Raw genomic sequence first — 285,404 nt, forward strand, 5'->3', positions numbered from 1 at the left:
AAATAAAAATCTAAATTTTATTTATAAAAATAAAATTTCATATATATTTAAATAACAGTAAAAAATTCATACGACGTATTATCTTAAATTTGAATTTGATAATGTGTAACAAAAGAAATTATGCTAACATGTATGAGTAAATATATATTATATAGATATCATATTTATAACATATTCATAAAAAAATTATGTAATAAATATATTAAATATTTTAAATTTTAATTAATAAATATATTATATTTAATTAATCTATAGTAATTATAAACCCTTTATTTGATATCACGAGTTACTAAAATATTATCTTAATAAAAAAATTAAAAATACCACTAAAAATAATAGAAATCACAATTATAAATTGGAAACATACATAAAAATTATTTAACTAAGTAATCACACAAAAGTTTATTTTTATAACTTTATATTATTTTTAAAATATAATAAAAAGAACAACTCAAATAAAAATTATTTACTTCTCTACTTTCTTTCATGTTCATTTTTAGCTACATTTTTATTACCTTATTATCAATCATTATCATTTTTAAAAAATAATTATAAATTAAAATTTGAATATTATTTTTACGTTGCACCCAACTTTTAATTTAATTTAATTTAATTTGCCAAAAAAAAAAGACATAATAAGTCAATCAATACCAAAGCAAATTTCTTGCCGAAACCTAAAACGCACCGTGTCCTTAGGAAACAGCTAAATTCTATGCTGCTATTGCTATTAACTCCACCCGTTTCTAGTTTTACCCACTTTATCCGACACCTGTCCTCTTAACATTCCATCTCTTACAAATTAAAAATCAATTTACCAAACTGTAAAACCCCAAAAGTCTAATTGTGAAATCCCTCCTTATACTTTAACAAAATTTAAACTTAGTCCTTTTATTTTAATTTATTAAATTTTAGTCTCGATACTTTGTGAAAACAAATAAATCAGTCCAATTATTAGTAAGCACATGGACTTGAATCATTAATTAATATTATTTTTTTGTATATAAATTAATCAAATTTCAAAATTTTAAGCATATAAATGGTTGAAATATTGAATTTTAGATTAGTGATTTAAAATAAAAGTTTAATTATTTTCTAATTGGACAAAATTTTAACAAATTAATATAAAGGGTTAAATTTTTAATTTCATAAAATAAAGTGATAAAATTCAAAATTAGACAAACCCAAAAATATTCGCCCACACACTCCCTGCCTTTCGGCGATTAAAGATAAATAAAAAGAAAAGAAAAAGTAGTTATAAAATCATTTCAAAGCGCTAGATCTGCTCTACAGACAAACTTGAGAAATCTTTGAGAAAATCTGAAATCTATTCCAGCATTTTCTTATAGCGATTAGTTTGAGAATGGAGGCGAAGCTGATAGAGAGGCTGGAAGCCGCGGTGGCTCGGCTGGAGTCTCTATCGGCCGGTGGAATCTCGGATAGGGGATTACCGGACGGTGTTGATGAGGTGTCTTCGGATCCTTCGGTTTTGGCGTTTGACGATCTGATGGATCAATATGCGGCTAGGGTTTCGGCTGCTGCCGAGAAGATTGGAGGTCAAGTGCTGGATGTGACTAAGCTAGTTCTCGAGGCATTCTCTGTTCAAAAGAAACTTCTTATCGAGATCAAGCAGACTCAGGTCGCTGTTTATTTTTTTCCCATTTTATTTAATTAAAATTTGAAGTGTCTATTTTGTTTGGATGAGCTTTTTATTAATTGCGCTTTTATAATTATTTTATTTTGTGATGGATTATGTGAAATTTAGTTAAATTACATTTATGTATAATGCATTCGTATCTTGAATCTGGTTTTGGCGTTGATTTTGCAGAAAAGGATTTGGTTTTAGGTACAGTGAGAACTGTAGGTGCAATCAGAGAGTGTCCCATTCCTGTTTGAAATTCGACTATGATTCTTTCACGACCTTAAGAAAGTATGAAAACGATCGAGAATTGATATTACTAGCCAACTTTTTAAACAAACAATATTAGCACGAGGAGCATTTAAGCAGTAGAGTTTATAGGAAGCTGTCTGAAGGTTTTATCGTAGAGCAAAATTAACATTTTGTGGCTTGCGTGTAATGTTACGGTTTTCTAAATACTGATTCTAGGGCAGTAATATTGATTGTCTGGCCGCTATCTGCTTTTTGTCCTTATACTATGCAAGTATCCTATTCCGTGGTTCTATTGTTTTCATGAAAATTTTTAATGTTTTTCCACTCTGTTGGTACAGAAACCTGATATGGCGGGCTTGGTCGAATTTCTCAAACCACTGAATGAAGTGATCTTGAAGGTTAATGCTATGACGGAAGGGAGGCGATCTGATTTCTTCAACCACTTGAAGAGTGCTGGAGACAGTCTTTCAGCTTTAGCATGGATTGCTTACACAGGCAAAGATTGTGGTATGTGAATGTATGTTGTAGCCTCACATAGCTGTACCTGCACAATGAAGTGGCTCGCGCGTGGGGTGTAGTATAACTCTTAACTTATGTTGAAAAAAATTAGGAGTCTGATTTACACTATTTGTTTAAAGTGTGGATTTACATTCCTGCCTTTGTCTTGAATTAGGCTCATACTTTCAACTAATAATGCTTTGGGAAAAAGTGTGTGACCCCAACCTGTGCTTGTCATGCTCAAGCATTTAGCCCTTTTCAGTTTTATACGGCAATAGCATATGATCTACTGCCACTTGTTTTGATTCTTGGTAATGCTTTTCTTACTCAAGGTATGAGCATGCCTATCGCACATGTGGAAGAAAGTTGGCAGATGGCTGAATTTTATAACAACAAGGTACCTTTTTATTTGTAGGAAGCCACAACTCAAACTGGAAACTTCCATATGGTAATTGTCTTAGCATTTCCATATCTTGATATAATGTAAATATCAGGTTCTTGTAGAGTACAGAAACAAAGATCAGATCCATGTTGAATGGGCCAAAGCTTTGAAGGAACTGTATTTACCGGGTCTGAGGGATTATGTCAAAAGCCATTATCCTCTTGGCCCGGTATGGAGTGCTTCCGGTAAAAAGGCATCTAGTGCTCCGCCAAAAGCTCCTCCACCAGGGGCCCCTGCACCTCCTCCCCCTCCACCTGCTTCTCTTTTCAGCTCAGAACCTTCTCAGCCTTCTTCATCAAATCCAAAACAAGGGATGTCAGCTGTTTTCCAAGAAATTAGTAGTGGGAATGTCTCTGCAGGTAATCCTCTTTCCCTCCCTCTCTTCTGCTTTTCTGTCAATATTGAGCAACTATGATCTCATTCTCTTTATGTCTAGGCCTGAAGAAGGTTACTGCTGATATGAAGACAAAGAACCGTACAGATAGAACAGGTGTTGTTAGTGCCAGTGGAAAGGAAACACGTTCAAGCTCCCCTTCTTTCTCAAAAGCCGGACCACCCAAACTAGAGCTGCAAATGGGTCGCAAGTAAGTGTGCATGATTCTTTTGCTTGTTTAACTTTATTTAGGTGGTTGGTAGTGGTATTTGAATTTTTTTTTGAAGTGTCTCTTCCTTGTGATACTGGCAGGTGGGCTGTTGAGAACCAAATTGGAAGAAAGAACTTAGTTATTGATGACTGTGATGCCAAACAGTCTGTGTATATTTATGGATGCAAAGATTCTGTTTTGCAGATTCAGGGTAAATTCATTATATCATATGCATAATTGTTTATTTTGACACCATGAATTTTTTTGTTATTTGAAAGAGATAACTACTGAAAAGTTATGAGCAACTTAATGTTTCTGTGATATTGAGCAGGGAAAGTCAACAATATAACCATTGACAAATGCACTAAGATGGGAGTGGTATTTAAGGTTAGTAGGGCGAAGACCAACTTTTAACATTTATATTTTTGCTAAGCACATTCACCTCATATACTCATTTATGCCTTTGACTTAAATGGCAGGATGTTGTGGCTGCTTGTGAGGTAGTAAACTGCAATGGTGTTGAGGTGCAATGTCAGGTATCTTTCCTCTTCTTCTTACTGACTTCCTCCTTCTGGCATAGTTACCTTCAAAGCAAATACTGGCCATGGTATTATGTTTCATAGCACATGGCCTTTCTTTCCATGCTCTTTGACAGATATTGTTACTACTTATCAGTGATTGATAGTTGTATTACTTATGATCATCTACTTTGTGGCTTTTGTAGGGTTCTGCTCCAACAATTTCAGTGGACAACACATCTGGCTGTCAGTTGTACTTAAGCAAAGACTCTTTAGGGACATCTATAACATCAGCAAAGTCAAGTGAGATCAATGTGTTGGTGCCTACCGGACCTGATGGTGACTGGGTAAGTTGACTACTTTTTCCCCGCGTGTCTAAATCTTTCAACCTTAAAAGCTTCTTGATTAGCTAAATTCTCCTTCCTCCTGTTTGGAATTCATTTATTTTACTTGCAGAATAGTTACATTTTTTTTCATTTAGCTGCCTTGCCCATATCTTATAGAAAGTAATATATGTGTTAAAACTGCAATATTCACGTGGCAGTTAAAGTTTTTTCTGGACATAAGTTAAAAGACTTATTAATAGCATAACTATGAAATAGGAATGGAAACCGGTAATTACATTTTAATTATAAAGTTGAAGTCTTGATAACAATAGGTTGGCTGGCATTGTACATCAGAAAGAATATAATCTGCTTTTCTTGTTTGGTCTTATTTCGAGATTTGGTCCTTTTCTTTTTCGGTTTGGATGGTTACTTGCCTTAAATAGCAACATTGTTCTGATCACGCACCCTAGAAAATGTAAGAAGTAAAAAGAATATGCTTTGTACTGTGGTTCTCGTATCCAAGGTATCTGCAGTTAAAATCTTTTACCTGACCTTTGTCTCCGATAATGGGGGATGTATTAATGTCATTATCTTCCCTCTTCGTGCTAGCTACCACAGGAAGAAATCTAGAAACACGAATACAAATACAATGTGATATCTTCCTAAAATGTTGCGAATTAATGTATTAGTAATTTATGGGTTGTTCTATTCCATTATTTTATGTGTCAGAGGTAAGTTAAACCTATCATACCTATGTTACTCGCACTTGGTGTGTGGGTACGAGTGTCGAATATGGATATACTTAGATTTTTGTAAGTTCTTTCATGTAGTTAAAGAGGATCCTTAGAGCTTGTATCCTCAATCCTCATATCTTGTGTCAGTCCGAGCAACATAGAGGTAAACCCTAGTTAATCATGTTTCAGAATGACATGGAGGATGATACAGTTGGTTTATTTTTGTTTACAATAGATGGTTTACGTTGTTTTGTGTTGTAGGGGGAGCATTCATTGCCGCAACAGTATATCCATGTATTTAAGGATGGTCAATTTGAAACTACCCCAGTGTCGCACTCAGGAGCATAAATGAGGCCTATTTGAATTGAAAACTTAGCTTTCCTTTGGGGGAAAAACAATTATATTCTTTCATTTTCTTGGATACATACCTATGGGTGAATTTTACTTCTTCCGTACGGCTGTTTATTTATTTTAACACACATATCATTTGGTCATCATCTGTATTATTTCACAACTACAGTTTGAATCTCTTCCGTAACCTGTTTTTTGGCTGGTGTGTTTTGTTTTATTGGCGATGATGAGTTGGGAATTTTTGCAAATATTACTGTCAAGTTTCTAATGTTCTACTCTCCTTTGGATTTTTATTAAGTAAATTAATGTGTATTTTTTCAAGCAAAATTAATGTGTGTTTATGTTATTTGGATTTTTTTTAATGAATTCTCTTTTTGAACGATTGAATTTGGCCTGAGATTTTCACATTGAGGTGTCGCCTGGTGAGGAATTATCGTCGTTTATTGGTACCGTGAAACGGGTAATAATAAATTTAAATATTTTTTTTATTTTTTAAATAGGGAAATGGGTTATTTGGGTGGATAGGGCTGTGTTTGGAAAAGGTTTTGATTATCTCTATGATATTTTTTAGTAACCTCTATGCATTTCATTCCAGCTATACAGTTTTAGTTCTATGAAGCTGTCATTTTCATGGTCCCTATATGCACGACCTAGACTTGATCACGTCAACGCAAAATTTTAGTAGGATGCACGTGATTTAGAAAACTAGCTTAAAATTTTGTTTATGTTCAAGTTCAGTTAAGTTTGTTTCAGTCAAGATAAATATTGTCCACTAAGTTGAAAATATATTAAAAAGTATTTATCTTTAATTAACACTAAGATAATTATAAAATAGGAGTTAATTATACAATATCTAAATAATAATAACAAAATAAAAGTAATATAATAGTAAAATGTAGTAAGACAACATCAAAACAATAGTGAAAAGAATTAGACAAAATTAGATCGGATTAGGCTCGAGCCGAAAAAGATTAACTAGTCTCAATCCGTTTAGAAAATGAATTTTATTTTTTTTTGTCTGAGTTTACTTTTTGAAAAAATTCTTCTTACTTTTTAGTTAAATCTTTAAATCTAGATGAGTAATTTGATGCATAATTAAATTTAGCGCAGTTATATTTGTGAAGATTAGATTTGTTGATAGCGAAATTGACCACTTCTATGCTTAAAAATTTCTTTTCCACATGTAATAATTATAGGTAGACTATAAAAAAAAAACACCACTCTTATTGTAGGTCACAATAATTGCAGCCAACATGGTGGGGATACCTGATAAAGAAAAAAAAGGCAGATTATGAAAGCTGAAACTGCCATTTTGAAAATATATAGTTAAACAATGGGCGTGGGACATATTATACGTACCTTTTCAGTCTGTCTTTATTTTAATATAATTAATTTTCAAGTTATTTGGATGTTAGATAATTATATTAAATCTTAATTAAATTTGAAGTTGAATAAAATTAATTTTTTAAATAGAAAATAATTTTTTTTATATTGCTTTTTTTTATCAATAAAATTCAAATTCAAGACTATATTTAAAAGAAATCACACTCTTTACTGTTGAACCTAATAAAGGTTGGTTTTTTAAAATAAAAGTTTTAATAGTACAAACCTTCTCATGTTTTACCTCTAATGAAAGAAGCATTAATAAAAAGCAAATTACTTACTTAAATAATGTATTTATAATTATTTATAAAAAATAATAGTTTTTAATGGCAATATAAAATGATCGCAAAGCAATAATAAATAAAAATGAAACACTAAGATTTTACGTGGAAATCTTTTTAGAAAAATTTTATGGGTAGAGAAAAAGAAAATTCACTAATGTTGGAAATCGGATGATACAAGAGGAGTTTCGACTACATCTATTTAAAGGCTAAAAAATTTTAATTTTAATCAATATGAAATAGAAGAAGTATATTTTTATACGGATTCTACTTCAGCCCTCGGCCTTAAGCCATACATAGATTCCTTAATTTTGTCACTATATTTTATTTTAATAGAGATTCCAATCACACAACTCTAACAATATAAATTAAACAATATTTTAATAAATTTAACACCTAATTATCATTATTCATAGCAATTTTTGGAATCCCAAGGTAATCTTTTGGTGGCAGTTTGGGGTTTCCAAATAGCATGATAAAATCTTACAACTTTAAGTGTATTTAATCATAACGAGCGAGATCTTGCAATTCTAGGTGCATCTAATTATAACGAGTTTTAGATAAAATTATTGTTTTTATGACCCTATCGTTGTTTTAAGTTATTCTACAATTTAAGTGGATCCTATATGATCAAATGTTTTGTTCTCAACTTGAGAATGATGACGAAAGAAGGTCTTTAGAGGATTATGCATTAACTATCACTAATTTTGTTCCTTCATATATAGATATATTAGCTCTTTTGAAACTTTCAACTAATTTTGTACTATCAAATATTACATTAATATTGGTTTATTTCAGTGTCAATTAAGATAAATACTTTCCACTTGTAAGGATAATATTTATTGTTATATTATCAACGAGACATATAAGAGGTGCTAAAAAAAATATTTGAACATACAAGAGTTACGTGGCCAATGATTTTTCATATCACATTATTAAAATAAATTATCTCTATCAAAACTCAACCAAAAAAGATTTTATTCATTATAAAGCACAAAAAAATCACTTACTAATTTCAATATATACCAAAGCTAATTATAATTCAAATATCAAATAAATTTAATCTCTCATGAAAAACACTGGATTAAGCAAAGAGAATATCCTATAAAAATTAGTAGTGGGTATACTACAATTAAAAAAAATGGTTGAAATTTAAAACCTCTTTATCAAATCTAAACTTTACTTATGTTTGTATAACGATAAATCAAAGATCGAGAATAAGAACCAACATACATTTTAAGATTAGATCTTTCAACATCCTTAACACCGTAGAAGTAAAACAAATTAATTGTGACATAAAAAATAATAATCTCAATATGAAACACTAAATAAAAACATCCTTTAAATCTTTGCACAATTTTTTCCTTTGACAGTTTTGGTCAATATATTAGTTAATTATCGATCAGTTAAACCGATTAAATCGATAATCAATTAATATATTAGTCAAATAAAGAGATTAAACTGGTCTAAAAAAACATTTCAAAATCTATAAAAAGAATAAACAAATTTTTTTAATAATTTTTAATTTTTAAAATTTTTACATTTAGTTATTAAACTGACAATTTGATGAATTGAACCCCCGGTCTTAACTGGGGGAAGTAGCAAAAGGGGAATGAATCACGTGGAAGTTAGAAGCAGAATGGGGCCGGCGGCGTCAGTTAAACTCAAACTAAACCACAAACTTCTCATTCTCAAATCTCACTCCCATATATATACACTTATAAATCCTTGCTGTTTTTGGGGTTTATGCTCATTTTGATTTAAGAATCCATCGATAGAGACGTATAGAGTTGATAGAGAAGCCTTAATTTCATAACCACCCACACTGCAAACAACAGTCAAAGCTGATTATAAAATGCTTCTTTTCTTTTGAGTGAAAACAAAAAAGGTAACAAAAATGCCCGTTGCGGAGCTGAAAGAGAGGCACGCCGCGGCGATTGAGGCAGTGAACGATCTTAGAGAGCGATTGAAGCAGAGACGCCAGCAGTTGCTCGACACTGACGGTCACAAATTACATTCTTTTTCTTTGTTTTATTACTGTTTTATTTTATTTGGAAATTTGAGAATGTGGCTCTGAGATCTGTTTGGGATTTTGGGTAGTGGCCGGATATGCAAGATCGCAAGGGAGGAGTCAAGTTACTTTTGGCCCAACCGATCTGGTTTGCTGTAGGACCTTGCAAGGTCATACCGGCAAGGTACATATTTAAAAAAAAAAAACTTGAATTGCTTTCGAAATTGTGTTTTTGTTCTTCTTCTCCGTTTGCTAAATATTTCTTTCTTGCAAATTTATTTAATACATAACTTGGAGACGAACGGATTTCAATTTTTAAGTTGCTTCTTGCTATGTAGCTAACTGATTTGTAGGTAGAAAAATGGTGGTTTGGGAAGTGGGATCCTCTAATGCAAAATTCCCTTTTCCATTATTATTTGCTGAAATGGGAAGAAAACAACTTCTAGGTTAAAGCAAATCAGCATTTTGATCATTTGGACAAATATAACCCCGTTGGTTTTACAGAATGATGCACAAAATCAACTTAAAACTTGAGTAAATTGTATCACTTGTCTATTGACTATATATGATGTGCTATATTTGACTTTGATTTTCCAAGAAAAATGCAGGTATACTCATTAGATTGGACACCAGAACGAGATCGAATTGTCAGTGCCTCTCAGGATGGACGCTTAATCGTGTGGAATGCTCAAACGAGCCAGAAAACTCATGCCATAAAGCTGCCTTGTGCATGGGTTATGACGTGTGCTTTTTCCCCAACGGGTCAATCTGTTGCCTGCGGTGGTCTTGATAGTATGTGTTCTATTTTCAACTTGAATTCAGCAACAGACAGGGATGGAAACCTTCCCGTATCAGTAACCCTTAATGGGCACAAGGGCTATGTTTCCTGTTGTCAGTACGTCCCCGATGAAGACATTCACATTATTACGAGTTCCGGTGATCAGACATGTGTGCTATGGGATATTACAACAGGTCTCAGAACTACTGTTTTCGGGGGAGAGTTCCAATCTGGGCATACTGCTGATGTACTGAGGTATTTTAGTTGTTCCTTTTTTTGGTAAACTTATATATTGTATTAGCCTTTTTTTTTTAATAATAACTGCGTCCAATGACAATTCTTTCTCTGGTATCTTTACAATATCATGCAAAATGTTCATCTAGAAGTTTGAGAAAATATACTGGCCTTTGTGAATCGATCGTAAGGAAAGTAACAAGTTAGTGATTCACAATGGGGTGCTTTGGTATTGTCATGAACTGGCGTGGCGATGAATTTGCATTGGAAAAGTTTCCAATAACTGCTGGGTTGTAACCTTGAGGAAGCCTGAACCTCAGTTTTGTATATGATATTTATCTCTGATTAAATTGTTCTGCTTTTATTAGACATATGATGGACCCTATGTCTATGATCAATGAAGTTCATGTTCACAAGAAGTGTAATGCTATAGAAACTTCTTATGAAAGATAATGAAATTTTTATTTAACAATGTTACCTTTTTTCATTCTTTCAGTGTCTCAATAAATGGAGCAAACTCAAGAGTGTTTGTTTCTGGTTCGTGTGATGGAACTGCCCGACTATGGGATACTCGTGTTGCAAGCCGAGCAATGCGTACGTTTCAGGGTCATGAGGGTGATGTTAACACCGTGAAGTTCTTTCCAGATGGCAATAGGTTTGGAACTGGATCAGATGACGGAACTTGCAGGTTGTTTGATATCAGAAATGGCCACCAGTTGCAAGTATACTATCAGCAACATAGCGATAAGGAGGTTCCACTTGTGACCTCGATTGCATTCTCCATATCCGGAAGACTCCTTTTTGCTGGATACTCAAATGGAGATTGCTATGTATGGGACACATTATTGGCAAGGGTGCGCAACTAAATTATCAACCTTCCCCTCCTTTTGTCCCCTTTTCTTCTCCTTTCCATCCCTGGGTTAAATTATACCAGCATAGGCTGATAACAGTTTCCCTTTCTTGACTTTAATTACTTCTTAAATACTTTTAGGGTTTAGGGTTATAGACATAGTGCGTGGAAATGCGTCACATGAAGTGTTAAACATGAAAGTAATGAATTTTAGACGTTAACTTATTGAGCTTAGGGTTTAGGGTTTTCTTTCTTAAATGCTTTTAATGAGATTCCCTCCTTCGTTTCTACTCAAGTATGGTATGTGTGGAAATGCGTCACATGAAGCATGAAACGTAGTGAGTTATAGACGCTAATTTATGAAGGCCTTCATTGCCCGAGTCTTGTCATTTTTGTCTTAGCATTAACTTTTTGAGCTCAGGAGCCCTGCACCTGCAATCATTTTATGTTCTCCCATTCTGTTGACTGGTTTCATTAAGCATGAGCTGTAACGAATTAAAGCTGATTGTACTTTGGCATATGGTAGGCAGTGGTTCTAATTACCTACGTGTTTTGCAGGTTGTGTTGAACTTAGGATCCGTCCAGAATTCACATGAGAACCGGATTAGTTGTTTGGGTTTGTCAGCCGATGGTAGCTCCTTATGTACAGGAAGTTGGGATACAAACCTCAAGGTTAGTCTAATGTTTTCATTTTATCAAAATTCAAAATGCATTTGCAACTAATAGAAATGAATAGTAATAACCCTGCCTATTTGTTTTCCCTCTGTTCTTGTATGTGTTTTTCTTTAGGGAAATTTAGAAATTCTGCTGAATGTGATAAATGATATATCTTTGTTGGCATGGCAGATTTGGGCATTTGGGGGGCACAGGAAGGTTATTTGATTCGAGTACTTTGACAGGAATCCATTTCGATGTTCCCATTCTTCATCTTAGGCTGTCCTTCCTGCATTAATCCTACCTGGAAGATTCATTCGTATTTCGATCATGTCTGCTGTTTGGGGAAACCCTAATCTTGTAATGTTGCTTGTAACTTTAAGGTGGAAAGCCGATTAGATCAGTGGGTAAAAAGAAAGATTAAAAAAAAAATGTAGCATTCAATATCAGAACTTAGCGTCTGCTGGAGAAGTTTCTTCTGAATTTTGCCCGACTGTTAAAAAGGAAGGTTCCACAGTAGTTAGTAACTGTAAGCTATGATTGCTGCCAACTTAATTGTCACTTTGGTTTCCCTTTCACAAGTTCTAAGCTGTCATATTGTTATAAAACCACAAAGCCCCTGAAGTAAATTTTTTACTTCGGTATCCCTTACTGGGAAATATGGGGTTTAAATCCTGTTATTGTCAATCCCTACTTATTTGTCATATGTAGCAAAAAAGAAGGAAAAAAAATAAGGGCTCGTTCAGAATATTAATGCTGAATTGGTGATTTTACAACATGCAAAATTATGAAACGTTCTTTTCAGGATGACACAATGTAGCTCTTGAACAAAGCTTGATGGAGCAATAATCCCACATAAGAATTTTGTATGAAGAAATCAAAAGAAAAAAAGCAGTAACGGCCATTGAAGTTTCTTTCTACAGGCTTACCAGGTTTCTGCGGTCATCTACTTCCAATATCATATAAAATCACAAAAAAATTATATATAGAAGCCAGATTGGAGGCAAAAAACAGCCGATTGATACAAACCTAGCCACTAGCTACGATCTCATGAATCGCATCACTAACAGCTTCATCCTCTGATCTAACAGCGAGTTTCATTGCCACATCTTTTGGACCGTCAAGTCCAAACTGCAGCCGCACAAGCACCTTGACATTGCCGATGTATACTCCAGATAGAAGACAAGTGTGTGATCTTGAATTGTTAGGGACAACCTCTGTGCCCTGGATACCCACCACAAAAAAGATCCATTCAGTTCAATGGAATTGCAGTGAAACACAAGGATGGTGTTTTTAAGTTTGATGCACGGCAATTAAGGGTAAAATGCATATCCATAGCAACAACATAAAGCAAAACAAAGGAGAAAACACTGTAAACTTACCTCACAAGGTTGCATGCCTAGAAGATTGATGACTGCATTAACAGCTTCAGCCAGGCTTTCCCTAGGGCCAAGGCCATATTCATCGACACGCTCACAATCCGCATCCATGGTTTCCCATGCATTCCTGAAATTAGAGACACCCACCTTCAACATATAATCAGCCGCAACAACTTCAAGCTCCTCTAATTGGTATTCGTCCTCTACTCCATCATCCTCTGCCTCACCGGTACTTGGATCAACCTAGCAAAACCAATGCAAGCATGAGATGGTTGAACAATAAAATAAGTACTGGTGGTTAACAGAAACCAAAAACACACTGTCAATAGAATATTAATGTAAGTTAAAAATCACTCAATTCATGTTAAAACAAGTAGTTGCATGTTCTAGTAATGGAGTATCATGAAACGCCTAAGATTCTGCCAGTGCAAAAGGAGGAGAAGCCATACCTCTTTTACAATGAACCTGAGCATATTTGAAAACTTTCCAACAGCTGGGACCCCCTCTGGCTTCTCAAATGCAACAAAGGTCTGTCCAGGTGAATCATATGGGAGTGATCTTAAAGGCTTTGAAGCTACTTCAGCAAACTCCTCAGCCTCTGAAGCATCCACAATAACAGTGACCTGGTAAAATGCAGATTAAGTTGTTGAGATACCTCAAAGATTTTAAGTAATTCTGAGATGCTTTGTGTAATTTGATCATTACGTTCTCCAATAATTGCTCTGGAATGGTATTGGTGCAGTTATACTGAAACACAACATGACCATCAAAAATATGTTTGACAACATTAACTGCATATTCCGTTTCTGCTTCTGTCAGCTCCACAGGTGCAGAGGACTGGCCAATACAAATTGGAACCAAGGCATTAGCAAGTTCAAAATTTGAATAACATCTACATTATTATATGCATGGAACACATAAGGCAAAGTCAATGGAGGTACCTTGAAAAGCTTGCCAAAGTTTGCAAATTCGGGAATTGATGAAAGCAGCTTCTCATAAGCATCAACAGTTGATGGAGGGCCAGCAGGAGAAGCACCAAGACCAGTTGGCTTTTTACCTGGAGCTTTCTTCTCAGCAAGTGGCTGAGTCTTGACTTCTTTTGGCACAGAGTTGATGTCAAAAGACTCTTCTGATGGTTCCTGTAGCCAAATTAAATACATGAGATAATGATCTAAAGAGCAGAAATAGTGCAACAGAAATTTAGAAACTTACATAATTCTTCAAACTGTTCTCCAAGTTAACCAAAGGGATATCTAGTGAACCAAAAAGAAACTCCTTTACATCTTCACCAGTTTCAACAACTGCACCATCACCACCAAGTGTATTAATATAGAGGGTAGCCCTGTCACGAACCTACAACAAGAGATTTAAAAATCCTCATCATCATTCAAGTTCCCAAAGCTTGGGTTTAAGCGCAATAAACACAAATAACAAATGAACAGACAACGATGCATACTTAAGTATATAATACAACACTGTAAACATGACATAATTCAGGATAGGCTGACCTCGTCATCATTGTCAAATAGACAGCGTCTTAAGAGAACAAATACGCGGGGCTGCAAAACATTGCAAGATTTTTCAGCTTATATAGGTGAGCAATGTGTACAAGGTTGAGAATACTTCAGAAAAAATGAAAGAATAATTAAGATGTCATACCTTCAGTGTATCAACCATAGCACCGAATTTTGCTAAGGTGCTCACTGCACCAGCCCGGACAGTTGCATTCTCAAGATGGACACGGTTGTAAATGTACCGTATATATTTGCTTGGATCTGAGGTTTTTGGGCCTTCAATCCCCAGAAAATGAAGTATCTGTAATACAATGTTGAGACAAATTTAAATGAAGTCAAAGATGGGACAAAAGAGGATAAAAGAATAAAGAGCACAAAAGATAAGATGAAAATGCTACCTGTGTGGAAAGATAAGTGAATTCACAATCTTCAATGAATTCACATAAATGAAGCAATCCACTCTCCTTTGCTTCCGGGATATCTCTGATTAGAATCACAATTGAATCTACAATGGCCTTTTTGTACTCAAATCCACCTTCTTCCCTCAGAATATTGCTTAAGAAATTCATCCTGAAGATAAAATGAATAAAAAATGCTTTAAAGCACTAGAAAAGATGCATTTGCTGAAGCCAACTTATGAATAATGCAAATCCAAGTATCCCTTACAGAGATCTGTGCTTCAATGGAAACTTTAAGCATAGAGATCTTATGGCTTCCACAACAACAATTTTGAATTCATCAGCAATATCAGACATAAAATTCGTTATCTGCTTCATCAAGCGATCCACACTAGACTCATTTCCAGTCTTAAGAAGGGTAGTGATTGCAAGTGTGGCAATGCTTCTATTTTGGTCAGATATTAAACTCTCCATGTCAATGTTGCAGTTAGTAACAGCCACGGGATGAGTCATTGCAACCTGAAAAGAATGTCACAGTCAGATATCTGCATGAACAGGATAGTACATGCATCTGAATTAGAAAGAAACAACAATCAATTATGATTTAAAAGTAATTATATGTTTGGTAAACAATATGGTAAAAAGAACTTTAAGCAAGCTCCATAAGCATGTTTGAACTTCAGAAAATTGCAGAAGGAACTGCCCTAGGCCCTCTGACTAAAGTTCCAGACTTCCATTTTCCTCTAACCAGCAGCAACATATATGGATTTAATAGCATGATATAGAAATTGAAAATATATCAACCTTGTTCAAAGTCCGAACTGCAGCAAATCTCAGCACTGGCTTAGAAGAGCTTAAAAAGAGCTGAAGAACTGTAATTGCTGGTGTTAATTCTCTGCTTGTCACACCATTGAGCTCGGTGATTGCTCTAGCAGCCTCAAAAATCACCATCTCAGCCTTATGGCGCAGACAGCCCTCAAGAAAATCGTAAAAAGGACGATCCCCTGCTTGATTGTTATTGGCTGACTCACGAATAACCTGCAGATTCTCCAATTACTTCACAATGTTTATGAATAAAAAGGTTGGCAGAAGGGAAAAGATATTAGAGATGGTGTGTACCTGACTAGTATAACGTATCAATAGGCATTGGGCTAATGGAGAGCGAACACTTCCCTTAGTTAAACTACTAACCAGCTTATTTACAGCTAGCCGATCATTTTGCCGTATCTGCAAATACAAAATCGCATACTTCATCATAGTTGTCACTCAATTTTAAACTGAAAATATCAATTCAATGATCATCAACCCAAATCCTACCATTCGTATACAGTATTAAACACAGATATGCAAGCATGCAAAAGTAAAATTGATTCATACTGCATGAGTTTAGCAAGCACTCACTGCAGATACATCTATAAGTACTGTTCTAACCAGAACAATGAATCAAGCAAGCAAATGTGTTAAAATCAGTAACCATAACACATAAGCTATGAAAATTAGTTGGAAGAAATGAAAAAGCTTGAAAAGCAGTGCCAAAAACTATTTACAAGGAATTATAGACAAAAGGCTGAAATCGATAACAGGTTAGGCTTGAATTGAGCAACCTACTTCAACTACCAAATAAAACCCCAAAACTTTCTGAGCAAGGAAAGTAACTTACCTGATGAAGCAATGCCAAAGCATGAAACTGCACAAGGGCTGCTCTTGATTGAACAGCTTCTTGAACCTCGTTACTCCATCTTTTCACAATCTCAGGGTTTGTCTGCCAAAATATTTATAATATGTTAATAAATCATCAGACTTTTGATATTAATTTGAGAATAATAGATAAGAAAACAAACCTAAAAAAAAGCATTACCTGCAGTAAATGGATACCACTGACTAAGGCTGCACTTGCAACAACTGGATTTTTGTCAACAATTGCTTGTTTCAAGTATCTCTCTATCTGGGTTAGAAGAGTTCCATCTGTTATCCGACAAAGAACACGAATAGCATTTGCTCGATACATATCAGTCTTGCTAGTCATGTCCTTCATTAGCGAGCTAGTGACAATAATAACCTATGGAAAAAAAGAATTAAGAAATAATTAGTATCCACAAACAAACAAACAATAAAATAGAAAGCATAGATGTTAAAAGATTCGAGACATATAACCTCATCTGCTGATGGGGATAGCTCCTTTATCATCACATAGACCATTCTCCTCAAGCCTATATCCTTCGATTGGAAAAGCTTTGTCACAGCAAAGAAGACTTCTGTAGCTTCCACCTATCCATATAACACCAGCAAATAGTCAGTGAACAAGGGAAATTTTCATCACAACAGAGTTTACGTCCTTCAGTGTACATACTAACTGCAGGAGATATCCAAGCAACAGAGGCCAATTGTAATTTAACAACTGAAAAAGAAAATAATAAAGAATCTTATCTTTTCAGGCACAAGTAAAAAGAAATACTGACCTTAGTGAATGTTTCTCCTTGGTTCAGTAGATAAAGAAGTTTTGTGATAACCTACATAAAGAATTTACAAACAAACATTCATATAAAATGTAAAAAGAAAATACATAAATTAGAAAATCAAGATTGCTTAAAAGGTAGAAACCTGAGAGCATCTTCGAGGATCAAGCTGAGGGTCATTGAAAACCCTAGCTTCTTGAAGGACTGCACCCTTCTCAATCCCCAAAAATGGAGAGTAGTCCGCTGTTTTCAAAAAAATTTACGAAATTAACAATTAAAAACCTTTTCCGATCACCTACAAAGCTAAAAAACCTCGATACTATTATATACATATAGTCTCGAGATGTTCATCTCCACATAAATCAACTAAAATTAAACACATCCATCGAAAGTTTGAAACTAGCAAGCTACATTGCCCTTTCAGGAACAGAAAATCTAGCGAAGCAAGAGTAGATATCAGATCAACTAAAATTAAAAGAAATTCCACTAAACCTAAATCGTAATCCTTCAATATTTAGATCTACAAATCACGAAATGCCTCAACAAATCAATTCATATTAATCAAAACTGCACAGATCTAGAAGCTCAAACCTAAGATTCAAGATTAATATAACACAAAATGAACAATTAATTCCAAATAAAACAATTAACAAGAGTGAGGAACAAAAGAAGGACAGAAGGAATCGACGGAAATGAGAAATTTTACCTTCATCATCGCGATCGTCGTCCTTCTTCACCAAAGGTTGTGCCATCGCTAACTGAAACTTTGAATCTAAGAGATCTAAGGCGATTTATTTAAAATTTTCCGGTTTTATATATGCAATCAAGTGAGTTTATAATCTCTTCGTCGTGTATCTCGCTTGCTCTCTTCTGTGCTCTCTTAACGCATTGGATTTTGAAGACGGTAGAACCAGAAAAGAAAAAAAAAGGAGTTGAGATCTGGTGGATCCGGTAATATTTGCAATCACCCTTGATAACTTTTCCTAGCAATAAAAGAGGGCCACGTGGAGGAAAGAAGTAAGTGGAAAATTAAGATCCACTCTATTATTTTTTTCATCTACTAAAATTGAAGGTATGATTTTTCCGATTAATTTCAACAAAAAATCCCCAAACAATGATTTTAGATCTAAAAATTTTAAATTTTAAGTCTTTCAATCATATTAAAGGTAACTTTGAATGGAAAATGTGTTTAGCTTCAGTAAGATTAAAAATAACAATAATTGTAATATTAATTATTATAATTATGAGGTAAAAGATTTTATCACACCACAGTCACTGCCGATCTAAAGGATGTTTAACTTTAGGCATTAGATACCATTTTGAACATAAACAAATCATATTTAAAATAAGTGATCAAATTTTAATAATGTATATACAAGATTTTAAGTTGTTTATGTGAAAGTACATATAAACTTAAAATTTAATTCACGTATTTTAAATACTAAAATACATTCTACAATAGATTTGAGCTGACATTTAAAGCTTAAGTTGACCACTAGGTTAATAGAAAATTTTAATTAACATGATATTGATAATTTGAGAACTCAATTAGATAATTTTAAATTTTGGAACTAATTTAAAATATAAAACATAGCTTGAAAACATTTGTGTAATTAACCTTTTGAATTTCAATATTTAAAAGGACTCTAGTTTAATGAGATCAGGTACTACTTAAAATTTTATCAAAAAAAATTAATAGTTGAGGGATCATAATAGAATCAAAGGTATAGTTGGGTGACTTTTTTGTAGTTTACCTTTTAAATTTTTTTTTGTTGATACAATAGAATCTCAAACTTAAACATCGGTGCATGCACCCATTCAAACAACCACACAGGCACAGCCTGCGGATTGGTCAAAAGTGTTCATCATATCACCAAGGTTATGAGATCGATTTGTAGTTGCGCCTATGTGGTTGTTTAAATGTGTGTATAGATCTGTAAGTTGAGATTCTATTTTATAAAAAAATTAAAGGTAAACTATAAAAATAATCATCGAACTATACCTTTGGTTTTATTTTGGTCACTCAATTATTAATTTTTTTCTATTTAATCACTCAAGTTTTTTGAAATTAAATATTTTAGTCACTCTCTAGCTAGTTGCTGTCAGATTAGTGACAGAATACTAACATGTCCTCTAATGTTTACACATTCTATAAATTTGATGTACCTCAAAAACCCACTAAACAAGAAACACCATTTGTATCATGCTTATTTTAAACTAATTTCACTTTTGTGAATATGGTAAAAAATTCAACTAAGTGTCATATTTTAAATTAATATCATATTATTTAATTAAATTATTCTAAAAAATAACAATTTTTAAAGTGTAACAAAATAATTATTTTGATTTTTTTCTTATTTTAAAAATATGCAAAAACTTAATCTTCGAGTAGAAAAATAATGTAATTTGAAATCTTTCATGTAATGAAAAATCTTGAATTTTTTTTTGAGCTTGCTTTTTGTGGACTTGAACATGTCATCAATTTCCAAACTTGGGTAGTCCAAGAACGTCGATTAAACAACTAAAGTCTCGAAAAATTTAGTCCAAAAATTAAAAATACAAGCTAAACTGAACTAAGAGAATCCATACCCCATGGGGATGTCCAACTTTATCTCTCTCTAATATTCATCAATATATTTCATGTCCATTTCTTTTTTGAATCTTTTGATATATTTTTTCTTGTTTTTGTATTTTTAATACATATGTTTTGGTTTTTTGTTTATACTTTTAAAAAATTTCAATCACTTTTATAAATTTTTATTCAAAAACAATTTTTTTAATATTTCCCTTTTTTAAACTTTTAAAAACAAAGCTAAATTAACAAATTTTATAAATGTTGAGGACTAAATCTATTGATTTTTTAGAATTAGAATTAAATTGATAAATTTTATAAATATTGAGGGCTAAATTTTTTAAAAAATTTTAAATTTAGGATCAAATTGATAGAATATGTAAATATTAAAAGATTAAATTCATTATTAGACAAATAAAAAAAAGTGCCACGCCAACTTTTCTTCACTCGATAACATTAGTAAAATAGCATATAATTAAATTAATTTATATAAAATACAAAACTAACTACTATTTAAAACAAATCTAATTTACACCAATTTATTTTAATGACTTTTGAGAGTTGAAAAAATAAATTATATATAAGCAAGCAACAATAGATATACATATACATATCTTAGCTTGAATGAAACCGTGATTAAAATTTTTGTTAAACATCATATTGCTTCTATCCCTACCTCTAATATTGTATGGAAAAAATTGAAAACAGTTATACATCAATCCACCATTACTCTTCCCAATATTCCAAGGATATGATCAAAAAGTGGAAACTTCTCAAAAACTAGGATATAATACAAATATACACAATCTAACAAGGAAAAATGCTAGAAAATAATATTATAGCATATACTGCGGTACTCGATAGTCACATTAGACTTGTATTAAATTTGGAGTCAAATCACTTGATTAGTGTTGGCCGGGGTTTAAGTTAGGGATCGGGTAGAGGTTATGTGATCACTTGAGCTACTACTAGAGGAAGAAGGATTATGGCCGTACTCACTAGTGTTACTGTAGTTATTGCTTGCATGTTCTTGGCTGTCCGTCATCGCCATTTGCCTGAATCTTCTCATGTCTGCACTGTATGAACTTGAATTGTTCTCGCTGGTGTCGTTGGTCGTGCTGAACCTTGAGCTCTGGCCTGCTGCCACCACCCCATTTATTTCATCCAATGGAACGTCATCCTCCAATGCACGCACAATCTGTTTCACACATAAATTAAATCTTCTCAGTTGAGTGGGTCGAATTGGTGTAGAACCAAGTCAACGTGAATTGGGTTTCAAAATTTTTGGATTATATTTCCAATCGAGTTAATTTCGAGTATGAAGTTTAAATTCTTTAAGTTAAATTATTACAAATTCTAGCTATTTCGAGTTAGTTTCAATTTAATTTGGGTCAATTAGGATTTAAATAGATTCAAGTTTGAATTGTTACTCAAAATAAATTTTGAAATTTGAATCAAAATCAATAGATACACAAAAGAAAAAAGAGAGTAAAGGGATTGAAACCTGTCGCATTTTGGGTCTTCTTCTAGCAGAATGCCTAATAGAAGCAGAAGCACATGCAACCATACGGACCATCTCACGGTGAACAAAATTGTTTCCTAGGCGCCGATCCACCAATTCACCAAAATTCCCATTCTCCATTGCTCTCTCACATAATGGTCTAGCCTGTTAATGCATATACAATTGAAAATTTCTTTGTCAAAATCTACTCTACCAACATTTTTTTTTCTTTCCTTCGGAAGGGTAGAATACTTCTTGTGGTTATATTAGCTCTTGATTAAATTTAGAATTGAAACGAATCAAAATTATAAATGGGGGATAAAGTCTCCCAAATCTGTTTTCTCCATTAATAAGACTCAAACTTAAGATTTTGTTTAAGAAACATCAAACTCTTTATTATCTGACCCAACAAACTTAGATAGTTATTATATATAAAAAAACATTACTTACCCAATCCACTAAACTATCATCCATATTGGAGTTCAAATCTAAAGGTCTACGCCCAGTTATGAGTTCCAAGAGCACAACACCAAAGGAGAAAACATCGGATTTTTCCGTCAGCTTACCACTTGATGCATATTCAGGAGCTAAGTAACTGCATTTGTTGATTATAAGGAAACACATTAAATTAATGCTAATGATCAAATCTAACCAAAATCTCATGGTTTATTCAAAATAATTGGGCTGATTTTTTTTTATTTACCCAAATGTTCCCATGACACGAGTTGATACATGAGTATTGTTATCTTGAGTAAGTTTAGCCAACCCAAAATCCGACACCTGTAAATTATTTCGAAATAAATCAAAACAAACAAAATTAATCTAATAAATTTATTTCAAGGTTATTATTCTAATAATGCATACCTTAGCTTCAAAAGTAAAATCAAGTAAGATATTGGCCGATTTGATATCTCGATTAATGATGCCGGGATAACCTGAATTTTCTTAAATTAATTAGATATTATAAATAAACTAGCTCAATTTTTTTTAAATGAACACTAAAAGTGAAATGAATATTGATTAGAGAGTCTACTAATAATATATGAAATTTATACTTACAATCTTCATGCAAGTATGCAAGTCCTTTAGCTGCTCCCAATGCAATTTTGAGCCTAGTAGGCCAATCCATGGGGCCTTTGTCTACAATCAAACAATGACAGGCATAAAATATGAACATTTAGAACTCTAGCTTATAAATGATGTTGTCAAAAAAAAATGCATTATGTTGTTGCATTACCATGAAGGTGGAATTCAAGCGTTTTATTAGGTAAAAATTCATAGACCAACATCCTCCTTTCCCCTGCTACGCAATACCCAACAAGCGACACGAGGTGGCGGTGATGGACGCGACTAATGGTCTCGACTTCGGCTTGGAACTCACGTTGGCCTTGCCCACTACCGGATTTGAGACTCTTAACGGCTACTTCCTTACCATTGGCCAAAACTCCTTTGTGGACATACCCAAACCCACCTTGACCTAGCAAGTTAGCTTGAGAGAACCCGTAAGTTGCCATAGCTAGCTCTTCGTAGGAGAAAGAGCTTTGGTTGATCAGCCCTAAAGGCGATGGTGACGCATACGTGGGTGGTGGTGGCAAAACTTGACCCTGCATGTTGGAGCTCATTTCACTAGAATACGATGCATACGCTTGCGTTGATGGTGTTTGCCGTTGTGTTGCCGGTGTTTGAGGCCAACCTCCTCCCTGGCCAGCATTAGTGCCGTAAGGCGGCGGGGGTAAATTAATGGCAATGTGATTATTAGCTTCATACCCATTGTTCATTTGCCCTCGCTGGGCTAAGCTTGATGCATTTCCATATCCGCCATCACCTATACACATTAAAAGGCATGCATGGCATAAAAATTTTAATATTTTTAATCTTTCTATTTTTCAATCTCAAAGTCTAACATTTTCCCATTAATTTCCTCAATACTTTGAACTTGCTTTTCAAAAATATATTCTTTATATTTTTTTAGGTTTTTTAAAATGTTTTGTCCAACAATAAAAAGAACTAAGTATATATCTTATATCATCACATATTTAAATAAGTCATGCTAAATTATTTGATTGAATTAACGAAAAAATTCATCTCAAAATAGAAAAACATATGTCTTAAAAGTAGAGATTAAAAGTGAGTTTAGATAAACAGTGAGTTGCGTTTAACTTATTTTTTATCTTAAGTTATAATATTACTATAATATCTAATTTTACTGCAAATAAACACATCTTTTATTTAAATTCACCCTAAATATACAAAAATTAAATAGTATAGTATCTTAGCATTTGACGTTTCTCATATAACAAGGGATTATACCTAGCTTGTTGAAATAATTACCTTGTGATGGTGTATAATTATTGTAATATTGCATAGGATTATCATGGTTTGCCTTCTTTTTCTTTCTGCAGCAAGCTAGAGTAATGATGGTTGTAATGATTATAAGCAATAAAACAACACCAGCTAAAAGGCCTAGTATAATAGGCAGAGACGATGAGGTATTGGATTTTGATCCACTCTCAGAATTACTTGATGATGAATGCCATTTTGGTGGTGGAGGGGAATGTTTTGAGGGAGGAGATTGAGTTGTTGGTGTGCTTGGGGGTGTCAATTTTGGTGGTGGTGGACTATGTTTAGTTGGGGAAGCGTTACTGCTCTTAGATGGGGGTGGTGGTGACGGTGGCGGTGGCGGTGATGGTGATGGTGGCGATGTTGATGGTGGGGGTGGCGATGGAGTTGACTCTGCTGGTGGTGGTGGTGGTGATGGTGATGGTGGTGGTGGTGGTGAAGAAGAAGTTGACTTCGACTCATTCGGAGGCGGAGCTGATTTTCCCGGCTTCGAGGATGATGATTCTGGTGGCGGTGAAGCCGACTGCGAAGGCGGTGGCGGAGATGGTGGGGGCGAGTTATCTGATGATGATTGAGGTGGCGATGAAGTAGTAGTCGGTGAAGGCGGAGATCCTTCCGGAGCGTCCGAACCCATTTGGCGGGGTATTTCCGACGAACTTTACACTTAAAAATAAACCGGAAAATGCCCCTTCTCCCTCTCCTCCAGACAATGATGCCTGTCAAAAAAACCACTGCAAATTAACATCCAACAATGATATTAATTAGATAAAAAAAAACTAAAGAAAACAACAAGAATCAAGGACCTAATATTAGATTAATTCTTTCAAAAATAAATTATAAAACAATATTTATTATTTTTTGAATCTTCCCAAAAGATTATATTTTATTTTCTAACTCTAAAAAAAAAAAGTAGCTTCGTCTCGGACAATTCCCCATACCATAAGCTTTGCCATATGTAAGAAACTTTTGATGGAAGGCAACAACATTGAGTCAAACAAAAAATGAAAGTGGAAGGAAAAAATAAAGTACCTATAAGGGAGGAGATTTGTGAGAGGAAAAGGGCAGAACGAAAGAGATTTTGATTGCTAGGTAATAGCTCCACCAGACATTGTGATAACCATGTGTTTCTTGGTAATCATCTCCTACTATGGAGGAGAATCTCTATTTCTTCTTAATTTTCTTATTTTTTGTTTATGTGTGTTTCTTAGTTCTTTCATTAACTAAATTAATTAGTTTTATCTGACATGTTCCAAAACTGTTTCTAATTTTATGTAGTGTTTGTTTTTTATTTTTTTAATTTGGATTTAATTATGTTATTTTTTATGAACGAATTAAATTTTTTATTAATTCTAATTAATCCTTTAGAATATCTTTTGAAAGTTTTAATTAAATTTATCAAGTAAACATTCTCACTAAAACCTCTAACTTTTTTTGACAATTTTAATTAACCACCTCCCATCAAATTTTAATGTCAAGATCCACCATTAGTCATGAAATAAAAGTTATGTAACCACAATGCATGGATTGTGGCATCAAAACCAGGGCAGAAAGGGGTTAAAATTAAATTTTAATTTTTATGATAATAAAAATATATTTTTAAATAATCTTATTTTTATAATTTTTAAAGGATTAAATAAAATTTTTATCATTTTTAGGGGGACAAATTGTAATTTTACCTTTACTAATTTAAATTTTTAAAAAAAGTAAAGGGCCTAAAATGGGAATTTTTTTGGTTTAGGCTATTATAATTGATGAAATTTTAAATTAATAATTGTAAAATTGTACTTTTAACCCCAAAAAAATGACAAAATTTTAATTTAATCTTTTAAAAATTATAAAGATATAGACTGTTAAAATGATAAAATTATATTTTTACTATTGTAAAAAATATATAATTTAATTCCGTTAAAAAAAATTCTGATTTCACCCCTGATCAAAATATGACACAAACTCTACTTTTCATCATAGATGATTCACTGAGAAATTATTAGACACTTATCCATGATAATGATAGAAAGGTTAGTCCTTACCGGCCGTTTTCGAGGTTGATCGGCCTTTGGTAACTGATTATTCGATTATGAAGTAAAAAAGAGGTCAATGCAATGTTAGGGGTGTGCAAAATTTGGGTAAAATCGAAAAAATTCGGTTAACCGACCGAATTCAGTTAATCGGTTAGTTAACCGAATTAATTCGGTCGGGGGTCGGTTAATAATTTTTAAAATTTTTGGTTAATGGTTAATTTGGTTCGCAACCGGTCGGTTAACCGAATTTTTCGGTTTAACGGAAAAAATTAATAAATAAAATTATAATATATAAATAGCCCACTATTCACTCAAACCAATCCAACATAAACCCAAATACCCAATCTAATATATATTAACCCAAGTATCCAACCCAACCCAATCATAAAAATTACAAATAATTTAATAAATAAAAATAAAAATCTAAAACTAAAACTAAAAATTAAAATAAAAAACATATAATTTTATACAAATAATTTGGCTGATTCGGTTAATTCGGTTAATTTTATACTTATTTTAACCAAAAATTAAAAAATATATAATTTTCGGTTCGGTTAATTTTTTTGAAAAAATTTCGGTTCGGTTAACGATTAAAAATTTTGAAGGGTCGGTTAATTCGATTAATGTTATTTCAAGTCGGTTAACCGACTAAACACCCCTATGCAATGCGAATGTCAAAACTAGTAATAGAGGTTTCATATTTGTTTTCTAAGGATAAAGAAAAGGGTGCATTGGAACTATGATTATAATGTATATCTTCTCAAATGCGAACTCTAGAAGAATAACTGTAGAAATTATTGGGGTCGGCCACTTCACTCTAAGTGGAAGGTGTTATTCACCAGGAGAGACTTGATACAAAGGATAAAATGTAATTTTATCGTTAGAATTTCATAATTTTTGAAAATACTTGAGTACAATTTTACTATTTTGGGGGTCAAGGCCCTTCTTCATTCCCTTTGCATTGTTCCTGTTACTCATGTTTATAATTCAATCCACAAATATGCCCTATTTCAAATTCAAATTAATGTTTAATGCCTAGATTAACAATTAATTTATGAAAAACTCGATTGATACAATATGGGCAAATTACAGTAGTAGTCACTCTATTATTTTTTTTTGTCATCGAATTATAAAAAGTTACAAAATGATCATTCAACTATTTAAATTTATCTTTTTTGGTTATCAACGAGCTAACAATGGCAGCTTTTAAAATTAGTATTGTAGCAACTTTAACCCTTAATATTTATACATTGCGTCAATTTAATCTTGATTCTAAAAAAAAATCTAACCCTCAATATTTACGCATTGTGTAATTTGCTTCTTTTGGCAATTTTGATTTTATTTGTAACCATTTTACTTAAAAAGTTAAAAAAAAAATAAAATTATCAACTTAATTTGATTGAAAATATACAGAAAATGAAAACACTAAAAAATCCAAGATAATAATTTTCATATTTTCTCATTCTTTTAAAATTAATCCTCAACGTCACAAAGAAAGGCAAAACTACAAAAATAGGAACAAATTACACGTGTAAATGTTGAGGGTTAATTTTTTAGAATCAAGACTAAATTGACATAATTTATAAATGTTGAGGGTAAAAGTTATTATTATGCCAATTTTAAAAACTCAACTAGTGACCAGAAAAGACAAAATTGAATAATTGGGTGACCATTTTGTAACTTTAAGGACTTAACTAAAAAAAAATTACTAATAGTTTAGTGACTATTAATATAGTTTACCCATACAATGTAGGTACTTTAAGGACTTAACTAAAACCATGTAGGTACTTTAAGGACTTAACTAAAACATTATGAAGACTAGTATAAAATCTGAAAGATGCCTTAGGGATGCTCGGCGAAATTAACCTGAAAATAAAGATTTAAATATTAAAAGGTCCCTGTACTCTTTTGAAATTTAAAATTTAGTCCATATACTTTAATTTTGAGGCATTGAGTCCCTATATTTTTTATATAAAAATCTTAGTCTCTTCATCTAATTTTGCGGTTAAAGTTAACAATATCAAAGGTAAAACAAATTTTAACCCTCAATATTTACAATTGTTTTTCAATTTGGTCTTTACCTTTTGACATTTATAATTTTTAAATTAATTTAAAAAAAATTATGTACTTCTAAAAGTAAAGACCAAATTGACAAAAAATATAAATATTAAGGATTAAAAAATTATTTTACTTTGAAATTGTTAACTTTAAAGGTAAAATTAAACTGCATGACAAGATTTTTAAATAAAAAAAAAGTACAGGATTAGATGTCTCAAAATTAAAATATAGGATTAAATTTTAAATTTCAAAAGACTACGGGACCTTTGGCATATTTAAACCGAAAATAAATGAAGAAACTTTATGAGGAGAAAAACGCTGGAAAGTTCACTCAATTTTCCTACCGAAATTTCTGTGTCAGACAAACAAGTCCACGAGCCACTCAGTCACACACTCTCTCTTTCTAGATACAGTGAATTTTCTTTTCTCGTTTCTCTTCATCTATAGATCCGTCGATTCCTTAGTGTTTCTTACGATGCCGTCTCGCCGTAGAACCCTCTTGAAGGTCATCATCCTCGGCGATAGCGGGTTAGTTAGCTACTTTTTCTTGATCCTGCTCGTATATTCATACGTACGGATACGCATGTTTTTTTTCTTTAGGAAATTTCGTTTCTAGGGTTTTCCTTAAGGATCTTTCGGTTTGAATTACTGGTCTCACGCTTGTCGTTAAGCGCTAGTTAATTTCGCCTGTAATGTTTAGAGTTTTCTATATTTATATTTTTCATGCAATTCAACGTTTATGATTGTGATTGATCTGTTATTTGCAGGGTAGGCAAGACGTCTTTGATGAATCAGTATCCTGCTGTAGTTTTTTTGTTTTTGATAATTCTTAAAAAATGTTGAAGTCGTAATTAGTTATTAGTTGATTGTAATTATTATCAGTACCATTTTTTTTTTTTGCTTGCCTTTACAATTTGCTTTTAGATATGTGAATAAGAAGTTTAGCAATCAGTATAAGGCAACGATCGGGGCCGATTTCTTGACAAAGGAAGTGCAGTTTGAGGATAAGCTTTTCACCTTACAGGTTAGATTTCATACTGAACACTACATTTGATTTAGTGTAAATTTAGTATCTTTTTTTTTTCTTGTACTCGAATACAAGCATTTTTGAACATTGTGATGGTCTTGTTGGGCTGTTGCATTTGCTTTTTGGGATCTTAATTTCACATGCTGGTTGGTGATTATGACGAAGAAGAGGCTTGATTTTTATCTCTAGCTCATTGTATTGAGCTTAGATTTAATAGAATAGAACTTAACCAAGATTCTTAACTACATCTATGATCTGTAACAATGCATCTTACTTTGCTCTGTGATCTCACTAATTTGAAGTTGCCAGTGGCTCCTCTTTCTTTATTCATAGAAAAGCAAACAGATGGCTTCTTTTTTCTCTGGTTATAGTGTTGACAAGAATTGAACTTGTGATGATCGACTTTGGAATTATATTTTTTTGTGCATTAATTTAATCTTAATCAAGCAGGGTTCTCTAAATTAGCACATTAGTGTTAGTCTGTTAGACGTTATGGAACACCATTGAGTTTTAGTCTAGCAAATTATAGCAGTACATTAAAAAAAGATTCAGTTTTTGTTTTAGCTTTTTTGTGTTTTTTGCATATCCGCTTTGCACAAATCTTTTCCTGTTTTTTTTTTGGTGACATTTCATTTTGCTGAAATTTATTCAACATTATTTTGTTTCCCAGATCTGGGATACTGCCGGCCAGGAACGATTCCAAAGCCTAGGTGTTGCTTTCTACCGTGGCGCTGATTGCTGTGTTCTTGTATACGATGTCAACTCAATGAAATCATTTGAAAACCTTAACAATTGGAGAGAAGAGTTTCTTATTCAGGTATATATATATACTGAATTTCTGAATTCTGTTTAAAACCATCAATCAAACCTGCTCTCAAGGATTTATTAAGTAGAGAAATGATGGTATGAAAAACCTCTTGCAGGCAAGCCCATCAGATCCAGAGAATTTCCCATTTGTTGTTTTGGGGAACAAAATCGATGTGGATGGTGGAAACAGTAGAGTAGTATGTATATGTATTTTTCATTATTCTTTCTTGCTCTGCTGTGGCATTACACGCGGACTCACTTTCTCCCTATAAAGATACAATTATCTGATTCTTGTGGATATTTTAGGTGTCTGAGAAAAAGGTTCGAGCATGGTGTGCCTCAAAAGGAAATATCCCATACTTTGAGACATCTGCCAAGGAGGGAGTTAATGTGGAAGAAGCTTTTCAATGCATAGCAAAAAATGCCCTAAAGAGTGGGGAAGAGGAAGAAATGTGAGTTAACAAATCACAATCAGTTATATTCCTGCAAGTATTCATTCTCAGTTAATTTTGACTCATAGGAAAAGCCTTAAACTGTACTTTAACACTAATTAGTCGCTACATATAGAAATGCAATAGGATGGTCGAATGAACCAGCTTCAGTAACAGCAACTGAAAGTACAAACGCATCTTAAATTTGCACTGAATTTTAGTTTATTTCATGCATTAGTCAATCATCTTTCTGTGTAGCCATTTTATCATTTCAACTGAAAGTACAAATGCATCTTAAATTTGCACTGAATTTTAGTTTATTTCATGCATTAGTCAATCATCTTTCTCTGTAGCCATTTTATCATTTCAACTTACGAGGCAAGTTTTCCTTTTGGATCCTGAGAATGAACAACATTTGCATGCAATATCGATTTTTGAGGGTCCATGTGAGTAATTCTTAACTTATTTTTGTTTTCTTATGTTGTTGTGGTGAATACTTCGATCCGGAAGATACTTGCCTGACACCATCGACGTTGTAACCAGCAGCAACCAACCAAGGTCAACTGGGTGTGAATGTTGAAATACATATTATGCTATATATTTTTTCCCTCATGGTTGCTCAATAAATTACGTTTCGAGTTTCACGAATGATTTCAACCATTTTTATGGAATCATAGTGGGGCTATACACTGTACATTAGTATTTGTGTGAGAAACAAAGTGGTCTGCTAATGCTGTGGTTGGATTTAGTTCCGTTGGGTGCCTTTTAAATGTTTTTAAGTTCCTCATTTGTTTAACATTCTTATGTTTGCTGATTCATTTTCCTTGAAATATGTATTTTATGTTGGGCGTTTTAGGGTTTAGGAAAAAAATTAGCCGCTAAATACATATTTCAATGCCTTTTAATTTGTATACCATAAGGGGATTAGTTTCGGAATTCATAAACCAAAGTAAATACAGGCGCACTTTTTTAGGGTAGTTTGATTCATAATCGAATAAGAAAATGATTTAATTTTATTAATATGTAAGGTTTTTTAAGAAAAATTAAATATATTCATATTAGATTATCTCACGATCATAAAAGAGTTCATGTATATTTATTAATAATTTATGCACAAATTAAATGAAATTTTGGATGAAAGTTTAAAAATTAATGTTGTCTTGATTTGTACAGAGTGGTGGTTAAAGTTTTTGTTAGATATTTATTTGATACGTGTTCAAATTATGTTAACTCTATTCCTACCTTAATATTGTATAAAAAATTTATAGTGTGCTAAAATCAGATCTATGTGTATATTTTTATTAATTTTATATTAAAAATATAAAAACAAAAAACATGTTAATGATACAATTTATTTTGTGAAGATGATTTTTTAATTATTTTCTAATTGAGTTGATGTCAGGATTTTTTAATTTTAGCCCTCAACTTTACATATTCTATTAATTTAGTTTATTTTCTAAATATTCAAAAATAAAAATTAAAAAAAACTTTAAGATAAAAAAATTGAAAGTTCATTTTTCAATAAAAGTACGTAATATTTTATTAAAACACATACAAAATTATAATAAATGAATACTTATTTTTCTCCTTTTTCTAACATAAAATTTATTATTAAAATAATACTTTTATAAATAATTTTTTAAGAAAAACACACAAACAACACTTCAACCAGATCCAAACTTTTCTTAATTTTTAGTTTATTTTATAAATAATAAATTTTATTATACATCTAGTATTGCTACTTAATCCTCATCAACTTTGTCGAGTGCTAGGCATCACCTTCACCTACAATCACTGGCACCAATAATCCTTATTCTGAACTCCTTTATTTTCACATCTTTTATCATCACGCTATCGAATTAGGTTTTAATTATGGAGCTACCGACATAGCCTTCCACTGACTGAATCTCCATGACCTCATCCTCACCTATATATATTCAATTATGCCCGCCTTCAAGGACAACTTTATACGCAACAAACCCATTCTAGGCTACAATCTAAAGAGATTAATTCTCACCCCTTTTGACTTCATGCTACAGCTTTTGACCCAAATTGAATATGATGATTGTTAATGTTGAAAAAAAGGGAAAACTTGAATTATCATAAGTTTTCTTCATGGGTTTTTCCCTTAAAATTTCATGTTAGAAAACGAGAAAAATAGATATTTATTTATTTATAAATATTTTTATAATTTTTTGTGTTTTTTAATGAAATCTTATGTATTTTATGAACTTTTAAATAATTTTATCTTTTAAAAGTTTTTTTAGTTTTTAAGTTTTAAGAATTAAGACTAAATTTATAAAATTTATAAATATTGAAGGGCTAAATTTATTATTATGTCAATAGAGAAAATGCCACCATTAGAGTGATTTAACGAGAGAATATTAAAATATTAAATTTAGTTACTGTTTGTACTAAAATAGAAAAGTTTAAACTTGTGTCATCGAAACAAAAACAGGCTAATAGTTGGAGGCTATTTTTATAGTTTACCCTTTCCATATACTGATTTACACGTGGGAGGCAGTACTAGGCTGTGTTTCAGTCTATTGGGGGCCAAAACTACAAGCATCCTTCCCCTTGACTAACTAGTAAGCCAAATATCCCCTTCAGTGCTGTCAAAGGAAGTGGCTCCATCTCCGTCCCATCTCCATGGAAACTCCCTACCCAAAACCCATCTCCCCCACCCAAACTCGCATAGGCTGGATCGGTATAGGCGTAATGGGTGCTGCCATGGCTTCTCACCTCCTCTCTGCCGGCTATTCTCTCATCATATACGCCCGTTCCCCTTCAAAAGCCTCCTCTCTCCTTTCCCAAGGAGCCCATCTCGCCCACTCCCCACACCAACTCGCCCGTCAATCCGACGTCGTCTTCACTATGGTCGGTAACCCACAAGACGTCAATCAAATCGTCTTACAACCCAACGGTATCCTTTCGACACTAAATCCAGGCGCCGTCATTGTAGATCACACCAGCAGCAGTCCATCCCTTGCACGCCAGATCTACGCTTCGGCCCGCGAAAAGGGTTGCTGGTCGGTCGACGCTCCGGTATCCGGCGGTGATATCGGAGCTAGAGAAGGAAAACTGGCTATTTTCGCCGGAGGGGAAAGACCCGTGGTGGAGTGGCTAACACCCTTGTTGGATTTGATGGGTAGAGTTACTTACATGGGGGAAGCAGGGTGTGGGCAGAGTTGTAAGATTGGGAACCAAATAATGGTGGGTGCTAATTTGATAGGGTTAAGTGAAGGGTTCGTCTTCGCTGAGAAAGCAGGGCTGGAGCTGAGCAAGTATATGGAGGCCATTAGGGGAGGAGGTGCAGGGTCGATGGCAATGGAGTTATTCGGGAGGAGAATGATTGAGAGAGACTTTAAGCCAGGTGCGTTCGTGGAGTACTTGGTGAAGGATTTGGGGATGGGGGTGGATGTAGTGAAGGAAGAGGAGGATGAGAGAGTGCTGGTATTGCCAGGTGCTGCGCTGTGTAAGCAGCTGTTTTCGTCAATGGTGGCTAACGGGGATGGGAAGCTTGGTATTCAGGGACTTATTACTGTGGTGGAGAGGATCAATGGCAAGTGAGTTGGAATGCCAAAATTTGGTGTTCAAAGTTCATACAGGAAGAATTTGTTTGTATTGCACTTTGTGTTTGGTTACTTAGAATTCTGATCAATTTTCAAGCTTAGCTTAATCATTATCTCAGCAAAGCTGCCAAATTTGGTGATTTGATGTTTTTGTTAGATAAGTGTAATTTTACATAATTCTGAGATGTCTTTGGGAAAACTCTCTTACAACCCCATTTCAGATCAAAATCCGACTGCCCACATCTAAGCCTAATAACTTGGTTTAATCCTTCTTTCTTTTTCTAAACTATTCCGTCAGTTTATTCTATCGCCTTCTTAAATTGATTTTTATTTTATTTTTTCAAGATAAATTATTAAAATAGTCACTTTTATTTATCTCATGTTATATTTAATCATTTATGTTTGAAAAGTTATATTTTAAGTATTGTAACATTTTAGCTCAAGTTATATTTTAAGTATTGTAACATTTTAGTTATTGAGCTAGTAATAATCGTTGAGCCATTAATTGCCGTTAATGGTATAATGGTAAGCTAATGTGACAAATTAAATCATGATTTCAAATAAAAAATTTAGGTTAAATTATATAATTAGTTCTTATTTTTTTTGTTTTGAACAATTTAATTTTTTCCTTTTAACTTTTTTTTTATTTTTCATTCTCTTTTGCTTCTCTCCATATCTTTTAACCAAGTTTTTCTATGTTTTTTATTTGTTAAAACTGAAGAGAAGAAAAAAAGGAAAATAAAGAAATAAAAAGAAAAAATAAATTGTTCAAAAAAAATAAAGTATAGGGATTAGTTTTAACAAATAGAAAACATAGAAAAATTACGTTAAAAACAATTAATGTGCCATGTCAGCTTACTGTTACATTAACAACAATTAATGGCTTTGTGAATAAAATATTACAACACTTTAACATAAGTGACTAAAACTTAACATTTCAAATATAAATAACTAAAATATAACATGAGATAAAATATAAGTGACCATTTTAGTAGTTTACCCTTTTTTTTTAAATTAATAAACCTCAAATAATCGATTGAATCTTAATCGGTTAACATTAACATTGTTACTAATATAGAAGGATATAAATTTGAACATACTAAAACGTATTTATTTTTTTGTTTAAGGGTTAAAAGAAGAAAAAAAATCAAATTGATTGAAGGATACACTCCCCTCTCCAAAAGGATGCAAAAAAAAACAAGTACTTATATACTAAGGACCTTCCCTTTCCTCTTAGGTTTAGAATTAATGCACATTATTTACTTTTTTTAAAATACTCATCATCACGTTCGCATCCTTTCAATCTCTTCAGTCTTCACGGTTGGTCTAATTTGGCTACTTCATTCGTTGAGATGTTTAGTATGAAATCACTTTGATATCATTTATCACATTTGTCAAGAGATTGTTACATTCTTTTTTAAAAGAAAACTGGGTTGTTTCTAAATTTATATTTGAAGTTGAAGTTTGTTCTTAAATTAAATAAGTTTTAAGAAAGAAAGTAAAACAGAAAAAAGACATTGGGGTGAGAGAGGCTCGAACTCTCGACCTCAGGATCACTCAGAAGCTATGAGACCTACGCGCTAGCCAACTGCGCCACCACCCCTTCTTTGATTTTAATGTGCTGTTTTTAAATATATAACATATGAACTGAAATTTGTTACTGCCACAACATAGCTCGACAATATGCTACAGTTACAAGAAAGCTAACACGAAGACGAACCATCATCGGTTAAGAAATAAGGAGTAACTTTCTTTGCTATAAAAGTATTTACAGACATTTGGCAGTTACTCTTGAGTAACCAAATTTGTTCAAATTCCCAAACAAAGTAATAGACCCATTTCTATTGTTGCATGGAATTTAGTTAGAAAGAAAATAGGAGAATAGCAAGTCAATGTGAATCCTCAGATTGAACACTGGTGTAAACATACTCCCCACTTTCCACCCTGGTACCATTTTCATTCACCTTTGTCCATGAAACCTTCCATGTCTTCAGTAGGCTTATCCTGCATGAATACATGCATTTACACTGTTATTCAACACCACAGCTGGGATCACATTACAATTTACACATTAGTGTGAACCACTGTCCATCACAAACAACAGATTCACAACAAGCTAAATAAGGCTCCATCCGGCTTTGATTGGAGGAACTAGTAGTAGCTAATCACAGAAAGCATTACCACCAGATTAACCACTAAACACAATAAGTTGCTAGCACTGCTGCATCCAACATATCACCATTACCATTGCCTACACCGCTAAGGTTAACACCCTGGAACTGTTTAGCCAACTGATACCAATTAGCATACACAACCACGACTTATTTAAAACTATCATTGCCTCTGCTACAAAATTACAAGAACTTCCACCTCTATTCTCTTTCAATAGTTCCACAACTAAAATGCAAGTGCCATAGAGTAGAAAAGTCTAAAGAGCAACCAGCAGGAATGAATTACTCAGACCATTCATTTCAGTTTTCGTACTGCAGAAGGGGGCTTAGTTGTTGTTGGTATTTTCACAAGAAAGAATAGAGTAGGTTAGAGTTGGAAATTTTGTATGAGATCTGTGAAACATTATGTCAGGAGGCAAGCATCTGAAACACAAATTTTAGATTTAAAAATGAATGCCAAATTGGAATTTCATCAGAGATATTTACTGTAAAGGCTTTTATTGCAGTTATTACGCAAAAAAAAAATTAGAATCTTTGACACCAGAGGAGGGTACAAACAAGAATAATACCTGTTTGTTTCAGTCGTCCTCTTTGCCAGCATAAGTGTCAAAAACACCGGAACCATGGCAGCACACAAGTGCTTAAGGGTGTGTCCGCTCACAATATGATGGGTCCATTTGTATATTACTTTATCCTCTGCTTCTTCTACCTTAGCTAAAAGATAGAATCCTGCGAGTGAAGATTTACATTAGAGATGCATACTCATATCATGTATTTGGAATCTCGGAGGCCATGGATGAGAAGCACAAACCTGCTGCCCAAAGCCAATATGTAGAATGTGTGTACATCGGAGGCAACAAGATTGCCATGAGGGGGATGACAATGCAAGGAACAAACTGAACAACGGCGTAGGGTCGGAGGTCATCAAAAAACCTGCAGCATAAAATCTGTAGTAAGACATACCTGTTGAAAGAGACATCATAAGGAAATACACATCCCAGCTTAAATGGATCAGTAGAAGCCAAAAATTTCTACAATCGCGATTCACATTTAAACCCCAAAAGCACATTTTCCTAAGATATCATTGATTCCAACCCCAACCTGTTGTCAACCCAATGATTGATATTCAACTCCCCCTGGTCACTAACTAAACTAGTCAACATAAAAAATGAAAGAAACCCGAGTCGTTTTAAGATCAGAAGCCAAATCATTTCACCGGACCAAAACAAGGAGCTCATCTAAAAGACAGAATTGGGTCCTCAATTCATATATCCATTTCCACAGAAAAGACCTGCAAGAAATGGACTATGATAATAAATATATATAAAAAAAAGGCAAATACGCAGAATGCTTGCCTCCAGTACAAAATACTGACTACGCCAGCCAGCAGCAGCGGTATGATGGAAATAGTTCCTTTCTGCTCATCAATTCTTTCAATGATAAATATTGCCATAATTGATGTGAATGCAATTGTCATCTATGCACAACACAATTAAAGAATTTGTTAAAACAAATTACCAAAAAAAGAAGACATTGCAAAGACTACTATGCATCAAGGGTAAAACAAACTGACCGGCAATCTATCCCACACAAGCCGGGCATCATTTGGGTCGAGATGATAGTATGAGGAACCAACCCCAACAGCAGCCACACCAATGAAAAAACAAGTCCAACCCCATAGTTCACCTTGCAAACTTTATTACAGATGTAAAACTCAATTAACAATTGATAGACCATGTAACTTCCTCAGCTACAAAACAGCTATAATTTGATATAATTACAAGAACCAACTTACCTGAACTTGAAATAATTCTTATAAAAACACAATACAAGGCCTATAACACCGATAACTAAGAAGGGGAAATTCGAAATGACATTTAACGTATTGGGTATACCTGCAAAAACAACAATAATAAGCACCCATTAGAGAACTTGAACCAGACCTATGCGAATAGCTAAGCTGGTTTAAACAAGATCCTAATTGCAAGGTATAGGACTTGAATCAGATCCAACAAAAGGTTTTTTTTTCCCCTTTCCTTTTTTGGTTTTACAGGGATCTAGGCTCTTTCACTGTAATAGCTAGCTTTTGGGTGTAGTTCTTCAAAGATTTTTATCATTTTAAAGGAAAATAAGCATTGATATATGATAAACAAACCAAAAATCAAGAGTGAAGTAAAATTAGCCGAAGAATGATAAGCAGAGTAGTAATTCTAAGTTTGCAACAATATGAGTAGCTAAGCTGGTTTTAACTATGGGTTCTAACCAATTAATAACAAGATCGTAATTGCAAGGTACAGGACTTGAACCGCATAGAAAAAATGGGTTCTCCCCCTCCCCCTTCCCCCTTTCTTTTCTGGGTTTATAGGGACCTAAGCTCTTCCACTCTAATAGCTAGATTTTGGGTGCAGTTCTTCCGAGATTCATATAATTTTAAAGAAAAAATAAAACATTCATATACGATAAACAAAGCAGAGAGTAAAAGAGAGAAGTGAAGATAACCGAAGAATTCGCGTTGATCAGCGAAATTGTGGTACTCTTGAGACTGGGGGATAGCAGGAGTGACGATCATCAACACTACGAAACAGAGAATGGCGACTCCCCATACGTAAAGGGTGCGTTTCCTCATCGTGGCTTCTTTTGGCGGTGAAGAAGTAGAGGATCGGGGGTTTAGATATGTACTTTGGGAGTTGGGTTTACGGTTCCAATTGTCTGCTTCTGAGAGATATAACATTTGGAATAACGTAGAGCGGAGGAAACGTAATTTACAAAGTCAATCTTCTTTTTGTTTCTTATGGATGAAGACATTTTAAGGTCAATCTGTAAATTTTTATGTTAAAACTTATAAATTAAAATATACTGTCAATGGATAATTTAGTTTTCTACTTTAAAAAAAGTGAAAATTAAGTTAATATTTTTCGTTAAAATTTGTTCAGTTAGTAGATTGATTATGTTTGTTATAGTGTTTTATCGATGCTGCCTAACATATTGGCCTAACGTATTAGCCGTATCAAACTGACATATTAGATGCTGAATGAAAAGTTTTATGGTGCTTGACAATGTGACGGCACAAAATCTTAAATAGGGTTAATTATTTTATTAGCTCTCTTTATTTATTATTTTTTTTATTCTCATTCAGCACAAAAAATAAAGAGGGCTCTTACTAATTAGTATAAAAAAAATTTCTATCAAAAAATATTTTTATAAAAAAGTCGATTACAATTGGACATAAATTTTATTTATTTTTTGAAATATAAATATTTTTGTTCACATAACATCGCAATTAACGGTGTTGATAGTAATTTTCTTTTGCTTACATTATATTTGGAAACTGTAAAATTAACTAATAATTATAATTTTTACATATTAAGAATTTTCTAAAGCTTTTTATAATTATAATTTATACCGTATCCGTAAATCAAATTGATATGTTTATGAAACAATTTACCCTATTTAAAGTTTGGCGGCACCTAAAAACTTTTTTTCAACAGCCAATCCAAATGGGAAATTTACATATCAAGTACCTGAATATTTTAAGTCATCACATGCCAGTTAGGTGCTGCCAATATATTAGGTGGCACCGGCAGAACATTTGTAACAAACGTACCATTTTAGTAAATAATCTCATGAAGATACCATTTGAGTTAATAATTTTTTTTTATTATTGGGTAAAAAAGTCATTTTAATTTTAATAAAAAAAGTATATATTACTTTATGAAAATTATCCACTTACAGTAATATAAAATTAAAAGTTCTTTTACATATTATGCTAAAATTTAATATTTTAATAATTTAATGTTCAATTTATTTATATAGTTGTTAAAAAAAATCTATATATTATACTTGAACATCTATCATATCGATCCATAATATTACCTTTATTCATATCTATATATAATAATTAAAAATTATTTTTATATACAAAATTAAACATTTTCAATTTTATGTCTAATCCACTAAAAATATAGATGAAATATAATGGACATATAATTGAAGTAGGATGTGAGTATTAGCCATTGAATATCATTTTAAATCCATTATTTACTTGAATTTTCAAATTTTGTTTGACTTAATTAGGTATGCTTAAATCTTAAAATTATATACAAATTTTGAATAAATGTGTATTATTATATATTAATTTTGATTTTGTGCAATTTTATATATGAGATTCTCGTTTGATTTGATTTTCACAAATCACTTGCACAATTATTATTATAACACCATTTTAATATTACATATTTATTTAAATGTGTATAGTTGAACTACAATAAAGTTTCATGTATACATATGAACTATAATCAAAATTTTATGTGTATAATTGCACTAAATCAAAGTTCATGTATCAAATTACACATTATATTGAAGTTCATATGTAGTTGAAATAATTTAATCGTTTGCTGAGAATCAAACTGTTAAGACGAAATTGGTGGCTAAGCTAGTGGGCACTCCTTCAACCATCAAATGTAAAACAATAAACACACAAAACACAATGAGTTGTTTACAGAGTTTGGTTTTCTTATTTATGCAGAGCCTAACTCAGTGAGAAATATGCACTCTTCAACAATTACACTAAGTGAACCTACTCAATCACATCTCGTGATAATTTCCTCACTCTTATGCTTTGAAGACTCGATACTCTCATCATTGGATTCACCCCTTGTGAAAACATCAACTAAAATCACAACACAAGATTTTACTATTAAAATGCACTCATATAAAAATATTCTCACAAGAACATGTTAAGTGATTAACTTTCAATACATTCACCAATGCAAGTCTGTCAAATATATAGGCTTAATTCCTAATCTATATCAATCCCACTTAAACATCAATAAAATAAATTTAATACATTATAATAATATCAATCAATGTAAATACGAGCTCTTGAGAGTTTAGTAACTAGAATCACGATTCAAGAGATTGTCTTAAGTAATTTCAAATAAACCCAATCAGTACTATAAAATTCCCAAATATCAACCTAATAATCAGTATAGCCCAAATAATCAATTCAAAAATTGCCAGCATCCTACATATAACTATCTTTATACAGATTTGATGGTCAGGAGAGTAAGCACTCATTTTAATACTAAATTATCAGATTCATATTTTCCAACAATAATTTTAAGATTTATCTCATTATGATATTAACATATTTAAATATTCTATTGATAATTATTTTAATTTTGATTTTAATTTTAGGGTAAATAATTTAAAGTAAATCTGTAGATTCAAATATTATAGAAATCACGTAGTTGTTATCACAAAATAATCTTATTTTTGCATTTATTAATCTGCAAACCATTCACTGGAATTGACATACAAATTGATTAATTATTCTCATCCATCCTGAATTATTAGAAGGAAAATAGTGGCATAATTGTTATCACAAAATAATTTGTAATATTTTGTGAAAAATAAACAAAAAAATAATAATAAAAACCTTTGTTGATACATTGGATCAACAGATGTAAAGATAAAATGGAGATAATTCTGGTCTGGAAATAGAGAAGAAGATGTTTGTCACCTTTTATTATATAGAGTCGAACCCTAAGTCGAATTCCAGGTCAATTTTTTATTATTATAATATTTAACAACCCCTATCACCAAATCTAGAATTAGGGAATTAGCATAACCATGAAATTACCTTTTCTCTTAAACTTGCAATATGGTTTTCTCCATCTAACCTCTCATGCATCTGTTCAAATTCCAAATAATAAAGTAAAATATGCACTTAGAGGAGTAGAATGATGAAAAGTACATATAAACTGAAACTACAGCAAATTTGAGTTTTAAATAAAAATATTATAAAAAGTGTTGCTAAAAAAATCTCACTTTAATTTACTATATATCTACTTACCCAAAATATATTTGGTAGAGATGAACATTTATGTTCCTCGTTCCTTTTATAAAGCAATTACTATTATTTTGAAAATATTTATGTTTTTCTATATTTTATTAATTATAAGATTTAAATTAAAAATCGTTATCTTTACTATATTAATTAATGTTACATTTAATTTTTATATTAATTTTTTTATAACTTTATTACATAAATACTTTTACTTGTATTTTTTTTGAAATTATAATCATCATGACGACTTCCTCAAATAAAAATCATCACGACTACATATTTTTATTCATTTGTCCAAATAAATAATTATCTAGTACTATTTTGAAAAAAAAAATAGTGGTAAAGAAATTGCATGCAACTCCTTTTATCCTTAAAGAAAAAAGGAAATTTTTATAGAAGAATTACGAAAAATTATTTTATAGACTTTTCTCACCTCATTATTTATGGTTCATTTCTAATTATTTAATAAAATTTCAGCAATTTTTTTTATCATCGACATAGTTTTAGTAATTTTTTTACCTTAAATCTTGAACTCAAAATCCTAAACCCTGACATTCAACCTTGAACCCTAAACTCGAACTTGAACATCAAACTTTAAACCAAAACCCCAAACCTGAACCCAGAACCCAAATTCAAACTTGAACCTTAAACCCCGAACCTGAATCTTGAACTCGAATCGATCGTCGAGGTCTGAGGTTTGAGGTTCGAGATTCAGGATAAAAAAATTATCAAAATTATGTGTCAATGACATTGAAAAAATTGTTGAAATATCATTAAATAATTAAAAATTAATTATGGATGATGTGATGAGAAGAATCCATAAAATAATTTTTGAAAGAGAATTATCAATAATTATAAAATAATCAACTTTGGGTTTTACTAACTTTTTTTTTTAAAAATTAACATTAAATTCAATTAATTTTATTTTTCTATAATAAATACAAATACTCATTATTTGATTCACTAACAATACATAAAATTATATATTATTACAGCTCAAATATGTAAATATGTATGTATGTACCTGTATATGTAAATGGTAGCAATGTCCATGATCCGAAACTTGGTGCGTTGAAGCACTTATAATGCAGATACCTTCTTCTTCTATATTGTGCAGTAGGTTTAAGAAGGAACAATCTGGATATTCTTGGGTGCATATTTGTACTATAAATTCACCTTGTTTGATTTCATGCACTGAAACCGATGGTTGTCGGAGCTGAAAGTGATTGAGCACAGCACAAGATTTCTTGTTTTTAATAATTGACAACATATCATTCTTCCTCAGAGTTAGCTTCTGTATTTCTTTCTCCAGCTCTGGTATGTATTCAACTGCTCTGTCAATTATAAGCGCCGTACTCTTTCTCTTCTGCAAATATTGTTTACATTAACTACCATCGTAATAATACTTACTTTTTACCATAGTAAAATCCATGGCTGAATTAATGTTACCTATCAATTGACAACAAACCTTGGATCCGGTGGAATCTGAAGGAAGCAAAGCTCCAAGTGCCAAGTAAGCTGCATGCAGTTTCATCCTTCGAATCCTCTCTTTGGCGTTATGTTCCTCCTTCTTCATTGTTGTTCCTTCTCCGTTATCCTCCATGTTTATCCCTTCCTTAAACCTATGATTTCTTCCCCTAGTCTTGGAACTGATTCGTTTGGCATTGATATGAGCATCCCTTGTTTCTTGATTCGTACTAGGATGCTGTCGGCTGCTAGTTTCATGCGGAACCAAATCTATGTCGTCCGAATCTTCAAGAGCTGCCGACAAACTGACATCAATGGGGTAATCAAGTACGCTTTCCATTGATTCTCCCACGATGTTGGGATCAACTGATTCTAAAATGAACTTGCTTGTTGTACCAAGCTGATCACCAGTTCTCGCATTATCTTCAATGGTGTAATCTGCAGATAGTAGTGCAGGAATTCCTTGATCAAGATCCAAAACGGGATCCAATTTATTCCCATTTAAATTATCCATGACAGCTTGGGACGATGATGATGAGCATTGATGACCATCTGTTTGAATGGAAGCTGAGAAATTCTTACCATCATCTTTGTTATCTTGTATCAGCGGCCATAAATATTCATCTGTGGCTTCAGGAATTGAGAACAAATTTTCTAGATGTAGAGAAGACATGCAGAGATGGTTTGCTAAATTCCTGGCTAATTCATTACACAAAATAAAGGGGGGAAAAGACCCAGAAAGGTTAAGCTTTAAATCAAAGCATGAAAATGTAACAATTGCTAAACAAGGATGCAATAGATCTGAGGACTAAAACTCAGAAACTGGTGTTGAAGACTTGATACAAATCTTTTGCCCTTAATACTAGGGCTAGTTGAATTAAGCATAGGTATGGAAAATTAAACCCTAAATGCATGAAAACATTAATAATCTCATGAAATGGCAACCACCTCTATCCAATTACTCCAACAATATTACATAATATATTTACATATATATAAAGAAAACAGAAGCAAAGAAAGGTGCAAAAATGTTCCAAAGCCTTACACAGATTATAGAGGAAAGATGAGCATCCTCACAAAAGGAAAAGTGGAGAAGAAAAGTAAAACCTCCATTTGCAGGGAAAGAAAGTTATGTATATATTATACAAATAAGGACATGATTATATAGAGAATAAAGAAATACTTTAAGAATATTACTTAACTGTAGTAGGAGGCTGACAATTTGGTTTTTATAATGCATAAACCAAGTATATACATGATGAAGGAATTGAATATATGGCCACAAAAAGAAAGGGTTAATGGATTTATATTATATATTAAAAAAGGTTACCTTTCTTTATCAATCATATGTTGTAATGGGTGATGCTACATGTCGAAATTGTTTAAAGTCAAACTACCACTAGGGCCTAAATATTCCATTTTATAAGATTTAATAAATACTAATTTAACAGGTTTGGGAAGATGTAGAGAGAGATGAAACAGTGACATATCCCTCATCAAACTCAGCATTGAATAGATCAATGACATGAAATTTTTCATTAGGTGCCAGTTCTTGGAGGAAGAAAATAATGGTAGGAGAGTTTTAATTTCCATTTAAAGATTGAATTTAATGTAATTTTATATTTAACCATATGCAAGAATGGTAAGGTACCAATGAGAAAATCCAGAAAGAAAAATGAAGTATACTGGATGAAATGCTAATGCCCATAATAGCTAAGTGTTGCGCGGAAGCGTGTGAAAGAGTAAAATTATTGTACTAAAAAATCACACTAAGTTCAATTCCCAGGAAAGAGAGGTGAATCACGAGGATCACTTAAGTACCAAGTCTTTCCTAGCCAGAATATCCCTCTATCGTAATTTAATAGCACAATAAATCACTACAATCACACTCACAAAATATGAACATTAAATAGTAAAGAACACCAAAATTTAACGAGGTTCGGCAAATCTTGCCTACGTCCTCGGGCACTACCAAATATATTTCACTCCAAAATACAAGTGAAACTTTACAAATAGGAAGAGAGAACAATGCCTTAAGTAGAGAATGGCAAATGTGGGATTTTTTAGTACAATAATTTTACTCTTTCACACGCTTCCGCGCAACAATTGGTATCAGAGTGATCCTCGTGATTCTGGCTAGGAAAGACTTGGTACTTAAGTGATCCTCGTGATTCACCTCTCTTTCCTGGGAATTGAACTTAGTGTGATTTTTTAGTACAATAATTTTACTCTTTCACACGCTTCCGCGCAACACTAAGCTACAAAAAATGCTGAAGTAAATTATATGAATTGGAAGCAAGATGAATATTCATTAAGAAAGCAAAATTACATCAACAATAAGCAAAAGCTAGGGTTTTTTTTGTTTTTGAAGGAAAAGAACATAATCCTTTGGGTAAAAAATACAGGCAGCGACGCCATGAAAATAGTCGAATATACTTAGAACATCGATATCTTACAGTACTTCCCTTGGGAACATGGGCTTTCCATGGAGATGCTGATGATGAGAATGTGAGCAGCTACATAGGGAAGACGAGCAAAAACATCACTTTATTTTGGATCCAAAAGAAAAACGGTAGAAACACAGAGAAAGGAGAAAGGAAAAGGAAAGCGTGGGTTTTTTTTTTGGGGGGGGGGGGGGGGAAGGGGGGGTTTGTTTTTCAATGAGTAGTGTAGTACTCTTGACAACAATGGGAAGTCGAAGAAGCTTGTACTTGTGCTAGTAATGTACTTTCATTTGATGGTTTAATTTTCAATCCAGTCCTTGTTTTCTGTGGAGTTTTACAATTTAGTCTCTCTCGTTGTATTCGAAAATTATTAAAGTTTAATTGATAAAAAATTTAATATATTTATGTTAAATTTGGTAACACATTTAAATAATTAGTAGAGATCAATTAATACGGAACCTTAGATGTCATCCCAAGATCAAAATGTTTATCTGTTGCATGTCCAAGGAGAACCTATGCTGGCGACATTGCTGACATATCTTGGAGTGCCTTAGATGTGAAAGGTTCAAAAAAACAGAACATATTTTGTTTCATTTTCCTTTAGCGCAGGCAGTATGGAACTGCTCTGAAATCTGTTATGCCCCTTCACCCCAAGGTTCTGGATCATGCACTGACTGGTGGAAGTCAATTATAGAAATGTTTATGAAGGCTGTTGATGCCTCTTCAACAATTATGGGTTAATGGATGGACAAAAGTTTCCTTTGAATGAATTTTAGTTATTATGGCTGAATGATAGACGTAGTGAAAGGATTAAATTCTAGGAATAAAAAAAACAGGACTAAAATTTGAAAACCAAAAGAGTATAAGGACAAGTGGAGAATTAGACCATAATCTATTAAACATATAAATTTGTACTACACGAAACACTCCAACATCTATAGCTAGCGGTCTACTACTCAAGTTTTTTATTGGGTGTTCTATTTTCAATGCAATATTATGTATATTATATTGAAATGTATAGTGTCTTTTGCTTGGTTGGATCAATCAGGTAAAGATTAAATTTTGAAGTAATTAAAATTTAATATTGGCTGTAAAACTAATACCTTAGAAAAATATATATTAATTAAAATTAGAATAATCTTCAACTCCAAACTTTGATACATTTACACAATGCACGATGCAAAATACTGGAAGGTGTCTTTTACTTAATTAGGATTTACAGTTTAATGATTTTGAGATTTAAAGTTTGATTCCCAAGTTAGAATAGTAATGAGGGTTTAAAGTTGATTTTGGGGTTTAGGATTGATTTCGGGATGGTAATGATATTTAAGGTTTAATGATTTTGGAGGTTAGGGTTTGATTTTGGGGTTAGAAATGGTAATGGGATTTATAATTAATTTTTGAAATATTTAATTATGTTAGAATAATTAGCAGTTTATGGCATCCTAATCAGCTTTCCATTTGGATTTTAATGGAACAATGACCAAAATAGAAATATTTAGTAGTTCCAGTGCTATATTTGACAAAAAAAAAGTAGAATGACCAAAAAAATTAGGATTTTATTAACAACTATTAAATCCTAAACTCCTTTTATTATTGCACTTCTTTGATTTTTCTTAACAATCCAATTATTTATTTGGATATTAATGAAATGCGATCATAAAAAAATTTAGAGTTTAATGATTTCGAGATTTAAAATTTGATTTCAAGATTAAGAATGGTAACGAGGGTTTAGGATTCAATGATTTTGAGGTTTAGGATTGATTTTGAGTTTAGGGATGATAATAGAAGTTTAGGGTTGAATGATTTTGGAGGTTAGGAATGGTAATGGGGTTTATAATTAAATTTTGCAATATTTAATTATATATACAACTGGTAGAACAATTAGCAATACGTGGCATTCTAGTCAACTTTCCATTTGGGTTTTGAGGGAACAGTGACCAAAACATGAATATTTAGTAATTCCAGTGCTATATATAGCGACGTAAAAATTTCTTTTTTTGGTCACTAATTGAGGCGATTTATTGGAAATTTAAAAACCGACTTTCGATTTTATTAAAAAAGGGAGTCGCCACCGATCCTTTTTCCTAGGTGTGATCGGACACCTAATAAATCCTCTTTTTCAAAAGAAAATTTATTTTTTAAACAAAAAGAAGGCCGAGTTTAGGTCTACGTTTAAAGCCAGAGAAAAAATAGGGCTCGGGAGTCGGTTACGCACGAGGAAGGTATTAGCACCCTCGCGACGCCCAAAATTGGTATCTCGTTAAACATGTGTTGTCTTAATTTTCAAAAATACGAGTTCAATGTGACATTTAATCATGATCCGATCAAAACACGAGAATTTTTATAATTTCGATTTCTTTTGAAAAGGACGTTCCGTTTTTAACACAAGCCGATTGATATTCACCCAAAATAGCGATGAAATCTACGACTTAATGTTAAATCGGCGCGTTGCCTTATTTATTGAAATAAAAAAAATGAATAAAAATAAAAAGAAAAAACTAATATCGATGTTGAAATAAGATGTGATCTGATAGGGCGACCGAAACAGTAATTATTCCTTCCCATCAAAACGCAGTACATCAGCGGGGACTAAATTGAAAATTGCGACAAACTTCAGGACCAAATTAAAAATAAAAAATAAAAAATGACTTAATTGCAAAGTAAAAAAAAAAGCGGAAGGGCTAAAAGCACAATTAGCCCTTCCGTTAAAAAACACGCGGATCCTAGGAGGGTCGGGTCTGGTCGATCCAGTCCAAGTCAAAACGACGTTGTTTTGGGGTTTAATGGCCAACCCCAAGATGACGTCGTTTTGGAGGGCTATAAAAGGCCCATTTTCTTCAAAAAATTATTTTTGCACTTGAAAGGAAAGAAAAAAAAAGAGAGAGGGAGAGGGTGGGTGATTTCCGGCCACAACGCCGGTCACCGTCCGGTCGCCGGACTGCCGTCGGCCGCCGTTGGCGCCACCGTACATGGCAGCCGAACCTCAAAAAAAACCATTTTTCGGTAATTCTAAAATGGGTAAGCTTCTTTCTTTTATTTTTACTTTTGTATAAAAAACAAAATAAAATTAAAAGGAAAACAATAAACAAACAAAGAACTTAAAACGAGAATAGACAAAGGAACCTCTTTTGCTTTGATCTTCGATTAATCTCCAAAAAAAAGAACCAGCCTCTCCAAAAAACTAGCCTTTACAATAACTCTTCTCCTTGATTACTCTCCAAAAAACCTCTCCAAAAATCCTTTACAATAACTTTCTCTCCAAAAACTTTTTTTCTCCTTCCTTAAATACAAAATATGAGAAGGCTTATATAGCCATTTACAAAATATTTTTTTATTGTTTATGTCTTCATTTGTAGGTACAAGTGGTGGTGGAGCAAGTGTGGCTAGTGAAGTAGGTAGTGGAGCAAGTGTGGCTAGTGGAGTTGGTGGTGGAGCAATTGTGGCTAGTGGAGGTGGTGGTGGCAAAGGCTAGGATTTAGTTGAGGAAAGTTTAGGTTGTGGGCTAGGGTTTTTTATTTTGATTTGGGCTTAGGGTTTGGGCCATTGGGGTTTTGATGTAAATTGGACTTTGGGTAGTTAAGATTTTAGGTTTTGGGTTTAATTTTGGTGGGTTAGGTAAGGCTAAATTGGATTTTGATGTAAATGGGTTAAAATTGGCCTACAACACTATATTTGATAAAAAAAAAATTTAGAGTGATCCAAAAAGGTTTAAAGTAATTTTAGAGTGATTATCTAGGCAATTTACTCTCTCTCTCTCTTTTTTATTATTATTTATAATTGGGAGTAGAGGTGTGATCATAAAGGATCGAATTCAAGCTCTAATGACATAATACGAATGCTTTTATTACTAGATTAGAAGGTTGTTGGCACATTAGTAATTTTTTTAGTATCATCTTCATATTACAAGTGATGATTCTTGTCTTCATGCTAAATTGTTTGGATAAATGGTGAGACTGATTTCGTAAAAATAAAAATAGTGATGATAATAAAATTAATATTGTAAATAGTAAAAATCGATGTTATATTGATAAGATTAAAATGAATAATTAAAGTAGAAAATAACGTAGTTAATATTTTGTAAAATGGGAGGTACACTGATCTACACTCTCTTACAAGTAAAAAAGAAAGGTATGCTAATATAGGTTTGTTATTATGGGATCATAAAATAGAATAAAGAATAATAGTCTTTTTAAAAATATTAAAACCAAATAATCTGGCAGGGAAGAGACACATTGAAGTTTTCCAAGTTTTCGAGATATATTTTCCTTGTATATTTTCCAATCTGTTTTCTAGTGATATTCAAAGGCAAGGATACTTTTCGTTGATCACTGCAGCCATGTTACTGCCATGCTCATCCTATTGTTGTATCTTGGGAGACAGTCGACTACCGTTTCTCTAGCACCAAAGGAGCGACTTAATCAGTCTTAAGGAGACTGTTTATACAGGCCTCAACTACCAGTATAATATTTCAATTTAATTTTTTTTTCCAATTTTATATATATTGTTCTTGTTCGAACTTATGATTAATATAAAACTTTATATTACTGATATTTTACTAATGTTTGTGCAACAAACTCTTGAGTTGCTTTTGATGTATGTTGAGTGAACTATTGTTCTTTATTGGGATTCCATGAACTTGACATATAAGAGGTTATGGGCTTTAGTCGATAGAGACGAATTGTTACGTTTGTTTGATTTGATAATTGAATAAGAGTATATCCTGAGTGAGGTTCAGTAAACGTAGAAGTGTTGTGTCTAAACTATGAAAACAAATATTGGCATTGTCATTTCTTTTTTCATTTCCTTATTTCCTCACACATTCTATTTTCGTTCTATTTATTGTATCTGCAGACTAAATTTTTTTCAATATTTATGAAGTTTTTCTTTTAAATTTTGCCAAATAATACATAAAAACGATAAAATAGAACTCATTTTATTAAAATGAAGTCAAAAGTCCAAAACTCAAAATTAATATGAAAAATCAAGAACCAAACAGGATATTCATGGACAATCAAAAAATACAATAAAAACTTAACTGGATCGAATTGAACTCATCTCTATATTTAAGCATAGGAACTTTAGCAATGTTACTGAAGTTAAAGTCCTAAAACTTTGACTACTCAAGTTCGAGTATCATATAGTATAAACCATTGAGAGATTTTTTCAAATTTATTTTTATTTAAATCTCATAATATTCTGATTTAAATTTAAAAATATTCTAATTATTTATCTGATATTTATAATTTTGATTACTCCAAATCCATTTAAATCTATTTTTATTATTTTTAATTTTTTAAAGTATATGCTTTTATTTAGTATTTAATAATTTTATATTTTATTAAATTTGTAAATATGAACTTATTAAAAACTAACTTATTTTAATACCTTATGGTTGAATAAATCCAGTTTGGTCTACCTAAATAATTAACTTCCACCATGTAAAATGGTTGTAAATTATTTTTCTGGAGAAAATTTTCACGTCGAAAAGAAAATAAAATGGAAAAATATTTTTAAAAAAAATATGGGATGACAATGCAACAATAAACCTGAAAATTTCCACTCAATAAATGCAATTATATACACCACATAATACAGATAAGTGTCGGTGTTTAGTCTTAACACTGATTTTCATTAATTTTTTTATTAATTTATTATTATTTCAAATTAATGAATGTCGGCCCTATGCCAACGGCAGCCACACACCTTGTACTAGGCTTTATCACGCTTCACCGACCTAAGAGTATTTTGCTATATTATGTACTTGAATTTGATATATTTTTTTTAAAATTTGCTTATTGAATTTTAATTTTATTAAAATATAATGATATGATATTTAAATTTTTTTTAAAAATTACATAAAATTTGAAATTCTAAAATATATAAAAATTATAAAAAAAATTGTCAAGTGACGTCGTGGAATAGTCTCTTAGTGCCAAGTCATCATAGTTTGGCAGAATTCAAGTCTAAGGACCAAATTGAGAAAAATTACTAAGTATTAGAATTAATGTAGACCAAAAAAAGTAAAGGGACCAATATGAGAAAAGTTGACAAGTTTAAGGACTAAATATTACTTTATCTCTTACATAATATTGCTTGGATTATAACGGTTAAAATATGTTTCAAGTCATTGTACTCTTCATATATTTAGAATTTAGCCTCTTTACTTTTATTTCAATTATAGTCCGTCTACTATTTAGATGCCGAAATTTAAGTTCAATTATTAACTTCACTAAAATATTTTGTTAAATTTGTTGGTACGACGTTTTGAAATAAAAAAAATTCATATAACAAAAAAAATTGTGTAGGGTTAATTTGGACAACACAAAGTAATTGAATAAAAGTGTAATTGTTAGAGTAATAATTACAAATTACAAAGAATTGTAATTCCCTAGATGTGTTTTGGTTGACAAAGTATAATTACATTACACTGTAATTTCTTATGTCATGTTTGGTAATACAAATTGTATTACATAGTTACATAATTTATATTTTTAAAAAAAATTAATTACTATAAAAAATTATTAGTATGGTAAATAATTTCTAAACAAGTAATAAAAATTAAAATCAAATCATTATATGTATTATGTTAATCTAAAAATAGTAGATGATAATATGATTACTAATAAAAATAGCAAGAAAAATAAACATCATATGTAATTTTATCTAATTGTTTCAATGCATATTTGTTTGGTCATTTCATATTTCATATTTAATATTTAATATTTAATATATACTTCTTATCATCATCTATTAGTTCTTGCTCGATTTCGTCATCATCTGAATTTGAATATGCATCATTAAGATAATGAAAATCTCCTTCTTCTATGTACTCTTCGAAGTATATAGGTCATCTCAATTCCACCTATAATTAAAGTTATAAAATATGAAACATATTAGTATGACCCACCTTTTTTTATACTATACTAACGTGATGGTAATATGAGAAAATTTTTTTAGAGCAACAAATGTCTTTTCAGCCATATTTCGAAGCTTTGAATGAATAAAATTAAAGATTTCACAAGTTGTCTATGGTGCTTGTGCCTGCCACCATTCTCTCAAATGGTATCATACCATCACGATATGGTGTAAAAAAACCTCTTCTATTTGTAGGTTCACAATTCAAATAGTCTGTAGTTTTAATTATAAAAACTTATATAAACTTAATTTAGAGAAAAACTTTTGCTAGGTTATATCCTTTTTTTATAATATGTAAATTAAGTCAAAATAATATAAAATTTATAATATTTAACATTCATAAAAGATGGTTTTATAAATTGCCCAAAACTTTCATAACACTTATATATAATAAAATTTTTTGTAATTACTTTTAAAAGCTATTTTCATAAATAAATTATAATAAAAAATTATAACATTTATTTTTTTAATATATAATATGGACAAATAAAATAAGTTATGTCCATACTTGGTCATAGATTTTTATAAATAAATATATTATAAAATTTTTATAACATAAATTATTTTTTATAATAAAATTTTTACCATAAAATTAGATTTTTTTAAGATTTAAATAATATTTTTTTTGTTATAACTTTAGAAAATGCATAAATTATTTTTGTAATATTTTTTTGTCATAAATATCCCAAACACTCGTACATGTCATGCTTATAATATAATTTTATAACTTGTATAAAAATAAAATTTTAAAATTAGATTTGAATGTAATTATCTATGTAATTACTCTAATTCTCATCTTCTTCTTTAAATTCTACGGAATCCATAAATTATAACAGTTACTTCAATATGCTACTCTTGTACAATTATAAACAATTACACTCAAATTCAATTACTAAGTGCCTTTCCAAACACTACCGTAATGGACATAAATATAATAATAATTAAACTTATATTTTAAATTCAAAAAATTTTTATTTTTTATTTTTTGAAATAATAAAGTAAAGATACCAGACCCAGATAGCTCTGTGGAAAATTAGGAAAACTAATAAAAAGAGAGGACAAATTAAACTAATATGCTACACATTTCCACTATTATTGGTGTGAAAATAATTTTAGAAATAGTAATTTACCTGCACTTTCCATTTTTTTTCTTTCTTTCAGAAAGGAAAAATTGTAGTTATTGCATGCAATTAGCCAAATTATTGAAGTTTGAATTAAGAGTTATTTTGTGGGTTAAGTCGTGTGAGTTTGTGGGGATAAATTCTAATATCAAATGATTTTCACATTAGTGGACTGCTTAGTCATAATTTTGACTCATATTCATATGTATCTTTATTTAATGCATTTTAGAACCATTATTATTGCCACTTTTGTTGTAATTTTATTATATCTAACTATTCCATTTAGAGAATAAATCATTTGTCGATTGAATTTTAGTTTAGTTGGTATTAATATTGTTATCAGTATAAAATGATATGAGTTTAAGTACACTGAAGTACAATATTTTCTTATTTAAGGGTTAAAGAGAGACTATAAATAGTTTTAAATATTATATCAAAAAATAAATACTAAAAATCATGATATTACACTCATATTAACCTCTTTTATCTCTAAGAAAACTCTTAACAAATTTTACTCATGTTTCTGCAACTCTTTGAGCATTCGTAACAACCATTAGCAACTTTTAGCAGTCCATACGAGTATAATACCTTGCACCCAAACTTTGTATAAACAAATTTAACACAATGTTATTATTAAAAATGTAATCTTTTGCTGAGAAAAAAATTAATATTTTGTAAAGTGTCCTAAAGGATATCCTTACATTTTTGCTATGGTCCTCCTATCCAGTAATACTTACATACATAAATATATAGTACTATGTAAAGGAAAATGCAAACACTACAGCAAAATTGACTTTTAGCGGCGTTTTTACAAGCGCCGCAAAAAACGCCGCTATAGACGGCGCCACAAAAGTTCGTCGCGTTTATTTAAAAAACGCCGCTAAAGGTCATGACCTTTAGCGGCGCTTTTCCCGCAAACGCCGTAAAGGTAATGAAATTTTAAAAAAAATAAAATATTATAAAAGTCATGAAAAATATAAAAAATTTAAAATTCATTATCAAAATATTGAGAAGAATAATATCCATGATATAAATATAAAAATTTTCTATTAAATTTTTAACTAAAAATATTAAAATAAAAATAAAAATTTAGAATCAAAACTAAAATAAATAATTAAATTAAATTAAATATAAAGATATCAATGAAATAAGGACTTAAATCATAACCATGTAAAATATAAGATATTATCATCAAGATATCCGAAAAAGTTGTCAATATAGAAACCCAGTGCTCTCACCAGGCTTTAAACAACCTTACAAATGCCCAGAGCAAAACATTTACAGGGTCAAAATCTCACAATGTGTGGAAATGCAGCTCTTAGCGATGCCAATCTCCGTTCACTGCCACAAATCTCACCAGAAGCTATGTAAATCTGAGTTTCCTTATCGAAACCTAATGCTTGCAAAACTAGCGTCGCTTCTTCGGGTGTCAGAGGACACAACCCTTGTTGTCTCCTCTCTTCAGACATTATCTCTTTCTCTCTCCACCAAGGGTATGCATACCTGAAAGAAAGGGGTAACTACCTAGTTACATTTCTGTATCATTGCGTCCTGATTCTTGAAACTGATAATATTAAGATCACAAGATACTTCATAGATTTAAAAGTGCAGATTAATATCTTGTCATCTCTAGTGCAAACATTTGATGCAACTCATAAAAAACAAGGCAAGGGTACACCATGGTCATACTTTGGTTATTTGCCTACCAACAGCAGAAGGCATCATACTGTTATTTTTATTCCCTGTCTGACATTATACTTTAGAGAAGTTCTCATATCTAAGTCGCAGCACACAGATTTTCTATCTTATTTGTAGGATGTGTGAATGCTGGGGTTCACTAATCACTACTTTGTGTCTCCTAAACAGATGGTACACCACTTTTTGCTATGATAATTTGAGTGTTTTGACATGAATATTTTTAAGCTAAAAATAGTAATTAATAACGAGCAACCAAACCTGTTCTAAGTAGTACTTTTCATTTGACCAGCTAACAGGAGACATCTGAAAAGCTTGAAACCCATATTTCCTATTAAACTTCTTTGGCAGCCTTTTGATAATCCGAACTTCATCCATTAGAGAATCAATGAAATGGCTCACATCAAAAATGTCACCAAAATCACTGCCAAACAGATCATGAGTCAAAGACAATTTACAGCAGCTGAGAAAGAACTAAACAACCTTTCCAGAATTATAAATTTACCTAGGGTCCGCCCAGAATGATGTCTTATCAAGTTTTGGAACAACCAAAGTGAGATTTAAAAGTCGAGCAACGATTACCATGTCACAGATCTAAAAAGGCTTAATCAGCTTAAATTAATAACATAATGTTGAATAGAAGAACAAGGAAAAGATGAGCTAGAGGAAAGACACAGACCGCAGCACGCATTTGATTCAAGCCCCCATTGCATGAAACTTTGAGAAAACCATTACTTTTATAGTTTCCTGCAAAATGCAAAAGAATGAAGGTCTTATTTTTACCAAAAGATCAAACTGAGAAAGCAAAAATATTTCCTTCAATAAAATTCAGGGACACATACAAGGTACCAATGTTTATTATTTTTTCTTTCTGAAAACCCATTGTTTCAGAAAACCCATTTCTTCTTCCAATTACACTAGAAAAAGGGAAAACCATGTAAACCCTAAACCCTAGTAAATGAGAAATGAAATTACCTCTAAGTTCTTCGACCAAATCCTTAGAAAAAATAGCACGAAACCCAGTATACCTCGTTGTACAAACAGAGTATATTCTCTTTTTCGCTTCCTCTTCATTACAAGATCAGAACAAATAAAAAAGAAAAATAAAACCCAAAATTTAATGAAATCTGAAGGAATAATTATAATTTAAAAACCTGCCGACAACAGAAGCGAGGGTTTTAACATAGGTATCGATCATTTCTTCTTTCAAAGGTTTTGGGCGTTCTGGGAATTCCAAAATGATAAGCCAATGTTCGGAATCACGGCCATATAGGAAAACCGACGGTAATCGGGAAGAGTTGTTCAAAGGGGAGTAGTCGAACCCGGATGTCTTGGTTCGGGTCTGTATTTTGGTTGAATCGGGGATGAAAATTCACAATTTCATTTATAGAAAAAGGTTGAAAATAAGTAAATACCTGGACAATGCCGGTGTGGTCTCTGAGATTAAAAAAGGAAAGGCCGCCATGGACCCGGTGGAGAGCGACCCAGCCGCAAAGACGGACCCGAAACCCACATCTTGATTAGACAAATCACCACAATAAGCGGTACAAGAGACCCAACGGAGAGAGTCAGAGAGAGGGGGTATGGGGTGGGAGTTTCAGGGGAAACGGAAGGAGGAGGAGATTGAAAAGTGGAAGCAGAAACAGAGGAAAGGGTTCGGGTTCGACGGTTCCTTGGAAGCGATTTTGGAGTTAGAATGGAAGGGAAAACAGGGAGAGCTCTGGCGCGAAAGGAGAGGATAAGGAAGGATTTGAGAAGCACAGACATTGTGTTCTTTAGGCTTTTTGAGGAAAGTGAGTGAAATGGGGGTTCGGGTAATCTTTTAGTTTAGGGATATAAGCAGAAAACACAGGGTTTAATGGATTGGGTGCTGGCGTGCGAAGCACGTGGCTTCTATATTGTTTCAAAAATGGACTTTAAAAATCCGTTTAAAGATCGTTCCCAATGGCTTTTCTCTAGTGCAACAGCTTGATTCTCAAATGCCTGGGCTTATCAAATTTTGCGGCGTTTTCACTAAAAACGCCATTATATTAATTTTAAAATTTTTTAACATATTTTTTTATTTTTTCTCTTTTGGAATTTTTTTTAAATTTTGAATATTGAACTTTTTAATTGAAATATGGACTAAAATATTAATTTTTAAGTTTTTAAGTTTTTTAATTTTTTATTTTTAAATTTTTAAATTTTTATTTTTTGAGTTTATTTTTTATTTCGATTTAATGTGTAATTGTAGACGTGAAATTCTAATTGTGGTTTAAATGTATAGTTAAAACTTTAATTTTGATTTAATCATACACATTTAAAAAAATAAATACATCAATATATTTTTATATTGAATAAATATAAATATTTATGTATCCATGCAATATATAAATATAAAATGATGTTATATCAATAATTGTGTAAAAGAAAATGAAAAAACGTGGAGACACAAATATATATTTTAAAAAGAAAATGAGTTACAATTAAGAAACGTGGAGACAAATGAGTGCAGAGAATTTTCGTTCGTATAAATAAATATATATTTTAATTAATCAGTATAGATAAATATTAAAATAGTATAAACAAAAAACTATTAATAAAATTTAAAGGTAAACTTATCATTTAAAACATTTTTCACAAAATATCCCTTCAATCCATTAAACAATATAACACCTTATTAATATATAAAAAATATTTTTTATCAAAATCAAGATATCTATTATCGATAACAATAATTAATTATAGGGTTTAGGATTTAATTATTGAATATGATTCAATTGAGATTAACATACTATATACCCATGGCCATTAAACCTTAAACCATAAAACCCTAAACCATAGACCTTAAACCTTAAATATTAAACCGTAAACCAAAAAATAAATTTAATCAATATTAAGTATTGCTTCCATAATTTATTATATGAACATAAGCTTTTACATTAATATATATGTATATACACATCAACATCCATGTGATGTTTTTTGGAGTTTAGTGTTTTAGAAGTTATAGTTTAGGGTTTAAGGGTTATAGATTAAGGTTCATGATTTTTTAGGGTTTAGGGTTTTAGGGGTTATATGACTTTTAGCGGCGTTTTATCAAAAGCGCCGCTATTGCTCTGTTTTTAGTGGCGTTTTACCAAAAACGCCGCTATTGATCTGTGTTTTACAATTTTTGTGGCGTTTTTTGATAAAACGCCGCTAAAAACGCCGCTAAAACCCTATTTTCTTGTAGTGAAAATATTACAAACCCCACCATCTTTTCCCTAACACATTCATTAATGCGAGTGTCTACCCCTCTCCGTTGAATATCTAGGCTCACCATTTTCCTTCTTTACTTTGCCTATTAACTTATCTTTGGCGAAAATATTTATTTATTCGTTGGCTTATTATTATTATTATTATTAAAACATGTTTTTAATATCTATACTTAAATGAAAATTGAAATTTAGTTAATGTGATTTGTTATATCTTTACCTTTAAGTTCCTTTTAACATTTGACCATCACAAGAATTTGGCAATACATACTTTTTAGCATTGCTCGAACATCATCTTTAAGGGACACAAAAAACCCATAGAACATATATTGCAAAGAGTTCCTGACCAATCAATAACATTCGACAGACACTTTGCCGGTTTCATCCAAGTCTGCTCTAATAGTGCCCTATGCCAACACATGTCACCCTATCACAGCATCGAAGGGAAATGTTGTTAGGATCTAGTGCCTTAAGTGTAGTTTATTTGTCATTTATACTTGTAATTTTTCAAACAGATTGATTTAAATAAAATCCCACTATTCACGTTAATATCGTATGTGTTTGTCGTCAATGGTTTTTGCACGCAAAACAATATAAAAGCAAATATTAGCTCATTGGTTACCTAATGTTTAACTAATACTAAGTTGCATTACATGGTCAGATTGTACTGCGAAAAGATAACTTGTATTAGTAGGTAATATAAAAGTTTCATATTCTAATGAATTGAACTTGAGCAAATCAAGTTAAAGGGCTATTATGTCATTTATCAAGTCCAAATAGGGGGATATCTTGTCTTGGGTATCAGAGTGATTTACTCTCAAAAGATAGACACTTAGATGTGATAGCCTAGATTGACGATACATAGAAAATAACCAATGTCGGATTAATCCTAGATCCGTTTATGGATTAATTCACTTGTGACGTTCATAGTGTGACTTACCTCAATCTTAAGTAAGTGACTGGCTATGTGTGCGTGACTCGTATACTTTGATATATTAAAGGCCTGATGAGTTCAAATAATTAAAGAGCCGAAAGTTGGTATGTTGGGCATATGACTTTTGCATGACATAACTTCATTTACAATAATGGAATTCATAACCCAATAAAGGATAATAATATCCTCTCATTAGCATTACATATAGATGGAAAAGTAACGTGGCCAAAGATCATTTTTTTAGGACAAATGAACTGATTACTATTTATTAGTAATTGGCTTTTTCATGAAGATGTAATGGCTACCATGAGATAAAATAAGATCATATTAGAAGAACGAATTAATCCCAAAGAGTTTAAGGACATTCTATAAGGGTTGTACAGCCCAATTTTGGCCCGGGCTAAAACAAACCCAAAACAAACCCAACTAAAGCTAACCCAAATAACCTAAACCTAACTACCCAAACTCAAAATTTTAAAAAAACCCTAGCCCAAACCTAAGAGGCCCAAAACTTTAAATTTTTTTAGAAAAAAACCCTAGCTCATTAAACCTAGCGCCGCACCTAGGTCTTCAACCACTCTCTGCCGCCACTCCTCTGACACCACCTGCCTCCATCACATCAGCCACTTGCTCCACTGCCGTTTACCTGCAAGAAGAATAGAGCAATCAAGTAGAAAAACAAGTTGTAAGAATGGCTATATAAAGCCACAAAATCATTTCTAATGGAGATTTTTTTAATGCAAAAACAGTGTTTCAAATATATATTTACAAAAAAAAAGAGGATTCAAGCATACCAAATAATCAATAAGAAACAACAAGTAGATCGAAGAGAAAAAAAAGTAAAAAATGTGCTAAGGTCTTTATTTTTATTTATTTATTTATCTTATTTCTTCTCTTTTTTCCTCATTCGATTATATATACACATGCCTATATTTTCTTTATTTTTCCTTTTAAAAAATAGTCTATATATATAAATATATCAAAAAAAAAGAAGAAAATAATTACCGTTTTTTGAGTTTCGGCCGCCGTGGCGACGGTCGACGGCGATGGTCTGTTGGAACTCTCACTGGACCCTAGGGCTCCTTTAGAAAAAAACAAAAGGGGGGAGAAGTTTTTTTTTTGAAAAAAGTGTTAAAAGTGATTTTTTTAAAAAAGTTGGCCTTAAATAGACCTCCAAAATGACGTCGTTTTAAGTAGGCATTTTAGGCACCAAAACGACGTCGTTTTGACTTGGACCAGACCGACTCGACCCGACTGGCCTAGGATCCACGTGTTTTTTGGAAAATGGGTTATTTGTACTTTTAGCCCTTCCGCTTTTTTATTGTTTTGTAATTAAAATTTTCATTATTTCTAATTTTACCCCGCAATTTGTTTCGATTTCAAATTGGTCCCTCCTGATGCTGTGTGTTTTGGAAGGGAAGGAAAGGAAAAATTTCCCTTTTGGTCCCTCCTTGTTATTCGCGCATTTCAATTCGATCCCTTGCCTTATTTTTATTCTAAATTTGCCCCAAAAGTTTGTTTTTAGGTTCGATTTAGTCTTTTTTTGTTATTTTCACTATTTTAGTATTAAATTAATTAATTTAATATATATTATTATTACTATCATTATTTTACTATTATTTAGATTATTATTATTATTATATTACTGTTACTTTACTATTTAATATATTATTATTACCTTTTTATTATTATTACTACTATTGTATTATTACTATTATTATATTTTCATCTATATTTATTTTCTTATTATTTATCTAGTTTTTATTTATCTATTTGTATTTTGTTATTATTATATTTTAGGTATTATATCTTTATTTATATTTATGTATTAATATCATTATTTTACTATTGCTATATTTTTTATATTATTATTATTATCATTACTATTATACTTTTATTACTACTACTACGGTATTATTATTATTATTATTATTTACTTATTTTTTTGTTTATTTTATTCTATTTTTATTTTTATTTTTTTTCTTCTCTTTTTCTTTCTTATTGATTTGTTTAAAGTTTTTAACAATTCTTGTTTTACTTGTTTATTTATTTTTATTTTTATACTATTAGCCTTATTTTTATTTCATTTTTACAATTGCTTATATTATCATTATTGGTATTATCCTGTCCGTTATCATGATATTATGCGTATTAGTACCGTAATTCATTTTTGTATTTTACTACAAATTCGTGCCACATTTTGCATGTTGGGCATATGACTTTTGCATGACATAACTTTATTTACCATAATGAAATTCATAACCCAATAAAGGATAATAATATCCTCTCATTAGCATTACATATAGATGAAAAAGTAGCTTGGCCAAAGATCATTTGTTTAGGACAAATGAATTGATTACTATTTATTAGTAATTGGTTTTTTCATGAAGATGTAATGGTTACCATGAGATAAAATAATATCATATTGGAAGAACGAATTAATCCCAAAGAGTTTAAGGACATTCTATAAGGGTAACAAACTTATAATAAGGTCATTAGATGACACTTGATAAGTAACTTTTGTAATAGTATATAATAAAGGAAAGTTCAATCATGATACTACAGTGGAATGACTTCATGATTAAATAATGTTATAATTAATAGATGAAAAGTTAGAACTTAATTACAAATTATTTAAGCCTTAATTATATATGTCCAATCGATCCCTCTACTAGCTTGAGATAACTCGAAATGAATTGCATGTAGAACCAATAATATGGAGTGAATAAAAATAATGAGAAAGGGAAATGGGTCGTATGTATTACTGTAATAGTCCGTTTTTCAGTAGTGTCGGAAACAATGATTTTGGGACCACAAATTCGTTAAGTCAGTAAATATTATTTACTTAATATTTACGAGGTTATTTGAGTGTCATATTAAATTTTGGTCTAGTAATTTTAATGTTTGGTTAGTGAATTAAGGAAAAAGGATTAAATCGTAAAAGATGTAAAACTTAATCGCTATTGGACTTTATTGATTAAATGACTCAACTAACATAAATGGAAGGATTTATGAGCAATAGAACCATTATTATTGTAAATATATGGTTAAGGGTTGTAATTAGTTGAATTTGATGTTATATTAAAAGGGTAAAATTATAAATAGTTAAATAATGAATAAAGAAAAAAAAAGTTTATCATCTTCCTTAGCTTTGTTTCTACCAAAAATTTGAAAGGAAGGATAACTTATTTAAGCTCAACATTCGGCCATGCTTGAATTGATGCATGTAAGTGATTTTCTTAATTGTTTCTCGTAAATTTTATGTTTTTGATATCGTTGTAGCTTAACCTAGCTAGCCCAGCGACTATTTTGTAAAATTGTTAAAGTATTAAAAACTTACTATGGTTGTTCTTGAAGTTTTCTTGATGTTTATGCTTGATTTTAAAGCTTGATATTGAAATAGGATTATTTTGTAAAGTAATTTTGTAGTATTTTTAAGTTTAGGGATTTAATTGAAAATAAAGTAAATATAACATGTTTTCTTGTGAAATTTCAACATGTGAGGACTGATTTGGGGTGGTTATGAATTCGGTTCAATGGGTATAAATTTTAATTGTGAGAATAATTTAATTTTGGTCTTAAGGACTAAATCGAATAAAGTGTAAAATTTTGGGGCTATTTTGAACAAATTGTAAATGGGAAGACAGATGCATTAAATTGAATATTACATGAATTTGAAGCTAATAGTTTGAAATAAACAACTTTATAGATCAAGAACTAGTAGAAAATTATGGAAAAGAGAAAGTTGCTAATTAGTCCCTAAATTTTACTATATCTCTACACTTTAGCCATGGTACATTAATACGGTTTAATTTGGTTTAATTGGTATTATTATGTTGATTTCTAAATTTTGGTATGTTAAAATGTATGTAAATTTGTATTTGAATTCTTATAAATTGGTTCAAGGTGAGAAAATGATTTGAATTGTAAAATGTTATATGATCTTGTATATCGAGCCCGAATGAACATAGGATAGGATACAATTGGCATGCCAATAGGTTATTTTACGCGTTGCACGGGATTGACCTATGATAAGAAAATTCCTAACTTGATATTAAACACTAAATATACCGGAGTCCAGCATTTGTTGCGGACTATCGAATTATATTTATAGTGATTCTGGTGTGTTTCTAGGGGCGAATGTAAAGCCTACAGGCATGGCATTAGGTGGTCAGTCGTGCTCTTGGTTGGATTGTCTCAATTGAGTATTTTGGCGCGTCTTGGGTGAATAATCGTGTATACACGTATCTGTTTATATCATTCATCAAGCTGCTTTTAAATATTTAAAAGTTTTACTAGTAAGTTATATAGACATTGACATGATTTTCGACATTAAATCGTGACTTGATCTTGAATAGTTGACTATGTTATGTAACTTATGTATTTAAAATTCACCTATTGAATGATTGTGGTCTACAGGGTTAATGTTTAGAAACATTGTTGTTAAATGTTATGTTATGATTATATAGTAAGTTTATTGTTTCAACCTGTGAACTTACTAAGCTCTATTGAAGCTTACTTGGGTCGTTTTATTATTCTTTTAGATATCGTTTTGTGAACTAGGAAATCAGATTAACTTGAAGATCACACTATCTAACTATCTTTTGGTAATTCGTTTTGAAAAAGTTTATTTTGGGATATGTGGCATGTAATAGGAGAATCATGTAAATGTTTTAAGTAATTACTACAAAATGGTACGTTCTATACTTGTGTGATGAATGTATGCTTTTAGTTGATAGTGTGTTTGTTCATGGTTTGGTATGAAATTCCAAATATGGTGTGAAACTTGTCATACAATAGGAGATATGTGCTTATAAAGATGTTTTGGAGATTTTATGGTTGTATGGACTTGTTAATATAATGTTGTGGTTGGAATTGTCTTTATAAGATGTTAGCTTGAAGGATGTAATGGTACGTTTGATATGATTGTAAGTAGGAACTTGTGACTGTTAAAAATGAGCAAGAATGGCACCAAGAAAAAGGGTATTGCAATATCCACACATTGGAATCGCGATACCTCCAACAATATTAAAGAATGGAGGCACCCTTTAGTGGTATCACAATATCCACATTTCAAAGAGGACCCCAAGGCTTGACACTGCTCGAGATATAGCGATATCCTCTTCTGGGTATCACGACATTGACATCGTCAAGAGGACAAAATTAGACAAAAAGGATAGTCTTTATCCACTCGGTCCACCAATCACCCAAAGCCCGTGTGGGGGTATTTTTGGCAACAAAACTCATCAGAAGACAACTTAAAATAACCAAAATTGGTTGAGAAGGAGAGAGACACAAATTAGCTTAGTTTTAGGATTAGTTTTCTCTTAGTTTTCTGCACTTTTTCTAAGGTTTTCATTTCATTTCATTTTTCTTAGTTTAAAGTTTATTTTTTTTTCTGCATTTACTTATTATTCTTGATGTTCTTAGTGTTAGTTATCACTGTAGTTTAGGTTTATTTACACTTTAAGTCCCTGTACTTTGGTTGCAAAATATTTTTAGCTTTAGTTTAATGTATTTCAGTTTCTTTTACTTTAACTCTATTAAAGTTTATTCCTTTAATGTTTATTACTTTAGACTTTCTTGTTGAATGCTTTTAATTTCATGTTTTTTAAGTTTTCTTTCATAAAAATCTCAACTTTTATATTTTTCTTCAGTTTTACTTTAATGGTGGTTTTGTTTTCCGTTTCTATGTTCATCATATTTATTTTCAGCATGAGTAGCTAAACCTCAAAGGGGGTTGGTTGATGGAGATGTGGATAAGCTAATTTTTTTACCAAAGACTAAATCGTAATAAATTGAACTAAATCGAATAGACCTAAAAACTTAAGAAGTGACACCCCTAAGGGAATATCGAGGTAAGTGAGACCAAAAGGTAATCTTGTTGTGTACTCGTTCATTAGTCCCGGATTAATCGATGAGATTGAGAGATAAATTGGAGCTAAGCCGTCTAAGTCGGTAAAATTGAGATCGAAATATAAAATAAAGTCACTTAGTAATTTAAGTGATTTAAGTTTCTTGTCTGAGAACCTGTAAACCACATTGAAATCAACCAACCATTGTTAGTAATTTATTTGGTTAAATTCTTAATTTTATATTCTTTGCAATTTAGCCCATTGATTTGCATATTTAATTTTCTTGCAAAATTTTCTTGTTATGATTTGTCGTAATATAAAATCGTATGAGTAGCTACTTAGACTCTATCATGTATGCTAGTTATCACTTAATTGCTATCTTCTTTGGGTTCGATCCTTAGAATACTCTGATGTTCCATTGTAACACTATAAGTATTACAACTGACTTGTACGCTTATAGTAAAATCGTGCTTTAAAAATTGCCTTCTAAAATCATTGTTTTATGTGCATATGCGTGATGTCAGTCAAAACTCAAGCCATGCTACTATATAACTTACCTTTCGTCTACCCGTGAGGGGGGGAATCGTTATATCTCTACCTTAAGTTCCCTCAACAGAACAATTGACCACCATAAGAACCTAATGATGAATAACCTCACCATAACTTCTTAGCATCACTTTTACATCGTCCCAAGGGATACACGCAACCCATAAAAGATAATTCGGGAAGATCTCTTGACAAAATTTATCAACCCATCACATCCAACAGTCACTTAGCTTGATCTCATCCAATTTTGCTCTAGTGCTGCCTTACGCTGACACACACCACCTTATCACCACACCTAGAGGAAAGGGTAACTCAATAGTTGGGACCCTTACCCAACCCTGATTCCCCTCAACAAGTAGATGAAGGGCAAGCAATCTTACTCTATAAAAAGTCTTCCTCACAATCTTCCCAGAATAATAACTCTGCGCACTACTCATAGTGTGAACTGCCTTCATTTTATTGGCTCTCTACACTCTCATGGAGTAAACAATCACCACAAGTCACACCTACATTTTGTGTTATAACATATTAAAAAGTTAAAGATTAATTTTTCATTTTGATTTAAAAAACATAATCTAATCATTGAAGACATTAATATCTTAGTATAAAAATGACTATTAATAACTCATACAATCATATCAACTTAAAAATTAAATCATAATAACTCAGTAAACATATCTAATAGTAAACCAATTTTGACAGAAAATATCAATAATATTAATGATTGGACTAAAATTTTAAATTGAAAAGATAAAAAAATTAATAACTTTTTAACCACAACAATTAATTTTGTAAAAATATAATGATTGAATTATTATTGGACCACCAAGTACTCTCCCATAACCACAATAATTATATCAACTCTCTCTTGTTACTATTTTTTTCATTTGGGGGTTTACCTTTCTCTCCCACATCTTCTCCTTCAAACTCTCTTTAATTCACTGTCCTTCACCACTGTATTTAAAGTCCCCAGCTTTGGCTTAAAAAAAACTCAAAGCTAGCCTTTAGAAATGGAAGTGAAAGTTTCTCCTGAAAGATTCAACATAAGCTCAAACATGGCAAAGGTTGATAGGGTTGAGCAGCTTAAAAAAGATGATGATGTTGTTGTAAATGAAACCCCACAACCACACACAGATGATCATAATTCAGATGAAGAAGATACATCTCTGAGCCTGAGCAGCTTGTCCAAGCTTATACTTCCCCCTTTGGGTGCTTCAACCTATAACCACAGCCACATCAAGTCCAAAGGATGGATCATTTCTCCCATGGATTCAAGATATAGGTATGCTTTATGTGTATATACATATATGTGTGCAATACTACTCCAATAATTGCTAAGAGAGAGACAATTATTTGTTTGATTTGATTTAATTTAACTTTTTTTTACGTTAATTATTTGGAACATGAAAAAGCATTCATGAATACATATTGTCAACTGGTCCAGAATAAATTCCTAGAATAAGATCATTATACAGGGATAAGCTTTTTCTCAAAGCTGTTTTTTTATTCACAAAAATTGGTCCAGAAACTTTTACTTAAAAGCATATCCATGATAGGTTGAATCACCAAGTTAAAAGCATTTTGCCCCCAACAACTATCATTATAATTCCAATTTTGCATAAATTCTCTCACCTTTTTACTTTCTAGAATTCTTTAGAGTTGAGCTGTGATTTAAATATCATACCTACTTGTGTCTATCATTCATTTGCATAAAATTTTTTTTTTGAAGCAATTTGTTTAGTTAAATATATTGGCTGAGTTCAATTTTCTCCAAATTTCATGGATTCCCCCATCTTCTTTATCTCTTGCATTATGCCCCTTTTCGTAATTACAATTGGGCCAATTACTCGGGTAGTTCAAGTCCACTAATCTTGTATGCAAAGATAAGTTTGGTCAAATTTATAGAAGATCCTTGTACTTTATATTTTTGGTGGATTTAATCCCTCATCTAATTTTTGAAATGTCTATTTTCAGTCCTGAAAGATAACATTTTTTTCCCTGTTAATTACATCAATAACTTGACGTGGTTTATTATTTTTTAACATATATATAATCATGTAACTTAGACATTTATTTTTTCTATTTATATAAAAAATTTTGCACAAGCGGCCGGTTTAATATTGCTTTTAAAAGTTCTTTGGGGACAAAAGTATTTCTAAATAAGCAGTTTTTCTGGGAAAAAGTATTATTCCCGAGCCAAATGTTAACCTAAAAATATTTTTTTCAAAAACTTCAACTTTTCCCTTTTAAGAAACATTCCGGTTAAATTTACTAAAATTACATGAAAAATAATAATATAAAGACAACATATCTTGGAGGATTGAAAATAAGCATTTCAAAAAGTAGAAATTAATGGAGCCACCATTTATATGGATATAAAAAACAATACAAATATATCAACATCATAAGAAAGCAATAATTAAGGCAACATAACACCCAAAATATCAACGTTGAAACAAACTATTTTTATCCTCATTTCTCAATTTTTAATATGGAAATTTTGGAAGTAGAATATTTGGTTAACATACCCTAACTCACCCAAGTAAAACAATATCACTTTTAAGTACTGTAATACTATCGCTTTATGGAAAGTTTAGGCCAAAAGGAGGAGGAGGACAAAAGCAAAGGCAAAAGTGATCAACTTTTTTTTTTTTTGTGGTTGGGAAGGAAAACTGATAAACTTGAAAGACTTTAGAGTACATTATTTATAACTTCATGTTTTCAAATTCAATAATTCACAATACGAGAAAGGATAGTACGAAACAAGGGCATCACGTCATCCTACATTCTTTTCTAATTATTTAATGATATTTCAGTAATTTTTTCATGTCATTGATACGTAATTTTGATAATTTTTTTAACTCGAAACTCTAGACCTCAGACCCCAAACTCAACCCCAACCTCAAAGTCGAACCTAGATCCCGAACCTTGATTTTGGCCTTTTGGTTTAGGGTTTAAGATTCAAAGTTCGAGTTCGAGTTTTAAGTTTGGGTTAAGGGTCGGGTTCGGAGTTTAGGTTAAAAAAAAATACCAATATTATGTACCAATAGTGTGCAAGAAAATTGCTAAAATACCAATATTATGTATCAATGTTTCATACAATCATTTCTCTTCACGATAGATATACCATAAAATCTAGTTGATGGAATAGTAAGGAATTTGAGGTCTCAATAATATTTCATATTTAGATAATAATAGATAGCGTAGATTTGAATATTTATAGATATTTAATTTGTTTTTTTATTCGAAATATTTAGATATGTTAATTGGTATTCACTGTGAATTTAGAGTGAATGCATATATTTTATATATTTATTATTTAAATATTATTTACTTTTATGAATAATGGATTCGAATATCTAGATTCATTATCTATTTTATTTTTTTTAAAAAAATTTATACTTACTATATGTGAATATTTAGCGGATTAAAATATTTTACGTATAACTTAATTAATTCGATTATTAATTATTGAGTTTAAATTGAAAATCAAATTTTAAAGCAGATTTACATATTCAAATTTAAATTTTATAGAAATTATATATATTCAACTCAATATCATTTTTATCTAAGTTTATTCTTATAAATGAAATATATTTATCTATTAAAATAAATTCGACCCAACTCTACTCCGTATTCAACCAAATCCCTTACAGCTTTCAATCATCCAAGATATACATATACTGCTTATTTTGAAAGAAGAAGAACTAAAAAATGTTGACTTTAAGCATGCAATGTAGACTAATTAAAATTAAAATTTGTTGATACACAGTATTAACGGTAGTGAAGAAAAAGAGTGAAACATTCTAGTTCAAGATCAGAAAGGAAAAGCCCCTCCTCAAAAGGGTCTTTGGAATTGTATTTTAAGAAAATACCAAGTCAAGTTATTATATAATAAAATATAAAATATAAATTATTATAATAGTATAACAATTTGCCCCATATGGTCGAAGAAATATAAAATAATATATATAAATTAATTAGAAGTGTAATAAAGAAATGGAAATTGCATTTGCAGGTGGTGGGAAACATTTATGGTGATGTTAGTATTTTATTCAGCATGGGTTTACCCATTGGAAGTAGCGTTTTTCACGTCATCGTCTCCGCCCACAAACCTCTACATCGCCGACAACGTTGTCGATTTTTTCTTCGGCGTCGATATTGTCTTGACGTTTTTCCTTGCCTATATTGATTCAACCATTCATCTGCTTGTCCGAGACCCCAAAAAGATTGCCCTAAGGTTAGTGTTAATCGTTATTATGTTATCAGTCTAATTTCGATTGCAGTCCCTATACTATATTTTTTTTATATTTAGGATTTGATCTTTCTATTTTAATTTGGCATGATTTGACCCTTTCACTTTTATAATACTATTAGTAGACCCAAATTGATAAAACCTTTTAGTTTAAAATGGTGATGTGGAATTTTATAAAAAATATGTCCTCAATTAGTGGTTGAATGTGGCATTAAGATTTAAGGGGCTAATTAAAATTCTAAAAAAATTGGGTTTAATTAATTTTTTTCAAAATTTTGGGGTTTAATGAAATTTTTTAAAATTATTAAGAGGTTTAATTGAAATTTTTAAAAAAGTAATGAGAATTTTCAAAAATTTTTAAAAAATTTAAGGGTTTAAGTAACATTTTCAAAAAATTGAAAAGTTTAAGCCCCAAGCATTCATTGATATGTAATTTTATTATTGGTTGAATATGTCACAAAACAGTAAAAAGTTCTAATTTTTATAACTTTAACTATGAAAACTAATAATGTTATCAATTTAAACATACTAAATTAAATTAAATATAATACTAAATCTCAAATTACATACCTATATTAGTTAATATGTATTATTAATTATATAAAAATATTAAATATTAAATATATTTATAACATTATTGAGCCTTATCTTAATTGATATTATTGGTATCGCAACAACTAGTAAGACATGACTTTATACGTGCTTAAGTGCGCATTTTTCTCAGATTTAAAAATGGGAAGGTGTATGGGTAGAAATGTAGACTTTGTATAAATATATATATACACTTATAATACCAAACATGTATGTAAATATAACACATTTTTTAAATTATGTTTAATAAAAATTATTATTATTTGATACATTAGTGATGAAGATTTTTAACTTCACAAGTAGAGTTAAAAAACTGCAATATGTTCCGTTTATTTCTTTTATTTTATAAATATTAATTAAAGATATGTGGTTACTTTTTAATCCCGCTTGTAAAATTAAAATTTTCATTATTAATATATCGAATAATTATCCAATAAAAAGAAATCTACATCCTTTTATTCTAAATAATTAAATGGAATATGTATATATACCTAAAATATTGGATTTGATGAATTTATTCTCAATACTAGGTTCCTAATTTATTTGTTAATGGAAGGAGAACATATTCCGCCACGAATAAATCAATTAGGGGCTTACTTTATATAGAATTTTTTTAAAAAATCTTTTAAATAAAAATTTTAATTCAAATCATCAACTCGAGTTTCAAGTAATAATTTGAATTCATCATTTAATAAATCTATTTCGAATCAAATAACTAAAAAAAAATCCTCTAATAATATAATATGCAACTGTATTTAAGATTTTGATTGAGTTGACATCATTATCAACCAAATTTCAACTCAGTTATAAAATTATCAAAAACTAGTTACTTTTACAAAACAATAGATATTATTTTGAGGATAATTTTATTTTTTCATATAAAATTTAGAAAAATATTTATACATTATGAGATTTGATTCGTGAATATAACATTATTGATAATGTAATCACCAACTTTGGAAAGACTAATTTTCACAAAGTACATAAAGAAGGGGGGGAAATGATGAAATGGTTTTGGGATTTTAGGTACCTTTCAACATGGTTCTTAATGGATGTGGCATCCACTATCCCATTTGATGCACTTGCCTATTTGTTCACTGGCAAAAGCAAAATGGGACTCTCTTATTCCCTTTTGGGATTGCTCAGATTTTGGCGTCTCAGGCGGGTCAAGCAGCTTTTCACCAGGTTTTTTTCTTTTTGGCTTAATATATCAAAGTTTGGGTCAAATTTTCGTATCAAACCCTTGAATCTTTACGTTTTTATTGACTTTACTTTTTGTAGGCTGGAGAAGGACATTAGATTCAGCTATTTTTGGATCCGATGTGCCAGGCTTATAGCTGTAAGTGAAAACTGAAATTATCCTCCAGATTTTGAGTTGGTAATGAACTTTAAAATCGTCAAAATACCAAGTTGATCAAATCTTTTCACAAATTTCACCATTAATTTAAGCATTAAATATACGGTTCAAATCTTGCAGTATATTTAAAATACGTGGATCAAATATATTAAAATCAAGTTATCCTATCCACAATTTTATCAACGCAGTAAATTTTCTCTGCGTCATATTTGAGCTGGAATTAGTATTAACTCCCCTATATAATTGACGCCGTTTTGCTGAATGCAGGTGACACTGTTTCTGGTGCATGGTGCAGCATGCCTTTACTACATGCTGGCTGACAGATATCCGCACCAGGGAAACACATGGCTTGGGTCCGTGAATCCAAATTTCAGGGAAACAAGCCTTTGGATCCGATATATCTCGGCTTTGTATTGGTCCATCACCACCATGACTACCGTCGGCTACGGCGATCTCCATGCAGTCAATGCCGTTGAAATGATCTTTATCATCTTCTACATGCTCTTCAACCTCGGCTTGACTGCTTATATAATTGGTAACATGACTAATTTAGTGGTTGAAGGAACTCGACGCACCATGGAATTTGTAAGTTCTTCTAAAGTTTCTCAAATTCAAATTAACCCCTTACTATTAAAATGTATCAATTTAATCCTTATGCTAAATAAAAAGAATAAAATAAACTAAAATTTAACAGGGTTGGGAATAAAAAAAAATCAAGCCATTTTAACAAAAATAATTAGGTAAAATTAAAGAATAAGGACTAAATCTCGAATTTAAATACTAAAGGGGAATCAAAACCAGAATTCGACAGCCATATATTCGAGAATTTTATGTAATTTTTCTCAAAAATGTTGCAGAGGAAAAGTATTGAATCAGCTTCAAATTTTGTGTCTAGAAACCGGTTGCCCCCAAGGTTAAAAGACCAGATATTGGCTTACATGTGTTTGAGGTTTAAAGCTGAGAGCTTAAATCAGCAACAACTCATTGAACAACTCCCTAAATCCATTTACACAAGCATTTGCCAGCACTTGTTTTTACCTATAGTAGAAAAAGTATACCTTTTCAATGGCGTTTCAAGGGAAACCCTGCTGCACCTGGTAAGTGTTTGTGTCAAATTTTGTAAAGAGATTCGAATTATGGGATTTTATATATTTTTTTTATTTGAAAATTTATCAGGTGGCGAAGATGAAAGCCGAATACGTACCGCCAAGAGAGGATGTTACGATGCAAAACGAACCGCCAGAAGACGTTTACATCGTTGTGTCGGGGGAAGTAGAAATCATCGAGTGTGAGATGGAGAAAGAGGAAGCTGTTGTTGGAACCCTGCAGTGTGGGGACATGTTCGGAGAAATCGGTGCGCTTTGTTGCCGGCCTCAAAGGTTTACGTTCCGGACGAAGTCGCTTTCGCAACTCTTGAGGCTCAAAACCGCCGATTTGATCGAAGCAATGCAGGCCAAACACGAAGATAATGTTGCTATCCTTAAAAACTTCCTTAAGGTCACTCCGTTCACTAGTTTCTAGCCGCTTGTTTATGTTATTAGTTTGCAAACTTAGGGGTTGAAGTTGAACATGTAACATGTTGCAGCATAACAAAAGGCTTAAGGATCTTAAAGTTGGAGGTATAGTAATGGAGGGCGGAGAAGAAGACGGTGATCCGAAAAACATGTCCGTTAATTTGCTTGATGTGGCTGACACCGGCAATGCTGCTTTCCTCAACGAGCTTCTCAGGGCAAGATTGGATCCCGACATAGGAGATTCTAATGGCAGAACCCCGTTGGTGCGTTTTAATTTGAAGAGAACTGAAGAGTCGAAAAGTAACATACATTACAATCATAATAAACCCGAACTAACCTAAACTATTGTTTTATTTTTCAGCACATAGCAGCATCAAAAGGGCATGAAGATTGTGTGTTGGTACTCCTTAAGCATGCTTGCAATGTGCATTTACGAGGTAAAAATAAGACATTGTAATGCTTTTTAAATTCATCAATTTTTGTCTATTATGGACATGGATTGTTATTAAAGTAAAGGGACAAAATTATGTAAAATTTAAAGTATAAGGATTAAATATCAAATTTGAGTATAATAAAGGGATTAAGACTAGAATTTGACCAATTAATTAATCTCCGAATTAATCAAATGTTGCAGATACAAACGGCAACACTGCACTGTGGGATGCTATATCCTCGAAGCACCATTCAATATTCAGGATACTATACCATTTCGCCTCCATTTCCGATCCGTTCACCGCCGGCGATCTCCTATGCACTGCCGCCAAAAGGAACGACCTGACGGTGATGCAAGAACTATTGAAACAAGGACTGAACGTCGACGCGAAGGATCGCCATGGATCGACGGCGTTACAAGTCGCCATGAAAGAGAAACACCAAGAAATGGTTAACCTGCTCGTAATGAATGGAGCGGACGTCGTCGATCCAAACACGTATGCATTTTCTCCCACGACTTTGAATGAAATAGTGAAGAAGCGAGAGATCGGCCACCGAATCACGGTGATGACCGACAACGAACCGCCGTTGAAGGAGGTTGAAGGTGACCTTCATGTGGGCATAGTAGGCAAAAGCTGCAGAGGGATGGACAATCCAAGGGTGAGCATCTATAGAGGGCATCCATTAATGAGGAAAGAATCTAGTTGCATGGAGCCTGGGAAGCTAATAAGGTTGCCTGGTTCTTTTGATCAGCTCATCAACTTTGCAGGTTTGGATCATAGCTGAGCTAACATTTTAATTTACAGGGTTAATTCCACTAGACGTCCCCAAATTATAGTATAGATTTTAAATTGGTCACTAAATGTAATTATATCCAAGGGGTAAGGCAACATTTACCTTTGAACTTGGTAATTTTTTCCAACTTGGTCCTTGAACTTTTTTTTATTCACATTAATCCTTAAAATTTATAACTTTTTTAATTTTGATCCTTGTGATGATGTGACACTCTAATATTGATCACCTAAATTATTTATAAAAAAATTATAATCTTTTAGGTGATGATATGGAACAATATCATAGTGTAACATCATCACATAGACAAAATAACGAGAAAATTTGTCAAATTTTAAGACTAATATATAAAAAAAATTCAAGGATTAAATACTGTTTTATCCTTACATCCAAGGACGAAGTTGAGGATAGGGAGAACCTTGATCCCCTTGGTTAAATGGGCTAATTCCAATCTTAGCCCTTGGTTATAATAAACTATTTAATTTAAGTTTTCTTAGCCTCTCAAAAAATAATAACTTAATTTAAGCACTTTTAGCAACAAGTTTTTAGCATTGACCCCTTGAACTTTTATAATTTTATCTCGTCCTAGCTTTGTCCTTAATTGTATCAATCAAGTCCTTCTGTCAACCTAATTGTTAATTCAAGCGTTAAATACCGATTCAGATCTGGCACGAATCATATTTAAAATGTGTGGATTAAACTGTAAATACATATGTATCTATTGAATGGATAGTTTGAATATGACGTGTTAAAAGAAATCAAATATTACTATTTCTTTTCATTAACACTTCATATCCAACTATCCAGGCAATTGGTACACATATTTTCAATTTGATCCTCATGTTTTAAATATGTTTAGCATCGAGTTGACATCTAACAACCATTTAATAGCTAGGCTAATTCAAGAACCTAATTAATACAATATCAATATACTTTGAGCACTCAATTAAAATATTTTGAAGTTTTTAGCCAATTTAAAATCTAAACAATAATTTGAGGATGTGGGGTGCAATTAACCCTATCTTATATCTAGTCCTTTGCAAACAAATTAATTATTTTCACTCAATTTGTCGCAGGAGAAAAATTCGGGATCGATGCAAGAAATGCCATTGTAACAGATGAAGCTGGGGCCGAAATTGATTCCATTGAAGTGATAAGAGATAATGATAAACTTTTTATTTTTGAAAATTTTAAATAAAGAGTTTAACGCGGGTGATTGATGTAATTACTTTTAAAAGGTGGCATCATGTACAAGCTTATTTAGATAAAACAATTACTAGCTTTATCAACAAATATTAATATTATTAAACGGGATAATTACAAACCTTATACATGAGCTGTAAAATAAACATGAAAAATACCAAAAGAAAATTACTAAGCTTTACATTATTAGGCAACTATATTTTATTCCCTTGGTTTGAAAACATTTTTTACTTTCAAAAACATTGGGAAAATAGTTTATTGAATTTTAGTTCAATTGACATCATTTTTGTTGCAATATATAAGAGAATGTAGATTTGAGGCCGTTTAAGTGCGCATTATGTTTCGATTTAAACAATTTGGAGAGTTTATGGATAGAAATATGAATTGTATAAAAATAACATATTGCAAAAAATGATGGAACTTTTTTAAATTTAGTCATAACGATATTTAGTGCATAATATAGTCCATGCAAGCAATAGCGGAGGCAGAAAATTATTTTGGGGGCCGAGATTAAATTGTATATTTTTACGACAGTAAAAATGTAATTTCACTATTTTAATGGTCTATATCTTTATGAATTTTAAAAGATTAAATCAATTTTTATCATTTTTAGGAGGGCAAAGTGCAATTTTACCATTATTAATTTAAAATTTTATAAATTATAAAGGGTTTAAATGAAATTTTTTTCATTTTAGGGGAGGCTAGGGCCCCTACCAGCCCCTGGCTCCACCACTGCAAGATTATAATAAGACTTAGATAGCTTTAACGCATACTTTGAGTTGAGTTTGAGTTTAGACATTTTAATTTTTTTTTTGAAAAACCCAACTGATGCTGTTATTAGATGGGATATTATCCAAGGACAGACGCAACAATAACTTCTTCCTACAGCTGTCCTACTGTAATTGGCATCCAAAACGATGCATTGGGGAAATTGAAAGCAGAAAAACAATAAAATTTTATTATTCGAGAAAAGTAACCAGAAAGACTCTAAACTAAAAGCAAATACTGAAATACTAAGATTAAATCCCATTTTTTTTCTCACTAAACCCATAAATCTGTTGTGCATCAGTCGCTTTGGAGACTCCTCCACTATAAATCACTTAGCATTCGGCTTTTTAAGCACCAACCTCCGTTGTTTCCACGAGTTCATCGAATCAATTCGTCATTATTAGATTCAGACTCGTTACTAACATTTCTTCTATCATTGCAGCAGTTCCTGTCAATATTTATCAGTTCTTCAACCACGTATGAAACCCCTTCCACCCAATATTGTGGGTCTTTGTACTTCCATCATTCCATCGCCATTCCGTGCACCACTGTGTTAGCTGTTTGGTACGTGTATGAACTTTATACTTCTGAATCCGAGTGATTTTCGTTTGATTTCTTGGATATAGGCTCTAATGCATGATCTGTCTTTTGTTTCCCGATTCAGTTTCCTAATAACCGTCAACGCATCTCCCTCAACCTGTATTTCATGAAAACCTCTTTCTTTCGCTATAGTGACAGCCATTAAGCACGCCCTTGCCTCTGCCGTTGTTGGATCTGTAATATTATCTCCTGGGTAAGTACCTGATGCCATAACTATCTCGTCTTTATTTCGCGCAATGACTCCAGCTACTGAAGTATGATGGATCTGGTTAAAAGACGCATCAAAATTTATTTTTATTACATCTCCTCTGGGTGGTAGCCATTCTTTACTGTTAATCTCAGTTCTGATCTTCATTACTTCACCTATGTGTTTAATTTCTGCATAGTATGCGTTGATAAATCCCACTAGTTCATGCACTAGGATCCTTCTTCCCTCATGAAACACTCTGTTTCGGTTATACCAAATAGCCCATAACAAAATGGTTTTGATTTTACATTCCTCGTTAGTGAGATGCTCGAAACCAGTCGCTAACCATGTTTTCCAATTTGTTTCTCTATTGTATATCGCCTTGATATCTCCCAAATCCCGGAGTACTTGTCGGGTGAAGTTACAGTCTTTAAAGAGGTGGCTCACTGTCCTCTTCTGCTTGACACACTGGACAAGTTGTGTTATCACCAGCTTTCGGAGTTTCAGATTATACAAGATCGGCACAAACTCATTCCCAATTTTCCATAAATGTATTCTGATTTTACTTGGCACCTTAAGGTTCCACAGTTTTGTATAAAACTTTGTTAGGAGATTATGTTGTATTCTGCAATCCCCTGTTGTATTCAATCGTCTGTAACCAGTCTTAGCTGTGTAAATCCCTGCTTTATCCTCCTTCCAAACTAGTACATCTTCTGGTTCATTGCTCGCCAGCGGTATTGAGATGATTTTTTGCATTTGTTCCTCGCCGAATAGAGAATGTATTTCCTCCTGTTTCCAGGTAACAGAATCTCTTTCAATTAAATCAGATACCATGGAATACCTAATATCAATTTGTTGACATTGAACTCTTCCATTTTTAGCTCCCGATATCCATGCATCATTCCAAATATTGACACTCCATCCATTTCCGATTCTCTAGCCAATCCCCTCCTCTACCAGATGCCTGGCTTCCCATATGCTTCGCCAGGTAAATGATGGGTAAGATCCGATTCTTGCACTCATAAACTCTACTTTTGGAAAGTATTTCGCTTTTATTATTCTTGCAAACAAACAAATGGGCTGCATAATAATCTTCCAACCTTGTTTCACTAGTAGGTGTAACACCCCTATCCTGTAACCGGCGCCGGAATAGGTAAGGGCATTACCGGATGATGAGAACATTACAGAACAATACAGAATAACAAATATTAAATATCATTAATACAGAGGCATTCATCAACAATTCATTCATTAAGATGGTCTACGAGACCTAAAACATACATTTAAGAAAGGTCGGAACTAAACCGAATACATTTAGAATTTTCAGAACTTAATCAAATCTTTCAAAACTGTTAAGGTCACACGCCCGTGCAACCAGGCCGTGAGCCTTACACGGGCATCAAACGCACCCATGTGAACCAGCCGTGCCAAAACAGAGCAGGCATACTGACTTTCACCCACGGCCAATAGACACTCCCGTGTGCTATAGCCATGTGATACTTGGCTAGCTACTGACTTATGCCCACGGCTATATGACACGCCCGTGTGTCAAAGTAGTGTGATTTTTAAGAGGTTACTGCCAAACAAACACAGCCACAAAGAACGCCCGTTGCCTTTGACCGTGTGGTACAAAGCAGGATTGGTTTAAGCCAATTTTTCCACCTCTTTTTGGGTTCAATCCTACAAGTAATAATATACATCAACCATACCAAAATTTTCAACCAATTCTATGTTCAAAATGGCCAAATCACATTAGAACATAGCACATTACAAACATACACCAAAACTATGCACAAACTTATCATTGTTAGCCAACTCTCATTGACTAACATATATACAATTCAAAACTTACATACTTAGACATTCTAGCCTATATATGCCATACTTTAAAATTTACACTTTCAAAAGTACCAAAATGAGTTCGATAGTGTGGTGACGATCCTCGACTATCCTCGAGCCTTTAGTAGCTACGATAACTATAAAACAGACATAATTCACACAGTGTAAGCTACAAGGAGCTTAGTAAGCCAAATACAATCGGTCTAACTACTAAAGCTTATAAGTATAATTCAACCATAAAGATTCATAACTATTTCATAGAATAATTCATAAACTTAACCATGCTCCTTTGTTTGTTTATATGTCGTGCCTCATTTCCAAATTCCATACATATTTCACAGAGACAGAGTCATATTTCACAGAGACAGAGTCTTTTATATTCAGAAATTTAATACAATAAAAACGTACATGTATAGGTTATACATTTCATATAATCATTCTTATATTTCATACTCTATCATCAGATAGTTCAGATACGATACCGATACTCACAAACAAGTACAATGTCGACGTCCCTGATGTGGTCTTACATGTAATTCAATATCGATGCCTCTGTTCCAGACAGGGTCTTACATAAAATTAGATACGATGCCGATGTCCCAGACATGGTCTTATACGTAAATATCAATTGAGGCCTGTGTCCCAGACACGATTTTACACAATATCTCAAATAGATGTCAACGTTCCTTTAGAAGCATACAGAGCTTTTCGGATACCAACATATTAACAGAATTTACTCAAAAGATATTCATCAGGCTCTCAAGGCCATTCAGTACAAATTAAAGTTTGTATATGCAGAATTTAATCAGTTAACACGTAATTGTAATTTGACTTAGTTCGTACGAATTTCGAACGGAACGAGTCGACTATTCAACTATTTTGGACTTCCCTCTATCTAAGTCTGATTTTCTTTGTTCTTGATCTAATACAATTCATATTCAACCATTCAATCATTCATTTCACTCAAAATAATCCATGAACACATATCTAGCGCACTTTTCATTTTAGCCCTTACATTTTCACACTTTGACAATTTAATCTATTTTTCACAAAATCACAAAATATGTAAAATTCGCCAAGACTATAGGTTAGCTGAATATACATGGCTTCCATAAAAGTCCAAATAACACATTTAATTTACAATTTAGTCCTTCAAAACCTCATTTTCACAAATTAGCCCAAATAGCTCTATTTCATCAAAATTCAAAAACAAATCGTATAAATCCTATACCAAGCCTTTATAATTCATCCGAAAACATCACAAAACTCATGATATCAACAATGGAATTTCATGAAATCTTTAACAAAAACAGAAATTCAAACACGGGTTTTAAAGAACACAAAGCAACGATCACAAAAACGTAAAAATCATCAAAAATCGAACAAAATAGACTAACCTATTCACTCATGCAATGGTCGAATACCTTGAAGCTTCAATGGCTTCTTTTTCTTCTAATTTTCGGTAAAGATAAAGCATAATGGAAATATTTTATGCTTTGGTTTTATTATAATATACATTAATAAACCATTTACCTAACCACCATTTAAAAATAACCATATTAACCATTATGCCAAACCATATATTCCACTATCATATAATTGGATTTATTTCATCATAAGGACCTTACCTTTAATGAGCCAAAACAAATAGGCACTTTTAACAAACAACAGACAACTTTTACACTTTACGCGATTTAATCCTTTTTCATAATTAAGCACAGAAACAGACAAATTAAATCACAGAAATTTCACAGACATAAATTCACATATCACAGACACAGGAAATAATATTAAAATATTTTTTAGACTCGAATTTTTGGTCCCGAAACCACTATTCCGACTAGGGTCAAAACCAAACTGTTACAGCAGGGCCATATTAAACTTTGATAGATTTTTAAAACCCAACCCTCATTTCGTTTTGATGATGCACATATCACTCCATTTACACCAGTGAATGCCTTTATTTTTTTCGATTATGCCACCGAAATTTACACATAATATTTTCAGGTTCATTGCAAAAAGAAACTGGTAGCTTAAAACACTGCATCGCATAAATTGGAATAGCTTGTAAAACGGATTTAAGAAATACCTCATTTCCCCTGCCGATAAGAATCGAATACTCCAATTGTTTATCAGTTTGTTGAAACCTTCTTTAATCTTAATGAAAGCCTGCTTTTTCCTTTGACCCACCGTTGTAGGAAGCCCAAAATACTTCTCCGGATTATTAGAAATACGTACTCCCAAAATGTTGCTCACCTGCTCCTTTATTTCTTCTTCAACGTTCCCACTAAAATAGATCAAAGATTTTTCAAAATTGACTTTTTTGCCCCGACAAAGCTTCATATTCATTAATTACCCCTTTCAATATATTAGCACCTTCAAGCGATGATTTTCCAAACAATATACTATCATCAGCAAAAAATAAATGCGTAACTGAAATATTGCTTCTGCCCACCTTTGCTCCTAGCAACTTCTCCTCTCTCTTTGCTTTTTGAATAAGTCGAGAAAAACCTTCAACACATATAAGAAATAAATACGGACTTAATGGATCTCCTTACCTTAATCTTCTTGTAGGTCTAAACTCCTCTCCATTTTTTCCATTGGTCACCACTGTATACGTAACACTTGTTATGCACCTCATTATAAGAGAAATCAAATCCTCACAAAAACCCATTCTTCTCATCAGGCTCTCCACAAAGCTCCATTCAACCCTGGCATAAGCTTTGCTCATATCGAGTTTTAAAGCAAATCCTCTATTCGAACCCCCTCTTCTTTTCTTAAAAGAATGCAAAATCTCGTAGGCAACAAAAATGTTATCTGTAATTTATCGTCCTGGTACGAAAGCTCCTTGACTGTCATCAATACAATAGTGTAAAACTTGACGAAATCTACTGACAATCACCTTTGAGATTATTTTGTAAATCACATTACAAAGGCTAATGGGACAAAATTGACTCATGTTCTTTGGTGAAGTCACCTTAGGAATTAAGACTATACTTGTGCGATTCACCTCCTCCATATTTTGTTGACCATTTAAAATTTACAAACAGTAACTAGTGATTTCCTCTCCCATAATGTTCCAATACTTTTGAAAAAAGATTGCAGAAAAACCATCATTCCCTAGTGCTTTAAGAGGGGCTATAGATTTTATTGCTTTTAAGATCTCTTCTGCTTGAAATTCCTTCTTCAGATTCTCATTAAGCTCTTCTATGATGCAAGGTGTTATTGTTTAGATTAAATTATCGCTGTTAGCAACTTCTCTGGTCAAAAACAGATCCTTGAAATAATTTGTTGCTATATTCGAGATTTCGTTAACCTCAGTCACCCATCTTCCAGAAACAGTTTCAAGCCCTTTGATTATGTTTTTTTTCCTCCGATATGTGGCCCAACTATGAAAAAATAATGTATTTCTATCTCCCATTTGAAGCCAATTAGCTCGTGCTCGTTGTTCCCAGAAAAGCTCCTTCCTATCAGCCTCTAAATTCATCTCCAATTTAATCTCTGTCATTTCTGCTAAAACTTCATTATTGATTTCTTTAGCACTCAACTTTAATATTTTGGAATTCAAGTCTCTTATTCTGCGTTCTCTTACCCCTTTTTCTTTCTTCGCCCATTTGCTCAATCGATCTCCCAACCCACTTAGCTTCCTCAACGTATTCGTCTCATTTATTGACAACCCCTGTTGAATTTGCTCCTCTAATTCTTTATCTAACAACCAATCTGCATTAAATCTAAATTACCTGTGACAATCTTTAGCCTGTATTCTACCATCCCCTGTCGTATCCACTAATATTGGGAAATGATCCGAAAAACCATGCTGTAAATGTTGCACCGAATATTTATTAAAAAGATCCCACCAATCTTGATTAGCAACCCCTCTATCCAGTTTTTCCCTAATTTTATTTCCAATTAATCGTCCTCTTTCCCAAATATAACACTGTCCAGAAAAACCTAAATCATTTAATTCACATTCTTCGAGAACCTCTCTAAAAGTATTCATCTGTCTTTCCTTCCTTATTCGTCCCCCTTGTTTTTCAAAAGAGAATAAAATTTCGTTAAATTCTCTCAAAACTATCCACCGTTTGTCACTTCTCCACTTCAAATATCGTAATAAATTCTATGATTCTTTGCGGTCATTCTCCACTGGCGCTCCATAGAATCCCGTAAATCTCCATACAATCTTTCCATCTCCTTCATCTACCTCCACATCAATGTGTGATTTCGAAAACTTTTCAATGTTAGATCCATACCATCTCTCCAGCCTAATGATAGTCCTCCTCTTGTGCCATCCGCATCCACATCAATGCCATAATCAAATCCACACTTCCTCCTTATTTTTTCCATCCTTCTTCTATCAACCTTTATTTCCATTAGAAATAAAATTTAAGGTTGAATGTATCTCACTTTGTTTTAGACAATTTACTATTCGTGACTGCCCCAAGCCACGAACATTCCAACTCAATGTTTTCATTGTGCCCGGTCGACCAGCTTGATAGCGGCCGCCGATAATGTATTTTTCAATCCTTCCTCCGTTACTTCCTTTCTATTATCAGATCCTCCCTCTTCTATATTATATCTCTGCCTTTTCTTTCCGTCCACAACTTCTAGAGACATATCTTCCAAATTTTCTTCCTCTCCCCCTCTCTCAAATTTTCCCCTATTGTTCTCTATCATCCATTCAGCTGGCTTTTTTGAATATCGCATTGAACTTCCCTGCAATCTAGTGTCTCCAATATTTTCTTTTTGATTGGTAACATCACTACCGAATCTTCTTACTGTTTTCTCCCCATCTATATCCATTCTTGCCCATCTTTCATTATCAATCTCCTCCCGTAACCATTTACTGACTACTTGTCCTCCCCTCCTTGATGTTGCCCGTAGGGATATATCCCATCTAAAATCAACTTGCTGATCGCTCAACGTTAATCGTACCGGGCAAAAACTTTCTCTATGCCCAAGACGACCACATAAAAACAAAATAATGACAATTTTTCATATTAGAATAAAGCATATGTGAACTAGTTTTTCCCAATATTTATCTTTTTCTTCGGTTTAAGTGGGCTCCGAACATCTAATAAAACTCGTATCCGCATATATTTACTCATCCCCTTTGTAATCAATGACGCATCATACTCCATAAAATTGCTAATAAAATTCTCTAATTGTCTTGCCATTCCTTCTGACATGAAACCAGCCGGTAAATTATGAATGTGTACCTAGAAAACTGTAGCCCATAATGAGACTGTTGTTGGATCCTTACCCCTTTTTACTTTATGAAAGATTATCAGGTGTGGGTTAAAAAACCATGGCATACTGTCAATGACTCGCTTAAGATCAACTTCAATGTAGAAGTGCGCTTGTCCTCCATCTCCGTGATCGTCACCCCTCTTAATGGATGCCATATATCTGCTAGCGTATTCTTTAGTGATGGAAAATTCACAATACTCTCTGTAAGTACTTTCCCTACTAGACATAACTCATACACAAATTTGTCAGAAATTTCTTCTCCACCCAGTATCAAAGGGTCCTCCTCTTCATCCATTATTTGTAGATTCGCCAGATCTACTCCTACTGCATGAATATTAGCCATAACCACTCCCAGATTTGAGATCTACCTTTTGTTGATTGCCGAACTCTAATAAAACCTCAAAACGTAAATTCGTGCCACAAGGCAGACCAACCCTAATTCGTGCCACAAGGCAGACTATTTCTTATCATAAATTTTTGAAAGTGAAAGATTATTAGACATTTTAATTTTAAATTAACTAAACTTGTTTTACTGGTTAAAAATAATAAATATTTTATAAAATAATTTGATATTAATATTTATATATTTTATAAATTAAATTTAAATAAAATATTATTATTTTTAAACAATAGTTCGATCTAATCTATGAATACCTCTATTCATAATCATTTTGTTAAACAAATAGATTTCAAGTAAAAAAGGGTGGACTAGTCTAGTAGAATGTGCAAGTAGAAAAAAAATATATAAATGAAATTTGATAAGTGTAAACCTCGAATCTCAACATGTCATCACATCTATAATTCTTTCTTTTGTAGATTATCAACATTTGTTAAATCGAATTATAAATAGTTCAATATCTATTAAATAATGGATAGATGCATGGTTGAAACTTGAAAAGAGTTGAGGCCTCCCCTCTTGATTAAATAATATATTATTAGTTTTAGTTCCTTCCTTTTATCAAACGTTCAAGGATTAAGCTATCCGTCCTAAATTTGGGAGGTTTGGGACAAAAAAATTGGACTCAAAAAATAGGTTTGAAAAAAAGTTAGGCATATATAAAATATGGGTTAGACTCAGACATTTAAGGCCTAAGCCCGAGTCCACCCATGTTCTATGTATATAATATAATATATTAATTATAACACATAAAAACTAAATCTATAATATTATATATACTATCATGTAAATATAAAAGAAATATTAAGATTTTATATATACAATTTTAATAAATAAAAAATATTAAATTAAAATTAATATAAATATAATTTTAAAAATTAAAAAAAAATGGGCCGGTCTAAAATAAAAATGGGTTAATCATTTACAAATATGAATGGATTTAGATAAAATGTTAAGCTTATATTTTGAGTCAAGTTAGACTTGGTTAACCATAAAGTATATTAATATCATGTTTAAACTCAATCTAAACATGATTCAATCCAGCCCATAAACATTTCTATTTACACTTCCAAAATTTTAGAATTTTATTTTACCTAAATTTTTTAAACTTACGTTTTATTATATTGATAACAATATTCATATTAATATATCCCTTATAAACTGTGTACAGAATGAAAATTGGGCGCAAAGTAGAATTAGGTTGAATGGGGGATCTTTGAGGCCCAAATTATAATCCCTTCAAACTGATGTTACAAGACGTTATTGAACCACAGAATATGTAATATTAATGCAACTCATAACTGCCGAAAGTGTTGTCATTTCATGACAGCTTGTGGCCTAATCTATTCCAACTAACAGAATTTGCAGATGTGGTTCTACCACATTACTTTCCCTTTCCCATGAATAACCACTTTCTTTGTCTCTTTTTTTTTTTTTTGTCTTTTTCTTGCAGTCTTAATTAGCTAATAACCAAAAAAAGAAAAAAAATTGAAGACCAAATGTAGATATTTTTGATACAAGATATTAAGTTGACGGTTAAAAATGGTTCACTCGAAGGGTTGAGAGTAATTGATTTTAAAAAAAAATTAATAATAAAATTATAAAATACTTAAATATTATTGGATGTGACCCGATTATATTAAATAAATTCAATAATAAAATGAGAGATTTTATCAAATTTGATAAGAGATGTCCCTAAACAGTCCTTAATTTGGCAAGTATATAAGACCTTTCAATTAAGGGAGCATACGGACAAACTCTTCTTTGATTCGGGTATTTGAGTTGACTATTCCTCCAAGCAAAGTGGTTATATGTAACACACATTGTTTACCAAACTACATCCTCTAAAAATGAATATTTGATGGCCAAAAAGGACCAATTAGTCTAAATTTTAACATGTCTATAGCAAGTCGACGCAACGACAACAATAATAATTATTCCTTAATCTCCAATGAAGTGAAGATCAAGGATTAATTCAATAGGTTAATTTAATATTTATTGGATATGATTAGAATTCATCATGATTAGGTCACCTATTTAGATCTAAAGACTCGTCTGAAAATTTGAAGAATTTTGGTAAAATGTAGGTCTAAAAAATGAGTTTGGACAAAAAATAAGACCCGTTTTCTAAATAGATCAAGCCTCAGGTAAGATATTTTTTACCTGAACTCGGGCCAACCCGAATTTGCCTAATTTTTTTTTACTGTTGTTTTGCTGCGATATTGCTACTATTTTATTTTTATTATTTAGATATCGTATAAATCTTATTTTATTGTTGAGTTTGTTATTATTTTAAAACCAATTTGTTTGCTAAGTTGTAATTATCTTAGTGTAATTTAAATATAAAAACTTTTTTAACGTATTTTCAAATTATTGGGAAATATTTATTTTAATATTTTTAGTGTATGTAATGTATTATATTTTAAATTTAATACGAGTAGGTCAAGTTCGAATTTAATATTTTTTACTTGATTAAGTTAGACAAAATTTTAAACCTATTTTTTAAATCGAGCTGAGCTTAAACTAAATAAATAAGCTTAAAATTTTAGGTCGGCTTGACCCGATTTGACCATAATAAGATTTATTATTACAGAAATAATTCCATTAACGGTGATAAATTTTTTTTCCTAAAAAATTAAAATTAAGCAATATAATATTATTCGCGTAACAAGAGCGAATTCTTTAATTAATTATTATAATATTACTTATCAAAAGTTAAAACAAATAAATCTTAAATTTGATGCCTAAAATAGAATGTCGGTTCTTGGAAATCGCAAAGTAAAAGAATCCACATTGTAAAGTGTAAACATAAATTAGTGCTTAATCTCTTTCTAATTCAAAAGAAATCTATCGTCTCTATTCCCACTTCCAATAAAAACAGACCGTGATTTAGGAATATTAATTAATAAAACCCAAAAGATTGAAACTAAGCAACATATATTTGAATCCTTTTACTTTATAAAAATTAAAATTTTAGTCCCTCTAATTATTCAAATTTGTTAAACAAGGGGCTTGATGATATTACTAAAGTAGTTAATATTGTGGTTGAGATTTTGAGAGAGGTTATTTATAAAAGAAAGATAGACGGGCATGGCCCACAATCCCCCTTGAATTTTCTATTTCATGAGTATTGTAATAGGGCGACGGATGTTAGTTTAAGATATTTTTAAGGTCAATCTGAAAGGATTAGGACATGGCAATTGTCATTGGTGGGTTGACGAGTGTTATTAAAAACTATTTTTGATATATTTTTTGCGAATTGTGTGAGCCTGTTTAGTGTGACATGATGTTTAGGATAGGTATATCAGTCTCCTAGCAAAAATGATACGTGTCGTTAGATTTTTAAGTAGTCTATTGATCTAGCGGAGGGATCTAAAGCAAGAGTATAACATCATTTGTAAGTCACAAAAAATTAAGAAGATAGTCAAACCATTGACAAACACCAACGTTATAAGAATTGAATTGGAGGTTGGACCAGAGGTGCTCATGTACCGGGTCAGGCTTAAGCATGATATTAACATATTTTATGCTTGCCTAAGCTCGGCGCAGTCTAAAATATGAGCCTAAAATTTTACCCAAATCTGCCAATATTTGCAAAAAAATAACCTAACCTCATTTTAAGTCTGCCCATATTAATTTTTAATTTTTTTAAAATATTTATATTATATTATATTATATTATTTTAATATTTAATAAAATTTATATTTTTTTATTTATTGGAAGTTTTTATATAGTTATCTTAACATTATTTTAATATTTATATTAGAGTAGTATTATATATCTAGCATAGGTTATTTTTTTTAATGTGTTCTAAATTACATAATATATAAAAATAACATAACATAAAATATTATAAACTTAAAAACGAGTCGGGCTCGGGAGCCTTGAATGTTCAAGCCCGAGCCCGACCCATATTTTCAAAATTGGCCTAATATTTTTACCTAAATCCTCTCAAATTTCGAGCAAACCTTCAAACCTTAACAAATAACCCGACCCATGAACAGGTCTAGGTTGAACCTCTAGTTTTAACTTTAACCACTTAAAAAATTAAAAAGAATAAATTAGTTACAACTAAAAATTAAAAAAATATATATATTAAAAATTTTAAAAATTAATAAAAATTATACTTACAAAAGAAAAATCAAAGATAGGAATGAACCAATTCCAAGTGGTTTGGCCATTTCCATTTATATGTCACTAGTTAGACATTCAATGGGGGATTTAGTTCTAACTTCTAACAACCTTGATAACATGGGAACTTGGATTATTGAAAATTTTTTTTAAGTTTTAAATTTAACAAATTAAAAAGGGATTAACTTTTAATTTGTTACAAAACAGAGGGATGAAATTAATAATTATATATATATAGTTAAAAAGGGGAAATAGTATGTTGGAGAAGATGGAGAAAAGGTAAAAGGAGGCAATAAGGCAAAGGGCATGGGCACTCAATTCAAAAGGGTAACCAAAATCAAAATGGAAGAATGAGAAGAAGGAGAAGAATCTAAATCAAAGTTGTGGTCAAACTATTACAGCTCCCCCAAGGAACAAAATCTAACATATCATAGAATAAAGAGCTGCAAAGATTGTTTTTGATTGATTTTACTTTCAATTACATTTTCCATTTATTATTTGTACTCAAAAGAAAGGAAAAAAAAAACTCTCCCTTTGGGTACTGCAATTATATAAAGAAGCTCATGAAGTTTTCATGTTTCAACTTTCTTTTTGGTAAAATTCTATGAATGGTCCTTGTACTATGCCTTCTTTATGGATTTAATCCTTTAATTACAATTCCATCATTTCTTTTCTTTTCATTATGGATTTAATCCTTTAATTACAATCTGTCGCAAGGCTAAACATATACTGTACATGTCATATTAAAAAATGAAACATAATTGGTCTCAAGATTAAAAATACACATTACGTTGATATTTCTGTATAGTTGGATAAATATTATACATTCCCCATATCATGTAATCGTACTTTCTTAAAGAAATGAATCACGTCAAAATATTTGGTAGAATTAATGGAAAAATTGATCTCAGAATTGAAAAATACATACTTCGAAACGAAAAAATTAACTAAAAGACCAAATTATAATAAAGGGACTAAATAAGTCAAAAACACATAGTAGAAGGACTTTAAACAAAATAAGACCTTAAGTTTAAAAATAATGAAGACAACAGATTCCCAATCATCGCCTCCACTGTATAGGAAACATACATAATTGCACCCAACAATCCTTTTCACCATAGAAGACTGGGCTATTAAGGTGTAGCTCTCTATTCATCACTTCTCTTACACACCCCTTTTTTTCCCTTCATCTTCCAATATAAATATCCATCAATCTCCATCAACTTTTTCCCTCACCACCACCACCATAACCCATAACCCACCTCCTCCTCCTCCTCCTCCTTCTTCTTCTTCTTCCATTATGGATCCTTCATGCACCACTACTTCATCTGTTAATGGCTTCTACACCATGCTAAACCAAGAGCTTGAAGACCTTGACTGCACTTTCCTTTCGTGTAACTTCATGTCGATGCAGTTCCTTCAAAAAACCCTCTCTTCGCTTCGATCTTTTCATTCCCAATTGACCCTTTTGGTTCAAAGGCTTCACCTTCCTGTGGGAGAAAAATGGCTGGATGAATACATGGATGAAAGCTCTAGGCTATGGGAAGCTTGCCTTTTGCTCAAATCTGGCATTTCAGGGATTGAAAGCTATTGTTCTTCCGCTGCCAATATTGCTTCCTCGATTGACCATCATCACCACTTCAACCCACAGTTTGCTCGCCAGGTCAGTGCAAAAACAAATTGGTCTAATTGCTGTTTTGGTCCGTTATTATCATTAAATTTGATTTAATTCTTATACGTTAATTTGATGCAATTTGGCCCCTCTAAATTTATAATGTTATTAGTTAACTATATCCGGTTAAAATATTTACATTGATTTTTTCTTTTTAAAATCATATTTTCTAATGCAAACATAGAGTTTTTTTTATATTAGAAGAGGGTGTTTTAGGAAAAAAATCAACATTTTACCAAATATTTCTAACTCATAGATAGAATTTCTTTATATTAAATGGGATGTTTTTAAGAAAAATCTAGATCAAAAGTTAACTATTTAGATTAAGTTAATAATATTATAAAAATAAAAAAATTAAATTATGTCAAATCAAAATATAGAGATAAAAAAAAATTCACTGACATTTTTCTGAAATTCTCAAAAATAATTAAGTGCATTAATTATTTAAACTAAATAATGATATTATAAAAATAGAGGATTAAATTATGTTAAATTAAAGTATAACAGACTAACTTTAAATGTACGAAAACCATAATTTCACCACAAAATAACCCAAACCCAAAACCTTGTCCACACTAACCTTTTCATATTGGGTTTTCAATGGAAGTTTATTTTTTTCTTCTTGATTTGGTGTTGTAGGTTATAAGGGCAATGATGGGGTGCCAAAGGGAAATTGTAGGATTGGAAGAGGAAAATAGGAACCTGATAGAAACAAGAGCAAGACAGCTATCACTAAGATTTGATGAAAACATTACAAAAGAATCAAAGTTGAATGGTTTCAATGGGTTCCGAGGTGTGCTTTATGCAATGAGGAATGTGACTTCATTGATCCTAATGATCTTGCTCAGTGGTCTCGTCTATTACTGGCCTCAACTCAGCTTCATCCACGGCGAGCACGAAGGGCATGTGATGTTTGGGTCAGCTTTCATGGTTTCAATTGCAAGGCTACACCAAAGGGTGTGTAACGAAATGGAACAACAAAATGGAGGGCAACAGGCAGCAGGGATCATGGTTTATGAGTTTAGGGAAGCAAAGGTGGCGATGGAAGAAGTGAAGGGTGAAATTGAAAGGATGGTGAAATATGGGGTATCATCATTGCAAGTTGAGATACAAGACAAGATTGACAACTTGAAGAGTTGCTTTGGGTTGTTGAGATGTGGGGTGGAAACTATAATTGGACAAATTGATGATTTCTTTGATGAAATAGTTGAAGGAAGGAAAAAGGTTTTGGACATGTGCACTCATAGGTAAAGTTGCACTCAAAGGCTGTACTAGCAGTAGCAGTAGTAGTAAGTAATTTTAGAAGTGAAAAGAATCAGTTGTTAAAAAGTGGCATCATGTCACTCAATTTCTTCGTTTATTTTTCCCCTTTTTTCTTTAATTTCTCTTTTGGTCCCTTTTTTTCTTAAAACATGTTTTTAGTTTGGTTTAATTCCACCCCATACTTTATACTTTTAGGAGCTTTGAAATTTTAATCCATCTGCTTTTATTGTAGAGATATAACCTCTTTACTTGTTCGATTTTAAAATTAAAGTTCAATCGATAACACATATTTAGATTAACGAAGGTAAGTTATTCATGTTTTCAAATGAATTTTAATTTTTAAATTAGACAAGTAAAAAGATTAATTCCTAGATTTAAAAATTGAGAGATTAAATTTCAAATCTATAGAGTACAGGGACTGAGATCGAACTAGACCTTTTCAGTTTTTCAACTTATTGTTCTTTGAAGTCAAGTGTTTGGAGCAGCAATAGTCTTGAAGGAAAACCCTTTTCTAATGAAAACCCAGAAAAGGAAATGCCTTAAGAGAAAGGAGAATATGATTCTTAAAGATAAGAAAACAAGAATATATATATATATATATAAAAGATAGCCATTAGCTTCTACAGAAAGCAAGATCTTCCAAAGGAGAGACAGAGGGCAGATTCTTCTTCTTTTTCTGTTTGGTATAGAAGAAAATGTTATATTTTCCAGGAAGAAAAGGAAAATGATGCTCTTTTGAGCTCTTTGTTGTATAAATATTACAATCTGATCTTGTATTCAATATATACACTCACAAGGAAATGAAGAAGTTGATGAGCTTTTTTAAATAAAAACTTTGAATTTTGAAATTTTATATATTTAAATTCATATAAATTGGACTTTAATTTTCAAATTATACAAGTAAAATGATTAAATTTCAAAAGTTTGCAGAGTACAAGGACTGAAAGCATATTTAACAGTTTTTTGTCAGGCAAATCATAAAGAAAATTATGCTTCTTGTTTGCCCTTTTTTTCTGAAACACAATTTTATGAGTATTGTCCTTATTTCCATGGTTAAAAAGATTAATTGTACATATGGTGGCTTGCATGGAAAAACTTTTTCTTTGCAAGCCAATTAATTTGTACTACAAAAACTTTGAAGATTTAAAGCTTTTTGGCCTTTGAAAATCTAGTCATGAAAATGTTTTGTTAAGCATTGTTATAAATAAGGTAAAATTCCATGAAAAGTCCCTATATTTTGTATCTTTTATAGATTCAGTCTCTTTAGTGTAATTTGATTGTTTGTAGTCTCCTTGTTTCTAAAATATATATTTTAAGTCTTTGATTATTTATTCATCCTTAGCATTTTTTATACAACAAGACAAATATTGTGACTTTTTCTCTTTTGTTTTTTTGTCCAGATTAACAAAAAAATTTAATATATATATAACACATCATCATATGTTTAAAAATAAATAAATCATGTCAAATTATTTAATATAATTAATGAAAGTAATTAATATCGGGATTGAAAATACTTGTTTCGGAAAAAAACTTAAAACTATAAAATTATAACTAGGAGATTAAATCTCTCAGCAATTTATAATACAAAAACTTTTTATACAATTTGATCTCTAAATGCTGATTAAGTCTTAGTTCAATTGGTATGGGTATTATTGTCAATGCAAGAGGATGTGGGTTTGAATGCGTTGAACCTTATTGTCTTTCTATTTACAAATTGAAGAGAGATTATAAATAATTTTAGATATTGTGTCAAGATCCATAAAAGACAGAAGATTAAAATAATTAAGCATTGAAATTAACATCAATTTTCCATGTAAAAAAGAAAAAAAATCTCATGAAAAAGAAAACAAAATATCCTTCTCATTTCAACTAAATTAAAAAATAAAAAAAAAAAAAGATTACACCTAAAAAAAGGATTTTTATGCCACCTGCCAACAAGACACTCTAAAAATCTAATGAGACAATGACTCATTTTCACTAATGATGAAAGGACTAAACTTTTTGTTTATGTATGTGTGGATCTTGACCTCTAAATCTTCAAATAATTTTAGTTGCCCCCCAGTTTTAACTTTTGATTTTGGTTTAAGGTCTAATTATAAATTCCATCCTTTAATTTTAAGTTTTTAAAATTTAATCCTAATATTTTTTTTAAAAATTAAAATAACGCTATTAAACTTTCTCATTAAAAGATCGGTTTGGAAATCAGTTGTTCAACATTTTTTATTGTGCAAGGAATTACCAAATATCAACAATTCAATAATTATGTACAACAAATTAACAAAAATTATGAGTAAATTTACATTCTATATAATTTTTATTACTATTCGTAATATCTTAAACTTTTAAATTAGAAGATAATGGAAGTTTTAACATATTTAAACTTGGGTTTTAATTATTGCAAGAATTAAATTAAGTCACAATCCACCTTTCTAAACATCTAAATATAATACTTTATAATTATATTGATGGAAGTTTAAGTGCATGAATATGTTAGAGTTGATATATTGGTGGAGGAATTTGTAGTGGGAAAAAGAAATCCCTCAAAATCTCAATAATGCTATTTTAATGATCTTATATATTTTTTTATTTTATTTTTTAAAGAAAAACAGTGTCCTCATAAATGTGGAAATGTTTGGTTCAAACATATCTTTTTGCAATTCCCATAAGAGATTCTCTTAGAGTTGTGATAGTAAATAACTAATGATTTCGGTTGTGAAACAATGATGGAAAAAGTGGACTCAAGGACTACAAACCCACAGAGATTCCTATGTTTCCCCCTTTTTTCTGTTTTTTTTTTCTTTAAGAAAACACACAGATGAACCCTATGTATTAATTTAGTGGTAAGGATGTTTATTTCTTTAGATATAGTTTGAGTTTGAGTTGTGCTAATCGCATTGATGTAAAAATTTTATCTTCCTCTTATAATTCATAAAAAATATAAATTATTAAATTGTACATTAATATTATATTATGTTTTTATATTGATATTATAATTATTTTTAAGTACTTTCTTTTTAATTTAAGGGTTTTTTTAAAATTTAGTATTATGAAGGTTTAGATTAAATTGTTAATTTTCAAAGCGCATGCTTACTAATGAGATTAAATGTGGTTGTTGTTATAAATATTTTATAGATGTCTATCAATATGAAGATAAGTTTAATATACATTAAAATTTTAATATTTATTGAGTTTTATTTTATTTATAATTTTTATGTCTATTTAAACTTTAGAGACGTATTGTATTCATTCCCATTGATTAATGAAATACATTTTTTTCTTGTGTTTTCTTATTTCTTTTGCTTTTACTCTCTATACTTTATTTCATAACACGTTATAAGCACGAACCTAGGCTTAAGCACCATCATTGTCTTTCCACAACCGCTCAAGGGTTATTATTATTTTTTGTCAATAAATTCTTATAATCGATTGCCACCAGAAGGAAGAAAATAAAAACCAACACTAGTGTGAGGATTCGAAGTTGTAACCTTTGATTTATTCTATAAGGTCTTAGACACAAAATGCGAGGATTTACATGAAGTTTTTCTTAATATTTTATATCTAGATTTATTTTAATTTTAATTTATGATTAATTTGATTAACTTATTTTATTTATATTTTTTTTGAGGATGGTGAAAGATTTGATCTCAGCATTGATTTTAGTTCTTGATCTTGGATTTATCAGGCAAATTTTAGATTGCTAAGGAGCTTCGACCTTTTTTTTTTTAATTGAGGTATGATTATTATTTGTTTGTTTTAAATCTGATCAAACTATTAAGTTATATTATTAAATATTGATGGGTTCATAAGGTTTATTAATGAACCTTTGTAGTATATTATTTGAGTACATATGATAATTTTTGTTTGGATTATCTCAAAAATTATTGATTGTTTAAATACATATATTGTTTGCTCACTCAAAGATAAGCTTTTGTGACATTGTTTATCTTTAAATAAATAATATATTGGAATGTTTAAGGTTCACTCTGCTAGATTTGTTACATTCTCCGAAATGAATGCAAACATTAAAAAAAGTTAAAGGGTATATGTAACAGCCCGATTTTGGGCCTAGTCAGAATGGTAGTTTCAAGACCACAAATCCGGAGTCGAAGAAATTATTTTGAAATTTTTTTTATGTGTTGTGGCATAATTATACGAGAGCATGAAATTTTGATGGATTAATTTTAGTGATTGCATGCTTAATTGTGAAAAAGGACTAAATCGCATAAAGTGCAAAAGTCCTATTTTGATAGCTAAGGGTTTCAAATAGCTAGAGAACCAAATTGGGGGCCTTTAAAGGGAAAATAGACCCTTAAAATAGAGGTGGCCGGCCATAGGGACAAAAGGGATGAGAAAGTCAAAGTTAGGTGGCCTAAATTGATTAAAATAAAACCTAAGAAAAAGGCTATCATCTTTTTGTTTTGCTCCTTCTTCTCCACCGATTTTCCTCCAAGAAAATGGCCAATGGAAGATTGAAAATTTTCAGCAACTTAAAGCATTTGCAAGTAAGTGAATTTGGGGGCTTTTCTTGAATATTTTTGTACTTTTGAGATCCTTGTAGCATGAGCTTTCTAACAATGGGACTATTTTGAAAAATAGTTGAAAGTATAGGGTTTTTCCATGATATTAGACATGTTTATTTCTAATATTTTATGGAAGAATATGAGTTATGGTTGTGAAATAAACAACTTTTGTGAAGTAGTTTTCATGGAAACCTTAACTAAGGACCATTTTGCATAAATTGTGAAATAGATGTTTCATGTGTGAATAATGAGACTTGTGGGCTGCTTCTAGTATAAAAAGTATTCGGCTAGGCTTGGTTAGTGAGAAAATGTGATAAAAAATCGATTTTCGAATCTAGGGATAAAATAGTCATTTTGTGAAAGTTTAGGGGAAAAATGATCATTTTGCTTAATTATGAATTTTCGAGTGCCTAGATTAATATGCTGATGAAATGAATGAATTTCTATCATTTTAAATCAAGAATTACAAAATTCGGGCCTAGACCGAGGAAAAGCAAATCAAGTGTACTAAGCCGAACTAGTTGCCTACATTTTGAATACCAAGGTAAGTTGTATGTAAATAATACAACTATATTGTTATTATATGCTTTTGAATTGATATAGCATAAATTGCTTGTTTGTGGAAATGATTTTGTACGTTGAATATTGAGATTGTAGAAACTCCTATTTGAACCTTAGAAAATAAATCGGATATTCATGCTATGACATTCGAGTTATTTGTGTGCTAGTGTAAGACATGTCTAGGACATGTATCAGCCACATTATGAGAGCCAGTATAAGACCATGTCTGGGACATGGCATTGGCATTGATACGAGAGTTAGTGTAAGACATGTCTGAGACATGCATCGGCTACGAGATGTGTCAGTGTAAGACCATGTCTGGGACATGGCATCGGCACGTATAGAGGTGTCAGTGTAAGACCATGTCTAGGACATGGCATCGGCACGGAGATGTGAGAGCCAATGTAAGACCATGTCTGGGACATGGCGTTAACCTCGATTTCGATAGTTAGTGCAAGACCATGTCTGGGACATGACACCGACTTGATGGATGAGCCAGCGTAAGACCATGTCTAGGACATGGCATCGACATTACACCCTATGTTTAAGGCTCAATGAATAACTGATAGCATTCCAAATGGTTCAACGGTGAGAGTTACAGTTTAAGTTAAAAGAGGAAAGTATAACCATGTTGTGAGTGGTACAGGTACCTATTTGAAATGTTTGAGATGTGAGCTCAATATATGCTATGTGAAGTGTATTGGATAGTGATGAGTAAGTTGTGCTTATGCCTACTTTAGTACTAAGAGCATGATGATGAATGGTAAAGTTGTTATATTTATTACATGAAACTTACTAAGCTTTATGCTTACTCCCTCTTCTTTCCATTTTCTTATAGTGTCGCATATTTAGCTCGAGGATCATCGGAAGTCGGAGGCATCGATCATACTATCATCTGAAGCACTTGGTATAGTTAGATCTATTATTTTTAGTTATGGCATGTATAGGACCTTGACTTTTGAGTTTTGTGTCATTGTTAATTTTCCAAATGTGTTGGCTTGCTTTAGCATTTGATTCATTTTGTATAAAGCCATGGAAAATGGCTAATATTGAAAGTTTATATATAAATGCAAGATAGTTTTACATGAATGTGAAATTGTTGGCATGGTTGGATATATAAAATGTGTATGGGCCTTAGCTATGGTTGTTTGGTCGAGAAATCATACTAAGTTAGACTTTGTTATGTTGTTTGGTGTTAGATTGTGTTTCAGGGTGGCAAAGGGCTTTGTAGATAGCCTTATATTGTCCACACGGGTGTGTGTCTAGGCCGTATGTGACACACAGTTAGCACCATGGGCATGTTGCTTGGTCGTGTGTTCCCTGCACGTAAATTTTACAAGTCAGTATGCATGGTAGTAAACACACGAGCAGAAACACGACCGTGTGACTCAGCCGTGTAGAGGACACAACCTCTGGCCAAGGACATGTGCCTCGGCCGCGTGCCCTAAATTGGATGCTGACATCAGAAATAAAATGTCAAGGTTTTTAGACACGGGCGTGTCATGGCCGTGTGAGGGACACGAGCTTGTCAGGCCATGTTAAAACTCTTGTAGGTTCGAATTTAGAATTTAATTCACACAGGTATGGGACACGGGTGTGTCCCTAGATGCTTAGGCCGTGTGTGTCACACGGGTCATCAACACGACCATGTTGTAATGACCACACGGGCGTGTTGCCCTTCCACAGTGGCGTGTGCCTGATTTTAATAGTCATTTTTATTTAGTTGGTTTAAGGACCCGAATTGGTTCCAAATGGTTTCCAAGGAAAGTTTGAAGCCTCGTAGGCCCACTTTAAAGAGTTTAAACAGAGTTCGAGAGAGTTTTAAATTTGATCAAGTCTTAGTGACTCGAAACGATTTTATGTATGTGGTTAAGTATGATAATACCCCGTGCCCAGTCCCGGCCTCGGACTCGGGTGAGGGGTGTTACAGTATAATCATGAACACGATAAGTGGCATAATAGTAACCACTAAAAGTGCAAACACCGTAATAAATGAAAGAACAATGAAAGTTCTCAAGATAACTCTTCAAAGGGTAGAGATAATTTGTATTGTCAATGTGAAATGAAATATCATTGGTCATTTACCTAAATTATGCCTAAATTTTTTTTTCAAAATCCATTAATTTTCTTTAAGGAAGATTGGTCAAATACTTATCATATGCCCAAATCTTTGTGGAAAGAAATATATGTCTTGCTGGCAATGTAACAATGAATATTATCCTTACAGGTAGAAAGTATTTATCTTATTTAGCACTGAAACAAAATAATATTATTGCAATATTTGGTAGTAGAGCTAATATTATCAATATTTGGTAGTACAAAATTAGTAAAAATCTCTAGAGGAGCATATACATCAATATCTAAAATAAAAAAATTTGTGAGGGTTAATGCATTGATTTTAAAAGATATTCATTGTAATGGATCTCTTATTGAGATTGTGAATGAGGAAAAATTATATTTGATATAAATCACTATTGCTATAAATATCTATTTTGAAAAGTATGAAAGAAATTAGGTTCTTGATTTATAATTATTAATATTGTTATTAAATTCAGTTTATCGTGCTTATCACTATGATTTTCTTTTGTCATCATCTCCATTAAGGGTTGAAGCAATATAATTTGACTATGAAAGATCCACCTAAATTGTGGAATAATCTAAAAGAAAGATTTGAGCAATAGAATATAATAATTCTATCTAAATCTCGTTATGATTGGATGTACTCGAAGTTGCAATATTTTAAATCTGTAAGTGACTATAACTCTGCAGTATTTAAGATGAGTTCTCAATTATGTGGGAATAATATTACTAATAAAAACTTGTTAAAGAAAACTTTTTCAACTTTTCACTCTTCAAATGTGCTCCTGCAGTAGCAATACCATGAAAAAGTTTTTAAGATATATTATGAATTAATGTCATGCTTGCTTTTAGTTGAATTAAATAGCGAGCTATTAAATGAAAAACCACAAAGCCCATTGTATTAGTTGTTTCATTCCCTAAAGTGAATGTAGCAATATATAAAGATGTAACCTTTGACATGGACATAGTAAATGACTTTATAATAATTGTAAAATGAATGGTTATAATAATTCTTCTCCCCACTAGAAGTGGGAAAATGAAGATAATGTAAAGACTGATTATAAAATTAATGTTGAGTGTGTTTATTGTGTGATCATGCACTTTGTTTATTTTTTGTTTATTTTGCACATATATCTATGCAAATGAAATATTTGTTTGTGCACATTTTTTAAAATTGGATAAATTGTACTTGCAATATATGCATGTGGCTTGGGCTTTTATTTTATTGTATTGAGTTTGGATGCTTTAAAAATGATACCAATAAATACCTATGGACTTATTAATTTGATAGTTTCTTCAATACAATACTAGTATATCTATTTTGTTTGATCACATATGATGGTAAACCTGTAACACCCCAGATTTAATGGGTCTAAAGTTTCGGCGTATAGTAGTAAATAGTCTATCTGGCGTAGTGTTATCTGCCAAAAAGTTTGTTTTGGCGTATACGTGTGGGCGTGTAGCAATCGTCACAAGAGTAAGTAAGAATTTGATTTTCTAAGCATTTGTAATGCTTACCTAGTCATTTTTCCTTTGTTTGTAGATTGTCGATTTGCGAAACTTGTTGATTGGACTCCACGAAGCTCACATTATCCTTTTATCAACTTGATAGACTTTTATTCATTTTAAGCTCGATATTATGGCATGTACTTAGGTGCTTAGATATGTATTAATTGGTGAATGAATAGTTTGGTTGAAACCTTGTCTAATGATTGAATTTCGGAAAGCTAATGTCCATATATGTATAAAGTGTGTTGTAGCAATATGATAGGCACTATATGTGTGTAGTTGAAAGGTAAGCTTTGAATACATAATGGTATGATTTTGATCATGAGATGGTACAGTTATATGTGGTTTGAGTGGCTTGAAATCATGAAGAATAAGTTGTGTTTTCACTAAGTTTTTAGATGTGTTTGGCACCTTAAATAGACACGTTGAATTGTTGGTAATGGTTAAATAATGAAATGGTATATGTATCTTGGGTAGTTTATGCAGGTTTGAGGTGTGCTTTAAAATGTCAATTAGATAGAATTTGGTTTGGGCATGAAATGGTCACCAAAATGAAAGTTTGGACATTTTTGGTACTAAGGTATCGATTCTTAGCCTTTTTTTTTAAGTAGTTCTCAAATAAACAGAATGCTAAAATGGTATCAATACCAGACTAAAGTATCGATACTCTATACCAGAGTACCAATACTTTACAATGGTATCGATACCTATGACTTTGATTTGGTTTTTACAAAGAAACAGAATCACAAATTGGTATTGATACTAACAAAAAGTAGCGATAATTGTATGAGAGTATCGGTACCTTAAATCAAGTATTGATACATGTTGATTTAAGGATGAATTTTTCAACATTTATTGGTACCCTTCAAGGATATCAATACTTGTTCCAAAAAAATTTGCAATTTGATTCTATTTCATGTTCGAATTATCAATTAAGTTCTCGTATGTTCAATTGAGTCTCAAGAAATATTATTCATCATATTATGACTATAATTATGACATGTTAGCATGTTAGATGATTTATTTCCAATGTTTTCATTAGTAGTTGCTCCGGAAATGATTGTAGCATTCCGTAACTCAAACTCAACGATCAGGTCAAGTGAGGGGTGTTGCAGTACTTTTTTTTTCCTTAACTGAGGTTTTGTCCCATTGAGTTTTCCTGGTAAGGTTTTTAATAACGAAACACATTATTTACCAATAGACATTCAAGGTAGAGTGTTATGAATATTTTATTATTAAGAAGATGTCCATCAAGATTAAGATAAATTTGATAGAGATTAGGGCTCTAAGTTCATTAGAAGTGAAGTTTTATTTTATTTATACCTTTTATGTCTATAAATATAGACTTTAAAGAAGCATTGTAATCATTCTCATTCATCATTAAAATATGTTGTAATGTGTTTTCCTATTTCTTTTGCTTTTACTCTCTCTATTATTTTGTTTCATAATAGTTACATTTAATTAATTTTTGGATGGCAAATTTTTTCCAAAACTTAAAATGTGAATCAAGCACAATGTATTCAAGTAAGCTCATAATCAAGGTAGCAGATAATCATCTTGTCCTCTTGTTTAAATGATATAATTTAATTTTAGTCCCTCTCAAAAATTAATAATTCAATTTAATCATGTTTAATTTCTTTATTAAATGTACTAAATCATTATCCATTTTTAAATGCCTAAATCATGTATATTATGATAAATTTAATTTTTAATGTTTACATATTTGATCATTTTGGCCCTAATTCTTTTTATAGATTACTTTGATCTTCAATTTTTAAAATTTCTTTAAATTTTTTTTATGAAAGTCAATCATCATTAAAATTTTAATGGCACTGACGTGGTCACCAAGTGGAAGTGGAAGCACACGTATACTTCATAAAAGTTAAAAAATAAAAATAATTCAAAATTCAAAAAATTTCGACGGATTATCCATGTTAGCGGTATTTGCACATAGACGGTCATGCGGGCTACTATATTAATATCATTAAAATTTTAACAATTTAGTCAACTTTTCCATTCAAAAGAAAGTCGTTTGACTAGATTTTAAAGGTCAATAAAAAAAAGAATTAAGACTAAAATGATAAAATGAATAAATATTTGGAGTTAAATGCAACTTTATACCTTTTAAAGTAAAGCTTGAGGAAATAAAACCATAATCACATAATGGGCAATGCCAATGGACGAAAATCTTTGAATAGTTTCCACAAACTTGCTGCCTACCACCTCGTGAACAATGAATAATTGGAAAGAAAATTGATAATTTTGCAATATATGAGTAATGTGTTGAAATTAGGCTGCCATTGAAAACTAAATTTGGTTTGGTCTGTTATGGATCCTATCTCATCTTGTTAATCTTAGCACACTTTGTCCAGATTTTAGATTTGGTCTAATTCTGGTTTTAGTCCCTTTATCATGTTAAGATTTAATTCTTCTACGTTAATTTGGCATAATAATATCATTAATTTTTGTAATGTTTTTGGTAGGTAGAAATTTATAACACATTAGTTGCTACCATTAAAGTAATGGTGTGAAAAGCAACCTTAAGATTTGACTAATATGTGAATTTATTATTAATTAAACATAATTAATTAGATTTTCATGTGACTCTAATTATATAATTGAATAACAATGAAAACCTTACGTCATTACTTTAGCAATAGTAAAGTTTTATTTATTTGGACTTGCTAATAATTATTATAATAAAAATATAGGGATCATGTGTCAATTAATATAGAGACTAAAATTCAACATAATAGAGGGGCTAAAATCAATATAGACCTTTAGTAGGATTGAAATGAATTGTTTATTGAACAATTTATTTGCTATTCGTTTATGTTCATTTATTAAGCTAAATAAACGAAAATGAAAATAATTTTGAGGCTCATTTATGTTCGTTTAATAAATAATTTAAAATTGGTTTAAAATTTATTTATTGTTTGATTAGTATGTAATTAATAGTTTTATTGTTGTTTATGTGCTTATTTTATTTATAATATAATTATTAAATTTTATATTTGATTGTTTTATATAAAAAATAATATATATATGATTATCGTTTGTTCATTATTCACGAACATCATTCGTGAACATGTTTAAAAACATGTATGTGAACATGTTGATTTAATATTCACAAATAAGTTTATTTAACTAAGATAAAAGAACATAAACACTTACAACTTTTAATAAACGAACACGAGTACAATTTCGAAATTCATAATGAACACAAACTAAACATGAACAAACTTTAAAAAACACACACACACACGAAAATGGATCTCTTCATTTACCATCTTAACCCTTTTTTTTTAATAATCTCGTTATAGGTTTCGATCATATCTACTTTTTTGACACAATGTCTAGAACTACCCATAGTCTTACTTCAACTTCAACCTATAAATAAGAGGATAATGTGCTTCAACACACTTAAACTCGTGTCTTGTTGTATTAACAATAATACTCATACCAATTGAGATAAGACTCAATCGATTTTACTAATCTAACCTTTAAGTTTATTAATTTTGTATATAATTAACATTTTAATAATATAAAACTCATTATACACAGATGAAAGCCTTTAAAACCAATAAGATATTTCAATATTATCTCAAATAAAAAAATTATCATATTTATCGTGAACAAGTGCTGTGAACAGAAGAAATCTTGTCCTTTTGGCTTCTGGCATGATATCTAAAGGATATATTGTTCCATTTTAAAGGCCAATAGGGAGTAGACATATAAATTGGAAAAGTATACTTTCCTGACTATACATATTGGAACTTGTAATTGTAGAACTAGAATCTCCCTTGTCTTTGTCTCTCATAGGCTTTTCTTTTGTCCCTTTTCAAGTGTGTGTAATAATAAATTATTAATGTTTTGAAAGTGAAGAAGCTTGTTGTAGTAAAAAGGAGAGGTGTGTTCCCCTTTGATTCTTGATGCAGCTTTTGATATTCTTTTTCTCTTTCTTCTTTAACTTTTTAATGGGATTTAGATTCACTTTTGTGTTATTACAACGTTCTATCATCCATAAGTGTTCCATTCAAAATCATTGTCCATAACAAAAAAAAAAAAAAATCAACCTAGGAGGAGTTCTTTTATGCTGCTTTTTAAGATTTGTGCCTTTTCAAATAAAACTATGTTGTTTTGCTTACATATATATATATAAATTTTTGTCTCTTGAACCACTTTAATCGAAAATGATTTGTTTATAGAAAAATTCATTTTAATTTGTATGTATTTAATATGCGAGTATAGGAAAAAGACAATATAAAATAGAAACGTCACATCATCTTATATCTATTAATAATTATTTAATATCATTTCAACATATTTTTTCATGTTATTGACACATTATATTGGTCATTTTTTTTTTGGATTCTGGACCTTGTACCTATGATATAGAGTATAGAGTTTAGGGTCGAAGGAATGATTGTTAATAATATAAAAAAAGAAGTTGAAATTGCATTAAATAATTTATAAAGGATTAGATTCAGTGAAAGTTTTTTTAATCACATCTCATAAATCACCTAAGATTCTGTTGTTAATTCTACAAAGAGTAGGGTTTGACTTATCCAATAATATCTTAATAAAATACTCCAAGATTTTATTTGTTATACCTCATCAACCTACCTGATGGGACATCTATTTAGAATAACTCACGTCAAACTTCTCTGTAAAATCCCCTTGTCTCCAACAAAACTTATGGCAAAAAACACAATATCGAAACTCTACTCAACTTCACACAACTATCCATACCTCTATAACGTCCTCTATTGACTCTTGATACATCAGTGTGAACAATATTCAACCATCATCTCAAATCTCCTTTAGTGACTCTTGGCACATCAGTGTAAACCATAACCTAACCATTGTCTCAAAACTTTGTATCAACAAAGATGTAAAGGGTAAAACTCGATTTAAAATTTGAGGTTCATCGGACTCAATTGCAGTGAGAAGTGCCAAAAAATTAAAAATTAAAAATAGGCTATTTGGGTCCGAATATCCAAAATAACCCAACAGGTTCACGGTCCTAGCTTTAGTGAAGCCCATATTTAGTCTAAGCCCACCCAATATTGCCCAAAAATAATAACCCTTTACTTTTTGTTCTTATTGTTAATCTATAATAATTCATTTTTTATCATTAATTTGATAAAATCGTAAAATTAAATTATAAAATTAATTATTTTTATAACCTTAACAAGTGCTTATAGAAAATAATTGAAAAAAAAATGTCAAAAACCATATGTAAGTTTTAAAAGAGAGAAAAATTACAAATAATTTTCCATTATTAATTTTTTAAAATTATAATTTATTTATTTTTAACTCATTTAAAAATAAACTTGGGATTATTATAGTCTTGTTCAGCCACTACAAGATGGTACTGGGCTTGATGGATCTTAGGCTAATAATGATTAAAACCAGCTAACACATAATAAGATGAACTATATAAGCATTCCAACTTAGAAATATTTTTCAATGCTTAAGTTAGATGAGAGATAAATAATGACATGTCATGAGTACGAGAGAGTACGAAGATTTAACCCTTAACCGTTTCTTATTTTTTATTGGTTGAGATTTGTATTCTCTATCTTGCAAGGGCTATTTTGTCATTGAATTCGTCCAACATCATCCTTGATCAATCAGTCTTTCAATCACTAAAATTTCTTATAATTCATGATTCTCATAACTTCTTAATAATCAATTGATCTACTTCTATCTCTATTTGTGTAACACCCCACGTCCGAAACCGTCACCGGAGTCAAGCTTGAAGTGTTACTAAACTTATCTTACCTTCTAAACAACTCTAAACCACTTATTTTAATTTGCGGAATAAACTGTTTTTCTGCATCATAGTTGCTTAAAAATTCATTTCTCAAGTTTCAAAACTCGAAATTAAGATCCGTAAATTTTTCCTGAAACTAGACTCATATATCTATCTACTAATTTTTTTCTAGAATTTTTGACTTAGCCAATTAGTACAGTTTATTAGTTAAAGTTACCCCTGTTTCAGAATTCGACTGCACTGCACTTTTCTCTCTGTACAAAAATCATATGACTATACCATTTGTTTCTATTAAAACTAGATTCAATAAGGATTCTAACCATATAAAGTACACCACCTAATTATTTTTGTAAAATTTATGGTGAATTTCTAAAGTTGGAACAGGGGATCCAGAAATCGCTCTGGCCCTATTTCACCAAAACTCAGATACCCTATAAAATACAAAACCTTTACCTGTTTTGTTTATTCCATATGAATATAGACACAACGAGCTTTACTTTCATATATTATTCACCATCAACCCATGTCTCTACAATTTCTTGTGATTTTTCAAAATCCCGTTATTTCTGATACTTGAATCTGTTTTTAAGTTACTTTCACATTTTTCTTAGTTTTCATGTGATAGTTACTACTTAATCATACATACTATTAAACATGTATATCATTAGCCACTCTATTAGCTAATCACTAGCAAGTATTTACACATCATTCATTGACCATATCATATCAAAAGAAACCAAGTTCCTATACATGCCATACACAAAACGAAACGTCTAACTATACCAATGTGATTTCTTCGATAGTGTGATCGGGTCTCCGACGTTTCCTTCGATCCCCGAGTGGCTTGATAAAAACTCGATACAAAATGTGACTAAACTTTACAATTTAGTCCTTTACTTTTTCTTTTCCCCGATCTACTCCCGAATTTCGCTCTTCTTGATTATGGAGCTTGAAAGCTTGAAACAAACCCTAGCTATGGAGAACCCTTGAAATTTCGTGCTAATGAAGAAGATGATGAATTTTTTGTTATTTTTCCCTTTTTATTTCATTTAATATCCAAATGACCAAAATGCCCTTCCTTATTAAACTTTCAAAAATTCCATCCATGTCCTATTTTGTCCATGAACTTAGAAATTGGTCAAATTGTTATTTAAACCCTCCTAATTAATATTCCAAAGCAATTTCATACTAAAAACTTCTAGAATGCAAGTTTTGCAAATTATTTGATTTAGTCCCTAATCTCAACTTAAGCACTTTATGCATAGAATTTCATCACGAAATTTTCACACAATCATGCAATCATATCATGAACCTCAAAATAATAATAAAATAAATTTTTCTACCTCGGATTTGTGGTTTCGCAACCACTGTTCCGTTTAGGCCCTATTTCGGGATGTTACAATTTGCAACTAGATTGATGTCACCTGCGAATCTAGACACCATAAAGTTATTGTTCTGAATTTATCAAGCATAGATCTTGCAGGGACCATTCCGTCTCAATTGAGAAATCTATCTTTTCTTGCTTGGCTCGATATTTTTGACAATAATTTTCATGACTCTTTACCCATTGAGTCAACAAATCTACATCGGTTGAAAATTTTGAACTTTGGAAACAACTTCAATGAAAACTCCCATCATGGTTTGAGTGATATATAATTAGTTTATAAATATTAGATTTATGGGGTGAAAATTTTATATAATTGATATAAAATTTAAATGTTGTTTTGATTGAAATGATAAAATTTTATATTATGAAAATCATGATGTTTCATGTTCATATCTCATTATATTTATATATTTTCTTTATATTTTATATGAAAATATAAAAAGATAAAAATACCCTCGAAATAATATTTCTTATTTTTAAAATAATAATTTTTTATAATTTTACAACCAAGTTAAGATTCAGATGACGAGTCATACCAACTCAATCAATCTCTTAAATAATGTATACCTACATGTATAATCATCAGTACAAAATAAATCACGAACAATACATGTCCAATTAATTAGAATTAGAATAAATTTAGCACAAAGCATAAAATAAATTTATATAGGGCTCGCACATAATGAAAATTAAACCTAAAAAGGTTACAAAAGAATTCACATGTGACATTTGTGTACGACGAGACTCAAACTTTTATAATTTTTTAAAAAGTAATCCTTTTTAGATTATTTTAAGAGTTCATTTTTTTTATATTTTTCAAAATATTTTTATAAATATTAAAACTTAATTGACGAAATAATTTATCAACTAAACTTATTCTTATAAAATATATATATACTTTAACAGTAATACGATTAACACGATTCAAACTCAAGTTACACTTAGTGAATATCCTGAGATTCATATCAACGCACAGTGCCCATGCTTTGATTGCTATTAGGTTGGCAACTAAAAAGTTGTGTTCTTAAAGGCAGGCTAATTATTTTAATTAATTATTTTGTTCTCTTTAAGGATATTCAACTTTTTTTTCAATACCCAAAGAAAATTAATAAATGTAGTAGACGCAATTTATTAAATATAATTCAATATTTAATTAGATCTGTTTAGGATAATTATTGGGTTAATGATAAATTAAATAAAATAAAATTAAATTAAAAATATTCACAAATTAATTCAACGGTTGACTTTTGTTTTTAAATTTCGATTTTTGATCCATTCATAACAATTTCTCTATTTTTTTATTATATATTATTAATGAAATTAGTCGGACCACTAATTCTTGGTTCAAACGGTTAGTTCGATCTAATTTTGATAACACTATTTAAAAGATTACTTGTTTATATGTATCTATAAACCAATCACTTTTCATTGAATCTAAAAATCTAATTGAATTAACATGATCTTAAACTAACCTACTATAACTTAACCATCAAACTTAACCCCGAAATAATTAAATTATCTAAAATCTAAAATTGATTGAAAATCAAAATTATCTTAATCCAAAACTAGTCCAAAATGAAAAATCAAAATTAATTTTAACTAAAATCAACTCCGTAATTATACTATTTTTAAAAGATAAATTAAGTTGAAACTTATCAATGGAGTATTAATTTAGTTAAAAACTTACCGAAAATCAATTTATTTTATATAATAACAAATATAATTATATAAATTTTATTATTATTTTACATTTTATGTAAAATCTAGAAAAATACGCCCGATACTCGACATGATTCAAACAAAAAACTACCATTTTAGTGTTTTAATTTTACCATTTCTAACCCAAATCTCATTTTTATATTTCTCTTTTGTTCACTCTTACCTTAGGTGTGACGTAATTTTTTTCTAAAGTATTTCTTTAATTTATTTCACTTAAACCAAACGTCCAAACCGACCTTCTTGGAGAAAGTAGAAAAAGGCAAAGGAAAGGGCAATAGCGTCATTTCGAAAGGTAAAGTAAAATATAATAAAGAGCCGTTAGAGTAATGTCTGACGTGGCTAACATCTGTACAATCAGGATAAGTAATTTCCCGATTAGACGACCACACACAATTCCAACACGCTTTTATTTTGACAAAACATTTCCCACAAATTTAAAGAAGTAATTTAAAAAAAAAAAAACCCGAAACGCTCTTTTTCTTTAAAAGCTTTCAAACAAAACTTCCAGAACAACAAGAAAAAGAAAAAGAAAAAGAAAAAAAAAACACTGTAATTTCTTATAATCAATAAGAAGTTTTCTACGCTCGATTGTAATTTTTTAGGATATCGTGATTGTGAATTGTATAGATACGTTTTGTGTGTGTAAATTTGGTGTATATGATGATGATGGAGACGCTGGAGAGTGGGAGAGCGGTGGCTTTGGAATTTCCGGCGAGTGAGACGCCGTCGTCTTCGCGTGTTCCGAGGAGGATTCGGAAGAGGCTTCTTGCCGAGTGTAAGAGTCCTTCCACTGTAGAAGAAATCGAAGCGAAGCTTCGACATGCGGATCTTCGTAGGCAGGTAAGCCAAGAGTTTTTTTTTCTTTTTTATTTTTTGAATTAAAGATTTCCGTTCTAATTGATTTTATTTTATTTTTTGAAATATTTTTTTGGCGTAGTTGGTGAGAAATTAAAGAGGATTTTTGAAGAATCTTTAATTTATAAATAATTATTTTATGAGCTACTTGGGCGATAAACTGAAACAAGTAATTGGTTTAGTCGAGATCAATACTGAATTTTTTTGGGGGGGGGTTTAAGAAGGACCGAGAATTTGATGATGATTTTCAAAGTTAATTACATACGGTTCTAGAAGAGATATGACTACGAATCCAGCTAGCTTAGTGGTGGTTTAGATTGAGTCATTTTTTTAGATATAAATAACAAATTAACCGAAATATAATTCTGCTATATTTCCTAATCTATTTTTCATATTTGTTTCGGCGGTGGTTGTTTTAATTATCTGGGTAATATAGAGTTTACGATTCCATTTTGTTAAATGAAATCTAGATTTCATATTATGAAAACACTTCCGTACATAAAATCTTTGTTCTGAAGTATGCTTCTTTGCGTTAGGTAAACGGGTGGGGTGGGTTGTTCCTGCCTGAATTATTTTTGCACTTTTTGGTACTAAATTTCACGTACAGACTTCTCTCGTTTTTCTTGCAAAGCTCAAATTTCCATTGTTGTTTTTGAATAATTTGTTTACTCTCTAACCAACTGTAGTTTAGGTTCCATTATTTTACACTTACTGTGAACTGTTCAATATATTGCATGTCTACTGAAATGTGCGGCAAATTAACTAGAACCGGAACTTTTGTTTTCTGTACGTGCACTTCTCTTTACTTATTTTTGCTGTGGTTGCTGTTTGATTGTAGCAATTCTATGAAAGCCTGTCAAGCAAGGCGAGGTCAAAGCCAAGAAGCCCCTCCAGGTCCTCAAATGAGGAAGATCTTGGTCAGCGCCTTGAAGCGAAGCTCCAAGCTGCCGAGCAGAAAAGGTACAGCCAAATCTAGTGTTATACTGCCTTTGATGATTATAAGTTGTTTCATTCTTATTCTTTATACTTTTTGCAGCATTTTAAATTATTTATTCGTATAAGTTGTTTCATTATTATCCTTTACACTTTTTATAGCATCCTTTAACTATCTATTCAAAGCTTGCTGTGTTCATTATGTTGTTTCCAAAATATTTTCGTGTGTGATTTGTTTGTGCTGCTGTTATGTTCTATATGGATTTTGACAGCATGGAAGTTATCTGGTACATCTTTCAAAGGATAAAACAAATTCTAGTCCTGTGTTGGCGGTAAATTTTTGTAAGTTGAAAGCTCACAGGCTGGTGAATTAACAGGTTGAGCATTTTGGCTAAGGCTCAGATGCGCCTAGCGAAGTTAGATGAATTGCGGCAAGCAGCAAAAACTGGGGTAGAAATGCGTTTTGAGAAGGAACGTGAGAAGCTTGGCACGAAAGTTCAATCACGGGTTCAACAGGCAGAGGCTAATAGAATGCTTATCCTTGAGGCTTACAGCCAGCGGAGGGCAACCCTAAGAGAGAGATCATCACAATCATTGTTACGAAGGATGGCTAGAGAAAGTAAATATAAGGAGCTTGTGCGTGCTGCTATTCATCAAAAGCGTGCTGCTGCTGAGAAAAAGCGACTGGGGCTGCTTGAAGCAGAGAAGAAGAAAGCTTGTGCTAGGATTTCGCAAGTTAAGAGAGTTGCTAAGTCAATCTCTCATCAGCGTGAGATTGAGAGGAGGACAATGAAAGACCAGTTAGAAGACAGACTGCAAAGGGTATGCATTTTCCATTACTTTTGTATTGTATGGTTCTCCCAAGTGCAAATGTGTCATTGTTTCTTCTTAATATTTTATTACATAGATTTCGTCTCTCTTTTTAATAATTGAAAATTAGGCAAAGAGACAGAGAGCAGAGTACTTGAGGCAGAGAGGAAGATCACATAAATCTGTTCAAGAGAACTATACCAGGATGTACAAGCAAGCTGAACTGCTTTCTAGAAAATTAGCAAGGTATAAGACCAGCATTTCCTAGTTGATCATTTGAGAGATGTATTTGTTTCATGGACTGTATGTGCTCGGTACAGTTTATTATCTATTGTTGCAATTTTCGGAGGGTCTTTTGAAAAATATCTTTTGCAGCAGTAGAGAATTCCTTACCGGGAATTATTACAAAATCGTTTTTGTCAAAAGATTTCATGCATCAATTTGGGTCAATACCTAAAAGGTTAAAACTACTAATATCCTAGTATCTAATACTTTTGTATTCTTCAGGTGCTGGAGGGGATTCATTAGGCAGAGAAAAACTACTTTAAACTTGGCAAAAGCCTTTGATTCCTTGAAAATCAATGAGAATTCTGTTAAACAAATGCCATTTGAGCAACTTGCTCTTCTGATTGAATCAGTGACTACCCTTCAAACTGTGAAAGCTTTGCTCGATCGAATTGAGAGCCGCATTAAGGTCGCAAGAGCAGTTGGTGCTACTGATCATCTATCCAGTTTGGATAACATTGACCATCTTCTCAAAAGAGTTGCTACTCCGAAGAGGAGGACCACTCCCAGGACCTCAATGAGAAGCAGAGAGACTAAGAGAGTTGTGTCGGGAAAGGAGGCTGCCAAAAGTCTTACTACTGTATCAAGGTATCCTATCAGAGTATTTCTTTGTGCATACATGATATTGGGGCATCCTGAGGCTGTTTTAAGTGGTCAAGGAGAGCGAGAGATTGCTTTGGCCAAGTCTGCAGAAGCATTTGTTCGAGAGTTCGAATTGTTGGTAAAGATCATTTTAGAGGGTCCAATGCGGAGTCCTGATGAGGAGTCTGACTCTACATTAAGTAAACCTTTGACATTTAGGTCACAGCTCGCAGCATTTGATAAAGCATGGTGCTCCTACCTTAGTTCTTTCGTGGTGTGGAAGGTTAAGGATGCTCAGTCATTGGAAGAGGACTTGGTAAGAGCTGCTTGCCAGCTTGAGCTCTCAATGATACAAAAGTGCAAGTTGACTCCAGAAGGAGATAACACTGCTCTTACTCATGATACGAAGGCTATTCAAAGACAGGTCTTACTATCTCACTATTGATCTTTTTTCTGATACCAGTGAATATCAATGCAAATTTATAAGTACACTCTGATCAGTTTGACGACACTTAATGATGCAGAAGTTTTTCAAACTTTTTAATTAGTATTAACTAATTTATTTTTGGTTCAAAGTTTAAGTTATAACCAAAGTGACTGCCTTGTTCTTAGATTAAACTGCAGAGAATCCTCATTGAATTTTTTTAAACACAGGTTATGGAAGATCAAAAACTTTTAAGGGAGAAAGTGCAACATTTGTGTGGAGATGCTGGAATTGAACGAATGGAATGTGCACTATCTGAAACACGGACTAAATTTTTTCAATCAGAGGAAGGTGGCAGCCCAACGGGATCACCAATTACACCCTCCCTATCTTCAAGCACAGATGGTTCTCCTAGTTCTTTGACTGCTAGAACTGATAATGGAACTGATCTGACTCAGATGCCAAACCGTGTTGTCCGCTCTCTGTTTAAGGAAGATGAAGATAGCACATCCTCATCCAAGAATTCTGTTTCTTCTGTGCCTAGCAGCAGCCATTTAAACACTCAGATAGCATCTTCTATTGAAAAGCAGCCAGTCTCTGAGAATGAATTGATTGTTAATGAATTTCTTCATGAAAAGCGTGGTTTTGTTGATAGCATCAGTGGCATCGAGGAAGATCAAAATGGCATAAAGGTTTGTGCATTTCTTCTTTTTATTGTTATTTGTACTTGAAGCAGACACTCAGAATCATCATCAGGGTTTTTGACACTTTTGCAAGCTTTATAACTGTTATGGTTGGTTTGATGGGATTTTATGAAATATTCAAATAAAGGAAATTACCTTAGAATTGATCATTTTCTTGTCTGCCATGCTTGATACTTATTATCATAAGTTCTTCATCTTCTGCAGGCAAAGATAAGAGAAACAATGGAGAAGGCTTTCTGGGACGGGATCATGGAATCTATGAGTCAGGATAAGCCCAATTATGACCGAGTTATTGAGCTTGTGAAGGAAGTCAGGGATGAAATTTGTGAAATGGCTCCTAAGAGTTGGAGAGAAGAAATAATCAATGCTATTGATCTGGAAATTCTCTCCCAGGTTTCTACCCTGCCTTTATCATTTCCGTTTCAGAATTCCATCTATGCAGTCCTAATTATTTTACTTTTCCCCCTTTTCAAAGGTGCTGAAGTCAGGCAACCTGGACATTGACTATCTTGGAAGGATTCTGGGGTTTGCATTGATCACTTTGCAGAAGCTCTCCTCTCCAGCCAATGATGATGAAATGAAAGCTGCTAACCAGAGGTTATTGAAAGAGTTAACTGAGATATGTGAAGCCAAGGAGAAGCCGGATCATTCTCCTGCCCTTGCAATGATAAAGGGTCTACGTTTTGTCCTTGAGCAGATTCAGGTATCTTTTATGCCCATTTCTTTTCTTCTTGATAGAATGAATTCATGCATCACCAGTTTTGAAGGTGTTAAAGTTATGAAAGAGGAGGTTCTGGTGCATAATATGCATTTCCTTGACAGGATCTTAAGCGAGAGATCAGCAAAGCTCGTATAAGGATGATGGAGCCATTGCTGAAGGGACCTGCAGGTTTGGATTACCTTCGGAATGCATTTCAGAACCGTTATGGGTCTCCTTCCGATGCTGGGTCTTCTTTACCATTGACAATGCGGTGGCTTTCGTCTGTTTGGAACTGTAAAGATCAAGAATGGGGAGAACACCAAAATTCTGTGTCAACTTTGAAGCCCCAGGATAGTTCTTCTCGGGATGGTCAGACTCCCATCACGCTTAAAACTGGTGGAAGCTACAATTCAGCAAATGCAAGCCAAATGAAATTTGTCAACCCTTCAAAAGTTACAGGTTTGGATATGAAACTGTTCAAATTGTTTGAATCTAAGTCCTAAGTGTAAGCCAAATGACATGTGCAATTGTTTTAACATACTGATGAGTCATATGTTCTTTGGTCAGATCATGAACAACCAGAATGCAATGGAGATCAAGTTGATATGGTGGTGAGGCTTGGTTTGCTGAAGTTAGTAAGTGGAGTTTCTGGTCTAACTTTGGATTTTCTGCCGGAAACCTTTACTCTTAACCTCGCCAGATTGAGGGGTGTTCAAGCTGAGATTCAGAAGATAATTGTAATATCCACAAGGTATTCGGATGATTGATTTCTTGCAAAAAAAAAATATTTTGTAGCCTTCTGACAGTGAACAAAGGATCTGATCTTAAATATCTGATCATTTACATGCAGCATTCTTATTTGTCGGCAAATTTTCTCGAGCGAGCAAGTTGTAGCTAGCCCTACTGACATGGAAAGCATAATATTGATTTGCACTGAGCGGCTCTTGGAGCTCTTGGACCATGTTGAAGATGTCGGAATTGAAGGGATTGTTGAAGTAATCAGTGGGTTCTCAAGAGTAACAGACGAGGATAAGGTTCAAATGTCTAAAGTTATGATGGGGAGGATGCTAGCAAAGAGCTTGCAAGCTGGGGATGTGGTGTTTGAAAAGGTATGGCGTGCTGTTTATTTAGCTTTTAGAGGGGTTGTGTTTGGGGGGAGTGGTGTCTACGGTAGAAAGTTGGCGGAAATTGCCCTCCGGCAAGTTGGGGCTGGGACAGGCAGCGGTTTACTGACTGAAAGGGTTGTGAAAGCGGCGGAGGTGTTGGTGGTTGCAGCTACAGTTTCTGTCAACGTCCATGGGCCTTGGTATATTACCTTGATTGGCAATATGTGATTGTTTTTGTAGATTTGTGTAAGGAATAAGGAGCATAAATACAATACACACCTGTAAATATAAGTGTGCACTTAACTGTAGCATATCCTGTGTTTTAATAAAACGTGATTAAAAATTTGCTTGATATATGTTTTTTTTTAATTTTAAATATTATAATATTTCTAATTATACTAAATTTTATTATATTGATTTGATCTTAATTACAATTATTCGAATATTATTTGAAGCAGCTCATGTAATTCCTTGGCCATTTCACAAAAATGTAAGTAGAAATGTAGGTTTAGTGTTAAAAAGTTAACATTCTATTAGCAAAATTAAACCAATGTTGGTTGAGATGTTACACATGTTTCATGTTCTAGGCCAAGAAGGTAGCACCCTTCCATTTATATTAACCTCTACCTGTGGGCGGTTCTCTTTCGATTCAACATCATATACATAATCAAGATCATCAAAATCCAGGTCATTCTCATCAGCAGGGTATTGATGATTATTATCACTGTTACCATCTTTGTCCTGCCTTTCCACTGTCCTTTTCTTGGACCGACCAGTGCTTCTACTGAAGTCGTCATCGTTGTCTATGTTTGCGTTTGTGTTTCTTCTCCTCTTTGCAGAATCATTACTGTCATTGCTGCTGCCACTACTGATTTTGTCTGCTTTGTAGTGTTCCTTGATGGTAGCTTCAATGGTTTCCAACAACCGATCTCCGTATTTGAGTATCTTAGCCCTGTATTTTGATTAAAACATTTTTGTTGATTAATCATATACACATACGAACAAAAATTATAATAGAAACTACTTTCAAGGATGGCAATACGTCAAATATAAGTCATTTTATAATGTTTGAATCCTTGAATCCGAATTAATTAAAATATCTATTAGATACCTGAATCAAATAAAAATATTGGCACTTAATAAGTATAAAAATAAAAGGTGAATAAATTCAGATATCTGAATCCAAATGCAAAAATAAAGTCGATTCAAATATCCAATTCAAATAATGGATATTCGAAGGTTTATTTTGCATCCTCTCTGGACCCATTACAGGCAATAATTGGATTATCCGAATCCAAATATCTGAAAAAGCAAGTCCAATATCCACAATATCTGAATTTCAGAACTTACTTCCCAATGCCATTGATCTCGAGGAGTTCTTCCTTTGTTCTTGGAACCCTTTTGCTTATGTGCTGCAGGGTAGCATTTCTAGGTGAAGAGGAAAAAACATATAAGCTTAAAAGAAACGATAAAGATAGCATAAAACTAGAATTCCTAATAACTTTTTTCCTCTCATTTTATCCCAGTTTCACTGAGACAAAATAATGTGAAACAGAAACATAAGAGATGAGTGGCAGAATATTGAGAGATTACCCAAAAATGTGGTATGCCATGACCCCTTCACCAGCTTCTTTAACAAGAATGGTTCGAAGCATTCGCAAAGCAGAATATAGCTTTGCAGACAGATTCTGTTGTAAAAACATATAATAAGTTATCAAGAAAACCAGAATCATGTCTAGTATATGAGCAGGAAGGCATCAAAGAAATGTACCAAGTCAACTATGGACTGAGATTGGGCCGGTGTGTCAACTATTGGAGGACTTAGCTTCCCTGATGTGGTCAATGAGCCTTTCGCTGGAGTCACTTCTGGTTTGCTCAGTTTACCTACTTTTACAGTGCTAGGGAATCTACATTGTATTATCAGATTTCAGGATGATTTCATTGCAATATTCTTAAAGCAAACTCTGAGCAACAAGGATTCGAATATAAAGATATATGTCTGTGTATCAATTCTTCAACGGAGTTGATATAACTCGACTGATAGCATTAACTCAATCAAGAGCTTTATAATTAGCATACATACTTCATTCTACTGATTGCTACAAGTTATGATAATACAAACAGCAAAAAGAAACACTAAACCTTATTATGATTGCCTGACTACCAGAGAAGAGATTTTTAACCTTGGATTCATTCACCTGGAAACAAATCAAAGTAGAAATTATGTACTCGCTCTTTTTTAAAAGAACCAATTCAGCCAAGTGAGCATTGTGAGAGGTAGGTATTGAGGGATACCTTCAGCACTGATGACACAGATCCATAAATATCACTCTTTTTAACATCTTCCAAAAGGTACTCCTCAACAACAAGATGATGTATTATACGGGAAGCTTCACCCTTGGCTAGATGTTTTCCCACACCATGCAGGCTCAAAGTCTCATGTCTATGTTTTTTGACCTAGTTTCAGCATTACCCCAAAAAGGTTGTCATCAGAGAAGGTAATGGAATAAACAACAGCCAAACAATGTGTTTAGGACTCACAAATTGGCTTAAGGAACCTCTGAAGACTTCTAAAATATGCGATGATGAAAACTGCTGGCCTGTTAATTTTATAAGTTCAACCTAGCAATGCAAGGGTGATATAAGCAAATTGAAATTATAGGTTCATATTCCCAATAAAGACGGGGAAATGAATGCAACAGAGATGCAAAATTCCTTCTAACCAGTTGTTTTGCTATATTTGTGACATCCTTATCGACAGAACTTCTAGTCTTGCAACAATTATCACAAGTTTTTTGGCAGTGTGTGGAATTGAATTTTTCTCCAAAATGAAGAAGCTGTAAAAGACGTCTGCAATCAACATCATTTTCACAATAACCGACCTGAAACATTAAGATCATAATTTAAGATAAATTGAAAATTTATAATAACAATAATAAAATCAAGGGAAAATAAACCAGGAGTTTATATCAATACCATGCGTAGGAGATTTTCAGTATTTGTTTCCAATATCCTCCCTGAATTATTAAAGCGACTATGTCCAGTAATTAAGGGGCTTTGCTCTGCAGCTCCTTGACTAATCATATGCTTGACTCGTATCTTCAAAAGAGTCAATATGCATAAGTAGGCAGAAAAGAAATACCACTACCACTTCACTTGATTTATCCAAGACTTTAATATGTGAAAGAAGACAGGAAAAGAACAGATATCACTAGTCACTTTAAGTTTGTTGAGCATAATCAGAAGGTGGATGAACTCATTTCCTAAAGTATTAATAACTAACAAAAATCCCAAATATGCATTACATGAAGTGGAGCAACTTACATAATCGCTGTAGCTATAATACAATAAGCAAGATGAGCGTTGACCATCTCGACCAGCACGACCACACTCCTAAAACATGGCAAAAACATATTAAGCATACAGAATTTTCAGACTGCATGATTTTTATCTCAATGATTACCTGATGATAACCTTCAATTGATTTTGGAAGAGAATGATGAATGACAAAGCGAACATCTGGTTTGTTGATACCTGAAAAAGAAGGGTTAATGCATGGTTGTTTTCCATGAATGAAATAACCAGAAAAGAAAGAAAAGGGGAATGATACCCATTCCAAATGCCACTGTAGCACAAATTATGTTGATTTCATCTTTGCTCCACTGCTTCTGAATAAAGGCACGTTGTGCAGGATCCATATTACCATGGTAAAATGCTGCCTTATGCCCATATTCCTAAAGACAGAATGCACCATTACAGGCATGGACAAATTAGATGAAAAAGGATAATTGATTTGATTTCTCATAAAATCCAATTCTTCAGTTAATCGGATTCGTTTAGAGTATGAAGTTTAAGGATTAGGTAGATATAATATTCTACCTGTCTACTTAATTAAAAAAATTCCTAGTGCAAACAGCAGTCTTTTTGCTAGCAGATGGGCAAAACATTGAGCTGATAAATTTTCTTCAGTACTTGGACATCGACAATACAACTCTAATGTGATCAAATGGAAGCGTTACAACCAAAAGGCATAAATACAACTTCAATACTTATCTGCGCTCGAACTAGTTTCCTCAGCTTGAATACAGAAATTGTTTACAATCTTTTTCCATTTTCGTTATATTCCACCATCATAAAAGGGTTTCATGATCACATTAACCATCATTGGAAAACAAAAGGAAAACAGCAAATAAGATTTCAAGAAAGGTCAACAGAAGCATGTTAAGCCATAAACATGCTTCCTTGTACCTCTAGACTTAAACACCTTTCAACTAATTTACATTGTGGCACTTGGGCTTAACTAGTAAGTGTAAGGTTAGATTTGGGGTAGAGGTCCTAGGCTGGAGGCTAAGTACCTTGTTTGCACCCCAACAAAAATCAGAGTTGTGAGCTTTCAAAGAGTACAAACAGCTTGTTTCGAACAAGGAAATTAGAAAAAGAAGATAAACCAGAAAGACAAACCTGCAACTTCTCCGCAACTTTTTCACAATCCATTCTAGAAAGACAATAAATAATTCCACATTCATCAAAATGGTTTTCTTTGATGAGCTTATCGATATCTTCCACACATTTCTTGGTTTTGGGGATAACGGAATACCTGTGATCTTGAAATCAGAGATGATTTGATATACATAAACATTCAGTTACAACCCAATCTTGATTCAACACTTACCATAAATTTGGGCGATTAAAACTTTGCCTGAATATGATGCAGTTAATGAGACCAAGAGCTTGCACAACATCTTCTTTTACACTGGCTGTTGCAGTTGCAGTTAAAGCTAAAACTGGAGTCTTTGGAAACTTCTGTTTCAAGATACCAAGGCCCTGGACAAATTTATGGACCGGCTTAACGTCAAACAAAAAGTTATATGAATATGGCCAATAGTATAGAAAATTCAGAGGTTTACAACCTGATAATCCGGTCTAAAGTCATGCCCCCACTGACTCACACAATGAGCTTCATCAATCACAATCCTTGCAAGCAAGTCACGTGAATTTAGAATGTTCAGGTGCCGCAAGAGGACATCACTCCTGTAATCAAGATAGAGGTTATACAAGCAACTAAGCCTACAAAAAAATAAAAAAGAAAACAAAAACCCAAGTGTATGCTGCTGATTAGTACACTTGGGAATAATTACCCACCAGAAACACATTGAGGAAGGTTGTAAAAGGGAAATTTTTCTAAAATTACAGAGAGAGGATGTTTAAGGTAGAGAAAGAATGGGCTCTTTCCAAGGAAAGACAAATGGTAGGAAAGGAATATCCAATGCTTTCAAAAAGAACCAAGCAAAAGTTAAACGGTTAAGTAGCAATATTTTGTCTATAAAAGCTATTCAAAACAATTTCCTTGTTGATAACCTTCATGTTATGTTCTATGAAAATTTTAGTTTTAAACTACCAACCAATACTAGATTTCGCTTTTAGTATGGTAAAATGTAACACATTTACAGTTAGAAGAAATAAAGGCTTTGTTCTTTAAGTAACTCTATAAAGTCATCATTGAACTTCTTGATTTCTTGCGTGAACTCTATTCTTTCAAAGTAATACAGGCAAGTGATGCAGCCCAAGTAATTACCTCAGATATCTGTAAACACCATATGCAATAATATAAAAGAATCACATGACACTCACTTAGCCACTTTCTCTGGTGTAACGTATAACAACTTGACTGTATTACAATAATCAGAAGTAAGCTCTGTAAGGATCTCCTGTTGTTCACTCCAATCCATATTGGCACTCAAGTAAGCAGCAGGTATATTTGCCTATCATACAGTCAAAAAGGGTAAAGAAAGTACATTCATCAATTAATGCAGCTTACCAGCCATCCAGAAAAAAGATAAACTATATCAAGACATGTATAAAACATATTACCTGCAACAAATGCATTATTTGATCTTGGATGAGTGAAACTAGGGGAGAAATCACCAATGTTATTCCTGGACAGATAAGAGCAGGCAGCTGAAATAGATGAACAAACAACATGCTTAAAGTCCATCCTTATGGAGTATCATGCTGGCATCAGCCAAAGCCTAAACAAGAAAACCTTTTTCCCTTGTTACCAGTGATCTAAAGCAGAATCAAAGCTTATGAAGAATAAAATAAAAGTTTAATCCATATAACAATATATGCTTCTCCAAAAGCTACTGCAAGACATCAAAAAGATTTAGCCCCACAAAAGTGGACCAGAATAGACAAAGCATGTCTGTACCACTAAAATAGCATCAAATTGAAATGGCAAAAGAGGCCAAGAGAGGCAAGCAAACTAGTAGTTGCCTAAATACAAAAGAACCACTAACAGACCTTGAGAAAACCACTTTACCTGATATGTCAGGCTCTTCCCCCCTCCTGTAGGCATCAGAACAAAAACATCGTACCCACTCATTGTGGCATTAATAACCTCTCTTTGGTTAGGGCGAAACGAGTGGTTTCCAAACACTTTCTTGTTATTTGCCTAAAGAGAAAGTGGCAAAAAACATTAGAAAAGATCATGCATATGGAGTATGAAAACTCATAAACAAGTAAGCCACACACCTCCAGCTTTCTAGTCCATGGAAAATCTCTACTACTCCACTTTTGGTCATTTGAGCCTTCAATATAATTTATGTCAATAATCTGTGGAATGTATGGTTCTCTTTCAATAGGACCTGATGGAACACCAATACTATTTACAGAAGAGAAAGGAACTGTTGGTGAATTCCAATTGTCATACCCATTTGGTTCATTACGGGAATGAACCTGGGTATCAAACTGAATTGGGTTAGTGCGTAATGATGTTGTTTGTGGTGTTCCATATTGGAAGCTGAGAGTTGCTGTTGATGCCGAAAAATTTGACTTCTGCCTTTCCACATCAGAGAGATATTTCTCAAGCTGCTGAATTAGCTTATTTAGCTGCAACCTGACCATGAACATGAATATATTAATAGAAGCACAGACATAGGAGTTTTTGGTTCTTATCAGTTTGAAAAGGATCTGAATGTGTAGAAAATAAAATAGACTAATGTCAAGTGTCATCCATTGCACTTCATCCCCATAATTCCTAATTTAACTGCATTTATTGTCTCTCTGTCTTCTATGAATATCATTCTTCAATATGATTGCCTGACAACAAACCTGATTTCAATAAATCCCCTTGAATTGAAGTGCGGAACAATAACAGGTTTCAGGACAAACCTATCTTGGCGAAGCTTCTCTATCTGCTCGAGACTCAGGTTGGTAGCATTGTCAAGTAATTCATTAGACACGGCAATTAACATGTCTTTCATTTCCTGTACATGACTTGCTGCTTCTGGGCAGTGCCCTAACTGCATTAATTTCCAGAATAAGGGATATAAACTTGGAGAAAATGAAATGACATCAGATAAAAAGAAAAAGCAGATACAATGTATACCTTACACCCATGACTGCAGTTTGAGCATAATTCAGGAGGCAAACAAGTTTCTTGTCCTGCAAAAGCATTTTTATCGACACTTGGGGTAATAGGCAGAAATTTAGAAACTGAAGGTTGAGGTGTACAAGTTGACTGATAATGTTCTGAGACAATCTGATCCACATCAATATCCTGAAGCCCAATAATAGGCCGAGATTAACACTGATGTATAAATTAACTGAAAGAATAACTCAAGCTTGATATAGTCATGGAACCCTACTAGTAATTCAAAGAAAAAGGACAAATAAATGCAAAAAAAACCAGCATAATTAATAACATCAGAATAGCTAGAAAGGGGTACAATTGTTAAAGCAATAAATAGATGACCTTGATACAGTCGATATGACCAATTGACTGCATCAAGATAAACCCCAGATTCAACAGCTACACTCAAATGAAAGCAAAATGCAAGTTAAAAAAGAATTTGACTGGGGGAGAGAAATGTAGAACTAAATCAATTTCATGAACATACCCAATTTTTAACTCAAATATCACCAAAGCAGACAAGGTGAAGCAGATTACCTTCAGTAAGTCATCATCATCAATTTCATTAGCCAAAACATCTGCAGACTGCTCCTGTTGGACACCATGGAAAGTTTGATTCTTTAATGATCCGCCAGAAACTTTAGAATTGCTATGGCTGAACATCGATGTTGTAATCCCGCTGTTCCCTCGTAAATTATTTCCGCTTTCCATGGTATTGGCATTATTTGATGGAAAAGAACTGGTCATGCACCTTCCAAATCCATTGACCTTGCTTTCAGTTTCACTGCTGTTTGGATGCACATGCATATGTTCAGACCGCTTCATGCCTGATAGCTCTACAAGGGTAGATCTTCCTCTCCGATTATGTGAAATCTCATCCGTTGAAGTCTTAACGGGAGCACTTGTTCCTGGTTTTAAGTAGGTCCTGCAAGATGCTGGTAGGCTAGAAAGAATCTGCCAAGCCTAGGAGAGATTTCCATAGAAAAGCTCAAGACATAAAAATGTGAACACAAATAAAAATCCAAGCAGGGGATATCTAAGAATACAGAATCTAAGTCTAACATATGAAGGAAAATTATCTGGAAATAAGAAGAGCAAGCAACTTAAAATGCCATATATCCCCTGAAAACCAGCTATGGTGAAAACACTAGTTAATATTTCAATCATGTTTACCTTTTCAACCTGCGTATGCTGAAATATTTGGGAATTCTGAATCTGGCGGGAAGTTAACCTTAAAGACATGAGAATGGTTTGTTAGAAGAATCAATAAGTAGGTCAATGGAATGAAACTAAGAAATTATTCCTTGGATGCTTTGAATTATGTAATACAACACAATCAAAAAAATCTTATGCAGGTATCACATAATAACATTCATTCCGTGATTAATAGCTGCATCTTGATATTATTCTTTTTCTGGTATAAAGCAACAATTACCAGAAAGTCTATTGTTCATCTAATAACCAAATGTCAAGCTTTACAGAGTAGATTCCCACATTAGTAAGTAGTAACCACAGCCAATTTTGCTTTATATAATGTTTAGTTGTACTAATTCTAAACCAACAAAGCATAAGACATGTTATAAGGAAAATATTAGGGAGAAAGACTTAGAAAGTGCTACTCAAAGAAAAACATCAAAGTATATAACAGTAACCTACCGTGCAAACATTGTTCCTTGAGGTTTTTGCCCTTCTAGGGAGAACAGAAAATTCGTACACAGAAACTTGTTTTGACATGCAAACTTATCATGTGCATCGAAATGCCGCAACCAATTGACATTGGGAAGTTTGTCATAACATTTTTGAGATTCAACTGAATCGTTTTGACTGCATGTAAACAACAATGAAGAATTAGCCAACCAAGAAATGCAAAAATAATAGATAATCGTTATAGATAGAACAAAGACATACTCGGGCATGGTATGCTTTCCCCTGGTCACTGACTAACATAGATCCTGATTTCTTGATGAAAGACCCATTGCCCTAAAACTTCAACATTAATAAACCTGCTAACCCTAAACCTTATTAATGCGAGCTTGAACATAAAAGAGAGAAATATATTAGAATTTGATAAACATACAAAAAGGGACATAATTTTAAGTGAATGAGTGATACCTGCACCTTTGAGAATTTGTCCCTATTTTCGAAATCCAATCTATTTTTCAAAAAATAAGGAAAAGAAAATAACTGCTCTTCTCCCGTGCCCTAAAATCAAGCTTTCACGCATTAGAAGAAATACACAATAACTTTCTTTTTCCCGAAAAATGCTCACATTTAATGGAATGTAATAGTTTAAATGTAACAAATTTGCCAAATGCTTCAGTGAAAATACTCATCACTTCTCCAAACTAGTCAAGATAAAACAAAATGTTCCCAAGTTTATCGAATCGCTGGCATGTTCAATTGCATTAATCAATACAAATTAAAAAATAAATAAACAAATTCAGAAAATGTAAACAGCGAGACTGAAAATTTAAGCCAAAGAAAAGAAAAACAAGGACAAATGGCTAAACAAGTAGCGCCTAGTTAGAGTTAACTGATAAAATCCAAAAAAAAATAAAAACTTCATGTATTCAAGAGCTACACCGGCTAAAATAAGTTTAAAATGCACTTAAATAATGAGAGTGAGTGAAACTAGATTTGAATTGATTGAGAGAAATGAATCGAAGAGTGAACTGACCTTATTTTGCAATCGGACTCCTTTTAGGGTTTAATCTGAGAGATAACAATCTGCACGCAAAAAAATAAAAATAAAAATGAATTTGCAAATTCCAAATTGCAGAGAAAGAGAAAAGGCGCTTTTAAAATACAGGGCGGCATTGGAGTGGCGGGATAATTCGACCTGTTTGTTAAAATGAAATTACTACCCGTGTGTTTTTTCCCTCATGAAATTACCTACTCTTGTGGTCACTCAATTTTTACTATTTCTTTGTAAAGATTACAAGTTTTATCACCGCATGTATATGTATATATGGAAAATACGGATTTAAAATATAGGCATATAATAACGCAATAAATATGTACGATATTAAGATAAAAAATAGATTAAATTATGAGTAAAGTAAAATTTAAACATATAAATACATCAGATAAATAATACTAAATATATTATAATTATTTATAATTAGTTTTGTCTTCGATTATGGGATAATGTCAAGTTGACTTATGACATTAACTCAACTAATATCATTTTAATATATACAATTGATAGAAATAATAAATTTGCATATTAAAATAAAAATGTATAAAATACATTAAAATGAAGTTATGATTGAGTGATAAATTTAAAATTTTAATAATCCAATTGGTGCGAGTTTAATTCTTACTATATGCATATTTTTATTTATTTTTGTTATAATGAAAAGATTGAAATACTCTTAAAGATAAATTTTATTTTAATTATGAAACGATGTTTTCATATTTCCCTAGTTAGGTTGGTGTCCAGTGAAAAGATTAAAATACCCTTAAAAATATAATTTATTCTAATTACCAAATGACGTGTTCATAATTTCTCTAACTGAATCGGTGTTCGGTTGACTCGTGACACTAACTTAATTAGGAACTTAAATAATAGTATAAATTACAAAATAAACACTGATAGTGTGTTTTGACACGCCAGCAAAATGTATCGGTAAATGCTTAATTGATTTGTTTTTGTCAATAAAGGCTTAATTGGATGAAAAATATTGATAATGACTTAATTGATTTTTTTTATCTTTAATCATTTTTATTTTTTATAATTATTATTAAATTGGCATAATGGGTAAGTGTTGACGACTAAATTTAATATAGTTATGAATTGTTGAGAACAAAAATATTCGTATTTGAATAAAGAATATTGCATTGAGTCGATAATAATATGATATTAAAATGCCAATACCAGAGTTACGAAATGTTCTAGCACAGAACAGTATAGTTATAGATGTTTAATAGCAAACTCAAACCAAAATTTAGTCATAATAATCATTTGATACAATTTAAAATCTCTCTCGAGTCTTTATACGAGCTTACAAATGCAATAAAGTTGACTTGAGATTGAACAAGTACCAATTAGAAACTTTTTCAAAAAGAATGACAATTATGCAAAACAAGGGTCACACGGCTGTGTGTCCAAGCCGTGTAAGTCTCTGAAGCCGTGTAGGTTAAACACCAAATTTTCATCTCAGTAATCACATGATCATGTGGCTGGACCGTGTAACAATTTAATACCGTGTGAATAGATAATTGACCAAACCTACAGTACTCACACAGGCGTGTAGCTGGCCTGTGTGACAACCGAGAATCATGTGGCTCCAACACGTCCCATTTTCTAAAATAAAAATCACACAACTGTGCAACCTGCCCGTGTCTAACACATAACCATGTGACTAGATCGTCTGGCACAAAAATAGGTCATTTGAAGTTTGTTTTCAAAACCAACCTTAAATAACAATCTTGATTAAGCATTTTACAACACTTGACTTGTTCAAAATACCTCAAAACCAAGCTAACACGTATCATTCTCTAAACATTAATCCAATATGCCATTCAATGCACCTCAACTTGTTCAATTCAAAGTGGCTAATCCAACACTTACCAAAACTTAACTATAACTAACCGTATGCAATCAAAACACCAATTCCAAGCACATATAAGTAACCACAGTTCTAAAACCAAACAACATACCAAGTTTGGTATCAATGCCACAACAACCTCAAAACCTATCTAACATACCATTTCCGCAACAAATATCATTTTCAAAGTGCGCTTAGAAGCAACATGCAATACACATTCAAAATTGCCATTCATATCAACAATTATGGCATACCAAAACAACCATATGCACATTTACAACTATTACAACCATCTTAATACCAAATTTCATTTGTAGACTAAAGTGACAAGTCTCAATACTAACATATCCACAACTACACCTATGTACAAGACATGTAGCCATTAAAGTTCAACCTGTACAATTACCTCAGTATATGCCACAAATAACCGAGTCAAAATGATCAAAAGTCTACTGAATCGAAAAGCAGATAGTATGAGCTCCAACGTGATCCACTCGACACATTCAACAACCAACGATCTACAAAGAAGAAAAGCAGAATAATGGTAAGCATTTTTGGGTGTTTAGTAAGTTCATACAGAAACCAATTTAACTTACCTCGACATTAAATAATACAAGTAATTGAAATCACATAACATAAGTATGATTTAAAACTTGTCAACTTTACACTATTTAGCACCACAACCAACTTACTTAGTTCATTACTGCAAATATCATTCATGCATATATAACATTAGCATTTCATACACATAACCATTGATTTCACATTTCATCTCGCCATTCAATCCAATTTCATTTAGTTACTGTTTTTGCCTGGAGAACTATAGTAACCTTGAATACATGGGGACTTACATTGTTCACACGAGCTGTGAATGTAATTGCTCACACGAGTTATGAATTGGGACTTTAAGGAAAACTTGCAACACATGTATTGGTAAAGACATCCAAAACCGACACTTGGTTCCTTCTAGACCTTAACGGCATGCCACTTGTATCCTAACCGTTTACTAAGTTCACATGGGCCTTAAATTTTTATACGTGTCTTTTTAACCCTTATAAGTCTGTCTTATATAGATACTATGATAATATTAACAATTCGTAACCATCTCATATCACATTTTCATTTATACTTGACACAAACACCTCATTTTGCAAATTAGCCATTTTGATGTCAAGTATTCCTTATTACACAACAATTCAACTCATAAGCAATTTATAGAACACAAATATGAATACACATTAACAAAAATAGACTTCATACGAACTTACCTAACTAAAAACAACAATAAACATGACGCCAAGAACTAATAAAAAATTTTCCTTTCTCAAGATTATCCTTCGATTGGTTCGATTCTTGATCTATATAATAATTCTAATTCAATTTATCAATTCCAGCAATTTAATAGGATAATATGACATGCATGGATATATTCTCCTTACTTTTTATTAAAATCCTAAAGCTTCACATTTTATTAAATTTAGTCCCTAAAATTGAAACTACCACATCTTTCACATTTAAGATTTGTTTTTCAATCCATTTTCAATTTCATCCATTTATAACTCTCTAAAATCCATAATTATAGAAATTCCATGGCAGTTTCGAAATAATTGTATTTTAGACTCTAAACTCTAAAGTAACAAATTTCATTTTACAAATTAGTCTCTAATCACATCTAAGCTTACAATCAATCCATTTAACAACAAAAACTTCAAAAATCATCAAAGGTAACATTTTAAAACTCTAACAACTTTACGATCTAATCCTTAGATTAGCTAAATCAAGCTCGTGGGATTTCAAAAGCATAAAAATTATAAGAAACGAGCTTAATTCACTTACCTATGCAAGTAGTCGAAACTTCAACTCTCCCAAGCTTTCTTCAATGGTGATTTTCAGTGGAAGGATGAAGATAAAATAATGTTTTCTCTTCCCTTCCACCATCATTCACTTGTTTTATTATTACATATTTTTATTTCTTAAAATTTATTATTAATTTAATTAAATATGACACTAAACCGTCCATTAACTTTCTAAAATGGTTGATGTACCATTTAAAACCTTAATGTTATGTTTTAGATACCTTTTAATAAATAAAAATCAACAACGATTAATTTTTACGGTTTTTATAGTTTAGTCTTTGTACCCTAATCAGCCATTCAATCAACAAAATTTTCAGACTAAAATTCAAAATAACTTTTATAATAGACTCGTAAATACTAATAAATAATATTTATTGACTTGACCATCAAAAAGCGGAGTTTTGAAGCCATTGTTTCCAACACTACTGAAAACGGGCCGTTACAGCAATGATATCCGATACAAACCCATGGTGAAGCTTTTGAACTCTTTCATTTTTTGTCAAAACCAAGGTATCCACCGCCGATTGCAATGATTAATCCTTTTGTCGAATGTACTCTTCAAAAAGATAAACAACTAGCCATAAAATATGCTCTAACTCTTAAATTAAGTTTTATTCTTTACAAATATCAATATATTAAAGGTAACAAGATTAAAATCCTTCATTTCATTCATCAAGCCTCACCCAAATTTACCATTCTTATGGGTCAAAATGTTATGAAGCATAATGTTTTGGCTTTATAGTGCTAGAACTGATAAGTTGGAATAGCTTAAAAAGCATTGGCAATTCTATTAATCAAACTAAGACTTTTCATTAACCAATAGCATATATATAACCAGCACCATGAACATCCATTATTGACATCATCTTCCTACAATAAAAGTGAATCCACTTCACCTTTTTACTATATAATTCAATAAATTTTGCTAAATAATTTCCAATATCACATATTTTCATTCTTTTATTTGGCATACATTAAAAAAACCCTAATATCTAACTGCAGTCAGTCTTTTTTATAACAGTCATCACTATAATGACATTTGATTATAATATCTAAATTTTTAGAAGAATCAAATTTTTATGTTTTATTTTAATCATATGTAACAACTTTTCATTTATAATAACAACATTCATAATTATAAAATACATTATTTATTAAATTAATTATTTATAACAACACATTGTCTAAATTTTTAAGTAAAATTATATCTATTTCACATAAACAAACCTATTAATTACCATTTATTAAATAAAAATTATATTAATTAAAATACTATTTAAATAAAATGATTATATTTCACGTTAAGAAATATATTAATCATATTTTATTAAATGAAAATAATCTTCAATTAGTGGAATTAAATATATCAGTTCAATAAACTATTAAGTTCCCTAATTAGATATTCCACAATGAATTTGGGACATATAAACTTATAAATTGATCACTTGAATTTAGTAACTCGTGATAAATTAATTAATTTAAATTGATAATATATTGATTAATTGGACTTGTTAGATTTATGAATCTTGTAATTAAACATGTGAGAGCAGAATGTAAAATAAAATATACATAAAAGCAATAATACATGCACTTGTTATGCATCTTTTAGTTTTGTTGTTTTTATTCCCACTTTCATTCTTTTTTGAACATAATTATCACTTTTTTTATTTGATGGAGGTTCACGATGTAAATTCTATGGTAAGCTCACAACGATTATCTCTCTATAACAGTCTAACTCTCTATAACAAGCAATATTTAGGCAGACAAATTGAATTGTTATAGAGAAGGTCGACTGTATATATTTATTTTATCATTATAAGTCAAAGAAAATTAACATTCAGTCTAATACTATTTATCTAAACAATTTTATTAGTTATTTTGATCCGTTTAATGAATTTCACCCTTAAATCGTAACAAATAACATGTTTTAATAAAAAAAATCTATATATAATTTTTTCTATCACATTGAGGAAAATAAAAACTCTAAATGGTTATTGCTCTTCTCAAATATTAATTTATTTGTATGGAAAAGGAAATATATAATTATTTTGCTATAGAAGTAGAATAATTTATTAGTAAAATAAAATACTTTGATTCAAGAAATGTAATTTTACATTTCGTAATAAGATTCCGGATGATCTGTTACATTAACTTGTTTGGTTCATTTAATTGAAATGTTAGATTCAAGCGTTTAGTTGACAAAATATATAAGATTACTTAGAAACACGTTTTACTAAATTGTCATTATTATAGAATTGAATTTTTAACAACTCTAGCTCTTTTATTTTTTAATCACAATTTCCATAAAAGTACGATAAATTATTATAATTCTTACATTTTATTACAGTTTATATATTAATAAATAAATATATGATGTTAAAATAAATATATAAATCATAATTAAATAATTCATGAAAAATGATCGGCTGATTGCATCACCGATCATAATTAATACACTAATAAATCAATTAATAGATAAAATAATAATTATAATGTTAAAGCATGATATCTATTGTTTAACTGTAATAAAAAATATAAATTTATTTTTAATTAATCTTTAATCTTATTGAAAAAAAAAGCTAAATCAATTAAAATAAAAAATGGAAAATTTGTTGAAAAATTTAATATTATACCCGTAATCTAATAAAACTTTAAAGAGTGGGCCTTAATGAGATTAATCATATATTATGATATCTTGACACTATTCAAGAACACAAGATAATCGAGTGGGAGGAAGGTTAAAAATCCAAACAATATAATTTTATTCTAAAATGTAGTATTACAAGACCTAATGTAAGATTCAACTAACCAAACGTAATCTTATTACTGCTCCCAAAATTTAATTTATTTATTTGAGAAAAGAGGTATGTAATTAATTTAAACATTCATTTTCAGTAAAATAAAACCAAAAGCTCCACCTTTGCATGGTAAACAACAATAATGAAAATGATGACAAATTCTACAAGATAATTCAATAAAACATACTTTAAAGTAATTTTACATTATAACAAATAAACTGTAAAATCTTACATTTTAATCAAATGAACCGAATATACTGTTCCTTATGATTTTTACACTTATGGTGAAAAATAATTTATATTTGTATTTAACATATAAAATTAATTGAAAATCTTTTGCAAAACAAACCTCAGTCAAATCTTGAATTTTGTCTATGTTCAAAATTGGATTTTGGAGATTATTTAATTTTCTATTATTAACTATTTTAATTAAAATATTAACATATTTAGTTTTAAAAAAACCTTCAAATGAAAAAAAAGTGTTAGTACGATGAATTGGAATTATTTAAAAAAAATATAAGTCAGTATTTTAACAAAAATAATTAATTTTATTAATTATTTTGCATATTGACAGTGAAATATAAAATTATTTATATTTCTAATTATAAATATTTAAACTATTTATTAAGTTATTGATTGAGTTGGTGTTATTCTCAATAGAATTACCAATTCAATTAGGAAATTATAGAAATATCCTTCAATAATTAAAAAAAATTTATATCATTTAATGGTATTTTAATCTTTTCATTTTAAGACAAACCAATTAAAATATAACTATGGCGGAATTTGAACCTACGCTAAATCGATTACTAAAACCTTAAACTTACCACTAAACCAAAAATTCATTTTAATATAATTTATACAATTTTGTTTAAATATAAACAAATTATTATCTACATTAGTTGTATATATCTATACTTATTTATTAAGCCCGTGAGTTGGTGTCATTAACTGGGTCACAAATTCAGTTGGGAAATTATAAAAATGCCCTTTTGTAATTAAAAAAAGTATATTATTTGAAGGTGTTTTAGTCTTTTTATTTTAATAAAAATAAGTTAAAATATGTATATAGTTGAACTCACACCAATTGGATCACTAAAACCTTAAATTTATCATTCAATTAAAATTTCATTTTAATGATTTTTATATACTTTTGTTTTAATGTACACAATTTATTATTGGGTAATCTACAAAAATAGCCACTTTTGTTTGTCCCAGATTACATTTTAGTCAATTATGTTTGAAATGTTACGTTTTAGTCACTTATGTTATTATTTTGTTACGAAGTGATCACTCTATCGCTAAGTTCCGTCATCTCTCTAACGGTAATCCTATGTGGCAATCCAATTAGATTTTAGTTGCCTACTTGGATTTCTAAATGGGATGAAAATAGATTTTTAATTAAAAAAATTAATTAATTAAAATTTTTAAACCTAAACCTTAACTAAAAAAACTGTTCATCTCTTCATTTTTTCAATAGTTTTTTTTTTCTTTTTTCCATTTGAGTGGAAAAACTATTATTAAGATCAAAATAGTTTAAATCAAATTGACTGCTTCATAAAGATGGAATCAATGGAGGGTTCATGTATGTCTTTCTTTGCATTCCTCTATCTATTTTATTCAATACTAAAAAAACAAAAGATTAGATTTTTTATTGTTTAATGAAAACGCTAAATTAAAATTCTTAATATTTTCTTCTACTTTTTGAAATTGTTTGTGGGTCGGTAGACATCCCATAAAATGCAACCAAAAATATGTTTTCATGAACCGTTTTCATTCAAGCTAATTGTAAAATTTTCAGAAAAAGGGTTGTTACTTTCACTGTTCTTGTTTCTAATAATTATATTTTTCTAGTTCTTTACAGTTCTTGAATAATTGATTTCTCAATCAAATTTTTTTTGATCTGAATCAACTTGTATGTTTACAATCTCTTTGTGGGTATTCCAGATTATTTTTTCCTACTACTGATTTTGTGCCGAATTATCTTGCAATATTTTTTTTTTGCTGGACTTGGATAAGTTTTGGTTTAGAGCTAATTGGTTAGTAGCTTTTGTTTTCTTTAAATTGTATCTCTATGTTATTAGTTTTACCTGCTTAGTACTTGGATTTCTGATCTGAGCTCAATTGAGACATACTTAAACCCTCCATTCAACCCGTCTTTATGAAACAATCAATTTGATTTCAACTATTTTAATCTTAATAATAGTTTTTCCAGTCAAATGAAAAAAAATTGAAGAAAAAAGAAGAGACGGAAGAAAAATAAAAAAGAGGAGATGAACAATTTTTTTAGTTAAGGTTTAGGTTTAAAAATTTTAATTAATTAAATTTTTTTAATTAAGAACTATTTTCCTCCCATTTAAAAATCCAAGTTGGCACCTAAAATCTAGTTGGACTGCCACGTAGAATTACCGTTAGAGAGATGACAGAACTTAACAATAAAGTGATCACTTCGTAACAAAATAATAACATAAGTGACTAAAACGTAACATTTCAAACATAAGTGACTAAAATATAACATGGGGCAAATAAAAGTGACTATTTTTGTATATTACCCTTTGTTATTTACACAAGTTGTATAATTAGTTCCAAATTATAATGGAAAAATTAGTCATTGTACATTATAATTAGTTTCATCCAATTTTACTATAAAAAGTTGGTCTTTATATGTTGGCATGAGGTACACATGGTGTATCACGTGTCATTGTCTGATTTTTTTGTTAGTCATATCAAGTTTTAACAGAACAAATGGATGTAGTTTTAAACAAAATGACCAATTTACTATTTGATCTAACATATATGGATTAATTATTTTAAGTTCGGGAGTAAAATACAATCTCAATTCTAATATAGGGACCTTCTTGATACTTTTACCTAAATAAAACACAATGAGAATAGATAGGAGCAGCAGATAGAGGTGTTCATGGGCCGGGCCAAGCCCAAAAAATGGGCTTAAAATTTTTTCCAAGCCCGGATCAAATAAAAATACTAAAAACTGGGCCCGGTCCGAGCCGCCCGTATTTTTTATATTATTTTAAAAAATATATAATACATCAAAAATACTAAAAACATCAAAATAAATATTTCCCAACAAATTAAAAATAAATTTTTAAAAATATGTAGACTTAAATAACACTAATATAGATGCAACTTAACAGGTAAATGCCTCTAAAATAATAAAAATTTAACAAATGCCTTTAAAATAATAACAAAATTAACAAGAAAATAAGTTTTATATAATATCCAAATAATAACAACAAAATAGTAGTAACATAATAATAAAATGGTAGCAAAATAGGGAGAAAATAACAAGAAAATAACATTAAAAAAATGTAGATTTTTTTGTCCTTTAGTGAATTCGGGTCGGGCCGAGCTCGGGGCTAAAAATACATTACCCAAGGCCGGACTCATTTTTTAATCCAAATTTATTTTTCGAGCTTATATTTTTACTTAATTCCTCCCACATTTCGAGCGGATCTTTGAGTCGAGACAAGTAACCTGGCCATCAACACCTCTAGGAGCAGACAATGATAGGTAAAATAAGTTTTTTAATTTAATTTTATATTTTATCTAATTTTCAATCAGCAAGTCGCCTACTGCTCTTCTAAATGGCCTCTGCCACATTTCTCTCCACTCTCTCGTTGGCCAACAAGGTAAAGTTACCCTTTTTTTTTTTAATCCATTTACCCAACTCATAAACTCTAATATTTGCAGTAGTAGAAGATAAGCATTTGCAGAATCTGATACTAACAATCTAATTCCTTTTTCCTTTCTTTCAGAATTATCTGCTGTTAACTCCTACTCATGCTTGTGCAAAAGGGTATACTAACAACTTTAGAGTTTCCAATTTACCTTCCATTGTTGTAAGAAAAGAGGGTTCTGTTCGATCGCAAGGTTTTGTAGCAATGCAGGAGAAGGGTGGTTCAACATTGAGCGATGATTCGAGGACGAAAACCCCACATGTTTTGACTGTTGCTGGCTCTGATTCGGGTGCTGGGGCTGGAATTCAAGCTGATCTCAAGGCTTGCGCTGCTCGTGGAGTCTATTGTTCTACTGTTATCACTGCGCTCACTGCTCAGAACACTGTTGGGGTTCAGGTTTTATATTCTTCGCAAACCTTTTCTTTTTTCTGTCCTTTTTTTCTTTTCAATACTTCGAATTTTGGTTTTTTTTTCTTTATTTGATGAATTCTGAACCATCTTGCTTCGTTGGCTTGAAGACTTTTCATCATTTGAAACCTGAAAAAGAGAACGAGAATGATTGTATAGAAAAAGATTCATATCTTTGTATAATATGTGTAGAGAATATAGGATTAGCTGCTATTGTTGAATTTACGTACGATTGTAAATTAACGGAGGTTGAACAACCAGATTTTTGTTCATGTTCATTTTTAAGATTGTTCGTGTTAGGTTTGTATTTGTAAATAATTTCAAAATGTTTTCATGTTAATTTATTTAAAATTATGTGTTTATGTTCTTGAACAAACATATTTGTGAAAATTAAACAAAATGTTCATGAAGAACATATTCAGGAACAATGTTTATAAAATAATAAACAAACAATTAATGAATAAACACATACATATATATATATATATTATATTTTAGATATAAAATAATTAAATGTTTATATTTATATAAATAAAATAAGCACACAAACAATAATAATTTTATTAATATATAATAATCAAACAATAAACAAGTTTTAAATGAGCTTTATATGATTTAATAAACGAGCTTTAAATGAACATAAACAAATTTATTCATCAGCATAAATCAACCGACCATACTTTGTTCGTGTTTAGTTCGTTTAATAAAGGAGCTTCAAAATTTTGTTAACATTTGTTTATTTAGCTTAATAAACAAACAGAAACTAAACTGCTCACGAGCTCTCCCCTTGTCCTCAATGGTTATGCACTTGTCATCTAAACTTTAACAAGGTTCAACAGAGCTGTTAAGCAGAAGAAACCAAATAAATTAAACTGCTCATGAACTGTTCTTCGAATGCTTTGTTTATGTTTAAGGTTGATGATCTTTTATGTTTATGTCATGGATTAATTAATTTTCTGGTTGATTTTCAGGGTGCAAGTAACGTACCGGAGGATTTCGTTGCACAACAGTTAAAGTCTGTGCTCTCTGATATGCAAGTTGATGTGGTAAGACATAGTTAATATGTTGAGCTTTAAGTACTTAGTTATGAGTAACTCATAGCCATAATTGGGGCTTACTACTGTTTCCCAGTTATGGTCTTTTCAAGTATTAGGTATAACTGCAAAATAATTCAGCTTAAGCTTTATCATCTATGGTATTAGGTGAAAACAGGCATGCTACCTTCTGTTGGCATAGTCAAGACACTTTGTAGGACGCTCAGGGAATATCCTGTCCATGGTACGCAATGGAAATAAATTTTGAAACTGTGTTTTTTGAGTTGCAATTTTAGTTGACATTTCTCTGGTAACCGAAGGCAGCTTTGGTGGTTGATCCTGTCATGGTATCTACAAGTGGGGATGTGCTAGCTGGTCCTTCCATTCTTTCCACTTTTCGGTATGTTATGGCTTTTTTTTTCTCTTAGTATTCAGTAATATGTATACCCTTTTGGTTCTTCACAAACGTCGTTGTGCACAATCATTTCATTTGAGGTTTGCCGAAGTGAACTGTGGTTCGTTCTCAGTAGTTTTTATTATTGTTTCATGCTTTCAGAGAGGAGCTCCTTCCAATGGCTGACATAATAACCCCAAATTTGAAGGAGGCATCTGCTTTGCTTAATGGTATGCAATTGGAAACGGTGGATGACATGCGCTCTGCTGCAAGATTGTTGCATAATATGGGCCCAAAGTGAGTTGAAAAGCTCTTTTGATTTGCATAATATGACAAATGTTCTACAAATATCTATAACTTCATGTTCACAGACAGTTAAACAGATACTTTATGTACTGATAATGTTTGTTTTTTCAGGAATGTGCTTGTCAAGGGGGGTGACCTACCTGACTCATCAGATGCTGTTGATATTCTATATAATGGTAGGTTTATTAGATTTTGTGGTTCTCAAAGCCAAACTGTTTCCACCCTTCCTTTGCTATTGTTTGCAGCAAATGAACTCTTTTATGGATGTAACTAAATGGTTTTGATGTCTGACTGAACTCTAAAATTCGACTTTCCGTAGGTCATAACTTCTACGAGCTGCGTTCGCCCCGTATAAGAACTCGTAACACTCATGGTACCGGTTGTAGTTTGGCATCATCTATAGCAGCTGAAGTAGCAAAAGGCTATCCAATGCTTTCAGCTGTTAAGGTAATTACATCTCTGCTATGGCCTTACTGTTTTCCAGCTCTCTCTCATTCTTAGCCACTTGTCTTTTGGCAGGTAGCGAAACGCTTTGTTGAAACTGCATTGGATTACAGCAAAGAGATTGTTATTGGAAATGGACCTCAAGGCCCCTTTGATCATCTATTGAGACTTAAGAGTCATTCTCAAGATTGTCATAGGCAGCAGCCATTTGATCCAAGTGACTTGTTTCTGTATGCTGTTACAGATTCAAGAATGAACAAACGGTGGGGCCGATCTATCGTTGATGCTGTTAAAGCTGCCATAGACGGAGGTGCTACTATTATCCAGTTAAGGTCGGTTTCAGCTGTATTTTTTTTCTCGGTTATCATGAACTAGATTGTAGGAACTGCTGCTACACAAGGCTGTTTGCGGATTTTGTTTGTCTGTGATGAAAATAGCTTCACTTTTTGCAGAGAGAAGGATGCTGAAACAAAGGACTTTCTGGAATCTGCAAAAGCATGTCTTAGAATTTGCCGTTTGCATGGAGTTCCTCTGCTGATTAACGACCGTGTTGATGTTGCCATTGCTTGTGATGCTGATGGAGTGCATGTTGGCCAGTCCGACATGCCTGCTTGTGTTGCTCGAACTCTTCTTGGTCCAGAAAAGATTATTGGTGTCTCTTGCAAGACACCGGAGCAAGCTGAACAAGCATGGGTTGATGGTGCTGATTACATTGGGTGTGGTGGTGTCTACCCAACCAACACCAAGGAAAACAATATCACAGTTGGTTTGAATGGGCTGAAAACCGTTTGCATGGCTTCGAAGTTACCAGTGGTGGCCATTGGTGGAATCGGTGTGTCAAATGCACGTGCTGTAATGGAAATCCGCACACCGAATCTAAAAGGCGTTGCTGTTGTTTCGGCCCTTTTTGATCGGGAATGTGTACAGACTGAAACAAGGAAGTTGCATGAAGTGCTATTGGGATCTAACATTGGTAGTACATGACAAGTTTTATGATCTGATTCTGATAAGATAACTATCTCAATATGAGATGTTCAAAAACTGAATGTTGACAATCTTAAGCATCACTCGATTTTTTCTGTAATAATCATAGAAGGGATGGACAAGTTCCTATTTTCCATGTTACTCGTATTGTGTTAAATTCGTACATCCGAAACAACTAAATCTTAAATAACATATGCAACATGAAAATAGAACAAAGCTGCAGGAAAGTGTGAGGAAAAAGCAGGAACAAGGCAAGTAACAATATTTAAATGATATTTCATATTATAATGGTGAGTTGTAAAATTTTAAACGAGTCAAACATTCTGGCATACCATTTTATGATGGAAAAGAAATCAGCTTACAAGACTCGCATACCCTCCATTATACTCTAAAGTCTAGACATTAACAACCCACAATTATGAAGTTGATCCCAATTGGGTAAAGCTTCAAATCCCAGTAGTTCCAACTTCCGACTTTCAATAGCAACACAACCTAAACAATCATAAAAAGACTGCACAAACATCTTTGGCCCAAGACAATAATTTACAGTTTGTTTATTCGACACCAGGTCCTAGGTAGAAACCGACATCATATGAACACAAGGACTAAACACAGAACTCGAATTGAAAAGCATATACTAACAAGTTTTAAGAGACATGAACTTCTCCACTAGCATGTACCTCCTTTACTGTCTTCTCGTACTCATCTTCTTCTTCCTCTTCTTCTTGCTCTGTATCTTCTTCCCTTGCATCCCCATCTTCTTCTCCGCCCCAGCCAAAGCCACCAATAGACCGTGATACTGGAGGAGCTACTTTCGCTTCTTCGACTATTTTCATGATTTCATCAACAGATTGAAGGGAGAAAGTTGGGTTTTCTTTTCTATAGTAGGCAGCTTGAGCTGCCTCTGTCAGTTCCCTGGGCAAGTTCTTCAAAAACCATGGATGGCTCTTGATATCTTTTATGGAGATCCTCTGTGAAAACACAAGCTCAAACAGTGAGTCCCAAATGGGAAAAGCCAGAAAGGAAAAGCAAGCTTATCAAGGTGACAAATGGATGGAAGGTTATTATAGAGAGCTACTCCAAGAATGCCAATTTAGAAATGGGAACTCTTTGTTTTACTATCCATCCACTTCATAGGCAGAAAAAAGAACCTCGTCTCTCATAATTTAGCTATGGACAAGCAACATGTCATTTTGATTATGATCAATCATGCTCCAAAAGTTATAATTTCAATGCACGAGTAGAAGACAGTAGATATAAGCCTTGTGCTTCAGCACATGAAAGAAACGATGGAGAATACACACATCCATACATATACATTCAAGACTCATATCATGCCAATAATTGAGAAAAAGAAATTATGGGAAAAGTGAGAATAACAACTGTCCACATCTTGAACAAGTTCTGTAACATCAGTACATACCCTGGAGGGGCTAGCAACAAATATGCGAGAAAGTAGGTGTCTGCAATCTTGAGATATATGAACATAGTCTGGGATTTTGTATTGAACTGACATTATTCTCTGCGACAAATTTTAAAAAAAATCATAAAGAAATTAAATGATTGAAGAAAAGTTAAAACATGGATGGTTGGAAGGATGTAACTTACGCTAATAGTTTTCCTAAAATTCTTTGGATCTTCTTGGTCCTCAAATGGGTAAGCACCAACCAACATAACGTAAAGAGTCACTCCACATGACCATACATCAGCCATCTGAAAAAGAAATGCAATCTTAAAGTTAATCAGAAACAGAAAAAAGAAAAAAAAAAGATCTCCTCTCTGCTCTGGAAAGACTTACTAAACCTCAGAAATCAGTACTCTTTGCCAAATATCTCAGATGCTATTTCTTTCATGGTCGTTAAAATGAAAACTTCATCATAAAGTGGCTCTACCTGTAATAATGCAGTACTAGTAGATTTCCAACTAATTGATGGATATTCTGAGCCACTGATCTTTAACCAGGTTTATAATCACCCTCGAAAATTATTAAAATATTACCAAGTACCATCAGTCAATCTTTAGAACAGTATGTTAAGGCATCAACTACTCAGAAAACCAATTATCATGAGCAGATAGTCATAACTGAAACAACCTAGTCTAATAAACAAGCTGCTATCAGCAATTTAACAAAAGTAGACAAAGACTAAATTACCTTGCCATCATATTCTCTCCGAGAAAGAACTTCTGGTGCAATATAAGCAGGAGTACCGACAGTTGACTTGGGTCTTGAATGCAGCAAAGATGACTAAAAAGGGGCGGAAGGAAGCATCTTAAACAACAATTTCCGCAAGCATTTGATTATGCTTACTCTAATAATCCTATTTTGAGTATTACCTTTGAGTAACCGAAATCACAGATTTTCAGACGAGGAGCAGGGCTCCCATCCAACAAAGTATTCTCTAACTTCAAATCTCGATGGCATATTTGCTGAAAGTAAAAAAAAGGTAAAATATGAGAAGCTCACCAGAAAAAAAAAAGAAAAAGAAAGAAAACAAAAGAAAAAGGACAACCTAAAAATCTCGTAATAGATGGAATCTTAAATCTTAGTTACCATGGAATGGCAGTAGCTAACTCCTGAGATCAGCTGCTGGAAAAAATATCTGGCCTGAAAAAATAATCTGTTATCATTGTGGAAAGTTCAAAAACACCAAGCAGTCCATCTTTCACTTAGAAACTAATGCAGGATTATTCAATCGATAAGATGTGACATTTCATCTCAGACTAGTCACTAAATCAATTGAAAAGGGGAAAGGGAACATACTGAATCCAACAAGCAACAAGGTAAAGGTAAACATTATCAGTCCCCGCACCTTTTTTTCCCCTTTTGCAAAAGGGCATGTATTTAATAGCCAACTTTTGAAATCTAAGCTTACCTCATCTTCACTGAACCTTCCAGCGTTGCAAATTCGCTCAAAGAGCTCACCACCAGCAGCATACTCCATCACAATTGCAAGATGCGTAGGAGTCAAAACAACCTGCGAATTAAAAAGGAAAAAAAAAAAAGAAAAAACAAACGAGATGTTAATCTAAGCACATGAATGTAAAAGGAAAAAAGAAAGAAAGTGGATAACAAATGACAGTACCTCTTTGAACCGAATTATATTTGGATGACGAAGCGATCTATGATTTATTATCTCTCTTGCCACATTCTCATCAATCTATCACAAAAGGTAAAATGTAAAATTAAAAAAAAAATCTCAATTTTCTTTAAATGCAACAATAGTTATAAACAACAAGAAATTAAATTCAACTGCAAATTTCAATCTTTGCGGAACTACCGACAATAATTTCATTAAAAAAGTATAAAAGCTAATCTTTCCCTGCGAAAAAAAAATCTTACATGCACACCATACATGCATGCGTGATACATAGATAGATACATGTAAAATGCATCAAAAAAATATTTTAAAATAGAAAAGAAAAAGAAAATTAAGGAGAAGATAACCTTGTGGCCACGGTCAATATACTTCATGGCGACAAGTTCTTTGGTTTCCTTGTTACGCATCAGCCTCGCTACACCAAAGTTCCCAGATCCTATGTCTTTCACCAGCTCGTACTTCTCCATATTTTTTTTTCTTCTTTTAAATAAATCAGATAAATCAAAACCCTAACTCAATTATTCACAAATCCAAGCACGTATCGATTTACATTCAACACATTACGAATCGAAACACGTAGCGGCGGTGGACGGCGGAGATGACGGTGGATGTGGAGATTTGGAGAGATTTGAAGGAAAGTAAAGAATATGGAATTTTTTTTTCAGTCTTTGAAAGACAGCAAAAATCAGTGCATTTATGAAGAGAAAAAAGGTTTATAAATTATTTTATTTGACCATTTTTTTTTTATTTTGGAAGAAACTGTGTGGGGATAATAATTTAGAAAGAATAATAAAATCCCAAGCACTGCCCCTTTCCTTTGTTTATTAGAAGGTGGTTTGATTCTCTGCGGAGGGGCACTTGCTAGCTTATCATGAGATCTCCTCTTGATTCCGCTATGATTGTATTTTGATTATGGTTAATTTACTTTTTATCCATGAATTTAGTAATTAAGATCAATTTGATACTTAAATTTGATAATTTTTTTCCATTTTAATCCTTAGACGTGTTTCATAGTGAAATTAATTATCAACTTTAGAGACTAAAAATAATGATAAACCTTCTCATACTTGTTGGGTCAACCTATAAATAAAATGATAATACGCTTTAATATATTCAAACTCATATCATCTTACATTGATAACAATACTCATACTAATCAAACTATCTGCTACTTGATTCTAAAATTAATACAATAAATTGGTGTGATTCACAAGTTGACACTTAAGGAAAATTTTTATTGTATGGTATCTTGGCTAATTTTAGTAACCGTACTCACTTCCAAAATTATAATAATAAAAAATAAAATTAATTCGGTGCTTGTCTTGAAAAATATTATAAAAAAACACTATTGTTAATAGAATTTCTTTTTATAAACAACAGAAATTTATTTAATATATTAGTGACAGTTTTTTTTAAAAATTAAGATATCTTAAATATTTTTTTTATAGTTAAAAATTAATCTATTATATTATAAGTCGATAATGGTAGTAAGATGAATGCAAAGTAATAAGAAATAAAAATAAGAACACGTAAATTTTATGTGGAAAATCTTTATTGAAAAAACTACGAGAAGATGGACAGAAATTTACAAATGTTAAAAAATAATAATACAAGAAGTTTTTAAAAACGTCTAATATACAGATTCAACTTCTGCAGCAAAGTTCAGCCCTCTGACCTTCGCCTCCACATATTCTCAATTTTGTCTATTACTTAACTCAAAATTTAGTTTTGTAAAAAAATTATTAAGAAAATGGAAAAAATTATTAAGAAAAAACTTTAAAGTTGATAAAATATTAATATTTTTGTTTAATTGATTGAGTAATATTACTACATTTATCATGCAAAACTAGAATCAAATTAAAAGGCTGTAGGACCAAACACAATAAAAGTCAAATTAAATAAACTGTGAAAGAAGGATCATATTCTTGTTTAGAAAAAGAAAGAAAGAATGATCATATTCTTAAATATTTATTATATGGGCCAAAATGAAATTTAAAATAATTTAGAGTGAGTCCTGCCTGCCCCCCCTAACTTTATTCGTGCTTTCCAAGAATAATATAGTGTATCATGTATAATTGGTAAACAATTAAAATAGTTATTTTTGTTTATATCAAGTTACATGTTAGTTATTTATGTCTGAAATATTATGTTTTAGTAACTTACGTTATTACATTGTAATATTTTAGTTATTAAGCCGTTAATTGCCATTAATGGTGTAATGGTAAGCTAACGTAGCACGTTAAATCATCATTTCAAACAATAATTTTAGGTTAATTTTTATAATCGGTCCTGTATTTTTTTGTTTTGAGCATTTTTTTCTTTATGTTTTTTAAATTTATTTCTTTTTATTTATTTTTCCATTCTCTTTTGATTTTCTCTTTGTTTTCTTCCCTTCTCTATTTCTTTTAACGTAATTCTTCTATATTTTTCATTTGTTTAAACCAGTCCCTATATTCTTATTTTCTTTAAATAATTTAACTTTTTCGAGTGAGGCAAGCTTTTGGACTAATTTTAACAAATAAAAAATATAAAAAATTATGTTAAAAAAGCGGAAAAAACAAAAAAAGAACAGAAAACAAAAAATTTATTAACATCCAAATAATCTGCTTGCTTTAGTGTATATATATGGGAAGAGAGATTTTTAAGTTTTTGAAATGATAATACTAAAATTCTTTTGACATGTAGCAATAGAAAAAGGAAAACATTTGTGGAGGAACTTTTTTTTGTATAATTTTTAACAATCATAATAAGTATTTCTAATTTACTTATATTTAATAATTTAACTTACAATTTTATATGCATTTTAAATTTTAAAATTGTTTAAATTTTTTTTAAGTTTATTACTATTTTTACAGATTAAATATACTATTAAAATTGAAATAGATATTTTAAATATATAAATAATGTTCTAATAAATTATTTAGTGGTCACAAAATTTAATTAAAAATCTACATCCACTAATTAATAATTAAAATTAAGTTAGAAACTATATATAAAAATATAATTTGACACAATTTATTAATATAATATTTAAATTTTAAAATGCTATTTATTTAAATTAAATTTAATGTAAATTATCATATTTTAATGAAATATTACAAAATTTATGACAAAAATTTAAGAAAAAATTAATTTAATTTAATTAATAATGCAATCAACGTGTACTTAGCACGGGTAAAGAAAACTAGTTAATATATATTAGATTAGTGTAAAACTAAAATACCTTTATAATTTTATAATTAATGTTTTAATATTATAATTGTCATATTTAATGTTTTATCTAGGTAAATTACGCATGTCCAGGGGCGAAGCTAGAACAAATTTTTAGGGGAAGTCGAATAAAATTTAAATTTTTTATAGTCTATCTCTTTATAATTTTTAAAGGATTAAAATAAATTTTTATAATTTTAGGGAGGGCTAAAGTGTAATTTTACCTTTAATAATTTATTTTTTTTTTTAAATTAAGGGCTTAAATTGAAATTTTTTATTTTTAGAGGGGCCAAGGTCCATGCCAACCCCCTGTATCTGCCTCAGCTCATGCCAAATTTAGGTACAAATCACAAAATTACACATGAATTTTGATCAATGCGTAATTTTATACATGAGCTTTGATTTTATGCAGCTATATATATGAAACTTTGGAATAAATTTTCTATTTTGAATGTGTATAATTTATATTTTAATTATGATTATATTTATAAAATAAAAATAAAATTTAAATTCCTTCAAAACAATTATAAATTTTACATGCAAATTTGTTATAAGAAATGTTGATTGGAATAAATTTAAGTGCTAATTTGTTTGGTATTTCATGGATTGTGAAAAGAAAATTTCAATTCTCATACGTTTCTTTTTTTGTCCTTTTTACCTGATTTGATCAACTTCGCCATCATATGAAAATATATATAAATCACAGAAAGGTCCGCACCATTACTATGGGTCCAGAGCCTACTTGATTATGTCTTCCTCTAGAGAGTGATACCAACGTCCAAATCTGCGCGTGGGTCACCTGCACTTTGCGTCCTTAAGCCATTGTTCCCTATTTTCGCTAATAAAACCATTTTAGGAATGGAACCTGAGCTCATGACTTGACCTTTGGCTTCTAACTTGTAACTTTTAAACTCTCTTCCGTTTCTTTCAGTAACGTTTTTGCAATAAATATATATCTTATTTATAAATATTTTTATCAATATTTATTAAATTATTATTTTATATATTTCATAAGTGATGAATGAGCTGTTCATGGGTCGGGCTGGGTCGAGTTTGAGTTGGATTTAAACATGACATTAACATATTATATGCTTGTCCAAACTTGATCTTGCCATAAATATGAACTTAAAATTTTGCTTAAACCCATTCATATCTGCAAAAAATTAATTCAAGCTTATTTTAGGCTTACTCATATTATTTTTTTTAAAAATATTTATATTATATTATATTAATATTTAATAATTTAATACTTTTTTATTAAAATTTTTTATATAATCATCTTAATATTATTTTAATATTTACATTAGAGTGGTATTATGTATTTAGTATATATTTATTTTTTTAATGTGTTCTAAATTACATAATATAAAGTATTATAAACTTAAAAATGAGTCAAATTCGAACCTTTAATATTTAAAACAAAATCCGGCCCACATTTTAAAAGAGTCTAATTTATTGTCTAAGCCCATTTTTTAGGCATAATATTTTACCCAAACTCTTCTAAGTCTTGGATGGCCGTTTGAGCTTGAGTAGATAACCCTACTTATAGACAGGTCTAATAATGAGCGAACCTTAAAAGACATATTACACTTCCAACAAAGTACAAAAATTCAAAATTTAAAAATAACATTGTTAATAGGGACAATCATAAATTTTAAAAATAATTTTTTTTTCAATGTTCCATTTTTATTTTTTAAAATATCAATAAGTATGCATGTCATTTTTTTTAACTCCATCTAAATATTCAGGTTAATATAATATCAAATACTTGATTTTGATTTGAATGTTCAATGTTACTTAAGTTTTTTAATCCTAAATAAATATTTGAGTTTAATTTTAATGTTCAATTTAGCACCAAATTTTAGCTCTAGAATTGAGGGTTGTTACTAATTGATTCTTTTAATGCAAACTCGAGGCTGATGGACTGTCACCTCAGTTCCCAATTGGTGTTGGTTCTCTTGCACCTGCTCAACCAGCTAATGTCACTACCAATGTTGAATAAGCAAGTTACCTATCGGTTATATTGTTGGTCAGCTAACTGCATCTCACGATGATGAAGATAGGAGTATATATGTGCTTGCTGCAATGGTGTCTTACAGAATTACAGCACCAGTCTATACACATGGTATGGTCGCAATAAGAAAAGCAAGTGCGTGCAAACCAAAAGCATATTGTGTAGAAGTCGATGAAGTTCCACCTGACAGACATCTAGCACTATAGTCTAAGAAGTGGAAGGAAACGATGATAGCTGAATATAAAGCACTGGTGAACAATGAGACACGCTCCTCGATGAAGATTCCACCAATAGATTTCCCATTGAGTGCAAATGGTTGTAAAAAAGTAAAGAAACATGCAGATGGAACAGTTGAACATTACAAGAAAATACCTGTAGGCAAAGGATTCTCTCAAGTCCTTGGACAAGTTTTCAAGGAGATTTATAGCCTAGTTGTGAAGTCACCCACTGTGCACATGCTACTCTCTATTCTTTAGCCAATCAAATGTCAACCAGGCAAGTTGATGTCAACAAGGCCGTTGCGAATTGCGATCTTTTAGAGGAGGTGTACATGGTACAGCCTCCAGGTTTTGAACAATATGCACCAAATGCCATTGTATTGCGACAAGCCCTAAGTCGGTTCTCTAAGCTCAAAGAGTACCTGAAAGACATCCCAATACGACATTGCAAGGTTTATTATTCCTTGTTTGTTTGCAAAGACAATGATGTCATTGTGTACCTCATAGTGTATATAAATGATATCTTAATCACTGGTAGTTCGAATGAAGTGATTGTTGATCTGGTTGACAAACTTCATACTAAGTTCTCACTTAAGGACCTTGGAATATTTCGTGGGGATAAAGGTGAAAAAAGGCTGGGAATGGATTTGTGCTACGCCAATAACCATCTCATGCAAATTGTTGAAGGATGCGGTAGAGTTGTTTGCAGATCCATAGCTCTATCATAGCATTATTAGACTTCTTTTTCTACGTGTGTCACACAAGGCCAAACATCTCATCTAGTGTCAACAAAGTAGCGCAGTAATTGCAGTCTCCTGGAGATGAGCACGAGGTTGTTGTTAAAAGAATCTCGTGTTATATATGAGAAGAACACTTGATTATGGGTTGGTCTTTTCGCCGGGATGCATAGAAATGACTATTGTGGCCTTCTTTGATGTAGATCCGGGAAGTGACAAGGATGGCAACTGATCTATTTCAGGGATATTGCACAGATTTAAATGACAACTTGGTGGCTTCGAGCTCTAAAACAACAGAGATCTGTTTCAAGGTCCACAGCATGAGTAGAATATAACAACGTTGAAAAGGATGCTTATGAGTTACAGTGGCTACAGTAAGTCCTTGCTGATTTTGGTGTGGAGTTGAAAGGTGTCAAAACTATGGTGTGACAATACTAGCGCCCTCGCAATGGCTGTTAACCCTGTTTTGCCACACTAATACCAAGCATGTGGACTTAGACTTGCACTTTGTTCACGAGGAGGTAGTTGATAATCAGCTTAAGTCAATTATAAAAAAGTCACTTATAAGAAGGGTTGATGGTTCGGGTTGGGTCTAAACATAATATTAACATATTTTATATTTGCTCAAATTTGGACCGACTCGAAATATCGGTCTAAAATTTGCACAAGCTAGTCCTTATTTGTAAATGACTAAACCAAACTTATTTTAGGCGTACCTATATTATTTTTTTAATTTTTAAAAATTATTTATATTATTTTAATTAAATATTATTATATATTTTTCAATTTATTGATTTTTTTATATAACTATCTTAACATTATTTTAATATTTATATTAGAGTAATATTATACATTTAGTATAGGTTTTATTTTATTAATGTGTTATAAATTACATAATATAAAATATTATAAACTTAAAAATAACTTAGGTTAAATTAAGCTTTAAGGCTCGAGCCCAACCCAACCCAACCCATATTTTAAACGGGTCTATATTTTTTGCTCAAACCTATTTTTTGAATATAATATTTTTACTCAAATCCTCTAAATTTTGAACGAGCCTTGAAACCTGAACAGGTAACTCGATCCACGAACAGGTCTACAAACAAAATAGGTATGAGCATTTAATAAAGTAAAAAAGACTTGAGTTAATTAAATTGATGACACTTATTTCATTAATCAAACTTAATTTGAAATTTTAATGAATCAAATTGAAATTACATTATAATTAATTGTTAAATTGTTTGAATTATTTAAATTATTCAAATTATATGATTCAAAATTTAGATAAATTATTTAATTCGAATTATTTATTTAAATTAACTTAAAATCTTGAATTACTTAAAACATTTAATTGATATCTTCAAATCGAGACGAATTTAGTTCATCTTAGCGTATGCTTGGGTTGACAATAGGGCCAACTAACGTAAAAACAAAGCAAGATGGGCCGTGTAGAAGTTTAGAATTAGCGAGGAAATCTATGGGCCGAATACCAGATCCTTTAAACCTGCATATCAAAAGGAGATCTTCACCTTTAATTCTCAGACAAGTCAACGTTAATAAAAAATAGGTTTATTAGATAAACTAGTATCTGAATTTGGTTTCAAATATTCAATTTTGTACTTAAGATTTCTTTATCATAATTTAGTACTTGATTTTGGCTTCAATGTTCACTTTAGTACCTGAAATTTTTCAATTTGATACTTGAATCTTTTTGTCTTAATTAAGTACCCAAGTTTAATTTTAATATTGAATTTGGCACTTGAACAATTTTTTTATCTCAATTAAGTACATATGTCTTTTTTACTAGAGCACATATGTCAAACATTCATTAGGAAACATGATGCTGTTTGGTATGGGTTCTAAATTGAACAGTGAAATCAAATTTAGGTATCAAATTAGAACAAAAATTTTCAGTTACCAAAATGAATATTGAAGTCAAGTTTAGGTTCCAAATTGTATATTAACCCTTAATAACAAGGGATCAAAATCATTATTATCTTAGAACGACAGTTAAATTTCATCCCAAAAAAAAAATCATTAGAAAAGAGCGCGTTACCCGAAGGTCACCAATCTTAGAAAGAAGACGAGAAAACAAGAGAGCTGGTTCATGTAATTTAAAAAAAAAAAAAGGAAAAAGAAAATTCTCTCCCAAATTTATAGTTCGAATTATAAAAGGGGAAGAGAACTCAGCAGCAGTGTAGTGTTTTGAATCGACCTCCGGTTTAGCTTCAGATTCGAGCACCGTCATGTCATCTTCCGTAGTCTCCACTGTTCGTTCAACCTTATCTCTTTTCGTTGTCGTTTTCATATTCTTTTCTCCGGTTTTCGCTTCTGAGTCAGATCACAAGGTAATCATTCTATTCTCCTCTTACCCTCTACTTTTAACCCTAACAGTGACATTTTAATTCTTTTTTTCTTAATTTTTCGTGTAATTTTATTATTTTAATTTGATTCAGATCTGGGCAGTTTTTTGTTGTTAGATTAGGGATTGCCATTGACTTGTAGAAATTTATGACTTACGTTTATTTGTGGCATTTGTTATACAAAAATTGTTGTTACTGTGTTGCTATTATGAGGTGTAAGATGTGGATCTCTGATGTATGGTTTCGTAATGTAAATTTACGTATGAAATGTTGGAAACATGTTCGGTAAAGATTGTTTATGCACGCTTGAATTGTATCATTTTCACGTTGAGGTTAGGCAGTAAGCTACGGTTGAGGTAAATCGGATTGTAGTGAAGTTGGCATGGATTCCTTCATGTTTAAATATATAGTTCTAAGCGTTTTCTAGCTTCTTGTTTGTTGGATTTATTATTAATTTTTTTAATTGGTTTTCATTTGGATCCAGTTTGTTTGATTGGATCTGCTTGAAAGTGTTAGACGGGTTCATTGCAGAATACTCGTGGGGACTCTTCGATGTCTTTGCATTTGCATGGTTACTGTCCTATTATATTGAGCTGTCTTAGTTACCTTTTATAATAGCCAGAGAAATGTCTCAGCTGGAATAGTGAGGAAGAATATTATCAATGTTTTAAGCCTTTTGTCCTTTACTAGGTATAAGGTCATGCTTTCCTTGAATACACTGGGAGAGTAGGTTGGAAATTTGTTTATGCGACTTCTTATGAATGATATTGAATCAATAAACATTCAGGACTTTGACCAAGGAATTTGATCAGTTGTCTTTTCCTGAATTATCAGTCTAAGCATTTTTGGCTTGGTTCAGATGCTCTTTGCAGACAAAGTTTGTTAGTTATCCCATGTTGAATTGAATTATCAGATGGAAATCACTTACCAGGCAAATAGCTCCCCAACTCTTTTTCATTCATATATTTTACAGTTGGTGACTGGTGAGCTGAGTATTTTAATTCATGGATTTGAGTTCTTGGGGTGCAGGCTTCACAGAATTTCACAAAGTATCATGCTGAATGCCAATCCTTGAGATCAATTTTACATCATCCTGTCCTGTTCATTTCCTTGTGTTCAAATAACAGTTCTGTATAAAACCTTGCGATTATTATCTTTAACCCGAAGTGTGGTTAATATTTAGATATGCTTGTTGTTGTATGCTGTTAGATTTCTGTAATATCTTTATGTTGCGTTTTTCTACTTCAAAAGTTCTGTGTAAATTTTACCAATTCTCCTCTTGGTATTCCTTGCAGTATCAACCTGATGATCCTGTTACTCTATGGGTAAATAAAGTTGGTCCATACAACAATCCACAAGAAACGTATAACTATTACAGCCTTCCTTTTTGTCATCTGGGCACCAATCCGGCTCACAAATGGGGTGGTCTTGGTGAGGTCCTTGGTGGAAATGAACTGATTGATAGCCAAATTGATATAAAGTTCCAAAGTACGCTTCTTTTTCTTTGTTCAACACTTAATTTGGTTGCCGTAATTTCTTTCATAACTTTTCTGCATGTGTTTGACTTTTTATTTTTCCTTCTGCTCCTTTTGTTTTGTTCTTCATCAGAGAATGTGGAAAAAAGTACCATTTGCCAACTTGAACTTGATGAAGCAAAGGTCAGGGAGTTCAAAGATGCAATTGAGAACAGTTATTGGTTTGAATTCTTCATGGGTATGTTTAGCTTTTCATTATTTTATACAAAAGTTGTAACTGTGCATGAATAGAGTTAGAAAGATATTGATACTTGACAGCTTAGATGAGTACTGAAAATCCCTGGATTTTAATGCTTTGGGAGGGTGTTGTTCTGTTTGGGGGTGTGAGTTTTGGTGGGCAGTGAAAAATCTGATGCCATGTATCCCTTCCCTAGAACACACCATTATGAAAATAAAATGTTCCATGCGTGTTGGGAATTTCAAGGAAATTTATGGAGACGTGGATGTTGGTTGTGGATAAGTTACAGCCATATTACATGCATTGACACCTGTAATAGATGAAAATGATTTTTATGCAGACTTGTTTTTGGTAAAATTTTATACAAGGTTTTTCCTCCTCCTGATCTATTTTAAATAAATATTTCTATTGCCATCAGTCATCAAACTCTTATGTTTTCTTTTTTGCTTAATGCAAAGAAACAAAAGGTTTCTTATCTGCACAACAAAAATCTTATGGACCTTTATTGGTTGCATGGTGATGGATTGTTTCATAATGCAAGCTAGATCTACATTTTAAATCATTTAAGTGGGTCTGAAAAGTGAGGATGCACGGGTGCTTTCTCTTGGTATGACATGTCTACTTGCCGAGTTTAAGGGATATTGTCGATATGGGTTATTTTGTTCGAGCACTTACTCTATCTTCCTGGCCTTTTTTTTCATGCCATGTTTCTGTGCTTCGCAATGCTGAATGTTTAGATGACCTGCCTTTATGGGGTAAGCACTAATCCACTTTCTGTTTCTTTTCTTTAGTTTACTAATCCTTTTATAGCCTGTTACTGAAGAGTTTAATGTTAACTTTTTAGGCTTTGTTGGTGAGCTGCATCCTGATAGGAACAGTGATAATGGCAAGCATGTCCTCTACACACACAAGAATATTATTATTAAATACAATAAGGATCAGGTTTGTGATTCTAGACATAAGTATAATTCAGTTCCATGTTTTGGTATCTGCTGCTGATGTTGATCATAGTTCAATCTTGCAGATTATTCATGTCAATCTCACTCAGGAGAGTCCAAAACCACTGGAAGCAGGGAGAATATTTGATCTGACTTACTCTATCAAATGGATTCCAACTAATGTCACTTTTGCTCGTCGCTTTGATGTCTATTTAGACTATCCTTTCTTTGAGCACCAAGTAAGCACTGTTATTGGTGATCGTTCTCTTCATTTGACTTTTTTTTCTTTTTTGCAACAAAATTGTGTTCACACGTCTTGCATTGGGTTATTCTGTTTTCTTGTAAATTTTATGAGAGCTTTAAAAACATACATCAATATGCAGATCCACTGGTTCTCTGTCTTCAATTCATTCATGATGGTTATCTTCCTCACTGGTCTGGTATCCATGATTTTGATGCGAACTCTGAGAAATGACTATGCGAAGTATGCTCGGGAAGATGATGATCTGGAAACTTTGGTGATAATACCTGGACCCTTTCTTTTTTCCTCTTATACAATCAAAGTTCTGTTATCTGATTATTCACGTTCTTCTTTCTATTTTACCTATGTTTTCAGGAAAGGGATGTGAGTGAGGAGTCTGGTTGGAAACTTGTCCATGGTGATGTTTTCCGGCCACCTTACAATTTGGTTCTGCTTTCTGCTGTTGTTGGCACAGGAGCTCAGCTAGCATTGCTTGTTCTCCTTGTCATCTTATTGGCAATTGTGGGAACGTTGTATGTCGGGTATGTGGCTAGTATGAACTGACAATTTGTGACAGTTGTTAACAGTTGAATGTACATATTTATTCCTCTGCCTCTCTTGGATACCACTTTTATGCATATATAAAGTCAAGCATAAATACATGGAGCTCTTGATGGGATCACCTTTATTTATGAGCCTTCTTTTTGTAGCATAGACCATGGTGTTTTATCTTGCCATTTTTAATTCAGAGTATGAATCTCTTTGCTGTTTGGTTTTCCCATTTCATCGTTCAGCCTTTTGACTATTAGTAATCCTGTAAACTGATTATGTTTGTTCAGGAGAGGAGCAATTGTCACTACTTTTATACTGTGTTATGCTTTTACATCATTCATTTCTGGTTATGTGAGTGGTGGCATGTACTCACGGAATGGGGGTATGTGCTTTATCCCTTAATGATTTTCACCTGCATACGTTCTCTCTACTTGCGGTTCTTTCAATTTAAAAGGTTGCGTTTGTTTCTATTTTCAGGTAAAAGTTGGATAAAGTCAATGATCCTTACAGCTTGTCTGTTCCCATTTATGTGCTTTGGCATTGGTTTCATCTTGAATACAGTCGCTATTTTCTATGGATCTCTAGCAGCTATTCCTTTTGGAACAATGGTGGTTGTTTTTGTAATTTGGGCTTTCATTTCATTCCCCCTGGCCCTTCTTGGTACAGTTGTTGGAAGAAACTGGAGTGGTGCTCCAAATAATCCTTGCCGTGTGAAGACCATTCCTCGCCCAATTCCACAGAAGAAATGGTATTTGACCCCCTCTGTGGTGTCTTTGATGGGAGGACTTCTGCCATTTGGCAGCATATTCATTGAAATGTATTTTATCTTCACATCCTTCTGGAATTACAAGGTGAGGTTCTTTTTCCTAGGTTTTAATCATTTGACGAGGGACAAAAATCACATTTGCAGTTCTTTTTACCTAATCTTTTTGGTTGATAATTTGCCTCATTTTGCGAGTCATAAGTTATTTGGATATATTATGTGTTTTGCAGGTTTATTATGTGTATGGCTTTATGCTGCTGGTCTTCCTGATTCTCATCATTGTAACTGTTTGTGTGACAATTGTGGGGACATATTTCTTGCTAAATGCTGAGAATTATCACTGGCAGTGGACATCGTTCTTCTCTGCTGCCTCCACAGCTGTCTATGTGTATTTGTACTCCGTATACTATTACCACGTTAAAACCAAGATGTCAGGCTTCTTTCAAACCAGCTTCTACTTTGGATACACTTTGATGTTTTGTCTTGGCTTGGGAATTCTCTGCGGTGAGTTTTGAAAAATATATAAAATAATCCATCATATTTATAAATAAGGCTGTCCACCCTTTTCACGCATGACATATTCAGTGGAAATGAGTTTATTCTTAATCTTCTATGTTTCTGTTGGCTTGAAAGCTTGAAATCTTGCCCAAAAATTTCTGGATTGTTTTCCTTGTTTGAAATTTTGTACAATTTTTGCGATCGATGTATTAAAATGTCTGTAGATCATACATGATTTTGCAAGACATTGAGCATTTCTCTCTCTCTCTCTCTTTTTTTATTAGTTCGAGCAGTGGTTTTGTCTTGTTTATTTTCTGTGTTGCTGTTTAGCACTCTTCATATTTTGCCAGAGAGTGTTAAGAGTTCATGGTATCCTCTGATTCCCTACTTCATGTCCAGTATTCTAATTATTTCCATTTCTATATTCAGGTGCTGTAGGTTATCTTGGTTCCAATTTATTCGTACGGAGGATCTATAGAAACATTAAGTGTGACTAGAACATCGCTGTCGGAAAGTAGAACCATCAGCACTTCTGCGAGAATTCTAGTTATCGACGCAATAAGTGCTGAGAGGAACCTCCTGATCAGGTACAGGGGAACCTAATGAAGCCTATAAGATTAAATCACGGCATTTGACGGTAACATGTATTCTTGGTACCATGGAACAGGGAAAGCCCTGAGATTTTGTTTTGCTTCTTTTATAATAATTATTATTATTATTATTTTATTCCTCTGGCTGTAACTTGAAGCCCTGGTTTGTTAGATTTCAGATATTGTTTTATAATTTAGAAACTAGCTAAAGTATAAGACTTGTGTCATTTTTACTTGTTATAGATGTGTCCTTGACCCCTCTGCTTATAGATGTTGTCGTGTCTGTAGGAACTGATACTTAAATTCCATTTGGACTTGGACTATTACTTTTTTTCCCTCTGATATATAGGAACCTTTTAAAGTAATTCAGTAAATGAGTGGTGTTTTTTTTCTTGGAAAATGTTTCTTATGTTTTTCCAGGACTAATATAGAGGAATTAGAAGGGTTCTGTATACTGGGTAGACTGAATGAAAACGGCATTAAATAGCGAAAATAATTATATGGTGTGATGGCAATCTAGCCTGTACTGTAATAGCAAAGGAGTTAGTAGAATCTTTTCCGATGCACTGTTAACGAAATATGGATGTTATGATATGAAAGCTGTGGTTGGCATAATTTAACCTTTTTTTTTTTTGTTTCCATATCTGTAATATTTGCTTCGTTATTTTTCCTTGCTCAAAAAGAAATTGTCTTTTTTATTGTATGGTTTTAGTTTTTTAGACTAATTTCTTTTCTAACTCTAATCTGAATTTTGTATCGCTATTTTATTTACTTAATTAGATTCATCATATTTAACCGTCTGGCATACTTTTTCAACAGAAAAGGAATTGTTCTTAAAGTGGGTTTTTTAAAAGTATTTGATGTATATACCTGGAGGGGTGATGATTTAAGATGGTTGACTTAGAAGCTAAAGAGTTGTAGAAAAGCTAGAGTAATCAGAATACGAGCGTTGGAATCAATGTTTTTTAAATATTTTTTTAAATTGAGTTGGTGATTGAATTGATTAAATTATTGGTTTGATTAAAAAATATTAAAAATTAAAAAAATAAAAAACTTGATTCATTCGGTTCTATCAGTTTTTTAATTGATTGAACTAGTTCTTTTAGGTTTTTGGGTAATTAGTTTAAAGTCATTTTTTGAATCGATATTTTAATTCAATTGATTCAACCAATTGATTTAAATAACATTGGTTAGAAGAAGATTGGGGAATAAAAAGGAGAAGAGAGTTGAGGCTTCTTGGAGAGGATTAATGTCTTTGTCTTTTTTCTTGGTTCCCATGAGCCTTTGAAAGGAGGTCCTTTTTGACCGTTTTTGAGGTGCCATGTGTTGTCCACGTGTTGGTCTCGGACTTCATACAAGCTAGTCGGCCTATAGGTATTTTGCTATAGTAGGTTGTCCTAGATAGGCTTTCAATATGAACTGCCGATGTTTAGGAATAGGAATTGAATATATGTGACGGTAAACACTCTATCTATGTCAAGTGGCTTCGATGGTTCGGATTAGTAGGTTTCTTAGCTCACAAGGTTATCTTGGCAAAAAAATGTCGACCAATGAGGCATGAGCTCGCAAGATATAGGCATAATTATTGTCTTTCCACCAATTGAGGGGAGATTATAAAATGACCATCTTTAAGACATTGGGTTTCTACGACTTGTCATTCAGGATAGTAAGGATTTCTAGAGTGTAGGTATCTAGATTTAAAAAGTATTTTGAGTATATTTAAGAAGTTTGAAAATATTTGAAACTTGAAATAAATGGCGATACGATGGGAGTGTAGTTTTAGGCAAAACGTTCGTTATAGTTGACTTAACTGACGTGAGAAGTGGCCGTTATTGAATGAGGTCACATGTCGCTCTTTTGTTGGTTTAAGGGTTGACTTACTTAATAATGTGTTAACATACATTAGGACAATATTGCGTGTTTGTAAAACTTTCAAATCACTTTTTCTCTATAAGAGGGAATGTTGGTGTTGGGTTTCATACTTCAACAGTTTTACTATTACTTTCTTTAAAATCTTTAAATACTCTAAATTAAAAAAATAACTCATGTGAATTATCAATACAGTTGGACTAAATCCATAATTATACCTTATTGTCTTCCTTCTCTTTCTTTTGAATAAAATGCCATAGGGTTAAGGATTGTGTTCAATTGGCAACTACACTCCACCAATTAAATTGATGGGAATAATAAAAAGATAATGAAAGCCACAAAATGTTACGCCACGTGGAAGATAAATCTCCATACAAACTACATCCTCCCGTTGCCTTGTTTTTATAAACATAGCTCCACTCCCATACTGACTATGGCCTGCCACAACAATACACAGGCATTCTTATTTCTGAAAACTGAAAATGGCTTCCACCGCCGCCCTCTCCACTTCCACGGTCAGCAGCACCTCATTCGTCCGCCCCAAACTTTAAGCAGGCTCTTTTCGGGCTAAAACCCCAAAGAGGTGGGCGTCTTACAATGGCAGTATACAAAGTAACGCTGCTCACTCCGGAAGGACCTCAAGAGTTTGAGTGCCCAGATGATTTGAAGATCCTGGACCCGGCGGAGGAGAACGGGATTGATCTTCCGTACTCGTGCAGGGCTGGTGCTTGCTCTTCATGTGCTGGGAGAGTCAAAGAAGGCAGTGTGGACCAGTCTGAAAATAGCTTCCTTAGTGATGAACAAACAGAAGAAGGCTTTGTTCTCACTTGCGTTGCTCTCCCAACAAGTGATGTCGTCATTGAAACACACCGGGAGGAAGATCTCGTTTAAAGCAACTGGGTTTTCAGGGTTTTTTTTCTTTGGGGGGGGGACTTTTAGTGTTGTTTAAGGGATGTGTTTATTGTTAATGTTCTTGAATGAATTCCATGTTCTTTTAAGGTTTTGTTGTTCATTTTTGTAGTCACAAAAATGGAATCATTGTAGCCCTAATAATCTTTGCAATGGTTAAGAATCTCTTTGTTTTCTCCCTCTCCTATTCTTGAAGTTGTTCCACCGTGAATGTTATTGTGGAGTTGCAGGGAATTAGTTCTGGTTCACGACGAAAAGAGTCATTAATCCAACACCCCAAAGAAATGCAGGTGAAAGTAAAACTCACCCAACCCATTATATCCACGAAACAGTCACGCAATTCATCTACTTTTCAATAACTTGATATCACATAAATATTTTTATTTTAAATCTAAATAAAAATTCTAAAATTCAAAATAAAAATATTAATATAATATTAAACTATTAAAAAATAATAATATCTTTTTTTTCCTACAAATTTTGCTGCCATATTAAACAGAATCCAAAATGATAAAAAGATGGTGATTTTACTCCTCTCATAATAATAGTATGTATTTTATATCTAGGTGGATCCGCGTTAGAGGTGTGCATGGCCTGGAGGCCCGGCCCGGCTCGAAGGCCTGCCCGAAAAATAGGAGGGTTTGGGTAAAAATATAGGCTCAAAAAATAGGTTTGGACGAAAAAGAGGCCTCGGGTAAGATTTTTTAGCCCGGGCCAGGCCCGGTCCGATTTTAATATTAAATTATTTTAAATTTTTTTTTATTTTTAATTTTAAGTAACTTTAGTATTTTGACTTTACTCTTTTTGTTGTTTTTAATATTATTTTGGTGTTGTAAACTTTTGTTATTTATATAATTTGGTTCTTAATTTAGTTCTAATTTGTTTTAATTTTTCAATTTTAATATAATTACTTTTTGTTATATTTTTTATTTATGTATTATTTTAAGAATTATTTTAGTCTCATTTTTTATTTTTTATTTGTTTTTTGTTTTAATATTTGTTTTAATATTTTTAGATGTATTTGATTTTTTATTTTAAATTTTTTATTTAATAAAAAAAGTAAAAAAAGGCCGAGCCAGGCCGGGCTCGGGCCTACTATTTTTCTCGGGCCAGGCTCTTGAAAACGAGCAAAAAAATTTTTATAGACCCGGCCTGGCCCGGCCCATGCACACCTTTAATCCACATTCACTAATATTATAATGTTGTTATAATATCTAATATCATTATTATCGTTGTTTCTACACTAATTATAGATAAATATACCACCTATCTATATAACATAAGTTGAGTATGATGGTTATGTATCATACCATTATTCACGCTTAATTCTTACTCACAACCAACCAAATATTTGGTTGAAGTGTGTAACCCATTAGTTTAAGTCCCTTCTATAGTTGAGGTCTTGAATACAGTTCATTAATTCCTATCTGAATTGCTATTGAGTGTAATAAGGAATAAATAAATAAATATTTCATAACCAACCCAGCTGATTCAATTTCAGTGAACTAAAAGTTCTCTTTTTCAAAAAGCAAAGCAGCAATGGTGTCTCACCCTCTTTTTTTTTTTTTTCTATTTAGATTACACTCTTTGATTTGGTATTTTATTATTTTTGTAAATTTTATTCTATTCTATTTTTATAGAAGAATATTTTATTACAACTCTATTTTATTACCGTGAATTAAATAAATTATTAGTGTGTTCTAAATCGGATTAGATTGATTGGATCGAAAATTAATTAATGTATTAGTCCAATGAAAGGTATAAAATTGATTAATTTGTAAATCAGTACGTACAAAGTGATTGAATTGAGCTAAATCGATTCAATAAGTTTGATTTTTTATTTTTTAATAAATTTTTTTAAATTTTAATTTTATTTTAACCCTCAATACCAATCAACTCGAAAACATTGGCTAATCTTAGAGTGTTGATGACCAACAAGTTGTAAGCTTTTACCTTACAAAAGGGTAAAATGTAGCAAGCCTTCAGATGATTTTTCACTCCAAACTTTACACTAATAGGTTATCAAATGCACTTTTCATCATGTTTGAGAATAGATTAAAGTAGCTAACGATTGAGTATGTTTGAGTATAGATGGATCTATTCAGAAAAAAAGTTGGGTTCGTGGCGGCAGGGAAAATTGTTTGTGATCGAGATGGAGCGTGGATTCTTAGTTATAATAGATTTGTGGGTAGTTGTCCTGTTTTTGATGTAGAGTCGTGGGGTATTTTAGATAGATTGAGTCTTCTTATTGAGCAAAGATATGACAAGGTGATTATTCAATCTAATTGTCTCGAGGCGGTCATAGCTATCCAGGCGAATTTTCCAAAATGGTCCAATTTTGCCTTGATCAAGAGGATCCATCAAATGCATTTGGTCAATTTTTAGAGAGGATAATAAAGAAGCTGATCGTTTGGTCAATTTGGTCCAATATAGAACATACAATTTACTTTTGTTTGAGACCTCCTTGTTGGAGTGGATCATTATGGTTTCTAATCTTTATTTTATTGATACAATGCCTAAAACTACTCATAACCCATCAACCCTTAAATAAGAGGAAAATGCACTTCAGCGCACTTAAATCCACGTCCTTTTGCACTGGCAACAATGTCAATGCCAATTGAACTAAGATTTAATCGATTAAATATTAAATTATTTAAAGAACAAATGATGTAACAAATATATCTATAAAAAAATAATATAAACTAGAAATCCTATCACACATAGCATATTTAGAACATAAATGTATGTTTAAAAATAACGCCAAGAGGGTAATGTAACAATTAAAAAATCAGTATAATAACAAATTTACCATATCAACTTTCACATATTATATCGCTTTAGTCATAATTTTAAAAATTAACCCTCAAAACTTACAAATAATCTCAATTTGATACATCTTCAGCTAAAGAGTTTTGAACTTTGTGTTGTTAAAATAAATAAATAAATAAATAACCTATGACTTCTTCCACCTATGAACTTAAATGAACAATCACCCTAACCCCATATATAGCATATTTTCAACTCAAAAAGATTCTTTATTTTACAATTTAATACACCCTGACTAACTCACAATTCCTCCATTGTCAAAATTAAGCTTTTTCTTTTACAGGAAAATTGATCTTTTGATGAAATGTCAAGCTGTTTGAACTAACAGTGCATAGAAAAGTGGTTCCAATTCCAGCTCACCAATTCATAGTGACACCTTTGAACATTATTGATGGAGTTGCGTGTATATCATGGTATAGATTACAGAAAATATAAAGAAATGAAATCCAAAATACTTTGTAGCCAACAAATACTGCTGAATGCTTCATACCAGTAATCAGGGGAAGCAAAGAGGATGCTATCAGCCACAAAAACCTCTGCCTGAAAGCCTCAACAACAGGCGGGTACTTCCCATCAACTTCGAGATCCGTGTTGAGCATAGGAATCGGTGAAATGCCTATGTAATCAATCTGAATCCCATCAATTTCTTCCTTAGTTAGCTCCATTGCTGAAACAAAAAGCCCAAATCAATATTTTTCCCAGAAACTAAAAAAGAGCATTCCTTTAGACGTCAATAGTGTGAAGGGGTACAAAAAAAAACCCAAAAGAGTATTTCCTAGAAACAAAAACAAAAACCCAAACAAGGTAAGCCTTTATCGTAAGAGCCATCCCTTAAAGACCCACAAAGAGCAGCCACTTTGATCACCGGTTTGGCTGCTGCTATGGCTTCCATTGCTCTCTAATTTTGAGCATCAAATTTAGTAAATTTTGAGAGTTAAATATTAAAAATTATGAATAAATATATATAAAATGTAAAAATTGAAGGTTAAATTTGTTATTAGAATGTTGTCATCAATTGTGAATTAGTGTTTGTAAATAACATATTAAAATAAATCTTAGGTTTAATGGTAAAGTGAATGCTTTATTGATGTTAATGGAATAGATGGTAAATGAGGCTTTGATAGATGGAAAAATACAAATGTTAAAAAATTATAGGGGTTTTAGTTCAAACCCTATTGTATTTGTGTGCGTGTCTCTTTCTCTATATATATATTGGTCGATAACAGAGTTTCCAACATCGATAACAGTGATTAATTTCTTTGTCGTGGATGCTTTCTAAAGAGGTAAATAATTGGCAATACATATATTTTCACAAATAAATTGTCCAAGATTAATTATTGTGTACGTTTTCTCACAATAATTATAATGATAATGATGATGGAAAAATACTAATTCAAATTGATTGCAATAAAAAAGATGTTATGGTATGAATTGAAATTATAAATTGTTCCATTTTCAACTATTAAATAATAGTTAAGTACTTGAAAAGCCTGTTGCTCCATTCCTATGAACAGGGTCAAACTCCTAACCTTATAAGTAAAATTACTCTCAAAATAATATAATTTATTAAGCAAAATAAAGATATTTTTTATTATCCAATCATAAATTAATTTCCGATTAATTTATGTCACCAATTGAATGTAGTGTTTAATATATAGTGTAGATATATGTATGTTTAGACATAAAATAGAAATAGCATAACATCTTTTACGCATTTACAGATGTAGACGTTGTTGCAGGGGTGATAAATAATATTAGAATTTAAAAGTATAAAACTTTTTTTTCTTGCCTATCCTTTCAACCAAGACCGCATAGCGCAGTGGATTAGCGCGTCTGACTTCGGATCAGAAGGTCGTGGGTTCGACTCCCACTGTGGTCGTTTGATTGATTTTTGTTTATTCTTATTTTACTGCCTCTATGATGCTAAAATTTGAGTTTCGAAGAAAAACAAGTTAAATTATGTGTAAAAAAAAAATTAAGGCTCCATTTTAGAAAATATTTTCTATTTTTATTGTAGAATATAGTTTTCGTTTTTTTTTTAAATTAAAAGAGACATTTGTTAAATGAAAATGAAAATTTAATTTTGAAATTAAAATAAAAAAATGTTTGATACGTTTTTTTTTCAAAACAAAAACTTAAGAAATAATTACTAAATAATAATTAAAATAAATTTTTAAGATGAATAACAATATAACTTATATAATAAAATTAAATTAAATAAACATAAATAAAAATAAAAAATAAATTTTCATTACAATAAAAAAGAGTAGGCTAAAAAAAGTTTTTGTAGGTCTATATAGGCTCAAATTGTAATGAGCAATTTGACATTTAAAGGCAAATTGAAAAGAAAAAGGTTCGTGTATTAATCTCTTACAAGAAAGGTTCTTACGTTGACATGGATATGAACCAATAAAAGACCTTTGTTTTTAATTAAGATTGTTTAAATCGAATTAAATCGGTATAGTGATCTATTTAGAAAAAAATATTGAATCGGTTGATTTGAAAATTAGTATATTGGACTAGGTTGGTTGGGCCAACGCAAAATATTAGATTGTTTTCTAAGTTCGAGTCCAGTCTTGTTTGTCCGTATTAATTTTTTTATATTATTATTTTTATATAGAAATTAAATTTAAAAAATATAATACATCAATACACGGAAAACATTAAAATAAATATTTTCTCACAAATTGAAGATATATTTAAAAAAGTCTTTATATATAAATAACACTAATAGAATTGCAACTTGGCAAACAAATGTCTCTAAAATAATAGTACATTTAATAATAAAACAAGAGTTATACAATATACAAATAATAACGAAAAAATAATAGCAGTATAGTAGCAAAATTGCAACACGACGACATCAAAATGGCAACAAACAACAGTAAACAACAATGGAAATGATTTAGACAAATTTAGGTCAAGCCGGGTTGAAAATATTACATGAGGCCCCACTTGTTTAGAAAAAAGGCTTTTTTTTTGTCTAAGCTTATTTTTTGGGCTTATATTTTTACCAAAACCCTCTCACTTTTCAGGCAAGCTTTTAGGTCTCGGCAGGTGGTCTGGTCCATGTTCATGTCTGTTACAGACTAGTCGAATTGGAAAAAAGAGATTAAATCAAAATTTTTGAATAATTTTTATTTTTAATGATTTATTCAATCGAATCAAATGAATCGATTAGGTTAACTAATCAATGACTTCATTTTTTTAATGAAAATAATAAAAACAATTTTATTTTGTGTTAATTTTTTTAACATACCTTCATTTTTTAAAACAACTTTTAAATTCTCAACTAAACATATTTTCGTTAGTGTTTTTCATTATAAAAACACACGAAAATTCACATTTAAAATTTAAAACTAAACGCATCAAGAATCTCGAATATCATAAAAGTATAGGGACTAAAAAATAATTAGACCTATTGTTTTCTCTCGGTTTTAATCCAATGGCCCAAATCTAGGGCTTGAGCTTGGGCTTTAATTTCCAGTATTGTATGCAAACGTTATCTGGTTTTCACTTCCAGGGAATCGGATTTTAGGGTTTTAGAGATCTGAGAATTTGCAAGCTCTGCCATTTTTTTTCCCTTTCGAGCTTTGTAATTAAACAAAGTGGTTCCCTTTGGTGTCGAATTATAGAAATTTTGCTTCTCCAATCTATCTAGGGTTTAGTTTTCAGCTAAAATTTCATACCGAAACCCTCTATTCGAGAGCAATTTCCATTTTATTGAGGAAAAAATGGCTTCAACAGGGCAGCCACCGTCACTTAAAAGAAGAGATGCGCCGTTAACAAAAGAAGGAGATCAGCTTACTATTACCCCTTTAGGCGCTGGCAATGAAGTTGGTCGTTCTTGCGTTTACATGACTTACAAAAGCAAAACTGTGCTGGTATGCTTACTAAATATTCCTTGTATTTATTGTTTTCTTTTACTACTGGATTTGTTTAGTTTCTAATTTGAGTTTTTTTTTTCAATTTTAAATGATAGTTTGATTGTGGAATTCATCCTGCTTACACGGGTATGGCTGCCTTGCCGTATTTCGATGAGATTGATCCTTCAACTATTGATGTCCTTCTTATTACCCAGTATGGCCTTCTTTCCCTTTATTTTGTCTTCTTTAATCCTTCAAATTTGTTGCCGGGTAGATTTTAACTGTTATATTTCAAATTGCTTTTGGCAATTGTGCAGCTTTCACTTGGATCATGCTGCCTCCCTACCTTATTTTCTGGAGAAGGTTTGTTTCTTTCAGAGTGAATTATCGTCTAAGTACGGTAGTTGTTTAGGAGGATAGTTTGAAATCCGATAATTCTAATTATTATCCACAGCGACTTCGGAGTGAATGTGTGTATTAAGCCTTGGATATCCATTATTCGAATCTGTAGTTTTGCACATATACGAACCCTGTATCTGACGTTACTTTTCAAAATTTTTATTTGAACAAAAAAAAATTACTAAAATCCAGATATTTAGCGGGTTTGAATATCCTCTGAATAATTAAATTAAATAGGTTTCAAATTCGATAGTTATGCTTAGGTTTAATATGGATGGATGATAAAGCATGTTCGAATTTGTAGAAATTATAGATATTTGTCCTACTGCCATCCTTAATTTGGTCTTGTTTAAGAACTAATGCGTTCATATTTTTTACCAGACCACATTCAGAGGTCGAGTTTTTATGACTCATGCAACAAAAGCTATCTATAAGCTCCTTTTGACTGATTATGTAAAAGTGAGCAAAGTTTCGGTTGAAGACATGTTATTTGATGAACAAGACATTGGTCGCTCCATGGATAAAATTGAGGTATATATATATTCTTGGTTTTCCGTTTCTTGTAATGTTTATTGTCCACCCGTTCTGGTGTAGTCAGATTTGCTTCTTCGAATTAACTGATTGGGAACAATGTATTGTGTTTTGTGCTTGACTGCAGGTTATTGATTTCCACCAAACCGTGGAAGTAAATGGCATTAAGTTCTGGTGCTATACTGCTGGGCATGTTCTTGGTGCTGCTATGTTCATGGTCGACATTGCCGGTGTTCGAGTCCTCTACACTGGAGACTATTCTCGTGAAGAAGATCGTCATCTCCGTGCTGCTGAGCTGCCACAGTTCTCTCCTGATATATGTGTGATTGAATCCACTTATGGTGTCCAGCTTCATCAACCACGACACATTCGGGAGAAGCGGTTCACTGATGTTATCCATTCTACTGTTTCTCAAGGTGGTCGTGTTCTAATTCCAGCGTTTGCCCTTGGTCGTGCCCAGGAACTTCTGTTGATCCTTGATGAGTATTGGTCTAGCCACCCTGAGCTTCATAACGTTCCAATATATTATGCTTCCCCACTTGCAAAAAAGTGTATGGCTGTTTATCAAACGTACATACTTTCCATGAATGAGAGAATCCGTACCCAGTTTGCGAACTCAAACCCCTTCAAGTTCAAGCACATTTCTCCATTAAATAGCATTGAGGAATTTAGTGATGTAGGTCCATCTGTTGTAATGGCAAGTCCAGGTGGTCTTCAGAGCGGGCTGTCACGCCAACTCTTTGACAAGTGGTGTTCTGATAAGAAAAATTCTTGTGTTATTCCTGGTTATGTCGTTGAAGGGACGCCTGCAAAAACGATTATTAATGAACCGAAGGAAGTGACTCTCATGAATGGTCTCATGGCTCCTCTGAACATGCAGGTTCATTACATTTCATTCTCGGCCCATGCAGACTATGCACAAACGAGTACATTCTTGAAAGAGCTCATGCCTCCCAACATAATTCTTGTTCACGGAGAAGCAAACGAGATGGGAAGGCTTAAACAGAAGCTTATCACTGAGTTCACTGATGGCAACACCAAAATCATTACCCCTAAGAATTGTCAGTCTGTTGAGATGTATTTTAGCTCTGAGAAAATGGCTAAAACAATCGGAAGATTGGCTGAAAAGACCCCAGACGTAGGTGAAACTGTTAGTGGTGTTCTGGTAAAGAAAGGTTTCACGTATCAGATAATGGCTCCCGATGATCTCCACATCTTCTCACAGCTTTCAACCGCAAACATCACTCAGAGGATCACTATCCCATTCACCGGCGCCTTTGGTGTGATAAAGCATCGACTCGAGCAGATATACGAGAGTGTGGAATCATCAACAGATGAAGAGTCTGGGGTTCCAACATTGCAAGTGCATGATAGTGTGACTGTGAAGCAGGATTCAGATAGGCACATCTCATTGCATTGGACATCGGATCCCATAAGTGACATGGTGTCGGATTCCATCGTGGCATTGGTTCTGAACATCAGCCGGGAGATCCCTAAGGTAGTAGTGGAATCTGAGGCCATAAAAACGGAAGAAGAAAACGGGAAGAAGGCGGAAAAGGTTATTCATGCACTCCTGGTTTCACTGTTTGGGGATGTGAAATTAGGAGAAAATGGAAAGCTTATGGTAAGTGTTGATGGGAATGTGGCTCTTCTTGATAAACAGAGTGGGGATGTTGAGAGTGAAAATGAAGGTCTAAAGGAGAGAGTAAAAACAGCTTTTCGACGAATTCAAAGTGCAGTAAAACCAATCCCTCTCTCATCATCATAGTTCCTTTTCCCCCTGATTTACTTATTCATCTTTTAAATGTGCTCGACTTTGAGGATGAATTTTGGATTTGCCAATTGCATGATGAAGTTATGTTGGTTGCATATTACCAAGCAGTAATTCCTTGTTTGTACAGCTTAGCAGTTAGCACTGAAGCATGTCGTCATCATCTTTTACTCTAATGTTTTGATATTGGTAAGATTCATTGATTTCTGCCATTAATGTGAAACAAAGGGTAAATTTATTACAAGTATAAAGCAACATTTTAATATTTAGTCTTTTAATTTCGACTCTTAAAATGTTTTTGTTTACGATAATCTCATATTTTGTGTTTTTTTTTAAATTTGGATTTCTTGAAAATTTAAAAATTCTTATATAAAATCCTAAAAATAAAAAATATTAAAATTTTATAAAGAAACTATATTTAAAAATGGAATTTTTTTAAATAATGACTTAAGACACAATTACAACTTGTTACGAAATCTAAATTAGTAAATTATCCAAATTTAAAGATTAAAATGAAAAAAAAAAAACACTACAAAGTTTCTGATAAATGTTGAAAAATTCAAAGATCAAATTTGAGATTAAATGTTACTTTTATCTTTTATTGTTATACTTTTTTATTTTTTCAGTTTTAAGCTGTTATAGGTCATAGCTTAGAATCTGTCTACATTTTGCTAGAGGTTAATTATTTGTTTGTATTAAATTATAAAATAAAATTTTAAAATTTAAAATATGCTCTATATTCTTATATGTTTTGTTTATTTGAAATTTAGTCCCTACTTTAATTTTTAATAATATAGTTTTTTATTTTTTAAATTTAAAAACAATTCAGGTGCAATTGTTACCAACATTATTTTTACATCTCATAGTTCCTACTTAAACTAATATAACACCTAAGCATATAAGATTTTTCATAGTTTCCAATCTGTTTTTTTTTTTTACCTTGATCTATTTCATGATTTTGATATATGTATCAAACGATTATGAGTACCGGATGCTTTATTTAATCAGCATTATCTTGAAACAGTTAAGAAATTTTGTGAGATTCTTTTGCGTTTTTTCCAGCCAGGGAGAAAGCCATGGTTTTCAATTTAGAGTTCGTAAAGACTATAGTTACAGCTGAACAAGTACTTGTACTGGATCCTCTCCAACAGGAAGTTCTTCAATTTGTGGATTAACTAAGACTACAACTTCCTCGTTAAAGTGATTCTAAGATGCAAGGAGTGAGCACAGTGGATGTTAGTGATAGTGAACTGCATGTTTTAGCTAGTGAACAGTTGTTACCTATTCCCGAAGTGCTTCTATTTGAGTTTCAGGTTCTGGAGATAGCGTTAGAGGTTGTCTGCTGATTTCTGGACAAAAATGTCGCCGATCTTGAGAGGGATGCTTACCCTGCGTTGGATGAACTGGCAAGAAATGTCAGCACCAAGAATCTTGAGCATGTACGGAGTTTGAAAAGCAGTCTCACTCACCTGCTTGCACGTGTATAAAAGGTATTTCTTATGCCCATTGTTATTTTTTTCAAAATTCAACACCATAGTTGTTGCTCATAAGGACTAAGAAAAGTACTCCTTATCTCAACTCAGAGCATTTGTTTGTGTGTGTGTGTGTGAAGAGGGAAGGAATGATGAATATAACTTCTCAAGGCATCTGATGGAATCTCCAGCATTTGCTATATACAATTTCACAACGCAAACATATATATGATTCTTCAAAGATGTAACTTATTTATGCACATCATTCACACACGTGCCAGATTATTTTTTGCGAACAATTGATGAGGACCTGTTTAATGTCAGGTGAGGGATGAAATCGAACATCTTCTGAATGACAATGAAGATATGGCACATTTGTATTTGACAAGAAAGAGGATCCAAAATCAGCAATCAGAGGCTGTGTTGAGTGATGCATTTTCAAATAGCATCGCTATTAATCCGCCCCATCTGCGTCAGCTTGGTTCAAATAGGAGTAGAAGTTTGAGCAGCCACTTTTTTGACGACCACAATGTCGAGGATTTGGATATGTACTGCTCGAGGCTTATTTCATGCAATTGGATGGAATTCGTAACAAGATATTATCGGTGAGTAATTCATCTTTACCATGTACGTTTCACCTCCTTTGACTTGGTTCCGAGTACCATTTCCTTCTTTCGATTTGCAGGTTCGCGAATATATTGACGATACAGAAGACTATGTCAATATCCAACTCGACAGCCATCAGAATGGAACTCATTCAACTTCAATTGACATTGACCATAGCATCGTTTGCTATAAGTACTGAAACTTTGGTAGCAGGGTGGGTGGGTATGAACATCCCTTGTGCATTGTACCAAAAGAATGGGATATTTGAAATCTTTACTGGAGGTCATACACTGGGATGTTTGTTGATTTTCCTACTTGTCCTAGAATATGCCAGATGGACGAAGCTGATTGACGCTTGAAGTTATCCTCATCATCAAACTATCCAGGTCTATTAGTTTATACAAAATTTTATTTTATATTTTTGGTTCCTTTACTTCCTTTTAGATATGTAATTGTAAGATATCAAATTTGCTTCTTGACAGCTACCTTACATCAATTCTGATTTCCCACTGAAAGAGAAACCATGTTTTATGCATAAACAAAATAGTTTCCAACTGCTAAGCTTTCTTTTCCATTGTAGCTGTGATTTTGGGTTACCTGTTTTTTCCTCATAGCTAATGATGTTTGAAATGGATTGATCGGATCATGAACCGGACGGATTTTCAGTCTAAAGAATGACATTGAATTGGTTAGATTAAAAATCGATATGAATTAGTTGAATTGTTTTTTAAAAATAATTTTTAAATCGAAACGGTCAAACCGGTGAATCGAAAGCTTGATTTATTTATAGCATAGAGCTTAAGTTCTAATGTACGAAGCTCAATATTGTTTTTTGGAATTTTATCCCAAAATAAAATCAGTATTCAACAATTTGATTGTAATGAGATATTTTAAGGTTAAAGTACTGTGTGCTTTTAAAGTTCATCAATAAACTTTGTAGGGCAAGCATATACCTATATGTTTTTTTAGTTTTTTTTTTCTCTGTATTAGAAAATCATTGCATATGATTGCTCCCAACATTCTTGCTTTTATAGTTGTTTGATAGCTGTGGTCACTAATCACCCTCTCCCTGTTTGTTTGACAATTTATGTGAATTTTAATTGCTATAAAATTAATGTGAATCTCAGGGTTGTTGAACCAAAATTGTTTATTATTATTATTATTTATTATTATAAACTTGATTTGAGGTTGTGTTAGATGCCTATAACGTGATCTCGTGAATTAAGTAAAAAATTTTAATTTTTTATTTGAAATTCTAATAACATTTTTAGTATTTTTTTTTGTAAAAAATTGCCATAAATATATTCATGTAATTATATTAAATTAATAAGAAAATTATTATAATCATGACTTGCGATGTGGTGATTGCTCATTTCATCCTTTTATCATATGGTTAGAGGTTTGGTCTCGTTCATAGGAATGAAACACATTTTATAAACAATCGTTTATCTTTTCAAAAAACACTCGTGACAAGAAAATTAATCGTTGATGATGTCAATAACAAAACTATAAAAAAAAAATTGTCGACAATTGAACTATAATTTAATTGTGTATGAATTAAATATCATTAGGCTTTATCAATTAAAAATTATTATGTTTAGAGATACCCCATTTTGCATCAAGTTTTAAATCTACATAGCTTAGGTAGCTTTTCCAATTACATTAAAATATTTAATGCATCTAGAAGAAGCTTGTTGAGATGTGATTATAAAGTATGGTAATCAATGACATCAATAAACATTTAGTCTTTAAATATTTTTAAATTATAAAAGAAATTGGTAACAAACATCTTAAAAGCATAATTAAGATTAATAAAATAAAAAAAATTATGTTACAAATAACATGTGGGGTGGAGGATATTGGTCACCAATATTTATATTTGTGTAATGTTGGATAATAAATAGAAAAGAAAAGTAACACCAAATTTTTGGAGAAGTCAGATCCCTTCTTATCTTCCTATATGAATAACATGCTGGCCTTGCAACTTGCAATTTGCAACTTGTTGTAATAAAATGGTCTTTATTTTGTACTTTTTTATATATATATAATATTACATATGTTTGTGGAAATATCAATGAAAGGAACAAAAGAGAAAAAACAAACTTTCATTGTCCAAATTAATTTTTTATGTATAATTTTAATTTGTTTATTGAATAATTTCATTATAAGTTCTGATTATATTTGTTCTTTTTTGACACAATGTTTAGAACTACTCATAGTTTCTCCTCAACTCATAAATACGAGAATAAGCGCAAGCAAACTCATATTCTCCTATATTGATTAAACTAAGAGTCAATAGATAATTTTATTTAAATTTTAGATTTAATTATTTTTATTGAAATAATTATACTTCCATGTATTACCTGTTATATGAATTATGGCTATAGTTGTAACTATAAACTTCTTCAAAACACAGAACATTGTACAATGCAATGAAATTGGACTAGTAATGGTAGGTAGGACCACATTAAAAGATAGTCCAAAATCTTTATGTTTTCACCCCTTTATTTTGCAATCAATGTTCAAAAACTTATAATTTTATAATTCAGGTGTTTATGGGTAGAATTAGATTGGATTTAAGTTGAATCTATATAGAATGTAAATCGGGTCAAGCTTGGATCAAGCTTGGATCTTGAACGTCAAAATTCAAGCTCGGCTTATAATTTAAACAGTTTTAATTCTTTTATTCAAGCTCATTCTTTAAACTTTATATTTTTGTCTAAGTCCTAATCCCTCCCTGACCTTTATATGAAAAGATAATATACGTCAACGCACTCGTTCTCCTACACTGACAATAATGCTAATGACAATCGATCTACATTCAATCGGTGAACTGAAATGAGCAAAATAATAGTTTCAATGCATAAAGAGCAATTACCATATCATCCTAATACTAAGTCTTAGAAACGGGGAGCAGGAGCAAAAAATCAGAAATAGCATGGGTAGATTACGATATTTGAAAATTAGAGGGTTGAAAGGCGAAATATATATTTCTAACTTCGCTCCTCCATATTTATTAAAATTGCTCAATCCAGTCCCTGATTCGTGATTCCCACTTCCAGCTTTCAACGCAGAGAGAGAGAGAGAGAAAGAGAAATATAAATAGAATAGAAAGAGCAATAGAAAGAAAGAGGAAGGCGGAGGGTTCATAATAAGGGGAACCGAAAACGGGAAAAAGAAAACGAAAAAAGGCAAACCCTAGGAAATTCTTAGCTTCCGATTTTGATTCATTGAAGATTTACATTTCGAGATCTTAATTCTTCAGTAATCCAGAGGTAAGCTTTAATTTTTTTCTTTATAAACTTTAACAAAAAAAAAGGTTTGTTTTTGTTTTCAATCTGTTTTTAAATCTTTTGAATATATATGTATATATATCAAGTCAATTTGAATGCATTTTCATTTCTCACATTGTGTAACATTTCCTTTTTCATTTTTTTTACACTGAATAAAGAATACCTAATCTTCAATGCTTAGTTTTTTATTTTTAAAATTTCCTGAGCTGCATTTTAGTTTCTATTTATTTTAGATTTTTTAGGCTCCTTTTTGTTGCTAAGGAATTGTGGAAAATAATAAGAACTCATGGTTTTAAGTATTCTATACTTTGTTTAGCTTAGGTGCTGTTTTATTTGTTAATTAATTCATTTATTATTATCCAGAACAAAATTTCAATAGGATTTTGAACCTTTTTTCCAGTTTGTGAAGAAATACTATAAATAATGCTAGAATCACTGTTATAAGTTAATTGAATCTGTTAATTTTGACAGATTTTGCTTTGCATTTTTTCTCTTTTTCATTGGATGAAATTGAAGAGTGTCATTTAAGGTAATGAATTAGGTTATTTAGATGTCGTTGTGAGGATAGTCATAAACTGTTGATCTATTTCCTGTATGCATGATATGTGCTGCTATTTCATTCGGACTGACCACTTGCTTTACTAGTCTACATATGTCAAGTGAATGCTTTTCGAGCATGATATAAGCACGGTTACATTGGATAGGTTTTCTTGCTTGACAGAGATTGGGAAGCACTCTTTCGAGTCATTGTGTTTTGTATAGTATTTTATTTTTAGACATTCTTTTATTCACAGTTACGATTAAAATGATCGAAATACAGATCTTCATAAGAGATGTCGTGTAATGTCTTAATCTTCTAACTTCTACCTACAAAACCAAAGCAGAGTTCTTGTAACTGTAGGTTTTTTTTTTCTTAATTCTTTGGTTTAACCTGTACCGGAAGATTTAGCAATTGGAACTAGGGATAAAATTGATGTTGATATAATGTGTGAAGTCATGTTCAAATACATGATTCCTGAGCTTTATTTTATCTTTTCTGTGATCTTTCCATTTGGATATGTATAATTCCCAGAATGTCTACTTGTTATGTAATACTGTGTACCAGACAAACATTTTTATTATTAGATGACTGTCTGCTATGTGACAATAGGTTTGATGCATGATACAGTCTATTGTTTTTCTGATTTCCTTTGTTGAACGGAGGGCTTATTGTCTCTTGGTTTGTGAGCTGAAATCGACACCACAACTCTTTTTTCTAGCACTTTTGCTTTTACCTTTGTTCTTATCCTAATGTATCTATTTCATGATCTGTCTCTCCCATGCTTCATACAGGAACTGGTTGTTCTTGGCCAATGTCGAATTCCAAGGGGTCAACTAACATAAGAAATTTGATGTTTTCTGGCAAGCATGCCTTACTTCCTCCTAAAAGTCCATTTCCTACAGTGGCCTCAACATATAATGATAGTGCCCCCAACAGTGTAATTGGATCAAAAGCAATTCAAAAACCTAGAGAAGGAAGTACATACCACCAGCGCACTTCCTCTGAAAGCCTTCTGATAGAGGAACAACCTTCTTGGCTTGATGATCTCCTTAATGAGCCAGAGACTCCTGTGCGCAGAGGAGGTCATCGACGCTCATCAAGTGACTCTTTTGCATATATTGATGTATCTAATGGTCCTAACCTAGATTATGCAGCACAGGATGAGTATGGATATAAAAATATGATTTCTGGACTTTCTTGGGCGTCTCAGGACTTTGATCACCACAATTGCAAAGATGGTCGGCTTAACTCTTTCCGTGCTGATGTGAACTTAGTAAAGCAAAAGCATAGGGCATGGGATTCATCTTTGAATGTTGTGACTCATCCAAGTGGGCTTCCTTCTTTAAGAGAAAACACATTTGTTCAGAGTTTAGGATCATGTGCACCACAAGAACTAGAGCGAGCACAATCAACAGCAAATGGAAAACAAGATTCAGCTAAATCTGTCCCTATTGATGCAAAAGCTTCTTCTGAGAAAAAAGATAATTCTCATGCTAAGTCTTCTGCCTCTGACAGTGACACGAAAAGAGCCAAGCAGTGAGTAGCCCGTTTCTGTTGTTTCACAAAGGAGTGTAGTAATACTGTAGTAATATATTGTGCTCTCCTGGTTGTGAGGCCTGCTATGTTTTTTAAAAAAAAAAAAATCCTTTTTGTTGCTTGTGCTTGCATAAAAAATTCACACTGTTGTCAATATCTTTTAAAAGTTACAGTTTATGACTTATGAGCTCAAGGAATACTGATAGTTACTTGTAATGCTGCTAATGTTGTTTGTGATTACTTTTGCCTATAATGATGAAATTAATAAGGAGCTAGTAAGTTAATTTCCAATGGGAGTTATAAATGATTCTAGGATATGGATCTGCAGGTTCCCTAGGAATGATTGTATGATTGGATTTTTTTGCAGTTGCATTCACTCTGTAGTTGTTTTGCATTTTTGGCCTTGTACCTTGGGTTCTTTGGCTAGAATATGTTTTCTTTTGTTCTCAGTGGAATCATCTATCACATTCGTTCTATTCTTTTCTTTTTGTGCCTGGTGTTCAAGTTGATATATCTTTTATTAATAACTAGTGACTTTGATTTACTTTTGCTGTATGATTCTTGAAGCTTTTATCAAAATATTTGGTTAATATACTGATGCCTATGTTGGTAGAAATTGTTTAATTATGGTACTTTGTTATTGTCTATTGCAGGCAGTTTGCTCAACGCTCAAGAGTGCGTAAACTTCAGTACATAGCTGAGCTGGAAAGAAATGTACAAGCTTTGCAGGCAAGAGTTAGTCAAAACTGAAGTTATTACTATTATCATATACTTACATTTGAAATTGACTTGAAGTTATGAATCAGTATACGCCATATAATAATGAAGTGTTAATTGTGTTTCTTACTTTATAGGCTGAAGGATCTGAAGTTTCAGCTGAGCTTGAATTTCTTAACCAACAGAATCTTATTCTTAGCATGGAGAACAAAGCTCTTACGCAACGTTTAGAAAGTTTAGCTCAAGAGCAGGCTATCAAATACCGTAAGTGCCTAAAGCATGACCTCTAAGGCTCTGATTAAATGTTATTTTCCTGCAGTACATATTGCATTTCACCTTTTTTTTTTCTTTCCCCAACCTTCTAATTATTTGTATGAGCTGTACTAATTGGTATCTTGAGGGATGATAAACCAGATAGGTTTTTGTATTCCACAAGCTGCTAATGAATATGCTTCAAAAGGAAACAACAATACAGGCAGTAGAAACTTTGACCGAAAGAATTACCGAATAGTTGGTCTGAGATAGTTTGGGCATGAGTGGCTTGATAAACTAAGATTTGCTACTAAATTCTAGAACGATTTGGGAGAAGGAGGAAGATATATGAAGAAATTTGTATTAGAGATCACAGGTTTCTTTGGTCGTGATTTAGTTTATTACACTATTAAGGGATATAAATGTCTTCTTGTGCTTTGAATGGGAGGAGTAAGATATGTCTTGACTCATGAGTGATTGACTTTCACTTGTTTTACCTATCATGTTAGGGGGGAAAATATAGGGGTCCGTGGTCCATGTCTTATTCTTTTTGTTTGGAAAAGTGATTTCCCCCGTTCTTGCGAGGCACAGGCTCCCTTGACAATGCATTGGATCTTCCAGAAGCATGAATTATTATGAGGGCCAATGTGTCTAAGAGGCCATCATTGATTTGTTTGTGATGAACATTAGTTATTTTATTTGGTTAAAACAATGTTTTATAGAAGGAAAACTAAACTGTGCAATCATTGTGCTCAGTTGAGCAGGAGGTATTGGAGAGGGAGATTGGTAGGCTACGAGTCTTGTACCAGCAGCAACAAAATCAACAGCAACAGCAACCGCAACAAAAGCAGCCATCATCTAGCCATCGACGCTCTAGCAGTAGAGATCTTGATTCCCAATTCGCAAACCTCTCTGTGAAGGAGAAAGATACTAGTTCCGGCCATGACACCGTCACCGGTCCACTCCGCATTTAAACATCTAATTTAGCCAGAGCTTTTTGTGCTAATACTTCAACCGTCGCTGCCATGCTGACCAAATTTGTTGTTTCCATTTGTGCTGGATAAAGCCAAGTTCATCTGGTCTTGGTGCCCTCCCTCTGCCTGATCTCCTCTTTATTTTCCGTCATATCTTACCCTTATTATTTTCCTTTCAGCCAATTAAATCTTCTTGTGCACCTGGTAGTCATTGCCGAAAATTCAATTTCTGGCCCATGATTCACCTGAGGTGGTAAACATGAAGAACAGGTTCCCCTTCCTATCTGTTCATCAGTGGTTATTGTGGTTCTGGAATTTTATCTGCTCCATTTTCCCTCCATTTTGAGTATCCATCCGGTGGATCCCACCTTATAGTGCAGAGATCTTTAGGCTGTTTATTTGTGCATTATATATAAAATGCATAGTGGCAGGAAATTATTTCTTGTAAAATGTTTTAAATCAAATCTGTCATATTTCTGGGTTCTGTTGGTTATAATTATTTGCCTGGTATTGCCCCTCAGCTTGAAGATATTTGCTGTTTACAGGTTTGCAATCATGGAGCTGCCCTGGTAACATAACCCTAGGAGTAGTTTCAACTACTCTATTTGTTTTTTACTAACTTGAGCTTACTTTTAATATGATTGTCATTACCAACCTTTACTAGAACGCAAATTCCTAGACAGACAGCTCATTTACGTTTCAGCCGACTCAATGTGACTAAGGCAGTTAATTCCGGACAGGCAGGACAGAATTGGATTGTTTAAGAAAAAGAGGAACAGCCAATCTTATTTGCTCAGTTACTTTTGGATGGTAGGGTGAATCATGTGAGTTGAAAGCGAAGCTTATGTGAAAGAAAGATGTTATTGCATTCCAGGCTGGTCAGTGGTCACCCTTGCCCTACAACCATTATTGAGCTGTAAGGATGTTAACCCACGATCAAGCCCTTCTGCAAATTGCAAGCTAGTTGTCATTTATATACAAGAATCCGAGAAAGATGTTAGTTGTCTGTATGTTGCTCAGATTCTTCCTTTTCCTTGAACAGTCGTATCTGATGCACGGATATGGAGATATTTTCTTTAAGTACATGATTTTTTTAAAAAAAAACAAGCTAATTTTACCCGTGTCGAATATATACTTATATTGGACACACTTGAATCCAATGCAAGCCAGGTTGGTTTTGCGTTCAAGTGTGTGTTTTTTTTTTGGATTAAGGTAATTTAGCCCGGTTTAAGGCTCGGGTTCCTTCAAGTCATTTGAATTCGGTCTCGGGTTAGGTTTGTGTTAGCCTAGCCAAAATTTCAGATTCTGAATAAAATTTACAAGCCTGTACCACAATCTTTCTAGCATTCACAATCAAGAGAGTTCCAAACCGGGTAGGAACGTTTTCAAGTTCTTTCACCTTTACTTTATAGCAATTCTCAATGGAACAAAGAAGAGTGGTTTTTGTACAATTAGAAACTTGAAAACTCTCACTACTCAGCACATAATATTAGCAGCCACAAAAGGAAAAGGATGGTAGAAAAGCTCAATTGGGCACCAAGTTGTGCAGTATTAGGCAGCCTGGGGTACTGATCAGGAGGGGGCATAACGCATTCATCGCCATTAAAAAGAATCCTTCTAGGGAAACCCCATCCTTCTCTGAAAGTGAACATATCTGGATCTTTGAGTAGCAACATTTCTGTTTGAACATTTCCACTTTCACCTTCCTGCAGCAGCATGTCATTGTAATACTCAATCCCCCAAAACATCCCTGTATCATCTGCAATTTAGATGCATCAAATGTTATGTATCCTCAAGCTATTAACATTTTGTCACGCTGGGACCAAAAAGCAAAAAAGTTAGTATTTAGTCAAGTTCATCTCAAGTTTTAGTTGTTCTGTTTGGATTATATGGATTTGAGGCTCAAGGTTTGGGAAATTTCAAGTTTGGGCTATCTTGGGTTAATTTTGAATTCAAATGGTTGACCATTTATAGTTAAAACAAATTTGGTCGAGCTAGATTTTTGAATTCGGGCCACAGATTACCAGTCTAAATACTAGCAATATAGGGCTAATTTATGCATTAACCCTACATTATTGTATTACTAAAATTTTCCAGTCCACAAATAAGTGGCATGGCATCAGCTGGATGACTGAATGGACCTTCTATATAACTTACTGATCTGGCCATATTGGTTAAGTGGTTCATAGTTGAAGCTGAAAACTTGTATCAAGCTTTTCAAGTTGGGGTGCAATGCCACCAAGTTCCACTGGCTGTAATTCTTCAAGATATTCAGATTATTCACAGTTATCTTCACCCTCCAATAGTGTGTGTAACTTTGTTTCACATGCCAATGAACTCGAATTGGGCACATATGCTGCGAGCACCTCACAAAAGATGGTGACTCCCGGTTCAAATCTTTTATTTGTCGCAACAACGACGGTGTTTCACCAAATCTGTTTAAAAGTAGTCAGAACCAATGCAATTGTAAGTATTCTTATGCAGCTTTAAGAAGAAATGTCCTCAAAGTTCAACAAAAATGCCAAGCCAAGTATCCGTGCATGTTTTGTATGTATGATTAAAGGAGGATTTACTTTAAACATTTTGCTCCAGCGAATCTTATGCAGCCAATGTACTCAAAGTTCAAATATCATGCAATGCCAAGCATGCATGTGTGTATGTACATATCCATGCATGATGAAAGGAGGATTTACTTTACACATTTTGCTCCAGGTAATCCTTGGCAGCTGCAGCTGCACTTCGGACAAGGAACAATGGTGCTATTGTAGAATGCAGATAAGGACACACAGCACTTTGGAGAAGTAGATGCCAAAAATTGTGAGTACATACATGTCACATTCCATGTCCCTGCAATATATATACACATACATATTTATAGCAAGTTCAGTTCAGTCCAAGGAAAAAAAAATAGAGCCAAAACAACCATATAAACGGTAATGATTAGTGTTAATGGTGAAAATATCAACATTGATTAAGCAATGCAAAAGGGTTACGTATAATCTGGGAAGAACATACCAAGAGCTTGTGTCCACCGACGACCTCCATCCGAACTATACTTACTCGGTGCAACCTGAACCGGTTTTGCACAGGTATATCCCGGAACTCCAATAGTGAAATTTTCGGGCATATGGAAGCCGGATTCATTGGTAGCGGCACTGGTACTCATCTGAAAGACTGCACCGAACTTAGATGGGTCTTGGATCATGGATGATAAGATGCCTCCTTTGCAACAATTAGTAGTTTGCATGTTATATGGGGCTCCAGGTAAAAGGTCAACAATGAAAGGGCTTTTTTCACAACAATGAGGCAATTGGCCACCTTTGAACCTTGAGCAGTTGCCTTGCTCAGTAGCTTCAGCTCCTTGCATGGCCCAAATCACCTCATCACCGGTCCAATCCCATCCCATTTTCCACCCAGGCTGCTCTATGTGGCGATATAGTTGGAAATTAAGTATTGATACCTTCACCTGCAAATTTAACACCAATTAATGGATGGTGATAACGTTAATCCTTTATCTCTTGTTCAATGTCTATGCTTGGAGATATATATATATATATATATACACTTTGCAAAGTGCACTTTTTTATGTGATGTTTTAAGTTCAAATTAGTTGAAAGGTATTGGTGAGTGAAGAAATCTTAGGAACCCAAAGAAAACAATTCTGGTTTGTGTTTCATGATCTAAATATATGCAAACATGCTTCTACCCTTTTTTCTTTTTTTTCTTATTTTTTTAATATTATTTTTAAGTGAATAAATATTAATTAATATATTTTATATGATTTTTGAGAAAAAAAGATAATTTTTATGTACTTTTTTTTAAATTTAATATTTTAAATACAAAATATTTATTTTTTATTATAAAAAAATAATTATATAAAAAATTAGAATTCAATTATTTCAATAATTGCGATTTTTTACCCTAACCCCCATTGAGCTTAGTATGCTTTTTTTTAGTAAAAAACTTCTCCAGTCACTTTCAATTTCAATTTCGAAATTGATTAAATTGGTCCCTCAGAGCAATATAATCTCCATCAATTTCGAAAGTGAAAAACTAAGGACAATTAATCATGACGTTAATGCTTTTCGTTAATTGTACATAATTTTGATTAGTATAATAATAGATTTAGCCTTCAATTTTAACATATTTTGCTATTTTAGCTTTAATTCTTAAAATTTCAATAACTTCATCCTCAACATTTACATAAATTTTGTAATATAATTTTTTAAAATTAGGACCAAAATGACAAAATATGTAAACATCAAAAACCAAATTTGTTACTATAGCAATTAAAACTATGTACAATTGATAGAACACATTAATGGCATGATTAATTGTCTTTAGTTACTCACTTTCGAAATTGACAGGGATTAAATTGCTCCAAAATATTTTTTTAAGGACGAATTTACTCAATTTTGAAATGGAGAGGGATTGGAGAGGTTTTTTACCTTCTTTTTTATAAAATGACAATATTACACCCTTTGAGTGATGACGTATAGGGCAACAATTGGACAAACAAGCCATCAGTTTGTGGACCCAATTGTCCCCCGAAACTCAAGCCCTGACAAACAAATGTACATTCATCTTACAACTAAAAAAAAAAAAAAGGGGAAAAAGGGACAGAGCGCAGTGAACACAAAACATGCATTGGACTGTAACATAACAGCTCTTCGAACTTCAAAGTTCAAACTTTAGAAGATATATATCATATTTTTTTTCACTGTTAGATTCAAAACCCAAAAAAATAAAAAAATAAAAAAACTGAAAATTCTTAATGGGAATTAAAAATGAAATCTGACATATATAGGAATATTGCAAAGAATTAATTGCTTAAGAATGAGAAACTTACATCATTAGAGCCAGGATTTGATTGCAACAGATCCCATTTGATTGTTATGTTTCCATGAGGATCCAAAGGATCATATCCATCTGCATTTTTAATCAAAAATATATAAAAAAATTAAACCCAGAAAATAAAAAAAAAGGGGCAAAAGAAAATCAATTATATAAGAATATATATATAGAGACTTACATGAGGGTGAAACTGAGCTCAACAGAAAGAAGATGATGAAAGATGAGATAACATCAAATGATATTTGAACAACAAAGTAAAAAGGGTTGATTTTCATAACTCCCATTCTTCAACAAAATCAATTGTTTTTTTTTGGGGGGGGGTTTAAATTGTCACTAAAAAAATCACTAAAAAATGGGTTTTTTCTTCTTCTTCTTGTTTTGGTGTTTAAATGTGAGTGGCAAAAAAACAAACAGGAAAAAGAGAGAAGATTAGAGAAGTGTTTTTCATTTGGTTTGACTGTTTAACCCTATTTGAGTGACTCTCAGCAAATAAGGTTAGAAATAAATTGTAATTAATGCAGTGATAAAGGTTCTTCTTGGATTTGCCAAATTTGGGTGCAAAGAATGCGTCTATTTCTACTTTTATGATTTGTTCAACATTCAGATTTGATGCTTCACGTGTATTCTACATACTCAAACCTCACGTTTTCTATTTTTTTTTACACAAGGTTTAAAATTATTAATAATTTCTTTTTTAATTTATAAATAGAAATATAATACAATATACCACGTATTATTATAAGTTTGATCAAAATTCAGTTGTGTATATATGTATGTATATGACATTTTATTTAGGGCCAATTGAGCTTATTCTACTTTTTTGAGTCACCTTCAATGTTGGGCCATTGTTGTATCTTCTTTGGGTTTTTATTTTTAAAAGCAAGTAGGTCCAACCCTAAATTCTACTTTCATGGATATATGAAATTACTACTACAAATGGGGAATGGTCAATGGATTTGATTATAATTGATTCGAATTATATATATATATATGATATGATTGAGTAATTTATTTAATTTCTTATAGGAGTTGAAAATTGAAGAAATTAGGGAGGAAAGTTACCATTATAACTATTAATTTTTTTAAAATGTAATTATATTCTATCAACCCATGTTAAAATATTACATTTTTTAAATTATGTGAGGATGTAATTATTATTTTTTAATCAAAACATATTCTTAATCTATGATACGATAATTTTTATGCATAAAAAAATAAAATTTGAATTCTAAAATTCTCACAAAATGACTCATTCGTCACGCTCATGATATTGTGTATAAAAAATCTTTGAAAGCTTAGACTATGACAGTTACGGGTGAGAATTTAAACGAATCAAATGAAAAGATTTTGAGTTAATCGTATTGACGAGTTATATTTTATCATCTTAACTGGATTTGAATTTTTTCGAATCGAGTTGAGTGAAATGAAATTCAAGTCAAGTCGAATAGATTGGAATTGTTTGAGTTAAATTAAAAAATTAAACATTTCAAATTAAAATCTTATTACAGTATAACTAATTCCACGTTTGAGCACATAAATTTGAAATCACATGTATTTGAAAATTTTTTCAAAGCAAAATACGAAAAAAAAAACTTCAAAGTGATAAAATTGAATCATTAATTAATTTATTTAGGTTCCAAAATTATTATTTTATAAAAGTTTAACTTTCTTTAGAAATTTATTAAATTTATATATATTTTAAAATATAATTTTTGGAATTTTTATAAATATTTTGAATTTTTGAAAATTATTTTGAATTTTTTTATAATTTTTGTTGAGAGACTAATTTGCTCATTTTCAAAATTAATTAAAACTAAAGGGATATTTACACTAATCTGTTATTCAAATTATTTGAGTTATTCGAATTTTAAAATTCACCTCGAATTGAACTCGAAACTTGAATTACTTATTCGAGTTGACTCAAAAAATTTGAATAACTCAATTCAATTAACTTAAAATTTAATTTTTTTTAAATTACTAATTTAGACACTATCATTACATACTTTTATCAATTTAGTCACTTGCCGTTAATTTATCATTAAATGTACTTAAATTTAGTATTTTTTTATTTTGATCACTCATTTTTATCATTTTAATTTTTTTTCTTTTTTTAAGAATTAATTTTTAGTTTTCTTAGCGAAGAAAAAATCTGAGATTTTACTAGAGAAATTAGGGTTAGAAAAATCATTTTATCTTTTTAATTTCTTTTATTTTTTATTTTTAGAATTAATTTCAATTTTTTCTTAATAAAAGGAAAGGGAAAACCATTAGTTTTACAGAAATTTACTTGGGCTTTTATAGACTTTAGTTTTTATTAGGAAAATCAATTTATCTTTTTCATTACTTTTCTCAGAATTAATTTTAGTTTTTTTAATAAGAGAGAAAACCTAAAGGTTTATATAAAATTACCCAATTTTTATAGAAAAAACGTTGATTCTTACAGGAAAAATTATTTTATTTTTTAATTTCCTTTAATTTTTATAATTAATTTTAGTTTATTTATAGTTAATACGAAAAACATTTTTACAAAACATTTGACATAATGTTAGTGTTTTATAAAATTAAATCAATTATATTTATAAAGTTTTAAAATTGTAATAAAAATATTTATAAAATTAAATATATTTATAAAATCTTATAAAGTTGAGAAATTATAGTTTAAATATAAAAAATTATATAATTAAAAAAATGAAAATTTAATAAACATATGGAAACAAAGTGATTTGGTTAAAATAAAATCTTAAACTTCAATTTCATAGTTAGTAAGGAAAACCTCAAAAAGTAAATCAAATTATTACCGATGATTTAAATGATTTTAAAAAAAATGATTGTCTTCGTTCGAACCAACCTAACTCATTTCCACTCTAATATATTTCAAGTTCAAGAGTTGACAAAAGTCTTATAAAAGTTTAATAAAATATTTTAAAAATATTTATTTATTTTTAATTAAAAAATATAAAAACTCTCGAAAAAAAAAGTCAAAGAAAAGATTAAGAAAAAAAAACATATTAGCCCTTAACTATTTTTTAAGATCGATCGAAGGTGAACCGGGGTAGTGGTTTGCGTGTGGACCCCGATGACCTTCGGTTTCCCTTTTTGGTGATTAAACATCGTTGTCAATCGCGCATTAAGGTGATTCTATTAGCCATTTATAAAAGCCGAAATGAGTTGCTTACGCCATCCTGTTATGTCATCATCATTAAATTTAAGGGTAAACTAGTTAGTAGTCCTCAAATTATTAGAGTATTTATAAATTGGTCACCCAATTACGGAAGTTTTTAATTTCATCATAATTTTTTTGAAATTTGATTTTTTATCGTTCTTTTAAATCGTTAATGGAATGCTGACGCGCTCGTTCTCTTGTTCGCATAATAACAAATTTTTATCTCCTACAATTTATACTATCAATTTGATCCCATTTGTAAAAAAAAAAATCAACAAATTAAAATTCTAATTTTTTAAAAAAATAATAAAAAAATTAAAATTCAAGAAAAAATATATAAATTGTTAAAAATTATTTTAATTATATGTAAGTGAAATCAATTTTTTTTTAAGATTTTCATGGATTCATTTTCTTCCATAAAACTTAATTCTAAGGAGTTAAAATGCTTAGATCTTAAAACCCACGTCGTGTTTTTCAACTTCTTATAACAACTTCAAGTTATTGAAGATGACCAAAGCACCGAAAAACAATACCCATGAACTTTGAATAAAGAGAGAAGTTTAAATATATTTAAATGGTATTTTATTTGATAGAATATGTTAGAGACTATTTAAGATGATTGATGATAAAATCTATAAAAAAAAGGAAAAATAAATAATTTCATTTTGCATATAATTAAAATAATTTTTTAAAATTGAAATTAAATTGTTTAAATATGCAAATGTTTGGAACTAAATTTTTTATTATACCAATATCAAAAAGTCATATCAACATTCTGTGGAGGAGCGATCAAACCATCAATTTTAAAAAAAATGTTAGTGATGAAATTGAAAATTTTTACTAATTGAATGATTAAAATAAAAAAACTCTAGTAGGTGGATGACCACCGACGAAATTTACCCAAAATTTAATTACCTCATCTTCCTTTATCTAGAGGATTGCCGTACGCTTTTCCCTTTCAAAACTTGTCGTTGTCGACCGACGGGTCGATTTGCCATGAAGGTGCGGCTACGGCTAATATCCACTGATGGGTGAAACCCATAAATATAAATGTCGCTTTTATAATAAAGTTATGATAGAAATGCAAAAAAAGTCCAGCAAAATATTGAAATTTGTGATGATTTTAAAACTTTGTATTAAGTTTCTATTTATTTATTTAGGTTGTATTGGGTAATTGATTGATAGTTGATAGCTGATAGCTGACTGTTGATTGCAGTAGTTGATTTGATCAATTGATTTTATTAGTTTATTTGATGAACTAATTCTATTAATTGTTTATTTAAAACTGTTTGGTAAAACTTAACTGATATATATAAAATGTCACATAAAGGCATGACATATTTTATTATTTAGTCTTTATTAGGTTAAATTATTAAAATAAAACATTATTACCAATGAATTAAAACATCCATTATGAAAATTAATTAGTGATTATTTTTGAAATTTTAAATAAATAAATTTCTTAAGTTCTTTATTTGCAAATATTAACCTTGTGAAAATTGATAAATATTAATAGTGAATCAATATAATTATAAATTATATTATTAGTGATAATTATGTCACGCTCTGAATAAATTTGTCAAATAGCATGTTTTAATTAATATAAAGTTGTATGAGAAATTATTTTATAGAAATAAATTGAAAATAAATTAAGAGTACATAAATATTTAAGAAATAGATACATATCCAACTAAGTAAAAATAAATATTTAAGAAACATGACGTTGTCTTCTAGCTTTTATCAAACTAGTAGTGATGCCATTACTGATTTTTTTCATTTCATTAGTACTCATACGCTTAACTTCTTGAGTGGAAATGCATGCAAAAAAGCGACTAATAGGGAGGGAAAAAATCAAATTTCAGGGGCAAAAAATTTCGACAAATAAAGGCAAAAAAAAATACAACAATTTAAAATCATAGAAAGAACTAACCCTAATGAACTAACCAAGGATTTTAAAATAGACTATCTGTCGGAAGTCCATGAGATTGTTTTAAATGATGCAATAAATTGAGGTTGATTCTCGGGCCTTTTTTATCAAAAAAAAAAGTGTTAAATGTTAGCTTGTATTTAATATAGATTATATTTAAAATGCGTGAATCAAAATTTTAATTTATTTATAATTTTAAATCGCTCTCTTAAATGTTAATGACATTTTATTTTTTCAACATATCATATCTAAATTGTTTGTATCGTAGGTATACAAGTAATTAAATTTTGATGCATATTTTTGGAACATGCTTTATGTTAGATCTAAGTTGGCATTTAAACCCCTAAGCTAATTAACATTAAGTTTATAGAATAACATGATTAATGTGATACCGATACTGTTAGAACTTAATTAAAACATTTTAAAGTTTATGAATCAATTTAAAATATGAATCATTGTTTGAAGATGTCTGGTACAATTAATCTCATTTTTTCATCGTAAATACTAGCCCACGATCATTCATAGATTGATTAATTAATGTCTTTGCTATTATTATAAAAACCAATATCCAATGATTAATCTCTCTTAAGTAATTAACTCAAAACTTGAACATCTCCAAATAGTATAAGTTTTTTTTAATAAAATATTTTAATGCATTTTAATTCACCTCATTTTACATTCATAAAGATACCAATATAAATCAAGCTAACGAATAACAACAGCTCCTTAATGAGACTCTGTTTAAACTCTGTTATTATCATTATCTGCATCCACCAACTTGTGATATGTACAAATATTATATACCACAAGAATAAAGTTCCACAGTTCTATATAATCTGTTTCCAAGTCATGGACATGAAAAGTGCCTTATTATTTTCATATTGCTGGTTAATCCATGATGTGATATTTGGCGCTTGCCACTTGTCGTTCTTATATCTGAAACATTTTTACTAGTCTCACAAGTAACTTATTTTGTCAAACATATTGGATAGGACTTTCAATGTCACTAATGCACACTCGCGGTAGTACTTGGCCTAGCCTTCCCAAATTTTATGATTGGATCTCGAGTGATCCCCCCCCCCTTTGCCTATTTAAGAACTGCAAATTTCTCTACTTCCCATAGTTGTTAAAAAGAAAAACCCTAAAACCGTAGGTACGTAGTAGCCATGGGAGTGCCACCACTGTACTCTGAAACAAATGAAATTTTCTCGAAAGACCTATCAAAGACCGACGTTGGTGTGAGGCTATCATTTCCCATGAAGGCTCTAAAAGATTTTCAATTCCTTGAAGGTGAAAACAAGACGGAATTCGAAGCTGCCGATGGAATTGGAAATCGTTGGAGATTTGGGCTCTCCAAAAGGAAAGCTCGCCACTCCAAATTCCACCCCAAACCTGTGTTGTCTTCAGGTTGGCTTGCGTATGTTAAAGCAAAGGGTCTGCAAATAAATGACAGGTTCTTTCTTTACGGTGACCTAGACAAATTATCGACCAAAAAGAGATTCAGAGTTCAAGCACAGAGAAAAGTTCGCAGACCCATCAAGTTATTTGGCAAAGAAATACTCGTTGAAGAGGTTTGGGTTGATATTGAGGAGTTGGAAGGCCTAAAGCAAGAGACTTCTCGTTCAATTTCATGAACCAACCAGAGCCTTCGACACTAGTAAAAGTGGTTTAAAGCTTCAACTTTTGTTTTTTCTTTCTCTGATAAAGCGCCACTAGTTCTTAAAATCTTGATAATGTATGAAATGATTATTCTATGATGATGGAACACTGTTGTTGTACGTATGATGCATGTTGTTAGATAAATTATTCTATAGAAAGGGTTATATCATAAGCACTTCTTTCTTTTTTAACTCTCTCCCCCTTTTAACGAAAAAGTTAAATTTTCATCCATGGAAGGTGTATATATTATTTGTAGATCAGATTGTCATATGTCTTCTAAAATAAAATGTATTTAATTTTAAAATATTTTAATAATGTAAGGTACATTTTATTTTCAGAGAAAAAAATACAAGTTTAAACCATAGAAATGATTTCATTAGGAGGGATCATTATAATTCCTATAAAGATTAATTTTTATTTATCGTAAAAGGAATATGAAAAAAAACATTCATCATACCAAAAAAAAAAGATGTCCTCATATAGTTTATTCACATTACATAAAATAGAATTTAATTTTTATAGATTATAAAACGGATTTAAAAGATGATATAGCATTAAATATTAATCCAAGCAAAAATATGAATAGAAAAACAGTCATGCTAAATGATTGTTTTATGAAAATATGATAGCTGACATTGTTCACCTTTTTCTTAGAAAAAAAAGACACGTGCCAACATCACAATAAATAAATTGTAATTTTTTCTCTAAAATATTTTGAAAACTTATCCTATCTTCCTAAATAATCTAAAGACAAATTTAATTTTATAAATATCTTTTCTATTTAGTGAATTCCTAAAAGAATAAATATTAGCTTGTGGTTTATTTAAAAAAAAAATGGTGCACTTTTAGATAGCTTTATCCAGAGCGCGCGTAATGGTAAGCTTCTCCGTTTTGAAACGTCTCGACGGGTTACTTACTATGTCGCGCGTCAAACCATGCAACATCGCAAAATAGGAAGACATGAAGAGCATAGCGCGATTACAAATAAAAATGGTGACCCCATAAAATCATGCATCGCTTTTCATTGCACATTTGCAACAATAAAGCAAGTACTTAGATCTTCTCATAGAGAAAAGAAAAAGGTAAACTAAAATAATCATATCAGTACGCTATATATTGATATTGAAATTTACCCTTTAATTAATTCACCGAAAAACTGAAATACTTTCTTTGACCTTTATAATGGGTGGCGCGATAAAAGGCCTTACAAAATCCATTGGTGATCCTATAATAAAATAAAATCTAAGACTACCACAAACCACGTCAAGGGTTTATTTCTATCCCCAAGCAATAGTCCGGCTTTGTTTTAATTTTTCTTTTTTGTCAGATGGATGAAATATGTGTAATCTATATTACATTTATATTTTAATCACTCAATTTAAAAACAGTTATAAAATAATCATTAAATTATTTTAAAATTTTTTTTATTTAAGTTATTGAATTGTTAAAATCGTTATTTTATGGTCTTTTTTATTCTCATTATTACTTGTATCAATCGAAAGCACTCCTCTTTCTGTTCTATAGTTCAGATTTTTTTTCATGAAATAATTTTGAATGTCACATATATATATGCAAACTAAAATCCAAATAGGTTTCTTCTCCTATCTTTGACACTTACCATCAGATCAACTTAGATATAAGATATGTTCTACTACTTATCGATGGGTAGTGATCCATCGGATCGACCGTCGAACCATTTCTTGAAGCTCGCTAGTCAAACTTAAAAAAAAAACAAACTTAATAATCCAGGAACTTAAATAAAAATCTTTTGGATAGTTCAATAACTTAAATGAAAATTTTCGAATAGTTTAGTGACCATTTTGTAACTTTTCGAAGTCACATGACTAAAACGTAAACTTGCTAATAGTTTAGTAACATTGGGTGTAGTTTACCCTTGAAATATTACCTCTGAAATATTTCAAAATGTTGATATTTAGTACAACAAGGGGGAAAACAAGGAGGAAGTTGTGTTAGTATGTAGGAGGCTGATTCACCTAAACAGACAGAGAGTCGGAAAGGACAAGCAGATGGTTGTGAGAGTTGAGGAGGCTGATTTGCAAAGAATAAGGACTCAATGATTTCTAAAAGGGAAAAATTTCAATTTTGTCATTGTTTGGGAGGGTATTTATAGTTAGTTAAAAAAAGGAGATTATTTATAGGAGATGCCTTATTGTCTACTTGCATGATGTGGCAAGGCGGTTATCATCATGGGTTACGTACGGGACATACATAGTGGGACCCACTCTATTACTCCTTCAAGCAGTATGAGGTTGTTACGCCTAGGTGGGTCCCAGTGATCCTTAGAAGGAGTGTTGAAACATATAGGAGTGTTCACATTAAAAGGTGGGTGGCCTGAGTGTTATATCTTCATTTGTAAACTTGTAATTTTTTCGAACATATTAGTTAATAGAACAAATTCATTGGTTACATTAATATACTTCGTATGATTCTCCTCATATGGTTTTTGCACGCAAAGCAAAAATGGAAGTAAATGTTGTGCATTGGTTGTCTAATATTTAAACTAATACTAAATGGTATTATGTGATTAGATTGTAATACGAAAAGACAACTATATTAGTAAACGAAACTAAACATGTCATTATTCTAATCGAAAATGAGCAAACTGAATGAAAAACTAATATGTTGTCTATCAAAGCCCAATTAGAGAGATGTTTTGTCTTGGGCATTGGAACAGATGACTCCTAGAAGATAGAGACATAGATGTGATTGACTGGACTGATAGTAAATCAGACTGGACCCAAGAATAATAGATCCTGAATCTGTTTATGAGTTTATTCACTTATGATATTTATAGTATGGGATACCTAAATCTTGAGTGGATGACAACCTATGTATGCGTGACTCATACACTTTGATGTAAGTAAAAGCTTGAGTTCGAATAGATAAGGAAGCGAAAGATGGTGCATTGAGTCTACAACTTCTACAATATGTAGTGTCATTCATAATAATGGAATTCATAGCCCAATACATGGGTAAATAATATCCTTTCATTAGCATTATATGGTTTATGAAAAGTAAACGTGACCACAAGTCATTTGTCTTTTTAATGAATAACTTGATTACTGTTTGATAATCATTGACTTTTCATAAAAGAAGATGTAATGATTACCATGAGATAAAAGAATATATATTATTCCAAAGAGATTAAGGATATCCTATGAGGTTAACATACTTATGACAAGATCATTGGACGAGCACTGATAAAGTTGCTTTCATAATTATATCCTCTTGGGGAGAGCTCAGTCACGATACTATAGTGGAATGATTTCGTGACTGAATGAGTTTATAATTAATAGGCAAAAAGTTGAAATTTAATTATAAATCATTTGAGCCTCAATTGCACATGTCCAATTGGTTATTCCGCTAGCTTGTTGAAACCAGAAATGAATTGCAGGATGAAATAAATGAACAAAAATGGATAGAAATGATATGGTTAGAAAAATGGGTTACATTCAGAAATGAATGTGGTTTTCTCACTAAGTATGGAAATGAACTGATAATTAATTTATGATTTTTCAAATTATTATTTAATTATTTAAATAATTGAAGTTTGAAAATGGAGTTAAATTAATTGATCATTGTGAATCCAATTAGATGTAAAAAAATTAAATATATTTTCTCATAAATTCTTTGACAGTAAAGTCTTCATGATTTTAACGGAATTAAAATTATGTAGAGAAAATTATTTAATTGAGAAATTAATTAATTTAAATTAATTAAGCAAATAATATTTAATTTGAGAAATAGAAAAAAAAAATATATTGGGTTGGAATAAATTATAAAGTGTTGGGTTAAAGTCTAGGAAACACATATAATTGGACCCGATATATGAGAGGATCAATTCCCCTTATATGGAATACATGGGACGACAAACCCTAGTATTCGTATTTAAGGTTGTCGCCCCTCTCCCTAAATAATAGGGAATTGAGATTTTTTCTATCAAAATAATATTATTTGTATTCTACCACTTCAACTAAGATTCTACCAACTCTTCCTATATATAGATGGCACTACTAGGTTTCAGATCACACCAACGAAAAGAGAAAAACACAAATTTTTCTGAAGCTTTCAATATTGCTATTCTAGCAAAAAGTAGTGGAAATTTATTTTAACAATAAATTATATTTTTTGGGAATTGAGAATCTACCAAATTCTATTTAAGAGAGATTTACTTTCCCAATGAAAGTAAAAAAAATATTTCTAGTTCTGTATTTGATTCGATTTGTTCGAGCCCACACTCGAAGTAGTTCATGTTACGAGAATAGCAGAGAAGATTGTTTAGTTAAAAGCCGAGAATTAAAAGAATTCGTCTATCTGAAAACACAAGTACGAATTCAGTTTAAAGTTTATTGTTATAAATATCACAAACCGGGTTAGTTTCAAAATTTTTATTTTTCGTTGTGCAAGAAAACTATTTCTAAACAAGATTTTTTCCAACATGTTACACCTAGGTCGATCCCAGTGATCCCTGGAAGGAGTGTCCAAATGTGTAAGAATGTTCACATTAAAAAGTGGGTAGTTAGATGGAGGAAGGAAATCTCTTCTATTAGCGGCAATTAGTGTCGAGAAGTCAATCTTGAGGGCTGAATCAGTTGAAGATGGCACAACGGATGGGGGTGAGGAACTGCCCTTAGATATCCACCAATAGCTCTTTTGAATGTGCCATGTGTCTGGGTTTAGATGGTGCATAGTGGTATAACACACAGCAATGCGTGTAACCACATTACAATTTGTACCTATATTTGTATAAAATTGTGCACATATAAAAACAATTAAAATTTAGAATAGTAATATTACTTTAAAAAATTGGATACTAATATAATATATTAAATATATATATTTAATTATGCTCTAGTTTATATATATTCTTTTGCACTTTTAGTTTTTATACTTTAAATTCTAAAAATTTAGTCTCTCAATTCTTTTGATTTAATAATTGAAGTTCAATTGATAAGACAATCTAAAGAGGTTCATTAAATTAGATTATATCACAATTTTAAAATAAAAAAAATTGACACTTAAACCAATTTAAAACAGCATGAAAATTGTGATGGAACCCTTCGACGACCTCACAAGTAGAAGTCAAGTTTGATGCCTTATACAAAAAAGAGACCCATGATTCAATATCTGGCATTGTTATTATAGACCATGATGGTCATGTCCTTGGAGCTTGTACTAAAAAAAATTCATGCATATCTAGCCCAAGTGCAGTTGAGGCTCTTGCATGTTTCCATGGCCTTGAATTTGCTCTCGGTTTGAGATTTATGGATGTCATTGTTGAAAGGGGTTGTGCTTTCATTGTCAATAAACTTAGGTCAAAGGGGACAAATCATTCCAACATCAGTGGGTTTATCCAAGATGCAAAAAGTTTAATAAAGGGATTTCATAGTTGTAATTTTGGTTAGCAAATGAAGGTGGGAATTTTATTGAACATCAATATTGGATTGAAGAACTACTTGTGTAACACCCCAAAATTTCTTAGCTTTTGATTATGCAAGTTTGTTAAATAATTTGATTAAGTGTGTTGGTTAAGTGCCTGAAAGTCTATTTTAGGTCTTGAGTTCAAATCTCGCTAATTACAAAGTAGAAAAAATAATAATAAATTTTTGCTTCCATGCTTGCACACCCAAGTGATAGAAATTGTATTGATTTCCAATTTTGGGTAAGTTGAGGGGAGTAGATTTAGTGGGTATTTAGTTTGTTATTATCCCCTAAAAGCCTCTCAAGTATCTTTTCTTTCTCTTTATCCCGTTTTATTGTTATTTTTCTTTCTTTCTTTATTTTCTTTTCCTCTTGTCGACCGTTTGTTTTTTTCTATTCTGCCATTTGCCTTCCTTCTTTTCTTTGCTGCAAAAATTTTTTTTTTGCACAAAAAGCTCTGTTTTTACTTGTTGTGATTCCGTTGTTTCGCTTATATCTTTCCTTTCATCGTGGTGGATTCGAACGAGGTTGGTAAGTTGTTTGAAAGGTTAATTTTTTTGAGGTCAGGGTTTCATTATTCGAAGTGAAAATTCATTGATAAATTATTTTATGAGTAATGTTGTCTTGTGGGTTTGTTCTTGTGGTCAAGAGAAAAGCGTGTGGTGGTAGACGAACCTCCCACAAATTAAGTTTTTGGAACGGTTAGAGTTGTTGTAATTTTGTGGAAAGTGCTCGTTTGTGGAAGTTGGGACTGTTTTCTTTAATAAAAAGGTAGTTTTAAATTTTTGTGTTAAATCAAAGTTGTAATTGTTAGGTTTTGGAGCTGTTTGTAGGGTTCAAAGAGTATGATTGTGTGGTGGATCATTCTCCCTGTCAGGTGTATGAAACTAACTCGAAATATCACTTGAAACTCGAGAAAATTGCAAAACAGTGGATATTTTTGAAACTGCTTAGCGCCACATAGCTGTGTGCCAAGCCGTCTGGTAGACTATGTGCGCCACACGGTCATGTTTGATTACATGACTTGGATTGGTAGCCCGTGTGGACCACATGGGCTAGTTTGTTAGGCCGTGTGAGCCTTTTTAGCCAATTTTAACTCCTAATTAGGGGTCGAATAAGGGACTCAAAAATTAGGTTCGTGGGCATCATATAGGTCCGGAAAAGCATAAGTTTTAGTTTGTATATACATAAGGGTAAGCTTAGGAAGTATGCTAAGTATGTTATGTTATGTATAATCTATATGCTATGCTCTGTCCCTTAAAAAATATATATATGAATATGCATGTCGTAAGACTTATGGTATATGTATGTATGATTATGACTAATTTTATCTATGTTTTGGGGTAGGATGTGACATGATGGAGGGAATACTATATGACAGTTCTTACTGCAACCATGACGACTAGACTGCAAAATTTCTGTTTGGCAACTCAGTTGCATATTTATGAATGGCATACCAACACATATTGGTGTGATTGGATGGATGGACTCTTTTAGTCCTAATTGGTGGGATTGGTTGAACAGAGATGGTGCATAGCGGATGGGGGTAAGATATGATATGATATGATATGATATGATATGATATGATATGAAATGTGCTACAAGATAATATGAAATATGATATGATAAGATATGATAAAAGATATGCTCCATTATGAAATCTGATATGCTATGATACACTCTGATTCATATATATATATTTACCACGATACATGGGCCAAATTACACACTGAGCGTAAAGCTCACACGTTTGTCTATTTCGTTTCAAGTGATCCTCAAACTTAAGATTAGACGGGGACTCTGGAGCTCGGATTTCACACTTTCGACTTAAGTATGCATTGGACTTTCTTTTGTTTATATGGACTTTTTGGACATTTTGGACATTTTAAATTGTGTTTGGGACTTTATTGTCGGCTTGGTATTTATTCTATTAAACACATTTTCCATAACCGAAACTTTAAACAAATGGTCAATTTATGAATATATAATGCGTTTTCCTTTTAAAGGCAAAATTTTCAAGTAAATTTTCTGCTACCAAGCTTTTGCTAGAAATTCAGTATTAATAAAACGTGATTTTCATTAAAGTATACTCGTGTTTTTTGTAAAAAATAAAAAATAAAATCTTCGTTCTCAACATGATATACAAATCTATTTCTTTAACAGAGAAATGAGTTTTTCACGAAAATTAAGCAACATTATTAACATTGTTTTCTAGGGCATATGAGTGAAAATGACATGACAGAATTGAGCAAAGAGGACTTTTTGATGGGCAAGGCATTAGCAAATTAAAGTTGTATAAGCACTACATTTTTGGGAAGCAAAAGAGAGTTTGATTCACTAGAGGAATCCATAACACGAAGGGAACGTTAGATTATATTCATTCTGATCTTTAGGACAATCCAAAGTGCCTTCGAGAGGTGGAGTTAATTATATGCTAACTCTTATTGATGATTTTTCCAAAAAAGTTTGGGTATTCTTCTTGAAGCAAAAAAATGATGTGTTTTCCACATTTAAGTTTTGAAAAACTATGGTTGAGAAACAGCAGGAAAACAGATAAAACATCTCCAGACAGATAATGACTTAGAATTCTGTTATGTTGAATTTAACGAATCGTGCAAATCAGATAGGATCGTGAAACACTTAACAGTTTGTCATACTCCACAACAAAACGACGTTGCAGAATGAATGAACAGAACGATCATGGAAAATGTTCGATGTATGTTGTCAAATGCTAATTTACCGAAGTCTTTTTGGGCTGAAGTAGCCTCTACTGCATTGTTTTGATCAGCCGATCTCCACCTGTTTCCATTGAGAAAAAGACTCTACAAGATATATGATTTGGTAAGCCTGCTAATTATTCTAATTTAAAGATTTTTGGATGTCCTACGTATGCTTATGTTGATAATGAAAAATTAGAACCAAGATCTATTAAATGTGTTGTTCTTGGTTATAAGGCTGGTGTAAAAGGGTATAAGTTATGGTGTATTGAAAATAGAAAAGTTTTAATTAGCAAAGATGTTGTTTTTGATAAAAATGCTATGTTACATAACTTATCTCTTAAAGACTCTTCAAATAAAGAACAACAAAAACAGGTGCAGCTTTAAATTGATTTAGTCTCTACAACAGATTCGACTCCTCAAGTTAGTACAGAAAATTAGAACAGAGTCACTTCTTCACCACAATATTCTATTGTCAAAAAAAGAACTAGAAGAGAAATTAAACCTCTAAAAAAGTATGCCAAGGCTGATCTAGTTGCTTATACTTTAAATGTGGCTAAAGGTATAGATGGTAATATTTACTATGCAAAAAGAGATGGAGTTACTCTACAAGAATAGAACATGAGATATTGTGAAGCTTCCTAAATGTAAGAAGGTTGTTTGTTGTAAATGAGTGTTCAAGAGGAAAGAAGAGACTCCAATAGTTGAAGAACTCAAATATAAAACAAGGTTTGTTGTAAAGGGTTAAAGTCAGATTTCAAGTGTGGACTTCATAGATGTGTTTTCTCCAGTTATGAAACACAGTTCGATTTGAGTCTTGCTTGGTATTGTGGTCATGTATGATTTGGAGTTCAAACAGTTAGATGTAAAAATAACGTTCTTGCATAGAGAACTTGAGGATGACATTTACATGCAATAACTAGAGGGCTTTACAGTCTCAAAAAAAGAGGACTATTTTTGCTTGTTGAAAAAGTCCCTTGTATGGATTGAAACAGTCACCAAGGCAGCGATATAAGAGGTCTGATTCTTTTATGACTTCTCATGATTTTAAAAGAAGTAGCTTTGATAGTTGTGTTTATTTTAAGAAGAACAGTGATGATGACATGTTGACAGCAACGAAAGATAAAGGAGAGATAAGAAAGGCTAAAACTCAGCTTAGTGAAGAATTTGAGATGAAGGATTTGAGAGTAGCAAAGAAGATACTTGGTATGAAGATTCTCAAATATAGAAAAACAAGTAAATTGTACCTAAGTCAGAAAGGGTACATTGAGAAAGTTCTTTGCAGGTTCAATATGCAGAGTACTAAGCCTGTTAGTACTCCTTTAGCGGCCCATTTCAGACTTTTATCAGCTTTGTCTCCACAATCAGATGATGAGATTAATTACATGTCAAATGTTTCATATTCTAGTGCAGTGGGATCTCTTATGTATGCTATGGTTTGTTCACGTCCAAATTTATTATATGCAGTCAGTGCAATTAGTAGATACATGGCGAATCCCGATAAAGAATACTGTAAAACAGTTCAGTGGATTTTGAGATACTTACGAGGCACTACTAATGCTTGCTTACAGTTTGGAAGAAATAGAGATAGATTCATTGGGTATGTTGATGCTAATTTTGTTGGAAACCTTGATAAAAAAAGATATCTCACAAGTTCTGTCTTTACAATTGAGGGTTGTGCAATCAATTGGAAAGTCACCTTGCAAACTATTGTCGCTTTGTCTACCACTGAAGTTGAGTACATGACGATTATTAAGGTTTGTAAAGAAACTATTTGGTTAAAAGGGCTCTTTAGTAAAATCAATATAGGCCTTCAAATCAGTACAGTATATTGTGACAATCAAAGTGCTATCCTCTTTACGAAAGATCAAATGTTTCATGAAAGAACAAAGTACATTGTTGTTCGGTATCATTTTGTTCATAATATTATTACTTGTGGTGATATTGTTGTGAGTAAAATCAATACTCATGATAATTCTGCAGATATGATGACTAAATCACTTCCTATAACCAAGTTTGACCATTGCTTAGACTTGGTTGGTGTTCATTGTTGAAGATAAACCCTTAAGGGGTTTTATGAAAGAGATAGAGATTATTAAGGTGAAAATTGTTAGAGTTGTGACACAAATTCTTATTAATATAAAATACAAGTGGCAAGATAAGGGGATCCATGAGGGTGAAGGCTGAAGGTCAAAGGCCCAAACGGTATAGGCTGCACAAGAAGAATTTGTATAGAAGTTTACTTCCTTCGTTTGATATTGATTTGAATAAAGTGTTTCAACTTTACTGCATTACTTCTATTAGATGTTGATTAAAATGATGTTTTCTAAACCTATAAATAGACGTAGTCTATACTCCTTGTAATTACTTGAATTCGACATAGTGAATTTTCTTCTTCTCTGCAGGTAGTTTTTTTCCCAAAAGTGTTTTCACGTAAAATCTATGTGTTCTATTTTTTTTGTAGATCTTGTAGTTCAAATATGAGATTTAATCTTGACCCATAAATCTTGAACGAGATACATTGTATACAAGTGAAATTATAATATTATTAAAATAGTTATTTTCACTAATTTGTCATTAACTTAATCTCATTTTTTTTTAAATCCACATGAACAATATATGTTTTAACTGTGTTAATAATTTGGACTAAAACATAACATTGTTAATACAAGGATGAAAATCATAATTTTACCCTTTTATTCCTAAAATTTCTTTAAAAGTTAAGTTTAGAATATAAATAACTTAAACAAATCTTTTAATATTTTAAAAAAATAATGTTATCATTTTTATATGATAGAAATTACAAAAATAATATAATTTATATTATGAAATTAAAAAAAAAAGTTCAATTCAATTGGTTTATAATTCAACATTGTTTAATTCACTTCATTTTTAATTCTTTATGCATAAAATTTCATATGGTTAATTCATCAAATATTAAGGGCAAAACATAGAATATTTACATAATAAAATTCCAACAATTAGTAATCTAGTTTTCTACACATTAGGCTACAAAGATATGGACACTTTTCTTCACACTGAAACATCAAAAAGGCTTTTCACATTGAAGCATGAAGCAACCTAACGCTACAAATACAAGCATTGATATGCAGAGACAAGTATGATCAACTCCTGCAAACACCATAAACGCTATTCAATCATTTTCGTACTTCGGAATTTCGTATATACAACATAGCAGCCAAAACATATAATATGAGAAGTATAACCATTAGCCTCATTCTGTCTATCTTTGATATCTTTTAGCCAAGTTATTACTTCAACCTCTAGGTAAATCTACGACAAATTTATACCGTCTTAATCGAGTTTGATATTGTTGTTATTGTTATTTAAAGTTATGAAATTGCATTTCGGGACGATCTCCTCAATGTTGTGTAGCAGGAAAGGAAAGATGTACCTGACAGTATTAGCTGGTGAACAAACAAATTAGGGGATTATAGTTAGTTCACTGCTACACCATCTTCAAGAACACGGAATATGGTAACTTTCAGCACAATCTCCTTTGTGCTAATCAGCTCGAATACACAAACATCCCCTTCATCTAAATTATTGTCCAAGACAAATTCAGCCCATCCTTTGCTAAACTTCCAACTGCTCTGCCCATAAATACATCGGACCGGCCACTTTTTCCCTTCGGACACCTGAAGTGTAACAATCCCATCAACTCCGTTCAGGTATCTCAGAGCAAAGCAGCGAGGGATATGCTGCAGAAGCAAAAAGGAGTGACAACCTTTGTCAAAAAATATTTCAAAGCTCAACAAATTATATCAAATCATATTTCAAGGGCTTACTAAAAATATTCCCTTGTAGACATAGGATGGTCGTAGGATAACCCTGCAGAAAGGATTATCGGGTTTGAACATTGCCGCTGCACGTAAAGCAATCTGTTTTCCTTCTGCAGTTGCATCTCGCCGTTTCTTATCATCGCTTCTTGGGGAGTTCATGGCTGGAAGCTCTTCTTTCACAATGGATTTGCCTAATGACTTGTATTCATCTATATCTTTCAATGAATTAGTGATGAGAAACAGTCAATAACGAACACCCTATACAGAAAGCATTTAAGTTCAAGGAGCTTACCGGGTTCGATTTCTTGTTTTATTTCTTTGGTGTTCTTTTGTGTTCCATTCAAGAAATTCAGTCCACCTTCATCTGCGGCACTTGTAAGCTCAACCCCATTAAACTGAATGCCTTTGTCTCGAGTGGATTGAACCGTTACTCGTAAATCATCCACATCGTTTTTCTGATCAAGAAATGTAGAGTTCTTACGTTTCTTCCTATCATGATCTACACATTCATCAAAATCATCATCAATCAAAAAGCATGAACTAGATGATGTAGGTTGAGAACGCATAATCTGAGCAAAGGCACCATCTTCTACATCTTTTAAATGTTTATCGTGACCAGGTTCTCGAGAATCATTTAGACCATTAGACTGATAGTTTATCTCCGAAGCATTAAGATTATATATATGAACATTAAAATGCGAATTCCCGTCATATCTAAAGACCAAGAAATAACCACTGCAGATAGAATAGTATTCAACAAACACAGTCCAACCACAATCAAGCCACACTCTTTTGTTTTCTTTCCTCAATTCCACTAGCCAGAGACGACCACTGGGAACGTTAAGTGTAGCGATCGAAGAGAGCTCATGACCAAATTTCTTGACAAACTTATTTGGGATCTTCTGTAAGTACAAAAACCAAGTTAGAATCCGTTTCAAAATCTAATGAACTAGAAGAGACAATGCACTAACAATGATGCAGAATCAATGAATGATCATAATTTCGATACATCATTCAGTTTTATCACAACAAAGCATGTTTTTAATTGCTTTGAACATTGCAGCTGAAAAACAAATATTTACCAATTAAAAAAACAAAAAAAATGTCAATATCTGGGAAAAATATAATATAAGCCATATAGTGGCTGTAACAGTCATTGATGATAATTAAATCAAAAGGGCGTTACAATAACCACAACTTGCAATTACTTTAATGCAATTTTTTCATGGACAGTACCCAAAGAACAGATTTTCAAGGTCAAAACATGAAATAAATTGGAAAAAGAAAACACCCATTATGGATATTTGAAAAGATTAGTGGGAATCCAACTAATTGAACAGATCAAAAACAATATAATAAGATAATGAAGCAAGCAAAAAGTGTTCGATGATCCAAAAGGTAAAGTAGAAATGTTAACAGTTCAATCTTTTTGATTCAGCTTTTTACAGCAACCAAATAAAGCTTGAAACTTTCAAGTATTTTTTTTTCTTTTCCTCTTTAATTACTGTAGGGGAAAGACTGGTTTGTATGATCCAAGTATGTTCTTGAAACTTGGAAAATAGGTTCAATTTTGATGCAAAACCCTTAAATTTGTTTTCTTTGAACTTCCATACCAACTAAACAAGTCAAAAAGAAAGTACCCTTCATGCAAGTTTACAACTTTTCCCAAAGAGAGCGAGAGAACAAGGGAAAATAAAGATGGAAGGAAATAAATTTTGCAACAAGTTTACAACTTTCCCAGAGACCAAACAAAGAGAGAGAAAGAGAACTTAACAAGCTTCTTGTCATGAAGAATGGAGGCCACCATTAACTTGTAGAAGATGCAGGATTTCTTGTGAGGCAAAGATGGACCCATTGGCTGTGACATTGTTTTCTTTCGGAGTAGCTAGCTTTATTTTGTTCGACCATCAGACACTCAGAGGCCGTGATGATCAACTTCTTACATTCCTTTGACACTTTCTATGCTATGTAATAAGATTTTTCTTGTTTTTCTATTTTATTTTCTTGCACCATCCATCAAACTTACACTTTTGTGGGGTCCAACTACAAATGAAGCCAGAATCAGTTACATTACATTAAATTCTAGTAGAACTTTCTTGCTTAACATTAATCTTGATTGACTAAATTTTGGATTAATTGAAATAAATTATTTTATTTTTTTAATTAATTCGAATAAATAATTAAATTTTTTTAAGGTGAGTTAGATGTTTACAACTTAAGTAAATCAAATAATAAATTACAAAAAAAATTCAAATAATCTTCAAATTTTAAAAAATATATATTTTTTAAGATTTTTTTATAAAGAATATATTTTAAAAAAATATATCTTTTTATAATATATATATATATATGAAAGTCTAAAAACTTGTATAAAAATGTTAAATTATACAATTTTAATTTATTTTCCTTGGACATAAAGTTTAAACAAGTAAATAAACAACTCAAATTTATATTGTTTTCTCATTTTCCTTTAAAAGAAATTTTAAATATATATAGTATCATATCTATGTTCTCTAACTAGAAATTTAATTATATTTTCAGCAAAATTTTAATTTAACTTAATTAAAACTTTTTAAAAAAAATTTAACTCAAACAATTTTATTTCATTCGAAAAAATTTCAATAATAAAATAATAACCACCAACTCAACTGTGATAAAATTTGATCCAACACCTATCTCCACCTTTTCCATAAGTAGAAGTTTGGCTTTAAAATTTATTTCATGTCAAAGGATATGGTAAGTATAGTTTATAGAACAAACTCTTTACTCTAGACTAAGATCTGGACATGAAGGGTTTTTGTTTTGCACTCCACCTGCTGTTGGGTTCATAAAAAGCTGCATATTTGAATCAAGGAGGAGTTTCAAAACCTGGTTCTCTCTCTGATGTTATGATTGTGTAGAAACTAGAATGTTGCAAGCTGTCGCTCTCAACAAGTTTAAGATTAGGTGTTGATGAAAAGTGTAGACAACATAAGTTTCCTTGCAATTCAACTAAGACTCTCATAACGCCACGACTAATAACAAACAAAGTGAGACCTTGCTCCCAATGTGTAGTTTAGCTTATTGATAAATGGTAAACATCTTTTCAAAATACAAATGCAAATCAATGACAAGTATAACTATTATGCGAAAAACTTATCAACATTCATGAAATATAGGATCTATAATCTCTGTTGCTATCTGAAAGCAGTGCCACAAATTTTCAGCAGTAAAAAAGCTTAAGCAATATAAGACAGCAGCTTGAAAGCAACAAGAGGAATGAAAATTTCAATTTCAAACCAACCAAGCAGACCATAACATCAAGTCTAAAACACATTTTCCCAATCGGGTTCAACATCAACTACATCGGAGAAATCTACTAACAAACCTAGTCAAGCCAGAGAATTTTAGTATCCATTATCTTAAGCAGCTAAACATGCACAGCAGCTAATTTCTTATGGAACCAGATTGGTTACACCGTCACCTGAGAAGAACGAGTTACTTAACATAGTTTTTGACATTCCTGAAATTTCCAGCTCTATAATCTAAGATGGCTTAACTTCGCAGGCATTTCATTGAGACCGGTGCATTAGTCCACCGCTTTCCATTACACGAAATACAGTAACTTTGAGCACGATTTCCCTTGATCTGAGCAGTTCAAAGACACAGACATCCCCTTCTCCCAAATTATTCTCCAATGTAAATTCATACCATCCCCGACTGAACTTAGCCTTTCCTCCTTTATAACGACATCGTACAGACCACTGTCTCCCATCAGGAAGCTGAAGTTTAATGGAATCCGAAACCCCACTTAGATGTTTCTCAGCAAAGCACGATGGTAAGTACTGTAAGAGAAAAAAAAAATTTGAAATGCACAGAGGCATGCTATAAGATGAAACTGAAAAATACATGTATGGCACATCATATTCAATGCTCACCATAATACATCCCCTGTATAGATATGATGGTCGCAAGACGACCCTGCAGAAAGGGTTAATAGGCTCAAATGCTTTGGCCGCATTAATTGCTCTCTCTCTTTCTTCAGCTGTCACGGTTCTCTTTCGGGCAGAAGCACTTTCATAACATCTAAGGCGCATGTCAGCATCATCTTCACGTCCAGCAGATGAATCCTGAACATCTACAGTTCATTTGACAAATGATCAGAAATTCCAACCTCGCAAACTGCAAGACAAGAAGAAAAAATTTTAGTTAAAAAGACTTACTAGGATCAAACTTTCGCTTCCTCCCACGCTTTTTTGGTTCTGGTTTCATAGCACCTGAACCTGAAGTACGCAATTTCACCACATTAGCGGAATTTTTTAAGTTCAAATGCATTAAATGGAAAGCCATACCTCGAATAGGTTGATTATTCACAGCCTTTGGATTTTGACGATTGACATCACCACCCCAGTTTATGCAGTTGCTAAGTTTAGAGCCACCAAACATATTCTGCAGTGCTGGAGATATGCATTCATTATCTTGAAGTTGTTCAAATGGATATTGTTTTCTGCGATTGTATTCAGTACCAATGAGAGCATTAGGTTGATAGTTTATTAATGATAATTTATTTCCGAGTTGTACAAATTAAATATACGAACACTGAACGTGGAATTTCCTTCATATCTGAAAGCCAAAACGTAGCCAACACGAATATAATAACGCCCTAGAAATTCCTGCCAAACTTCCTGAAACCAAACGGCTTTCTTTATTCCTGCACGACAAACATGACCATCAGGAACAGTGAGCGGCAGCAACGGAAAGTTCACATCAAAGATAAATGAAATCCATATACGGTAAGTATAATCATAATTAAAAATGAAATCCAAATATGCTTTTCAAATGACCAAACCTTAATAAAAGGGAAAAAGATTTAATCTAAATCCAATTAATCTTAAATTGGAAGTGCAACAGGAACAGTGAGAGCGGCAGCAACAGGAAGTTAATATCAAAGAAAAATGAAATCCATATATGCTGAGTATAATCATAATTAAAACTGAAATCCGTATACACTTTTTTGAATGACCAAACCTCACTAAAAGGGAAAAAAGTTAATCTTAAATTAAGATGTAGCTATATCATTTGATGCATATTTGAAGAAATTTGCCAGCAGTAGAATCCAAAGAGAGATGTCAAACAAACAGATGATAAAGTATGGATGACAGTCAAAAGATTCCTCATCTATGTATTATTCACCAAGAATGAAGGTTGAAATAAATAACATAGATTGAATTACCTTGCAATTGTCAAAATTTGTAGAGATTACCTTTTATAAAATTTGGTTCTTTATCTGAAAGTTAAACAAGTAATAAAGCCACATCATATGAGATCCTTCCTGGAATATGCACTACTCTATATAGATCCTGTTGCACTTCCAATTTTCAGGTTTCGATAGATTTTGAATCATATTACAAACATCCATCCTTTTACCCGAGCAAACAAACAAGACGGAACTGGACTCAGATACCCTATTTATGGCAACAGATCAGAGATTTGTTTTACTGTTATATAGACTTGATATGTCTCCCCACTCCTCCTTTACACTAAACAATGCATACAGGAAGATCAAACCATATGCATAAAAGATAAGTACACCTTGAAGAAGTATAGAGGATCTTGACCAATCTCTGCCTGATATTCTAGTCTCCCAGACTGTTATTAGACCAGGAAAAATAACCCCACTACCCATTTGAATAAGGCACAAGTTATTGAGAAAGGAATTGAAAAGTTCAATTTGTCTATGGTCCCCTAGTATGCCTCCATCTTTCTTATACGAGGAGCAAACTGCACCAAGTCACAAATGCAACATCATTTACTTTAACCCTAAACCGAATGCAGCTGATCATCTCCCACACCTCTCTACTGCCTTCTGTATGGATGACCCAAGACAAAAGTGCAATGCTAGAGCCCACTAGAAGAGCCATCATCAATCTGTGTGTCAATAAAAAAAGGGAACTCTCCACTAATACGATATCCACCAAAATGCACGCCCACTTGCCCTGCCATATGGGTCAACATAGAAGCTACGAGCATACCCCAATTGATTCTGTAGGCACTCTAGTTTTGCTCTAGATTTGTTTTGTTACCATCAAGAAGACCATTGTAGGGTGATGTTTTTGAACGAGCTCATATCTTTGAAGTTTACTCGAGCCCTTGACAATTCCAAACCAAAATACCAATATGTGGAAATAGTTGTTGCGAACTATTAGTGTTAGTTAAATGTTACTTGAGTTTGTTAGTTAAGTTGTTACAATTTAACTATTGACAGTTTGTAGTTTTATAATTGCTACATGTACATATATACTACATTCATCTAAGGGAAATGCATGTTAACAGCTGTGTAAAAAATTCCTTTCTTCTATGTTCTAGAATAATACCAAAATTACTCGGATGTAGTTCTTCATCTTAGTTTCCTTGAGTAAATCTTTCTCTTTGATTAAACCACGCACCAAATTAGTATTACAGTCTCCTTTTTGGCACTTGTGATGGCGGATAACAATCATTCACACGGTATTAGAAGGTATTACTCTGAATTGTTGTTCTTCATCTCAACTTCCTTGAGTAATTTCTTTATCTTTAATTAAACCGCACACCAAATTGGCATCAAAGCCTCCTTTCCAGCACCTATGATGGCAGATAACAATCCTTCACATGACCTTAGAAGGTTGGAAGAGTTCATGAAAGAACCTTTTGGAGAGATGCTTGCCAAAATGTAGGGTCGAGTAGAATCTAGAACATATCATTGTTGCTTTGAGAAATGATATTACAATCACGAATCTCCAGCAAACGCAGGTTATGAGTCAATTATAAAGAGAGCATGAAGTTCATTCTCAAGCTTCTCATGCCACGCATAACAGACCACCATTTTTGCTACGAGGCAGACTAAGGTGGGGTTTCCTAAATTCAATGTTGATGATTTGAATGGATGGTTGTTTCAATGCAAGCATTTCCTTAGTGTGGATCAGACTCTTGATTTGAAGGTAAAACTTGCAGTTATTCATCTTGATGGTTGTGCCCAGCAATGGCACCAAAATTGGATCAAGTTACAAGGGGGACCGGATGAGATTTCTTGGGAGGATTATGTGTAGGTATTGGAGGGCAGATTTGGGGACAAGTATTTTGGCGACCCCATGGTTGAGCTTCTGAGTCTCAAACAAACCGATACAATTTTTGAGTACCATGATCAATTTGGAACGTTGTTAGGCAAGGTTAATATTACTAAAGAATATGAAATTTCTTTCTTCCTTAATGGCCTAAGAAATTGTATACAACCACCCGCCAAGATGTTTATGCCAAAAAGTTTGACACATGCTCTTAATTTGGCTAGACTCTGAGATACCACTATAACCGGTTTACAACAAGAATTATACCCATTTCACAAGAAACCTACTTTTATGTCTTTGCACCTTACCCAACTCACCAAAACCATTAATAAGCCACAACCACTCTTACCAAATCCGAATACCAATATTCACCTTATAACTTTCAACCCACAAAACAAAAATGCCAAGATTCAATTAGTGTTGATTCTGATGAAAAAAAAGACCAAGGGATTGTGTTTTTGGTGCAATGAAAAGTATGAGATTGGTCATAGGTGCAAAAGCAAGCAACTCTTCTTGATTGAGTTGGATACTGTTGGTACAAGGAGAATTGGATGACAAAGATGATGGGAATGATAAAAATCCTCATATTTCAAAAAGGGTTATTGGTCGAGCTAAAAAGAGGCCTTTGCACATATTGATCAACTCAAGGAGTGCCCACAACTTCCTAGACCTAGAAACTGCTAAGAAGCTAGGATGCAAAATTACTACCGTGAAGCCTATGAAAGTTATGTGGTAGAAGGCAACAACCTCACATGTACTTCCATGTGCAAAGACTTGCAAGGGATGCTGCAAGGTACTACTTATGACTGATGTTATGTTACTACCATTGAGAATCGTGACATGGTTTTTGATATTCAATAGCTCGAGACATTCAGAGTAATTCACTGGGATTTTAAAATTTTGCACATGGAATTTTCATTGGATGGGAAGAGACATATTTTAGAGGGTCTCAACCTAATAAGATGGAGTCTATAACCAATAAGGGAATGGGAAAGCTGCTGTTAGAATGTACTGTGATCCAACTTCGTTGTTTAAGTATGCAAGGGGTTGATGACTCCTCCATCAATACTATGTCTATAGGTGTTGATGAAAGTGATTTGCCTACAGCAATTGCCTCAAAGAAAGGTTACCTCAAACATTCGACAAGTTAGTTATTCTTGTCATTGTGGATAGACTGACTAAGTACTCTCAATTTATTAGTTCGTCTCATCCATACACTACATTGACAGTTGCTTGGGCCTACATGGATAATGTGTTCAAATTGCATGGGCTACCTAATACAATAATTAGTGATCGAGACACCATTTTTCTTAGCAATTTTTGGCAGGATCTGTTTCGACTTCGAGGGGTGGAATGGAGCCATTCAACAGCCTGTTATCTGAAAACGAATGGTCAAACTGAAGTAGTAAATCGCTGCTAGGAGACATACTTGAGGTGTATGACCAGTAAGCATCCTAAGGCATGGGGTAGACGGCTTCCTTTGGCAGAGTGGTGACACAACACCTGACCACCCTGCTCTCAACACAACACCTTTTGAAGCTTTGTATGGGTACCCACCACCCTTGCATGTTCCCTATTTTCCATGCAACCCCCAAGTACATTATGTTGATGAGAGTTTGACAGCTACAAAGGAGATGTTAAAGGTTTTAAGGCATCATTTGAGCAGAGAACAAAAGGGGATGAAACAACAGGATGATCAGCATTGTTCTGACAAGAGCTTTAATGTTGGAGACTGGGGTGATTTGAAATTACAACCCTATAGACAGAACTATCTACATGAAAGGCAATTTCAAAAGCTTGCTCTTAGGTATTTTGGGCCATACGCAGTGATTGATAAGGTGGGGGCTGTGGCCTATACATTGGCTTTGCCTAGCCATTCCAAGTTGCATCCAGTTTTCCATGTATCCTAATTGAAGAGGAAGGTGGGCAATCAACAATTGAAGGGAGTATCTTTGTAGAGAAATCTACCTTACAGTAAAAGAAATTTCCATCTTTTCAGCCTTGTGGACAAGGCTTATCTCAAGGGGAAGGGTATGATACGTGGAAATAGCTGTTGCTAACTGTTAGTGCCAGTTAAATGTTAGTTGAGTCTGTTAGTTAAGTTGTTACAATTTGGTTATTGACAGTTTGTAGTTTTACAATCGCTGCATGTACATATATACTACATTCATCTAAAAGAAATGTATGTTAATACCAGAATTACTCCCGATTGCTGTTCTTCATCTCAGCCTCCCTGAGTAAGTTTTTTATCTTTGATCTTTGATTAAACCACACACCAAATACAAATTGAAAAGACAAACTCAGCACACGAAAGTCCTAGACGCGCAGCTTAAACTCGACAAGCCACAGCAATCAAACAAACACGACCAGACTAAGAAGAGGAAAAAAATAAAAAAGCGCAGCGGCAAATACACAGAGATTCGAAGGTCAACAACCACGAAACCAATTAACCGAATGTCAACAAGTCAAAGAGACAAAGCGAAAAAGAAGTCAAAGCTCTATCAATCTAAAGCAGACAAGTCAATACAACCAACAACACCGAGAACAAAGCACAAACCTGACTCCGGCTTGCTGTACAAACAAACTCAGTCGAGCCCTCGAAAACAAAAGGCCAAAACAGAGTCCGCACAAAGCTCCGAGTGCACGAGCGAGATCGAGTCGGAAAAACGCGCTACCCACGAGGCCACGACACAAATATCGGCGCCCTCAGACCAACCAACAAAAAACGAGACCCACTGAACCTCCTGAATTGGAGCAGAAAATGGAACCGATGAGAAGCCCGGAACAAGCCTCCAGAAACCAACACTGAACCAGAATTCCAAAAGCCCAAGACAAGCCAAACACCACAGGCTACAAAACGGTAACAAAAACCCGACCCGAGCAAGAGAGGAAGAGCAGAATTTGTAGAAAGCCTGAGCAAAGGAGAGAACCCAAACTAGCAGAAAACCCAAGCAAGAGATCCCAGACAAAAGGCGTGAGAAACTAAATCCACTCCATGAGATGGAGAGAACAGCACACAGTGATGAAAAGCCCCAAATCAATTTATTAAAAAGAGAAGAAATCAAGGGGGGGAAAAGGAGCCCGAAACCAGCTCAATGAGCCCTACGATCGATGGGAGAAGTTAGAAATGCAAGCAAGGGATCATTGTAGCTCGATCCTTTAATACTAAACCCGACCTTGGTCTTTTAAACATGTTCTTAAAGATCAGTTCCAAGTAGAAATCGAGAGTGCTTTCTAACATAAGCTTTCGACCCAATTTAACTCCACCAAATATTATTTAATTATATAAATTATAATAAATTCTTTTTGTAGTTTTTATAATTATATACAAAGCATTACTCAATTACCTAACTTATTACAATAAACCTCATCTGTTAGATCGGTTTGATTAAAAAATTACTGATTCTTAATTTAATCAGTTGAAAGTTATTTTCTGGATTGATCTCTTAATCAGTTCAATCTAATTTAAATTGGTAAGATTAAAAATTCAAATACTTTTCCGTTTTAAAAATTCAAGTCTAACGGTTAATGGTAAGGTTAGAATTATTTTATTAAATTTATTGGTGTTGTATTTTGAAATAAATAAATACTTATTTAATAATTGTATAACATAAAAAATAATATTGTAATAGATCTAAATTTAACATAAAATTTTCAATAATATTAATAATTAGATTTATATTTATAAAAAGTATAAAGAGATTAAACACCTTTTTTTTAACTTAAAAAACTCTAAAATTTAATTTTATAAGCATATAAATAAAATAAGATAATATTTAATATTATTATAAGATTAAGGGATAGCTCCTAAACCTATTTCAAATTATAAAATCAAGCATGGAAGTAAGATAAAAATGAAATAAAAAAGAGCTAAAAAATTATATACTAAAGTTTTAACCCAGTTGTTGTAATATAAGTTAAGTGCTTGAAATGAATGATAGAAAAGTGGGAATATTTTTAGTACCAAACTATAAACAGTAAATAAACAGAATGTAAAGGAGTTGCTTATATAGTTCGATTTATCTACATTTATGAAACTTAGTTCAGCGAACAATATTATGTAATAACTCGATTTTTGTCGATGTCAAAGAGTTCAGCTTAGGATCGAATTTTATTTAATCGAGATAGCTTGAGTATTAAATCGTGTGTAGTAATTAGTTAATTATGGAAATTAGTACCGACATTTATAAGGTGATTTATTTAATTGCTTAAAGAAAATAATACTTGGACTAAATTGTGTAGTGGTTAAAATTAGTTGAAATTGATTTGAATTCATATAAGGGCTTAAAAGAAAATAAACCAAGGACTTGAATGAAATTGAACCATAATTTAATATTAGGCAGTGGAAAGAAATTAACCTTGCCCATCAAATTCCACTACCATTATTAACCATGAATCATGGCTATTAAATATTAAAGATTTAAGAAATAAACTTTACTATTATATTACTAACATTATTAGTCATGTGCTTGCTAAGGAACTTGGGTAAACTTTTCAAATGATTTTTTGATAAATTATCAACTTTAGATGTTAGATTAAATTAATAAATTGATTATAATTTTTAATTGTTATTTTATAACTTTGGTTACCATTGTTGGGAAACATGAAGGAAGAAAGAGAGTTTGAAATTATAAAAATAAAAAATTAATTGAGTAACTTGATTCTTGGAGAAATTTTAGATTTAAATTGAGTAGTGTTGAGTAATTAGGTGATATTAAAGAAAAATATTATTAAATTCTAAAGGATTTATTTGTAAGAATTGAAAGCCATTAGAAATTATTATTAAGTAATGGTAGTTTGAGGTCCTTAAGAGTATAGATCCGAAGTCAGATTTAGATTTGACTAGGTAGATTGTAAAATACATGAAATTTGAATATTAAACTTTAAAATGGACTAAAATGAAAGGTTTAAATAATATGTTTAATGATGAGAAATTAATAGTGTTTTCATATTCGCATAAAAAAGTGTTAACATCATACTGAGATGCAAGAAAAAAAGTCACATGATTTAAGATAAAACATCGTTAACTATTGTACTTAGTGTGAATTTCTTTTTTAAAGGTAAATTTATTAATTTATTTGATGAATAGAACCATACAATTCAGAGAGAAAATAATACCAAACACTCGTCGTAGATGGTGAATGACAAGCTTCATCAACACAACAAAGGCTTTAACATCAATATCAATAGAAAATTATGACACGTTGACAATTAGTTTTGTTACAACTCAAGCATGACATATCTGGGGTGATTACAAACACTTAATACGACAAGAAAATCAGTCCCGAATGGTCCAAAACGGCGAGCAAAAATCGACAAAAGAATCAAGCATTCACCAAACTAGAGAGGACGACAATAAAAACATCCCTAAAATCACTTGTAAAATTAAGATTACATGCATAAGCAAGACTAAAAAACATGCTACAAAAGCAAACAAAAACTTCTAAAACTGAAGACTTATTAAACAATGGAAAGACAAATAAAAATAAATAAAATTTAAGACAACACGAGTCTAAATCGACACGTGAAATCATTTATTATTTTGAAATACTCTCAAAACATAAACAAATTAAGAAGTTGACGAAGAGCCGCCCACTTTACAAAAAAAAACTACTGGTGGCCAGTAGAGTTTTAGTGAAGGACAAGCACCGTCATTTGTCCATCACAACTTGTGAAGACAACAAAGATACTCACAAAATAGATCTACAAACTGAAAAGAAAAAAATTATATATAGTGAATGAGAAGAAGAGAGGAAAAAAAAATATTGATGGGAGAGGAAAAAGGCAAACAATAGTCAACCAGAAATTCAACATAACTTTTTTTAATTAACTAGTTTGCATACTTATGTGATAAACGGATCAATTGTATATATTAATTATATAATATTTTACGATAAAATAATCATATATCAATTAATTAAATATATATTAGTGTATCACATTTGTTAATGTGTTAACTATTATTATATATTTAAATTGTATTACATTAGCAGTCTGATATTTAAATTAAGGTTACTTGCCTGTAGATTGTAATCTCCAACAACATAAATCATTTACTTATAAATACATAGATTTAGTTGAATTATGATTGATATTATAAATAAATTTAAATTATTTTCTATTTTATTGTAATTATTTAAATTATATATATTGTACTTATATTTTACAGAATATAACTTAAATAATACATAGAACTCGGATATAATATTTTGTAACATTGCTCGTGCTCTATGTATGAAAAGTTGGTTGTATATAATATTTTTATAATATTAATTTTTGTTTTAAATTTTTTAATGAATTTCTTCAAAAAAAATTGATACATAAAGCATGAGTAATTATCTTTAAATTTTAATATACATAAGTTTAAATGTAACGTGCAATATATATCATAGGTTTATTAATATACACAGGTTGATATATGTCGATTTTAAAAATAGTTAGGGAAATTAATTATTTTAAATATTATTATATTTTTACTTACATTGAGGGTATGTATGGGAAAATAAAAATTTCACATAACAAAATTGCATTGAAATAATTAAGTGTCTTAATAAAATTGGAATTTACCATACTTAAAATGTAAGTGAAAAAATAAATATTTGACATATAAAAAATTATGAACTAAGAAAATATATTAAAAGAAATTAGTTGTATTATGAATATTTTATTATTAAGGGGATGTCTATCAAGATCAAAATAAATTTGATGTATTTTAGGACTCTAATATTTTATTTCATTTATACTTTTTATGTCTATAAATATAGGCTCTGGAGAAGTATTGTAAATAACTCTATTGATCAATAAAATTCATATTACTCCTTTTGCTCTCCTATTTTTATTATTTTTATTATTTATTTCATAACACGTTATCATCACGATAATTCTCTTTTTTTTTTCTTCAAAATCTTTTAATCTTCAAAATTTTATCTTTTGATAATCACAATCCACTATTTTTCTGTATCTTCCTCTTCAAAATTTTGATAGCAAAGAAGAAAAAAAAATCCCTAAATAAGAATTGAACCTTTTTTTTTAAGGTTTTGAATCACCTTCTTTTAACTACCTAACTACTCAAATATTTTTGATAATTTGTGTCAATAAATATATAAAGTCAATAGTGGATGGAGAACAAAAAAACAACTAAGAGCGGGATCTAAACTCACTCCCTCTAGTAAGTTTAACATTCATTTACCACTCAAGACATCAGGTCGGGCAAGGGTAGGGGTGAAGCCAGGGGGCTGGCATGGGCCCCAGCCCCCTTAAAATGTAAATTTACTCTTTTGGCCCTTAAAATTTTTAAAAAATTTTAAATTAGTAAAAGGTAAAATTGCACTTTGACCCCCTAAAATTATAAAAATTCGATTTAATCCTTTACAAATTATAAAATATAAACTATAAAAAATTAAAATTTTATTCGCCCCCTAAATATTTATTCTGGCTTCGCCCCTGGGCAAGGGGTGTTACAATTTTATTTCATTTAGGGCTTTTGTCAATGCACTTTTCTTGATGCACTTTTCTTGATGCACTTTTTAAAATTTGGGATCAAAAGCATGAGGGTAATTTGGGTAAAGCACTGAGGGCATATTTCTATCAAAAACCTATATGGAGGGCTTTGACCCATTACAAATTGTTGCTATCTTGACCAAATGAGAGTGTATGTGTAACACCCACGCCTGACCCGATCACCGGATTCAGGTGTGGTATGTCACAACTTAAAACCATTTGAGTTTAATAAAAACACTTGAAATTTTTATAGTTTCAAGGTCTTAACGTATACACCCGAATTGGCGATAACCCTACTATAACAATGACAAAATAATCAAATTAGTACTACGCTAAGTAAAATAAAAAATAGTTTAAACAAACATCTGGCGGAAGCCTTATAAAAGTTAATATGATTACATAAAACGCAATGTGAATTATTTACCATACAAAAGTTTCAAGTGCATCATTGGAAATTAAATATCATTTAAATCAGTATGACGTATATGACTAAAAAATGATTTCATAAACCATAATTCACTAATGTTTAACATATACTTCAAGAGTATGTAAACATTCTCTTAAAACAGTGATTTGGCGGAAGATGTAAATTATTTCAAGAGTTGATTACAAAACAGATCTACACGCCACTCGCCCAATCGATTTCGCATGATATAGAATTAGTCAAGTGGCTCACTATCAACAGCAATTCTATCATAATCCCCTTCTACAAAATCTCTTTCTACTATCTACATGTCTGAGAAGGAAAAGATAACAAAGTAAGTTCAAATGAACTTAGTGAGTTCTATACAAAAAGAAATTCACGAACAATATACAGGGATACTATTGGTAAACAAGCATTAACACTTAAAAAAGGTATTAGACTTTTGGGTGAAACCATGCGATTCTTACACGATATGCCAAATGGCGTACACATTACTTAGACGGACCCATTTCACCAACATAAACACAACACGTGGGTGGTTACTATCCGCCAACTTAACCATGACTTTCCACAATCATGTACGTTTGCAAATGACCCATCCTTGTGCTAGCCACAGGCCCAGAACTTCAGAATCATATCATTCAGCCATATTCATATACATAAACCACTCTGACTCCTCATGTTATTTCTGTTAAGCTGAATACATGTTCTTATGATTTGTTAGTCTAATTTGCAATGTAGTTGTTCTACCGGAGGCATCACAAACAAATCTCCTTCTCATATATTACATATTACATATCACCTATAATCGGTATTGGGCCAGTGCAACAAGGAGAGTATTTACATCAAAACTAACCATACTCACGAAGAACAACGCTAGTTGATACACATGTATATCCAGACACCACACCTTAACTTATCAGGAGCAGGAATACTTACCTTACACAATTTATATTACTTGAAAGTTTATATTACAAAATGAGTAAGAAGGAACTCACCAGAAACTCCAAAACATGCATCTACTCTACAGGCCCTTTGCAATTATTGCTCGGACCTTCGCTAGCTTCTTAGGCTAGATGAGAAACAAATATAAATATCATATCATTAAACTACTAAAATTTAACATGCATGTATGAATCAGTAGCATGCAACCCAAAATCAGAAAGTTTCCCTCCTTACAAGCAGTTCTAAAAACCCATGCATGCACAGTTTTAAATACATAAATTCCTTCGATAATAACCTAAGGGTTTACTAGAAATTACTAGTAAGCTGATACTAACAATGGTTGTAACGGCCCAAATTCTAGTGGTGTCGGAACAGTGATTCAAGATCACTAAATCTGAAAAATGAGTAGAAAATATTATTAATTTAATGAAAATAAGTTAGATGTGAAGTTAGGAAAATGATTGAAATAATGAATAGTATTTTATAATGAATACTAAATAATTTAAAGGTGAAAACGAGGTATTGAGACCTCAGAATATTAAACCGAGCCATAAATATTTTTATAAATATTTATGGAGTGTTAGTAAGCTAGTATTAAGGTTTCATCAAGAAATTTTAAGGTTTCGATAGCCAATTGGGTAAAAAGGACTAAATCAAATTAAGTACAAAATTGTGAAATGTGATTAAATAGCTTTAGTAATAATTAAAGAATGACTAAATAGGCAATTAAACACCTATTATTGGGCTGGACGGCATGTGGGTGCAGGAAATATTGAAATTAGGTGTGAACAAGGGGTAAAATTGGAAAAGAAGTAAAAATTGAATAGTTAAAAATGGGATGTAATTGGAAATCTAGAGATTTCTTCAATTTTCTTCATCCTCTTCAGCTAAAAACAGCCATTGAAGAAACCTTAGAGCTTATTTTTCATATTTTTACTGCAAGTAAGTTCAAATCTTAATTATTTCTTGAAATTTTTGTGTTTTTGGAACTTTTACAACGAGGTCCCATCATTTAATTCATTAGTTTTTGATTTCATGGTTGATTTTGAAAGTTTCCATGAATAACTTCTGGAGGTTTGTGATGATTTACCATGTAATTAAAGCTTTAATTTGTTTAGATGTTGATTTTATTGAAAGAATTATAAAGAAAGTGAATATTTGGGGACCTAATTATAAAAGAACTTGAAATTAGGGTTTTATGTGGAAATTTTAAATTTTAGTGGTTGTGAAGTAACTTATAATTTCTTGATAAAGTGTTATTTGAGAGGAATTAGCTCAATTGATGAATAAATTGACCAGGGACTAAATTGTAAAAATTAAAAAGTTTGGGGTAATAGTGTAATTTTGAAAATTTAAGGGCATAAATAGTGAATTAGAATATAATTGAAATATATGCTAATGAAGGAATGATTTTATAATTATAGATCAAGAAAACGAAGTGAATCGTGAAAATGAGAAATTGCAAGAATAGTCCCTGGATTTCTACGACTTTTGCAAATTAGCCCAGGTAAGTTCATGTGGATAAATTTTAGTGATCATTGTTATTCTTATAAATTTTATAATAAGTTATACTATATGATTATGATAAAACCATGAACAATGTAAAAATATGAAATTGAAGAAATGATCATATTGAGTGAAACATCGGATTGAGTACTTTTGTCCAGTGTTAAACGATGAATTGATGGAAAAAGACCATGGTTGGACCTAGAGCTGATCATGGGCTTGGCGGCCTGGTCCGGCCCGAAGGCCCGCCCGAAAAATGGGAGGGTTTGGGTAAAAATATAGGCCCGAAAAATAGACTTGGGCAAAAAAACGAGGCCCGTTTATAAAACAGGCCGGGCCTCGGGTAAGAATTTTTTGGCCCGGACTCGGCCCGAATTATATATTAATATATTATTTTATTTTATTTTTAATCATTTTAAATTTTTAATATAACCATTTTTTTATTATATTGTCAATTTGTGTATTGTTTTAAGAATTGTTTTAGTATCATTTTTATTTGTTTTAATATTTATTTTTATGTTTTTAAATATATTTGATTTATTATATTTTTAAATTTTTTTATTTAATGAAATAAGCAAAAAAAATTAATATGGGCCGGGCCGGGCTCGGGCTTAGCAAATTTTATTTCGGGCCGGGCTTGGACAAAATTTTAGGCCCATATTTCAGGCCGGGCCGGGCCCGGGCCTAGTAGATGGGCCTAAAATTTTGTCCAAGCCCGGCCCATGATCACCTCTAATTGGACCATGGCAACAAGTGATAAGTGATATCCGTATAAGACCATAGCTAGGCTATGGCATCGGAAAACAAGTGATAAGCGATATCAGTATAAGACCATAGCTGGGCTATGGCTTCGGATTAAAGTGATACAAGTGATCCGTATAAGACCATAGTTGGGCTATGGAATCGGAGAAAAGTGATAAGTGCTCCCGTGTAAGACCATATCGGGATATGGAATCGATATGATATATAACTCGTGTAAGACCATGGCTGGGCCATGGCTTCGGAAAGTGAAACGTGATCATGTGTAAGACCATAGTTTACTATGGCAAAGTAAAGATGAAGTACTCAATTCCGTATAGTTTTTTAATTAGAAAAGAGATGGTAAGCGATAAATGGGCCCAAAAGAATGAAGTTTAAGTGTGAGTAATATTGAATAATACTAAATGAAACTGATTTGGTTTGTGAATGTCAGGAGAAATTAATGAATTATATATGACATGAATGCTTTACCATAATTGGTAAGTTTACTTTCTAAGTTTATGAACTTACTAAGCTTTCACAAGCTTACTTGATTGTGTTTGATATGTCTTGTAAATTAATGTGAAAACGGAGGATCGGATCATCACCGAAAATCACACTATCCAGACGTTCTCTGGTAGTTTTCGGGTTATTATCTTTTGATTTATATGGCATGTAAAAGTATTTGGTTGGATAAAGTTAATGATGGTTAAAGTATGTAAAGGGATGGAATATGTGTATGAAACTTAGTTTAATGGTTAAGTAGTAGTTTATTAATATAAAATGCATATTATGGGCATAAATTTGTTGATTGGTTGGTTGTAATTTATGTATAATTGTGTTTAAGTGCAGGTAATGAATGAAAGGGTGAGAAAAGTGGCCTAAAATTGCCTATTTCCGTCTACACGGTTAGGCATACGGTAAGCCCACGGACGTGTGATATGATAGTGTGTCCCATTCATCCTTAATTGTAAAGTCAGGATAGTACACGGGCACAAGACACGGCCGTGTGTCTTGGTCGTGTGAAGGACACGGATTTCAAGCATGGTCGTTTGTCAAAATCGTGTGAAAATGGCTTAAAAATGGTGAAAAATCAGTTTACCATACGGCCTAGCCACATGGGCATGTGCCCTGGCTGTGTGCCCCTTTGATACTTAAGAAATTACAAGTCAGAATTCCACAAGGGCTGGCCACAAGCCATGGGATCCCCACGGGCTGGCCACACTGCTATGTCTCAGGCCACACGGACGTGTACCCTTATCTTCAAGGAAAAATTTCTAAAGTTGTCAGTTTAGTTTCGAACCACTTCCAAAGCATGTATTAGGCCCCGTAGGCCCATATTAGGGACTTTATGATGAAATTTGAAAAGAATTGATTTGGTATGCAAATTTTATGACTCAGTTTTGTATAAATGATAGTGTATAAGTCCGGTAATGCCTCGTAACCCTATTCCGGTGACGGATACGGGTTAGGGGTGTTACAATGGTGTCAACTAACTACTGAAAACCTTCTTCATTTGAAGATTTCTACCTTAAGGTCTTTCAAAAGCTTAAAGGATAATTCAGGGAAGAAGAAGATCTAAAAGTAATACATAAAGACAATCGATATCTTTATATACCTAGGCAACAGAGACAAGGTTTAGTGGAAGGATAAAAAAATCTCACTATCGCCCTTGATTCCCGTGAATAAACTTACTAAGCCATTGTATTCACGTTAAAACGTGAAAATGAAACTATCAAGTTGCGAACTAATGAGTTTGCCTAAAACGTCTAGGGTTGGCGGATTGCTTAATAGAAGAGTCCGCCAATTCTCAGAATCCGCCAAATCCTGGAGTCCGTCAAATGACGAATCCACAGAATATGCCACCTAGTCAAAAACGAATATTTCACTAACTTGCTTATTTTCTACGTTTAGCGTATACGACCTAAACACCAAACAGTAACTCGATATAGTCTTCGTCAGGTGGGCTGTTACAATATGCACGTTTGTTTTGAACTCTCACTATATGAATCTTTCTTTTTTACTTTTTTTCAATTATAAAATATTGAAATTTTAACTTGTTGTATGCCAGTTCATTGGCATCCGACGTATCACATCTGTTGTTATCTTGTTCAGAAGAATGTGTGGATTATTTTGGACGTTCAAGAAGGTTGGGTTCTAGAACAGTGTGCTTTATATATTTTTTATTTTTAGTTGACTTTGTATGTCTAAATTTCTTTCTTTAATATTTAATTTTGTAATTAAATTTAAGGTATACTCTACTCATAGTCACTTTAAAATGGAGTCTGTCCTATTGATCACTCTAATTTTTTTCTCAATTTAGTCACTCTAAATAAGATAATTGTGTGAATTAGTCACTGCGATTAAAAGAAACTAGAAATTTTAAAGGAAGTGACTAATTCTCACAATTATCTTATTTAGAGCGACTAAATTGAGAAAAAAAAATTTGGAGTAACCAAAATAGACAAACCCTATTTTAAAATTACTATAGGTGTAATTTACCCTTAAATTTATGTCATGCTTTAATGATTTATGAAGAGAGTTTTTATCGGGAGGAAAGACAACTTCAACTTGATCAGGAATGGCAACTTCTACTCCAGCATGTAGAGGAAAGGCCACTTCAATTTCAATCTGCACAGGGGGACGATGAGGTATAAAAACCAAAACCAAAATATTTGAAAATTTCAAGTTATCGAGCTATACTGATTTTATTTATTTATTTATGCAACAAGTGGATTGCCATTTCTAACCAAGCCGAGGAGAGGAGGACAATGCGTCCGGAGTCAGATGAACGTGGTGAAGGTAGCATACATGTTGATTTATGATTTTTATGCTCGTATATTGTTGTTTTATCTCAGGGGTCCGACGCCATATATTTGGAATTTATTCCATCCTTTGTCGTTGTAGTGTTTTTATTGTTTTTTGAATTTTCTCATAAGAGACTGTTCTTTGTATTTTTAATTTTTTGAATAAGAAGGATAAGATATCCTAATTTTATGTCACTATAGGTGTGTTTGTTTGATCGTCAATTTTGATTATTTATCAATATTGAGGGAATCTTCAGATGATATGCTGATATCATAGTTGTTGATGTACTTGCATAACTTAAAGTCTCGTAATCACTATCAAGAATATCTTCTATCTCTACTAATAACTCATTTGCCACATCGCTATGTTTTTTTTTTTGGTAGAAAGAAACATAGACCAAGCCTAGATATAAGAAAATGTGCTAATTACTAATTGGCCCCTCAAGAATACTAGAACAAGTATCCTCTTCTAATAAGGTTTTGATTTCATGCAGTGGCTCCTTAAGAACCACAAAATGCTCAATATCACTACTAGTCATCTTGGCTAAATGATCAGCCACTTTATAATTTGTTCTTTGGATACTTCTGAATTTTACTCTCCAATCTTTGAGACAGAAGTCATGAATCAGTTGGATTTCAACAACACTACTCATTGATGGAAGACCCATTTGAAGAATTTCAGTAAGCAAAGCATTATCGCTCTCTAATTCCAGTTGCCTAAACCTTTTATTCCAAGCTAGTTTCAAGCCTTTGAAAACAGCTTTGACTTCAATCTAGAAAATATCTTTGATACTTACTGACATCTTGAAACCAAACAATCAATCACCGCTTGCTCCTCGAGCCACTCTGCCAATTGCTGCTCTTTCGATAATGTCCAAACATTGTTTCAACATTTTCATCGTTGTTGAGACCCATGACACAATATTTGCATCCTATCTAGTAAATCTCAAAAATCTACAATATTTCCAACCAAATTTTTTTTCAAAATACTCTTTTTCATACTCTCTAAAGTAGCATCATTCTTAAGCCATAAATTAATCCGTCATCTTTTCCATTGAGGCTACCATATATTAAATTTCGAACAATATAAACATTGCTAACTTAGGCGAGGGTTAATCAGTGACCGCTACAACTATTATGACAAACTGATCTACATCCATGAAAGATAGGATATATGACCTCTAAAAAGCAGTGCCACAAATTTTCAGCAGTAAACTCAAAAAGAAGTTAAAGCACTATACAAGTCTGCAGCATGAAAGCAACATGAGGAATTCAATCCAAGTAGTAAATGAAAAGGAAAAACCAAACCAATCAAGCAGATCATAAAATCAAACCATTTTTCTGAATCCGGTTCGACGTCAACTACATGGAGAAGTCTATTTACAAATCTAGTCAAGCCAGAAAATTTTTGCATCCATTATCTTAAGCAGCTAAACATCCCAAAAAAGCTTATGGACATCAAAATGGCACACAGAAGCTAATTCCTTATGGAACCAGATCGGTTACACCTTCACCTGAGAAGAAAGAGTCACTTGACAGAGTTGACATTTCTGAAATTTCCAGCACTCTATAATCTATGCAGGTTTAACTCAGCTGGTGTTTTATTGAGACCGATGCATTAGTCCACCACTTTCCATTACACGAAATACAGTAACTTTGAGCACAAATTCCCTCGATCTGAGCAGCTCAAAAACACAAACATCCCCTTCTCCCAAATTATTCTCCAATGTAAATTCGTACCATCCCTGACTGAATTTAGCCTTGCCTCCTTTATAAAGACATCTTACAGACCACTGTCTCCCATCAGGAAGCTGAAGTTTAATGGATCCAGAAACCCCACTTAAATGCTTCTCAGCAAAGCACGATGGCAAGTACTGCAAGAGAAAAAACAGAAATGCAATATGAGGCAAACTATAGGGTGAAACTGAAAGACACGTAGAGCACATCATATTCAATGCCTCACCATAATACATCCCCTGTACAGATATGATGGTCGCAAGACGACCCTGCAGAAAGGGTTAGTTGGCTCAAATGCTTTGGCTGCATTGATTGCTCTCTCTCTTTCTTCAGCTGTCACAGTTCTCTTTCGGGCTGAAGCACTTTCATAACATCTAAAGCGCATATCAACATCATCTTCACGTCCAGTAGATGAATCCTGCACATCTACATTTCATTTGAAAACTGATCAGAAATTCCGATTCCTTACAAACTGCAAGAAAAGAGAATAGAAAATAATATTTGGTTTAAGAGGATTTACTAGGATCAAACTTCCGCTTCCTACCACGCTTTTTTGGTTCTGGTTTCATTGCACCCGAACCTGAAGTATGCAATTTGACTTCATTAGCAGAATTTTTTTAAGTTCGATCGCATAAAAATGAAAAGCCATACCTCGAATAGGTTGATTATTCACACCCTTTGAAGTTTGAAGATTGGCATCACCACCCCAGTTTATGCAGTTGTTAAGTTTAGACCCACCAAACAAATTCTGAAGTGCTGGAGAGATGCATTCATCATCTTCAAGTTGTTCAAACGGATATTGTTTTCCGTGATTGTATTGAGTACCAACGAGGGCATTAGTCTGATAGTTTATTTCCGAGTTATACAAATTAAATATACTAACACTGAAAGCAGAATTTCCTTCGTATCTGAAAACCAGTACGTAGCCAACACGAATATAGTAACGCTCTAGAAACTCCTGCCAACCTTCCTGAAACCAAACCTTGTTGTCAACTTTCTTTATTCCTACACGCCAAACATGACCATCAGGAACAGTGAGAGCGGCAGCAACAGAAAGTTCATCCCTGAATTTCTTAACGAAGTTATCAGGGATCCTCTGCAGACACCCCAAATCAAGTTAGGCTTATTTATCCGGTGAAGAATAAAATCGGGATTCAGATGGTTTTAGAGAAATTTACAGATTAACTTTCATAACATTGTGAGATTAAACCTCATGCTGGATGAAGAAAACTACTAACCCATCCTTGTACCTAAAGTAATGCTAGCATCAAAATGAGAAGTTTAAATCATTTCAACGAAAATGAATATACATCATCACACATATGCATGTTATGTACAATCAAAATCAAAAACCAAATCCGTACATACTTTTTCAAATGAACAGACATTCATAAAAGGAAAAAAAAGTTAAAATCCAGATTAAGATGTAGACGAACACAACTTTCTTCTCTTGCTGATAAAATACCTTACGAAATAGCTATGTCATTTGATGCCAATTTAGTGAAACTCACTAGCAGTATAACTCAAAGAGAGATGCCAAACAAACTGATGACAGTCAATAGATTCCTTATCTAAGTATACACCAGGAATGAAGATTGAAATAAATAACAAAGCTCGAATTATCTTGCAATTTTGAAATTAGTACAGATTTTCTTTTCTAAAATTTGTTTCTTTATCTGAAAGTTATCAAAGTAATAAAGCCATGTCGTACGAGATTCTTCCTAGAATACTATTCTATATAGATCCTGTTGCACTTCCAATTTTCTAGTTCAGATAGATTTCAATAGTATTACGAACATAATCTTTTATCCGGAAAAACAAGCAAAGAGGGAATTGGCCTCAGGAACTCTACTCACTGCAACAAAATCCAGGAAACAAATTCATTTTACTGTTATATAAACTTGCCATGTCTTCTCCACTCCCCCTTTACACTAAATAATGCATACAGGAACAAAAAAGCAAATGCATATAAGAGTACCAACATTAAAACCCAGCAGATCAGTTCAAGTGTAAAAATTGATAAGCCTTCATTCATATGAAGGCGAGATCATGGGAGGTAAACTGAAAAGATATACAGAAAATTAATGAAGATTACGTAGTTTGACTTTTTCTTCATTTACAACCCAACTAAATCCATAAGGACGAATTATCACACTGTTTTAAATGAGTGGAAATTAGGGGAAAATGAATTCAGCAACAAGCATTACACTTCATTTCATAACAATTTTTTAAAGACAGATTATTTCCTGCAAAATTGAACCTGGAAAAATAGATTTCTTCAAGTACTATACTAACACACTCATATATATCATGCATCTATAGTTGATCTCAAAAGCATCTCCACAGCTTCAATACTATAACACCTGCCTGATAAAAAGGACTTTAAGAGAAAATTGAGATCTTGGGTTTCTTCTACTTTATTATATTTTTACCTAGTTCGTCCGGTAGGAAAACAAACTTCAAATATTAGTTAACCAAATCATATCACACCAGCTATCAAAAAACTTGAACTAGTTTCTTCACTTTTTCTTAGTCTTTCTATAATTCCACCAACCAAACACTCTCCACCATGTCTTAACATTCAAATCTCAGATGTCTACAAAACACACTTCAAAGTTCAAACCACTAGAAACACACAAACCAAATATACACTTCACTAAGTTTTCCAAGGCTAAACTTTGTCCCACAGAGAAACTTCTTCCTGAAATACTAAATCACCAAAAAAAAAACACTTTTCTGCCTAATTTTGGTCAATAACAATACATAAGTAACCAGAACAAAAAAACAAAGATTGAAGGACAATAAGAAGAATAAAGCAGGAGAAAGAGAGAAAGATATGGGTATTTAGTATTTTACCAGTTTCTTTTCTTGGAGGGTGGTAGAGAGAATAAGCTTATGAAAAAAAGGGCGTGGCATTTTGGATAAAAGGTCAGATCATATAATGATGTTGAGTTTCAGCTTGAGTGAGACTTGGGTTTTCTTTTTTGAAATTTCAAAGTTTATGTATATATATATATATGAAAATAATTCGAAGTGATTAGACAGAGGAAACAAACAACTTGAAAAAGAAAAAACACTCAACACAGAGAAGAAGAAAAAAAGAGCTTTCAGATCTGGGTCTCCCCTTTCATCTTCTGCTTCCCCACTGTTTTTTTTTCTTTTTTGTTCTAGTCAAATACTGCTTTTAAAGCTTTAATTTTTTTTTTTAAAAAAACCCCTCAAGTTCACCTAAAAGTTAACCCAGTTTTCATCACATTTTGTCTAACTCATTCACCGAGTTCTAAACTCGCCTGCTTAAAACTCAGGCACCTTCTGTGTGTCCAACCAATTCCCTCTTTGTTTTTTAGTAGTAAAAGTTTATTTCTTTTTTCTATTTTCGCTAACTCACCTACCGTTAGAAAGACAGACACTCTCTTAATCATGCAGTAGTTTAGTGTTTTTTTTTTTAGTTTAATCATGCAGTAATTTATAAGAAAATTTTCATCTTTAAATTTTAATATATTTTAATTATATCTCAAATTATTATGTTATATAAATTTGATATTTTCATTATTGAAATTATTAATTTAATAGTTGAATTATAATTTAAAATTTTAAAGAAAAATAAAATGTTGTCGTTTTTAAAATTAAAAACTAAAAATAAAATAAATCTGAAAAAAAAAGGAAGAGCAATTGATAATTTTTGTAAAAACTTCGAAAACTTCAAAATCAATATTTTTACAATATTAATTTTATTTAAATTTTTCATTTAAAATTAAGTTATATAAGATCTAATATCTTATTTAACAGTTAAATTAACAATTTTAAAAACTAAAAGGCTTTATTAATATAACACAGATAACGTGAGGATGTAATTAAAATATTTTAGAGTTTAATGACCAATTTAAAATGAAGGTCATAATTTAGGATGTTTGGTGTAATTAACTTTAAAATTCATATTTTTACAAAATAAATTATATTGTTATAAAGTTTTGTTTTATTTTTATATAACATTAATAAAAACTCAAGCATATCATTTATAATATTTAGACATTTTTAATTTTACCATTTCAACCAAAACTTCTCTATATTTAAAATATGTCTCTAGTTCAAACTTGAATCCAATTTGATTTTATCTTTAAAAATCAACAATTTAAGTTTACCCAACCTAAACTCGAAATGACTGAAATCCAAAATAACTCGAACGTAGAATAATCCGAACAAACAACTTAAAATGAATTGAGTCTAAAATCATCTAACTCGAAAGATAAAAAAAATAAATCTAAATGATCCAAACCCGAAAAATCAACCCACTTACCAAATTGGTAGGTTCAGTATTTAACAAAATTTTAAGGATATATTTTTAAAAAAATACAAATTTATTTTTAAACCTACAACACCTTTTAAATTTAGAAAATCATCACTCAATATATAAGAATCCAACTAAAACTAATAAACTAAAATATTTTATATAATTATTTTCAATTTCTAGCATATAATACATATAAAATTAAATAAGGATTAGACAGCTTACCTTAACCTAATAAATCAATAATACTAATATTAGCACCTTTCGACTTCAATGATATCCTAAGTATGTACTCTAATTAGAAAACATATTTCTTTTTTTTTAGTAATAAAATGTTTATAATATAACCAACTACAGGTAAAACACAAAATGTTTATAATATTTTTAGGAGGATAGATCATTTTTGGAGAGAATGTGTAAAAACACGTTCAGTTGGACAAAATTTCTGTTGACATGTAGGGAAAGCATACCCAGCTGAAAGCGTTTTCTAAACATTTCATAGAAAATGCGTCTAGTTAGACGCACTATCCCTGACATGTCAGTAGAAAGCTCGCCTAACTGGAAAAGCTTTCCTACCAACTGTATAGAAAGCGGGCACAGCTGAATGTGTTTTCAGACACTCTCTCTAAAAACGATTTATTTCCCTAAATTTTCAAAAGACCGGCCTTTTTTGTTAATTAATTTTTTTTCAACATATATAGCTAATTTAGCCCAAATCTTTAGTTAAATTTCAGATTCAAATTTAATCCCTAAAAAATCTTACTTTGTATCCTTATTTGTCAAAAATGTATATACATATTAACAAAACAAATTCAATAATTTTTTTTTTTTAAAAAAAGTGCAAAATCCATTCATTATCCAAAACTTTACCAATATTAGAAGGAGAAAACATTATGATATCAATTTAAAACACTAGCTGAAAAAAAAAGTAGAACAAATAAGAAAAAGTGCTAAAAAGAAGAAACAAAACAGCAAGAATAGTGAGTTTGGTTGAACTCGGTAGGGTGACTGAGTTGAGTCGGGAGCACTGAGTCAAGAAGTCGATTCAGTGGTGACCCCATCAAATCTGTCAGCAAGAAGATCCTTTTATTTATTCCATTCGTCAAAGACAAGGTTTTGGTGGACACGTGTCAAACCAGGGTGGAAAGGGACCACACCCAGAATCACATGCACAGGGCAAATTTTAATAAATGGAGGAACCCACTTTTATTAGGTCAAATTTTATAAATGAGCCTCATATTATGTCAAAATTTAATCCCTCTATTATTATTTTTAATTTTTATACTTTTCGAATTTTATGTCAAATTATTTTTGTTAATATTATCAAATAACTTGGCATAGTTTTTTTCTAATTATACGGTGATGTGATATATACATATGTGTATAATTAGATAAATATTATATATTTACGTGATAAAATTAACGAATATTAGAATATAGTACAATTTTATTGTTCTGCCCTTCCAAATTAAACCATTTAAAAATAATATATAGATAATGATTTCTTTTTTTTTGTATTTTTAATGTAAAATTTTTAACTTCAAAAATTAAATTATGATATTAAATTTTTTTTGACATACATTTTAAATTTTATGTATTATTTTATTAACTTCAATTATGATGTTTTAGACTCAAATCACAATATTTTTTTGGTTTAATGACAAAATTGGCCACTAACGTTTACATGTTTTGTCAAAATGGTCCTAATTGTATTTTTGAACATATTGTTGGCTATCAACCTCTATTTTTTTTTCAAACTGATTTGATGAAAGTACAGTTAAAAAAATTAACAGGGATGATGTGAAATATTTTTAATTAGATATAATTTATTACTTAGATATAATGTATGATTTATTTATTTCATTATTTTTCACGTGTAATTATCTTATTGGGTTATCTAAGTAATAAATTATATCTAATTAAAAATATTCCACATATGAAATTCTATATCATCCTGTTAACTTTTTTTAATGGTACTTTCATCAAATATGTTTAAAAAAAAGCAATTTAAAAAAATAAATAAAGGTTGATGGCAAAAAAAAAAGGCTTAAAAATATAATTAGGGCCATTTTGACAAAATATGTAAACGTTAATGGCCAAATTTGTCATTAAGCCTAATTTTTTTTTATATATTTTCTATTGGCATAAAAAAAAGGTAATAAGCAATCAAATTGCATCTTATTGGTAAATTTATTAGAAGGAATCAATGATAAAATGTAATTTGGTAAAGGCTTTAATAATATGGCAAAGAAAAGGAAAGACTTGCTTTTTATTCATTCATCTATTGTGTGTATAAAAAGGGTAATGATTTATTTATAGTATAAATGTTGCATATGGAGGGAGAAAGATCAATTTTTCAAATTGACATTATATACATATAGATATGTTAATCTATTCAAAACATTAATGCACATCAAAGTGGGAATATATTTCTAAACTTCACAATCACTTTATTATTATTTAATATAATGATAAAAAAAAACTTCACAATCAAATTTTAAAAAATTTCAATCAATTTTATTTATTTAATTTTTTTAAGAAAATATTAATCAAGGACACATGATAATTACTTATAAAATTTAAATAAATTCACTATCAATATATTAAATAATTATAAAAAAATTTATAAAAACGTTTAAATATCTCCGCATGCTGTTAGGGCTTAGTCCTCCTCTTGTATAAATCTTATATTTTGAGAATTAAATATATTTAATAAAATAGTGGGTAAGTTTTTTATTTATAATAGGTAATTTAATTAAGAATTTGTTTTTAACAAAAATACATAAATAAGATAATTACAAAAAGTAAAAAGTAATGAAAAGGTTAAGTAACTTAGATACAATTTTATTAAAGAAGAAAAGGAAAAGAAATTGATATGATTTTATTTAAATGAAAAGTAACTTATAAATATATATTATTTATTTTTTTATGAAAATATTTTAGTTTTTTTAATATATTTTTATTTGAGTTGGTGCCACTGAGTTAAATGATACCAAATTCAACCAAGAATATTATATTAATATAAATAATAAAATATATTCATAATTTTATTTAATAATTTAATAATTTAATAATATTATTTTATATTGTTTTTTTTTCATTTTGATGAAATTATTTTACTAAGGATTCATACGAGAAAATGGTTAAATCGATTTCTATTAACTAAGAAATAGTGTGTAGTGATAAAATATATTTCACTCTTAAAAAATTTTGAGTTTAAATTTTAAAGACGATACTTAACAAGTACAATCACGAATCTTGAAAAGATTTAAAAAAAAAAATTCTAAAAAGAATCAATCTCCATTTAAGGACACTCTAATGGGCCATTTTTTTTCATAGCCAAGTGAGTGGGTTCTGTTGATAGACCAAAAAACAAACAACACAACTAAAGGAAGCAAGCGAATTTTTAATTAGTAAAAAAGACCAAAAACAGGGCTACTTAAGGCATTCTACATTGAGAGACAATAGGAAACTGTTAGCCCATTTTTGTTAAAACTTATACAACCAAACGCTAAAAGTATTATGAATGTTCTTATATTAAAAATCAGATTACATTTTACCATTTTACTAAAAAATGGATAAATTAGTCATTATACATTAAATCAAAAAGTAAATTGATCCTTCTGTTAAAATTTTTTATCCATTTCTGCTGCTAAAAATTGGTCCCTGTATATCAGCATGAGGTACACATGGCATGTCACAGGTTATTGTATTGTTATTCTGTCAACCATGCCAATTTTTAACTATACAAATGGATGAAATTTTTAACAGAAATGACCAATTTGCTCTTTAATCTAATGTACAGGGACTAATTTGCCCATTTTTTGAGTAGAGAGAGCAAAATGCTATCCGACTCCTAGTACAAGAGCTTCCATAATACTTTTACCCCAAATGTATTCATCTTTGGTTCTCCATTTACTTTAATTTAATTGATTGAATGATTGAAAGATATGGATGGAAAATCAGATTGATTCTTGTTGAATTAAAAACTCGTTTTACTAAAAGTTCATATAGATGGACAATCTTATTGATTCTTGTTAACTAAAGAGATTTGAAAGAAAAAATGTTTATCTTTCTCTATTATTTACAATAATACATATACAAAGTAGTATAAGTTCAAATAAGGAAATAATAAAATCTAATCCCTAATTACTAGTATTTACAGACTGTTAACACTCCCTCTCAAGCTGGAGTATATATATAAAAACCATGTTGAACTTGTTACATAGATATTCGGCCTGATTCCCATTAAGTGCCTTTGTAAAAATAGATCAACAAGTTGTTCTCCTGTCTTCACATAACCCCTGGAGATTGACTTATCCAATATTTTCTCCCAAAAAAAAGAGACAATCAACCTTGATGTGTTTGGTTCTTTTATGATAAACTGAATTTGAGGCAATATGAAGAGTTGCTTGATTATTACACAAGAGCTTTGTTGGTGATGAATGCCCCAACCCAATTTCAGTTAACAAATGTTGTATCCACATGATTTCACATGTGGGTTATGCCATAGTATATTCCAATTCTGCATTAAATCAAGACACTAAATCCTTTTTCTTACTCCTCTATGATATTAAGTTTCCATCAATAAAAACACAATACCCAATAGTAGTGTAGCAACCCGAAAATTAGTGATGTTGGAAAATACGATTTCAAAACCTCATTTCCGTAAGTATTAAATTAAATATTTACGGAGTTGGTATAAAAGAATATTAAAGTTTGGTCCTTCAATTTTGTTTATTAATTGTTTAATTAAGGCACGAAGACTAAATTGTAAAAAATTATCGCTATAAGTTTTTAATTGGTCAAAAAGCTTAGAGACTTAAATTGCAAATAGCCAAAGGGTTAAAATGGTTAATAAAACATTATAAAACCAATGATAGTGGATTATGAAGTCATGTTACACTTTATTTAAATAAATATTACATTAGGATAATTAAATTTAATTAAGCTAAATTCGAAAGTCAATGGTGACGTGAAATGAAATTCTGGGATCTCGTTTTTGTAAATTGAGTTCGTAAATATTAAATATTAATATTTTTGAGGTTAATATATAAATATATTAAATTTTGGTGTAGTGATTTTGCTGAATTGATAGTTAATTTTGGTACAAAGACTAAGTTGTAAAAGTTTAATCGCTATATATTTTAAATAGACAAAGGACCTAATGAACAATTAGACCATTATTATATAGTTAAATGGTGGTGGATGATAATTGGGATCCACGAACCTTGTTAATTATGATTAATGTTAATTAATTATAGTTAATTAAGTTAAATAAGATTCGTTAATTATTAAACAATGTATATAAGACAAAAATAAAGTAAACTTATCATCTTTTTTTCATTTTCTTCTCCATGGCCCAATGTTAAAGGAAGAAAACCACCTTTTTCAAGTTTTTCAATCCGTCCTTAATTGGTATGTGTATTTAGGTCTCTCTTTTTCTGTAATTTTATGTTTTTGAGATTGTGCGAGTTTGATTTAGCTAGTTCATGTATTAATTTGGAAAACTTTTAAAGTTTCTAAAAGTTTCGTTGATGAATTCTAGAATAAATTAGTATTAAATTGTTAGATTTTAAGGTTAGAATTGAAAAAAGGACTAGTTTGTAAAAGTAAAAAAATGTTAATTTTGAACATAAGGACTGAAGTGTAAAGTTTCAAAATTAGTGTGAAATTTATGTAATTATAGATATTTTAGGGACTAAATTGAATAACATATAAAATTTTAGGGGCATTCAAAAAGTGAAAGTGAAATCTAATTGATCCATGTTTATAATATGATATTATAAACTGTTTGGAATTAATAAATTTAATTGAATTATCGTTTAGATCAGGAATAGAACCAAACCGAGGATATTCGGGAAAAAGGTAGAATTATTGATTAGTCCTTGCAATTCAACTTGTTTGCTGCTCGGACCAGGTAAGTTCATATGATATGATTGTATTTAATTTATTATATATTTGAATTATGAATTTGTGTATGTTTGATAGTGATTTGAATAGTTTGCAATTTGGTACAAAAGGTGAGGTATGGACTAAACCGTAAAGAAATGATAAATTGAATCTGATGAATTAAAATTTGAGATGGATTAGTTTAATTGAATTGGTATGTAAATGTTTGATTTTTAAGATGGAGGACCAAATTGAACAATTTACAAAATATGTATGACTTTGTAATTGAATGTGGTTAAGATAGAATGTGATATTGGACTATTGCTGAAATATTATTGGGCGAGAGCATCGCGAGTGAAATGAGCTTTTAGTTTGTATCTCTATGACCTAAGACCAATTTAGTTACTTATATTTATGCCATTTTGCATTATATAAAATTGAGGTGAGTTATTAATGGTTATTGAGTTGAAATGCTAAGTTTGAAATTGAATATTGGGACATGGACTAAATTGAATAGAATAGAAAATTGTATGACTTAACTAATATAGGAATTTTGTATGAAATTGAGTTGAATTATGTTATATTATATGATGAATTGATGAATTGATGTTGAATTGAGAATGATGGAATGTGAATTAAGGGTCTGTTTGATAGGGGAAAATATTTTCCGGAATTGGTTTTCCACATTTTCCGGTGTTTGTTTGTTGGAAAATGAATTCCCATATGAAAACATTTTACAAACACGGGTAAAATCCGAAGCTTTTTTTTAGAAATTGTCTTACCCATTTCTCTACCGTAAGACATTTTCCCTTTCTCCTTTCTCTTCTTCAACCTTCTTCAACCTTCTTCTGTTATCTCTATCTGCTAAGGTCGGCATATCGCAAAAGATTCGGCCCTCTGCTAAGAGTGGTTCCAGTTGATTTACCTCCCCATTTTTGAGTTTTCTTCTATCCATTCTTTTCTTTTTCTCAATTTTCCTATGGTTGAATGGAAGTCTGGAAGGGAAGGAGTGGGAATTGAAATTTTTTAATTTAATCATTAAATTACAAATAATTGACTTCTAATGAATTTTTAATATGAGGTTAAGTCCATTTTGGTTTAATACATAATATTAAAAAAAATTTTCTTGTTTTCTCTTTTGAACTTCATTTTTAAAGTTCCAAAAGAAGTTTCGTTTTGAAGAAGGTTATATGTTAGACTAAGCTGGGTTTTATTTATTTATTTATTTATTACTGAGTTTTCGTTCTTTTTTCTTCTGTTAATTACACGTTTAACTTTTTTTTAAAATTAATTTCGGTTTTTATTTTAATTGTTTAGTTACTTGAGTTAAAAAAATCGTTTTCAGGCGTTTGATTTTGTCGATGGAGGATGGTGGTTGTGCGAGTCTCTCGGAGCTGAGATTCATGGATTTCATACATTGCAAGGTATATTATACAGAATTTGTTTTTATTAGTTTTAATATTTTTTTCTGATTCTATGAATTGATCTTATAACGTGTGTTAGAATTTAATGTGCTGAAAATTGTTTGATCGCTGTAAATGGTCCATAGTATTTACTTGTTAGCTTTTTCGTGAGTAATTTCTTACTCTTTTTGTGGGAGTTTTTGCTCTTTGAAAGCTAGAGAAGTGGTTGATTTTGTTTCAAGCAAATATCAAATTCACATAAACATTTGCTTGTGAAGTGTTAGTTGAGCTTCAGGGACTGTTAAATTTTGTTCATATCGTGCTTTGGAGTGCAATTATGCAAATCTCTCTGTTTTGCTAATTTTTTTCATTTTATTTTTTAAATTTGTTTCTGTTGGATATGGATAGATTTGGATGTTAAAAACATGTTGGAAGAAGCCAAGTCAAGATGGTTACGCCCAAATGAGATTCATGCTATGTTGATAAGTCAAATTAAAAAGGGGTTGAAAAGTCAAAAATGGGAGGTGCAAGTGGCACCGAAAGAAAAAAGTGATAGGCAAGTTGTTTAAAGTTGAATGGGATAATTGCAATTTTGGTCCCTAATTTTTTAGGCCATTTGCAAGTTAGTCCCTGAACCTCAACTATAAATAGGCCTAACCATTTCTCATTTCAACCATCCCAACCAATCTTTCTCTCTTAGTTTTCTCTCTTCTCCCATTTGAGAATTCTTAAGGAATTCTATTTGTTTGTAATACTTTGGAGATAGTAAAGTTATCATCTGGTGTTAGTGCCCGAGGACGTAGGTATAATTTACCGAACCTCGTTAAATCTCTTGTGTTCTTTCTTGTCCTATTTTTCTTTCAATATTTGAGGGTATAATAGTAGTATTTAATTGTGCTATTAAATTACTATAGAAGGGATATTCTGTCTAAAGATAGACTTGGTACTTAAGAGATCCATGTGATCCACCTCTCTTCCCTGGGAATTGAACTTTGTGTGATTTTTTAGTACAATAATTTACACGCTTCTGACCCTATTGGAACAACAAGTGGTATCAGAGCCGAAGGTTAATCGTAGTATGCTCTGTGGTTGCAGTTTAAACTGATCTTCCACATCAGAAAAGATTTCCTTAGGTATATTGAAAGATTATGGAGAAAACGGTCGGTGTAGGAGCTTCAACATCGTCCATGTGGACAAGACCGACAATTGCAAATGCAAGATTGGCCGTGGAGATCTTTGATGGCACGGGCCATTTTGGTATGTGGCAAAGTGAGGTTCTAGATGCCCTTTTTCAGCAGGGTCTAGACATTGCCATTGATGAAGAGAAACCAGATGATATACAGGAGAAAGATTGGAAGGCGATCAATCGGTTGGCATGTGGCACAATTCGATCATGCCTTTCTCGAGAGCAGAGGTATGCTTTTTCAAAGGAGACTTCTGCAAATAAGTTGTGGGTGGCACTTGAAGAAAAATTTTTGAAGAAAAACAGTCAAAATAAGCTCCACTTGAAGAAAAGACTGTTTCGCTTCACATACGTCCCAAGTACCACAATGAATGATCACATCACCAAATTTAATCAGTTAGTCACTGATTTGCTGAATATGGATGAGACATTCAAAGATGAAGATTTGGCTTTGATGCTGTTGGGGTCACTTCCTGAGGAGTTTGAGTTCCTAGAAACTACTCTACTTCATGTCAGGAGTGATATATCTCTGAGCGAAGTCTGTGCGGCCTTATACAGTTATGAACAGAGAAAGAAGGACAAACAGAAAAACTCAATCAGAGATACAGAAGCTTTAGTAGTCCGAGGTCGTTCATACACTCGGAAGAAAACTCAAAAGGGGAGATCAAAGTCAAAGTCCAGACTCGGGAAAGATGAATGTGCTTTTTGTCATGAGAAAGGCCACTGGAAGAAAAATTGTCCAAAGCTGAAGAATAAGGGAAAAGCTGCTGTAGATGCTTGTGTTGCTAAGCATGATACTAGTGACTCTGAACTATCACTGGTTGCATCATCATCGTCGTTCCATTCAGATGAGTGGATATTGGATTCGGGTTGTACCTATCATATGTCCCCTAACCGGGAGTGGTTCTCTGATTTAGTAGAACTAAATGGAGGAGTTGTTTATATGGGCAATGACAATGCCTGTAAAACTGTTGGGATAGGTTCAATCCAATTAAAGAATCAAGATGGATCAACCAGAGTTCTGACTGATGTTCGGTACGTGCCCAGTTTGAAGAAAAATCTCATCTCATTGGGAGCCTTGGAATCCAATGGTTCAGTTGTTACTATGAGAGATGGGATTTTGAAAGTGACATCTGGCGCACTTGTGATATTGAAGGGCATCAAGAAAAATAACTTGTATTACTACCAAGGTAGTACAGTTATTGGAGCAGTCGCTGCAGCTTCCGGTAACAAAGACTTGGACTCAATGCAGTTGTGGCATATGAAGTTGGGACATGCCAGCGAAAAATCCTTGCAAATTCTGGCAAAGCAAGGATTGTTGAAAGGTGCAAAGGCTTGCAAATTAAAATTTTGTGAGCATTGTGTTCTGGGAAAGCAAAAGAGAGTGAAATTCGGCACTGCTATCCATAATACAAAAGGTATTTTGGAATATATTCACTCAGATGTGTGGGGGCCTTCCAAAACACCTTCGTTGGGAGGAAAACACTACTTTGTTACTTTTGTTGATGACTTTTCCAGAAGAGTTTGGGTGTATACCATGAAAACTAAAGATGAAGTGCTTGGAGTTTTTCTTAAATGGAAAACTATGATCGAAAACCAGGCTGGCAATAAAATCAAGCGGCTTAGGACGGACAATGGAGGGGAATATAAAAGTGATCCGTTCTTCGATGTGTGCCAAGAGTATGGTATTGTTCGACACTTCACAGTTAGGGATACACCACAACAGAATGGAGTGGCAGAGCGTATGAATCGAACATTGCTGGAGAAAGTTCGATGTATGTTGTCCAATGCTGGGTTGGGCAAGCAATTTTGGGCTGAGGCTGTGACATACGCTGGCCATCTTGTTAATCATTTGCCATCATCTGCATTAGAAAGAAAAACTCCTATGGAGGTATGGTCTGGAAAACCGGCTACAGATTATGATTCCTTACATGTGTTTGGATCCACTGCATATTACCATGTGAAGGAGTCAAAGTTAGATCCGAGGGCAAAGAAAGCTCTCTTTATGGGAATCACTTCTGGAGTGAAGGGATTTCGTCTTTGGTGCTTAAGCACAAAGAAAATGATCTGTAGCAGAGATGTTACCTTTGATGAATCTGCCACATTGAAAAAGGTAGCAGATAAAGATATTCAGACGAGCAATACTCCACAGCAGGTGGAGTGTACTCCAAAACAGGTGGAGTTTGAGCAGATGGGGATTTGCCCAATTAATAAGTCTAATTCTCCAGCCACAATGGAGGAATTAGAGGTTGAAGAGGTTCTGACCCAAGAACCACTAAGTACACCAGAACCAGTTGCAGTTGCAAGGCCACGGAGAGAAATTCGTAAACCTGCTCGATTTACTGATATGGTGGCCTACGCCCTTCCCGTTGTTGATGATATTCCTATCACTTATCAAGAAGCAATGCAAAGCTTAGAAAGTGATAAATGGAAAAGCGCCATGGATGAAGAAATGCAGTCTCTCCTGAAGAACAATACTTGGGAGTTGGCGCAATTACCGAAAGGTAAAAGGGCAATCGGATGCAAGTGGGTATTCGCAAAGAAAGATGGATCTCCTAGCAAGAAGGATATTCGCTACAAGGCAAGATTGGTAGCTAAAGGCTACGCTCAGAAGGAGGGAATTGACTACAATGATGTATTTTCCCCTGTTGTGAAGCATTCCTCCATTAGAATTTTGTTGGCCTTGGTAGCACAGTTGAATTTGGAGCTAGCTCAACTTGATGTTAAGACGGCTTTCTTGCATGGTGAGTTAGAAGAGGAGATCTATATGACTCAGCCAGAAGGATACACAGATGCTGGTGGTAGAAATTGGGTTTGTAAGCTTAACAAATCGCTATATGGATTGAAGCAATCCCCGAGGCAGTGGTACAAGCGATTTGATAGCTTTATGAGAAGGCAGAAGTACACAAGAAGCAAATATGACAATTGTGTGTATTTGCAGAAGCTGCATGACGGATCTTTCATTTATCTACTCTTGTATGTTGATGATATGTTAATCGCTTCGAAGAGCCAAAATGAGATAGATAAGCTGAAGGCTCAGTTGAATCAAGAGTTCGAGATGAAAGATCTAGGTGAGGCCAAGAAGATTCTCGGCATGGAGATAAGTAGAGATAGACAGAGAGGCAAGCTTTGTTTGAATCAGAAGCAATATCTGAAAAAGGTATTACAATGTTTTGGTGTAAATGAAAACACAAAACATGTAAGTACCCCACTTGCTTCTCATTTGAAACTTAGTGCTCAATTATCTCCGAAAACTGAAGAAGAAAGAGAATATATGGCGAAAGTCCCATATGCTAATGCAGTTGGGAGTTTGATGTATGCGATGGTGTGTACGAGGCCTGACATTTCACAAGCTGTTGGAGTTGTGAGCAGGTATATGCATGATCCTGGAAAAGGATATTGGCAAGCTGTGAAATGGATTCTACGGTATCTTCGAAAAACCGTAGATGTTGGTTTAATTTTTGAACAGGATAAAGCACTTGGTCAGTTTGTAGTTGGATATGTTGATTCCGACTTTGCTGGTGATTTAGATAAACGTCGTTCAACTACGGGGTATCTGTTTACTCTTGCGAAAGCCCCAGTGAGTTGGAAGTCTACCTTACAGTCTACAATAGCTATGTCTACTACAGAGGCAGAATATATGGCAGTTACAGAAGCTGTTAAGGAGGCTATTTGGCTTAATGGACTGTTGAAAGACTTAGGAGTTGTTCAAAGTCACATAAGTTTATATTGTGACAGTCAGAGCGCTATTCATTTAGCGAAAAATCAAGTCTATTATTCAAGAACCAAGCATATCGACGTAAGATATCACTTTGTGCGGGAAGTCTTTGAAAAAGGAAAAATTCTACTTCAGAAGATTCCGACAGCAGATAATCCCGCAGATATGATGACCAAGGTGGTAACAACAATCAAGTTTAATCATTGTTTGAACTTGATTAACATCCTGAGAATTTGAGCACCTTTAGGTGTATGGCGCTCGAGAGCGCATTTGGAGGCACTACAAAAGATAGCTTTATCAAATTTGGGGAGTTGAAGGAAGTGTGTGAAGATGTGATTATCCTAATCAAATCTTCAAGGTGGAGATTGTTGATAAGTCAAATTAAAAAGGGGTTGAAAAGTCAAAAATGGGAGGTGCAAGTGGCACCGAAAGAAAAAAGTGATAGGCAAGTTGTTTAAAGTTGAATGGGATAATTGCAATTTTGGTCCCTAATTTTTTAGGCCATTTGCAAGTTAGTCCCTGAACCTCAACTATAAATAGGCCTAACCATTTCTCATTTCAACCATCCCAACCAATCTTTCTCTCTTAGTTTTCTCTCTTCTCCCATTTGAGAATTCTTAAGGAATTCTATTTGTTTGTAATACTTTGGAGATAGTAAAGTTATCATCTGGTGTTAGTGCCCGAGGACGTAGGTATAATTTACCGAACCTCGTTAAATCTCTTGTGTTCTTTCTTGTCCTATTTTTCTTTCAATATTTGAGGGTATAATAGTAGTATTTAATTGTGCTATTAAATTACTATAGAAGGGATATTCTGTCTAAGGAAAGACTTGGTACTTAAGAGATCCATGTGATCCACCTCTCTTCCCTGGGAATTGAACTTTGTGTGATTTTTTAGTACAATAATTTACACGCTTCCGACCCTATTGGAACAACATGCTATACTGTGCAACCATAGATATTTCTCCATTTAAGCGAAGCCAGTGAACATGCCGAAAAGTAACTATAGATAAAAATTAAATTCTGTTTGTTCCCCTCATCTATACGCCCCCACATGAGTGAACACAGAAGAAGTTTACTACTTACTAATGAATATAACTCCCTTATCATTATAGGTGGTACTATTGTATTGTTTGATCGAAAGATGCCGAGGAACTTTCGAAAAGATGGTTATAATTGGAAAAAGAAAAAGGATGGGAAGACTATTAAAGAAGCTCATGAACACTTAAAAGTAGGTTTTGCTTTTCGTATAACTTATATTATATTATTTTGATTTGGCCAAAATGTGATTACAATTGTATTTTATTTCATGAACCAGGTTGGTGATAAAGATAGGATTCATGTATATTATGCACATGGTGAAGATAACTCAACCTTTGTTCGCAGGTGTTATTGGCTGCTAGATAAGTATGTATGATGTATTTTACATTTAAAGTTAACCTCACCTATCTTGTCCCTACTTGTTCTCTTTTAACCCAAGTTGCATTGTGTTAATCTCTGATCATGATTAACTTCTTGTTTCAGGTCTTTGGAGCAAATAGTTCTTGTTCATTATCGTGAAACAAAGGAGGTTGGTGTGTACTACAAACAAAAAACTTTGAGATACCATTCCTGAATAAAGCAGTCTTTTATGTTTCTTCCTACTCAGAACCAGTTTGTGAATGATGTTTGTGGATTTGTGCTACAAACAATTGCAGGTTTCACTAGCCACACATTCAAATTCGAGTTTGTTAACAGATCAGTCTACTCCTTTGCTTGTTACAGAAGAGTTTGATTCTGGAATTGCTAATACATATTCTGAAGGTGAGAAGAGTCTAGGTGATGTTGAAATTTTCCAGAGATTAATCATGTGAACAAATACATCATGTTCTCATTAAATGCTATTGTGGAAAGTTAACAGAACCAGGTGAGAGTGTTAATGTTAGAAATCATGAAATGAAGCTTCTTGAGATTAATACACTTGAATGGGATGAGTTCTGGTGGCAAATGGTGCTAATGATTCGATTGCATCTAGAGGAGGTATTGTATTAGTTTCCAGTATAAGCAGTAACACTTATTTAGTTGCTGAATTGTTGACATATTTTGGTTGTGATAGCAGACAATGTTTCTTGCTTTGACCAACAGAACCAAATGATAGTAAATGACTTCTCAAATTATGTAAGCAGAACCATTTCATAGCTCTTAAGTTCTATATATTTTAAATTTGCTTTTGTTAGTTTTTCTTTTCTTTTCTTATCAGGCAACCTGTTAGGGTTGTATGTTGGCTAATAGCTTTTTTGCATGCCTGTAATACTGAAAGACTTTATGCATGTTGTGTAGAAGGCAGAAACTGAAAAGATGGACTTTAAACTAATTTTTAGACCTCCTTGGCATTTATGATTTAGGCTACCCTTTGCTATAAATATGTGTACTTTCTTACATCTGCTCGGGTGTCTTCATTTTCATCCTTATTTTTGTGTGTTCATTTTTTTAATTTAACGATTAATATTGTAGCTTAATAATTGAGTATTATTATAAATAAATCATTGCAATATATGTAAAAACAATTTTAAATATAAAAATTTATTAATATATATTAATATATGTAAAAACAACTTTTTCGGAAAATATTTTCAGGAAATCTGTCAAATAGCAGAAAATATTTTACACAGATTCAATCAAACACCAGAAAATATTTTCCAGTAAATCATTTTACAGAAAAGTAAAACATTTTCTAGAAATCATTTTACGGAAAATATTTTACTGGCAATCAAACGGACCCTAAAGTGTGTGATGAAATTGGAAATTGGTTTCTCTATTAACTGTACAGATCTATATTTCAGTATATCTGATGATGCATTTACATCCCAACATGATTGCTTCGGTTTATCTAGTAATACACTACAGTGCCAATTTGAAGTGTTGATTGATTAATCTGAGTATTCGTCTTGAAAATTCAAATAAGATTATTAGGAGTATATAAATGTGATTTGGCTATAAGGTAGATTTGGCTATAAGGTAGATTTGATATGAATTGTGATATATATATTTGTGATGGTCGCTAAACTAACTAAAAATTCGACTAAGGCAATCGCACCTATCGAACAGTAGTATAGTTGAGGTGAGACTGGAAATATCGTATCCACGAGGACTAAAAGTACTAGTAATTACCATATTTTTATTATCTAGCCTAAGAATTGAAGGGGTGTTTTCTAAACTAAACTTAATTATCTAACTAACTAAGAACGCGACAGAGATAAAAGTTGGAAAATATTCTTTGGAAAACCGATGGAGAAGACAATACTCAAGGAAGAATCCACTTAGATTTCACTTATCACTTCTGAATTAGACAGTTTATTCACTAGACTTAATCTATAGAAATCCATGATTTATGTTAATATCTCTCTCGAGACTAAGAACAACTGACTCTAGGTTGATTAATCAAAATCTCTATTTAATTAAACCCCTATTGTCGCATTAACTCGATCTATGGATTCCCTTATTAGATTTGACTCTAATCCGGCAGATTTATGTCATCCTATCTCTAGGATTGCATGCAACTCTACTTCGTTATGAATGATCTACTCTTACACAGGGACTTTTGCTCCACTGAATAAGCACATCAAAAACCTGAATTAATATCCTGAAATATTAAAGCAAAGGTTAAAACTCACAATTAAGAATAAGAACAAATATTTATCATATAATTCAAATAGTAATAAGATTTGTCTTAGGTTTCATCTCCCTTAGGTATTTAGGGAGTTTAGTTCATAATAGTGGAAAACATCTCAAAATTGGGAAAACAACAAAACATAAAGAAACCAAAGGACTTCTAAGGAAATTGAATGGAGATCTTCAGTCTTGAAGTAGATCATGCTTCCAAGTTGATTCCGATGGCTGTCCTTGAGTATTTTCTGCCTTCTACTCTGAGTGTCCCCTTTAATCCTCTTCTAGGGTGTTTATATAGACTTTGGAATGCTTCAAAACCCTCAAAATTAGCCTTTTCAGAGTAGAATTAGACTTGGGCTCGACAAGGACACGACAGTGTGGCACGCCTGTGTGATAGTGTTCAGGCCGTGTGTAATTCTGAGTTGGTTTTTAGTCGACACGGCCATGATACACGGGCGTGTAGCCTACCCGTGTGTATCACATGGGCGTGTGGTTTACCCATGTGAAAATGCATAGGTCGTATGAAATACTGAGATAAGCCTATTTTGTATGTTTTTGGCACGTTTCTTACTCTTTTCACCTTCCTATGCTCACCTGAGTATAAAAAATGAAATTAAAGGATTAGGAGCATCAAATTCACTAAATTTTATGATAAATTATCCAAAAATATGCCAAGCATGGGATAAAAATATGTATATATTATGACTTATAAATTTGGATACGTGCAAGTATACAAATATGGCACAAAATAATAATGTTGAAATGATAAACAAATTGTTTTACCTAATAGGACATGCATACTTACCTATATAAATAAATATATATATATATGAACTTATATAAATTACTAATTGAGTCCATATACTTATTGTTATGTTTTTATATTAAATTATTACCTCTTGAATTATAGAAATGCTACAGAGTTTATTATTCAATGTACGATTTTATTTTCCATGTGCAAGTTAAGTTAAATACAAAATCCTAAGCACCGACTTCAGCATCCAAATAGAATTCCAGACTCAACGAAGTTGGTGATTTGTTTTCGTTGGTTAAATGGCATGTACCTAGGAGAGTCATTTTGAGTATTTTGCTATGTTTAGTAAAGAGGAATTGGAAGTTTGGTTTGGCATGTGGATTTAGTCATAAGAAGGTTAATATTTGTATGTAAACTATTTTATGGCATGTGATTAATGAAAGGATACCTTTGCAAATGATGCATGTTGTTTAACATATGTTTTTATAAGTGATTGAATGAGTTTTGCTTGATAGATAGAAAATGGTTGATATAAATGCAACTTAAACATGTTATAAATCTCATTAGGGCACAAAGTATGTATTTATGGAATAGTGAAAAGTGATATATGGATATAGGTAGGCATTTCTCATGTTGTGAAGTATTGCTTATTGTTAATGATTGAAAGGAGAATGTTGATAAGGTTGAAATGTTATATGTTGGATGGTGTTTCATATTATAGTTGAATATGTTATAAATGTATATATGCAATGCTAATATATGGTTGAGTTTGGTATTGGTTAGTTTGTTGAAAAATTTACAGGTTTGTATATTGAAATTGCAGAAATGTTTGTGACGTCGCAACGTCATTCAAACGTTGTCACAACGACAAGGTCACGTTGCGATGTCGAAGGTATGTCATCGGGACAAGCTTGAACTCTAGGCTACAATGCGACAAGGAAATTCATCGCTGCGATAAAAAGACCATTTGGCCAAGTCAGCATGTTACATCGCGACGAGGAACCCCCTCACATTGTGACATCAACTCGAAGTTCTGAAAATGTGACAAAATAATCATTCTTCAATCTCGGGTTAATTTAAGGGCACTCATATACTTGTATAAGACCCATAAAATGGTTGTTTATGATATGTAATATTTGTAATGTTTCTATTTCCCTGAATGATGCAATTTGAAATAATTAATTTTCTGTGTATTTGACAGAAGTTGCTCCAATAATGAATGTGACATCTTGTAACTCGGACTCGACGACCAGGACAGATAATAGAGTGTTATAAGTAGATCTTCTATCTATATTGAATTTGACCTAATCAACATTCGTAAAACACTCCATATGGGTATGTTCATGATTCTTGTATAGTATACCTTTTTTAGGAGCTCTTTTTAAGTAACACAAGATCTGTTCTAGAGTTGTCTAATGATGAATGACCAGAGCTGACATAAATTGGCTAACAACATTGACTGTATACATGATATTTGGATGAGTTACTATGAGATAGTTCAACTTTCCTACCGATCTTTTATACCTCTCAGGACCCTCAAATAGACCACCATCATATTTTGTGAGATGCAAATTAGGAACCATAGGGGTGTTGCATGGTTTGACTCCTATATTCCTTTTCGTTGTTGACAAGTTAAGCACATACTTTCTTTGAGATAAGAAAATCCCTTTCTTACTCCTTGTCACCTCCACTCCGAAAAGATATTTCAGCCCCCTAAGACTTTTGTGTGAAATTTACTATGTTTCAGAGCCAAAATTCTTACACTATTATTCTGTGTAATGATGATGTCATCAATATATACAATTAGAAGAATGATGCCAATCTAATAATTTTTTTAGAATACTTAACGATCGCTTTTACTTTTCTTCAAACCATAATTTGGATTATTGGAAAAACAGGTTTGAAAAATGCAGCAGAAAATAAGTTTAAGGGAAAAACCAGAGTTTTAAATTTTTTCCAAAATAAGAATTTGATTGTGATATCTAAAGTAATAAACGCTTAATCACAATTGTACTTTTACGACTCGTCTAGAATGAATACGTCGGCTGAGTAGTCTTCTATGCTATCCTCAAGCTCACGTTTGCCTAGTGTGTGCTCACTTCGAATTAGAAAAATTTTCACAAAAATTATCAGTGCAGTAATTTCGCAATTTCTTTAAACTTTTAAGTCAAGTTGTAAATAAAAAAAATATCTTTAAAAATCTTATAAAATAATTTTTTCAGAGAATTTTCTCCCAACAACTTTTTCTTGAATTTAAGTGTGTAAAAAATAATGACCCAATGCTCTCTTTGTATAGGGAGAATTTAGAGAGTTCAACTATAATTAAACTTAATCACTCTAATATTAAATTAATATAATACTTATAAAAGATAAATATTAGATTAAATTTAATATTAAATGTATTAAATTGGTGTAATATTTATATATAAAATAAATATTAAACTAAATTTAATATTAACATAATCACTTTAACATTAAATTAATAAAATACTATCCAGATAACCATTAAATTAAATTTAATACTAAAATATTATTTTTAGAATAGTTAATCTGAAATCAAATTATCCGGTAGTGTCTCAATAGGAGTATAATTCTTTCACTGCTTAACCATCGAAGAACCACTGTCGTCGACAATCTGTCGACCACCCAAATGCCACCGTCGCAGCCACCAATAAGAGTAAGATTCAATTTTGGAAATTAACACATCAATGTGCCTTTCGGCATTAAATCTCGACCTTAAATTTTAAGTAATTTGATAAGTTTCATGACGTTATTCGTATTTCATTTACATTCTTTCGTGATATAAATTACTCTCTAAGTCATCTAGAACTTAATTAGCATCATAGTAGTTTCTATCATAACTTTACATAATTTATTCAACCAATATAGTATTGGTTACCCATATCAATTCTAACGTAACATATAATAAAGTTATTTACCTTGATATCTTATCATACTTTGAATTGTCATTAGCTTTCATGATTCTACAACGTCACCAACAAACATATGATGAGCTAAAACATACTTTCATTAACAATAACTTTGAGTCAAAAACTAAACAACAAGTTAAACATAGGACAAAAACATATTACTCAGCACATATTGAATTAGAGATTACTTGATTACGATCTTTATATTCCTTTTAACTCTCGACATCCTGACGTCATCTTTAATTACATACGATAAATTTAGTAATAAAAATAATATTAGTTTCACACAAACGCATGAAAACACAACGATTTAACATAGTTTGTATTTTATGTGTTTTAGTCCCTTTATCCGAATTGCTCGTATCTTTCAATATTTATAGTATCAAATTTCACATTTATTCACTAGGGATCTCTTAATTTCAATCAATAAAATAATTTCTTAACAATTTTCATTTTGTTCAATTTAATCTCTAATGCCATAAAATTAACTATAGGGCTTAGTTGAATTTCTAATTAAATCTAACACCTTTCACTACATTTTAATATAGTCCTAACCAAGGGCGAAGCCAGGGGGCGGCATGGGACCCGGCTCCCTTAAAATGTAAAATTGCATTTTAGGCCCTTAAAATTTTTTAAAAATTTTAAATTAGTAAAGGTAAAATTTTACTTTGCCCCCCTAAAATTATAAAAATTCAATTTAATCTTTTACAAATTATAAAAATATAAACTATAAAAAATTAAAATTTCATCCGGCCCTCCTAAAAAATTTTCCTGGCTTTGCCCCTAGTCCTAACATAATCTATACATATCCTTTATAATTCATCATCATCAAGCTCCAATTTCACTAAAATTCAACAATGGTAACTTGATATAACTTTAACAATTTAAAAAATTATCACTTGGCTAACTTCATTAAGCTTAATAATCTAGAATCTATAAAAATTTCAAAGGAAAAGATTTAATTACCTTATTAAATTTGGACCGAATAGCTAATAGGATAAAGATAATTTTTCTTCTTTCTTTTAAGCCTTGGACGACAAAACTAAAGAAAAAAAGATGGTGACTTTTTTCTCTTTCCCACTCACTTAAATATATATACTTTAGATTAATGAATTAATTAACTTAATTAATCATCATCATATAGTTAATAATAGAAGGTTTAACCATAATAAGATAATAAGACAAATTAGTGATAATGGAGGAATATAATCATTCCATCCCACTAAACTTATATTTAATAATGGTTAAATAGCCATTATGTCACTTGCATAATTATTTGTTATGTCCTCAATCATTTCTTAAATTAAAACTTAATAGCAACTGCATTTCAATTTAGTCCTTATACCGATTTAATTACTTGATCGTCCACTAATATATTTCAAATTAAACATGTAAATTCTTCTATTCATAATTTTACTTACTCGCTTTATGAAATTCAATTTCGAAACCACATTTTTAAATATTGACTAAAACTGGGTCGTTGCAATATGGACTAGGTTGGAAGCTTGTTAATTAAGCAATACATGGACCAAATAGTAAAGTGACTAAATCGAGATGATTAAGTAAGAACTAAGTATGTCCTCAAAAAGAGGGTAGGTTAAGGATTTGTTAGAATTTGTTTGACCCGAATCCCGTCACTTGTTGAAGAAATAAATACAATGACAAAATAAGAGGATCTTTGGGGGCCATACTACATAAGTTGAGCCTGTATAAAACTATACTTCTACTATTTGACTTTGATTAGAACAATGTTTTTCAACCATTAAATAGATGTAGTCGAAACTCCTATTAAATTATTCGTTTTTTTAATATGTAGTGAATTTTTTCTTCCCTCTTTGAAATTTTTTTTAAAAAAAATTCACGTAAAATCTGTATATTTTTATTTTTTACCGTCGTTATTAATATATAATTTGAATATCGATAAATCATAGATAGTGAATGAGCTAAATATAAGTCAATTGTGTAACACCTCGAAATGGCCAGTGTTATAACTCACGTCTCCTCAACGACTGATGGAATTAAATTTTCGAATTTGAGCATTGCATCAAGTTACAGTAAATTATTATTTAGCTGTAACACAGAGAAGACATCAAAAGTGGACTGTATTTCAAATTATTAAGTGATACAAGACTTAATCATAATGATTAAAGAATTAATTGGTAGATGGTTTTCAAGGGCGAGGGACTTGGATAACAATTCCACCAAAGGTCTAAATGTAACTAGACCATGATATATTGGAGTAGTGGCACCGCTCCATCATAGCCACCAATTTCCTTTTTATTAAGTCTAATAAGATAATAGCCATTGATTATAATATAATTATTTTTCCTTATAATAATTATGTGTGTTAAAAGTGGTATTCTTCTTCTCCCTTAGAACCGAAATTGGAAGAAAGGAGAAAGCTTGGTTTTATCTCCCATGACCGGCCATTGAATTTAAGGTATACATGCTTGCTCTTTAATAATTTTGATGGATTTTTCATTTATCGAGCTTAGTTTATTCAACCCACTTTTAAATTTTAGTATTGAAGAGAATTGCTGAAGTTATCATTATTGAATTTATAGAGTAATGAGACTTAAAAGCAAGGAATTGTTGAGAATTAAGCTTAGTTATGATAAGTTTATGTTAGAAATGTGGTGGAAGTGGTTGATTCAAGTTTTAATTAAGGTTACATGATTAAGTAAGTGTTATTAAGGACTTAATTGTAAGGAATGAAAACTTTGAGGTTTGTTAATATATAATGATAGATTGAGGTCCATGTAGAATATTTATGAAGTCGAATTTTGATTCGATCGAGTCAATAATGAGATACGAGTATTTTATATATTAAAATTATAAAGGGACTTAATTGTAAAGAATTTAATTATGTTTGGTGGTTGGTTGTGCCTATTTTAAATATGTACTAGTATTATTTTTGTAAACGTAATTAAAGACGAGGTCAAAACACGACGAATAACGAAATTGATTTGGGCTAATATAATTTTTTTTCATCACATAAAATAATTAAATATTTGACTTGTGGAATTATTAATTTTAGTTGTTGTTTTGATTATAATTAATAATTTTGACTACATTTTTAAAAAGAAATCATTGGATTATGATAAATAAATGAGTAATTCTATTTGATACGAGAACTAAAATAAATTGATAGTTAGACATATGTGAATTAAACGTACAGATACATTATCACTTGGAAGATAATATATATAGAATTAATTTAAGTACAAGGAGTAAATAGAAAAATATTAATCTTATGTATTATAAGCGGTAAGCTGTAATTGAGATTTTACATCTTGTTGAATTTATGTATATATTCAAAGTTTGTGCTCCCATGTTTGATTCTCAATATATATATATGTGTGTGGTTTTTTACTTAGATCAATAAGTAATTGGAATTAGAAAGATATCAAAAGTGAACATGTTTAAAAGGTTTTTATATCCTTAATTCCTTGATACGTGCGAGGTACGCTAAATAAGCAAGTGTTTAACGGATTATTCGGTATGTTTAACGAACGTGTACATTCAGTTTAGACACGTTGAACATGTCTCGAGACAAATATTGCTAGGATTTGAGACAAAAATCTCTTAGTCTTGAGACATATTGTACGTATGTGATAGTATGAGCCTAGATTCAAATTCTTACTCCTATCTTGATCCCGTGTAAATTAGGGATTTAATCATTAAAGATATTTGAAATTTATAATGCATGTACATGGATAGTAGTGATGATTGATTTGAAATTGTCTGAATTAAAGTTGCGGAAATTTATTGTCTAAGTTGCTTTGGCAAAGTTATGTGACGTTAGGCATTCAAATTCGACTATCGAGTCGAGCGTGGGATGTTATATGACTAGGTGCAGTGGCAACATTAGGACTTAGAGTTCTAGGAATGTGATTCTGTAGCTTTCTACAATCCCATTTAGTGTGACCCAACTCATGGCGATAATAACACTCAATGTTCCCTGAAACACTATTGCGGCCATAGACTGTTTCCTCTTAATTTCCCCTTCCTCTACGAGTCCGCTCTCGGACAAAATCGTGGTTGCCTCCTTTAGTGACAAGTATCATATTTTTCGGTATAGAGAAGGCATCTTGAAGAGGCGTAATTTCCCCACAAGAAAGAATCTGAGATTTTGCAGCCTCGAACTCAGAAGGAAGACCAGCTAAAAAATTCATCACCGCCATTTGCTCTCATTGAGCTTGCTGCACTTTGATGTCTAAACTGAATGGTAACAACATATTCAGTTCTTCATAAGTTTTCTTGAAGTCCACAAAATAAGCAGTGATGGACGTGGCCTCTTTTTCAGCAAGATAAAAGGGCTTTGCACACCTCAAACATGCGCGAGAGGTTCCCTTTGCCAGAATACAAAAATTCCAAATAATCCATTAGACTGTAAACAATTCTGATAAAATTTTAAAAGAATGATACTAATAAACCTAAATTAAGAAACTAAATTCTTTTCCATTCTCACTTAAATTAAATGCTTTTATTTTCACCCCACTATTTAATTTGCTCATCCAAAGTAATATCCATAAATTCCCCCCCCCCCTTTTTCTTTTTCATGTTTTTGAGCAATTTGCTTATAGGTATCTAAACTTTTCAATAACATATAAGCCCATCTTCTTTTATGCTATAATATACACTATTATTTGAATATTTGATCGAGTTGGATCATCTATTAATAAAGGATTCAGTTGAAAAATTATAAAAAATTTATGTAAAAATATTGGGTTTTTGAAAGATTGATGGTTGGGTGTTTCATGATTTTTCTCCAAAAAAAAAAAATTATTTGAATTTATGGCCCTACTTTTTTTTAGTCCATTTCTTTCTTTCTAGTTTAAGGTTTTTCGTGGAGGAAATGCGTTTTCTCTCACTTAATAATATTTAAAAGGAAAAATAATTTTTATTATTTTATTGATAAATTAATGTAGTTTAAAAGATATCTAATTAAATTTAAAAATATTAAAAAAATGTAAATTTATAAAATATATTATAATTAAATATAAATAAAAAATATTTTAAAATCATCTAATTTGAGCTTGACCTTAGTCGGGTCAACTTAAGATAAAAAAATCATCATTCAAGTTTAAACCAAGACAAGCTAAGTTTATCGAGTCATGTGGGCCACTCGATCTTTTGACAAGTATTACTCTGAATATAAAATTTGGGTATAAGTACTATAATTATACTAATAATCAAATTTATTAAATTGATGTAATGACTTAAATGAATATAAACATCAACTCAATTGAAAAAATTTCAAAAATAAACAAACAAATATTTTGATAATTGTATATCTAAATGCAATTAGGGTAAAAAAAATCAATAATATTAGTTTCTTTTGTGGGAACAAAAAGCAAATTAGAAATCAATTAATCATAGCATATCCTCCCTTTAGTCACTAGAATAACATCATCACGAAGCAAATTAAGCGCTTCATCCGATGGATTCCTGTAAGTTTGAGTCTCCAACGGTGAGCTCAATGCCATCCTAGTTAAAGAATGAACAACATTGCATTCCCTATAAGTGTGTTCAATTATAACATCCCAATCCCTCTTCAGCAAAAAATTGATTTGTTGTAGGATTGCAAGCGATCCTGAAATATTCATTAAGTAGAGATAAGAAAAGATGAGCCCGAGATCAACGTTAGTAATCATGTATGATCCTTTGTAAACCTCTAGTCAGTAAAACGGTATGATATGGATTCCATGGCCGACTGAACATTGATCCAAATTTAAAATCATGTCGTTTTCTCAAGCTCAATCATGAATTGTGTTCTGATGCGTTAATAATGTTTAGATATAATCACATAACAGGATGAAACACCATAGAGTGTCATGAACAATAAGCTCTAAAAAGAAGGTACCGTCCCTCTGGATGCACAACCTACAGTGTGGTTTCACTTTCAAGTGTCGGCACATCTCTTTCCACATCTTTAAGACAACCTGTGCACTCGATGGAGAGTTATCAGTTTTGACCAGGTGATCTTTATAAGCAACAAAACTACGATAATTTATCCTTACTCAAGCAAATATAAAGCAAACCATAGATTGAAGCCTCCTAATGGATTAAGGGATAAAAGTGTCAAACAGATGCCTTAGCCATCTCCAATTCATCCTCCCTGGGAGGTTGTCTACAAGCACCGAAGCACACCTATGGCGTTCCCTTGTTCCTCTCATTCTTGGTATATATTGCTCTTTCCTTGGTGTTTTATGTGACATGATATCCTTGGTATATATTGTTGATACTTCATAAGGGTATTTTGGATTATAATTTGTTGTTGATGTCTTATAACGGTGCTTGAGAGTCTTAGAATGTAGGACAAGGAGTCGCAAGGATAAAAGAAATTTCATCAGCTCCTAATAATGATGTGTCGTTTTATTATAATTTAATGATGCAAAAAATCTATGTAATGATACATTAAATAATTTTTTTTAATCACTATTCTTTAACCATCAAATAGTTTTTATCTTTCTTACATATTTTTAATGATTTTATATTAATTTTCTCCCATTTATATATCCAATTTAAAGTATTTAAAGAGAGTTTGAAATACGTATACAAAATATGATATTTTGGCTTTCTTTTTAATTTTCAAAACCTAATCCCAAGTTCCATGTGAATCCTTTTTGAGACAAAGATCCACGTGGCCTGCCGATAAAACCGTTTTGGCGCGTCCTACGTTTCTTCCCCATGAATCACGAACCTCAACATAACAACAACATTAACAGCCCCATCAATATTACATAAAAAATTATTACAATCCATTAAAATCTTATTTTACAACTTAGTTTTAAGACCATCTTTAGTTTCCTTAAAACAATATTTAGCTTTATTACACACATTCTGGTATGTTTTTCTTTAGGTCTTCAGTTCTAATGTAACTTTTAGTAATCATCGTTAGTGAAAGAGTTTTTGTTTTTTGTTTTTTTTTTCTTGTTTGGATTTTAGCATTAGGAAGTCTTTTTTGTTGTTGTTATTCTTCTTTGTTATTATCATCACCAAACAAAGCATTAATGTAATTCTTCTTTAGATTCATAAATTTGCAGAGAGGCTTATCATAAGAATTGGAGAGAACCCGTCATGGAGATGATGATGGTGATAATGATGATGTTGATGATGATGATGATTGGTTCAATGGCAGATGATACCAATGATGTTTACAGTCCATGTGATGATGCCAAAGTGCAGAAACTAGATGGGTTTACATTTGGTGTTGCATTTTCAAAGAAGGAATTTTTCTCCTTCGAAAATGTGCAGCTTTCTCCATGTGATAGTCGCCTTGGTTTAGCCACCAAAAGTGCACAACTTGCTGTTTTTAGGCCAAAGCTAGACGAAATTTTCTCCTTACCATCAATGGCAGCGATCTCGTAAGTATTTTTTTTTTACCTTGATTTCTTTTTATATATTTTACCATAGACATATTGATTTGTTATCAATCAAAGAGACAGAGATTGTTTAGGGCATACAGTTTTTTTGTATTTCATGTCTTGTCCATAGTTTGATATTAATTGCAATAATTTCGGTGTTTCTTTCTTGGTTCTGCATGTATGTCGTGTTGGACTGTGACAATTACGTTTAAACACCTTTATTTTTATTATTTTTAAACAAATCAATCTCTTCTACATAAATCAATTAGGTTTTGTTTTGTAGAACTAGAAAAATCGTATTATGTTATGAGAAGTAGGTAAATGCAAATGTTAATCAATACTTCTAAAAATTTTGAAACTTTTTTCTTTCTTTCTTTCTTTTTTCCTGGATTTTAAGCTTAAAGCTGGTGGATACATGGTAGCATTTGCAGGGAGGAAATATGCAGCCAGATCATTACCGATAATGGTTGCCGATGACAAAAACACCATAACTAGCTTCACTTTGGTAAGAACCTCATTAATGGGTTATTTAGTTATATTTCCGGCCTAATCATACTTGAGAAGGACATTACGCATATATTGTCATCTTTAAGAGTCTTGAACTTGCAACCTTTTAGAGTTCTCAAACAATTTCGATATCAATTGAACTAGTTTCCTCTATTATTTCGGAATTTGAGATTAATCTTTCAAATTTTTTTTTAAAATAGTATTAATATATCTAAATTGATAACATTGTTAATTGTTACCTAAAATGTAAACTAAATTAACTATTAATTAATTAACATATTCAAGGAACTCCATGTCACCACTTTAACAACAATAATTTACGGTGTTATCAATTTAACCATTAGTGCAATGACAAAAAGACTTTCATTAATTTTAAGTTTATTAAAAGTTTGAACCCCGAACTTATACCTCTTCCATCTCAGCAATTCCCCCTAAAAAAGGAGATTAGATCTTAAATTTTAATATAATAGAGGGATTAAAACTGAAATTAGATCTTATTTTTACCTTTATTTTTATTTTTTGCTTAGATAACATATTTAGTTTGTTTTAAATCCATAGGTTCTTGAATTCAAACAAGGCACTCTACAAAATTTATTTTGGAAAAGTTCTGGTTGTGATTCATGCTCTGGAGAATCAGCTACTTGTCTCAACAACCAAGACTGTGCAAGACCAACCTCAAAATGTGGGCAAAATGGGTGCAATTTGGGCATACAGTTAGCATTTTCTGGGACAGACAAGAACCTTGAAGCACTCAATTCATGGTACGAAGTTAGCAAATTCCGACAAAATTCACTCTATGGACTGTACGCAGATTTACGTGACAAGCTTTTCTAAGTTTGCAAATTCCCATGAATTGCCGATGGCCTTCGATTTGTTATTATTGATGGTCTATTTCTTCTACTCATTCGAAATTTAGACATTCTAACTCTAATAAACATATTTTGGTTACAACCTTATATTCAAGATTTTTGTTTTAAAATAAAGGGATTAAATTTTAAATATGAAAAGAATATAGGGACCGAGAGCATAATTAAAAATAGTATAATTTGCGCGGGAAATCGATGTAGATTTACTTGTAAAAACCCTAAGTAAACCCCAAAACTAAAACCTATAAATAGGTGATTGTGCAAGATAGTTTTTCACCGGAAAGGAAAACTAGAATTGTGCTACATTCTTCCCTTAACACTGCATTTTCCTAACCTGCAAAATACAGTATCTAATTGTATAGTAAATGAAAAAATTGAGTTATACAAAAATATATATATATATATTAATGTTACGGATTTAATTCAAGAAACTCAACATAGCAATCTACAACAAATCTATAAATTATATATATAGATGAATTGATTTGATTTGATTTAATTAAAAAATAATTACAACTTTAATAAAAAATTACAAAATAAAAAAATAAAAAGGACGTGAAATAATTTTAGAAAGGGGCACTGATGGAGGGACGGGATATTCTAGAGTCCCCATCACATTTTTATTAAAGTTGCTGATATTAGAAGGTATAACTTGAAATCTTCTTTCTCTATCTTTTCTCAATTTTTCATGTCGAGCATGTTGACACTAAGGTTGGGAGGCCATAGAATTTTTGTGCAAGTAACTAGCGAGAGAGAAATGGTTGCGGTGCAAATGCAGTAGGTAAGTTATTGATTTTGAGAAAAAAACTAGTTTTTCTTGAAATCCATGGTTTTAAGGTATCATCAATTTCTTGAACTGCAACATTAGTTTATAGGGTTTTATGTATTGTTAACTAGGTTTCATGATGTGCTTTTCTTGAATCTGGTTCAGGAGCATGGAGGGAATGTGGGCAGAGCACTAACAACTTATTACTGTCAATTAGCTGCAAGAAACGTGTACGGCTAGCTTCGAGCCAAATTACAGTGGATGCCTGTTTTCCTTTTCAATTCATTTTAACTATAAAAGTTTGACATTTTAAACTTGTTAGCACTCGACATATTGACAACTGCAGGAAACGTGTACGGCTAGCTTCAGGCCAAATTACAGTGTATGTCTGCTTTCCTTTTCAATTCATTTTAGGGTAAACTGCAAAAATACTCACTTTTATTTGCCTCAGGTTACATTTTAGTCATTTATGTTTGAAACGTTACGTTTTAGTCATTTATATTATTATTTTGTTACGAAGTGATCACTTTTCCGTTAAGTTCCGTTATCTCCCTAACGGTAATCCTAGGTGGCAGTCCAACTAGATTTTAAGTATATCTGTTAATACATACTTCATCCGGCTAAATTATGCATTTGATTTACTATTATAATTACGTTCTTCAACCGGAGGAAGGATGACTATCCTTTGTAATATACGTCAATAAAAAATTTTAATATCGTACAGTTATTATTAATACTCGGATTTATAACAAGCCATATGGGGTGTTCATCTTCACACTAATATATACAAATAAACTAAAATATATATCTTGTGGAGCAAACTTATAGAGTAAAATTTTCATAAATTATGCGCAAGGTATTCATGGTAAAGACAACCACATGTGAAATTAAAATTGATTACTTTCATTTTGCAGACAAAATCAGCAACCACTTGAAGTAAAAAAAATGTATAAATACAGGATCAAAGTAATGCAGTGCCTGTTTATTTCTTCTCTCATTTATACAATGCCAATTGATTTTTCTAGCCAAATAAATTTTCTAGTCAAAAGCTGCAACCGAAATTTAAAATTAATTACCAACTAATATGAGCAATTTCATGCTAGAAAAATCAGAATCTTTTGTCTCATAGTTAACAATTATTTTCACTCAATTGGCATTGTAAAAAAGGGCAGAAAAAACTTTACAAATAATACAATTTTCACTTAAATGCATAATTTAGTCGGATGAAGTACGTATTAACAGATATACTTAAAATCTAGTTGGACTGCCACGTAAGATTACCGTTAAGGAGATAACGGAACTTAACGGAAGAGTGATCACTTTGTAACAAAATAATTAAATATAAGTGACTAAAATGTAACATAAGACAAATAAAAGTGACTATTTTTATAATTTACCCTTCATTTTAACTATAAAAGTTTGACATTTTTAACTTGTTAGTACTCGATATGTGGGCTTGTTTTTGAAAGCCACTTGTTTTGTTTTTAATGGTAAGTGTGCTTAGCACTGACATTTGGTTGGTTTTTGAATGGCAGTAGATTTTGGAGCAATGTCTTGTATATTCTTGATTTTCAGCTGAGGGTGTTGGGGGGGGGGGGGCGGCGGCTAAGGTATGGGTTCAATTATAGGGGATGGTTTCGAAGTTAGATTATCTATGTTGTCAAAATCTTTAGCTTAATTATAAAAAAAATTAAAATTAATATTTTTAACAATTAGAGGAAAGAATCTTGCTCAGGGGTAGTGGTTAGAGACGAAAATGTCATGGTTATAAGCTCAAAAATAGTGGCTATAAGCTCAAAGATAGTCATGCGTGAGAACATACCGTCAATTTTTGCAGTGGAGGTAATGACATGTCTTCAGGAGATTCAATTAGGGCTAAATCTTGAGTTGTTGGTGATAGAAATTGAAGAAGACACCTGATCGGTGATAAGGAAATTGCGGGCAGAGGGGATAGATAGATTTGAGATTGAGAATTATATTAAAGATTTAAAATAGTTATGTACAGGTTTTGACTCTTGTATCTCTTGATTTATCTACAGAAAATCAGATAAGGTTGTTCATATCCTAGCTACTAGGGGACTAAGGGGAGAATACTTATATGATGAATAGTATTCTTTAAGCTTTTTTATAAAAAAAACTTAAAAAATTTAATTAATTATCACTTATTTTTTTAATTAAACAAGAAAATGACCTAAAATCTATAGTAAAAGTTAGTGGAGCCAGAGAGTTTGGCTCCACCAACATGCCACGTTAGCAATCAGGAAAAAATATTAATTTTTTTATGGAACCATGTAGAATGGCGCCACTTATATAAATACCAGGAAAATACTGTAATTTTTAAAAATATGGAGACTTTAAAAAATTTTCATTTTCTGGTGGAGCCAATTCATTTGGTGCCACCAGATTGCCTGACACCCTGATTTTTTTTTTACTTTTTTATTTTTTTTAAGTTTTGTTTTTATCCTTATTTATTTTATTTATTTTTAAATTTAAAAATTTGAAATGCATATTTGAAATGTTTTATAATATATATTTTAAAATTTTTAATATATATTTTTGAAATTATTTTTTAAAATTTTAAATATTATTTTTTAAATTATTTTTTAAAATTTTAAATATATTTTTTAAAATTTATATGTTTAATATATATTTTTAATAGGTAAAGACAAAAAAAAGACTTTCTTAATATATTTAAAATTTTAAAAAACTTAAAAATTAAAAATATTAAAAAATGTTAAGTATAACCAATTTTAAAATTTTAATATATTTAATATATTTTTAAAAATATATTTTAAAATTTTAATATATTTAATATATTTTTTAATAGGAAAAGAGAAAAAATATTTTTTAATATATTTAAAATTTTAAAAAACTTAAAAAATTTAAATATATTAAAATTTTAAATATGTTAAAAGAAAATGTTGAGTATAAAATATGCTTAATATATTAAAATATATTAATTTTTTAGGTTAATTTTATAATAAAAAATCCCTACTTTTTGTAGTTATATAGTTGCTTTTAGTTTTAATGCTTAACTATGATTAGGACATAATAATCGCATTTGATTTCTACGAGTTATTATTAATATTTTATGAAAAATCTTCATTCTATTATTAATATATTATTAAGATATTAATATTTAAATTTTTATATTAAAATAATATTAAAAGAATAATTTTTATATTAAATGGCTCCACCAAAATAAAATATTAAATATTAAATTTTTATATTAAAAGAATATAAAAAGTACAGTATAAAGTGATTGAGTCATTCTAAATGGTTCCACCAAATAAAATATTAATTTTTAAAATTTTAAATTTAATTTTAAAAAACGCTTGAATATCTTTAAAATTAATTTTAAAATCAATAACTTATAAAAATTATATTTAAAATTTAAAATTATTTAAAATATATATTTAAAATATTATAAAACAAATAATAAATTTAAAAGGTCATATCTTTAAAAATAATATATTTTAAATAATTTAAAAATCATAATTTCAAATATTATAAAACAAATTAAAAAAATATTTAAAATTTAAAATATACATTTAAAATATTATAAAACTAATAATAAATTTGAAATGTCATATCTTTACAATATTTAAATATTTTATATTATTAAAAATATATTTAATATTTAAAAAATAATATTTAAAATTTTTAAAAAATAATTTCAAATATATATATTTAAAATTTTAAAAAAATATATTATAAAACATTTCAAATATACATTTCAAATTTTTTAAAATTAAAAATAAATAAGGATAAAGAAAAAAAGTAAAAAAAAAAGTAAAAAACTTAAAAAAAGAAAAGAAAAAAAAGAAGGATAAAAGTTAAAAAAAAAAAGAAAAAAAAAGTAACAAGGTGTCATGCAATCTGGTGGCGCCAAATGAACTGGCTCCAACAGAAAATGAAAAATTTATTTTAAAGTCCTTCATATTTTCAGAAATTATAGTATTTCTCTGATATTTATACAGGTGACGCTATTCTATATGGCTCCACCAAAAAATTAATTTTTTTTTCCTAATTGCTGACGTGGCATGTTGGTGGAGCCAAACTCTTTGGCTCTACCAACTTTTACTGTAGATTTTAGGTCATTTTCGTGTTTAATTAAAAAATGGGTCATTTTGATAATTAATTAAATTTTTTAGGTTATTTTTATAAAAAAGCCTATTCCTCTTTATGCGGCGGAAGAGGTGGAAACTGATCGGCAATGGACGAATACCCTGAACTTAAGTTGAAGAAGATGAATCCCAATGGATGAATCGGAAATGAAGTGGTGTACTGATGAAAAGTTTGAAGATAAAAATTTTATAGCTTCCTAAGAATAAATTGTTGCTTTTCAAGAGTTGAGGCTGATTAATTGAATATAGCTGAGACAGCGAAAGTCTCTAAAGCTACCTCCGACTTTAATTGGATCTTGGTTTTGTTTAATTTTAAGACTTTTGGGCCATGTGTTTTATTTTGTTTTGGAATTTTATTTTAGTCTGTTTGTAAGAGATCCTTCTTTGAGCTTGAATAGTTCTTGAATAAAATATCTAGGTATGTTATTTCAAAATATAAAATTAAAAAATTAGAAATAGTTTCTTATCATTTGTAATTGGATCGCGAAAATGTGGTTGTCATCCAACCAAACAAGAGTATTTGTCATTACAAAATTCAATTAAAATGAATAAAATCGAAATACAAAATTAAATCAACAAGAACTTAAGAGAAATTTAATGAAAATTTTAGAACTAAAATAAAATCTTGAGAGAATTGGATTTAAATAAAAAATGGAGAAAATGGCTTAGGTTTACGTAGCAATTAAACTAGTCATTGGAGTTTTTGACCATTGGGGATGTTATAGTTGGGAAAAACGTGTCCAGCAAAGTGCGCTTTCCTGCATAGTTTACAAAATGCGTCCAATGAGACACGCTTTCTTGCACAATTAGCAAAACGCATCCAGTATGACGCGTTTTCATATTCTCTTTCCAAAATTGACATATGCCATAAATCAACCTAAAAAACCAATTTTTTTTCTAGCCTTTTTGGCTAATTTAGTCATGAGATTGTTTGCGATCAAACTAAAACTCTTATACCTATACCATAATACTTTGTCACTAGGCTAAGAGGTTATTGGCATTCATTTCTTTCCTTTTATATTAATAATTTATCTCAAATTTAACTTGTTTTCATGATATTCATATACAATTCGTTATTGTCCACCTTTATATATTAAGGATTAATTTAAATTAATCTCAAATTTAACTTGCTTTCATGATATTCAATTTTTAAAGTAGTAGTTCTCTGCATCTGTTATAATAGACGTCGATAATGGTAATAGAACGATCACAAAGTAATAAAAAAATGAAAAATAAAACACACAGATTTTACGTAGAAACCCTTCCGGGAAAAAATCACGGGCAGAGGAGAAAAAAAATCACTAATGTTAAAAATTGAATGATACAAGAGGAGTTTCGACTACATCTATTTAAAGGTTGAAAAACCCTATCATAATAAATATAAAATAGAAGAAGTGTAGTTCTATACAGATTTTACGACCCTCGGCCTTTCGCCCCCACAAATCCCTTTATTTTTCATTATATTTATTTCTTTAACACAAGATTCGAGTCACACAAACTCTAACAGCTCTATAAATTTTCTAGGAGTTTGACATGTTTTGAAAATGCTATTTTTATTATTATTATCCATTTTACATCCTCCAAAATCTGCATTGAAGTAAGCATGCAAACTAAAGGAAGAGTCCTCACAATACCAAAGTCTTAAGTTTGGTGTAACCTTAAGGCACCTAAAGATTCTCTTAATGACTTGTAAATGTGAATTTCTAGGAGATTATTGAAATCTATAGCATAGACAAACACTAAATATAATATCTAGTTAATCAGAGGTAAGATATAGTAAAGAACCAATCATAAACCTATATAGTTTAGTGTCAATTCACTTCTCTCCTTCATCCTTATCAAGAAGTGCTTATTAGAGTGAATTGAGGCTTCAAGACCTCTATTTTGAATTGCTTGAGCATCTCCTTTATGTACTTGGCTTGATTGATGAAGATATCATCTTTTGTTTGCTTGATCTGGAGCCTTAAAAAGAAGTTGAGTTCCCCCATCATTCTCATATCAAATTTACCTTGCATAGTCTTAGAAAATTCTTGGCAAAACAACTCTTTAGTAGTACCAAAAATAATATCATTGTTGAGTATAACTCCTATTTCAGTCAAATTTGAGAAATAATTTTCCAGTTAAACTATGTTTATTTGTTTCAATTAAACTCTGTTTATTTGTTTCAATCAAACTCTAATTAGTCTAGATTATTTTTTTATTATTTGACTTATGAATTTAGCCTATAAATAGGCTCTTTTACAACCTTAGAAAAACACCCATTAGAGATTACTCATAACACTTTTAGAGAATTTTGTGTTTACGTTTTGAGGGTTCTTTATTTTCGAGTTTTCGGGGTTTAGTTTTTATCTCCATATTTTGTACTCTTTGTTCTTTTTCCATTATAGTAAAATCATCTTTACCCGTAAATTTTTTATCCTTTTTGGAAGGGTTTTTCCATGTTAAATTTGTGTGTTCAATTTCTCAATTTCTTCCACTATTTTTACTTGTTCGTTGCTTAATCGAGTTGATCCCCAACAAGTGGCATCAGAGCTAGTTCAATTTTCGTATATCATCCCGTTCAGAGATGGCAGCAACAAGGTTTGAAATTGAGAAGTCCGATGGTGTCACAAATTTCAATCTTTGGTAAGTTCGGATGATAGTAATTCTAGTTCAAACTGGCCTGAAAAAGGTTGTTACCGGGAAAAAGCCTGAGAATCTAAATCAAACAGAATGGGAAGAGCTTGATGCAAAGGCCTTATCTACAATCCAATTGTCCTCACGAATACGGTATTGTAGGAGGTATTGATGGAGAAGACCTCATCCACATTGTGGAAAAGGTTAGAAACTCTTTATACGACTAAGTCTCTGGCTAACCGTTTAGTTTTGAAACAACGTCTATTCACATTTCGCATAAAAGAAGGTGAGCTTCTTGGAGATCACATCAGTCAATTCATTACTCTTTTAAATAATTTAAAGAATGTTGAGGATCAGATTGATGATGAAGATCAAACTATGCTATTATTATGCTCTTTACCCCCTTTATACAAGTTTTTTAGGGAGACCTTGATTTATGACAGAGACAAACTCTCATTTGAAGATTTGAAGGGTTATTTGTTGAGTAAAGACAAACTCGACAATGAGTTTGGTTTGGATAGCAAGGCAGATAAGCAAGCTTCCGTTTTGGTAGCATCAAAGAAGCGAGACAAAAGGTGTCTCTATTGTAAAAAGTTAGGTCACGTCAAATCATATTGTCATAAACTGCGAAATAAATGAGTTGCTGAGAGTAACGAAGAAAATGTAGCTGGTGCTAATTTAGCTGACAAAAGCAGCGATGATTTCTTGTTAGTGTCAACGAGCGAAAGCTTTGAGCTTACGTCCGAGTGGATACTAGATTTGGGATGTTCTTTCCACATGTGTCCTAATAGAGAATGGTTCTCCACATACAGTTCGGTTGAAGGTGGAGTTGTGCGCATGGGAAACGATTCATCCAATAAGGCAATTCGTATTGGTACTGTTAAAATTAGGATGCACGATGAGACAATTAGGACACTCTCAGATGTCAGGTATGTACCTAATTTACGAAAGAATCTCATCTCCTTAAGTATTTTAGACTCGAAAGGATGCAAAATCAATATCAAGTCGAGCGACATTAAGGTATCTCGTGGAGATCTCATTTTGTTAAAAGGTAAAATGACCGACAGTCTTTATATTCTGGAAGGTTTTACAGTGACCGGTTAAATCAGAAGTCCCTCGTCCGTTACGGAGTTGAAGTCAACTCATTTGGAGCAAAGGCAACTTGGTCATAAGAGGAAAAAATGTATGACCATTTCGTTGAAGAGAGATTCTCTTTTGGATGCAGGTTTTGAAAAGTTAAGGCACTGTGTTCGTGAAAATCAAACTCGGGTTAATTTTGATTTGACAGTGTACAAGTCGGAGGCTAAAAATCTTCTAGTTTCTAAGCACATATTCGACTCAGTTAATTCCTTGCACAATTCAAGATAGGATCGTGACGGGCTTTGACAAAGATGACGTTGTGGAAACATGAGTTAAGGTGGAGATTTGTTAAGTATGACTCCTATTTCAGTCAAATTTGAGAAATAATTTTCCAGTTAAACTCTATTTATTTGTTTCAATCAAACTCTAATTAGTCTAGATTATTTTATTATTATTTGAATGATGAAATTAGCCTATAAATAAGCTCTTTTACAACATTAGAAAAAGAACCCATTAGAGATTAAAACTCATAACACTTTTAGAGAATTTTGTGTTTAAGTTTTTAGGGTTATCTATTTTTAGGTCTTCAAGGTTTAGTTTTTATCTCCATCTTTTATATTCTTCATTCTTTTGCCATTATAGTAAAATTATCTTTGCCCGTGGTTTTTATCCTCTTTGGAAGGGTTTTTTTCGTGTTAAATTTGTGTACTCAATTTCTCAATTTCTTCTGCTATTTTCACTTGTTCGTTGCTTAATCGGGTCGATCCCCAACAATCATTAAAAGTTTAAAGGAGTATTTTGTTATATCAAAACATTTGAAAATCAAAACTAACATACACCATTATCAAGACACTGAAAATTTTTGTGATTAATTCTAATATGCAAAACATATTGTCGAAAGTATTTTTTATTTTGAAAAATAGAGATCGACTTTAAAATGAAAATGGAGTCGCCACCAATCCTTTTTGTTTAGGTGTGATCGGATCACCCTGTAATCGATCATTTTAATAAAACACTTTGGTTTGTTAAAACAACGTTTTTGGTCTACGAAAAACTAGAATACGGATTCGGGAGTCGGTTACGCGCGAGGAACGATTAGCACCCTCGCAACGCCCAAAATTGGTACCGTATTGATCGATTAATGTCCTAATGTTTGAGAATTCGAAAAGATTTTAAAATACAATCTTTAAAAACGTTTGAATAACTTGAATCGGATATTGAGATTCTCTCGTTTAGAAGGACTAAAATATTACATCCAGCACGATTGGATACAATATTTCGAACTCTCGACACAAGATCATCTCGGAATTTCCAAAACACATGCACTTAAAACTTTTTTTAAAAAGGATATTTGACTATTCGGCCTAAGCGGTAAATCGAAACCCAGCACGATTGAGCATGATTTATCGAATTTCCAAATACGAAACATTGCCTCATTTTAATTTGAGAAAACATGGATGAAACTTCAAAAGGATATTCTGTATTTTAGTCGGATGGAAAATTGAAGCCCAGCATGATTGGGCACGACTCCCCAAACTCCCCAAATACGAAATATTGCCTCATTTTAATTTTAAAAAAAACGTGGACAAAATTTCTAAAGGATATTCCGTATTTTAGCTAAATGGAAAATTGAAGCCCAGCACGATTGGGCACGACTCTCCAAACTCCCCAAATACGAAATATTGCCTCATTTTAATTTTTAAAAAACATAGACGAAGTTTCCAAAGGATATTCCGTATTTTAGCCGAATGGAAAATTGAAGCCCAACACGATTGGGCACGACCTCCCAACCTTCCAAACACGAAATATTGCCTCGTTTTAATTTTTTTTTTTAAAATGGACAAAATTTTCAAAGGATATTTCGTATTTTAGCTGAACGAAAAAAAATCAAAACCTAGCACGATTGGGCACGATTTCTCGAACCTCTAAACACGAAACAATTCCGTAAGTTGAAATGGTTTCAATTAACAATGATAAAAGCCAAGTCAAATATATTTGTTTGGTTGGAACATTGAAATTTGAGTCACGATGCGATAATGTAAAAACAAAGTTCCAAGTATGGAACGTGAATAGAACATTATAAAAATGAATGATCATGATGTAAGATTTGAAAAGAACAAATTTGGGTCCATGCAATGGCGACATATCATACATTATACCAGTACTAACACAGCATTTGAGGACCAAGAGATTAAGAGCAAATACCAAACAAATTAACACAAATAATCTGTGGTGAGCTTGTTAAAGCATATAAACGGATGAATGATGTAGGAAATGGTATTTAGAAATATGAAACAGACAATTTACATCGAAATTTGGAATAGTCCAAGAAGATGGAAATGATGATAATATATAAAGTAATGATATATAAATGAAGCTTGAAAGTAAACAATGTATATACAAAAAGGGTAATACTACAGTACATGCGTCAATTTAAATAAGCAAAATGCATAAAATGGAAACCTAATATAATGTATATAAACTATTAATTATAATTAAAATGTTTGGAATAAACAAACCTGTGTAATTATATATTTATATACGAAAAGAAATAACGTATAAAATTTTAAAGTATAGTGCTATAAGAGAAAATTTTGAAATCAATATATCGTATAGCCAATTAATGTAAAAAAATAAGAAAAATAAAAAAAAAATCAAAAGATAACAAAAACTTAACAATGTACGATTAATTAAAGTGGTACAAAACAACATGTTAAAATAATATACGGGAAAATAAGAGTAGTACATAATCTATGATTGATATAAAATATTATTTCAGAATTAATTGAAAAAAATAATAATAATTTGTAAACCACAAAAATGTTAAGACTAAAATGCGAGGAGCAATGATCAACAGGGATCAAAAAAACAAATAAACTAAACCTCAAAACAGTTCGATTTGACGCGGACTGAAATGGGTGTCCGCACAAATTTTAGGGATAATTTGAAAGCATTCAAAGAAAAGAAAACAAGGCTTAATTGGATGAAGGGGCAAAGGAAAGGGACTGGTTCCGCAAATGGACCATTAGGGGGAAAAAGGTGCGGATCTCGGCCATTTAAACTGCAGTACAAATTTTCAATTTGTGGGCAAAATTCCCTTTTGCCATTCAGCGCCCTTTTTTAAAAAGAAAAGCTCCCCTATCCTTCTGCTAGGGTTTCTGCTCTGGGGAGCTGCATAGGAGGGTCATTGGCGCCTCAACGCCTCCACCTCCGGCCCCGAACCACGAGGTATATCAGGTAAGTCTCCATTCCTTCGACTTTTTTTAAAAAAAACAACTTGCAACAAGAAAACAAAAAGAAATAAGCGAAAAAGAGAAAGAAAGAAGGGAAAAAAACCTCTTGAATCTTTAGTCTAACTCTTATTGGTTTGGCTCGTTTTCGTATATTCTTTGCTATTGTATGAATCAAAAAAAAAATGGGGAAAAACCCAAAAAACCTCCCCTTTTACATATGATTCAATTTGACTTTATAGCCGATTTTACAACCTCTTTTGCTTGTTTGCAGATGCGTGGTGGGTGTGGACTCTGACGTGGAGGTGGAATGGCACACGACTCGGAGGAGACTCGCGACGTGCGGGAAGCAGCTCTGTTGGTTACGGCGCAAGGGCAGTCTACTTAGGGTTTGGCTGAAAATTGTTTGAGCTTTTGGGCTATGGGATTGGGCTTGGGGTTTTGGGTTAGTTTGGGTTTCAATTTTGTATTGGGTTTGGGTTTTGTTTATGGTTGGGCCCATGTAATGTTTGAATTAGTAAACAAAGTGGATTTATTTATTCTGATTTCTGTTTATGGTCCCGGGCTGAATTGGGCCATAACACATATGAAATTAAAATATTTGATCATTAAAGAAGAAGTTCAGAAACAATAAGTGTCTATAAAGCACTTTAGGATTGGTCTTATGATTTCAAATCTGTTAACTAAAGTCTTACAACCAAAAATATTTAAATAACATGTATATAGAATGGGTCTTGAAAGTATTGATGAATGATATTTTATGATAATGTAACACTTTGAGCTCATTTATTATGTTTCTGATATAAAATTTGCATATTTCTTGTTTATCATTATATCATTATATGTGCATATAAAATTGACTGTAGAGCCCAAATTTTACTGGGCTCAGCAAGCAGAGCCCAAAATACCAAATAAATTAAGAATTCAATTAACACCCCACTAAACCATCTCACTAACTCCATCACCCTACTTGTCTGCAAAAAGAAAGAGGTAATCAGTTGTAAAATTTGGCTTTAAAAGTCATTCAAAACTATTGTAAAGGGGTTTTTTTTTTGGAGAAAAAAGGAGAGAAATTCGAATAGAGACTTTTAATACAAGAAATACACGAGATTAATCAAAAATCAAAACAAAAGAGGTGTTTTTTTTGCCTATTCTCGTTTTAAGTACTTTGTTTATTTTATTTTATCTTTCAATTTTATTTTTTTTATTTACATACGAAAGTAAAAATAAAGGGGAAGAAACTTACCCATTTTGAAATTGCCGAAAAATGAATTTTCTTTTGAAGTCTGGCAGCCATGTACGATGACGCCGACGGCGGCGCGTGGAGGTCCGGTGACCGTAGCAAGGTTGGATCGATAGCTGGATTTTGAAGGGAGGGAGAGTGTTATTATTATTATTATTTTTTTATATTGTTCTTATTATTAGCACATATATTATTATTAATGTATCATTGTTTTTAACACTATTATCATCATTATATTTACTTATTATTATTATTACTATTATTTTTATTATCCGTCTTATTTTTAAACTATTTCATTCAATATTTTATTGTACATGTGTTTATTTACCCACTTCCGATTTAAATTAAATTTTCATTCGAATTTTCTTTGTTATTCCATTTTTGTTTATTTATTATTATTTTTGTCTGAATTTTTCAAGTAAAGGTAATATTTGGTACTTGAAAATTCAAGAAATCGTGTCCTAACGTATTGGGTTTTGGTTTTTCGTTTGATCTAAGTAACCGATTATCCTTTTAAATTAAAATACATGAGTTTTAAATAAAATAAAGGCAACATTCCGTATTTAGAAATTCGAGTAGTCGTACCCTAACGTACTGGGTTTCGATTTTCTGTTTGATTTAAATATTCAAATATCCTTTTTAAAATTTAAATACATGAGTTTTAAATGAAATAGAAGGCAAGCTCATACTCGAGGGTCGAGGTGTTGTATTCTAACGTACTGGATATAACATTTTACCTTGAGGTGAAATGGTCCTTAACATACGTTTTAATTCATCCAAATACTTTAAAAAAACATTAACACTAAGGGGATCGTATTTTAAACTCTTGTCAAATTTTTAATTTTCGACATTAAGACACTGAATAATCAATTAGGTACCAAATTTGGGCGTGACGAAGGTGATAACCCTTCCTCGCACGTAATCGACACTCAAACCCATTTTTTCAATTTTCGCAGACCAAAATAGTTGTTTTGATAAATCAATCTGTTCATTGAAAAACGACCACGTTTTGAGGTGACTCGATCACACCTCATCAAAAAGGATCGGTGATGATTCCAAACTTTCGTTTTAAAAAGTCAATTCTCGTTTTTTTAAAAAAATGATTTCAACATTGACTATTTATTATTTATCATGTTGGTTTAATTAAAACTCAATTTGTTTATTAATAAATATGTTAGAGCTCAATTCAAACCTAATTTATACGCCATTCAATTAAAACTCCATTTGTCTATTAACAAACATATTTGCACATCATAAACAACATATTAACCAACAATCAACGAAGATGTTGGTGAACATATTTTAGGCTTAATTTTGTTATGATAGCTAACATTTTATAAATTTTACTTTTGTTATTTTTAAAATATTCTACTTATCTTTTATTTTAGTTTTTTTCTAACGATCTTTCAATACGATGCTTTGGTAGTGAATAAAGAGTTAAAAAACAAAAAAAAAATGAAAATGAAGGAGATATATTTTTAAGTATCTATAGTAAAAATATCAACCTTGAACATACGTCTATAAATGAACAAATCAAATATAGCTATATATACCTATACCAACTATTCACAAAGTAATTCGTCGTTTCATTTTGAGCTCCACTAATAATAGAAAATTTTCCAAAACCACTGGTCGTGGTTAGGAAAGAATAATGAATATCACCGACTTTGTTTCTCAAATGTCCAAAATACAAATCAACACAAAATTCCAACAGGCAGGCTGCTGATTGCCGACTGAGTAAGCCCATGTATATAACATTCTATACAGACTAAATCTACATTCCTGTACATTTAGAATGTGAGATTAAATGAAAATTTCCTAAAACCCAACAAAACAAAAACATTCATATATATATATATATAGCACTGCTTACTAGTAATTTGGTATAGTAGTGAATGTCACAGGCAAAGCCAATGGTGCTGGTTGACTACATCGTTCTTCATTTTCTAAGCTTCCATGGATGTAATTGAGACAACAGCAGACTTCCTTCACAGAAATAGAAACCGTAACTTCCTATGCAACTTTAATATGTTTCTTTCCATGAAGATCCACCACAAGATCCCGCAGCTCAGGGAAAACTGATATGATTACAAGTTCTAATATCGCGTAAGCAAGTTGCTTCACACATATAGTTGACTGCATTCATAATGACAAAGTCAATACAACCAGAAAGTGAAGAAATTAGGAAAAACATCAACATCATGTTAGAAAATAGCAACTCAACCTGAGTGAAAAAATATATGTCTCTTGCACATCGTCTGTATTGCTTGTGCCCGATTAAGCTAACTAAGGCTGTCGGAGCTCCATCTGACAAAATTATTAACCGTTTAGTGGTTTTCACCAATAATCAAGTTCTAGCTCCAGGGAAAACATATATGAAACATGCTCAACAAATTTCACAATATAAAAATAATCTCAATAAACATGTTATGGACCACGGTAACCTAGACCCAAAAGGACTTCAGAAATTGTCATTAGAAATATAATCATTCAACTCTGGACCAAGGAATTGGATCATTCGAAGCAATGCTCATATGAGAATTGCAAGCATGTGAACCACAGATCCAAAAGTCACGGCAGGTCACCACTATGATCTGACAAAAACAAAGAAAAAAGTCTCACCAAAAAGCATCTTTTTAATGTTGCTTGCTCTACGAGCTGCCTCAAGTTGTTCCTCAAAGGACCCTGGTTTATTGACATTACCCCCACCAAATTGGCTGAAGTTCTGCGAAGGTGTCTGGTTAGGCTGAGTATTCTCGAATTTTCCCTGAATATTCCCTGCTTTTGAAAAGAATGTACCACCTGGCCACAGAATCTGGGCAAAAGAGGTTATTAAAAGAAAAAGAATATATGTGCATGGCTCTTCAAGAGACTTTTTACTAGGTTAACTACTGAGAAACAAATTAATCATTGTTCTCAAGATTGGGCTACTGCTGACAGCTAAGCCTCAGCCTGTGAAGTTCTCATTGAGAGACCAAAGTAGCCCAACCAATCAGTATACCTAGGGCTTTAAGAAACAGAGCCATCTAAAAGTTCATATGCAAGTAGAAGCAGCTCTTAATGAAAAAACTCGTGCTTTTACAGCATCAAATGCTGAACCAGACAACACTCAAAGTTAAACTGTCTCAAATTTGTTCAACTCTTACATCTTGAATCCATCGAATCCCTAGTGCAATAGTGTCCTCCCTCCGAAGCCAATAAATCTGCCTCAAAAGCCAGTCATCGATGGCATCCTCCATCACCAGCTGTAATATTTGCTTAGATATCCAGAAGACCTGTCTTCTGCATCAATGAAAAAATGCACGTTTATGCCAAATTATTCTGAAAATAGGTAATTTTATAACATCATAGCACGCAATTAAAGTTAAACAGGACCACATGGTCTGCAAGACTAGACAGTTGCCACTAGCTAAAAGGAAACCAGGAAAAAGCTTGAAGTATAACTAAACAATGGCAGCAGACTAATGCCTCTAAACCCATGCAAAGTTAGTGTTTTATCATGCAGCCTGTTTCAGAACAGACAAAGTAGTTATAAGACGCAAGACTAACTTCTCATAAAAGATAGAACAGAAAAGATGTAGTAATTGTTAGTTCTGAGATGGGTAATCAGCTCACCACATCAACCAATCTTATGCTAGGGAAACAAACATTAGAAACACCAAAGTCCAGGTACAATATTATTTTTAGGATGATCTTTATAATTACCAAATGGTAGAATATGGCATTTTAGCAATTAATTAATCTACAATTATGGAAATGAGGAAAAATTAGCTCACCTTAGCCAGCCTCTCCTCTTAAGCTGAAACACATTATCAACTAGATTCAGCAAAGGCACGCTCATGTTAGGAGGTGCCCACTGCAAAAAAAATCAATTGTGAACATTCAAATATTACAAGTGAAAGAAAAAAAAAAGAAAAGAGATCTTCAAAAATGGTGTAAGCTTAAATAAGCTGAAACTATTCAACCAAAAGATCACTAACAATAGCAATGGGCCACAGCCAGATAGACACCAAATGAAAGGTTGCGGTAGCTAGAGAATAGGTGCAACCAACAAAGAAACTTATTTTCCTTGTAATGATACTCACTTTTGGTTGAGATTCTTATGAATGCAATCCAAAATTTTATTGACCAAGTTGCAAAAGTTCTCAGTTTAGAAGAGTACTCTCACAAGAAAACAATTGAGATAAAGAATGATACCTCCGGGGGCATTCCAACTGGATCCTCCATATGGCTTGAGGTTGTGGGGAATTTTATTGCAGGAGAACCTTGCTGGCCAAGCAATTCAGTTTTAACACCTAAATTATGTTTCTCAGAGACTAAATTACCAGACTCTCCACTATGCTCTATCACCCTTGGAGGCAAACTTGTGTTCAACTCAAAGTCTGGATGCCAACCATGGCCTTGGGAACCAGATCTATCATCCTCATGACCATGGCTACTATCTTTATCACCTTCTTCGTTATCAGAAGCACTATGCACTGTCTCCAAGTTACTTTGCCTTGAAATGTCTTTAGCAATCTCATCAGCACTCCATGACAAGGTCCTGCCAGTGACTGAAGAAGAGGCTTCACTAGGGGGAGAAGACAAATCAACAGCTTTGCACATTACGCCATCTGATACTCCTCTAAATTGGCGTACAATATCATCAGCAGCATCGTCCACATTGACTGTTCATACACAAGAGAATCAGAAATGGTCGGGAAATAATCTGAATAAAAAGAGTTATTGTATGCAAGAACAGCATGATAACCAGAAACAGAAATAACATACCTGCAAGGGTTCTCATCACTGATGAAGATTTTCCAAAAGAGTAATTCTTCAATACCAAATGACAACCACAAATAGAATGAGATGTCATTCATCCGTAAAAAAACACAATAGCACCCAATTTGATGCAAACAAGATACATACCTTTGAGGAAACACTTAAAAAGTCCCACACTTCATGTTGTTCAGCCACATTAGCTATAGACAACAGATCCTGCAAAAAGGAAACTTAATTGAAGCTCAGGTTTAAAAGTAAACATCCTACAATAAAGAAAGGTCAGGAAGTAAATTACTTCTAGATACTTGTCAAGCTGAATGCAACGCTGGTGAACAAAAGTGTCCTCGGTGCTTGACGAAAATATCCTTTTGGGAGGCAAGTGTAATGTATAATTAGGAATTTCTTTAAGATGTCGATGCAACCGTTCAAAATTCCTGTATCTGAAGATTAAAAAAAAAAAAATCAAATGAACAATTAGAGAAGAAAATAAAACAAGTTACCAGAGCTTTCAATTGCTCTCTTCTAATGACTACGTTCTGGTTTAAAACTATAAAGACTTTAAAATATCTAAGGGAATTAACTAAGAAAAGGCCCTTAAACAAATGACTTTCTCATTTAACACACACAAATATGTATAAGAAGTTGCGTGAGAAAAAAACCTTCTTTTAACAAACCAAGTTCTGTTTTCAGCATCTGTCACAGCGATTGAATAAACTGCAAATGATTTTGATCCAAGTTTTTCAACATATGCTCCAATAACCTGAAGAGATAGACAGGCATAGCAAATATGATTACAGATCACAGAATGTCTATGACTGCCAAGCATAAGAAGCTGTTTTCATTTATATCCCACGTCAAATATGGATTCAGCAGGCAGTTCAAATTTCAAATTCACAAAACTCGCAACAATATACACAGGCATGCTCACCCGACACCTAAGCTTCGGAACATGTGGCTCCTCATTGCGAAGTACTGTATTTGAGGTAATCTTACCCCTATATTCTTCAGTATGCCTGCCAAAATCAGGGCTGTAGAACTCTGAAATAATCGGCTCTCGAATATCTCCTGTAAATACCTTCTTAGTATCAGGTTCAACATTCAAATTGGAGCTACTACTGGATCTCTTAAGCCTACTTTTATTTCCGTCAGCAGATTGCTCACTAGCATCATTAAAATTGTTAATATGATGATCTCCTCCAAATGACGATGAGTTGTTGAATTCCGAGGCCAACTGTGTGCCTGCTGTGTTACCATCAAATAATTGAGCATCAAGATTTAAACCGGGCATTGTCTGCATCACAGTTTTCTCTTCACTTCCTGTAGAAGTTCCAACATTGTTGGTAGAGATTTCACTTCCTGAATACCCTGTCAACACAGCACTCTTTGTCACAAAACCCCTAGGAATAGCTTCTTGAAATCTTGCGTTTACATATTTTTTCTCCTTCTTTTTGTAGTTTCTTCCTTTTGTCCACATGTTTTCAAGATTTTCAGGGGCAAGAACTTCAGTTCTTCTCTGGGTTGCTGCCTCTAATTTTCGAGCCCAGTCAGCTGGTCGAGGCTGCACTGATTCTTCCTCGCATCTGTTAGAATCTGAATATGTTTCTTTCTGATCATCAAGTCTAGCCAATGTCAAATCAGTTCCCTGACTATTAAAGGACGCAATTTTGCATGAGGAAGAGTCATCACCACGGACTTCAACTGAAGACTGATCAAAACCTTCCACCACCTTAATCATACCATCATTAATGGCAAGTAGAACATATTCAATTACTTCATTGATACACCTGACAACAAAACATAATTGGAAAGAAAAAAGAATAAAGCATTTCTTAATGCAAGCACCAAATCTTATACCAAGGGCAAATGGAAAATCATGAATAACCTTTTAATTTTAAACACACTCCCTTCTTTTACCTACAGGGAGCAAGAGCAAGATTCTAACCAAGAAACCACTCTAGTTCCATAATGTCATTCCATGTAGGATGGTCTGTATTCTAACTGTTCCACTCTTTCTAAAAATCAAATAAAGACTACATAAGAATACATGTGGAAAGAAACTGTCAATATTGTTAACCTAAAAGTTTAGGCTAACTTGCTAAACAGAACTATAGTCTTAACTGAAGTATTAACTACATTCTTCGCTACCTTAAACTTAAACAAACAACAAACCATTGCTCAATAACCTACCCAGGGTTTGCCAAATTCAAAAGAGGTTGCACAACCAGGCAAGTAACAATCTCACGAGCAATAGTTCGAACCAAAGGACATTGAGCTTCTCGTGGTCTTAATACTACTGCTAAAACTCCACCAATAAGCCGTTGAATAACCTGAAAAATGAAAGTGTAAGGATATAAAACAAAAGCAAACAGCAAAATGCAGAGGCAAATTATGTTTTCATCGGAACACTCCACTCACACCTTGTACTCACTCTCTGGTGAAATCAGTGCAGGATGAAGCTCTTCAGAAACCATAAGATGGTGTTTCAGTCTTTCATCCCTTTCTTCAGATGACAATGTTACCATAACATCAACACCTATTGCAGCTTGGTTCCTTCTAAAAAGGTCCAAGTGATCTCCTATCAAATCAACTATATCCCTGAAAAATTAGACAACTGTTTGAAATCTTTGAGCTTTAAAACCTTTTGAACATATTTACAATTTGACAATCCTTCTCTTACTAAAACCCTACCGAGTTAGCAAATCAACAAGGTTTATCTCCTTCGCCCTTCCTGATATTTCACCAATAGCATCCAAAATTACATCTCGCATCAACTCAGGTGCCTCTCTATCTGGAGTAATCTCCGAATACCACAAATCCACAACAAAATCCCTAAGTATTTTATCAATAAGCTCATTGAGAGCGGCCTCCACCATAGGAGAATCAATTTTCCGCTTCCACTTGAGCGGAGGTGGTGAGCTGGAAAGACGGGAATCATTCACGGACAACTGTTTCTTCTCCAAGTGAGACAAATAACTCAGAACACGAACTGATTTAACTTTCCATTTGAACTCAACCTCATTACTCAAAATTCGCAATCCAGCAACAATAAGAATTGCTATAGGTAAATTCATCCACATCGATGTACTTGTATCTACATCCATTAACAAAAGCAGAAAACACAGGGAAAAAAAACTCGTAAAAGTTCAAAAATCACTTACGATCAATTCCTAATAGCAGAAATTAAACCACACTAACGTAAGATACTAATATAAAACCCTAGATGAACCAATTAATAGAAACTGAAAATCCAGAGTTAAATTTGGTTCCAATTAAACGGGAATTGTCCATAAAGCTTCAAGAAGAAACAATTCTAGGAAAATAAAGCATCCATGCGAAGTAAAAATAAAGCATTCGCCACAACAAACAATTTAAACAACAAATTCAAAAAGCTAAAAAGAAAAAAACTAACACGGAGCAAATAATTATTCTTGGAATCATATTAATTAACTTACGAGTCAAGGAGTAAGTTACGACAAAGGTAGCCAACGCCCACCAGACCGTCCGTACTTTGGCATCTTCGATCAGATCCTGTATCGTCTCCATCGATTTCATTTTCCAGTTTTTCTTTCGATCTTTTTTTTTTCTCCCTCCAATTTTTCTTTCCAATTCGCGGAATTCGATTCCTTGATTTTCAAGAATTTTCAATTCTTTCTTAACATGGAGAAAAATAAATAATCACCGGAAAATAATTTGAATTTTTTTCTTCGATTAGCTTCAGCAGGGTTTAATATGGAATTAGTCACGAACGAAAAAGAAAGAAAATAATAACAGACAAGAAAATTAGAGCATCTGGAATTTGTTTTTAACTAAATAAATTTGAAAATGAATATGGAGATTATAATCAGCTATGAATAGTAGGGTTATATAAGGTTAATATACCATTTGATGCTTAAGTTTGGCTTTAATGTTCAATTTAGTATTTGAATTTTTTTTCTCAATTTAGTACTTGAGCTTTCCTTTGATGTTCAGTTCAGTACCTAAATCAAAAGTATCATGTGGCCCAATGAATGATTAACATGTGTGCTCTAATAAAATACATAGGTACTTAATTGGAAGAGAAAAAAATTCAAGTTCTAAATTAAATATTAAAACCAAACTTAAGTACCAAAGTGAACATTTAAACCAAAATCAAATACATAAGACAAAAAAATGCTTAAGTACCAAAATAAATCTTAAAATCAAACCTATGTATCAAATAATATATTAATCCGTGGTAATATTTCTCTCGAATATCAATTAGCCTCTAACCAAATAATAATTTTGGAGGTTTTTTTTCCTTTCATTTCGATATTTATTTTCTCTGTAAAATTTTGTTTCAATCCTTCTATTATACATAAATTTATAATTTAATATTTATACGTTAATTTAATATAGTTTAGTTTTTTATTATTATGTTATTAGTTAGTTCAAATAATTAATATCGTTAACTATTATTAAATTTTTTACTTTTTAATGCAATACTTAAACTGTCCATGACTGTAATCCTTAATTAAAAATATTATACATGAACCCACGTCTTTCAAGTTATTGCAACATCAATTATTTTAATAAAATTAAGACTAAATCGAAAACTATTTTTAACTATTTGACTAATTAATAACATTATCAAAATAAAATAAAATATTATATTATATTAAATATAATGACTGAATTCTAAATTTAAGTATAATAGAAAGACGGAGGAAAAAACCCGAAATGGAGGAAAATATTAGCAGATATTAACTTTGCTAACATGGCATGTACATGACCGTCTACGTGTATGTCATGTCAGTAATTAATTTTTTTAATTCAAAAAAATTATAATATTTTAAAATTATCAGGAAAGAAATTTATAATTTTTAATATTTTTTAAAATTTTAAAATATTTTTTGAATTTTCTAAAATTTTAAAAATATAATATAATTTTAGGAATTTAAAAAAAATAATTGTTGAAGTCGCATTACACAAAAAAATATCAAATTCTATGTTTTTAAATTTTGTCGACATGATTATTCTTATCTTGACACGATCCCAAAACTTATTCAATTAATTTAAGTTATTTAAATTAGTAATTTCAACTTGTTTAATTTAAATTTTAAAATAATTAAAAATTAAATTAATTTTAGTTTAAAATAATTAAATTTGAAAAGATTTGACTTTCAAATTTAAATGATTTGAACTTAAAATTATTACAAATTCAAAAATCGAAATGATATAAAATAATTTATACTTAAAAATTGATCCAATTAAAAGTATATTTTTAAACTTAACTAAAAACTATAACATCTAACTAAAGTTTTGAATATTGTATAATATATCTAAATCATAAAAATAAAGAAAAATAAAATTTATCATAAAATCCAGAGTTATAACATATTAGTATATGTAAAAAGAATATTTGATGTAAGGTCAGTACATATATTTTATATACAATTAATTAATAATAAAATAACATATTATTATTGAACCTCATGTGATGGGTTGATGGTTAAGAGTATTTACTGCCCTAAGTGTGGTCTGTATTCGAGTCACGCTAGTCGCATTGGTTGTTTGCATTTTGTCCTATTATTATAATTCACAAAAAAATAACATATTACAAAAAAGATTAAGAGTTCAAAAATATCAAAAGTTTTTAAGGTTAACAAGTAGAAAGCAATTGGTTAAAATATGCTATCGGCTTTTTCTCTTAATAAATTTGAAATTTAGTCATTATAATTTTTTCAATTTTTAAATTTAGATCTATTTGTTAACACTATACAAATATTTTTTTATTAAATTTATTGGTGCAATATTTTAAAATAAAAAAGTACTTGTTCGGTGGCTATGTAACCAATAAAAATAATGTTCAACAAAATAATTCTAACTGTATAAATACTTGAATTTTAAAATCCGAAAAGTAGAGGTACTAAAGTTCTAGAAATAAAAGCGCAAAAATTAAATTCTAAATTTACAAAAAAAATGTAAAAACTTATGACATATTTTAAGCAAAATAATTATATTCACCAAATACTAAGCATGATTCAATTATCATTTGAAAATAAATTACATTTAATATATTAGTTTAATTCAAGTAAAAAAGTATTAATCTTAATTAGTATAATTAACAATGCTAAAAAATTGAACAAATTAATAATATATATAAAAATAGAATGACCAAATTATACTAAATTGAAGCCTAGAAACTAAATCTAGAATTTTAAAAATAGTAGGAGGACCAAAACCAGAATTTTACCTATTATAAACAAAGGGTAGAAGTACAATTCAATCTCGGTCGAGTGGTGGTTGCATTTATATCTATATACATGCGATACGTTTCACCTGTAAAATTACCGGAACTCCTAATTATATGTGAACCAGCAATCTTTTCGGTAACTAAAACAAGAACCCAACATCCCATTCGTCCTCTATATAAACTCTGTCTTACATCTCCATCAACAACATTGTCTAAGCAGCCTTGGGCATTCCAAGGTGAATAAATAAAATGGCAAGTCGTCAAAGTTTTCAGGCCTTCGGCTGCTTAACTTTTTTCTCTTGTTTTCTATTTTGTTCATACACACCCACTTTCGCATTAAACGACGTCGAACAATCTTACATCGCTCGACGTCAACTATTGGCACTCCGTGAGAATGGTGAACTCCTTGATGGGTATGAATATACGGTGAAAACGACAGAGAAATTCGAGAATGAAAGGCTTAGGAGGGCTTTCATTGCTCTTCAAGCATGGAAGAAGGCTATGTACTCTGACCCCAAGAACATCACGAGCAACTGGATCGGGCCCAATGTGTGTGATTACAAAGGAGTGTATTGTGTCCGAGCACTGGATGAGCCCAAATTAAAAGTTGTGGCTGGTATTGATCTTAATCATGCTGACATCGCCGGTTACCTTCCGGTGGAATTGGGGTTGCTGACCGATGTTGCATTGATCCATTTAAACTCTAATAGGTTTTGCGGGATCATCCCCGAGAGCTTATCCAAGCTTACACTTATGCATGAATTTGATGTTAGCAACAATCGGTTCGTGGGGGCTTTCCCCAAAGTTGTACTGTCATGGCCGAGCGTCAAGTATATTGATCTCCGATTCAATAATTTTGAAGGTTGTTTACCACATGAGCTCTTCGAAAAGGATCTGGATGCATTGTTTTTGAACGATAATCGCTTCACTTGCAACATCCCTGAAACAATCGGCAAATCGTCTGTCTCTGTTGTGACATTCGCCAACAACAAGTTCAAAGGATGTATCCCACGTAGCATTGGCAAGATGTCGAACTTGGACGAGATCATTTTCTCAAACAATAACCTCGGTGGTTGTTTCCCTCAAGAAATTGGATTGCTTCGCAATGTTACTATTCTCGATGTTAGCAAGAACTCGTTCGTGGGTAGCTTGCCAGCAAACTTTTCGAGCTTGGAGAAGGTTGACGTTTTGGATATTTCTGGGAACAAGTTGACGGGGAGTATGCCGGAGGATATTTGCAAGTTGCCAAGCTTGTCTAGTTTCAAGTTTTCTTACAACTATTTCAGTGAGGAGCATATGGCTTGTACAAAACCTGAAAGGAAGAACATTGAGGTGGATGATACTGGTAATTGTGTGGCTGGTCGGATGAAGCAGAAGACAGATAAAGAGTGCAAACAGGTGGTGAGTAACCCGGTTGATTGTAGCAAGGACAAATGTACTGGAGGGTCTCCACCTTCTAAGCCTAAATCACCACCACTACCACCGGTCCACTCCCCACCCCCACCAGTGCACTCACCACCCCCACCAGTCTTCTCACCACCACCACCACCAGTCCACTCTCCACCCCCACCCGTTCACTCCCCACCCCCACCAGTGCACTCCCCACCCCCACCAGTCTTCTCACCACCACCACCACCAGTCCACTCCCCACCCCCACCCGTCCACTCCCCACCACCACCAGTCCACTCGCCACCCCCACCCATCCACTCACCACCACCACCCGTCTACTCACCACCACCACCACCAGTCCACTCCCCACCTCCACCCGTCCACTCACCACCACCACCCGTCTACTCACCACCACCACCAGTCTACTCCCCACCCCCACCAGTACAATCTCCACCTCCACGAACTCCATCTCCTCGTCCTGTTGTGTCTACACCACCACCTACAAAAAATATTGTCCTCCCACCAAACATAGGATTCGAATACCAATCGCCACCTCCACCAATGTTTCCAGGCTACTAAATAGTACTACAGCCTTAACATCTTTGTATTGTATATTCTCACTCTCGGGTATAAAAGGAAAAAGAAAAGGGCCATAAATTACAATTCATGTCATTACCTTTTCTTTTTCACTGTTCTCTTGCATTTGCAATTTCTATTCAAATTGTAACATCAATGTGAAAGCTCTTATATTTATATATAAATCTTAATTACTACTAACTTTCATCTTTTCCCTCATAATCTTTTCTTAATATTGGAAAAACAAATATCAGCATGTTGACTTGGTTTCGGGTTGCATTAATTTCAATCCAATCAATTTCATTTTTGGATCATTTTTGTTTTTTTAAGTTGGGTTATTTTAGGTTTTTCCTTCAAGACTAACACTTAATTTTGAGTTACTTATACATGTTTTTTTAGTTCGAATCTTTTTAATTATTATTTATATGAAGGTAGGTTTGATTAGTTACTTTTTGCTCCTTATTCCAATTTGATGTCTGGTTAGTTTAGTTACAATAAATGAGTTCTTTTTTAGGAAAATACAAATTAAAAAATCTCTATTCATGACCTAATTAAATAGAAAGGATAATAAATAAATAAAATGATACAATAAATACTAAAGATTTCTTTTGAACCTTTAAATTGCTATTTCAATGAGTTGTTATTTATCAATAAAAATTAAATGCTTCCTAACAAATTTGACATTTTACATTGAATTAACCGCTTCACCTTCAATCTCGACGACTGACTAAAAAATGAGTTATTATGATTTTGAGTAAGCCGCTATGGTGAAATCGGTAGACACGTTGCTCTTAAGAAGTAGTGCTAGAGCATCTCGGTTTGAATCCGAGTGACGACATAGTATCTTCTAAAAGAGGTAGAATAAGTCCCAATTCAAGTTTTTAAAGAGAGCAAAGTTAAGAGAGAAATGACACACAAGACTTATTAACATAATTCTAACAATTTTATTTTGTAAACCCTTACTAGGGGTGTATAAAATTCGGTGGAAAAAGCAACCCAAATCAACTCAATTCGATTCTTTTGTTCGATTTAATTGAATTCGAATATTTACCTCAAACTCCTAAACTTTTTTACTTTCCCTAAAAATTATTACTTTTCCTCAAAAATTTTACTCCTCCCCCCCTAAACCCTAAAATTTGCACTTTTCACCATTTATCCTCAAATAAAAAATTAAAATCATCCAAAAAAATTCTCAAACCTAAATAGTAATAATTTTATTTATATCTACTATTTATGTTATCAAATTAAATTTGACATATTTTCCATGAAATTGTCTAATATTGATGATCTCCATGAGTTGCAATTACATGTTTCACTTGAGCATTGACTTATAATGTCAACAAAAACAAATCCAAATCCAAATCCAAATATGACACTTAAGGCATTCAAATTATATATAATTATGTAACATTATAATAAAAAAAGTTAATAATATTAACTATTTAATCTAACTAATGACATTTTACAATTATAAACATCTAATTATATTAGAAATTAAATCTCAAATAAATCATATACCCAAATTTCCTTCCTTTTATATAATAAAGGTATTCATCTTAACTAGTGCAATCAATGTTGGTGTAATTAATCTTCCAAAAATAGTATAATTAATCACATATTACTAAAATTTAACAATTATGATGAAGATGAAATGAATGAAACATTTACTATGACAGATTTTGGGTTGAACACGTGGCTGAGGGAATCCAAAACATCGCTATAAATGGTAAGTTTCCCATTTAATAAAATTGTTTTCCAGTTTTTTATATTCAAAAGGTCAAATTCGGATTTTGTCCCTCTACTATACTAGAATTAAAAATTAAGTCTGTTTTATTTTAATTTAGCATAATTTAACCCTCTTACTTCAGTATTAATTAATCTAAAATGTTAACACCGTTAACTATTTTAATTAAAATACTTATATGGTTTTTTTTAAATCAGTCTTAAGCATTTAGTTAATACGTAATTTTTTACTAAATCTTTTTGATTAATTTTTTTTAGAAAAAGCACAATTAAAAAAGAATAATTAACCATGCTAAAAAATTGATATAAAAATAGAATGACCAAATTATATTGAATTGGAGTATAAAAACTAAATCATGAATTTTAGATATAA

The 285,404-nt window shown here is 31.9% G+C and overlaps 27 protein-coding genes, 2 long non-coding RNA genes, 2 other non-coding genes and 1 pseudogene across 51 annotated transcripts in view; 19 read left to right on the top strand and 13 right to left on the bottom strand.

Annotated features, from left to right (window-relative positions):
• The first annotated feature begins 1,290 nt into the window (after positions 1-1,290).
• LOC107894227 (cyclase-associated protein 1-like) lies at positions 1,291-5,586 on the top strand. Its single transcript, NM_001326826.1, has 10 exons — positions 1,291-1,636; positions 2,227-2,395; positions 2,719-2,783; positions 2,881-3,187; positions 3,265-3,412; positions 3,514-3,623; positions 3,744-3,799; positions 3,892-3,948; positions 4,137-4,277; positions 5,252-5,586. The coding sequence occupies exons 1-10, from the start codon at positions 1,361-1,363 to the stop codon at positions 5,336-5,338; spliced, it is 1,416 nt and encodes a 471-aa protein (NP_001313755.1). The 5' UTR covers positions 1,291-1,360; the 3' UTR covers positions 5,339-5,586.
• A 3,005-nt stretch (positions 5,587-8,591) lies between these two features.
• Positions 8,592-12,113, top strand: LOC107894229 (guanine nucleotide-binding protein subunit beta-2). The gene is made up of 6 exons (XM_016819484.2): positions 8,592-9,008; positions 9,106-9,200; positions 9,625-10,049; positions 10,525-10,882; positions 11,437-11,550; positions 11,725-12,113. The coding sequence occupies exons 1-6, from the start codon at positions 8,903-8,905 to the stop codon at positions 11,758-11,760; spliced, it is 1,134 nt and encodes a 377-aa protein (XP_016674973.1). The 5' UTR covers positions 8,592-8,902; the 3' UTR covers positions 11,761-12,113.
• A 169-nt stretch (positions 12,114-12,282) lies between these two features.
• LOC107894228 (coatomer subunit gamma) lies at positions 12,283-18,202 on the bottom strand. Its single transcript, XM_016819483.2, has 18 exons — positions 17,986-18,202; positions 17,425-17,522; positions 17,283-17,333; positions 16,978-17,091; positions 16,682-16,882; positions 16,484-16,585; positions 15,943-16,050; positions 15,628-15,861; positions 15,092-15,342; positions 14,824-14,995; positions 14,571-14,726; positions 14,420-14,470; positions 14,124-14,264; positions 13,853-14,050; positions 13,617-13,748; positions 13,361-13,534; positions 12,915-13,154; positions 12,283-12,756 (listed from the first exon to the last, which is right to left on the bottom strand). Exons 1-18 carry the CDS (start codon positions 18,029-18,031, stop codon positions 12,562-12,564), a joined length of 2,664 nt encoding a protein of 887 aa, XP_016674972.1. The 5' UTR covers positions 18,032-18,202; the 3' UTR covers positions 12,283-12,561.
• A 2,219-nt stretch (positions 18,203-20,421) lies between these two features.
• Positions 20,422-24,906, bottom strand: LOC107894959 (proline-rich receptor-like protein kinase PERK1). Its single transcript, XM_016820116.2, has 9 exons — positions 24,722-24,906; positions 23,684-24,408; positions 22,590-23,177; positions 22,412-22,492; positions 22,217-22,287; positions 22,056-22,132; positions 21,803-21,947; positions 21,356-21,517; positions 20,422-21,049 (listed from the first exon to the last, which is right to left on the bottom strand). Exons 2-9 carry the CDS (start codon positions 24,324-24,326, stop codon positions 20,774-20,776), a joined length of 2,043 nt encoding a protein of 680 aa, XP_016675605.2. The 5' UTR covers positions 24,327-24,408; positions 24,722-24,906; the 3' UTR covers positions 20,422-20,773.
• A 3,174-nt stretch (positions 24,907-28,080) lies between these two features.
• Positions 28,081-30,832, top strand: LOC107894230 (ras-related protein Rab7). The gene is made up of 7 exons (XM_016819485.2): positions 28,081-28,299; positions 28,539-28,565; positions 28,696-28,795; positions 29,469-29,615; positions 29,722-29,802; positions 29,912-30,057; positions 30,547-30,832. The coding sequence occupies exons 1-7, from the start codon at positions 28,247-28,249 to the stop codon at positions 30,614-30,616; spliced, it is 624 nt and encodes a 207-aa protein (XP_016674974.1). The 5' UTR covers positions 28,081-28,246; the 3' UTR covers positions 30,617-30,832.
• A 1,673-nt stretch (positions 30,833-32,505) lies between these two features.
• On the top strand, positions 32,506-33,785 carry LOC107894231 (probable 3-hydroxyisobutyrate dehydrogenase-like 2, mitochondrial). Its single transcript, XM_016819487.2, has one exon. It carries the CDS (start codon positions 32,686-32,688, stop codon positions 33,604-33,606), a length of 921 nt encoding a protein of 306 aa, XP_016674976.2. The 5' UTR covers positions 32,506-32,685; the 3' UTR covers positions 33,607-33,785.
• Positions 33,786-35,126: 1,341 nt separating this feature from the next.
• On the bottom strand, positions 35,127-35,211 carry TRNAM-CAU (transfer RNA methionine (anticodon CAU)). Its single transcript is given in 2 exon segments — positions 35,127-35,162; positions 35,174-35,211. It is a non-coding gene; the product is annotated as a tRNA-Met (tRNA).
• A 126-nt stretch (positions 35,212-35,337) lies between these two features.
• On the bottom strand, positions 35,338-38,571 carry LOC107894232 (uncharacterized). Its single transcript, XM_016819488.2, has 7 exons — positions 38,279-38,571; positions 37,575-37,674; positions 37,353-37,473; positions 37,135-37,256; positions 36,591-36,712; positions 36,349-36,508; positions 35,338-35,612 (listed from the first exon to the last, which is right to left on the bottom strand). The coding sequence occupies exons 1-7, from the start codon at positions 38,508-38,510 to the stop codon at positions 35,498-35,500; spliced, it is 972 nt and encodes a 323-aa protein (XP_016674977.1). The 5' UTR covers positions 38,511-38,571; the 3' UTR covers positions 35,338-35,497.
• Positions 38,572-40,123: 1,552 nt separating this feature from the next.
• LOC107894233 (transcription factor bHLH160) lies at positions 40,124-45,719 on the bottom strand. 4 transcript variants are annotated; one of them, XM_041084536.1, is made up of 6 exons: positions 45,551-45,719; positions 43,677-43,793; positions 43,096-43,532; positions 42,652-42,993; positions 41,421-41,471; positions 40,124-40,448 (listed from the first exon to the last, which is right to left on the bottom strand). In XM_041084536.1, the coding sequence occupies exons 1-6, from the start codon at positions 45,579-45,581 to the stop codon at positions 40,356-40,358; spliced, it is 1,071 nt and encodes a 356-aa protein (XP_040940470.1). In that variant the 5' UTR covers positions 45,582-45,719; the 3' UTR covers positions 40,124-40,355. The 4 variants fall into 4 exon arrangements, with proteins under 4 accessions (XP_040940470.1, XP_040940471.1, XP_040940469.1 ...); XM_041084537.1 differs by lacking the exon at positions 45,551-45,719 and adding an exon at positions 44,140-44,899; XM_041084535.1 differs by having other exon boundaries at positions 43,096-43,793.
• An 8,997-nt stretch (positions 45,720-54,716) lies between these two features.
• On the bottom strand, positions 54,717-57,096 carry LOC107952152 (rhamnogalacturonan I rhamnosyltransferase 1). Of its 2 annotated transcripts, XM_016887431.2 has the most exons (7): positions 56,688-57,096; positions 56,427-56,614; positions 56,248-56,340; positions 55,952-56,019; positions 55,778-55,866; positions 55,534-55,696; positions 54,717-55,080 (listed from the first exon to the last, which is right to left on the bottom strand). In XM_016887431.2, exons 2-7 carry the CDS (start codon positions 56,455-56,457, stop codon positions 55,039-55,041), a joined length of 486 nt encoding a protein of 161 aa, XP_016742920.1. In that variant the 5' UTR covers positions 56,458-56,614; positions 56,688-57,096; the 3' UTR covers positions 54,717-55,038. The 2 variants fall into 2 exon arrangements, with proteins under 2 accessions (XP_016742920.1, XP_040940472.1); XM_041084538.1 differs by having other exon boundaries at positions 56,427-57,096.
• Positions 57,097-66,713: 9,617 nt separating this feature from the next.
• Positions 66,714-76,093, top strand: LOC107894234 (potassium channel AKT2/3). Its single transcript, XM_016819492.2, has 11 exons — positions 66,714-67,125; positions 69,862-70,083; positions 71,716-71,874; positions 71,971-72,028; positions 72,314-72,631; positions 72,904-73,143; positions 73,223-73,543; positions 73,632-73,823; positions 73,922-73,997; positions 74,195-74,761; positions 75,861-76,093. Exons 1-11 carry the CDS (start codon positions 66,854-66,856, stop codon positions 75,980-75,982), a joined length of 2,547 nt encoding a protein of 848 aa, XP_016674981.1. The 5' UTR covers positions 66,714-66,853; the 3' UTR covers positions 75,983-76,093.
• A 14,072-nt stretch (positions 76,094-90,165) lies between these two features.
• Positions 90,166-92,283, top strand: LOC107894235 (uncharacterized). Its single transcript, XM_016819494.2, has 2 exons — positions 90,166-90,819; positions 91,468-92,283. Exons 1-2 carry the CDS (start codon positions 90,457-90,459, stop codon positions 92,077-92,079), a joined length of 975 nt encoding a protein of 324 aa, XP_016674983.1. The 5' UTR covers positions 90,166-90,456; the 3' UTR covers positions 92,080-92,283.
• A 4,206-nt stretch (positions 92,284-96,489) lies between these two features.
• On the top strand, positions 96,490-98,061 carry LOC121212192 (uncharacterized). The gene is made up of 3 exons (XR_005907381.1): positions 96,490-96,596; positions 97,076-97,158; positions 98,014-98,061. It is a non-coding gene; the product is annotated as an uncharacterized lncRNA (long non-coding RNA).
• Positions 98,062-110,039: 11,978 nt separating this feature from the next.
• LOC107894238 (uncharacterized) lies at positions 110,040-116,399 on the top strand. Its single transcript, XM_016819500.2, has 11 exons — positions 110,040-110,488; positions 111,342-111,463; positions 111,814-112,258; positions 112,377-112,492; positions 112,754-113,537; positions 113,768-114,229; positions 114,446-114,634; positions 114,717-114,944; positions 115,064-115,400; positions 115,509-115,692; positions 115,792-116,399. The coding sequence occupies exons 1-11, from the start codon at positions 110,306-110,308 to the stop codon at positions 116,273-116,275; spliced, it is 3,534 nt and encodes a 1,177-aa protein (XP_016674989.1). The 5' UTR covers positions 110,040-110,305; the 3' UTR covers positions 116,276-116,399.
• A 155-nt stretch (positions 116,400-116,554) lies between these two features.
• On the bottom strand, positions 116,555-126,392 carry LOC107894237 (ATP-dependent DNA helicase Q-like 4A). Of its 6 annotated transcripts, XM_041084539.1 has the most exons (29): positions 126,298-126,392; positions 126,136-126,185; positions 125,571-125,660; positions 125,367-125,490; positions 125,115-125,282; positions 124,632-124,689; positions 123,996-124,421; positions 123,801-123,857; positions 123,435-123,605; positions 123,218-123,348; positions 122,579-122,942; positions 122,367-122,498; positions 121,919-122,005; positions 121,679-121,809; positions 120,958-121,078; positions 120,720-120,871; positions 120,509-120,644; positions 119,658-119,781; positions 119,511-119,581; positions 119,372-119,440; positions 119,024-119,146; positions 118,771-118,929; positions 118,589-118,669; positions 118,343-118,504; positions 118,190-118,245; positions 117,819-117,954; positions 117,641-117,735; positions 117,398-117,475; positions 116,555-116,999 (listed from the first exon to the last, which is right to left on the bottom strand). In XM_041084539.1, exons 4-29 carry the CDS (start codon positions 125,372-125,374, stop codon positions 116,624-116,626), a joined length of 3,672 nt encoding a protein of 1,223 aa, XP_040940473.1. In that variant the 5' UTR covers positions 125,375-125,490; positions 125,571-125,660; positions 126,136-126,185; positions 126,298-126,392; the 3' UTR covers positions 116,555-116,623. The 6 variants fall into 6 exon arrangements, 5 of the variants coding, with proteins under 5 accessions (XP_040940473.1, XP_016674985.2, XP_016674984.2 ...); XM_016819496.2 differs by lacking the exon at positions 126,298-126,392 and having other exon boundaries at positions 125,367-125,461; positions 126,136-126,281; XM_016819495.2 differs by lacking the exon at positions 126,298-126,392 and having other exon boundaries at positions 126,136-126,281.
• A 9,795-nt stretch (positions 126,393-136,187) lies between these two features.
• LOC107894239 (thiamine biosynthetic bifunctional enzyme TH1, chloroplastic) lies at positions 136,188-140,066 on the top strand. Its single transcript, XM_016819501.2, has 10 exons — positions 136,188-136,312; positions 136,439-136,756; positions 137,740-137,814; positions 137,971-138,046; positions 138,127-138,202; positions 138,359-138,493; positions 138,614-138,678; positions 138,822-138,949; positions 139,022-139,278; positions 139,399-140,066. The coding sequence occupies exons 1-10, from the start codon at positions 136,268-136,270 to the stop codon at positions 139,928-139,930; spliced, it is 1,707 nt and encodes a 568-aa protein (XP_016674990.1). The 5' UTR covers positions 136,188-136,267; the 3' UTR covers positions 139,931-140,066.
• A 120-nt stretch (positions 140,067-140,186) lies between these two features.
• LOC107894240 (serine/threonine-protein kinase SRK2A) lies at positions 140,187-143,814 on the bottom strand. The gene is made up of 9 exons (XM_016819502.2): positions 143,376-143,814; positions 143,014-143,088; positions 142,804-142,905; positions 142,482-142,535; positions 142,265-142,357; positions 142,083-142,175; positions 141,539-141,643; positions 141,354-141,452; positions 140,187-140,901 (listed from the first exon to the last, which is right to left on the bottom strand). The coding sequence occupies exons 1-9, from the start codon at positions 143,493-143,495 to the stop codon at positions 140,578-140,580; spliced, it is 1,065 nt and encodes a 354-aa protein (XP_016674991.1). The 5' UTR covers positions 143,496-143,814; the 3' UTR covers positions 140,187-140,577.
• A 7,410-nt stretch (positions 143,815-151,224) lies between these two features.
• Positions 151,225-159,819, top strand: LOC121212194 (transmembrane 9 superfamily member 1). Its single transcript, XM_041084541.1, has 12 exons — positions 151,225-151,555; positions 152,866-153,058; positions 153,179-153,283; positions 154,021-154,038; positions 154,128-154,225; positions 154,308-154,460; positions 154,605-154,739; positions 154,838-155,004; positions 155,302-155,396; positions 155,492-155,865; positions 156,008-156,281; positions 156,705-159,819. The coding sequence occupies exons 1-12, from the start codon at positions 151,454-151,456 to the stop codon at positions 156,770-156,772; spliced, it is 1,782 nt and encodes a 593-aa protein (XP_040940475.1). The 5' UTR covers positions 151,225-151,453; the 3' UTR covers positions 156,773-159,819.
• Positions 159,820-164,274: 4,455 nt separating this feature from the next.
• Positions 164,275-164,348, top strand: TRNAR-UCG (transfer RNA arginine (anticodon UCG)). The gene has a single exon. It is a non-coding gene; the product is annotated as a tRNA-Arg (tRNA).
• A 1,586-nt stretch (positions 164,349-165,934) lies between these two features.
• On the top strand, positions 165,935-169,301 carry LOC121212195 (cleavage and polyadenylation specificity factor subunit 3-I). Its single transcript, XM_041084542.1, has 5 exons — positions 165,935-166,353; positions 166,452-166,549; positions 166,653-166,698; positions 167,116-167,265; positions 167,393-169,301. Exons 1-5 carry the CDS (start codon positions 166,204-166,206, stop codon positions 169,031-169,033), a joined length of 2,085 nt encoding a protein of 694 aa, XP_040940476.1. The 5' UTR covers positions 165,935-166,203; the 3' UTR covers positions 169,034-169,301.
• A 715-nt stretch (positions 169,302-170,016) lies between these two features.
• Positions 170,017-171,653, top strand: LOC107894244 (magnesium transporter MRS2-4-like; annotated as a pseudogene).
• Positions 171,654-174,006: 2,353 nt separating this feature from the next.
• LOC107894245 (uncharacterized protein At4g06598) lies at positions 174,007-179,446 on the top strand. The gene is made up of 5 exons (XM_016819507.2): positions 174,007-174,389; positions 175,740-176,484; positions 177,138-177,213; positions 177,339-177,465; positions 178,210-179,446. Exons 2-5 carry the CDS (start codon positions 175,760-175,762, stop codon positions 178,425-178,427), a joined length of 1,146 nt encoding a protein of 381 aa, XP_016674996.1. The 5' UTR covers positions 174,007-174,389; positions 175,740-175,759; the 3' UTR covers positions 178,428-179,446.
• Positions 179,447-179,809: 363 nt separating this feature from the next.
• Positions 179,810-183,821, bottom strand: LOC121212196 (COBRA-like protein 6). The gene is made up of 6 exons (XM_041084543.1): positions 183,460-183,821; positions 183,277-183,356; positions 181,443-181,893; positions 181,121-181,274; positions 180,585-180,862; positions 179,810-180,186 (listed from the first exon to the last, which is right to left on the bottom strand). Exons 1-6 carry the CDS (start codon positions 183,563-183,565, stop codon positions 179,900-179,902), a joined length of 1,356 nt encoding a protein of 451 aa, XP_040940477.1. The 5' UTR covers positions 183,566-183,821; the 3' UTR covers positions 179,810-179,899.
• A 17,305-nt stretch (positions 183,822-201,126) lies between these two features.
• On the bottom strand, positions 201,127-203,996 carry LOC107894226 (B3 domain-containing transcription factor VRN1). 7 transcript variants are annotated; one of them, XM_041084545.1, is made up of 6 exons: positions 203,767-203,993; positions 202,765-202,894; positions 202,285-202,491; positions 201,999-202,207; positions 201,605-201,911; positions 201,127-201,321 (listed from the first exon to the last, which is right to left on the bottom strand). In XM_041084545.1, the coding sequence occupies exons 1-5, from the start codon at positions 203,857-203,859 to the stop codon at positions 201,648-201,650; spliced, it is 903 nt and encodes a 300-aa protein (XP_040940479.1). In that variant the 5' UTR covers positions 203,860-203,993; the 3' UTR covers positions 201,127-201,321; positions 201,605-201,647. The 7 variants fall into 7 exon arrangements, with proteins under 7 accessions (XP_040940479.1, XP_016674969.1, XP_040940480.1 ...); XM_016819480.2 differs by having other exon boundaries at positions 202,726-202,894; XM_041084546.1 differs by having other exon boundaries at positions 201,999-202,201; positions 203,767-203,985.
• Positions 203,997-205,232: 1,236 nt separating this feature from the next.
• On the bottom strand, positions 205,233-212,321 carry LOC107894225 (B3 domain-containing protein REM19). Its single transcript, XM_016819475.2, has 6 exons — positions 211,629-212,321; positions 206,570-206,682; positions 206,324-206,478; positions 206,195-206,254; positions 205,910-206,109; positions 205,233-205,816 (listed from the first exon to the last, which is right to left on the bottom strand). The coding sequence occupies exons 2-6, from the start codon at positions 206,590-206,592 to the stop codon at positions 205,544-205,546; spliced, it is 711 nt and encodes a 236-aa protein (XP_016674964.1). The 5' UTR covers positions 206,593-206,682; positions 211,629-212,321; the 3' UTR covers positions 205,233-205,543.
• An 11,990-nt stretch (positions 212,322-224,311) lies between these two features.
• LOC107894223 (B3 domain-containing transcription factor VRN1) lies at positions 224,312-228,041 on the bottom strand. Of its 2 annotated transcripts, none has more exons than XM_016819474.2 (5): positions 227,585-228,041; positions 225,380-225,824; positions 225,249-225,308; positions 224,955-225,154; positions 224,312-224,865 (listed from the first exon to the last, which is right to left on the bottom strand). In XM_016819474.2, the coding sequence occupies exons 1-5, from the start codon at positions 227,642-227,644 to the stop codon at positions 224,593-224,595; spliced, it is 1,038 nt and encodes a 345-aa protein (XP_016674963.1). In that variant the 5' UTR covers positions 227,645-228,041; the 3' UTR covers positions 224,312-224,592. The 2 variants fall into 2 exon arrangements, with proteins under 2 accessions (XP_016674963.1, XP_016674962.1); XM_016819473.2 differs by having other exon boundaries at positions 225,249-225,326.
• A 7,585-nt stretch (positions 228,042-235,626) lies between these two features.
• Positions 235,627-243,426, top strand: LOC121212197 (calmodulin-binding transcription activator 5). Of its 3 annotated transcripts, none has more exons than XM_041084547.1 (8): positions 235,628-236,332; positions 236,720-236,782; positions 242,148-242,210; positions 242,327-242,442; positions 242,530-242,618; positions 242,736-242,781; positions 242,909-243,014; positions 243,112-243,426. In XM_041084547.1, the coding sequence occupies exons 3-8, from the start codon at positions 242,201-242,203 to the stop codon at positions 243,240-243,242; spliced, it is 498 nt and encodes a 165-aa protein (XP_040940481.1). In that variant the 5' UTR covers positions 235,628-236,332; positions 236,720-236,782; positions 242,148-242,200; the 3' UTR covers positions 243,243-243,426. The 3 variants fall into 3 exon arrangements, with proteins under 3 accessions (XP_040940482.1, XP_040940481.1, XP_040940483.1); XM_041084549.1 differs by having other exon boundaries at positions 235,632-236,332; positions 243,105-243,185; XM_041084548.1 differs by lacking the exons at positions 236,720-236,782; positions 242,148-242,210 and having other exon boundaries at positions 235,627-236,332.
• Positions 243,427-255,254: 11,828 nt separating this feature from the next.
• Positions 255,255-257,376, top strand: LOC107894958 (uncharacterized). The gene is made up of 4 exons (XM_041086169.1): positions 255,255-255,392; positions 255,577-255,913; positions 256,247-256,418; positions 256,979-257,376. The coding sequence occupies exons 2-4, from the start codon at positions 255,627-255,629 to the stop codon at positions 257,252-257,254; spliced, it is 735 nt and encodes a 244-aa protein (XP_040942103.1). The 5' UTR covers positions 255,255-255,392; positions 255,577-255,626; the 3' UTR covers positions 257,255-257,376.
• Positions 257,377-268,597: 11,221 nt separating this feature from the next.
• LOC107941104 (uncharacterized) lies at positions 268,598-269,724 on the top strand. Its single transcript, XR_001695547.2, has 2 exons — positions 268,598-269,112; positions 269,380-269,724. It is a non-coding gene; the product is annotated as an uncharacterized lncRNA (long non-coding RNA).
• A 2,201-nt stretch (positions 269,725-271,925) lies between these two features.
• On the bottom strand, positions 271,926-278,949 carry LOC107941114 (uncharacterized). 3 transcript variants are annotated; one of them, XR_001695549.2, is made up of 16 exons: positions 278,565-278,921; positions 277,801-278,203; positions 277,530-277,707; positions 277,300-277,439; positions 276,041-276,896; positions 275,772-275,872; positions 275,408-275,552; positions 275,260-275,328; positions 275,119-275,164; positions 274,546-275,015; positions 274,125-274,204; positions 273,495-273,630; positions 272,971-273,163; positions 272,573-272,655; positions 272,222-272,484; positions 271,926-272,130 (listed from the first exon to the last, which is right to left on the bottom strand). XR_001695549.2 is itself a non-coding variant. In XM_016874642.2 (15 exons), exons 1-15 carry the CDS (start codon positions 278,662-278,664, stop codon positions 272,362-272,364), a joined length of 3,123 nt encoding a protein of 1,040 aa, XP_016730131.1. In that variant the 5' UTR covers positions 278,665-278,949; the 3' UTR covers positions 271,926-272,361. The 3 variants fall into 3 exon arrangements, 2 of the variants coding, with proteins under 2 accessions (XP_016730131.1, XP_040940484.1); XM_016874642.2 differs by having other exon boundaries at positions 271,926-272,484; positions 278,565-278,949; XM_041084550.1 differs by lacking the exon at positions 278,565-278,921 and having other exon boundaries at positions 271,926-272,484; positions 277,530-277,723; positions 277,801-277,939.
• A 2,566-nt stretch (positions 278,950-281,515) lies between these two features.
• LOC107956037 (pollen-specific leucine-rich repeat extensin-like protein 3) lies at positions 281,516-283,489 on the top strand. Its single transcript, XM_041084551.1, has one exon. It carries the CDS (start codon positions 281,573-281,575, stop codon positions 283,289-283,291), a length of 1,719 nt encoding a protein of 572 aa, XP_040940485.1. The 5' UTR covers positions 281,516-281,572; the 3' UTR covers positions 283,292-283,489.
• Positions 283,490-285,373: 1,884 nt separating this feature from the next.
• Positions 285,374-285,404, top strand: part of LOC121212198 (pollen-specific leucine-rich repeat extensin-like protein 1) — a 2,612-nt gene continuing 2,581 nt past the window's right edge. The window contains 1 exon segment of the mRNA XM_041084552.1: positions 285,374-285,404. This exon segment is cut by the window's right edge and continues 1,688 nt beyond it. The gene's annotated coding sequence lies outside the window, so the exon portion shown is untranslated.

This window comes from Gossypium hirsutum, chromosome A13 (genome assembly GCF_007990345.1).
Source record: "Gossypium hirsutum isolate 1008001.06 chromosome A13, Gossypium_hirsutum_v2.1, whole genome shotgun sequence".
In the NCBI taxonomy this organism is placed as follows: Eukaryota; Viridiplantae; Streptophyta; class Magnoliopsida; order Malvales; family Malvaceae; genus Gossypium; species Gossypium hirsutum.

What these genes read in the sequence shown, in the direction of transcription:
- LOC107894227 (NM_001326826.1), top strand. Translation starts at nt 1,361, where the DNA reads ATGGAGGCGAAGCTGATAGAGAGGCTGGAAGCCGCGGTGGCTCGGCTG. An exon ending in TCGAGATCAAGCAGACTCAG is followed by an intron (nt 1,637 to 2,226) that starts GTCGCTGTTTAT and finishes CTGTTGGTACAG; the next exon opens with AAACCTGATATGGCGGGCTT. An exon ending in GAGCTGCAAATGGGTCGCAA is followed by an intron (nt 3,413 to 3,513) that starts GTAAGTGTGCAT and finishes TGATACTGGCAG; the next exon opens with GTGGGCTGTTGAGAACCAAA.
- LOC107894229 (XM_016819484.2), top strand. Translation starts at nt 8,903, where the DNA reads ATGCCCGTTGCGGAGCTGAAAGAGAGGCACGCCGCGGCGATTGAGGCA. An exon ending in CATACTGCTGATGTACTGAG is followed by an intron (nt 10,050 to 10,524) that starts GTATTTTAGTTG and finishes TCATTCTTTCAG; the next exon opens with TGTCTCAATAAATGGAGCAA. An exon ending in GGGACACATTATTGGCAAGG is followed by an intron (nt 10,883 to 11,436) that starts GTGCGCAACTAA and finishes CGTGTTTTGCAG; the next exon opens with GTTGTGTTGAACTTAGGATC.
- LOC107894228 (XM_016819483.2), bottom strand. Translation starts at nt 18,031, where the DNA reads ATGGCACAACCTTTGGTGAAGAAGGACGACGATCGCGATGATGAAG. An exon ending in TGATACGTTATACTAGTCAG is followed by an intron (nt 15,862 to 15,942) that starts GTACACACCATC and finishes GAGAATCTGCAG; the next exon opens with GTTATTCGTGAGTCAGCCAA. An exon ending in CAGTTCGGACTTTGAACAAG is followed by an intron (nt 15,343 to 15,627) that starts GTTGATATATTT and finishes CATTCTTTTCAG; the next exon opens with GTTGCAATGACTCATCCCGT.
- LOC107894959 (XM_016820116.2), bottom strand. Translation starts at nt 24,326, where the DNA reads ATGGGTTCGGACGCTCCGGAAGGATCTCCGCCTTCACCGACTACTACT. An exon ending in ATTTTACTTTTGAAGCTAAG is followed by an intron (nt 22,133 to 22,216) that starts GTATGCATTATT and finishes AATAATTTACAG; the next exon opens with GTGTCGGATTTTGGGTTGGC. An exon ending in ATGATAGTTTAGTGGATTGG is followed by an intron (nt 21,518 to 21,802) that starts GTAAGTAATGTT and finishes ATGCATTAACAG; the next exon opens with GCTAGACCATTATGTGAGAG.
- LOC107894230 (XM_016819485.2), top strand. Translation starts at nt 28,247, where the DNA reads ATGCCGTCTCGCCGTAGAACCCTCTTGAAGGTCATCATCCTCGGCGAT. An exon ending in ATGGTGGAAACAGTAGAGTA is followed by an intron (nt 29,803 to 29,911) that starts GTATGTATATGT and finishes TGGATATTTTAG; the next exon opens with GTGTCTGAGAAAAAGGTTCG. An exon ending in AGTGGGGAAGAGGAAGAAAT is followed by an intron (nt 30,058 to 30,546) that starts GTGAGTTAACAA and finishes TCGATCCGGAAG; the next exon opens with ATACTTGCCTGACACCATCG.
- LOC107894231 (XM_016819487.2), top strand. Translation starts at nt 32,686, where the DNA reads ATGGAAACTCCCTACCCAAAACCCATCTCCCCCACCCAAACTCGCATA.
- LOC107894232 (XM_016819488.2), bottom strand. Translation starts at nt 38,510, where the DNA reads ATGTTATATCTCTCAGAAGCAGACAATTGGAACCGTAAACCCAACTCC. An exon ending in AAGAATTATTTCAAGTTCAG is followed by an intron (nt 37,474 to 37,574) that starts GTAAGTTGGTTC and finishes TCTGTAATAAAG; the next exon opens with TTTGCAAGGTGAACTATGGG. An exon ending in GTCAGTATTTTGTACTGGAG is followed by an intron (nt 36,713 to 37,134) that starts GCAAGCATTCTG and finishes TTTATGCTGCAG; the next exon opens with GTTTTTTGATGACCTCCGAC.
- LOC107894233 (XM_041084535.1), bottom strand. Translation starts at nt 45,581, where the DNA reads ATGGAAAGCCCATGTTCCCAAGGGAAGTACT. An exon ending in ATGTTCCCAAGGGAAGTACT is followed by an intron (nt 43,794 to 45,550) that starts GTAAGATATCGA and finishes GTAATGAATTAG; the next exon opens with CCAGGAATTTAGCAAACCAT. An exon ending in GCTACCATTTACATATACAG is followed by an intron (nt 41,472 to 42,651) that starts GTACATACATAC and finishes GAATTTGAACAG; the next exon opens with ATGCATGAGAGGTTAGATGG.
- LOC107952152 (XM_016887431.2), bottom strand. Translation starts at nt 56,457, where the DNA reads ATGTTAAAACCCTCGCTTCTGTTGTCGGCAG. An exon ending in TGAATCAAATGCGTGCTGCG is followed by an intron (nt 55,867 to 55,951) that starts GTCTGTGTCTTT and finishes AAGCCTTTTTAG; the next exon opens with ATCTGTGACATGGTAATCGT. An exon ending in TCATTCTGGGCGGACCCTAG is followed by an intron (nt 55,697 to 55,777) that starts GTAAATTTATAA and finishes TCTGTTTGGCAG; the next exon opens with TGATTTTGGTGACATTTTTG.
- LOC107894234 (XM_016819492.2), top strand. Translation starts at nt 66,854, where the DNA reads ATGGAAGTGAAAGTTTCTCCTGAAAGATTCAACATAAGCTCAAACATG. An exon ending in CCCATGGATTCAAGATATAG is followed by an intron (nt 67,126 to 69,861) that starts GTATGCTTTATG and finishes TTGCATTTGCAG; the next exon opens with GTGGTGGGAAACATTTATGG. An exon ending in TCCTTAAAAACTTCCTTAAG is followed by an intron (nt 73,544 to 73,631) that starts GTCACTCCGTTC and finishes AACATGTTGCAG; the next exon opens with CATAACAAAAGGCTTAAGGA.
- LOC107894235 (XM_016819494.2), top strand. Translation starts at nt 90,457, where the DNA reads ATGGATCCTTCATGCACCACTACTTCATCTGTTAATGGCTTCTACACC. An exon ending in ACCCACAGTTTGCTCGCCAG is followed by an intron (nt 90,820 to 91,467) that starts GTCAGTGCAAAA and finishes TTGGTGTTGTAG; the next exon opens with GTTATAAGGGCAATGATGGG.
- LOC107894238 (XM_016819500.2), top strand. Translation starts at nt 110,306, where the DNA reads ATGATGATGATGGAGACGCTGGAGAGTGGGAGAGCGGTGGCTTTGGAA. An exon ending in CTTTCTAGAAAATTAGCAAG is followed by an intron (nt 112,493 to 112,753) that starts GTATAAGACCAG and finishes TGTATTCTTCAG; the next exon opens with GTGCTGGAGGGGATTCATTA. An exon ending in ATAATTGTAATATCCACAAG is followed by an intron (nt 115,693 to 115,791) that starts GTATTCGGATGA and finishes ATTTACATGCAG; the next exon opens with CATTCTTATTTGTCGGCAAA.
- LOC107894237 (XM_041084539.1), bottom strand. An exon ending in ACTGCAGTCATGGGTGTAAG is followed by an intron (nt 123,349 to 123,434) that starts GTATACATTGTA and finishes AAATTAATGCAG; the next exon opens with TTAGGGCACTGCCCAGAAGC. An exon ending in TACAGTGGCATTTGGAATGG is followed by an intron (nt 119,582 to 119,657) that starts GTATCATTCCCC and finishes CTTCTTTTTCAG; the next exon opens with GTATCAACAAACCAGATGTT.
- LOC107894239 (XM_016819501.2), top strand. Translation starts at nt 136,268, where the DNA reads ATGGCCTCTGCCACATTTCTCTCCACTCTCTCGTTGGCCAACAAG. An exon ending in CTGATATGCAAGTTGATGTG is followed by an intron (nt 137,815 to 137,970) that starts GTAAGACATAGT and finishes CTATGGTATTAG; the next exon opens with GTGAAAACAGGCATGCTACC. An exon ending in CAATGCTTTCAGCTGTTAAG is followed by an intron (nt 138,950 to 139,021) that starts GTAATTACATCT and finishes GTCTTTTGGCAG; the next exon opens with GTAGCGAAACGCTTTGTTGA.
- LOC107894240 (XM_016819502.2), bottom strand. Translation starts at nt 143,495, where the DNA reads ATGGAGAAGTACGAGCTGGTGAAAGACATAGGATCTGGGAACTTTGGT. An exon ending in ATTTTAGGAAAACTATTAGC is followed by an intron (nt 141,453 to 141,538) that starts GTAAGTTACATC and finishes AATTTGTCGCAG; the next exon opens with AGAATAATGTCAGTTCAATA. An exon ending in TTGTTGCTAGCCCCTCCAGG is followed by an intron (nt 140,902 to 141,353) that starts GTATGTACTGAT and finishes GTGTTTTCACAG; the next exon opens with AGGATCTCCATAAAAGATAT.
- LOC121212194 (XM_041084541.1), top strand. Translation starts at nt 151,454, where the DNA reads ATGTCATCTTCCGTAGTCTCCACTGTTCGTTCAACCTTATCTCTTTTC. An exon ending in ATCCTTTCTTTGAGCACCAA is followed by an intron (nt 154,461 to 154,604) that starts GTAAGCACTGTT and finishes ATCAATATGCAG; the next exon opens with ATCCACTGGTTCTCTGTCTT. An exon ending in CATGTACTCACGGAATGGGG is followed by an intron (nt 155,397 to 155,491) that starts GTATGTGCTTTA and finishes TTCTATTTTCAG; the next exon opens with GTAAAAGTTGGATAAAGTCA.
- LOC121212195 (XM_041084542.1), top strand. Translation starts at nt 166,204, where the DNA reads ATGGCTTCAACAGGGCAGCCACCGTCACTTAAAAGAAGAGATGCGCCG. An exon ending in GATGTCCTTCTTATTACCCA is followed by an intron (nt 166,550 to 166,652) that starts GTATGGCCTTCT and finishes GCAATTGTGCAG; the next exon opens with CTTTCACTTGGATCATGCTG. An exon ending in TACCTTATTTTCTGGAGAAG is followed by an intron (nt 166,699 to 167,115) that starts GTTTGTTTCTTT and finishes ATTTTTTACCAG; the next exon opens with ACCACATTCAGAGGTCGAGT.
- LOC107894245 (XM_016819507.2), top strand. Translation starts at nt 175,760, where the DNA reads ATGTCGAATTCCAAGGGGTCAACTAACATAAGAAATTTGATGTTTTCT. An exon ending in GAAATGTACAAGCTTTGCAG is followed by an intron (nt 177,214 to 177,338) that starts GCAAGAGTTAGT and finishes CTTACTTTATAG; the next exon opens with GCTGAAGGATCTGAAGTTTC. An exon ending in AGAGCAGGCTATCAAATACC is followed by an intron (nt 177,466 to 178,209) that starts GTAAGTGCCTAA and finishes CATTGTGCTCAG; the next exon opens with TTGAGCAGGAGGTATTGGAG.
- LOC121212196 (XM_041084543.1), bottom strand. Translation starts at nt 183,565, where the DNA reads ATGGGAGTTATGAAAATCAACCCTTTTTACTTTGTTGTTCAAATATCA. An exon ending in TCGGTGGACACAAGCTCTTG is followed by an intron (nt 181,275 to 181,442) that starts GTATGTTCTTCC and finishes TATATATTGCAG; the next exon opens with GGACATGGAATGTGACATGT. An exon ending in TAACCAATATGGCCAGATCA is followed by an intron (nt 180,187 to 180,584) that starts GTAAGTTATATA and finishes TCTAAATTGCAG; the next exon opens with ATGATACAGGGATGTTTTGG.
- LOC107894226 (XM_016819477.2), bottom strand. Translation starts at nt 203,859, where the DNA reads ATGTCACAGCCAATGGGTCCATCTTTGCCTCACAAGAAATCCTGCATC. An exon ending in TTCTTCATGACAAGAAGCTT is followed by an intron (nt 202,895 to 203,766) that starts GTTAAGTTCTCT and finishes TTGTACTTACAG; the next exon opens with AAGATCCCAAATAAGTTTGT. An exon ending in TCTACAAGGGAATATTTTTA is followed by an intron (nt 201,912 to 201,998) that starts GTAAGCCCTTGA and finishes TTGCTTCTGCAG; the next exon opens with CATATCCCTCGCTGCTTTGC.
- LOC107894225 (XM_016819475.2), bottom strand. Translation starts at nt 206,592, where the DNA reads ATGAAGGAAATTCCACGTTCAGT. An exon ending in GAAGCGAAAGTTTGATCCTA is followed by an intron (nt 206,110 to 206,194) that starts GTAAGTCTTTTT and finishes AATGAACTGTAG; the next exon opens with ATGTTCAGGATTCATCTGCT. An exon ending in TATACAGGGGATGTATTATG is followed by an intron (nt 205,817 to 205,909) that starts GTGAGCATTGAA and finishes TTTCTCTTACAG; the next exon opens with TACTTACCATCGTGCTTTGC.
- LOC107894223 (XM_016819473.2), bottom strand. Translation starts at nt 227,644, where the DNA reads ATGCCACGCCCTTTTTTTCATAAGCTTATTCTCTCTACCACCCTCCAA. An exon ending in CCCTCCAAGAAAAGAAACTG is followed by an intron (nt 225,825 to 227,584) that starts GTAAAATACTAA and finishes GGGTGTCTGCAG; the next exon opens with AGGATCCCTGATAACTTCGT. An exon ending in GAAGCGGAAGTTTGATCCTA is followed by an intron (nt 225,155 to 225,248) that starts GTAAATCCTCTT and finishes AATGAAATGTAG; the next exon opens with ATGTGCAGGATTCATCTACT.
- LOC121212197 (XM_041084547.1), top strand. An exon ending in AAGCTCATGAACACTTAAAA is followed by an intron (nt 242,443 to 242,529) that starts GTAGGTTTTGCT and finishes TTCATGAACCAG; the next exon opens with GTTGGTGATAAAGATAGGAT. An exon ending in ATTATCGTGAAACAAAGGAG is followed by an intron (nt 242,782 to 242,908) that starts GTTGGTGTGTAC and finishes AAACAATTGCAG; the next exon opens with GTTTCACTAGCCACACATTC.
- LOC107894958 (XM_041086169.1), top strand. Translation starts at nt 255,627, where the DNA reads ATGGAGATGATGATGGTGATAATGATGATGTTGATGATGATGATGATT. An exon ending in CCATCAATGGCAGCGATCTC is followed by an intron (nt 255,914 to 256,246) that starts GTAAGTATTTTT and finishes ATGCAAATGTTA; the next exon opens with ATCAATACTTCTAAAAATTT. An exon ending in CCATAACTAGCTTCACTTTG is followed by an intron (nt 256,419 to 256,978) that starts GTAAGAACCTCA and finishes TTAAATCCATAG; the next exon opens with GTTCTTGAATTCAAACAAGG.
- LOC107941114 (XM_016874642.2), bottom strand. Translation starts at nt 278,664, where the DNA reads ATGAAATCGATGGAGACGATACAGGATCTGATCGAAGATGCCAAAGTA. An exon ending in TTCCGAAGCTTAGGTGTCGG is followed by an intron (nt 275,873 to 276,040) that starts GTGAGCATGCCT and finishes CTATCTCTTCAG; the next exon opens with GTTATTGGAGCATATGTTGA. An exon ending in AAGAGGAGAGGCTGGCTAAG is followed by an intron (nt 273,631 to 274,124) that starts GTGAGCTAATTT and finishes TCATTGATGCAG; the next exon opens with AAGACAGGTCTTCTGGATAT.
- LOC107956037 (XM_041084551.1), top strand. Translation starts at nt 281,573, where the DNA reads ATGGCAAGTCGTCAAAGTTTTCAGGCCTTCGGCTGCTTAACTTTTTTC.